The 278,194-nt window shown below is 32.0% G+C and overlaps 4 protein-coding genes across 4 annotated transcripts; 3 read left to right on the forward strand and 1 right to left on the reverse strand.

Moving 5' to 3' along the window:
* Positions 1–26,277: 26,277 nt before the first annotated feature.
* On the forward strand, positions 26,278–223,976 carry unc-13-4A (BAI1 associated protein 3). Its single transcript, XM_088225028.1, has 22 exons — positions 26,278–26,545; positions 44,830–45,073; positions 52,699–52,891; positions 88,289–88,508; positions 148,387–148,681; positions 167,095–167,273; positions 173,865–174,031; positions 175,226–175,410; positions 177,747–177,920; positions 200,562–200,645; positions 201,716–201,877; positions 205,298–205,349; positions 206,201–206,474; positions 207,915–207,978; positions 210,105–210,256; positions 212,051–212,141; positions 212,222–212,393; positions 213,056–213,281; positions 215,146–215,308; positions 219,407–219,566; positions 222,107–222,353; positions 223,885–223,976. Exons 1-22 carry the CDS (start codon positions 26,380–26,382, stop codon positions 223,974–223,976), a joined length of 3,762 nt encoding a protein of 1,253 aa, XP_088081154.1. The 5' UTR covers positions 26,278–26,379.
* An 11,813-nt stretch (positions 223,977–235,789) lies between these two features.
* Positions 235,790–237,636, forward strand: LOC148282477 (THUMP domain-containing protein 1 homolog). The gene has a single exon (XM_088225007.1). It carries the CDS (start codon positions 236,215–236,217, stop codon positions 237,145–237,147), a length of 933 nt encoding a protein of 310 aa, XP_088081133.1. The 5' UTR covers positions 235,790–236,214; the 3' UTR covers positions 237,148–237,636.
* A 9,227-nt stretch (positions 237,637–246,863) lies between these two features.
* scny (ubiquitin specific peptidase 36) lies at positions 246,864–260,388 on the reverse strand. The gene is made up of 9 exons (XM_088225008.1): positions 259,937–260,388; positions 259,370–259,591; positions 257,028–257,175; positions 255,556–255,847; positions 253,515–253,679; positions 251,311–252,440; positions 248,750–248,912; positions 247,811–247,945; positions 246,864–247,173 (listed from the first exon to the last, which is right to left on the reverse strand). The coding sequence occupies exons 1-9, from the start codon at positions 260,199–260,201 to the stop codon at positions 247,006–247,008; spliced, it is 2,688 nt and encodes an 895-aa protein (XP_088081134.1). The 5' UTR covers positions 260,202–260,388; the 3' UTR covers positions 246,864–247,005.
* Positions 260,389–263,017: 2,629 nt separating this feature from the next.
* Naa60 (N-alpha-acetyltransferase 60) lies at positions 263,018–272,930 on the forward strand. The gene is made up of 5 exons (XM_088225017.1): positions 263,018–263,168; positions 263,254–263,359; positions 264,209–264,615; positions 269,822–269,932; positions 272,677–272,930. The coding sequence occupies exons 1-5, from the start codon at positions 263,152–263,154 to the stop codon at positions 272,780–272,782; spliced, it is 747 nt and encodes a 248-aa protein (XP_088081143.1). The 5' UTR covers positions 263,018–263,151; the 3' UTR covers positions 272,783–272,930.
* The last annotated feature ends 5,264 nt before the right edge of the window (positions 272,931–278,194 follow it).

The raw sequence follows: 278,194 nt of genomic DNA on the forward strand, positions 1-278,194 counted from the left end.
ATTTTTATATGTATAACTATCTAGGGAGGAAATCCAGCCAGTCTGCAAGCATTTGGACATACTCAAATATTGTTGAATTAACTACCTGGTAAAAGAAAAAGTATTAAAATATTTTCAAGCATTGCCTATTAGGTGATTTGGTTCAGCCGGATGAATCTCACCCACATGGTAAAGGTTTCAGCTCTTTTACTTCACGATTGCAGAGTTTTTGTATCCGATATATCTATTTTTTCGCAAATTCAACCACATAACTGAATATCGCGCGCAACTACACTGGCTCAGTATCAGGCATAGAAGAAACATTCACATTTTATCACTTCTTTTTTAATAATCCCACTTCGTTTGTTAATCTGAGAGAGCTCTTCCAACCTCTATCACAACAAGGACTATCTCTTCGTTTTAGTAACAAGAGAACCCTTTTAATACCCTTTTACCGCTCTAATTTTCTTGCCTCCTCTTTCACAGTAGAAACTGCATGGTTGTGGAATAATTTACTCAATAACGTTAGAGACGACTTTTCTTTATTTACATTTAAATCAAAATTGAAATATCATTATCTAAATATTTGATTTGTTCCTTTTTATTTTTTTCCCATCTCCTCTCCTTTCATCATTGTATGGTGTAAATTTTTTTTATAGTTAATTTTTGTTTTTCATTTTGTATAAAATTGTAAGATAAAGTATAATTTCTTAGAACATGTTCATGTACTTGTAATTTTCTGAAACTGAACGGTTTGGGTAGGTAGGAAGAAATAGGCTTAAGGCAATGTGCGCGTCCTTATATTTATATACATATTGTATGTGTATATAAAGTGTAAAAATAATAATCATTTTAAAAGCTTATACTTCTTGTGGACAAATGTATTTTCTAAATATTATTGATATAAAATCTATCCTCACCTAGTAGTTAATAGGACGGTGCTACGATATTTCAATAACAACATTTAAAACAATGTTTCCCCACCACCCTGCTATGAATTGAACCCGGTACCTAGAGAATATAAGGTGAACTTATTTCCACTCTATTTTTTTTTGAAATTTTCACCTGAAATTAGCTTACCATAGAGTAAATAATACTTGTCTGGAAGTCTAGTTCTATTACACAAATAGAGCTGTTATCTTCATCTACCCTAACACGGGGATAAATAGCTAAAAATGAAATAAATAAAGTGATAATTTGATTGAATTTGGGAGCAAAATTCAAGGCAGATGCTTTTTGAACACAAAAGGACACGAGAGTCCGCTTCATTTACTACAAGAAATATTTGAAGATCCTTGTGAAAAGAAATATTTGGGTCCATTCTCAGGGCGCAAGGATGTATGTTATATTCTCTGCCAATACGTGCTTCGTCTTTTTAGTCTGTTCACGTCCTTTGAATCGAAGGGCAGGTTCAGTACCGTTACAAGCTGACTTGGGTTATTAGGGGTAGTTCCCCCCTTTATATTTATAGTAAATAAGACTTAAGAAGGATATCAGCATAAGGCAAAACTTTTAAATTCATATTTTTATCAAATTAAGTTTTAGCTCTCATTGTTTACCATAATATATTTTGTGGGGTCATTTTCTTTAAATTCTTAATTACAAAACAACCATGCTTAATAACATCAAAAATTTTCGCATAAAAATCTTCGAGAAAATTTATAATAATTTAAAAATCCCCGTGGACAAATATAGATAATAAAAAAAACTTAGAACAATGTCATATTGGTGCTTAAATCCAGGAATTCGGAATAACCAACCGGAATAACTAACCAGTAGTCGGTTTTATCGCTTTAAAATTGCATCGAAGTTGTTACGAAAAAAAAAAACAGTCACTAATTTATCCCGAATTTATGAATTTAACCACCGATCGGCCTCGTGGTGTAATGATCAGCGCGTTTGCCTACCATGCAAGAGGTCTTGGGTTTAATTCCTGACATGGTTGATATGAAATATTTATTTATAAGGGTGTTTTTTCACTAAAATATTTCATAGTCCCTGAACTGGTACCTGAAGCGTAAGACTGATCATCTTACCTTCATGCAATAAAAACTTATCAAGATGCCAATGCAGTGCCCTATGCACCACTAGGTGCGGAAAGAGAATGATGATGACGAAGTATTGATCGTCTTTTATTTACATACAGAACCCTGTTTATAGCAAATGGAAAATTTATTTATTTACACTTATTTGTTTATAAATTTGTATAAACCACTTAATTTTTTTAATTACACTTCTACCGGTTTCAAGGTTACTACCTCGTCACTCGTCTTCTCATCACTTCGTCACACTCGTCACCTCGTCACGTCACTACCTAGTCGTTACTACCTCATCGTAAGTGGTTTATCCAAATTTATGAACAAATAAGTGTAAAATGTCATACCACAAAGGGAAAAATGTTTTTGATAACAATAATTTTTTTATTTTTTTATTTTTTTACGCCCGAAGGGCTTTAACATATACCGAGGTTGTTAACAATTTACAATAAAAAATTCAAATAAAAATGAAAAAAATACATACACAAAAAACAAATGAAAATACTAGAAACTAAAACACTATTAATTTTTTTTTAAATAATTGGCTCTTGAAATTTGATGAAGTTTTAGCAAAGATATCTATATCTCAAGAGAGTGAATTTTCGGGAACAGAGAATTAATGTGCGAGTTTGACTTAGATATATAAAGTAGATATGATGCCTCATTGGCTTATTAGGCATATTGAAATAGATACATTTAACTTAATCAGGAACATCAAAAAGACGGTTAGCAATTTTATATTAACAATAAAAAAAAAACAGATAAAATATTATTCTTGTATCACTAATTTTAAGTTAATTAAATGATTATAACGGCTCATAGTTTCTCTCGGTAAATGCAGTTGAGGGTTTATGAACCGTTGACGTATGAATTTAAAATTGGTAGAAAAGGGTTCGTACTTTGAATTTCCTGATCCAGGAATCTACGAGTCCACGACATTACAATGAGACCACAACCCTTAGGCTTCAGTGATGGTGCCTGGACTATCACTGAAGCCCAAGGCGTCATAATTGAATCCATTAGTAATAATTCATCTTAAATTCATAAAAAAAATATTGAGATATAAACTCTTGGTGTATTTATACACTGACCTTTGCAAATTTAAGGAAAAAATTTAAAAAATTATGTCATCTTTTATTATACATAATATATCAAGTAACACTTAAATTTACATTGACATTTTGAGAGAAAAACTGTTTATCGCTGAGTATTTTTATGTATATTGAATATCGTTAAAGTTACGCAGTATTTAAAATGATCACTTAGCTCAGCTAATGACCAGTAATAAGCCTCGTAACAGAGAAATATCACATATTACGAATACCGATAAAATATATGAAATAGATTTTAAATAATAATTGTATTATCAGAATCAATATTAGTATAAATGTATAAAATAAATTTAATAAAAATACGTCGTGTTGCGACGTTTTTGGCCTTGGTTATTGTGACGTCAAGATTTAAACAAATTTCAATTGCCAGAAACAAATAAACATGAATCGTGACGTATTAGGGGGCGTGGCCAATGAAATGGCCATTTTTGCGGGAATCCAAAAAATTATTATTTAAAACATTTTTTTTTATTGGAGAGTATTTCATAGACTTTTATTACTTTACAAATGTAAAAAAAATATATATTTCCTTATTGTAAATTTGTTCCCAATTTTCTTGAACGAATTTTCAAGACTTTTAAGCTCCTAAAAATGAAACATTTGGTAAACCGTAAAAACGCAAAAGTTTATTGTAAAATTAATTTCCTGGACTTCTACATTTTCAAAAACAATTTTTTTCATGTCTATCAAGATATATGTAAATAATATTTTTTCTTGTGTGTTAAGACATATCTAGTTTTCATTATGAGCTATAAATTTTTTTCTAAAACTTTTGAAATCATAATTTGCATAGTATTGCATCTCTTCAATCCATGCCTCATATCTGAGGATGGTGATTACGCCTGATTCCAGGCATGGCTCGTCTGTGGACAGTCTCCCTCCATCTGGAACGGTCTTGTGCTCTTTTATAGGCATTCGTCAGTGATGATTCTGATAACTCAGTGACTGTACCGCTCCATCTTGTCGGTTGACGTCCACGCGACCTTATCCCTTCGACACTTCCCAAGAGAATAATTTTCTTCAAACTATCAGAATCTCCCCTGGAAATATGCCCAAAGAACTGCAGGATTCTATTCTCGCACATGGATATCAGTCTTTCTCCTATGTCCAGTTCCTGGAGAATAGATGCATTCGTACGTCTGGCCGTCCACGGAATCCGCAGAACTCGCCGCCAACACCACATCTCGAAAGCTTCGATTTTTTTCTTTTCAGATTCCCTCAGTGTCCAACACTCCACACCATACATGAACACTGAGAAAACCAAGGCCTTCACCAGTCTCTTTTTGGTGTTAATGGTTATACTGCGATTCTTCCAGATCTTCACCAGCCGACTCATAGCACTTTTGGCAATACCAATACGTCGCCGTATTTTACCTTCACACCCACCGCCATCGTTAATGAGAGAACCTAGATAAATGAAATTGTTGACTCTTTCTAAGTTGCGCAGTAAGGATAATGGCGCTACTTTATTAGCTCGATCAATGATCATAAGCTTAGTTTTGCTCATATTCATTGAGAGTCCCAGATCTAAACTAGCAGCATCTATTCGGTTAATTAGTTCTTTCATTTAAATCTCTGACGATGCAATAAGTGTGGTGTCATCAGCATATTTTAGGTTGGATAACTTCCTTCCTCCAATTGTGAACTTACTTGTCCAGCCGTTAAGTGCCTTAGGAATGATATATTCACCATATATATTAAACAAGACGGGAGATAAAATGCAACCCTGTCTAACACCTTTTCGAACTGGAGAGTTACCTGATAGTTCATTGTTAAAATTCACAATTGCTGAGCTTTTATTGTAAAGTGGTTTTATCAGGCAAATGGTATTGAATATAAACGCTTAAATCTACCCACGCTTTCACACGTTGCGTTCTAATAAATAATGATCCAAAGTTGATTGAATTAATTATGATTTTAATCAAAGATATCTGTGCATTAAACCCTCTCTGAAAGGGTTTGATAGGATAAATGATGATTATTCACTATTGTTGTTCAATCTATGTATGTTCCATCTCGGTAATGAAGTGTATTGTCTAAAGCCAGTTCTAGTAAATAGAAACACATAATATGAACTGCTAACATCAAACTATGTGATACCTACGCAGTGGCGTGCAATGTGTATAAGAGAGACTTTGGATTATTGAGTTTTATTTACTAACCAAAAAAAATCAAATGAGGAACTTCGGCCCTACGGGAAATTGGATACAAAAAATGTTTTCTTACGCGCGGTAAAAATTAAAGCACTAACTTATACGGCAAAATTTCTTGAAAATATACGAAAATCGTCTTTTCAAATATTTCAATAAAAACGAAATACTTTTAACGACGTCACTCATCATCATCATCATCATTCCATGTCCGCTCCCTAGTTGAAACATATGGTGTCCACGAAGATTCTTCAAGCATCTCTGTCGGCTGCCAGCTCCTGTGCATCCTCCCAAGTCAGGTTCACGTCCTGTAGTTCTGACGCGTTCCGTAGTCAGCAGTAGACGACCTGGACGTCGAGAACCTAATGATATGTAAAGTAGGCAGCGTGGTTAAGGCTCTCAGGAGGCATCCGCAGTACATGGTTAAGATTATCGTATCGCCTCCGCTTGATGACAGTTGTCATCGGAGTTTGCTGCATTCGTTCTCTTATTACTTCATTCCGCACAAAGTCAAACCATCGCACACCCAAGATTTTCTGAGATACCTACTCTCAAAATTCAGTATTTTGCTGTTTTGGGCCCTAGTGAGGTGCCACGATTCGCATCCATAAAGGAATCGGGTTGTGGTTCCGTAGCTAGCATCTCGGATTCACGGCTCAAAGGTCCGTGGTTCGAATCCCACTCTAACCTAACTTAATTCCCATTTCTAATAGCGAGTTGTTTACAACTCGTTGTAAATGGCCCTCAAAATAAAATATTTGGGTAAATCATAAGAGAGCAAATATTTTTTTTTTTGAATAAAAAAAATAGGTGTTATACAGGCGTTATATAGGCGGCATTTAGTTTTCACTGAGTAAATATCCGATCTCCAGACAGCCTTTATGCTGTTGAATGCGGCGCCTGCTGGTCCTTGCCGCACTTCCGGTTCTTTTTTAAAGCTGCCATTTCCCGTTACATAAACTCCGAGGTATTTAAAACTCTCGACTTTTTAGATGATTCGATTCGACAGAGTCAGGGGATTTCGGGCATCAAGGCATGAAGTGTTACACAGTACATGGGTTTTAACGACGTCACTACGTCATATGAATCAACCAATAATAAGAGAGTGTGGAAGATTTCCGGTTTACTTGCCGTCAACGGACCAATCGGCAGAACTGACCGAAAAGAAGTGGAAGAGAACTTGCGACGTCACACGCGGAGTAGTTTCAGAAATACAAAAGTTTAAAAAATTGTAGCACGAATATAATACGATACATAATTATTTTTTTTAATTGGCTTTTAGTAGTCCATCGACAAATTGAATAATTTAAAAAACTACTGGACTTCCTTATTGGCTAAGAAATCGTGATATAAATACAATATAATTTTAAAAAAACTAAATCGCAAATAGCTTTTTGCGGCTTGTTTGTAAATAAAATGTTTCATATTATAAATTTACAAAAATATTCTGAATAATATATTGATATTTTAGCAAGGTAGCATAATGCTTAGGCTCTTCTTTTTTGTTAACATATAACAACAGAGATGAAGAACATTTAAGAGAAGGTAATATAGAAGTCCAGGCATCTACTAAATCTAAATAATATTTTCAGGCGTTGCCTAATATGTAGGTGAAATAATTCAATTAGATGAATCTCACCCGCATAAATAAAAGTTTCAGCTCTTTAACTTCACAAACATATACATATGAAAGAATTGAAGGAATATAGATGTTCAAATATAGGCAGAATGGTGAATGTTACACAGTGTGTAAAGTGGCCACTTAAACCAGCTATTGACAGGTCATAAGTAGATGCCTGGACTTCTATATTACCTTCTCTTAAATGTTCTACATCTCTGTTGTAATATGTTAATATAAACAGCTCCCCGGGGAGTTGAATCCAGTCCTTGTCTACAAAAATTTGGACAAATTCAAAATTTTGTCTTCTTTTTTGTTTTTTTATTTATTTCAAATAAAACCTTTTATTTTCTATATAAACGCCACACTAGGCATAACCCGTGTCGAGGCATCGATTTATATTATGTTCTAGTTAAAGTTGTTGGTATCTGTAATAACATATGCATACACGCACATAAATATATACATAGATATACACATAAATAGTAAAACAATATATAATGGTATTAAAAAATTTATATGAGTAGTGTACGATTAAGTTGTGGTGGGTTGGAGTTCCTACCCCAATTAGAGATTGACAGAGAAGACACGAGGTTGCTGTTTAATGCGTATTTATTACATGGCGAACAAGATACAGCACTTGGTTGCGTAGCACAAGCTTAGCGGCGATGATGGGTTGAAGAGACTGCACTTGAACTACATGCTCGAACTGAGTGAACTGCACTGATCTTGTTGGGCTGACTAACTAAACGGGTTAACTGATGTTGACTGCGTCCTATGGTCTCTTTATAGACGACGTTCATTTGTATTTCATTTCTTCCTGGTAGATACGGTGTGAATGTACTGCAGAACGATGCCCTCCGATTTCATGTGCAATACTCATAGAGTTGCATTTTGCGAATGTATTGGATTCGATTGAAAATTATGACATTGCATCGTGGGTCATTGGTCTATTTTAGGTGAACTAATTTAACACGTGTGTGTCATCGACTATGGACTATAGACCCTACAGTATTATAAGCACTGAACATGGGTATTGTGCAGATACTGAGCCGAGAAGCATACCACTGTCACGGGCTATTTGATTCCTCTAAACCGACCAGCTTCCAGTCCTGCAACATCCGAACAAATATATATATATAAACATATTACAACAGAGATGAAGAACATTTAAGAGAAGGTAATATAGAAGTCCAGGCATCTGCAGGGCTTATGACCTGTCAATGGCTGGTTTCAGTGGCCACTGTTCTTCATCTCTGTTGTAATATGTTAATATAAACAGCTCCCCAGGGAGTTGAATCCAGTCCTTGTCTACAAAAATTTGGACAAACTCAAAATATTGTTAATATATATATATTTACAAATACAATTTCCTCAAATACCTATGTACAAATATTACCTCCTCAAAAAATTCTCAGTCTCAGACTTCGACAAATCGATACTTCTTCATTTTATTATTAATATATCACTCAAATTTTTATGGGTTTATGTAATTATTTTTTTTACTGAATGCTTTGGTTAATAAACTACCATTAAAAGATTTAGAGGAGTATATAAATTGTTTTAAAAAAGGAACAATATTCAAGATTAGCAATCCAGGCTTCTACTTTATAACGAGCTTTATCTTCCACAAATTGTAATCCTCTAGACTGAGAATTAATTTATTGCAAAAGTTGCGGGTGGAACTTAATACTCAATACACACAAGAAGCGGGTAAGCTTATGTGTGTAAAATGTGTATTTATACCGTCTAACATTCTACATAAATAACGGTTGGTTCAATGACATCGATCTTTAACTTCAATAAACACTCCTTGCTTAGAACCTTCAGATTAGTTAGAGAAAATTCTCGCCGGTGGTTTGTTTCATAAAATTATTAATTTAGTTTGTAAGTTGTCCAGTAAAGTATTTTTTTTAACGATACCTACTTAAATTCACAAATTTGGAATTACTAGGGACCAATTCTAAGTAATACATTATGTTGTTTTTTTTTTAACTTTACTTTTAGGACAATTGACAATTATAGGTTGACTCAGAGTAATCTAGAATTTGCTGAAAAAAATATCAAAATACTGATTATTTATTAGCTTTGTAAGATACAATCATAAAATTTATAGATATTCGTCTACACAATTTCATTAAACTCAATCAAATAATTTTGTTGCAACAGAGAAAAATAAAAAATGAATAAAGATATTTTTTTGTGCTTTATGCATATATGAAGGGTAGGCGGAAGAAAAATGCGTAGTCATGAAACCAATATTTCTAAAAAAACTATTTTTTAGTTTCAGAATCACTTTAAACACTATCAATAAATTAAGTGCTTATCTATTTTTTGCATATTTGTAATTAATCAACATTCTTAAATGACTCTAGATAAATAGTCGTTTCAATGATCGGCAAACAAAAGTATTATGCAGATTAATATAAAAATAAACTTCATTGTAGGGGAAAGAAACGTTTTAGTATGCTTTATACGCGGAAGAAACCTTCAAAATTAATGTTATTTTAAGCTAAGTGACATTCCATTAAAAAAAATTGGGTTCACAGTTTTCGTCATGTGCCTGAACAATATGAACGATATTAATATTTTTCAACACGCACTGTTGAGATCCGCCTGATTAGCGACTGACTACGCACGTTTCTTAAAATTATGCGCGAACTTCGAATCATTATTTTCCGTATTATACTAACTGCTCGCGTTTGTTCAGCTTTGCCCAAAATTTTTAATACGTTTTGCCAATGATTGGGCGTAAATTACGATATTTTGATATGACACACGTGTATATACAATAAATACCTACAACTTGGCATATTTAACTCAAATCTGTAAAAATCATGCCTCCGCATATTTCTTCCGCCCACCTTCATTTAGTTCTGAACACTTATATTTTAATAAAATAGAACTTTCACAACAGGTATAAAACAATACAATATTGTGACAGGTGGGTTTTGTGTCTTGTGAGGTTTCTAAATAGCAAATATGCTTGAAATAATTGTTTCCATATACAAAAAAGTCATAATTAATTATTTTGAAAAACATATATCAAAAGATTTATATCAAAAACACGTTAAGCCATATTACTAAATTAGCGTCACAAACTTTACGTCATTTTCCCACTTTACAAAGAATGCCCCAAATGAATACATACTATGACCAGTAACACTTTTGTTAAAGGCTACTTCATAAAAAAATAAAATTAATCAGTGAAACCAAAATAATTTTTAATGCTTTACACTAACTGATTTAGTTTAGATTTAGTTTTGTAATAAAAATTCCAGCTCCGAAGATGTCGCGAAAGCGACGAAATTGGTAATTGGTTATTTAAAATCTCAATTTTAGTATAAGCTCCCATAAACAGTATAAGTAAAGAAACCCTCCCAATTTACACGTGCATTCAATAATTTGCGAAGATAATTTCTTGTAACAAATTTTAGAAAATTAGTGAAATTTAGTAATTATAACGTAATATTTAATGGGATAAGGGAAATGGCAAGCCAAAAAAAAAATTAAATAAAATTATTTTATAAAGTTTATATTTGAAGCACTAACTTTGTGGTTATTCATTATAATAAAATAAATAAAACAACTTTGTTTTTAATCACTAATTTTTATTTTTCACCGACTGGTTTCAAAGCAAACAAGCTTCTTTGTCAAGGTTTACGTAACTAATGAATTGATTCATTTTTTTTTATGTCTATCATGTTCACTAAATACAACACGTGGACCCAATAAATCAAGTGGTTTTTTCTTACGCGGGTGGTAATTTGATATCCTTATTTTCGAAGTAAGCCAGGAGAGGACTTAAAGAAATATTGTTTTATAAATGACATTTTTTTTTAAAACAATTATCAAATTCCCTACCATCAAACATTAAACCGGCTTTCTACACAACTAATAATATTGGAACATTGTTAAAAAATCACGAAGACAAAGTCCATAAATATAATAAATCTGGATTATACCAATTAAATTGTAATGATTGCGATTCAATATACATTGGAAAAACTAAAAAAAACTTAAATTTTAGAGTAGAAGAACACTTAAGATGCTTAAATAATAATAATATTTCTGAATTCGCAAATCATCTGATAGAAAATAATCACAACTTCAATAAAGACACTGGATTAAAAGTACTTCATGTTGAAAATAAAATATTAAAATTAGACAACTTAGAAGTCTTAGAAATTAAAAAAGCGATTCATAATAAGAAAACAATAATTAATAACCAAATTAACAATATTTCTTTTCGTCCTCTCCTGGCTTACTTCGAAAATAAGGATATCAAATTACCACCCGTGTAAGGAAAACACCACTTGATTTATTGGGTCCACGTGTAGTATTTAGTGAACATGATAGAAATAAAATAAAAAGGAATCAATTCATTAGTTACGTAAACCTTGACAAAGAAGCCTGTTTGCTTTGAAACCGGTCGGTGAAAAATAAAAATTATTGGTTAAAAACAAAGTTGTTTTATTTATTTTATTAAAATTATTTTACTTAAATTGAGAATTTTGGGGGGCACACTGCACTAAACTGTTGTTTTTTAAACGTCTTCACGAAACAGCGTAATTTGTGAAACCGTAACTATTATTGCCACGTTTATAAACAAATCCAAAATGCCCATCTCTACATTGAGCAGTTTTGGAATGAGTGACTTTGCCCGGTTCAAATTCAAACACACGTCGGCAACGCGTCCTGGAATGAATATGGCCGCTCACTCGGAATTGGTGCATATTCTGAGCGCTAAAACCGCCCGCATTCAGTGACCCGTAAGTTGAGTAGCCAGTTTGTTAGTTCATTAACTCAATCAGTTGTTGAGAACTAAATCCAAATGCTTGATTTTCCAATAACTAAGTGCTAGTTGCATTAAAAGCTATGTTTAATAAATTTGCAGTTTTTCTTAGTAGTGCCAATATGGACTGAGAAATTTAAGTTTACACGTAGAATTATTAAAAAGTACTTTTTATTTATTTATTTATATAGTTACATGAAAATGTTTTTTTTCTATTACAATTGACTTTTATATATTTAGTTAATCGTTTAAACTGACAATTTCCAAAAAATATACTAGCTCTTGTGCTTGAAGAGTGACTTGCACTGTTATTTATTTTATTGGATAAACGAACAGTATGTACATAAGTATTGTCATTTTTTTGTATATAAGTGTAGGACACTCATGCACACACTAAAAAAATGTTTACATTTAAGACAGTAATTTAAATGAAGGTTAAATATAAGAAATGTAGAAGATAAGAAATGTAAAATATGTATAAAATAATAAAATGAATATTTATTTATTTCAACAGAGAGGGAAAACATTTTTGAGAAGGATATATGAAAATCTAGGCATTCGGACATACTCAAAAATTGTTGAATAAAAGGAATTAAATATCTGCTTCTCTCAATATTTCTATATATTTTTAACTTAAATAGTTATATGGTTGAGATTATTCTTAATGTATTTTTAGAAAATAATTAAATTTATTGTTGGCCACGTGTAGTGGCTAACTCGTTTGTCTACCATGCAAGAGATCTCGGGTTCGATTCTCGACATGGTAAACATGAAATATTTTTTTAAAAAGACGTTTTTACTACAAAATATTTCGTAGTTGCTTGACTGGTAGCTAAAGCGTAAGACTTATCATCTAATTTTTATAAAACAAAAATGATCCAGGTACGCTGCGATCGGTGTACCAATGTACTGTCCTATGAACCCACTCTCTATACATAGACACCTGAATTTAACAGCTTATATATTGAACAACAGTAGTCTGATGATGTCCCGAGAGCAATGAAACCGGTTGCTGATCTGTGAAACTATGTGAATTAAAGTGCCAACCTGTCGTTTATTAAAAAAATATTTTTAAAGTTTTAGTGAACTTCCACCAATAAATTTTACAATAATGATTCATGAAAATTGTAAAATCTGTCCAGTTTGTCACATCTGGTATAAATGTTTGAGTAATAATATCGTCAATACATTTCAGTCACCAGCCGGATGCACGGTTCGTGGATTTAACCAATTTAATGAATGAATTTCTAAAGCACATCATTAAATTGTACATATACAATCCCAGTGGGCAGGACAGAGTTCAAAGCTTAGAGGCTCGGCCGGAACTCCCCTACTTACAAAAGCTCTACCTATATTCACACTCATCAAATAATAATCATACCAAAACTATATTTCATTGAATTAATGTTTATTTTTCACCCGAGATGGTTTTTAAATTTATTTATTTATTTATTTATTAACGGACATTGTCCATGTATACAATTTATAAGGTTTAAATATTACAATAAAAGAGTAGTTTAAAACATTTAAAGAAAAAAGAAAGAAGCATTGACAAACATAAGGGACATCGAGACAAGATCTGGACTATTTATTTAGTGCTCGTTTAAATATTAGTTAATATGCTAAATTACAATTAATTCATCAAGAAAAGTCATTTTTCAACAAAATTTCATAATTTTTCAGGCAGTTGGACGGTGAAATATTGCAGTCAAAAACCAATTTATATCTAAATATATCACATAAATCTTTCTATATCAAACCCAGAACCTCAAATATGTCAAGCAAACACGTCATCCACTATCCTACGACTAGGACTTTTCTCCACTCGATTTCCTTTTTCGGGACTTTTAGCTGAGAGTGGCCATTGAGTCGAAAACACTAGTTTAAGATTCTGGTTGTATTAAACACACATAACTGTTTTTTCATACTCCTGGATATAGAGAAAAAATGAGTTATGTATCTAAATTTTATTGTATTTAATTTTTTTTTACCCTTGGGATAGATTTAAACCCAATTTTCATTAGTTGTCTAGTTCTAAAAATCTTGTTGGAAATTTGCTACGATATACCATTATTAAGTTTGGTTTTATCGAATAGGGTCAAGAATTTTCCAAAAAAAAACAGCGTGGTTGACCTTAAAATGGCATTTGTTTTACTTCGCTGCGACTTATTGTTAAAAAGTTGAATTTAATGCTAAAGAAGACAAAAAAAATAACTTGGAAACGGCACGGTTGATTTAGAAATGGCATTCAAATTGTTGTTTCAAATTTCACAATTGAAATATTCTTAAAAGAATCAAAAGAGAACTTAATGAATAATTGACTATTTATTTTTGTGTTTTGCAACTACAATATGACGTCGATGACGATCTTTCGGCTTTATTCGGCGGAACTAAGGGACGTGGGATTGACGTGTGAGGAGGCGAAAGTGCTGGCTAGCGATAAGGTCTCCTAAAGATGTTTGGTGATGCTCACATGCTCCACCTACGATCTAATGTAAAAAAGAAGGAAAGTGTACATATTTGTTTACATAAAACTTCAATTATCTGGATTAATTAGTGCCAGACATTAATAAATAAATAAAAGCAATGTTTTGAAGGAGAACGCAAAATTTACTCAAAGATCACTTTTTTACTGGTTTGGAAATAATACAATAAATTCAATTCACATTAAAACTTTACTTCTAAAGATTATTTTTTTTATAAATGAAATAATTGCGCTCTTATAATTTACGCAAATATTTCATTTTGAGGGCCATTTTCAACGAGTTGTAATTAACTCACTATTAGAGAATGGAAATCAAGTTGGGGTAGAGTTGGATTCGAACCACGGATCTTTGATCCATGAGTCCGAGACACTAGCCACAGGACCACAACCCGAGTTGATGTCTAGCAAAGTTAGTTTCTTTGACGAAGAAACTCAGTTTTTTTATTTTCCATTACGATACATCCTTTTTTTTTATTTCCTGGTAACGATTCAGATATTTGGAAATCTAGATAAATTGGGGTTCGGATACAAATATTACAAAATTTGATTTTAGGGCAACTATATTTTTTTATATACCAATTTGTTAAAAAATTCAGTGTTAAGTTGGGACTGTTCTATACTAAAATCAATAAATATTCGAAATACATAAAAAAAAAAATTTTAAAATACAATACAGATAAATTATTTAATAAAACATGGTGTAGCAGAGTTAAAATAGTGTACCTAAAATCTTTATTTATTTCTTTAATACTTTCATAATTTAATTTAGTAATTAATTTTGATAGAAAGGGTAAAAATAAAATAATTTAATTAAATACTTACAGTAATACATTTATATAGTACAACATATAATTAAGTAAACAGAACCATCAATAATTTTGATGTTAAAATACACATTTTCAAATTTTAACATATTTTAACAGACATGAAGAACATTTTACAGAAGAGAATACAGACAACAATAAAAGTTTCAGCTCAATAACTTCACAAACGTCAACAGGTGGAAGAGTCGAAGGAATATCAAATATAGGCAGAAAGATGAATTTTACACGGTGTGTAAAGTAGCCACTTAAATCAGCCAATGACAGGTCATAAGCCCCGTGGATGCCTAGACTTCTATATTCCTTTCTGTATTTTATTTTTTTATGTCTGTTTTAATATGTTGATATTAACAGCTCCCAAGTGGGTTGAATCCAGTCTTGGCCTACAAGAGTTTGGACAAGCTCAAAACATTGCATATACAAATTATAAAGCATCGATAGCAACCAGCCATAGAAAAGTGAAACTGAGATAATAGTACCTTTGTGAAAAGGGTGAATAATCAAGTTTACACAACAGTGGGAGTGTTTTTGACTTTGACAAATGATAAACAATGAATACATTAGTTTATTAAATTACAAACAAGAAACTTGTTATGTTTTTACCCGTTTTAATGATTCTCAAAGTACCGTAAGATTTTTTTAGTGCTGTGAGTGTTTTCTGCAAATTGAGAAATGCCTTTTTTGTGATGGACACTTTTTTCAGAAGGTTATTTTTACAGTTTTACAGAGGCAAAACTAGCAGTTCACAATGAAATCCTGGTCCCGACCTTGATGTATGGGAGCGAAGTATGGACTTGGAAAAACAGGGATGAAAGTAGGCTGAATGCTGTTAAATTGCGATATCTCAGGAGAATGTGTGGTAAAACTATGTACGATAGATGCACAAATGTTGAGATCCGTACATTATGTAGGGCTGAGATAAGCGTTATCGACAAAATCAAGAAAGAAGTGCTGCGTTGGTTTGGACATTAAGAGCGAATGGACTGCGATAGAACGGCAAAAAATATTTACGGTGAGAATGTTGATGGATACAGAAATAGAGGAAGACCGAGAAAGACATGGCATAACAAACACTTGAAGATGGACATGTTAAATGTCGGAATAATCGGCGCACGTGCATTAGAAGATGTATGAATGTAGAGGAAGCGAGATTTGTATGCAAAGATAGAGTGATGGGGCGTTCTATCCTTTCTACCTACCCTTACGGGGAAACGGTGTGATGGTTTGTCGTTGTTGTTGTTGTTGATGATGATTATTACATTTTTTTGTATGAAAGCGGTCTGGCTGTTTTTAGCAAAACATGGAATTGACCTTACTGCACCCGATAACACCAATATCTAATGAACTGGCTGCTTTCTGCAAAACTAAGTTCAATTTAAATTAATAATGAAGACGACATCAATGCTATAAATTTATTCCCGGAGCAATCTTATAGAGTGGTCTCATACCCTCGACAAAATCCAGTTATGGATTTTCATCTTGAACATAAACATGTACACACATCGTTTGATTATAATACTGTATAATTATTCTTGTACAAGACCTTTGGGTGTTTAAAAATAAACTAAATAAACAAATAAACTAAACGCAAAAGGTAGAATTCTAAGCGTACTGCATGTTAATTAGTAAATGTTGTTTATAATACGGTAGATATAAATTAAATCTCTTTATATCTCAACCAACGCTTGATTTCACACAATTTCATGAAAGTTTCAGGAAAGGTTTCAGCGCCGGATGAACGTAGAATATAAGTTCGTTCTTTGACAGTTTCTGACTAAAACTAAAACCGAAAATTGTTTTTACGACTAACATCGCCAAAGTTCCTTAGAAATTCTTAGTTCTTCATTTCACAAATGCAAGTTACTACAAAGGAACGCTAATTGGCCAAGAATGTTTTTTTTTTACTTAAATTTGTCAACAGTACAATAAATATTTTTTCTAAATGTTTTTAAATATTTGTATATAACCACTTACCGACTTTTCTATGTCCACCGGTTTCGAGACGTACCCGTCTCTTCGTCAAGGCACCAATTAAACTATCATGTAAACCAACATGCAAAACCCACTATACACCTTCACCATAGTTGTTGCACAGAAATATAAAACCAACACGACATGCATTTTAATAAGCACATGCACTGATTAAATTATAAAAATATTATATTAAACTTTGAGAACAGTATTAAAAATACTGGAGTTAAAATCTTACATACAAATAATAAAGGGTTAAAAGTAAATAATATGGAAATATTTCACATTACGAAAGCTTAAAAAAATAATGTTCCTTTGATCAATAATCAAACGAACTTCCAATACAGTCCTTTATACGATGTTCCACTGTAATGGTCACCCTATAAAACCTTTTAAGCTTATCGCCTCCCTCCATCCCCTCTACCTTTTCCATCAATTCTCAAACTAGAGAATATTTTCATAATTTAATCAGTGCATGTTTGTCCTAATCAGTGCATGTGCTTATTAAAATGCATGTCGTGTTGGTTTTATATTTTTGTGCAACAACAATGGTGAAGGAGTATAGTGGGTTTTGCATGTTGGTTTGATTGATGTCCTGACAAAGAGACGGGTACGTCTCGAAACCGGTAGACATAGAAAAGTCGGTAAGTGGTAATGTACAAATATTTAATAACATTTAGTTAAATGTTTGACCACAAAGTAAATGCTTTAAATATTAATAATTAAATATTTTTAATCAAATGACATAATATGTTTAGAGTGCTCCTTAATTTATATGAAAAATAATTACAGCAACTTTATCTGGCTCTGATACATAGTCGGGTTTCTGGCACAAATTAATAACTAGAAATTTTCTAAAAATGAGATCGAATAATAACTGGACTCAAAAAATTTTTGTTTAAAAAGTATTACTTAATTTTAAAAAAGAAAAATTGTTTTTTTATGATAATTTGCTTGTGGTTTTATTTAAATATTTATTTGTGGTGCGCTTTTTACTTTACTGTAAAATGTCATAATCAGTGAAATATTAGTTACGACATGATCTTTACTAGTAATTACACTTCCACTTGCTTTTATATTTATGCACACACGCTTACACAAGTGAACGGTTATTAAATGATGCATAGGCCACTGCATTGCTACATCAAAGACAGCGTATCTTGATCATCTATTAAATGGGGGTTAAGTTAAGGGAGATCGGCCTTAGACTTCTGGTATCAGTCTAGGGACATGTAATATTGCAAAGAAGATTGACCTTTTTAATCAATATTTCATGTTGATCTTTCCAAGAATCGAACCCGGGAACTCAAGTGTGGTAGACGAATGCGCCAATCATTACACTACGAGGCGAACTTATCATCACTCGATTTCTCTTTTCGGAATGTTTACCTGATAGTAGCCATCGAGTCTTAAATACCGGACCAGAAAAAAGTAAAAATTAAAAAAGTATTATTCGGAAAAACAATTAAATGTTCACTTTAACTATATTTATTATGTAAGGCAATATCTGTAATTCTTTTGCTCTCTGACGGCACGAAATTGCCATGGTACAGAAAAACTCACATATATCTTATATAAGGATGCATTTTTTCTAGCTAATCATTGTCAGTACATATTTAGACGTTTATGGTAGTTTCAGCCATTTTGAAGTAATTAGTTCTAAAAAAGACTCCTGGAGATTTTTGCATTTCACCCGTTGGTTGTGTAAAATTAATACACCTCTACAAACTCCAAAATTATTATTTTGATGCAAACAAATTTTTTTTTAGAGATTTTTTTATTTATTATATTGTTAGTTTTTTTTTTTTTTTAAATAAAACGTACGTAGAAAATAACAAATGCTTATGTTGTAATTTCTCGACGGTATAAATTTGTATCACTACTTTTTAAAAGTAACATAATTCAAAAAGAAAAAGTCCAAAAATTCTACTTAATCTATCTTAAGGGACCCTTTGGTTAGTTAATTTATTTATTTTTAATTAAGGAGGTAATTTAAACAATGTAACTTTTATAAAATTTATATTTGAATCACCGACGCTATATTTATTATACTCGTAATAAAATAAATATAAAACAGCTTTGTAAATCACTTTTTTTTTTTTTTTTTACTGACCGGTTTTGAAACCAAAGTTGTTTTTTACTAGTTTTTGTTTTATTGTAATGTAATTATTGATTATGGATTTTTTAAACATGTTTTTATTGATGACAAAAAAATATATCATTTTATTTTTAAAAAATATTTATGTACATTTTGTAAATTCAAAATTGTGTTATCTTAAAAAGAAATTAAAAATACTTTTACCAAATAATAATCACTTAACAGAAATATTGCTAGCGCAATGATTTTTTAAATTTTTATTTTTCATATCAAAAGTAAAACTATGGGATACGTCATATATGTTGAACAACTTGAAATATATTTACAATGCTTTGTTTTTATACTCTACTTCAAGATTCTAAATAAAGAAATGTAATATTACAAATTCTAAAATAAAAATAACTGTATATATAAATAGTGAAGCGAGAATTTTTTTTGAAAAATATATGTAGATAAAAAAACGTAGTATTTTATATAATTGGTAAACATATTATTTTAATTTTTATGTATTTCATTATTTTAAAATAGTTTTTTTTAATATTTATTTTTACTATATTATTAAGATTTAAGTAACACGTATTCTTGGTACATATATATACTTTGTATAATAACTTTTAATTTCTTACATTTGATAAGTTAGGCATTTATAATTAAGTAGTTTTAGTTTTTTTTTTACTGTTATATTAATTTAGAACTATTAATGCCATACAAGATAAAAAATCTCCAACTTAGAACAGGCTGAGCCATGTTAGATAGAGACTATCATAAACAGAGAACACTCTGTTTTCATTTTCTATTAATTAGTTTTATATAGGTTCCCTGTTATTAAATATGTATCCTAATTTTGTGCAATAAATTTATAAAATAAATAAATAATTTCATTAATTAATGAAGTGCATTATTTTCTAAATTTATAACAAAGGGTACAGATGGTAGGATGTATTCAAATTTAATTATTTTGAAATGTATTCAATTACAAACATGAACATCCTGCGATTGTGAAGCAGTTTTGGTTGCTGATTTGTTGCCAACTTCAACTGAATAGGTCCCATTTGGATTTCATCATAATAATTCTAACAGCATAATTTCTCTCTACTAACCACTAATTAGTGTTTCCCATAGATGATTTTGGTTAACTAACTAATATACTGTATTATACAATTAAACCTTTTGTAATTTTAAGTAATATTGGGGATTTAGTGTACATAATTTGAGTAAGTATTAATAACGCCCATGTCAAACACAAATATAATCCCTTACGTTAATTAATACATATTTTTTAAATTGTTAATTTATTATTTTAACTTTCGTGTGGCTCTGATGTCATACTAATCTAAATACGATAAAGACTTGATATATCGTCGCTTCAGTTCGTTTTTATCCAACAGACCAAAACACAAATCTGGTGAAATATGTAGTGCTTTAAAGTTTTTTTTTTGAAATAGGCATAAATAATTATCATAACTAAAAACAAAATTCGTTTAAAAAACCCTTTAAACAATTTTAAAATATATATATTTTCATGCTAATTATATAAATATAGGCTTTCTCAGAATTCCTGTACACTTAACTCAATTTTAATAAAATGGTATGCTGGACAAAAACGAACTAAAGCGACGATATCTCTTTTATTTTTTTAAAAGATGGAGTTGTATATTTGTAATCTTCAAATATACTTTTTTCACCGGATTCAAAAAGTAAGATTTGTACTTTTAAAAGATAAATATCTTTAAGGGGTTATGATAAATACATTTGGAATTTATTTTTAATATTTTTTTTTTCTAGATTGTGATTCTATGTCATAATAATTTGATCTAATTAATTTTACTATTAATTTTTATTGTTATTTATTGTGGCTTGACACGGGCATAGCCTAATAAGCCTTTATAAGTTCATAAATATTTCATTTTGTAATTTTAAATGAATAAATAAATAAATAAATATAATCCAAATGTACTGAAAGAGAACAGTTTGAATGTTCCCATCTTATTTGAGCCTATTTCGGCCTCTAGCCTTTGTCAGTCTCGTGGTGTAATGGTCAGCGCGTTTGCCTACCATGTAAGAGGTCTCGGATTCGATTCCCGACATGGTAGATATGGGCGAAAAAGGTCGTTTTCATACTAGAATATTTCATAGTCCCTGGACTGGTACCTGAAGCGTAAGACTAATCATCTTACCTTTATGTAACAAAAATGAAAACGATTCGCTACGATTGGTGTACCAATGCAGTGCTCTATGTATCATTCGGTGCGGAAAGGGAATGATAATGATACTAGAGCGAGATCTAATGCACTGTTTTACGCACCCAGAAGCAGTACGAATGCAAGTCAGAATTCACCCATTAAAAGGGCTTTTTCTACTACCACTTCGCTTATAGATTTATTTTATTTTATTTATTTAATCCAACATAAAATACAAATACATGGTTTTCATAAAATATGTTCATACAATAGCAATTCAATAACATTTCCTTTTTATTTATGGATGTAGCCACTCTACTGGTCCACAGGCACGTTCCGGAGTATCAGTGTATTATTTATTTTATACATAAGTACAACATACTTTATCATCAATTTTCAAGTCACATCAAAATATCATATGTGTAAAAATTAAAAATAAATTGGAGAAAGATTTTAAAACATACCTACATGAATAAAATGAGAAAGGACTTTTAATTAAAATTATATTCTGATATATAAAACATGTTAATAATATGGCCAATAAATAAAATAAAATAAAATAAAAATGTTCCTCAGCTTCCTGTCTAATCCTTTTAGTAAACCATTTATGGACTAGAGTTTTGAAAATATTGTTTATTGTTTTGCTTACCGATATATTCATACTCAAAATGTTATATAGCTTAGGGGCCAGAAAATTATTGTGTCTTTGTTCGTAATCTGTTTTTTATTTGTATTTATTATTTTTAATAGATGTTTCAACATTTTAATTTTGTTTTTGATGATCCATACTTATTTCTTCTTTGCTGCCAATTTGTTTTTGCCTCTTTTATTATTTGTTTTTGGACACCAATACTCGAAAACATCTTATTTTTATTTACTTTTTTATTTTACATATTTTATGAAAGCAGAGGAAAGGAGTTTTAGTCCCAACACTTATGTATAGAAGTGAAACTTAGAACTGGCAGAGGAAGGATGAAAGCCGAGTGAACGCAGTTGAAATGCAATCTCTTAGACGAATATGTGGGAAATCAATGTATGACAGGGTTACGAATGATGAAATCAGGCGAGAATGTAAATCCGAGACAAGTATAATTGATAAGATTAAGAAAGGGTCTCTGAGATGGTGTCACGTAGAACGAATGGACGACGAGAGAATGGTAAAACAAGTATATATGGCAAAAATGAACGGCAACGTTAGACGAGGACGACCAAAGAAGACGTGGCATGATCAGAAAAACCAAAATCTTAAGTCTGGTCATTTCAACAGCAGACAGAACCGAAGTGCATGTATGACAAGATGTATGAATGTGGAAGAGGCTAGGATTGTATGCCAGGATAGACGTGTGTGGCGGTCCATTCTATCTGCCTACTCCTACGGGGAAATGGCGTGATGGTAGTAGTAGTAGTAGTAGTTATGAAAGCAACAGAATACAACACGATAAATATATCAAAACAACAAATATGGAGAATAATGCTTAGGTATAAAATGTCATTTTAGTTGAATTCCTATTAGAGCCTAAATTGTTTACTAGGTACGTCAAAACAGGGTGTGTGGGGGTGTGTATGAGTGAGAGAGGGTGAGTGGGAGGGTGTATATATGTGTGTGTGAGTTAGAGTATCGTAAAAAAGATACAGGTAAAAAAAGTAACAGTTTAAAATTGAATTTTTTTTCAGAATATTATTTTTTTACAATGTTGCAGAGTCTAGTAAAATGTCGATGTCAAAGGTATCTTTTTGATTGTACAAAGTAAGGGCACGATTAATGGGTGATTTCGTCGCTGCATTCGTACTGTTTTTCGATATATGAAAAAGTTTTGTGTGTCTGGTCCGCCTAGGTGGGATATTGAAACGAATCGAGGAGAGTAGGTCTGGGCAGTCAATTTGGCCATGAAGTATTTTATGAATAAATAAAAATTATGAATTTTATGTCTTGATTTGGAGAATGACACACTGCAAATTTTCCTATTTTTTTAATTGTATGACGATCATCATGAGTTTCGTTTTTTTGCAGAATCTTATTGAAATTATCTTGAAAGAAACTTTACTTTGGATTACAATCATTACGCCTCTTATATGTCGACTTAACGAATCACATCTGACAGTTAAGTTTCCTGAAAACATTACTTTATTAGTTGTTATTTCTTTAGTTACATATGTTTCACTAAGCATCGGCATACGTGGTTTATACTTGAACAATAAAAATTTCAGCTCTTCACAATGAGCTAAAATACTTAAAGCATTCAGATAAAATATTTTTTTTAACCCTTTTTTACTCTAAAAATATCTATTTTTCTTTTATCTTATTTAATTTTCCTTTTTATAAATGCACATTTCTTACTCCAAACTGAACGGTGAATATTAATTTGTAATTTGTCGTTCATTTGTGATCTTATTTTAATTTTATTTTATTACAATGTTTGTTTTTTTATACATAATAATGTTCTCTCACTGCCGTCCCGTGCCAAGGGAAATATTTTTACAATAAGTGAAACATGCCTTAAATTAGTTATTAACCATAGTAAACATAATAGGAAAATAAAAACGTAATTAATCTAATTAACCTAATTATCATCTTTGTCTAATTATCCTTGTCATCTTTTGTCGGCCTCGTTGTGTAATGGTCAGCGCGTTATGCGAGAGGTTTTGGGTTTGATTCCTGACATGGTTGATATGAAATATTTATTTAAAAGGGTGTTTTGACATTAGAATATTTCATGGTCCCTGGACTGGTACCTGAACCGTAAGACTGATCATCTTACCTTCATGTTACAAAAATGATCAAGATACGCTGCTATTGGTGTATCAACGCAGTGCCCTATGCACCATTATGTGCGAAAAGAGAACGGTGAACATCTTAAACCTAATAAGCCATATAAACTAAAATAATTATAAAAAACAACAAATTCATACAGACTTTAGACCAAATTTCATAAACAGTTCCACTCATCAATCTGTGCACAACCCACCTCCACTATCCATTTCTTAATTGCAATTTCATATTGTGAAATACTTACATATTGTCCTTATGAATAATGGAAGTAGATTGTACACTTTAACCAAGTAGTAGGCCAATGCTCTTTGACCAAAGGTTGTATTAATTTTTAATTTTTTCGGAACACCGGGGTGGAGTATCTTGTAAATCTTGTATTTGTGAAATGAGTTATGGAAAGTAGAGTATTATGTTTGTGTGCGTACAGTAACAGAGCTTTTACATAAAGTTGTTTCACAGATGTTACATTAAGCTTTACGAATATACCTAGGGAGCTACGAGTAGTTCTGATTGGGACTCTTGAGTTTATACACCGCAACTTGTCTGCTTCTTCATCACAATTGTTGATATCATGACGTCACATCTAGGAAACGAAGATGTATTTTTTTCAATCACCAGCTTTGTGGTTAAAACCATTGCACTTAAAACATCGCAGTATAGATATATGTGTACACAGGCTGTTCATTAAACCCTGTCACACCCGAAACTACGATGATCAGTATGAGCAAGAAGACACCTTGGCACATTACAATAATTTTTTAGAAAGAAAAAAAAATAAAAAAACAAAATATCAAAAAAAGCCAATGGTTGCTTACTTCTGCAGAGGAAAAACGAGGAGGGGGAGGGGGAAATCTGATACTGTGCCGCGCTCCCCTCACTTCTCCTCTGCAGAAGTAAGCAACTATTTGTTTTTTTTTTAATTTTCTTTGTTCTAAATATTTTTTAATAAGCTTATATGTCTTCTTACCCATACTGATCATTATGGTTTCGGATGTGACAGGCTTTAAAAAAAACCCTTTATAAAGGGCACCTGTCCTCACTTTCATTTAATTAGTATTTTTGCATAATCCTATTGTAGGTATTTCCGTAAACTTCCATAAAAACCATGAAATTGATTTGGTTATTTGTTTTTGTAAATTCTTTAACGTACTTTACTGCAATTTGAATAGCAAATACACTGTGTTACATTAACCATTCTGCCTATGTTTCAACATCGATATTTCATCATAATAATCAGAAATAATTTTTAAAATATAAATTATACAAATTGAAAATCACATATAATCAAATATACAAAATAGTGGTATCATTAAAATCAACAAAATAATAAAGTAAAATATAGTAGTATTAAAAAAAAATATAAAAAAATACAAACTTAACAAATACATACTTACACCACTTTTGGACAAAGAGATTTTGAATAGTATGCAATTAAAATCTACAACTTACTTCCTCTGTCTATTGAAGCAATTAGAAATAAGAAAATGTTCAAAAAGGCCACAAGAAAATGGATAGTAGAGCTGGATAGAAGTAAAATGGACTGTCTCATTCGCCCAAACCAATATTGAATAAACTGCTCCACAAATGTATAGTTTATATAAAGTTTTTGTTATTTTATTTTACGTGTTATTATATAAATAATATAGGGGTACATAAATTAAATATAAACCTTTGTTTATTCTGACAAGTAAAAATATTTAAAAAAAAAAGTATATTGTTAAGATTCTTCGGCGCGGGTAACCCCCAGTGAGGTGACATTATTTTATTATAAATCTTTGTTTATTAGGGGAAAAAATGAATAAATAAATGAATGAATATGTTTCTTTGTTACTTTATTATACCGTTAATGTCAACTAATTTTTTCTCATTTTTGTTACAGGTTACGTTTTTTGGAAGACCAGCAACAAATTGAGCAAGGTAGAGTCTACGTTGTTTGTACAAATGGATGTTTGATCTACGTCTATTACAGTAACAATTACCAAAACGATGTTACGAACGCGTTTCACTTCTGATATAGTCAAAAAAATTAACAAATAAACTTATTAAACTAAAAATTACTAAGTTATATTATTTAAAGTGATGAGTTAATTTTAATTCCATGCATACACATTAGCAATATAAAGAAAACGTAAGTGCGTGTTGTCTATTTAAATAAATATAAAAAACGCGAAACTTTATTGAAGTGTTTCGAACAAAGGTGATGCGAACTGTGAAAAATGACTTATTAATTAAAAATTAAACAATGTACCAAACTAAAAAAACTGATAGTTCTGTTAGTATATTGGATGCAATTGAAGAATCATCGATAAATTTTATCGTGTCTTGGTAGAGTTAGCAAGACAAGTGTCAAGTGCGTTATCGACAATGAGTTTCTTTAGTTCTATAGGGCAGTATGTAGCCGACAGTGTGGCGGGGTTGTCACTAAGCCCTAAAAGGTTTTCTCTTTCTCGTCAGGGGTCCAGTGACTCCACAGCGACACCTCCGACTCCTGGGCCCACCCCTGCTCCGCCTTCCCCAGCGGTACAGCATGGTAAGAATCACTGTTTACAAAAAATGTTTTTATTCAACAATGTTATATGAGTGCGTGTTGTATTGTGCAAACTCTTTTTATGTTTCATACATGTGTAGGGGTTTTGATTAGTTGTTTGTTTTGAATATGTTCCTTTTAACTCACCAAGGGATTCAGAACCGCGATTCTGTAACTCTGTTCCTTAACTTAAGGCTACTATTGAGGATCAAATCCGTAGTTTAGGATGTTTGACAGATGAATTCTTTCCGCGAAGGTGAAAGTCCTTAAAAATTTCCTTAACTTACGGCGGCGATTTTACCCGACGCTAACGCTAAGAATTTCGTACAATTTTGTTTTTAACAGAAATGTATTTTGAATACATAGTTTATTTCGCATATAAACGTAAGTAAACATTGTTTGATACTTTATTCTGTATTTTTAAAATTATAAATTACCATCTGCGTAAAATAATTACTATGTTTTTGTAAAACTTTGTATTTCAAATGTTAATAAAAGTACCCTTGTATTATCTAATGAAATTGATTTATTGTAGATGCTTACTACACATCGAGTTTATTTTATGATTGCTTAGGTACTCATTTGTTTTTTTCCTATCAAATATTTTTTATTAAAGTAATGAACCTATAATTGTATGCCAACCACATCGCAGTTTGCATACAATTATAGGTTTTGGACATACGGCAGTGTCATGTTATAATTAACAATGCATTGTTCTTTCATTCTAGGATTACAGATAAAAAATATTTCAATAATGGCTGCAGGATATTTAACCTGGGATATGGTGGAGGCAGAGGAAACAAATTCTATTAGACTCCATTATAGGCTGCTAAGAGATAGCGAGCTGGAGGAACAACAGTTCCAATATTTATTTAGAATATCTAGGGCCACAATTACTGCAATTTCGATCATTTATTTCTTACTTCTATGGCTAAAAAATAAAACCATAGACAATTAACGCGGTATTGTCAGTAGACAAATAAAACGTTAAGAATTTATCCTTACCACAAATTGTAAGGATCTTTCCTTATCAACAATAGATCGAGAATCATAAAATTTTGAAAAATATCTTTCGCAAGGAATAAAATCCCTACTTAAGGATTCCTCAAAAACGGTAAGGAAAGTTACGGAATCACGGTTCAGGGGTATGCCTGCGATTCCAATAGATAAGACAATATTGTCTTGTCCTAGTTTCGTGAACAGCCTAGACCACGCAGGACAGAACCCTAGGATAATGCAAAATTCGGCCGCTGTTCACACACGTGAGCACTGTGAAAATAAATACACGATATAATTATAATTCAAATACAGGAGCAGGCAACAGTCGGCTTTCGACGACTGTTCGTGCCAGGGTATTTGGCCCTTCGGGCCTCGCTTTATCGGCCCTGGGGGCCTCAGTTGATCGGCCCCTCGGGCTTTAGTTGATTAATTAGTATCTCGGGCACTGTGAAATTTCACCAATTGGGGAAATGAAATTAACAGACAAACAAAAAAGTTCTGCTACATCTGATGTTTTATATCTATGCAAAACAATGAGGGACGCATGTGTATTCCCTTTCCGAACGACATATGTCTTCTGCTATCAATGACGTACTTTACATGGGACGACCTTAACAAATAACTTAGAGTGGGTTTATCATTTTTTTTTTTTTAATTATTTCATTTGTCAATTGGCAGGTAAACACACGGAATAGTACACCATGAGGCGGATTTATCTCCACTCAAATTTTTGAAGCAAAATATTTAACCGGGAGAAGAAACTAAATAAATGAAACCAAAAAAGAAAATAATAAATAAGTATCCACCGACCCTTATTTTACCGGGCCGACTTGATTGGCGCGATACGTGTGAAACAGGCCCGTACATGACAGATACAAGCAATCATTTTAAGACTATTATAATATGGATTTTTGCTATAACACTTCATAAATTAATTAACTAATTTAATTTAATGTATTATTCTTTGGTATACTCATGTGTTTTTTTTATATTTATACCTAATTTTACCTAATTATTTTTATTATTTCTATATGTATGAATTAAGATATTCCATTTTGTAATGTACATATTTATGAATAAATAAATAAATTGAAAAAATTAAAAAAATAAATTTTACATTTTACACCCAATTTTTTTTTAAATTCATACCATTGTTATTACTTTGTATTTAAATTGTGTTAATTTAAAATCTTTTATTATCATAATTATATAATATCATCTATCTCCCACCAGTCTGACGATCTCGGTCACGACGGAACCCGGTCACTGGTAACAAAATATTAAAAAAAGCGGAATAAAACATTTCAGTTTGAAAGTAAAAATTCTTGATGGAAGTTCATTGTAATTTATTAAAGAAATAAAAAACATGTGATACTTTAATCCACAAATTTAGAATATCCTGTGACCGGTTTCATCGTTTTCGCGACTTCTTCAAGATGTTTTCTTTTATTTCTACAATAAAAGTGGAATAAAACAATTAACGTATTTTTATTATTATTATTAAAATGCAGTTCCACCAAGAAACGTCAGAAGAAAAACTCAAACTCTCAATTTATTTTTGTACTACCAACTTTTATTAAACCAAGATTTAACATATTACTATAAAGAAAACTTCCTTTTAAATGGAATTTAAGTTTTTGAGCGTACTTCACTCATACCGTTTATTCTGACAGATAGTATTTCGTTTTTGAAACGTACTCTATTATTAATTACGTTTAAACGTCAAGAAATATTGATAACATGCATTATCTCCCGATTTAACACGTGAAAATGGATCTCCCCTTACCAGGAACCACTTCTATTTTAAACGTCATGAATGGCAATTTCTTCTCAGCTCGCTGATTAACTCTGAAACAATGCACCCTTCCCTCAGTCTCTTATCCCTTTTGAAGAAAAGCGAAGTGACAGCCGCTTCATGCCGGAGGTGGGTAGGGGATGGTAGAGGAGGGAGTGCAGCTCCTTCCCTTGAGACAGGGTAGAGCGAAACAAATCTTCACTCACAAATCACGAGACGTTTGATGGAACCATTCCACTGGGGTCAATGAAACGCAACCTGAAATTCGTACTATGACTTTATTTAAATAATCGTAAAACGGAGTGATTTTAAATTACGTATTTTCAAATAACGAATACACATAATTTTTCATTCCTTTTTAAAAAAATAGAACATAACAAAATATTAAAACAAGATATGCAATGAGCATAAACTTTGAGGTACCTCAAAGTAGAACTGCCTTTTTCAGAGGCATTTTTCAGTATTGGGCCTTAGAGTTTTTAACATGTTGGACTCTGACATAAAGGCGTATGTCAGTTACAATGTTTATAAGAAAAAGGTGAAGTGGATAAAGGGTAGACCTTTTTACATCCTTTAAATTATTTTCATGGCTAAAAATTATGTTGCTTTTAATTGCCAAATATCTCCCAATTGTTTTTTATATAAATGTTATTTTTACTTTTTATTTTTATTAATTTACATTTGTTTTAATTTTCTCATTATCACCAGTATTTACACGTATGTTTCATTTTTTAATTAATAATGGTATATTTTCTAATTTATATTTATGACTAAATTATAAGTAGTATTACCTGCATGTTTTGTAATTTATATTTATTTTGTTATTATTATTATTTGATTTTTTTAAGCATCATTTGATGAAATAAAAAAAAACATGTAAAAAAGAAGGTCCTTCCTAAACACTGGAATTTCCTATCTAGTTGGATCCTGAAACAAAGAAACGCTGTACATTTTAAAACTGTGATGTACATAAATAAAAAATTAAATAGTTTGAGTATAGAATTGAGAATAGTCTTGAAACCCGTTTCCGTGCATCAATTTTATTTTACAGTGGATTAAAGATAACTCTGTTAGCTTTTCATTGTAATCGAGGCCACGGCAACTATATATGGAAACGCAAAGTGAGCACGTCCAAAAAAGACAAAATACTTCATAATTATTGAATCCGGTTGTGGTCCCGTGGCTTGTGTTGCGGACTTAAGGATAGAATTTCCGAGTTTCAAACCCCACTTCCATTTTCCAATAATGTGTTGAAAATGACCCCAAAAATTAAATGATTTATTTTACAAAAAAAATCTGTCCCCTCTCTTTAGTTGGAGCATACGGTTTCCACAAAGAGCCAGCTTCAATGCACCCTCCTGAGTCAGGTTCGCGTTCCATAATTCTGCCATAAATTGGCGACTAACAGTCAGAAACGTAGTCCGGATCGTCGAGAAGCTGATGCCTTGAAGGTAGACAAATATTGTAGGGGCTCGTAGAAGGCATCACAGTATATAGCTAAGCTAACCGCATAGCCTCCGCTTGATAACAATTGTCACTGAAGTTTACTGCAATAACATTATCAAATAAACCAAAAACAAAAATCAGTCATAAAAAGCCATTCGTAAATTATGGACTGCATAGAATTAAGAATAGGGCAGAAACCGCATACACGCATCAAACAGAAGGCGACTAAACTACTCTTTAAAGAGTAGTTTTACGTTTTGACCCATTAGTTTCATTGTAGACGTCGCTTAGTACGCAACTCTCGATTTGAATTCAACTATGCCGTGTTGTGTCATTTTAGAATGTAAAAATACTGCTGGTATCTAAAAAAACAGGGTGGGACCACATTCAATGTGTAATTAGCAAATGTATGTGTAAGTAGCAAATTCATTACTTAAAAATTGAATTATTTTTCCATCTGTCAGATTGCCGAAGAAAACAAAATGGACATTTCGTTAGTGTTACCAGGGTAGTATTTTTTTTTACCCTACTTTGCTCATCTAATGTGAGAACTAACGAAAATTGGACCTCAGATTAAACAACGCCATGGTGGACATTTGACCGGCATTATCTTTAAAATATTTAGAGAAATTCACAGATTGTTTTTTTTTTACCTTACATTTGTGTTATGATTATATTTTTTCATATATTTATTGACTTAACGAATGCGCGCGGCGAAAGTGGGTAAAGTGGGGGGATTTTTGGACACAGTCCGATGTATTCAAATATGATTCTACGCTCCTTCTGGACTATTCTTAATTTTATGACGGCCTGTATGATTTTGATAAAAATAAAAACACCAATCATTCTGTTTCTAATTTTTGAAGTTTTATTTTATGACCCGTAACTTTACAACAATTTTCTCAGTTATTTGATTAGTTACTAGTATAATTAAAATAAAATTAAAAATGGTCCCAACTTCGTCTGGGGCAATAGTTAATCAACAAACTTTAGACTGATAAAATACTTTGCAGAAAGAGAGCGTGAACACCATTAGCGCTCCTGTGTATGCAATATTAATTCACTCCGAACATAGGCGCGTATTCAGTGTCACCAATACAAGAAAAACTAACAAATAATAAGTTCTTAATACAAAATAAAACATATCAGAATAACGAACGTGTGTGCCAATCTTTCTTTTCTGCTTACCTCTAAGGGAAAACAGTATTTTAAATTTATTTTTCAAAAATATATTTACGCAATATTCTCTCTGAATTAGGAAGTTTACTGTTTTTTTTTTTTATACGTTAAAAGACTATCAAAGTTAGCCAATTTTATTACTACTTGTTGTATATTGTATTATCAAAGTAATAAGTATCTTACATCATTATCATCAAACCCTTATATGCCCCTGGTGGGGCATAGGGCACTGCATTGGAACAATCAATACAGCATATCCCGAGCATCTGTTTTAGGAAGGTAAAGTGATCAGACTTTCGCTCTAGGTGCTAGTCCTGGGAGCATGAAATATTGCAGTGTAAATCACTTATGAATAATCGTTTTATTTCGACTCTTCCAGGAATCGAATTCAGGACTCTAAACATAAAAAACTAAGGATAGATTTATTTTTTGTGAAATCCCAGGAAATATTTTTTTTTTAATTAAAAAAATTGTCATAGATAATTTTATTTAGGTGCGTAGGTTTTCACGAGCACTGTTATTAATATGGATATTTTTTGGGTGATTCTGTGTAAGTTGGATTTGTTCCGACGTTTCGACTACCATTGCAGGAGCCATAATTTGCCCTGAAGATGGCAATTGTAGCCGGAACTCGTAACAAATCTTATTTCCACGGGATCTCATTAAAAAAATATGCATTTGGTCATTTAAAAAAAATATTATATGTACAATTCAGTTGTCACAATCATTTATTTTCATATCCCGACTTGCTAGAAAGTTCAATGTTAAGTTGAAACTCTTAAATACATTCATTTTAATAATTTTCATACAATAAATACATTTATGTTGATGACACAAATGATTATAAAAAAATCATAATAAAAGTTAATATTAAGAAGTAGCTAATAATATTAATATTTATTAATAATTCTATTTTTAATAATAATCATTTCATCGACGAAATAAAAACCAACAATAAAAAAAATATCTTAAATATGCAATTAACTTAACTATAAATTATACATTATTTATCAAGATTTATAACATTATTTTGAAGTTTACTTACAAAAGTTATTCTAAAGAAACCCTCAACATTCAATACGGAAAGTCTATTAAAAATATTTAAGGTTCATACAGTAGACACTCTTTATAAAATAAATTCTATTATACAAATATATAAAAAAAGAAAAAATGAAAGAATTTGAGATAAATAAGTCACTCAGATGACATAATATTAAAATTCCTAAATTCCACAGAAGTCATGGTCAAAATAGCTTTGTTTTCAAAGGTGTAAAAAAATATAATAATCTTCCCAATGAACTAAAAACTATTAAAAATAATAAATCATGGTCAAAATAGCTTTGTTTTCAAAGGTGTAAAAAAATATAATAATCTTCCCAATGAACTAAAAACTATTCAAAATAATAAATCAATAAATATATTTAAAGTAAATCTAAAGAAATTTTTTGAACACGTGTAAAAACTACATTAAATTTGAATTAGAATGAATGTATTTTATTATTTGATGTTTTTTTTCTTTATATATCCTATGTTTTTATTTAGTTCTCATGTACTCGTATTTTAAATCATATAAACTTAAGAGTTTTTAAGAAATAAACAACTACAACAGCGTAAGTCACTCTCCAAGCACAAGAGTTAGTCTTTTTTTTGGAGAGTTACAGTGATAACATTTACTAGATGTGTAAAAGTAGATATGTATAGATTTTTTTTTTAAACATGTACCTTTTATGAAATTTATTAATAAAAAAAATATATAATACTGGATTTCGTCCCCGAGGGAGTTATTAAGGTTAACAAATAACAACAGAGATGGATAATATTTTATATAAGAGAATACGGAAGTCCAGGCATTAACAGGGCTTATAATCTGTCATTGGCTGGTACACACTGCGTAACATTCACCGTTTTGCCCGGGTTCGAACATCCACACTTCTACAATTATTTCCGCCACTTAAACTCTAAAATGTTCTTAATCTGTTGTAATTGGTAACATAATTTTAGATGGATTTATTTTATCACACTGAATAAAAAAATAATTGTTATACCCTTTTTTGCGCTTTGAAAATGGATAGAAGATTTTCCAAGACGTTTAAGAACCTCATAAAATCATTCATATAAAGAAAAATTAAAAGAAAAATTAAGTCCATAAACTCACCTTCAGAGAACCTTTTTTAAGCCCAAAAAAGTCGGTATATATAAAATACCCTCTTGGACAATTTCAATAGTTTTTCTAACAAATTGAGGTAAGAGGGAACAAGATGAAACTTCAGATCAAGGGATGGTAAAAAAATAAGATAGAATTAAGGGTTTCCGTAAAAAAAAATTATCAATTTTCATCGCTCTCTTATTGTCATTTACGTGGGAAATAACCTCAACGGGTCTTGCAACTTATTCAGCATTGTCTTTTGTTACCTGTACTAATGTAGGTACTTTATTGCATAAATATTTTTTGTAACCGTTCACTTAAATTTTAATTTGATGTCTTTGTTATGTTGTTCCGTTTTATTTTTAAATTAGCCAGCTTATTTCCATATACCAATTTCTTACAACTAAACATTATAATTATTAATGGATTATTTAAAAAAAAGTTTAAATACGCATGTACGAAAAAGCAAACGAAACTTACAAACCATCACACCGTTTCCCCATGAGGGTAGGCAGAAAGGGTAGAGCGCCGTATCGCTCAGTCTTTGCATACAGATGTCGCCTCCTCTACATTCATAGATCTTCTTACGCACGCGCGCCGATTATGTCGACTTTTGACATGTCCATCTTCATGCAATGTCTTTCTCGGTCTTTCTTTTGTTTTTTTCTTCTTTTAAATTTTGTAGAAAAACCCTCACGGGTTACATACATTCAAAAAAAATATTTGTACTTTTAAAAATTCATATTTTACTGATTATGATTATATGGTTAACATATTTTGTAAAGGTTGTCCAAGTCTTTTGTTTGGTTTTGTCTGGTAGTTTATTGTATGATTTCAGTCCCCGGTTTATTAGTCTCGACTGTCCTTGTCTCGTTAAAGTAGGTTGTGTATAATATTGTTCCGAAATTCTAGTATTGTGTCCATGTTTACTACATTTTTTTTTCAAGTTTTAGTTCTTCGTCTACAATTACACCAGTGGCTAATTTATGAATAAATTTCAAGGATTCTAGTTTAAAGAGTTCTGTTAAATTAACTTGCTTAGTTTGTTTAAAGTACTGTAGTTTCTGTTAGGTCATATACTAACTAACTTAAATATTTTATTTTGCTGTCTTTGTAGTCTGTTTATGTCTTTTTAATTTCATGTTCCCCATAATAGTTACATATAACATATTTTGTGAGTGAGACGTATGCTTAAATTATGAGTGAGACGTATGCTTAAATTATGGCGGCCTCCGTGGTGCAGTGGTCAAGACGCTTGAGTCACGCACGGAAGGTTCCGGGTTCGATTCCCGGTGAGAACACAAAAATTAAAATGTGATATTTCTCAAGCCTGGGTGCTCTGTGATGTAATTCACCACTGTAATTAGGCCACCTGGCCTGTTGTGGTGCAAAAAAAAAGAAAATGATTAATATAAAAAAGTTTTTTGCTTTAGTGATAGTTTTTAATTTTTGATAATGTAATATGTTATGTTTTTTAAGTAAAATTTTTATTAATGTAGGTTAAATATGAATAATCGAAGCAATTTATAAGAACTTGCTGACGAGTTGTATGTATACAACTCAGCAGGACTTTTAAGACCATTTTGTAAATATTTTCGTAAAATAAATAATAATTTAAAAAAATATATAAAATAAAGTGCAACTGTGTGACCAATATTCAAAAGTAGATATATTTTTAATAATATGTGTCACATTTACATTTCTACTTATATTATAAGTTTTGTATGATTAGTTATTTTATCTTATGTATAATTTTTATGTGACAACATTGACAACAGTATTATGTTGAAGCCTCTTATCGGTCTTTATGATGTGTATTTATTATATAATTTTATCTTATAAATTTATAAACGTCTGTTGGCCTTTAAATGAAATAAAATAAAAAAATAAAAAAGATCGACATTTGTTGCAACGAGGAGGAAAACATTTTTGCGAAGGGAATGTGGAAGTCTAGGCATTTCAAATGCTTATGACCTGTCATTGGCTGGTTTAAGTAGCCACTGTATACTGTGAAATATTCATTATTCTGCCTATGTTTAAATGTCTATATTTTGCTAACTATTTAAACTCTTGACTTTTGTGAAGTAAAAGAGCTGAACCCTTTTATATATTTATCCCACTTACGTATTTATAAATTTTAATTTATTTAAGAGAAATAGATTTCTGGGGGCAGTAGTTATCTCCTCATTAGCATCTTTAACGTAAGATTTTTCTAGTGCTGTAAGTGTTTTCTGTAAATTGAGAAATGCCGTTTTTGTAATCAACACTATTTTCAGAAGATTATTACAGTTTTTTGTATAAAAACGGCCAGGCTGTTTTAAGCAGAACATAGAATTGACTTACTGCATCATACTTTTTAACAAATCTTTTATTTTTTCCTATTCATTTAATATTTGCTTTATTCAAATGTTTTATGATATTAATGTTTTATGTAATCTTTACTCTACCAAGCCTTTGCTTTAACCTTATTTTTATAAAAGTCAGTAATACGCATTCTTATTTATTTACGATACAAGAGTATTAACTGTTGCTATTGTTTGTTATGTGTTTTGAGTAAAATTTTATTTTGCTATTGTTCATTATTTCTTATTGATACTTAAACTTTTTTTTTATTCTTGTATGTATCAGTTCTGCTTAGTTCTTTACAGATGAAAATTTTTAAGCATGTTAATAATTTGTTTATCATTTTATTTTGTGCCCGCTTACAACTGTGTATTATAACCTTACTTTTAAACATTAAAATAAATATTTACGTTTTTATGATTTACCCAAATATTTCATTTTGAGGGCCATTTTCATCGAGTTGTAAATAATTTACAATAAGAAGATGCCAATCGAGTTGGGTTAAAGTGGGATTCGAGCCACGGACCTTTGAGACTGAGCCCGAGACACTAGCCACGGGACCACCTACCGATTCTTAAAAGTTTTTCTTACTAGGCAGTTTATTTAAATGTTTTCTAACTAGTTATATAAAGGAATATGTATTCAAATACACCAAATGCATTATTTTATCATAACTTTATATATTTTATGTATGCACCATACTTGTAAAAGTCAACTGGGCGTTTACGTGTTTTTTTTTCAAATAATATTGGCCTCGTGGTGTAGTTGTCAGTGCGTTTGCCCATCATGCAAGAGGTCTCGGGTTTGATTCCCAATATGGTTGACACGAAATATTTATTTAAAAAAAGGTGTTTTAACACTAGAATATTTCATAGTCCCTGGACTGGTACCTGAAGCGTAAGACTGATCATCTAACCTTCATGTAACAACAATGATCAAGATGCACTCCGATTGGTGTACCAATGCATTGCCCTATGCACCATTGGGTGCGGAAAGCGAATGAATTAAAAAATAATAATACCTTCATGTAACAACAATGATCAAGATGCACTGCGATTGGTGTACCAATTCATTGCCCTATGCACCATTGGGTGCGGAAAGCGAATGAATTAAAAAATAATAATAAAATTTTACAAATATCCCATCTTTTTTTAATTGTTGACTGGCTGCTTTTTGCATAACTACGTTTATTTATTGTCGAGACGCGTGAACACGGACATTACATGAGTTTGTAAAGGAGGAATTTTAAGGGTGGGTTGTGAATGTGGATAGAGATGTCATTATCTGATTAGCTCGAAAATTCTCGCAAACAATAATTATTTGAAACCTAATAAAAATTGGGATTAGAACGTTGAAACATAACTGACAAGAAGCTAAGAGAACGTGGGTTTAACAGACGTTTATCGTACAAGCCGCTGACTTGCAGGGATTGTACGACATCGTTTGACAAGATCAGATTAGTCTGCAGGAACGACAATTTGTTTTTGTTTCTGACATTTACAAGTTGAACCCCCTACAATTGTAATTGCCAGTCACGTGTACCAATTTATGCAGGTAAATTTAATTTTGTATCTCTGTGTAAAATAAAAGACGGTAAACCGTGCAAAATAAAATAAGTCCAAATGTTTGTAGACAGGCTGCAAATAAATAAAAAAAATAATGAAATACCAATTTGTTGCAACAAGAGGAAAAACATTTTTTAGATTGAAATATGGAAGTCTAGGCATTTACAGGGCTTATGACCTATCATTGTCTGGTTTATGCGGCCACTTAACACACTGTGTAACATTCAAACTCTTCCATCTGTTGACTTTTGTGAAGTAAAAGAGCTGAAACCTTTATCACGTGGGTGAGATTCATCTGGTTCTTTCAGTTCACAAAAGTCAACAGATGGAAGAGTTGAGTAAATGTGGATGTTTAAACATGGGCAAAATGGTGATTTTTTTTTCACCACAATAGGCCAGGAGACCCAATTATAGTGGTGAATTACATCCCAGAACACCCAGGCTTGAGAAATATCACTATTTTTTTTAATGCTTAAACCAGCCAATGACAGGTTATAAGCTCTGTAAATGCCTAGACTTCGATAATTCCTTCTGAATAATGTTTTTATTCACTGTTGCAACAAATTCAGTTTATTTTTATTTAAATCGTTTTTCGAAAAAAAAACGTGATTTTTGCCAAGGGTAAGAAAACATTTTTCATGTCCTATTTCCCGTAATGTTGAACTTATTCGTTAGATCTAGTGTAACATTTATATAACCACTGAAGGTAAAGATTCTGCTAGTGCATTATTTAAACGTTTACGTTTATATGATTTGTACACTAACTTAACTTATTTTTTACATTCCGTCACTTCCCACAAGAGAATGAATAGTTTTAAAAATAATTCTGTTCACCCTGGGCGAATCGTCTAAATACGTAATTATGTACAGCTTACCATTCTATTTTACAGAAAAAAATAACGTTTTATTGTAACTATGCTTATGGTAAAACAAATAAAATCATTGTTTTTTTTTATGAATTACTACCACCGTTTATATCTTCTACAAAAAATATCTATAAAGTGCGCCCAGCGTCCAGCTCGTTCGCAGTTAACGGTGAAACTAACCGATTACCTCAACTTATTTCTCCATACTATTATTCGTACTGTTTTCGTCGTATGCTTTATTTGTCCCAACCCAACACAGGACTTTAGTTACATGCAGTTGGGATCTGTGTCTCAATAAACCTTACTTACTTACGTTGTGAATAAAGTAAAAATACAAGAGAGTACACTTTATTTACGTTTCTAACCCAGTCGTGGTTTTTTAGTACTAAAACAAGCTGCAGATTACAAATGTTATTTGAAGATTCTCTATTTGGAAACAAGTACTTCGAACATTTTTTCCGAAGGACTATTTTTCTTAGGATACAGTTGACATATAATGTATCACATAGGACATGTGGCGTTTGAAGTGGCCGTTTTTGGCGTTATTTTTTTTAAAAGAAATTAGCCACTGTTCAGTGTTGACACATAATGGAAATATCTGCTGAATCTCATTGTGGTAATTTTCATTAAATTTTTTTACAAGTATTGTTTAAAAATAGTGTAGAATAAAGCGACGTTTATCGCAAAGTTAATACTTATTATTGTTTGAATTGATTTTCACAGAACCACAGAAAAAATAGCCATTTATAATTGTATTACTTATATATTATGGACTTTTTAACATTAATACTTCTTAAAAGGTCTTCATATAAATGTCGAAAAGACTCAGATTATGTGCAACAAATTCTGCCCTGACCCTGATCAGCCAAATAATGGACAGAGGATCGAGAAAGTTGACGGCTTTAAATACTTGGGAGTTCCTATAACTGAAGATGGAAGCATGCACAAAGAGCTCGCAACCCGTCTAGGAGTTGCTAGAGCAATTTTTAACATGATGTGTGTTATCTGGAACTCTAGATATTCAGTCAAAACGAAATGCCGATTTTCAACTCTTGTATAATGCCAGTATTTGAATATATATATGGGTGTGAATCTTGACACCTTACCAAAGCTCAGAACACCAAACTTCTGAGTTTTGAGAGTAAGTGCTTGAGGAGAATATTAGGCAAAAGGTGGTTCGATTTTACAACTAACATTGAAGTCCGAGAACGGACGCAGCAGTCTCCTATAACGAGCGTCTTGGGGATGCGGTGGTGGACTTGGCTTGAACACGTGCTTCGCATGCCTCAGGAGAACCGTAACTGTTATTTAAACCAGCGAGCTCACGCCGTCCTGAAAGGCCGTCGATGGAGATCTTTCGACTTTTAAAGAACGAACTAAGAGGCGCTGGATTGACGCGGAGCGAAGCGAGAGTGCTGGTTGGTGATAGGGTCTCTTGGAGGCCACTGGTGATGTCCACATGCTCTATTTAGGAGTGGATGTGGAAAATAAAGAAGAGATAATTTTGTACTTACACGACATGTAACATTTTTTGTAGATTACCAATAAAAAAAAATCGCCGCTCGCCACTGCCATACGCCAATAGTTTTAAGGTGGAGTAATCCCGTTCTTTTCAAGAACTTGCTGATTTATTTACCAAAGTCTCAAAGAGTTCACTTTCACTTATTCTCCCAAACTATTCATTCCAAGTTGTAAAATCAATACCTTCCATCTACATTCCTACATAGTACGTATTTAGACCTCGCGTGAGACAGTGGAATTAAGTTTTAGTTTTTCTTGATTTGGATTGTACGATGATAATAAGTTTCGTTTTTCTGAACTTCTGAACTAACTACGTGTTATATTATTTCATTTCTTTATTTATTTATTTACACATCAACGGTTCAGTTTTCAGCTCTGCAGAGCAGCGTTTATTCAATAATTTAAAATACATATAAAAATTTGTTACCCGCTAAGTCTAAAGACTTTTTGGTGGGACAATTTTTTTATATTTTTTATGTCAGGTTTATTTTACATCATTTCATTTATATTTAATTAATTTATTTATTAACAGGCACTATAAAGCAATCAGAAGATGTGATAATGTTCGCTCTCCGAAGCAATTTGTAATTCGGGGAACGGGGTTGAAAGAACCTTTTACAAAACAGTATTTACAGAAATAATCTCAGCAGTGAACTATTTATAATGTAATCCATATTGTGAAATATAAAAGAATAATTAACATTAAACACTTAAGTGAAAACAAAATATTTAATTTAAAAAAACAACAAAAAAGTAAAAAGGAACTTAACATCGGTAAATAAAAAAAAAACAATTAAGATGAGAAAATTTTATTTTCTTAATATTATAACAAAGTAAATTTGAGAATGACTGAAAAAAAAGTTATTATTAACTAAGTAATAATAAAGTAATGCAAAAAAAAAATATTTTCATATCGATCTTTATTTTATCAGTTGGTTAGAAGAACTTTTCATTTTGCAAATAAATCCGCCAATTAATAATTTATACTATGTAAATCTAGTTAAAATATTTTAAAATGTATCCAAGGATACAAAGTTAAGTTTTATTATATATTATACTACCCTTAACACTTAATATTGTTTCAGTTTCATTTCAGTTCACTGCCATAAAGCTGTTATAACTCAATCATAAAACAAATTCGACAAAAGAATGCTCATACGTAAATTTATAGATTTCACTAAGCGTAAACATTAAAATCAGTAAATTTCTATATTTCTTACTACAAGCGTAGTAACAAAAAAATGCAATTATTATAAGTTTAAAATATATATTTATTTGTGTTAATCTTTGCTTTTAATTTTTGTATAAAATTTTAAGATTCAATATGTACATGCATTTATAATTTTCTCAAACTGAACGGTTTGGGTAGGTAGGAAGAAATCGCCTTAAGGCAACATGCCCGACCTTATATGTATATATATTGTATATGTATAAAAAATGTCAAATAAATAAATAAATAATATTTGTCCATAGTATTGTAACGTAATTTAACGCTTTTAGAGCTACATTAATTCCTAAAGACATAAAAAAATATTTTTATTCTGTGTGTACTAAAGGAATTATTTTAAAAACATTGGTATTTTCAACGTTTTTTTTTTATCGTTTGGACTTTAGAAATAATTTTACGTTATTTTTTTAATAAGCAATGGGTCTCAAACTGATAATCAACCGACAAAATTAATTTAAAATGAGGTATCATCTTAGACTGTATGTTTGTTCAATCAAGATAATTTATTTTGTGAGAAATATATTAACAAGTTGCCGTATTTATAATTTATAAGGATGATTTTTACAAACAAACCAGCCAAAAGCCAGCTATCAAAGTCAATAATAAACTTTTTTGTGTAATGCTGATTACTGACATGTACATAAAGAAATAGAGACGTACGAGTACTTATAGGTTTTAGTAATTAAAAAATATACTAGCTTCTTTTAAATTTCGGGAGGTAAGAGTGTGAAAAAATCTTAAAATTCGTGTATATTTGAATGCCAAAAGATTTTAATAATTATATGTTGTTGAGCCATAATCGGCAGAAAAACGTAAGCGAAATTTTTGGCAATTTGCGTTTTTTTAAGAAAAAGTGTTCCTTATTGCCCCCTGCATAAGTGTTAAAAACATCATAGATCTATAAAATTTACCTGCCAAATTTAAGGATATTTATTTTTATTTATTTCAATTATTAAAAGAAAACAACAGCCATATTACCAAAATAAAAACACAATATTTACAAACGAACCAAAATTATGGGCCAATTACAGTTTTCTATGTATTACTTCGCATTCCACTCTTAATTTTTTTTTAATATGTTGACATATTATTTTTAAGCTAAGCAAAACAACGTCACCAGCACGTTAAAGGCAAAACAGCGTGACCGCCACTATCTTAAAAGCGGAAGGTACTAAAACAATTTGCTGTCATTTCAGTATTGGCAGTAAATAGTTATTATAAATCCCATTTGACGAATCATTAAAAAAAATATACAGAAAAAATTAAAAAAACACTTCTCCTGCACAATTCACTATTTGTCGCTTACGTTGTTCTGCTGATGATGGCTCGATATTATATTACTCGAAGGAGAGAGTATTTTTCAAAACACCTGCGAGGACTATACAATTTAATTGAAACATAAATATTTTACATTTAACAAATTAAACTTGAAAAATAAGACATCAGTAAATTCCTTTCTTAATGAGCTTTTCTTTCATTGTTGAAATACTTGTCGAAGAGTCAGTATGAAGAATTATGGTGAATTTATGGCGAGCTGTTATAGCTTTTTTCTCGAGTGGGCGTTTGTTTTAAATGAGAAAACATGTCTGAACACGGGGGGTGTACCGAGCCTCCCCTAAATTAGGGGGTTGAATGAGAATATTTCGCAGAAACAAAGAGGAAAGCCACTTTGGTGGAAGCTAATCGCCAGCAGGGAGGATATTACTTTCTATGCTTTATCCATATATACCATAAAATGTATACACCTACCATGCCATGATTGCGATGGTTTCTATAATAAATACGGAAAATAATCGATGATTATTAACTGCTCCTATTGATGTGCGTGTCTTTGTCCGGGCGAATTACGAATACAGTCGCGTACGTGTGTTTTTTACTCGATGGCTGCATTCGGGTAAAAAAACTAAAAAGGAAATTGAGAGAAGATATGTCCGCCTCGTAGTGGCGTGGTCGGCGAGTCCTTCTTCCATGCTTGAGGTCCCAGGTTCCATTTGTGCAAAAGTTGACGTGAAACATTGTTTTAAAACTAGTTCTTCACTGGAATATTTTATTGACCCTGTACTGCACCTAAAACGTAAGATTGATCACCTTCGCTGCGTTTTGTGTAACAAGTCAGTGGCCTATGAATTATCTGATGCAGACAAGGACGTTGTGATTATTGAGAAGTGAAATCGGTGTGAAGAAATACCTCGAAGAGAAAACCTCCCCTGTTCGTATCATTTATATGCCGATGTTTTTTTATTTATTTATACATTTTATCAAAAATACAATTTTTGTTCATTGATTTGCAATTGTATATTCATTTTGAACCCGTTGACATAAAACAATGTTTTCAAAAGTGAATTTTTCCAAACTTCCTCTTTTCAAAATACATGGCACAGAAGTTCCATGCATGACTTCAGTCAAAAACTTAGGTATTATCATTCATAAGCATTAAGGGTGGCACGATCAGGTTTACGAATTAAGTCGTAAACTTTATAGTTGTTTTTAGTTTTCACTCACTTAAAAGATTACAGAACTACTTGTTAATTGATGTTTAGCCAACATTAGTCCGGAGCTTACTTCTTCCACTCCTTGACTATGCAGATGTATGTTATCCAGATGCTAACTCTGAATTACTTGATAAGTTGAAACGATTGCAGAATGTTTGAATCTGTAATATCTTTGATCTTCGCAAATTCGAACACCTAACGGAATATCGCACGTAATGTAAATAAATATTTTTTTGTTTTGTACACCATTTTGTAAAAAGGACAAAAATTATATTGTTATGGTATTTGTTACAATCAATATTGTGTGAAATTTTCGCCAACCAAGGTTTGTAAAAGTATAATTGAAAATAAACGTAAAAATTGCATTTTTCAATAAAAAATGATAAAAGCGCCATCTATGAAAAAATTGTTTCATATTTTTGTTTAGAATCACCTTAAGGCAATATGCCCGCTCTTGTGTGTATATGTATATAAAGTGTTAAATAATACAAGTCTGATGAATGAAACAAAGAAATAATAAACGTAGTGATAGTGAATAAAAAATATAAATAAGTCAAGTTTCGGCGAGCGTGCATACAAATATGCAGAGGTCTGCGAGTAAATATATTGAGTTTTTTTGGTGTTCTATCTCTACTAGGAAACATGGTATTATTTTTATATTTAACGCTAATTTTCCTTTTTTTAATTAAATATCTTTTTTCCCTCAGGTTTTCCAAAGGTGGTGCCTTTGCCGGGGGCAACGGCGCTCGGGGGGCGCCGCCGCACGCTCGAGTGCCTGGCGCCCCCCGCCGTGCGCCCACCGCGCGGGGGCTCCCTGCGCCGGCCCTGCCGCGCGGGGGGCGAGGAGCCGCCGGTGGTGCCCCCGCCCGCCGCCCCTCAGCACCGGCCGCCGCTCGCCTTCTGCCGCCGGCGGCTCTCTTGGCCGGAAGTGGACCAGCACGCCACTTCAGGGTAAGGGGATTGTATTAATAATGATTGAACTAGCAGAACCCGCATACTGATAACTCTTTACAACTCCTCGGTGCGAAGATGACTCGAGAGTGGCTCGATGATTTTGGGGCCACATGAACTGAAGTACTCTCTTATGATGGAGAAAATCCAAAATAAGTTTCTGAGATATCTCTACAAGAGAGAGTGCGGGTATTATCCTTGGCTTTACCTGACCGAGTTTCTCCAGGGTATGCTTGGCTACAACAGTTTAGAGACTAGAAGGAATGTGTATTTAACTACACATTTTTATCAATTGTAACGCAGTGTGATCGATAATTCTGAGATTATGATGAGCATTGGTTTGTTTGTACCTAAGACAACGTCAACATAGATTGTTTCATATTCCGATATACAGGACCAACCTGCTTATGGCTATGCTGAACAACATTGCCTTGGATATTGATCTGTTCCATATATCTGAAGGGGTTTTACGGAGCAGGATTCTCCTATTACTTTGGCATGAGCCTCTTTCAGGTATTTTTTTCTTTGTTATTATATGTGCGTATTGAATATATGTTTGTAATGTATATGTTATATTATTTCGCTTACGTTCGTAGTCTCCTTGAATATGCCTCCTCTGTGTGGTCTCCCCAGTATTCCATACACAAGATAAGGCTTGAAAATATTCAGTAAACATTTTTGAGACATCTCAATTGGAGATCCAGATTTACGGACCTTAACTATAAAACTTCTTGTCATAAACATAATATACTTAGTCTTGAGGATCGTCGTTTGTTATTAGATATGGGGATTTTACATGACATTCTTAATGGACGTCTGGATAGTCCTGTTCTGGTTTCTGAGTTGGCCCTTAACGTACCTGGCTACCGCACCCGTCACACGAATCTATCTCTTTTCCATGTACCCACAGTTTGCACCAACTATGCACAGAACTCTCCTCTGATTCGCTTGACGCGTAATTATAATTTATTTTTCAATAACATAGACATATTTAATTGCAGTAAACTCACTTTTAAAACCAAAATTTAAAAACTATTATTTGAAAAAAAAATTGTTTCGTTATAAAAAAAATATATATGTAAATTTTTACACTATAATTTTTAATTGTTTCTATTCACTCATATCAAATACACACTTACCCTGTCCTTAAACCTACCCTCACACCCATATACAATCACACACATATTCACATACCTACCAAAACCACACTCCACTTTTTTACACACGCATCCTCACACACAAAAAAAAACTCGCACACATGCACTTCTATGAATTATACTCGTATTTAACTGAACTGGATATTTGTAATTGTATTTATGTGGAAAACTGATTTGGCTTTATTTTATGTTTTTTTTATAATGTTGTGTATATTTTTTTGTCTTGCTGTTGTTTTTCTTAATAAACAAAATAAAAAAAAATTAAAAAAATATTTAAATAAATGAATAAAATCGAAAAAAAAATTGAAAATTGTAACATGGTTAGAAATATGACCGTTCGGGTTTCGGTTAATCGGCACTGTGGGCCTCATCTGACAGACCACTTGTTTTTCTTTGTATCTCAAATGACAACGTGGCGTCCAAAATAGAAGTTTCACAACACACTTCCTTAAAGAGAGGCAGTTGGCGTGAGTTAGGTATTTTATACTGTTCGGACCAGTTCGGACCTATCTACCCGTCTTTCCCATTTCCTAGCGCACTCGATGTAACAATAATGCTACGTGTGAGTGCCGGTAACAACATTAAAAATCAGTACAAAATCTAACCTTTGACGAGTGAAGTGCTCAACTAATTTATCATCGAGCGAGCTGTGCCAGCGCCTTTTTAGACCGCCAGCTCTTCAAAATGTTTCATATTATAGTTATTTAAAGGATAAGTTAACTTACAGCTGATTTTATTAAATAAAAAGGAAATAGATACTTATTGTTTAGAGGTTAAATTGCTATGGAAGCATTGGTTCCATCCAATATATGAACGGACCGCGCATGGTACTCACGTAGGTATTACATTTTAAAATAATTATTTGTTTATGGTTTACTTTACTTATTTTTCGTAGCCTACATTAAAAAAAATATTTGAATACTTTACTTTCTTCTTCTTCTTCTTCTTCTTCAGCCTTATTCTCTCCACTGCTGGATAAAAGTCTCTATTCCTTCTTATCACCCGCTTTCATCATCCACGTTTCACCGGCAATGGAGGCAATGTCGTCGACCCATCTTTTCTGTGACCTTCCAACACTTCTTGTGTTTGCCCACGGTCTCCACTTTATTATTCTGGGTGTCCACCTGCCATTATTTTGTCTCGCCAAGTGTCCTCCCTACTGCTTTTTAAATTTCGCTGCACGATCTATGATATCCATGACTCCGGTTCGGCGCCTTATTTCTTCATTTCTTACTCTGTCTCTTAGACATACACCCAGCATCTGCCTTTCCATGGGTCGTTGCATGCATTTTAATTTCTGGCTCCTATTTTGTGTTATAGACATGGTTTCTAGTCCGTATATTGTCACCGGCAATATGCACGATTCATATACTTGTCTTTTCAAGCATAAAGGGTCTTCTTTTTTACCAATATTTTTAAATTTGCCGAAAGCAGCCCAACTTAGCCCTATTCTTTTTAGTAACTCCGCTATCTGGTTATCTTTACTAAGTTTGACTTTGTGTCCTAGATATATGTATTCATCAACCACTTCGATTTTATTATTGTCAATAAAAATGTTTCGTTCTGTTGAACTCATAATCTTCCTTTACTGTATGCCAGTATTTACACCCACGGTATACCTTGTTTGCCTATTTCGCGCCCTTAGAGTCAGATCGTATAACAAAATGCGTTCAGCAGTAGAGATGAGCATTTCAGTTTTTTTTATAAGTAGCAATAACAGTTAACGTTTCACAAACTAAGCTGTTTTGCGAAGACGTTTAAAAAATAACAGTTTAGTGCAGTGTGCATACCTATAATTATGTTTTCATTCGGATTTTATGCGTGTTTATATGTACATTAATATTAATTTACCATTTATAATAAATTTCCATTCATAATAAATATTGTATAGGTGTACAAGAAGTTGTCAGAGCAAACATGTGAATCTGTTTTAGTTAAATTAGGCGAGTTTCTTTAATTCTATTTTTTTTAATTTTTTTTTATTTAATATTATTTTTTTTACAATATACATAAAAGGGAAAATAAAGTATTCAAATAATAAGAAATAATTTCATTGTAATGAATGGAAGCTTACACTTAAATTGAACCACTTAGTAAACTTGGTATTCCTTTTATATTACTTGGTCAATTTGTTATATAAAATATAAAACCCTTTTTAAAGTAAGGTATTAATGTTTCTAGACATTTGTGTTTATGATGTGCTAATTATGAATTAACATCAAAAAAGATCGAACATCAGGGTGGGCATTAAAAAAAATGTGAGCTGATTAAGGACCTCATCAAATACTGAAAATATTGTATGGAGTCTAGATGGATAGGTTAAAAACTTAGAAATCAACACCCAGCAAAATTTCAACGGGGTTTCTTTAAAACGCAGTTGTTTTTAATCGGTGTAAGCTCACAGTTTTTTTACAACTATAGAGTTATTCCGTTTTTGTTTCATTTTATTTTGCTACTCCGTTGTGGAAATACCTTCAATTTTTGGTGTTTATTATAACGGAAACGACTTCGTGGTGTTCAAAATTTTGGTTTCAAGATACGAATGGACAAAGGCACGGTACCACGCGGGACAGGTCGGGGAGATTTCATGCGTATATGTGTATGTACTTTTTCCTTGGGAAATTATAATACGAGTAGGTAGGTATTATGGATAAAGATTTGAAGTTATGGCGAAGCGCGGTACGGAGTGTGGCGTAGAGTTGAGAATTTTACTCGTAAGCGAATTTCAAAAAAATTAAATTATTCTGCCTTTGGTGATTTAGTTTTTAAAACAGTTTAAGGTGTTTCGGGAGGGCAACTTTTTTAAAACAGCAGTTACATTTTTGTTAACCACTTCTATTCAGTGGTGTGTAAATAAACGCTTTACATCAGAGCCTACTCGGGTCGGGTGTTTGACGCTTGTTAAAATACAACGCTTCAAAAGTTTTCTTTAACTTTATTTAAAGGGAAAAATCGCTGATGTATTTCACGCATTAATGGAGATTTATCATTCTTTTTCTATCTTATTAAAACTTGAATTTATTTATTTGTTTATAATAAATTTATTTAAATACAGTTTTATGATCTGGGGGTGCTATTTTCTCGCAGGGGTAGAGATTGGCTAATTTGTGGATTTATTTTTTATTTATGACTACACTTTGCTTTATTTATGGCCACACTGGCGATTTAACGTCAAATAAGTTTTGTAATTGACATTTCATAGTTCGACATTATAAAACTGTTTAAAAAACTAAAAAAACTATTTTTTTTTTTTTTTTTTTTAAAACCTTTATTTTAGCATAAATAAACAATACATTCAGTAGAAAAATGAAACACTTAAGGTTGAACTTGCCAAAAAAGAGTCTAGCTCTTGTGTTTGGCCAGTTTACAAAATAACATAAAAATAAAACATAAGATGCAAAACAAAATAATAAAATAAATAAAAAATTAAACAATTTTAAAAATTGAGAAAATATAACACTAAAAAAAATAAAAAAATATATATATATATATAAAAAATATATATTAAATAAAAACACAAAATTTGTAAACACGGGCACATATTAAACATACATCTCTTTTTTTTAAAATACAGTTAATGTTAATGTCAAGATGTCAAGAGTTATGTCAAGAAGCTTTTCTTTAATCTATCCTTAAATTTTTCGTAATTTATTTCTTGACGTAGATTTTGAGGTAAATTATTGAAAAGCTTCCGTCCTACGTAAGTATAATGATGTTTGGCCGTGGTAGTTTTGATTCTCGGTAGAGCGAGGTTAATACAATTTGATCAATTGTTTTGGGTAATGCTTGAGGTCGCAATAATGTTCCAAATGAAAATCATCGTGTTCAGTTATTTAACGTTTAATCATCAGTGTGGCCATATGTGAACAAAAAAAAGTCAGATTGAGAAGATTCAGAATAGCACTGTTGTTATTTTTCACAAATGGGACTTCGAATATAACTCTTTGGGGATAAATCACATCTGATGGATATTTAAATCCTTACTTTTTACCCTTTATCTAACTGGTAATTAAGAACTATAAAATTGACACATACTTTGACCTTTCCCTTACTGTCCCACAAACATCCGCGCATTACGGCGCTGTGTAGTCATTACACATCCAAAATATCGGAAAAATGTCATACTCACAGGCAATTGCTTCAAATCAAAAGTGATAATATTTTTTATCTAATTGCTAAAAACATGAAATAAAACATAAACTCACGTTTGCAGCGCGAGCAAAAGAACCGCCCGTAATGAAAATCGGGGAGCTAATAAAGAGCGTCGACTCGCAAAATTATCTCTCTCGCTCTCGAATATACTTGTGTTATCGAGAGTGAGATGTATAGAGTGTGTGAGATAATTATATGTTAAAATTACTATTTTATTTTACTACGTACGCAACAAGCAAAACATTTGTTGTATTGGTGATTTATCTCCAATTTTCGATAAAATGCTTTTTTTGTTCCCAATAAGCATTAATTATTCAATAAAAAGGGAGTTTTAACCAACGTGTAAACATATTAAGAAGGAATACTGAAAATCTCAACCGATAATTTATTATATTTTTACATATATTAGAGTTTTTAGATGCAATGTGTACTTGCGCTCTTATAATTTATTTATTTACACTCTTTATCAAAACACAAATATTTAAATTTGGGGCATTTTTCTTGTTGGAATAATACATTTATGTAATTAAAATGGGTAACAAGTTGGAGAGGAGCTGGGTTTGAACTTTGCACCTTCTGATCCTTAGTCCCCAATACTACTCACGGAACTACAACCCAACAGTTTTTTCAATATTCAATTTAATTCAATTTAATTCAATTTCCAAGTTGAATTACGTTCCCAGGAGTTCTTCTTCTTCTACTCCTTCAGCATTCTGTTCTCCACTGCTGGATAAAGGTCTCTTCCATTTCTTTCGGTCGGTTGCTGCTTGAACCCAATTTTTACCCTCCACAGCGGCTATGTCGTCGGACCATCTTTTTTGAGGTCTTTCGAAATCTATTATTCTCCCAAGGTCTCCATCTTATAATTTTAGGGGTCCATCTTGTGGAATCTTGTCTCGTAACATATCCTCCCTCTATGCCAGGAGTTACTACAATTAAATTCGGTTTTTTTTTTACTTTTAAAAAGCACATATAATATGTACCTAAACAATGTCAGTTTACCTTTATAACGTAATATAATACAAATATATATATATGTACATAATATTTGTTTTAATGTTCGAGATTAGAAAAAATAAACAAATTTGCTTTCCTTCCATACTTGTACTTTTATTTGCTTTTTATATATCTTGATTATTCTATGTTTTTTTCATTATGTATTTTTGTATAATTTAATTTAGTACGTACTATTATTTGGCATATGATTTATTGCTCTTATTTCTTTTATTTCTGACTAATTGAGTGAGTTTCTAGAAAACATATCTCAATTATGTTTTTATATATATTCATTTTCTGTTGATTTCAATGATACTCTTATTTTGTTTTTTTTTTAATACTACTATATTTTACTATTATTTTGTTGATTTTAATGATACCATTATTTTGTTTGTTTTATTATGTGTGATTCTTAATTTGTATAATTTATATTTTAAAAATTATTTCTGATTACCTTTTTTGCATTGTATTCTTTGGAATTTTATTATTTCTGACATTTACCCTTTTTTCTAGATTCAATTCAATTCAATTCAATTCATTTATTTAAATATAACAAATACATTACAAACATACATTTAATATGTACATATTATAAAAAAGAAAAAAAAAAACATGAAAGAGATTCATGTCAAAGTAGTAGGAGAATCCTGTTTCGGAAAACCTCTTCGGATACGTGGAACAGATCAATATCCAGAGCGATGTTGTTCAGCATAGCGGTAGCTCTTCCAACAGGCATAACTATCAGCAGGTTGATCCTGTATATCGGAATATGAAACAATCTATGCTGTTCAGTACGGTTCAGTAAAGACATTGCTCTTCCTACTGGCATTACTATTGGCAGGCATTGCACATAAGTTGACCGTCATATTAACCTTATTAGATTATTTATTTTTATTTATTTTTATTTATTTTTATTTTTATTTTTGCAGCACAGCAGGCCAGGAGGCTCAATTACAGTGGTGAATCACATCACAGAACACCCAGGCTTGAGAAAAATTACATTTAAATTTTTGTGTTCTCACCGGGAATCGAACCCGGAACCTTCCGTGCGTGAGTCAAGCGTCTTGACCACTACACCACGGAGGCCGCCGTAGATATATTATGAAAGTCGTAAATATTTCAACAGAAATAACTGTGTACATGTTGCGGCATTTCAAATGTTTACCGACAAAATATTATGTAACTTATATTATACACGTAAATAAATTTTTTGCCTGAATAAGCGTTATGTAATTAATAACATTAATTTCTTATTTTATCATTAGTACAAAAAGTTTACTTTTGCGTAGCTACAGTACATCTGGTTTATATATTTTTCAGGGTGCAAGAAACAGACGGGTCGTATTTCGAGAGCTTCACCGCCCTGTCGTGGAAACAAGAGAACAGGCGGTTAGGGGCCCTGAGGGCGGGAGAAGCCAGGGCGGAGCAGCCGCCCCCGCTGGAATCCGCCCTGGGGTTGCCGAGAAGGGCAGAGGACCTGCCCCCGCACGAGAGGGAGTCCCTTTACGTCGAGGTAAGGAAACTTAAACACTTATCTTAAGAGAAACCGAAAATTCTTTACGATACTGTTGGATATCGGATCAAAGGTTAATAACATTTTGTGGAGGGAATAGGGAAATACATTTATTTATTTTATTATTTACATGTTTATTTACTGGATGATTAACAACTAAATCATAAAAACGTTATTAAATACATAAAACAAATATATTTAAACGATTCCACGAATTAAGAGGAAACGTTGTTTTAGGGACTTATATCACTTAAGAAATGATTTACACACCATTGGCGTGTCTCTATTTATTTATTTTATAAATGTATTGCATATTTTAGTATGCATATTTAATTCCAGGGAGTTTTTATAAAACTAGTCTCTATTGTCTTTTTTTAAATATAAATTGTTTCTTCTGGGAGCTAAGACCATCCAAAAACAACAAAAAAGTGCCCAATTTTATCTGCATTCTTCATACGTACGGTATACAAATATCATAAATCACTCATCTTTATTACTCTATGCTGATGACGTCAAAATATTTAAACCGACAATATCACCAAACATTGTATGTGTTTGCAAGATGATCTGGACCGCCTTTCTTTATATTGTGCTCGTAATAAATTATATTTAAACATTTCCAAATGCTTTCATATCACCTTTACTCGAAACATTTATATCATTCATCATCAATATAACGTTGTTACCAAATCCATTAAGAATGTTCAAATAACTCGGGACCTCGGTGTTCGTTTAAATAGTAAACTCGACTATGTCGAACATGTCAGGCATATTACGGGAGATGCATTCAAATTGTTAGGTTTTGTCACTGGAGTCACTAAAATGTTTAAAGATATAAATACCCTAACAATTTTGTATGTCGCATTTGTCAGAAGTCAGCTTGAACATGCAACTTAAATCTGGTGTCCTTACTATGAAAGTCACAAATATAAAATAAAAAAATTCCAAAATAAATTATTCAAATGTCTATCATAATAAATGATTACCAATTCAATAAATATAATGAAGCAAACATTTTTAAATAAATTCTTTGGATAATAGACGACAGATTGCTGACTTAATGTTTCTATTTAAGCTTTTAAATGGCATTCCTGACTGCCCCAATTTACTAAATTTAATTTATTTCCATGTACCTTTTAAACGTACCCGCCACAACAAATTATTAGATGCACCAATGTAAAGACTAATGCAGCAAAAATTCATGCATTCATAGAATTTGCAACTTATATAACAATATTATTGGAGCCAATGCAAGTGATATATTCAACTTGAATAATAATAAATTTACAAGGGAAATCAGCGATAGCATGCAGGCATTGTCGTCGTGGGTGAGTAGTGATGAGTATATACAATATTATTTTGTCATTTTATTTTAAATTAACAATGGTTAATATGCACAAACATTTTATTTATGGTTTTCCGAATTCTATTATTGTATAATATAACTTTATTTATGACACATTACGTATATCGATAATTAAAAGTTTGAAATCATTTTAAGTCTAGTTTTGAGTATATATTATATTATAACCGTATTATTGTACAATATATGACTAGATTTAAATAAATAAAAAAAAATAATTAAAAAAATGATTTTGAAAAACTGAAAAAATTCCGACACTGATAGATCTTTAAAAAAAACATGTAAATCAGTTCAGTTCTCAGGTGTAGAAAACGGGGCAGCAAAACGTCGATTTTTGTAATAAAGTCAAATAAATCAGTCGATCCCGCAGTTATCTTCTTTGTACTGTATCTAGAAAGCATATGCGAGAAAGTGACAGGAAGACAATGTTCAAATACCTACATGAAAATATAAAAATGACTGGATTTTTTTGGTGCAAGTCTTTCTAGATTATAACAATCACTACGATAATCTTGTCTTTAGGTAGTAATTATTATTTTTTTTTTTTCCTAGCTTTAATTTTTTTTAGTTTTATTTTATTTTAATTGTACCTGCATATATTATAAAGAAATTTATTTACCATTGTTTAATAGACTCAATAAGTTCATAAATAAATAAATTCTTACCTACCGCATATTCTCTTAACCATCAGTGTTAATTTTGATTTTTTTAAATACTATTATTTAATATTATTTTTCACTGCCTTGTACATATAAAATTTAATTTTGTATATTTCCCTTTTTTCTGAATGAACATGTGATTTTTATATTTTCTCTGGTATTATAATCATGTTCTAGTTGGCTTGAAATTTTTATTTTTTTGAGAAATTGAATATGCAGGGGTGGGGAGGAATAGAATCTAGACATGCTGGGCATATAACCTTTTACTAGCTAGTTTAATGGAATTATTATCCAGTTTTTTTTCTTTACAGTGTTATTAGTTTCATCGTGGTTTCATCATTCATAACAGAAGAAAATTTTGATATTTTACTCCGCTACAACAAACCGTTAATAGATTCAATTTTATATTAAAGAAAGCCAAGAAAAAAATACTTTAAAACTGTGTAATAAGTGTTTGGTTTTACTTAGAAGAAAGCCGGGAAAAATTCAACTTAAAAATAGTTTTGTTTTCTGTTTTTAAACAAAATATTCATACCTATTAGTAATATGAAATTTCATTTCACCTTGATAACCCTGAATGAGGTTGATTTTATACCTAAGAATGGCCAACAAGTAGGCTTAAAAACAACGATGTTGATTTAGAAACTCATTTAAATATAAATTAAACGTTTGTTTTATTAGTTTGGCGCGATCTAGATGTATAAATTTGAATAAATAAAATAAAATAAAAATGAAATTAGCTAATTTTTATTCGCTTTAATTTTTTTATAAAAATTGGTGAAAAATATTTGATTTCATTTCCAAAATTTTTTTCCTTACTGGTATACCAAATACCAACCATTTAGAAAAAATCGTCTTCTTATACATGCATAATAATCTAACATTTGTCTGTTTTTTGTTATTCAAATAAATGAATAATCTATAACTATCTATTTTTTCATTAAGTTTTTGTCTAAATTTCACGTTGTTACAACTTACCGTTGAATGAGTTTGATTGAAGAGGGTCATAAAATTTTTAGCTTAAAAATAGCACAGTGGATCTAGAAATTGCACCTAGAATAAAAATAAATAAATTATATCTTTTCGGAGGAGTTTTTATAATAGACAAACACACACTTGTCATTTCTGTAATATAATAAAGATACAATAATAGCAAACTAGTTAAAAAAATTAATCAAAATTAAGATCAGTTTACGATATTTTGAAAAATAAAACCGTATCAAATTCCCGTAAAGTCGTTAAAATTAAGAATAACGAAGAAACCATCAAAAGTAATTTCACGTTTATGTTAAAATTTTAACGGGTGATATAAGTGTCGGAACATAAAAGGTTTTACCTGTTGGAAAATATGAGGAAGACGTACAACGAGTTTTTTACCCTTCAACTTCCATGAACCTTTTTACGCGCCATCAACTCCTAAACACCCTAATATTTCAAACTTTCGTCCATCAGGTATTAATGTCTTATAATAACTGGAGCTCTTCCATTTTTTATTTATATCTTCCAAGCACCCAAAATTGCGTGTTTAAAAGCATATTTCAATAATTTTAACAGGAAAATACATTGTTGAAAACCCTTGTTCAGGGTTTGGGTTTCATCTCACACACACATAACTGTATACATCATTTGCCATTAAATAGATTATTAAGAAAGTTAGGAACCCATTTTATTGACATTAAGCTATACATAGATGCTCAATTTGATAAGGTTTAATGTTGGGTGAATATTTTTAAACTAAAATTATTATTTCCAATTGAGTATTTGTATTTACACATAACAAACAATTTAAAATGCAAATCCAGTTACACCACCTCCTGACTGTGACTTTTTGTCACTGTCACGTTGTGTCACTGTAGGTGCGCTCACTACTCACTACTGGTGACAAAATGTTCATTTAGCGATGGATTTCGAAGAGGTCGCAGTGATTTTCGCTCTTGAATTGCTCAGAAGGAAAGTTAAACGAAAGAAACACGACTGGGTACATCCTTTATATAATGAACGATTATGGAAATTTTTACTCCCTGTATTCTGAATTTTGTCAATATCCTCTCAAGTTTTAAAATTATTTTCGTAGTCAATAAACAGTTTTGAAATAATTTAATTTTATTCTCATCCTGCAATTCCCTTTTTAATGAATATCAGAGAATTCCTTTAATTTGTTCGTATCCAATGCTTGTTTTTTCTCTATTTTTTTATGTTTTTTTTATCTGTTTTTTTTCCATACATATATTATTTACAAAGAAATATAATTACAAAAATATACTTTGGAAAAATACATCTTAAAGTTAAGCTATAACATAAATTGGAAAAAATGCCCACAAAAACTTCAGCGTCTGAGCGTGGGCCATTCCTTTTTTGATTATTAAAAAAAAATTAGCATACAAATATGGTATGATAAGACCATGAAAAGAAAATAAAAGAAAAATAAAAGAAAAACCAAATTAACATATGCTGATATTACGAAAACATAATTTTTTTGTAGTACGCATTTATTTTTTTTTAAGAATGTGTCTTCATCATTTTCTTGCAGAGAAGCAGCCATCTTAAATCTCGCCCGCATAAATACAGGTTTCAGCTCTATAACTTCACAAATATCAACAAATGAAAGGGTTGAACGAATATACATGTTCAAATATGGGAAGATTGGTGAATGTTTTACAGTGTGTAAAGTGGCCACTTAAACCAGCCAATGACAGGTCATAAGCTCTATAAATGACTTCACTTCTATATCATCTTGTCTTAAATGTTCTTCATCACTGTTGTAATAATACGTTTATCTTAAATATAACTGCAAAAATTCACAACACTCGTCCGTTTGGTAGGCGTCTGCCGGCAGAGTGACAAAAAGTTTCTAGTGAGCGCACTCCCATAGCAATGTACAGGCCGGGTGACAGTCACGTCACGCTTATGTCGCCAGCCGCTGGAACTTTTTGCCACCGTATTTTCACGTCGCCACAGTGAGCGCACTCTCATAGCACTTGACACTGTGATAAAAAGTCACTATGATTTTTTGGCACAATCAGCGGGCTCGGACAGTTTAGCATAAAATAATTCTACCAAAAAATTTATGCAATGCAAAGATTATTAATTTACGTGAAGTTTTGGTGACGGCCTGCCTAAATGGGATCCATTCTCGTGGAACCCCATTAACATCTCATTCGTCCTTATTTTTTTTATTTATTTATTTATTAAGGAAATCATAGTCTTCATATAAAACAAGGTACAAAAGAACAATTGAAAAAACTCAGACCAATTACAGATTTCACACTAATTTATTATGAATGCAGGAGGAGGGGGGAAAAATAATTGAAATCTAAAAAAAAAAAAAAAAAAATAACATAAAAGGGAGAAGACATTGTATTGCTCCCATTCTACTTTCCTCCCTCTCTCTCTGCTTCCATGAACATTTAAATTCACAACCAACAATAATTTATTAGATGCAGGTAGTAGATGTATATATGAATAAGTATAAATTAAGAGTTGAAATCAAAAGTTAAAATTAAAATCAAAAGTAAAAGTTAAAATTAAAATTAAAAGTTTAAATTAAAATGGAGTTAAAAGTTTAAATTAAAAGCAAAAATAAAAAAGTTAAAATTGAAAGATAAAATTAAAATCAAATTAAAAGTTAAAAGTCTAGCAGGAGATACATTTAAAATGTCTTTATAACAGATCTGATAAAAATATTGTTTTTACAATGTAATATGTCGATGTCACTAAAACTGTCACTATAGGTAATCTGTATTCTTTGTAGAGTGCTATTTTATAAATAATTAGTCATTGAGTTAGGAATGTCGATGAGTACAGATTGACGAGCTCTACGGAGAAGGACTCGATATGAAATGCCTCTAACAATTTCTGGGCTATCAATTACGTTATTAACAATTTTGTAGAGAAAGGTCATATCCAACATGGTACGCCGAGTTGCGAGATTTTGAACCTTGTGAAAATTAGCGGACTCAGTTCTACTTGAAAAAGAAACATTATTTTTGAAATCTAATTGTCTAAAAAAATAGCTTTGAATATGTTCAACACGACTTTTGTAAGTATTATATTGAGGATTCCAAATCAGCGAACCAAACTCTAGGACACTACGTTCATATGAAAAAAAAAAGTTTTTGCTGATATCTCCTGCATGTCGAAGTCCTTTGGGAGTTAAAACAGATCATTTTAGAAATGACTGGCTAAAAACAGCAAATGTCAGACTAAAATTCTTGTAAATGCCAAGACTTCCTTAAATCCCCATTTAAACTGGTTTCCTCATCTTAGTTGATATATCTCTGTCGAAATAGCATGTTATTTTGATTTTTGTGGCTTTCCTCTTAAGAAACATCCTTCGTGAGGCATTTTGTCTGGAAAAGCTGATAATCTTTAGGTCTATTTCCGCGGAAATCTAATTTTCTTAGCGAGATATGGAAAATTTCTGCTGGCGGTTTTCGCTACATTCTTCTTCTTTACTCCCACGACTTTTCATTCATCCCCATCGTTATTACCATCAACGTCATACAATATTAAGGGACGAGTCGATCGTATAACTTTGTGTCATATTATTCGGTTTCACCAGTAAAAGATTTTTATTAAAAAAAACTTCTTCTGACATCTCCACTTTGAAAGACACAGTATTTGCAACTAATAAACTCGCCAAAATATTATTGCTTTACTTGACAAAAATTTTATTAATTTTAATTGAAGAGTGATTTTTCAAAGTCAAAAAAGATCGTTTAGAGAAAAACAGTTATATGTGTTTTGTCCATTTCAATCAGATCAAGTGATTTTTTTTAATATCTCATTTCAAAGTGCTTTTAGACTCGAGTCATGCTATCAGATCACTTAAATACACTTTTGTAATTTGCCACCACCAATATTCTTATGAAAATAAGGATTTTTAGGCCATTTTCAGGAAATTAATGAATTTCAAAAGCCTTATAGTTTCGAATTTAGTAACATTAAACAAAAAGTATTACTAGTTATGCAGCTTTTAATCGTAACAACATTGACATTCTTACTTAAAAAATCATATAGTTTGATTAAGGTCTCTGAAAAATTACTCTTTAATTTTCAGATATGTTTTCGATCTTTTTTACGTTTTTTTTTTTAAACCAATTAGTTTTTTATTATTAACATAACATAGTGTTATAAATAAAAAAAAATTGCTCTCGTTTTAAGGACAAATCTCATTTTTATTTCAAGTTGAACTCTTTGAGTCACAGGCTTTTATTTTAATAAAAAAATAATCAATAACACTAATTTTTTTGATAATTGAATGGAAAAAATTATAGATTTCAAAATTTCAAATGGAAAATCTTTTTCTGTGAGGTATAAATTTGACAACCACCATGTCAGCAAGGAGGTGAACAACTCTTTAAATTAACAAAAGTGACTTATTTTAGCGAAAATATAATGTCTACATTGAATTATCAATGTTGTAATTAATATTTACCACGTTTCTAGTATAAAAAAAATGCAATCAATATGTGGTATGTTATAAAACAAGTGTCTCAAAGATTAAAAAATGTTTTAGTTCATTAAATTAATGAAATATGTGTTACCTAATTATTGGGGACTACGAGAAAACTTTATATTACCATTTTGTATAATTTCTTTTTTTTGTACTACAACAGGCCTTGAGACCCAATTACAGTGGTGAATTACAGCACAGTTCGCCTAGGCTTGTGAAAATTCACCTTTGATTTTATGTTCTTACCGGGAATCAAACCCAGAACTATCCGTGTGCAAGTCAAGTATCTTAACCACTACACCACTGAGGCCATCGTTTCCAATGTTTGTGTGTAAAATAAAATAAATATAAATATGATGATTACTGCTACGACTACCATTAAACTATTTCCCCATAGGGTTAGGCCGTCAAGATAGAACGCCATACACATTAATCCTGACACATATTTCTAGCTTCATCCACAATCATTCATCGGTTCAGCTGGATGATCTTACCCACTCTTTCAGCTCTTTTACTTTACAAAAGGCAACAGATGGAATTGTTAAGGAAATGTTATTTAATCTTAATGTGACAAGAAAGTATTTATTCCATCTGCCAGTCTGTAGCACTGACTATGCACAACACTCTTTTCTCTATCATTCTTGCTCCAACTATAATGCTTTTTTTTCATCTGCTGATATATTTAACTCGCCCCTTAATTTATTTAAAAATAAATGAACACTCATTCTTTCTGGCTGCGATACGATCCCACTTGCTATTTACTGATGCTCACACTTACACACACCTGAACACACCCCCCCACACAAAAAACACACAAACACACCTCTACACTTACTCTCATACAAAAACACATAAAAACACCCTTTTGTTGTACCACAATTTATTATGTAAGATTTTTATTTAGAAACTTCGCTGGTCTGTCTTTAAGCCGTATCCTTTTTATGTTATTATATCTTTGTCGACTGTTTATTTCTGTAAGATAAATGAAGATGTTTAAATGTAGGAAGAGTTGTCAATATAACACAGTGTGTAAAATGGCCACATAAACCAGCCAATTAAAGGTCATAAGTCCTGTAAATGCCCAGACTTCAATATCGTCTCCTCAAAAAAAATTCCCTTTCTTTTGCGACAAATTTAAAACAGTTTACATTTATCAAAAGGCGTTTACAATAATGACGTCGGAATAGGAGCCACAAGTAGACGCGAAGAACGCTCCATGAAGAATGCAACAAGGCACGCAGTACGGCTTGAAGTTAGGTTCGCAGCAGCGTTACCAACAGAAGCTTTCCAGTGTGGGCATCCTAACAGTATTTATTAGGATACGATTGATTCTCCACGGTTTTAAAAAAAATACATTGCTTATTGCTCAAAACGGAAAAAAGTCAAGAAAACCGTCATTATTTTGACACGTCTTTTGTATGTAGGGTTCATAGTCTATTGATCGATGACACACACGCACACGCGTGCTAAATATGTTCACCTCAAATAAAGTGTAACAACTCCAAGAAGAAATATAAACCAGATTTTAGTCGGGTTGTGGTCCTGTGGCTAGTGTCTCGGACTCACGGACCAAAGGTCCGTGGTTCGAATCCCACTCTACCCCAACTCGATTCCATTTTCTAATAGTGAGTTATTTACAACTCGTTGAAAATGGCCCTCAAAATTAAATATTTGGGTAAATCATAAGAACGCAAATATTTCTTTTTATAAAAAAAAAAAAAAAAACTCAGCGTTTTCTATAGAACTCGTTACATTATATTCAGCAAAACACGAGAGCGACGTCCTGCAGTACACTAACATCGTTCATACCAAAGAGACACGAAGAACAAAGGTACGCGGCCTATAAAAAGACAACAGGGCGTGGTAACGCCCAGTCGTTTCCTGTGCAGCCAGCTCCACTTCTCATCGCCGTAACACTCGCGCGATATAATGCAATTAATTATTTATTCACCGTGTTATAAATACGCATTATACAGCAACCTCGTGTCTTCTGTCAATTCCTAACTGGAGTAAGAGCTCCAACCCTTAACAATCTAATTCTTTCATATATATCTGCATTAGCATTCTTCATCCATACGTGCCACGTGATCAAACCATCACAGTTGCAAGATATGTTGTTTCACTTTATTTACTTTGTTTGTTTTACAGAATTTGTGAGTATTTTCATTATATTCTTGCTTACTTTTTTTTTATATATTTACATTTTCAAAATATTTCTATTCTCTTTTTTTTTGGACTCCTCAATTTGTAAATAACTGTGAAGTAATAATTTGTTTTTAATACTTTATTTTACTTATTCCACTTACATGTATGTATTTTATTGTATATGCAACTTATATGTAAAAGGCACTAAGTGCCGTTTATTTCAATAAAATAAAATAAATTGTACCTTTGCATGTTTTGTTTATATGCTGACTTACAACAGGCACCGTGGTGCAGTTGGTTAAGCGACCAACTGTGAAACTGGCGTTGCGGGTTTGATTCCCGCCAGTTGCAAGAAAAAAATCCAAGAAATATTATTTTCTTAATTGGTCCAAATGTTGAGTATTTTCATAATCTCTGTCCATATCCTCTCTTCCCCACATGCTGACAAGCCTCTAATATAGAGGCTTAGCGGGTTATTCCTTTAGAAAATATTAAAAATCCTTGTTTACCTTTATTGTTTTTTTTTTTACAATGTAAACTTTTTAACAATAATTTATCTAATTTTTCTAACTTAAATAATTTCACATCTTTTTTCTGTATATTTTGTGTTTTATTTTAAGTATGTTGGCATGTACTTTTTTACATTTTTTTATATATGCCCCTTAAGCGTAAAAAAACAAAATAAATTAACATTTTGTTCGCTAGCCTCTCTGTATAATTGAAATTTACCATAATTGTAAACAGGAAACCAGAATCCAAACCACCAATGCACTCTGTAGCTCCAAGACGCGTTGAGATATTTATTAAACAGCGCCCTTGATGTGATTTTCTACAAAAATGGCATTATATAAATTACCTGAAGTTATAATATTTTTGTGTTCTATTTTAGTCTATCAGTTCAGTTTATAAAAAAAAATAGTTAGGACATAAAAACTAAAAGATATTTTAGGTAAGAAAATTTAAATTTAAAAATTTAATGTTCAAATTTCAGTTCGTACATCATTTGTGTGTTTATACTCGTATTTACATGTTTCAACCGCATTCAACGTTCACAAATATTTTTCATAAAAGTTTATGTTTGTTTTCCCGGTATACTCGCGAGTGGAATTCAAAGTTTTATATTATATTGAGTTCTATAGAAAAGCACCCCAGTTTTCATTCTAGGTACGTCACCCTCGTTAAACCAAAATGCTCATACGGCTGTAGTCTGATAACTTTTTTTAAATGATTATATGAACAACACAAAAGTCGACTTGATTAAAATGCTTTTATTTCTTTTTCAAATAAAAATTTAAGAATTTTCTTCAAAAAAATCAACATTATTTTGAGTTTGTCCACCTTTTTGTAAACAAGAACTGCATTCAACCCTCTTGGAAGTTATTATTTTTATTCCCGTTTACAAAATTTTCTTTATCCCTGTTGGTATATATACACATATTAATAACTCCCAAGGTGGTTGAATCCAGTTTTTAATTTTTTTTGACAAACTCAAAATATTTTCGATAATACCGGCTGGTCCAAGAGCGTTGCCTAGTAGTAGGTGAAATAATTCGGTCAGAAGTTCACCCACATTAATAAAGTTTTGATATAAAAATGAAGAATTTAAGGAATTTAGTTATTCAAACATAGGCAGAATGGTGAATGTTTCAGTTTAAATGCCTAGACTTCTATATTCTCTTCATTAAAATATGCTTTATCTCTGTTGATACAAATGAATATTTGATTGACTATTACTCTTGTAAGATATATAAATATATTAATTTACTATCTTTAAATCAATACAACACATTTTTTTAATACTTTGTATTTATACGATTATGAATATGCCTACGTATCAAGAGCCGTAATCTGTCTGTCAATATATTATTATATTTTACTTATCTAAAACTTTTCATTATATTTTTTATCAGAAGTACCTTAAAAAATTATTTTTTCATTGAATATTTAACTTGTCTTAATTTTTCTTTAATAACTTCCTCGTTCAATTTATTATTTTGTATGAGTATAAGAGTAAAAACTCAGTTTTAATTATGGGTGTTAAAGGTGTAATCTGCCGATCGAAAAGTAAAACCTATATTTAATTTATTTTTAAAAAATTAATAGAACTTTTAAGTTAATTTTTGTCAAAAATATCTTGGGTACTGTTTTATATCTAGTTTTTTTTGCATATCATTTAATTGCGCAATTATGAATTAAATGTGTTTTTAAATGCTAAAATGAAATAGAACCGAAACACAATAAAATATCTACCCAATGTCTGATGATTTAAAATAATTACAAGTAAAATTAATTAATTGCGGAGCAAAGGATTTAATTGGCTTAAAATTCATTAATCAATTAAGAGAGAACAGAAAAAAAACTTTTTGTTTATCAGGAACTCTAATTGCACGATCATACTCAAAGTATTTTTAAAAAAAAGATTACTTGTATTCATTTTTCAATCATTGTTAAACTGACCAATTATAAACTCCAATCGATTTTTAGATTTTGTTACAGTTTATACCCCTCAGGCTCAAGACAAATTAAGATCCACAAAAGAAGTTACAATTTTTGATAAAAAACATTTGAGAATTCATTTCGATTTTTCAATATAGAAAAAGCATTCCCTAAGGCAGCCAACACAATTAATTGAAAACGTAATTAAATTATTGTATCGTCTTTTTAAATGCCTTCAGCCTTTTTTCTTTCCCTTCTTGCTGCTATTTATCTGACGAATTGTTGTCTGCATTACGATACTAATTGTTTAACCCATTATGTCTATCGTCGCTATTTCTCATTGTATGTTTTATGTCTTGACTAGCAGTTTTTTAATCGCCTTTTATCCAGACATGCCACCATTCAATTAAAAATCCTTCTTCAAAGTATTTTCGAATGCCTCCATTATGTTATTTTTTATTATTTTTAGACCACAACAGGTCATGAAGCCAGTTATAGTGGTAAACTTCTAAACAGAATACCCAGGAGTGAGAAATGTCACATTTTAATTTTTACGTCCTCATCGGGAATCGAACCTGGAAGCACCCGTGTGTAACTCAAGCGTCCTATTACCTTTTATTTATTTTGTCAATTTAAGGATAATATGATTTTTTTGTTTCAGGAAAAACACCTTAGGTATTTAACATATTTTTAATGTGTAAACCGTCAATATTTAAAGTAATAAATATAAATGCACCTTCTTCATAGTTTTATAACTTATCACGTCTCAGGAGCATTTAAACATAGCGATCTACTTAAGTATTAAGCATATAAAACCTTTTTTATGTTTTCTAATCAAACACAACTGATATTTTTGATTGATGTTTTTTTGATTAATTAATAATTTCATAAATTAATTTTTTTTTTTTTTTCATGCACTGATTAGTTTGTGAAAATGTTTAATATTGCTGGAGAAATAGTTGAAAAAAGAGGGAGGGGATGAAGGGAGGGGCGTGAGCTTAATAAGTATAGGGTGACTAGTACAATGGAACATAGTATAATAGGCTATGTTTGATTATTGATTAAAGGGACATTATTTTTTAAATCCTTCCTAATGTGAAATACTTAAGTAGTGGTCACACTATTCCTATTAAACTTACGCTCTTCCTTTCATCCCTCCATCTTTTTAACCATTTCTCCCACAACATAAAACATTTTTACAACCTAATCGGTACAAGTAAGGGTTGCCTACCAAAGATATGCTTTTTAGATCGGTATATTAGTCATATGTTTTACGTCTCGAAACTGGTACACATAGATAAGTCGATAAGTGGTTATATACAAATATTTTATCAGTTAGTAAAATGTTTGACCACAAAGTTAATGCTTTAAATATTGTTAAAATCTTTATTATTTCCCACTTAAGTTTCTTTATTTTTGGTCACATTTATTTTTTACTTCTTTCACTTAATTTATGATAATTCAATTTGTCTTTTTATGTTAGAAAACTTTTGTTCTTGACATTTATGTGTATGACTGTTTCAATTCTGAATAAAATAATTTAAAAAAAAAATATATGTTTAAATTTATTTCAACAGAGAGAGAAAACATTTTTGAGAAGGAAATATAGAAGTCTAGTCATTTACAGGGCTTATGACCTGTCATTGGCTGGTTTAAGTGGCCACTTTAAACACTGTGTAACATTCACCATTCTGCCCATGTTTGAACATCCACATTTCCTCAACGTGAAGTAAAAGAGCTGAAAAAGTAAAAGGGAGGAAATCCAGCCAGTCTGCCAGCATTTGGACGTACTCAAACATTGTTAAAAAGATGTGTTCGGTTTTTTTATATTTTTTCTATAACATATTTAAAAGTTTATGACACCCGATAATAGTTTCATATTCAATTTATTAGTTTGGTAAATTACTGTAAAACATTCTTACAAAAATATTTTTTTTTTTTTAAACATTAGTGTGGTCAAAGTTTCAGTAAATGTCATTATTTCAGAGAGCTGCGTCGTTTAAGCCACTTTAAATAAAACATGTAGTTAAATGTGCATAATTGGTAGAAAGCATAATTTACATAAATCGCTTTCTTCTGGGGAAGTAATTGTGCTTTAAGAAGAGCGATTAACAGAATCCATGAGACCGATTAAAGAGATTTAAGCGTTTGCGAATTTGTACTTTTCGTCTCTCTCAAAACTCTTCGTAAGTATCCTTAAAAGTGTTTTTTTATCTTATTCAAATAAACATGCTTAAGGAGACAAATTTCCGTGCTCTTATTTGGGGTAGTTTAATAAATAAATCCATATTGATTCATTTTTTTTTTGGACATTATTTTATTTTGGACTTTGCTAAAGCTTTTTCAGACTTGCTTAGCCATATAAAAAGTTCAATGGAGTACATTACAATATGAAAAATCAATAAATTATACAATTAAATAAATAATTTAATGACGTTTTGTACCTAAGTTGGAACAAAATTTCATTAAATTACCATGAATAACAAAAATATATAAAAATGTTATTTGAAATACTTAACTAAATAGTTACTTAAACTTAAATTTTATAGTTATGTTCACTCTGTTTAATCCAATGTTGAGAAAATGTTTTAAAACTTAATAAACTTGTTATAGGTAGTAATAATTTAGTTGTAGGCCTCGTGGTGTAATAGTCAGCGCATTTGCCTACCATCCAAGAGGTCTCGGGTTCGATTCCCGACATGGTTGATATGAAATATTATGCATTATTATAATGAGCATGTCATGATTGTTATACTGTTCTATCCGGTCACGCGGACATTTTTTATCTCTCCCATTTAAAATATATAAAATTCCTTATAGACAATACACCCGTTTAGTTTAACGATGTGAGTAATTATGTATGTACTTTTATGTTCATAATTTTCTTATTCTTTAAATTTATCTTGTTTCTATTACTTTATTTTTATAACTGTATATAAGTTCATGTATTTTTATTTTATTTGCAACTTCTAAGTGCCTAACATTTGTTATTGCTTTTATTTTGATACCGATGATGTACTTAATCAATATCTTACACCACTGTGGAAAATTTGAATTGGCTGTTTTTACAATTTTCGTTCATATGTATTCTTATTTTCTGTATACAATATATTTAAAAAACTGTTGTTTTTTTCCCAAATAAAAATAAATAAATAATTTAAAAGGGTGTTTTCGCACTATAATATGTTATAGTCCTCAGACTGGTACCTAAAGCGTACGACTAATCACCTTATATTCATGTAACAAAAATGATCAAGATACGCTGCGATTGGTATACCAGTGCAGTGCCCTATGCACCATAAGGTGCGGAAAGGGAATGATACTTTAGATGTGCGGTATACAAATACGAAAAATAATTACAGGAAGGACACAAAAAAGATGGGTCAATGATATTGCCTCGATAGCCGGTAAAACATGAAGGATGAATGATAATGATCAGCGGGTGATAGGAAGGAATGAAGACGTTCGGGAGACGAGCGGATAAGTCAAAAGAAGAAGAAACTGATTTTTTTTAAATCTGTGAAAATTCTTAGAAAGGTGGTCGCCATAGAATTAAGAATTGTCCAGAAACCGCATACGCACATCAAACAGAAGGCGACTCAACTACTCATTAATGAGTAGGTTTACGTTTTAACCCATTAGTTTCTTTGTAGACGTCGCTCAGTACGCAACTACTGATTTGAATTCAACTATGCCGTGTTGTCTCCTTTTAAAGTGTAGAAATACTGCTAGGATCTTAAAGAAACAGGATGCAATCACATTTCATGTGTAATTAGCAAATAAATGTGTAAATAAAAAATGCATTACTTAAAAATTAAATTATTTTTCCATCTGTTAGATTGTCGAAGAAACAAAATGGAAATTTTGTTAGTGATGCCAGGGTAGTAATTTTTTACCCTACTTTGCTTATCTAATGTGAGAACTAACGAAAATTGGACCTCAGATTAAACAACGCCATGGTGGACATTTGACCGGCATTATCTTTAAAATATTTAGAGAAATTCACAGATTGTTTTTTTTTACCTTACATTTGTGTTATGATTATATTTTTTCATATATTTATTGACTTGAAAGTGGGGGGATTTTTGGACACAGTCCGATATATTCAAATATGATTCTACGCTCCTTCTGAGAGAGAATTAATGAAAATTGGATCTCGGATTAAACAACTCTGTGGTGGACATTTGACCGACATTATCTTCAAAACATCAAACAATATTTAAAATGATAAAAAAATATCCGTTTTATGTAAAATAAAATTTGTTTTGTATTTTTAAAGCGATATAATGGTACATTACAACCACTTAATACAAATATAGCCGGAATATTTTATTGAAAAAAAAACATTTTTCCCAAATCCTCTTTGCTCGTTGTCGGGCAAAATACTGATTGAAGTGTTTTCCATTTTCTCGAAGTATTAATTCTTCAACATCAATTGAAACTTTTAAAAAGCTTCCTTGAAGCCTGTGATCTTTATACTAATACCCTTACTACTTGAAAACGTCGAAGCTCTTATTAAAGATTTTGTAAAAGGTTTTTTTTCTTTTGATTTTATGTTTAACATCATATATGAGACACAAATCAGAGTGAATACATCGGACTGTTAGGTTCACCTTGCATAATTTTTTTTTTTTCTCTCCCGATTTTGTTGGATGAATAATTCATTAAATATGTACAAAACAGAATTTCAAAAGGGTTTTATTATTGTACTAGTCGCCTATTTTATTCCAATCTTTAAAACAAAGGAATCTTATAGAATAAATTTTTTTAGCAAAATATATTTAATTTCAAATACAAAAATTAATTGAAACATAACTATTTAATATGTTTGTTCACGGTTTAATTTCGGGTTGGTAGGATAATACTGTCTTGAGGCAATATGCCCGCCCTTTGTTTTTGCACCACAACAGGCATTAATTTATTGTGATCTCAATTTGTTGCAGCAGAGGGAAATCATTTTTGAGAAGGAAATATGGAAGTCTAGGCATTTACAGGGTTTTTTACCTGTCATCGGCTGGTTTAAGTCGCCACTTTACACATTGTGTAACATTCACCATTCCGCCTATATTTAAAAATTCACATTTCCCCAACTCTTCCATTTGTTGACTTTTGTGAAGTAAAAGAGCTGAAACTTCACCATTCCGCCTATGAATTTTCACCATTCCGCCTATATTTAAATTTTCACCATTCCGCCTATATTTAAAAATTCACATTTCCCCAACTCTTCCATTTGTTGACTTTTGTGAAGTAAAAGAGCTGAAACCTTTATAATGTGGGTGAGATTTATCCGGCTGAACCAATTCTACTAGGCAACGCCTGAAAACAATTTTCCAATTTGTCTACTTCTTTTTTTACCAGTTGGCCACTGTTCAGCCGATAAATCTGACACACATGATAAAAGTTTCAACTCTTTTACTTCACAAAAGTTAACAGATGGAAGAGTTGAAGAAATTTGGATGTTTAAACATAGGCAGAATGGTGAATGTCACACAACGTGTAGAGTAGCCACTTAAACCAGCCAACGACAGGTCATAGGCCTTGTAAATGCCAAGACTTCCATATTCCCTTATCAAAAATGTTTTATTTCTGTGTTGCAACAAATTTACTTATGGTCGAACTCAATAAAAGTAATGTTTAGTAATAAAAGAATAAGGGTTTATAATAAAACAGTGAAATATTGAAGAAAAGTAGTAAATAAGAGATGCATTTTAGGTTTGTAAATCTTACATAGACGCAAAAATTTTAAAAAAAGTAAAAATAAATAGACCCTTATATGAGTATACATATTATACAAACAGACTGACACTCCGGCTCATCGGTTATTGTTGCAAAGTCAGTAGTACCCACTTTCTATGTACAACCGAATGAGCATGAACCTCTCAAGGTAGCAAATATGACTGCTTGTGTATATAATGTTTCAGGGGTCTCAAACTAATTATTTTATGTATTTTATCTTGAAATTAAAGAAAATACATATTAAAAAATCTAATAAAAATGTTGCAGATAAAAACTAAAAGCAAATAGAAATATTATATATTATAAATATGTTTTTTTCTTAAAATAAAAACATGTAGTTATGCAGAAAGCAGCCAGTCCACAATTTCGAAATAATGAGATATTGGTGTGGGTGCAGTGAGGTCAATTCTATGTTCTGTTAAAAATAACCAGGCCGTTTTCATACAACAAACTGTAATAATAACCTTCTAAAAATTAGTCGATCACAAAAACCGCATTTTTCAATTTGCAGTAAACACCCACAGCACTAGAATAATCTTACGGTACTTTAAATGTTATTAAAACGGGTTAAATAAATTATTAGATTCTTGTTTGTAATACAAAAAAAAACTAATGTATTCATTGTTTATCATTTGTCAAAAACATTCCAACTGTTGGGTAGATTTGATTATTCACTATTTTTATAAAAGTGCTATTACTTCAGTTTCACTTTTCTATGGCTGGCTGCTTTCTGCATAACTACGTTCAAATGATGATCCGTTTATCGTTAGATGCGAGGCCAGGAAAGGTGAAATATTCATTTAAAAAGCATTTATTACAAACACATGATACCGATTTGATTATTAATTATTTTCATAAAAGTGCCATTATCTCAGTTTCACTTTTCTAAGGCTGGCTGCTTTCTGCATAACTACGTTAAAATGATGATCCGTTTAACGTAAGGTGCGAGGCCAGGGAAGGTGAAATATTAATTAAAAAAAACAATAATTTCAAACACATGTATTTAAAATCAAATCCAACTTTTGTCATTTTTATTGTGTTCTCTTGTTTTCTTCATTTGGAAAAAAACTGACAACTTATTTAACACCTTATACAAATATTCACTTGAATTTATTAAATAGTATTTGTCTAATAATATTTGAGCTTATTTATATCCCTTAAATCGACTTAAAAGGGCATTTACGAAATTTAAATTTATCAAATTAAATTTAATTATAATCACAATAATTTACATCAAAGGAAATATTTATTAAGCTTTAGTAAGCCGCTAAACAAACTCCTTTAAATATAGTAATAACTCTTTATATTCGGATTACGGAATAACAAGTATCGTTCGTTTTATTAGAAGTTTCAATTAAATCGACCATTTCTTAATTGAATATTAACAAAATTTTCATCTTTCTCGCTCTCTTAATAATAAATATCAGCCTCGCGGTAAAGCGGTAATTCCAATTATTCTCAATTTTTATAATACTTTTGGCTAGCTGCAATAAAAAAATGTTAAATTTAAAATGAGGGCATTGGTAGTCACTCAGACTGACAAAGATACTCATCCATCAGTTTCTCATCATTATGAGACTCGGGAGTTCCAGTAGCAATCTGATTTCTTGACAAATAGTTAGAACTTCTTTAGCACAGAGGCAATACTTTCACATAGGACAAAAGCTTTATAATATATGTAAAATGCCAGAACCATGGAAATGTTGTAAGTGCCATAAGTTAAACATGTCACTGACAACTTTCCTACGTCAACGTCCTTATTTGAATTGTTTCTTTTTTATTGATATATATTTGGCACTTCTGACTATATCTTTAAATATAGGTTTTACTTTGACTGTTACTGAGTTTTTACGATGTTTTTAATATGTTTTTTCTACTTATTTTTAAATATTTTTTTACTATTTGCTTTACTATATTTTTTATCTTGTTTTTTATGTTAGTTTTTCTAATTTGTTTTTTATCGTGTTTTCTATGTCTTTTGCTGTTTTTCACTATGTTTTGTACTAATATTTTTAAATATATTTTTGTACTGTGTTTTTCACTACGTTTTATAACGATTTTTTAACTACGAGTATGTTTACTACTTTTTTCTAAAAACATTGTTTTTAATTAGGTTTTTTTGTATTCATTTCTGTTTTTCTTTACATATTGACTGTATTAAAACGGAGTAAATAACCATAGTTAGACTGTCAAAGGAACTTTATTAAATTGTGTAATTTTATTACAAAATTTAAGCTTGCTCAAATGTTTATAACTAATACTGGATTTCACCCCCATTGGGGTCAGTAAGATTAACAAATTACAACAGAGATGGAAAATACCTTAAAAAAAGGAATATGGAAGTCAAGGCATGACTAGACTTCGATATATCCTTCTTTAAAGTATTCTCTATCCCTGTTGTAATTTGTTAGTATTATTTTATGTTTATATGAGTTTGTTAAGTAAATGAATAATTTTCAGTTTTCAATCAGTTTTTGTCAAAACCCCTTTATAACATCCCATTTTTTTCTCACGTATACTAAAGGGACACGTTGTTCCCTTACCAGCTGCTTCTCCTGTTTAGCAAATATTTCGATGTAGTACAGACAATCATTAAAATAGGCAAAACGCAACTCACCAGACAAGTAGTAGCACCATTCCAAAGCCTCATCTCCAAAATTAAGACCCCATACAAATCATGACGTACTTAGCTAATGTTAAAAGTTAAATCTTAAAAGCAAACTGAGCTTCACGATCGCTTTCTGAACAACCGGTAATTATACAAACACTACAAGAATACAAAGACAACAAAAAATAAACATTAATCCAACTTACACTCTTCGACCTCAAACAAAAACACAAAGAACATAAAATACTAGACGAAAATTAAGACCATAAAAATTGTATACAAAATTACGTTAGAAAACATATATATAAGATACAAGCCAATGACATAACAGTAACCAAAAAAGCTGACATAATCAAATATAATACCAGACAACAAAAACACTACCACTTTTAAAAAAAGTAAAGACAAATGCATCATCATCATTTCCTCTCTGGACCTAATGTTGCATAAAGCACTGCATTGGTACACCAATCGCAGCGTACCTTGATCATTTTTTGTAACATGAAAGTAAGATGATCAGTCTTACGCTTCAGGTACCAGTACGGGGACTATGAAATATTCTGGTGTGAAAACACCCTTTCAAATAAAAAATTCATATCAACCATATCGGGAATCGAACCCGAGACCTCTCTCATGGTAGGCAAACGCGCGGACCATTACACCACGAGGCCGACAAAAACAAATGCAGGACAGTCAAAATACTACACAATGGACTTAAACGTTACAATGGATTTAAAGGCACACGTTGGCCGTACTAAACCGACGAGGCATAACATGACTTGACCTTATAATATGGTTATATAACCTTAACGGGTTTTCTATAATTAAAAATAAATTAAATTAAATATTTGTTTATAATAAAGACATTGCAAATTTCGATACGGATGCATTCGTATAAAAACAAATTTCCATAATTATGACACTCGCTGGGTAATTATTATTTTTTCTTTTTAATTTTATCAATTTCACATAAATTTTATCGATTTGTCCACCCACTCAGTCCTGATCAGCTTAAGGTTTTTTTCACAAAATAAAATACGAAATTAAATTGTATACATGGACAATGTTAATTCAAAAAAGAATATCTAAGCTTTTGATCGGATTGTTAGTGGGAAACCACTAGTTTTTGGAGCAGGGCTTAAATAGAAATGCCAGAAAACGTAATAGAAACATCCATTCAAACTATTTTAATGCAGATGTTTTGTGGGAAATAATCTCAACGTAACAAACTTGTTAAATGAAACCATTCTGATATGTGGTTACATAATAAGCCTCAAAGTTTAAGGATTACCTTTAGCCTAAATAAACTTCCACCAATATAATATGAAGCTTGCGGATATTTTACGTAAAATATAATGTATTTTATGTCGAAATGTTAAGGGTTTACAAACACTTGAAAGTTTTGAAATTCTGTTAGAAAATAATTATTTACTAGCTGGCAACAGTCAGTTATCACCGTCAGTTGATCGGCCCTTCGGGTCTAGGTTGATTGGGATATCGGGCACCTCAAAAACGCTAGCCCATAGAGACACAGTTTGCTATTTGGAGTTGTTTAAATGCTCCAAAGAAGAATTTGTCACTTAACAGTTTGGTGAGTAAGCGATTTAAATTAAAAAGTGAAAAATCTCTCATTCAAAATAAAAACAATCAGATGTTGCGGGCTGTTCCATAATAATAAATTCGTCCCTTAGGGCCTCAATGAGTCGGCCCTGTGGGTCTTAGTAAAAATGTTCTCTTGGTTTTATTAAATCAGCCCTACTAATGAATCTGTCCTCTTGGTATTATTAAATTGGCCCTACGGACTTAAGCTGATCGGCTCTTTGGAACTTGGTTATTTTGAATTTTGGATACGCTTTATTAGTTATCTGTAATAAAAATATAAAAAAATATTCATGAGTTTTGGCGCTATGTACCTAAGTTATCCATAACAATAATAATAAGAAAATACCTATTATATTATGGTATTTAGAATATAACTTAATTATTTTAGCAATTTAAAAAAAAAAAATCGAATTTTTAAAAATATTAAGAGAACTTTTAATTTTGCAAGCAAATAAAAATATTCCTGAATTATAATCGAAAATTTAAAAATAAATTTAAAGTAAATGAAAATCATCCTCGTTACTCATTACAAAACAATAAAAGTATAATAACCATTTTAATAATTATACAAATGCGGAGAGAATTATCTCTCTATTTAAAAAATAAATCGTGTTGTGAATATTGGAAAAATAATACAAATATAGAGAAAATTATCTTAAAAATAACAATTATTTATTTTCTGCCACATTGCACTTGTAACATAGGGTGATAAGTAAAAGGGTAAACACATCTTTTAAACTATTCAGATGAAGTCTCAACTGTTTCGATTTGAACACTTATTTGAATATCCGTTCTTACTGTTTTATCTTAGGAGGATTACATTACTGGAATAGCCATTCGCCTCAAATAAGCAGTTAAAGTTTGTACTGAACAAAATCATACAAAAAATGACATTTCGCAATATTCGTGTAAAGTCGTCGATTCATATAAAGATACATTTAACAAAAAAAAACATATCACTAACTCTACGAGGCCGACAGACGTGTGTTGAGTTGGGATACAACATAATGGAAAGTCAAAGCGCGCATAAGGATTTAAGTATGAATATGTCATTGCATTATTTTATATGTTTTTTTTTTTTTTTTCGACACCATATGTATAATATATAAAATCATGTTGTGCCCAGACAGGTTTTCATTTTTTTTTAATAAGTGTTATGTAAAAAGTAAAATAAATAAATAAAATATTATTAAAGAATACTATAAATAAAAATTATTACATAAACATAAATTTTAATCAACATCTGCACAACACTCTTAATAGTACTATACATAAATGTATGAGATGTCTCGCAGCAGATAAATATTCGTCTATAAAAAAAAAAAATATATTTCGTCTAAAATAGATAAGATGCTCTTTCGGTATACATCTAGAATGACATATTTAAAAACTAATAACATAACTGACAAGTTTTCTTTTGAAATCAAATACACTACAAGTTATTCTTTATCAGAAATAATTATGGACGTTTTTTTTATTTTTTTTTATTTGTACATGTAACAAAATTACGTAATGTTAATAAAAATTTAAATCATTCAGCGTATCTCAATTCAATGAACTTGCCTAAACTTACTTAAACTATAACATAAATAGAATTCTTTTAATTTTTACTGTTACTCCTCAAAATATCCCTAAACTAACAACATGTACATGTACAAGATCAAAAGTTCGCAATTCTACCCACATTTTGTAAAATATAATAAAAATAGTCGTGCAAAGCATCAACCCGCCTGCATTCTCAAATTTATAACGCAAAATTTTATCTATATATCTGTTAAATGGACTGTGTAAGCGAGTTTTAGATTTTCACAACTTTCATTTTTTTTGTCGAAAATTTAGTACGTGTACATAATATGTAGAATAAAATAGGTAATGATTGCTCGCTTCAGAAGATTTTGATTTTGATTGGTTTTAGGCTTGACTTTACTCATGCAATAACAATAAAATAGTTAAATATAAAATCTTTATCCTTTGCCGGTTATACTTTTGCATTAAATTAATTAAATAGGAACACAGCGACCATTTTTTTTTTAATAATAAAAAGCTCCTAAAATCACAGCGATTGCCCACTTCAACATTTCCGTAAATAAACTATTATTAATGAAACAATTTTTCAAAGAAATTTTTTTATATTAAAATAAATAAAACAACTTTGTTTTCAACCACTTATTTTTATTTTCCACCGACCGGTTTCAAAGCAAACAAGCTTCTTCTTCAAGGTTAACGTAACTAATGAATTGATTCGAGAAAAAAACGAGTTGATTTATTGGGTCCACGTGTAGTATTTAGTGAACATGATAAAAATAAAAAAAGGAATCAATTCATTAGTTACGTAAACCTTGACGAAGAAGCTTGTTTGCTTTGAAACCGGTCGGTGGAAAATAAAAATTAGTGGTTAAAAACAAAGTTGTTTTATTTATTTTATTATAATGAATAACCACAATGTTAGTGCTTCAAATATAAAAATTATTAAAACTTTTTTATTTATTATCAATTATAAAAATAATAATATTTTTAATTGAATTGGCATTCACTTCGTAACACTTCATTATAAATTATTATGAAAATAAAACTTGAACAATATTCTGTGTTTATTATTGGCGATGCGTGAGCTGGTTCTCGGCAGTAGGTATATAAAATTTTGCAAATGTCACAGCGCAAATGGATGCAAGGAAATGGAGTGAATGGACTGACCTTTTTAGTTGATTTTCTTGTTTTCTCCAAACTTAGCTGAGGCGGCGATAAGGCGGAGCGAGCGGCGAAACTTTCAATCGAACATGCACTTCGATCGCGGTCGAATCGGACACTGACCCCAGGTGGCAAAATCATCAACTCAATAGTTATTAGAACTATAAAGGTGCAAAAGGGACAGGATTCAAGTGGGCGAGAGAAAAGGAGACAGGCATAGGAATTTATTTACGCTGTGACACATTTTCAATCGGCCTAACCATGCCCCCCAGCTTGACAGAACGCAGTCCTTTCAAAAAAACAACAACAAAAAAAACTGTATGTTTATATACGCGATAAGGAAAGAAGAAAAAAAACAAACTATAAATTACATATAAACATATTATGGAATATCTTTTCCATTTTTAGATTAACACCTGATTAGGCAGGTGATAGAGCGTTTGAGCGACGAAAGGACGCATTCAAATAATCCTAACTATGTTGTAATGACAACAAGCTAAATTAACATAAAGAGCGAAAACTAACTAATTTTTTTAAAATTAATTATAAGTAAGTGGACTGTATTTTTAATGTTTTATTGATTAGGCAAAGGGCAAACCTTTACGACAGGACGCCTATATATGCCTGTTTTTGTTCGGACATTTACTACTCTAACTACACCGTCACTTCCGGGAAAAATGTCTTCGATTATCCCAAGCGGCCAAATGAATGGTGGACTATTATCTGATTTAAGTAGAACTACAGTGCCTTTCCGAATGGAATCTGTGTCTGTGTTCCATTTTTGACGCGCTTGAAGAGTATTTAGATACTCTATTTTCCATCTTTTCCAAAACGATTGAACTAAATGATCGACATATCGTTTACGATGTAAGAGATTTATTTCCTTAGGGAAAGTGTTTTCAGCGGGTAATGACTTGAGAGGAGTCAGCGTAAGAAAGTGCGCTGGGGTTAAAGCCAAAGGTTCCGAAGGATCGGAACTTAAACAAGAAAGCGGTCTTGAATTTAAAATTGATTCAATTTGCGCAAGTACTGTCGACATTTCTTCAAATGTAAGTAGTTGTTTTCCGACCACCCTATTGAGATGGAGTTTGACACATCGGACGTTACTCTCCCAAATTCCTCCAAAGTGAGGGGCGGACGGTGGATTGAATTTCCAATCTATCTGATTTTCTCGTAATTCTGTCGCGAATTTATTATTAAAGTCCCGAGACTCCAGTAGAGTGTAGACAGAATCGAGATGAGACTTTGCTCCTATGAAATTGGTTCCACAGTCAGAATACATAACCTTTACTGGTCCACGTCGCGATAAAAATCGTTTGAATGCGTTTATAAACGACTCCGTGCTTAGATCGGAGGCTAGTTCAATATGAACTGCCTTAGTAATTAGACATACAAACAAGCATAAGTATGATTTTACACTGCGTACACCTCTTTTCCTCCAAGGTACGATACTTAAAGGACCGGCGTAGTCTACCCCGCAATGGGAAAAGGCTTTGGCCTCATTTACTCGACAGGCGGGTAAGTCTGCCATTAGCGGAAATTGCGATTTTGGATTTGACTTAAAACAAATATTACATAATTGCACACGTTTGCGTACTATGTTACGCGCTGATAAAATCCAATAATTTTGTCGTAAAAGCGATATAAGTAATTGCGGGCCTGTGTGTAGGTATTTACGATGATAATAATCAATCAGAAGATCGACAATGTGACCCCAACTAGGTAAAATAATCGGATGCCGGCTATCGTAGGGCAAGTCTGATCCCAGCCTACCACCTTCTCTTATCAATCCATTCGTATCGATAAAAGCATTTAATTTGCGGAAAGCGGGCGACCATTTTCTACTTCCTAGTGCCTTTTTGATTTCGTCCGAGAAATGCAAATATTGAAAATCTTTGATAATAGCAGTTTCCGCGAATTGCAAATGAAATATTTCAAATTCGGCGGGTAATTTTTTAATAAAGCGAAATATATAAATTACGATTCTAAGTAATTTAGGCCATGAAGAAATGCGCGAAGCGAGCGAACATAATAATGTTTGTTTGGGTAGATTAGCGGAAAACGTCATCACTTTAGTTTTCATTTCGGGCGGATTTTCAACTGTACTTGGATCGAACTTATTTACCGGCCATTCTTCTACCGGTAAGCGTGCAAAGCTAGGACCTTTGAACCAAAGCGGATGGTCAATTAATTGAGCAGGAGAATTTTTTAATGCCATCATGATCTACATTATTCATGGAATCATATATATTTTGCGCGCGTGTAAAATATACTTCGAGTTTTTTCTGAAGACGATCCATTCGTCGCTGAAACAATCTATCGTCCTTTTCCTTATTCATTTTGAAATTAATATATAATGCGATTTACAAAAAGAAATAATAAATGCGTTTTACCTACTAACCGAAAAATGCGGGTAATGAATAAATTTAGAACATGCGGCCGAACGGACCAAAAATGGCGATGCGTGAGCTGGTTCTCGGCAGTAGGTATATAAAATTTTGCAAATGTCACAGCGCAAATGGATGCAAGGAAATGGAGTGAATGGACTGACCTTTTTAGTTGATTTTCTTGTTTTCTCCAAACTTAGCTGAGGCGGCGATAAGGCGGAGCGAGCGGCGAAACTTTCAATCGAACATGCACTTCGATCGCGGTCGAATCGGACACTGACCCCAGGTGGCAAAATCATCAACTCAATAGTTATTAGAACTATAAAGGTGCAAAAGGGACAGGATTCAAGTGGGCGAGAGAAAAGGAGACAGGCATAGGAATTTATTTACGCTGTGACACATTTTCAATCGGCCTAACCAATTATATTAGTTTTATATCACCCGTCGATGGGAGGAGTGCTCTCCCGAAACTATAGTTGTGTTCTTGTAAAATAATAAAATTGTGTATCACTGATAACAAAGTTTTATTTTCATAATAATTTATAAAAATAATAGCCCAAATATTTCGGTGAATTACATAGATGCGTTTTTGAATCATAGTGATGGCGGGCAATCGCTATAGAGTGGGCAATCATTACCGATTTTACCCTGTACCTATTTTTCTTCTTCTTCTTCTTCTTACCAGTCCGTTTCTCTTCATTCCTGGGCACTCTGTATTCTCACTTGTCTCACGAGTTCGACGATGTCGTCAGTTCGTCTCATCTGTGGTCTCCCCAGTTTCCTTTTATTTTTGTGGGGTCTCCAATTTAGTATTCTGGGGGTCCACCTATCAGCTCCTTGTCTCACCACATGACCCGCCCGCTGCTTTTTCTGCGATATTAGTCACCTTTACTTTACCTATAACTTGTAGTATGTGATTATTATGAATTTTGAACTTTTATTATATACCCTATTTGATAAAGTATCTGGAATAGTACATAGGACAAACCATAAAGGATAACCCCACTTAAAATATTCTGATCATATTAAAAAAGATAATATGAACCAGGAGGTTTGATAAAAAATACACGGGACATTTTACGGTGACTGTAAGAGCCGGCTTTTTTTCCTAGATTGTTCATAATTGATCTTTTAATTTTCGGCCATTTTTGACAAATTACGTGTGATCAGCGAATTTCCAAGATTATTCCAGATCAAAAATAATGGACGTCCACGCACACCTCGTGGCTTCTTGCGAAATTTTTTGTTCTCAAAGATGAAGAGAACTATAAAAGGATGACGTTTTGCGACCTTAGAAGAAGTAAAGACCGAATCACTGATGGAACTGAATACCATACCAAAAACGTTTCGATTATTGCAAAAAACGCTGGCACAAGTGTATTATATTCGATGGTGATTAATTTGAAGGGGGCGATAATATTGACGAATAAAAAAATATTTTTATAAATATAAACAAATTCCCTGTATTTAAAAAAAAAACTATGTATACATCACAAGAACACTTGAAAAGAACCAATGTGGACCAAAATGAAAGGGAAAAAAGATGCGGCTCATTACAGTAATAAGAATTAAACCATTTTGAAATATGGGACCTATGTAGGTTTTCCTCATTTTAAACATTTTCAACCATCCGACTAATGAAACTAACGTCGTTGTGATGTTTAACAAGATTGTTATTTGTACCGTGTATTTTTTTCGTCAAAGTTTCGGACAACATTAGTGTCCATCGTCTAAACTGATGTGCGGCGCTCACACACTGATGATGGACACTGAAACGCTCTCAGAAGAATCAATGCATGGCTCATCAAGCCAGAAAAACATAATAAATATTTGAAAAACCGTGAAAACTTACCTATTTTGAAAATACGCCATTTTTTGTATATTGTCATCCATCGGCAAAACAAAACAGAGTCTTTAATTAAGGGGTAAAGACACTCCAGAATTTTAAGCCGCTTGATAATCTTTAAAGTCTACCAGGAAGGATGAAAAAAGGACAATGTTAATTCGAAAAGCCGAATTTATGGTAATGGCATTGCAGATTAAAGGTGAATTAAATAATTCTATTGTTAAATGTTAATTAAAAAATTAAACGTGGTTTTCTCGAAACTTGTTTTTTAAACTGGCTGGACATCTACATTTGCCAAAAAAACACTGGTTCATTTGAAATTTTTAAAATATCTTCTCAGGTGCATTTCTCATCAAACTGTCTACCGAATTTGCGATTGCTTATTAACGTTTTTGTTACAACATAATTTTGTTTTAATTTTATGGTTAAAAATAAAAATTGTTGTTCAAATCTGCACTATTTACAAGAAATGTGTTTTCTAATTTCCGTACGTGGTTCTATAGTTTTCAAAATACATTTATAAAAATCGTGTTTGTTCTATGTTGAAAACTACAGGAGAAATCTGTCAGGCCGGGGAACGCTTTGCATAAAAGATACTCTGCGGTTTAAGACTCTGACGCCATCATTTAAAAAATATATGATATATATTTCACCTACTCCAAACTACGTTTAATAAAGTTTTCCAAGTCGATTTTTTATTGCTTTCATTAACGCTATTTTTTTTTTTTTAATGCGCTTTTTTTAAAGCGCTGTAGTGGCTTCACCCCTTAAAAAACGTTTTAAAAGTCAAAGGGTATATAGTGATGGATAATATTAAGTTGATTTAAATTTTTTCATAAATTCTGAATTTTAAAATGGGTTTGCACTCCCGGGATTTAAAATTTTAAATCGATGTCGCTTTTACTGAACTTTGAATTGAAATAGTTTTGATGACATTTTCCCGATAGATTCACAATTCGATTACATTCCAAAAAGCCTATTATTTCCATACATTAAACGCGTTGTATTTGAATATCTGTCGTTCATTTGTTAAAACGCAAAAAAGTTAGCAGGCATTTTTCGAAATTCATTCCTACATTTACAACTAGACTTTTCTAATATTGTAGAATCATCGTCATCTTCTGGTTCTGCCATTATGGTTGCATCGTCTGCGTAGCATGTCTTTTCTAACGACCTTATCTGTCTTAGTCCCATATCGACAACTTCATTCATTTCTGAAAGCATTTTCTGTATATTTATTTTGATTGTTTAAGAAAAGTTTTTTAGTTTTTGTATTGTTGTAATAAATTTAGTTACAAAGATGGTAAACTTGCTTTGTTTCTTTGTTGTTGTAAATATGTGCTTTTTGGAAAAATGATAATATTATTTGAGCGCCGAACTGAGTTGTAGAATTGAAACTCCTGGAAATATAATTAATTTATATCATACTTTCTTAAATACTTTACGTTATATGATTTATAAATAAAAAATATACGATTTATGTTATTTCATTGTAAATATTTTTTATTGAAAATAACGTCTAAACAGGTGAACTGATTGAAAAAACTGCCAACTTATCTAACTAATGGAATTAAAAACTTGCTAGCTTACCTAACATATTTGAGAACTGAAAAATCTCCGACTTTCGGAAAATTTAACATTAATTTTTTTATAATAATGAAATTACTTCATAGTTTTATTCCACTTTTATTTATAATTCTTTTTTAATTATTCTACCAGTGACCGGGTTTCGTCGTGACCGACATCGTCAGACTGGGAGATAATTATAATCAAAATGCAGTTCCACCAAGAAATGTCAGTAGAAAAACTCAATATATTAATTTTTTGTTGTTTACGACAATTTTTAGTCTTTGTACCTGCAGTTCGATTCTGAATGCTCTCAAGAAGGTAGAGAACGCGTTGCCCTGATTGCAATATATTATATTTTGTGAACAAATATAGAGACCTTTTGTCTATTATCTGGAGCAAATAAGGGGATGATAGTATAATAAACAAAATATATCCTTTTTAATTACCACCGACTTTGTATGAAATGTTCAAAAAATTTTAAGCACTTTTCTAATAAAAAGAGTAAGGAGTTTGACCCGTCTTTTTGTGTATTATTTTTTTCATATGTACGTCTTGAATTTTAGTGTGTAATGTATATGTTATTTTAAATAAATAAATTAAATTGAATTGATAAATTGAACTCTATTATATACAGTGTATGTGAAAAAAATTATGAATTACATGCAGAGTTAAAGGGGATGCAAACACCATTATGTCCAAACATGCTCTGAAAAATTAGGTCGCTAAGATTTAGTGGTATGTTGAAGAATGGATTGGAGAGGGGTATTGTGGTGGAGGGTTGGGAAGGGGAGGAAATAAGCGGTAGAAAATGCCGTTTTAAAGTGATAATTAATATTGCCATTTATATATTCATACTGTAATTAATTGTCTCATCAATTCATTCATTAAATTCTATTTTCCAAGAACTTGGGAATCATTGATTTAAAAAAGTCTTTGTTAGAAACAGCGTTGCGAAGTTAACATGTTTTACCATAGATATTGAATAGAACTTGAGAAATAAAAAAACTTATTTCGTCGTTAGGAAAACATCTTTACGAATAATGGACATTACTTTGTTTCCTTAAGAAGCTTAGGCATCTTCTTTCTTCTGAAAGAATGTTTCAAAGATGGCGTCTGATATGGAGTCCCACGTCAATAGTTATCTCCGATGGGGCTTTATACAAATAAAAAAAGGTTTTATTTTATTTCTCTGGAAAAGTTCGACCTTGAAGAAACACCAGTTCTATGAATATTTTCATATACCTGTTGAATCCTACAAATGATCCAACAAGCTGTTTTTTGTTCAGGTTCAGATTATAATATAACTATAGACAAATTAAAACTATTAAAAATGAATTATCATCGTCTTTTCCGCATGTAATGAAACAGACCCGATGCTTCTTGCATAGTACCCAAACAATGAACTATTTTTAAGTTGTCATTCTAGCTTGTAGAACTAAAATATTTATTACACGCCAGTTTATAAATTACTGTCAAGAAATCAAGACGATAAACATTGTACACAAAATTGCGTTTGGAAACATTCAATACGGTGACATAAATGAAATGTTGACATACACAAATATACCTGATAATAACACTACCACGCAATTAAATAATGTAAAATTCAAGACTGTCAAAAATACTATACAATGGACATAAACACTACAATGACCTACCTGACTTTATTTTAAATTATATTGGAGAGAAAATTAAAATCAATCAAATTGAAAATAAATCTATAGTGTGTAAAATATTACCGTTTCCATTCCAGAGAGAAAATACGGGAATAATTTATGAAGACCGCGTATCCTCTCAAGATACAATTTTTATACCGCCAAATGTTTTAAAAGAGGTATTGTTTCTTCAAATATGATTTAAATTTTTTTTTCTGTAAAAGGAGCATTATGTGAAATTAAAGAATAATGTCGTGCAAACTATATAGTCTAGACGTCTGGGAATTCGATTATCATGTAGACTTATTTGACATTATTTTCCCAACTGTAAAGCTTCATAAACACGTTTATAAAATACAACACACGTAGTGTATAGAATAGTATTTACCTTACTAGATGCGACCAATTCACTTGTTTATAAGTTTTTATTTATTTATCGTTTTTTTTATATTTCAAATTATGTGCCTACGATATATCATATTAAATTCATAAGTTTCTTATATTATATCATATTTCTTCTTCTTTCTGTGCCATAGCCGGTCTCCCCGACGTTGGCGATCACTCTAGAGTAGGCATTTCGGTCCTGTGACAACTGGAACAGCGCCTCGACCCCGCGCACTCCCGTCCAGTTTCCAGCCGCGGATGTTTCTCAGCCAGGACATCTGTAGCCTTCCAACTCCACGCTTTTCCTCGATCTTCCCCATCGTGATCAGCTGTAGAAGCGCATATTTGCTTCCGCGCATGATATGGCCCAGATATGCGAGTTTTCTCTGTTTTGTTGAGGACAGTAGTTCTTTTTCGGCACTGGCTCGTCTCAGCACCTCCACGTTGGTCACTAAATCTGTCCACAGAATTCTCAGCATTTTCCGGTGAAGCAACATTTCAAAAGCCTCTAATCGGCTCATGGAGTTCACCTTGAAAGTCCATGTTTCAACCCCGTAGAGCATTACTGACCACACATAGCACTTGACCATCCTCTGTCTCAGTTTTAATTTAAGACTATTACCGCAGAAAAATAATTAAATGCCATTTAATGCTAATTGTCCTTTCTCTATTCTGCATCTTATTTCCCTATCTGGATCCAGATCAAAAGTGATTTGACTGCCAAAGTATTAAATGTTAGTCACTCGCTCGATTGTTTGGCCATATATTCGCAATACATCATTATTGTGAGGGTTTCGGCAATACCATATATACATACATCAAAAAAATATTATCAAAACCCATAAAAAAAAAAATCTTTGATAGTTATAATGGTTTGACATGTTTAAAGACATTCTATTTCTTTTTTTCCTCAAGTAACATATTGTCCAATGTCGAAAACCTTTTTTTTCCAGTAGCTTTTGTTTTTAGTAGTTTCAATCACAATGGGCACTATTGTCGGTAATAATAGACACGAAAAAAGTCTCTCACCTTGATTGTTTATCATTTTAGCGATTCCAATGGAACAACGCCATATATTTATCGATCGGGTGTTATCTTAATCTATGGAGTTTGGCGCTAATGATTTTCATAAACACATTGCAGCGGAACCTTTTTTATATATGAATAATTATCTTGAATATTAAATAGAAATTTTGTTGCAAGGTTGCGTGTATAGAATGATAGATTTCACTTAAAATTTTTAAGGTTTTATTTTTTTATTTTTTTTATTTTATTTAAATTTTATTGATAAACCCTTACGGGTTACATACATTTAACAAAATGTTTTCACTTTTAAAATTCACATTCTACTGTTAATAATAATATTTTTAACATCTTTTGTAAAGGTTGTCTGAGTCTTTTGTTTAGTTTTGTCTGGTAGTTTATTGTATAATTTCAGTCCATGGTTTATAAGTCTCGATTGTCCTTTTCTCGTTTTAAAAGATTGTATATGATATTTTTCTGATATTCTCGTATTGTGTTCATGTTTACTACAATTTTTTTTCAAGTTTTAATTCTTCGTCTACAATTACATCAGTGGCTAATTTATGAATAAATTTTAAGGATTCTAGTTAAAAGAGTTCAGTTACATTCAAATGTTTAGTTTGTTCAAAAAGTTCTTTGGTTGCTGTTATTATTTTATTATTTTGCTGTCTTTGTTGTCTGTTTATGTCATTTTGATTTCCTGTTCCCCATAGTAGTTTAAATTAAATTAATTTAACAACTGTTATAAATAAAATACAAAAGCGATTAAATGCTGTACAATACTGTAGAATGTAGAACTTAACAAGAATTTAGTTCATTTTAGATTTGAAATTCTTTGGTAAAGTAAAGTGGAAACAAACTAGGGTCAACGGCGGGCACAGAGTATCTGAATTGTTTTCTTGATCCTGGTATCGCGCAGTTTGTGAATCATCAGATATCAGGTGAATTGGTACGCGTTGCGTTTAATGTTGCACCAGGTGAAAGTTGCAGCGAGTGGGTGCGTGCCCACTTAAATTCAGTCCAATAAAAAACTTACCTTACATGAAAATGAAATGTTTTGCAAGCTAGTTGTTATTATACAAACTAGTCTCCTGGGAAGTGTCAAAGGGACAAGGTCGCGTGGACGTCAACCGACAAGATAGAGCGGCACAGTCACTGAGTTATCAGAATCATCACTGACGAATGCCAATAGAAGAGCACAAGACCGTTCCAAATGGAGGGAGACTGTCCACAGACGAGCCATGTCTGGAGTCAGGCGTAATCACCATTCTCAGACATGAGGCACGGATTTAAGAGATGTTAATATATTTATGTACTGTGTTTCGCAGTAAAACGCTTATCTGATCTTCTTGTCATCCAAAAACCTTTTGAAAAATAGTGTAAGAGTTTGTAGTAAATAATTTACCCGTCCTGAAGATGCCTATTTGGACGAAAGCGCTCGTCAGTCAAATTTAACAAAGTAAAACTTGACCAAAGAATTTTCTTGTATTTTTTATCGTTTTTATCGATGTTAACTATGCAGTGCAGTCAAGTTTTAATAAACATCATATTTTAATGTTTATATCGATATTGTGAAGAAATATTATTAATTGTTTATACAAATTGTTTGATGTATAAGGGTTTTAAAATGTATGATGAGATGCCTGAATGTATGAAAATGAAAAGTGTCTGAAAGAATTTAAAAATAAATGTATAAGTTACTGTAAGGAAATGTAAATATATAAAGATGATGAAAATGTACATAATAGTTTATATTAGTTCTAATATAAGCTAACTTAAGAAATAAATAAAAATAAAAAAAAATTAAAAAATATCAGATTGTAAAATACAGTATTTTTTAGGTGCTGTACACTATTGCCAACTCCGTGGGTGCACCCGCTCCCGGTGGGCAGTTCGCCCACTACAAAGAGGACCTCCACTTGTACGCCCAAAGGGCCTTTGAGATGTCCCCAGAACGGCACTACCGTCTGCTGAACGTAGCCGGAGAAGAGAAACCGCCTATCGTGGTCCTCTCGGTTGTGGTTTTAGAGGCTGATGGCCTGGAAGCCAAGGATGCTAATGGTAAGTCAAACATCCACCAACTTGTATTTTGTGAATTCGTCAACACTGATCACTTGATCCGCACCCACTGATATGATATCCCAATTGTAGCGAATTCGAAAATTTTTGTTAAGGTACAGTTATTATTATTATTATTATTTATTTATTAACGGACATTGTCCATGTATACAATTTATAAGGTTTAAATATTACAATAAAAGAGTAGTTTAAAACATTTAAAGAAAAAAGAAAGAAGCATTGACAAACATAAGGGACATCGAGACAAGATCTGGACTATTTATTTAGTGCTCGTTTAAATCGTTGTAAACTTAAACCAAAAAAGTCCAGATCCTGTCTTGAGTTAACAATACGACAAAGGCGGGTCATTGGAGAATTTAGGCCATAGTTTGTTCTATGCTGATCGATGAACAGTACTTCATTGTTTCTCAATCTACGAGTCGGAATATTGAATTTTACTTGTCCCAGTAATGATGGAACATCGATTATACCATTTAGTATGCCGAACATATATATGGATTCAATATTAGTTCTACGTTTTTGTAGACTAGAAATATTTAACATTGACTCTATTTCAGCATAAGAATAATTATCTCTATCTAGTCCAAGCATCCACGCTATTTTTCGAAGCAAGCGATGTTGGACTGATTCAATGTGATTTATGCGATTGACATAGAATGGAGACCAGACCACTGAGGCATATTCAAGAAGAGGGCGAACAGTTGAGCAATAAAGAGTTTTGATTGTACGGACATTAGTAAAATCAGAGGATATTCTGTTAATGAAGCCAAGTAATTTCAGTGATTTATTTACTGTATTATCTATATGCTCGTTGTATGTCAGTTTATAGTCCAAAACAACTCCTAAATCTCTGATGGACTTGACTACATCAATTTTGGAGTTTTTTAATAGGTACTCGAAGGAAATTGGTTGTTTTGTTCTATGAAATGACATTATTTTGCATTTTTTAATATTTAGTTCTAATTTATTGACTTTACACCATCGGTTAAAAGAGTAAATGTCTGATTGAAGAAGAAAGCAGTCTTGTAAAGTTTGAATTATTTTGAGAATTTTGTTGTCGTCCGCGAAGAGCCAAAAACGAGAGTAAGAGAATGATTTAGCAACATCATTAATAAACAAATTGAAAAGCAGGGGTGCCAAATGAGCACCCACAGTTATCAGTATTACAAATCCTGAGACAAATAAATATTACATTAAAGAAAACCTTAAAGCCATCCACTCACAGCTGTTATAGAAGCCGGGAAAGGACCTGTGAGCTGCGCATAAAGGAAGTTTTAAAGTGATATTTTTCTTCCTGAGAAATACAAACTCTAAACAGGTTGCCCACCACATATTGCACACCGCATCTGAGGATATAAGTCTCCTTGGCGATGCTCACATACTCGTAAAAGATGCTCGTTGCCAAACGAAAAAAGCTGCCCGAAAGAGCTCTCTATAATCTGGTAGCCTTAGCATGTAGTACTGAAAGAAGGTAATCCAGAAGTACATAATACGCATTTTATTGAATTGAGAGAAGAGGGAAGTGAATTTTTCCCTGACTGAGATTAAATTGATTGGACATGATCAATTCGCCGAAATGATAAAAAAAACTTTTTAAAAGCCTAGAAATTCTTTTTGGAAGCCACCAGATCTGTTTATCCAAACAGGGCCATGGATAGTGATGAGAAGTAATCATAGATAGAAAAAAAGGGACAAGACCACATAATATTTTCAGCTGATTGATTAGGATATCCGCTGCAGCACGAAAAAGAATCAACAATATTGAAAACAAATCAATTGTCATTAAATTTACCATGACCTGATAAAAACTGCGTAGTCTAGTGATCGGAAATAACTTAAACAAAATCAATACAGATAAAAGGGGGGGAAAAGGATGAATGGAACGGCCAAAACGTCGTCTCAACTCCACGGATCCCCTCAATGTTTCTGTTGTCTCCTCGAAACGACTAAAGACTATGATATAGTAAAACAGATGAAGAATTCAAAACAAGTATTAAAGTATACAGTAGAACTACCTCTAGAATTAGTCACATCCATCTTTCTAGAAATCCAGTGGCTTTTTTCTATAACTGATTCGTTTCGAAAATTCATTCATATCGCATGAGAGGGAATGAGAACGAAAGAATATTTGATTGCGTTAAAGTTAAATTGTGACAGAATAAGCCTGCAGAACCTCAGGCAAGGTAGACAAACGCGCTATCCACTGCACTACGAGACTCGAGTTCCCTTTTCAGAATTTTTAGCAGAGAATTCAATTTTACTTTCAAATAGGTTGGACCTAAGAGTAATAATGCGTCAAGCTATAGAGGAGCCCAAAAGTAGGAAAACCATTCTTTGACTGTTGGGTATTAAGTTATCTACAGTTCACAGCAAAACAATGGGCCGTACTCAGGTCGAGAATTGCCAAATGGATACTTATTTGCATTGTAAATACTTTTAGATATGTACCTGTATATTTATTATTGCAGGGTTATTCTAATTTATTTTTTTTTATAATTCACCTTTATCTATTTTATAAAACTAAAAATATATGTGTGTGCGTTTACTTTTTTGTTTATTTATTCATTTTATTCACAATATACTTATGTTACATTTATTGAGACATAAATCCCAACTCCATGGAACCAAAGTCCTGTGTTGAGTTTGTTTGTTTGTCCGTTACATCTCCGAAATGGCGAGTCGTAGCGGCCTCAAATTTGGACACGTGATTTGAGATGCGATTTCAAGGTAAACATTGCTATTTTCGATCAAAATTTAAATCGACCTCTACTCGATAAAAACTCAAACTGTATATGGATGCCTAGTGCGGCCCCAACATATTGCCCGTAATCAACTGTCATTATCACCAGTAAACATACTTTAATTCACAAATGTATCCCCTAAATTGAGAAAAAACAGTATCTGAAGTAAATATATTGATAAAAGGAAAGTTTTTAAGCAACATAATACCCGTGTCGAGACAATAAATGCTAAAAATCAATGTAAATCATGAGAAAATATTCGAAATCAATTACCTGTGAAAACTAACTCCTTTAACACCTTTGACGCTTCTACTGCTGCAACCAAACATACTGCAATTCACCATAGTCGATTTTTATGTATTTATTTTTTACATATTTATTACACCACTTTACAATGAATTTATACAACAAATTAATTAAGTAGTTAAAGTAAACATATATACATAAGTTTTTTTGCTTGCGGTTTATCTAGACTGCCTAAGGGATAACTTCCCTGTTCTAAGGCAGTAAATTATGTATTTTACAATAATAATTAATAATAATTACAATTTTATTATTATGTGCGCTTTTTCAGTCTCAAAGTAAATAATAAATATACAATGAAAACATTAATAATACCAAAATCTCTATATCCTAAGTCAGGGGGGCTTATTTTTACAGGGCTTATGACCTGTCATTGGCTTGTTTAAGTGGCCACTTTACACACTGTGTAGCATTCACCGTTCTGCCCATGTTTGAACACTCACATTTCCTCAACTCTTCCATCTGTTGACTTTTGTGAAGTAAAAGAACTGAAACCTTTATCACGTAAGTGAGATTCATCTGGCCTAACCAAATCACCATTTACAACAACACTCAACGAAGTGATGACAAGAAAAAAAAATTCTGACATTAGCCCTATTAGATCCAAGTCACGTTTTTATAGATAAACATACGATTAAGGTATTTTCCTGTATTATTTTTACTGGCGTCATAATAAAAAATTAAAACTTTCATTTAGATAAATTAATTTCATTAGAGAGTGCAATAACTTTTTTGTTTTAAATGAAAAATTGCTACGACGCAGTCTGTTTTATTAAGCTATGCCTGTTAATGATCTAAATGTTCGTTGCTCCTCATAAATTAAAACGAGTTTGAAATAACATACTTTTTATTCGATTTGCTGCGCGCAAAATTAACGTTTTTTCCATCGCCTCCATCGAATCCCGTTTATTTGTTTTTAAGCGTCGAACCGTTCTCCCTCCAAAATTCGTTTTTAAATTTGCATTATTTGATAAATGTTGCCAGGTCGGGTCGCTGGTGATTTTCTGTGCTTGAAAAACTCCAGCAGTACCTGCGTAAAGTACTTATTTACATAAATTGAAAACTCGCAAATGTACCCGCGAACTCGGATTTGAATAATATTCAGGTAACGAGGCTGTAAAAATTATAATGACGGTACATCAAGGAATTTACTTTCTTGGTTTTTGGTTTTAAAACAAAATGTAAAGTCGTCTAAACTTTAATTTACTTTCAGTACTTTACAAAAAGTAAAACTTTGCGTTTTGTACCATTTTTTAAAAATAGTTGTAAAAGCTAGATTTTTTCATAAGTCACATTTTAAACGTATAATTCTGCGGCATTTAGAAAAAGAGGTATATGACACTAAAATTTTTGAAAATGTGTTCAGTATGCAGTTTCGATCCTTCAGATCGGAAGGTTGGGTTAATAGATACAAGTTAAGAAAAAATAAAATATTTCAATGTTAAAATTAGGGTCCGTCGGTTACAGGGGATCTTTTTTTTTAAACCTCCTTAGGTCTGAGGTTTATCATTAAATTTTGATCTCGCTGATAAAATCAGAAGAAGTATTTATAGCTTTCAAAGCAATGATTTCGGTTAACCATTTAATAGGTTATTTTGTGGGATACTATTTATTTTATTAGTTAAAAGTAATCTATCCAATGTGAACAACAGTGGATCAATTTTGTTACAGCGGATCACACTGCAATGCACGGAATTATGCAATAAAAAAATAATTAATTTTGTTAATTGAAAAATTAGCAGTTTATTTATGTTCAAAGCATTAACTTTGCTGTCAAACATTTTAATAAATGTTAGTAAATATTAGTATTTAACCACTTACTAACTTTTGATGTCTACTGGTTTCGAGACATACCCGTCTCTTCGTCAGGACACTCACTACACCAACATGAAAATACTAAAATACACTTTCACCTTTAACATCACCGTAGTATACGTAGTATTTAAGAAAAAATACATAAATTACACTATTTTATTTAAAATCAACCACTCACGTAACAACCTCTAAACCCCTCTCCTTCCTAACCCCCACCCCCACACATTCTGCGACATGTCGTTAAATATAACAACCTAATTTTAGTGCATGTTCGGACATGGTAGCATGTTGGTGTAGTGAGTGTCCTGGCAAAGAGACAGATACGTCTCGAAACCAGAAGAATTAAAAAGTCGGTAAGTGGTGTAATACTAATATTTACTAACACTAAACAAACTGTTTGTTATGTGTAAGTTGTATAAATTTTTATTTCTACCAGGTTAAGAAAACAAATACATATTTTCTGTTTCGAGTTTATTTGAGATGTTATGGGAGCGCAGTATGAACATGAAAAAACAGGGATGAAATTAGGTTGAATGCTGTCGAAATCCGATCTCTCAGGCGAATGTGTTGTAAAACTATGTACGACAGACGCACGAATGTCGAGATCTGTACATGAGACAAGCATTATCGACAAAATCAAGAAAGGAGCTCTGCGTTGGTTCGGACATGTAGAGCGAATAAACAGCGAAAGAACGGCTAAGCATATTGGATGGATGCAGAAATAGAGGAAGACCGAGAAAGACATGGCATGACCAAATCCAACAAATACTTGAAGACAGACATGTCAAAAGTCGGAATAATCTGCGCGCGTGCATTATAAGATGTATGAATGTAGAGGAAGCGAGATCTGTATGCAAAGACATAGTTATATGGCGTTCTATCCTCTCTGCCTACTTTTGTTTGCTTTTTGATTGAGTTTATTTTGAGTAAAGGTTGCTATAATGGACTTCCCTTTCCGTTTTGGTGGCCTACCCTCTTTTCTTGGACCTGTCATTGGTAACCCACGAAACTTGAAAGTACTCAAAACTTTTTGTTTGTATGAAGAAAAACAATCCACTGTAAACGAATATGATTAATTATAAATAAACTTATCAATAAAACTTCTTGGTTTAGTTTTACTTTTTAAAAACTCCCAAAAATGAACGGTTTAGAAAACTAGTTTTTTTTTTTTTTTGTTTCTGTCCCCTGTTAAATCTCCAAAATATGTTAAGAATAGTATTAAAACTGTTAATGTTGTAAACAATTCACCAGTCTTGAAGATGCCTACTTAGGCGAAAGCGCTCGTTGGTCATAATAATAAAAAGTAAAACTTAACCAAGAAGTTTCATATCCATTAAACTTTATTAATTTTATCATAATCATTAACTATGGAGTTTTATCAAGAAATATCAACAAAAATCATCAATATTAGATCCACTGTAACCCAACAAAAAAATATTTTCTGTAACCAGATAACGTATTTCATAAATGTAAAGATATAAGAAAAATAGCAAGCTCGTCTCCTAACCAACTAAAATAGTATAATTAAATATTAAACAGTCACTAATGAAAAATAGTTTTGTCTTAACGTATTGACCAAATCATCGCAGCGTGTCTTTTAGGTACGATGTAGTGTAGGCGTCTTGTGTGGCAGACGGAAAGTCTAAACAAAAGTGCGTGTGTTGGCGGGCAATATGTATGAAGCTATTGCAAACAATTTACTGTTACCCATGATCCATTATTGCCAATACTTCCCTGCGTGTGACTTGAATTTAAACTGCCTTTAACAACACGGAACGAGCAATTAGGGGAATAAACGCAATATGAGTTGTACGGAAATAACTATTTTATTTTATTCTTAAAGTTACGCATTTAAAGAATATTCTAAGGTTAAAGAATTAAATCCGTAAGAATCTTAAAATGGCTCCCCTGAACAATCAGGTAATAGTGACTTGTACCACTTTATCTACAAAAATGCTACATAATTTTTCCCCTGGTGCTAAACTTAGCTTTCAAAGTTTCTAGCTTTAAAGATAATAAGTTTTTTAATTTTTCTGATTCTTCACGTAACGTTTTTCGTTAAATTAATAAAATTGTGAATCAACTTTGTCTTCCTACTACTTCAACCATCACCACATTTCCCCGTAGAGATAGGCAGAGAGGATGGACCGCCACTCACTTCTATGCTGATATACATTCCTTTCATTTTCCACGTCATACATCTTATCATACATGCTCTTAGGTTGTGTCTGCTTTTGATATGACCAGATTTGAGATTTTTGTTTATCTGATTATGCCACGTCTTTCTTATTCATCCTCGTCATACGTTACCGTTCATTCTCGCTATATGTATTTATTTTATCATTCTTTCGTCATCCATTCATCTTTCTCTCCCTTTATCCTTCTAAAGTGAACTCTTTTGTTTGAATGAAACATTTGGTTTGACTTACCGCAGTTTTGTTGTAAGGTTGCGTAAAATTAAATGAAAGATTAACTTACATTGTTTTGAGGTTTTAATAGATAATAGATAAATAAAAGTTTACACAAAAAGAGATTAAATTAAGTACAACACTGAATGAATTAACTATGACACGAAAAATGAAAAAAATGTGAAAGGATGAAGGGAAGGGCTTGAGTTTAATGGGTTTTGGGTGACCTTCGTCTCCTCCCTCTTTTGTCAACTATTTCTCCCACAACGTCATATATTTTCATAAACTAATCAGTGCATGTAAGAGTTGCCTACTAAACGCGTGTGGTTTACAGCTATGGTGAAGGTGTATTGTGGGTTTTGCATGTTAGTTTAGTTGGTGTCCTGATAAAGAGAGGGATACGTCTCGAAACCGGTAACATAGAAAAGTCGGTAAGGGGTTTTATATAAATAAACTTTATTTTACTAACAGATAAAATTGAAGATAAATGTTTATTCCCCATTGTAATATGGGCCCTGGGCCCCGATTGCAATGGAAAATTAACATATGTAGTTATCTTTGACTGTCTATAAAGAAAAATCTATATATAAATACGAAAATGAGTATATTTGCCTGAACATTTAAAGTATCTTCATCGGTTACCTATAATCGAACATGATTAGATAAAAAAAAATTATGCAAATTCTGGTTTTCATATGGAAAACTTAATTTTATTTTGTAGATAAAATTTAAGATAAATGTTAACTTTCTTAAAGCTTGATTTTATTAATTATATTTATTATTAACAACAAACAAGCACTTGAAAACATTAAGGTTCTTACTTCGCAACGTCAAGGACTTTAATTAGCTTAAACTGATAAAATAAATGTTTTTCTTTTTTTTTTCATTTCCATTTTTTTTTTGCACAACAACAGGCCAGGAGACCCAATTACAGTTGTGAATTGCATCACAGTTCACCCAGGCTTGAGAAAAATCACATTTTTAATTTTTTGTGTTCTTACCGGGAATCGAACACGGAACCTTCCGTCTGTGAGTCAAGCGTCTTGACCGCTACACCACGGAGGCCGTTTTGTACGTAGCACTAGTTTGTAGTCAATAAGAATATCGTTCCTCTGTGTGGTTTCCTCAGTAGAAATTACACATTTAAAACATAGAAAGAATTCAAAGAATGTTTTTGATACTTGTTAATTTTAAATAGAATATTCCCTCAGAAATCATAAATAATTATCAATTTCAATTTAATATTTTAGGGGCCGGTTTTATAAATATTTATTTTTTATTTATATCCCTACAGAGATGAGGTAGAATTTTTTCAAATTCAGGATTATGGATATTCGAGCGTTTACAGGGCTTATGACCTGTCATTGGCTGGGTTAAGTGGCCACTTTAAGTACTACAACATTCCCCATTCCGCTTATTAGCGAATATCCACACCAGGTAACATTTTTGATTTTTGTATTTATGTTACAATTTTGAGAAACCATCCACAAGCGAGTTGGAAAAATATATACCTACTCCCCCTTGGGAGAAAATCCAGATTTGTACAAGTACACGTACCAAAAATAATGTTGTGTAAATATTTGGTAGTAATATTTGGTATACTGGCCGAGTATAGCGTTTTATAAAAATGTTCGAAGTGTAACCAGTCGGTTAATCGGGTTGTGGTCCTGTGGTCCTGTGGCTAGTGTTTCGGACTCACAGATCAAAGGTCCGTGGTTCGAATCTTATTCAATCCCAACTTGATTCCCATTGTCTAATAGTAAATTATCATTGAAAATAGCTCTTAAAATGAAAGATTTGCGTAAATCATGAAAACGCAAATATTTTAGAAAAAAATCAATTATGAATATAAATAATAAAATAGAAAAAAACAAATTAAAATAATGTTTGAAGAGGAACTATCCGATTTCGGCCGGTAAAATGAATTACGACCCATTGTCCTCAGCGCCGCTGCCGTGTGACACTGGCAGATGTTTTGACACATTGTTATTGTTTGATCCGTTTCTTTTGTTCTCCATTTAATTCATTTGCAATGTGCGACTATTTATTATAAATTCATTACTATTCTCAAATTATTATACCCCGCGTTGTATTAGGCATAGGTAATACACGTAGAGTATTGTAATATGTTAATATTAGCGGCTTCCTAGGAAGTTGAATCCAGTCCTTGCCTACAAAGATTTGGACAAACTCGAAATATTGTTCATATTTATTACATTTTAAAAACGTATTCCTACCAGTGCAGCCCTGTAAGTAAGAAGAGCTTTGCAATTGCGCTGCTAAGCGTTATTTGACGTTAACAAAAAATAATAACTATGTTTGAATATCAATTGTTTTAAGCTTTGTTATTCACTCATGAACAAATACTTACCAATGAAAAGTTACTTAATTATTTTTACAATGTTTATTAAAAAAAAAAATTAATGCTTTTATGACACAAGCAGGCACGGTTTCGATTTTAAACGTTACGCCTGGCTGGCGGTCGAAGAACGACTAAATACGCGACGGGCATGACTGAGCGTTCGGGCATGAGCGTCATTACATTTTAGGGCTCGGGACATGTCTAAATTACTACTCAAATTTTAATTATGATCAAAATACTTACCACCAACCAACAGCAAATTAAATATAATCCATATATGTATATAAAGTATAGTATGAATATAAATATGCGAGTATACTCGTATATTTATATATGTGTGTATGTATGGTCATGAATGCCCCGACTCAACACCGATTTTCTAGCGAGACAGAGCAAGTTCGAAGGCATGAGTTGTTCCTGATTGTGTCACTATAAACTGTGTTTCTGTCCCGTATAAATGTATGTGAAATGTTAGAAAAATAAAATAAATAAATTTTCCGTATAAATATCTTTATACATATAATTCCTCTGTACGTGTGATGTCACCGTACTCCTCCTAAACGGCTAAACCGATTTACGTGCGGTTTTCAGAGAGATATAGATCTCTGCGCTGTGCGTGTTTGTAGATACTACAATCTTTAATCTAATATTTAAAAAAGAAGTTAGGAGCATAAATGTTTTATTCATCGATCTATCAGAGTTGCGTTTGAGGAGAATGCATTTGAAAAAAAATGGAAAGATGTTGTTTTTTTGTGGAAGTCTGTTTTTGGATGTTTACAAACATCATTTGGTTTTTGTGGATCTCAATCAGATTCTTTCCTTAAATTCCTTATTATTTCTACATATTTATTTCTTTTTATTGGATTTTTGGTAACACTAAAATAATATTAATTTCAATACATTTTTAAAAATCGTATTTCTACGTACACCCCTTTGTTGGTGAGACGACCGGAGTTTGACGTTTGCAAAAAGAATGCCATATTTGAAAAAATATTTATTTTATGTTTTGGAACTCAACCATAAACAAGTACCTACTTAAATTTAGTATTTGAATATTAACTAAGGTACCTACTTATAAAAAAAAAGTATTTTTCCAAGGCAAGCCAACGTTTGGGCAGGACAACGTCTGTCGGGTCAGCTAGTATATATATATAAATATAAATAAATAAATGTAAAACGGACTCTGTCTCTATACACGAGTTTTCACTCCATTAGAGAGGTAGAAACTTTATTATTAATTATGCATAAAAAACCATTTGTATTTACTTATTTTGGGAACATTTTTTTCCAATAAATATATAAATAAAAAAACGTTAAGAAAATCGATTGATAAAATATTCAACTATAAGTTATCGAATAATTTTCTTTCACAGATTCGATACATTTTCCAATTTGTATCGAATACTTACATACATTTATGGAGTACGATATCTTGTGTCATATATGTTCTCCCTGTTGACATCCGTTGACACATTATTGACAGAATATTAAAAATATATCTCGCCTTAACTTGTCACATACATGTATGACTTTCAATTGTAATATGGAGTATTGATATTCAAAATGTTTACAAATCTATGAAATTAGTCATTTATGACCTTTAGTAGAAAAATATAGAAATACCGAATAAGTTTCGTTTATAAGTAGAGAAATAAGATAAACATCATCATTATTGTACATAGAGCACATAGAGCACCAATGGAATATAAATGTACTTTAAATAAAGGGTTTAAATTTAAGGTTTTAGACATAAAATTGCTATTTAAAAAGAATTTTTTGCTTCAAATACATAAAGATAAAATAAATAGTAGTATTTCTAGGTCTCAAAACGTAAGTACGCGACCTAGAACAGGTGGTAATATCTTAATTCCTAAATTAAAAACAAGTACTGCACAACATCATTGAACTTACAGAGGAATATTTTTCTTTAATGAAATTAACAAAGATAATAAAAAGTACAGTTAGGAATACAGTATATTTAAGAAAGAAGTAAAAAATTACATCTGTAATTCTTCTTTATGTAACACTGATTAAAAACATCGTTTATATCTTTTTTGTAATTTATTTATGTTATTCTAAAAATATTAATGATTAAAATAAAATAATCTATTGTTAGACGTCACTCTCCATTATGTACACAAGAATTGTTTATTTCTTTTACGTAATGGGAAACGTTAATGTAAATTAATGTATTTGATTAATATAAAAAATTGTATTTAGTTGTAATATTGTATTTTTATTTGTTATTAATAAAAAATAAAGCATGTGATCCTGGCACCATCAAAACCAATATTTCACGTCTATTCTGCTAGGAATTGAATATAAGAATAATAAAATAAACATATAAGAATGAAAGCAGAGAAGTAAAATTAGTATCAAAAAACATATTGACATATTAATATAAATTGACGTATAATAAACAAATAAATTTAGAGAATAATATTTAAAACTATCTGTATAAAAGTATTAACTGATATTAAAACGGAGGCTTATGACTTGTCATTGGCTGGTTTAAGAAGCCGTTTGATAAACTGTGCAACATTCACCATCCTGCCTATGCTGTTTTTTTTATTAATCAATACTTTTCATAGGTGATACATTTTTTAAATCTATACAAATGTACTTTTATACATCTAGTAAATGTTATAACTGTAACTCTTCAAAAAAAGAGACTAATTCTTGTGCTTGGAGAGTGACTTACACTGTTATAGTTATTTATTTATTAGAATTTATACAATTTTGAATATACGTAAATGAAAAAAAAACTTATAGGATATAAAAGGAAAAACAGAAAATAATAATACGTTCTTACTTATCAAAATTGATTGCAATTTTTACACTTACTCAGAAAATTTCTTTAAATTTACTTTGAATTTATTTATTGATATATTAGTTTTAAAGGTTTTTAGTTCATTGGAAAGATTATTGTAATTTTTGACACCTTTGAAGACAAAGCTAGTTTGGCCATGATTTGTGTGAAATTAAGGGATTTTAGTATTGTTTTTGGTATCTGAGTGACTTATTCATCTAAATTTTATTATTTTTTATAAATTTTTATAATGGAATTTATTTTATAAATAGTGACTACTTGTGAACTTTAAATAATTTATGTAGAATTTCCATATTGAATGTTGAGAGTTTTTTCAAATTACTTTATTTATTTGTCTTTGTACTATTTTAAGAGGGTTTAATATATTTGCATATGCACCACCCCATCCAACAATACCATATTGTAACAAATATTGTACAATTGTGTATTGTGTAATAAGCTATTTTAAAATTATTGATTTTTTAAATATAACTTAGCCTAATAAATATGTATGTACATTTTCTTGAGAATAGATAATTTTTCTAGAATAAACAAATATTTTAGAATAGACACATTTTTGAGAACAAAGAGAATGAACAAATCTATGGAAATGATCAAATCTCGGAGAATGAACAAATATTTTAGAATAGATACATTTTCGGGAAAAAACAAATCCTTGAGAATTAACAAATCTATGATAATAAGCAAATCTATGAGAATGAAGAAATCTTGAAAATTAACTAATTTCTTTTTTTTTAACGAATAGAAGATCTACATTTATGTACATGGTAGTGTAGTTTCTTAGACGTTTTTTTAACTACATTTATTTACATTTTTATGTTTGAGTGTGTAATTTTCGGTTTTGATAATATTCAATAAATTTGTTTATTACGCTTTCCCATTAATAATTACAGTTTCCTCATTATTTCTGGATCCATTAGGTTGACAGCTGACAAATAATATGACTGACAGATTAAAAAGTTGCTGTTTCAAATATTACTTTATTCAAAATTGATTGTAAAAGAGAATAATAATTATTGGGCGATATAGTCGCCAGACTATTTAAATACGCTAAGTAAATAGTTTTAATTTTAGTGGGTTTCGTTCATTCGACTTTTTGTAGGATGCATAATATAATAAAATGAGATTGCTTATTAAGGATAATTATTTAAATATCTATTTTAATTGTTGAAGCTTACGGAGCTTACGGTTTGAGCTTATGGAAATTAAATTACTGGAATAGCAATTCGCTAAATTTTAACACACAAAAATGACCCTGATTTAGCGTTGAATAATTTAATTTTTACTACAACAAACATAAAATAAAATCAAGAGCATCAAATAATTTAACTTGCAAACAACCTAGGACCAACAGAAAAGAAACAGTTTTTTGTATACAGCAATTAATTTTTACAATTCAGTTTCTAATGATCTAAAAAATATACAAAACATGTACTTACTTAAAAAACACCTAAATAAAACAATTCGTACAGCCCGTGTGACGAGTGATATGTGATGTAATTTTATTGAATTTTTATTTAAACTATTATGTTAATATATATAATATCCCCTCATACCAACACTTTTGCTGATTGAGAATATTTTCGTACTAATAAAATATCTAATAAAATGTAATATGGAAAGTTGAAAAACCTTGTATTTTGTCATAAATAAATAAATGAATAAAATAAATAAATACCATTATAATTATAAAATAATGAGGCTTAAATTCCTGTGCAAGAGTATAAAGGTAGATGTAATCATTCAATTCCAGGGTATTGATATTATAGATTTTACACACCTATAGTATAGTTATTTAGTCTTTTTTATGACAGTTGATATGATCAGTTGAGGAATTAATTAAAAGTGAGATTAGGTAGGAAAAAAAGATTTTTAGAAGAAAATTTTATTCATCGGTTCAATAACTTTAAACGCTTATCACACGCATTATGTTCTAACAACAATTTAAAAAAATATATTTTCAACTAAAAATCAAAAAACAGATCTTTTAGAAATAGATAAATTATTGTTATAGTAAATTTATTGGCGAAACCGCCATTTTTTTTTAAATGTGAGTTAATAACCACTGTCACCATCTTTCTAGCATAACACAGCCTCCCCTTATTCGCAAATCTCATTAAAGATACAAATTATTATTTTCATTGACATAAAAATAAACTTTTTAATTATGTTACATGCTGTAAGAACATATTCATTAAGAATTTTAGTTCAAAAGATACCTAACGATGAAATGATATTATATATCAATAATGTTATCTTAATGCCATCTCCTGAGAATCGATCAGATCAATTTAACTCATAATCAAGTTGGAGGAGAAACACAACATATTTATGAGTAACTAGCGACTGCTGCTTAGCAAAACAAATTTAAAATTCTCATTTACTTCCCCTAAAGAGATACGATGACGCTCAAAGTTTCTGAATCAGTTTGAATTATTAACCAATGGAAAAAGTAGACGCCGATATTAACTTTGATGCTTTCGAAAAGACGTCGAAAATCTTTTAAAAGGATTAAAATTTCCACCCTGATACACTCTTTTCAAATTAATAACGATAAATAAATTACTTAGCAATGTTTTTTCATGAAGTACTCTTGGAAGGAAGAGACATTAAGTTTACGGTCGGTTAGAAAATATTACCTCTTAGCGAGACCATAACTCTCACAAACTAGATCCAGAAATTTTAATGTATTTTACAGTAATTTATTTAATAGTTTTCATTTCCTCGTCTTGGTACGGTCTCAGTTATAGTTAACTGATAATGCAGTTGGATTATTTTGTCTTACTTATATTAAAAAATTACATCGTGAAAATTCAAACAAAACTTATTTTTACATAAAAGAAAATGATCGATTTATGTATCTGTAATTGAAAAGTGGCAGTTAAAATGGTTTTTTGAGTGTTAAAAAACAAATTATGATAACTTATCTCCAGCTTTTATACTGTGATTAAAAACAATAGGTGCAGTGTAATTTAAGAGCAAAAATAATTCATCTTTTAAAGATTTTGATTACAATCTGTCAAAATTTAGTGATAATCAGTAAGTTTTATGTTACCTAAAACTGTTTTCGTGCACATAATAACAATCCGAATCTTAAGTTGTTTTGAAATATGAACATTGAACTTTTTTTGGGCTTTAAAATACGATTTACTAGTTACGTGAACCAGCTTTGAGAAACTAATGATTTCACAAGAAAAAGAGCGGGGGATGTTAAAAATCTTAATCTCTACAAAATTTAGTGGCGTCAAAATAACACGAAAATGAAAATAAATGGTTTTGATTTTGCGAAATAATAAGTAGTACCTACTGTAATATTTTTATAACACTTATCTTAGTTAGGAATTTAATTCCACTTGATCGATGAATATTCATCTCATTCTTCCAAAAACTCATCGCGACCTAGAGTATGCCGATGATGCGGTTATAATTGACGATTCAGTCAGGGGTCTTCAGGCCACTGTAGATAGCCTAAATAGGTACCCCGCATGCTTGAGTTTTAAAAATCACTATGGCAAAATTCCATGTTGTGTGTAACACTTCATGATTTGATGCCCAAAATCCCCTGACTCTGTCGAACCAAATCATCGCAAGAGTCGAGAATTTCAAACACCTAGGAGTATAATGTTACGGAAAATGGCAGCTTTCAAAAAGAACTGGGAGTTCGGCTAGGAATAGCAGGCGCCAAGTTCAACAGTATAAAGGCTGTCTAGAGATCGGATATTTACTCAGTGAAAACCAAATGCCACCTATATAATGCCTGCATAACACCTATTCTCCTCTACGGGTGCGAATCGTGGAACCTCACTAGAGCCTAAAGTAGCAAAATTTTGAGTTTTGAGAATAGGTATCTCAGAAGAATCTTGGGTGTGCGGAGGTTTGACTTTGTGTGGAATGAAGTAACAAGAGAAAGAATGCAGCAAACTTAGGTGACAACTGTTATCAAGCGGAGGCGATACGGTTGGCTTGGCCGTGTACAGCTGATGTCTCCTGAGAGCCTTAACCCCGCTTCGCTTGCCTACTTTACAAGGCATCAGGTTCTCGACGTCCTGGACGTCGGCAGTTCGTGCTAGAACGACGGGACGCGAACCTGACTTGGGAGGATGCACAAGAGCTGGAAGCTGACAGAGATGCCTGGAGGATCTTCTTGGACGCCATATGCTCCAACTAAGGAGCGGACATGGAATGATGACGATGAATCTTGGTTAAATTTATTCCGCTGAAAATTTTACCGACGTAAAATTAAATTATTTTGACCAATTTAAAAATTTCAAGTTTCTTTAAACACAATGTTTCAAATTTAAGAAATAATAAAGATGTGGACTTTTTTTGTGTTTTCGGCGTTATTACACATGCTGAAAGTATGTAGTACCATGGAATAAACTCTCTTAAAAATCGAAGAATAATATTTATTTATTTATTTAATCCAATATAAAACACTAATACATAGTTTACAAATGAAAATGTTTATACAAGAACATTCAATATGATTTAATTTTTTGTTTATGGATGTAGCCACTCCACTGGCCTACAGGCACGTTCCGGAGTGTCAGTGTATTATTTATTTTATACATAATTGTACGTACTTTCACATCAATTGTTGTGTAAAAGTTCAAAAGAAATCAAAAGAATTCAAACATAGCTTCATCAATAAAACGACAAAGGATTTTCAAGAAACTAAAATTATATTTTTACCTAAAAAACATATTCCTCAGCTTCCTGCCTAGTCTTTTTACCAATCCATTTATGGACTTGAGGTTAGACCAGTTATTTTTATTCAAATTAATAAATAATAAAATTGATTCTTCTAACCATCTTAAAAGACTTTCATTCCATGTGCCATCTAGACCGACAAGACAAAATCTTCTGTTTTATACAGAAAACGCGTCAACAAACTATTTGAAACAATCTAAAATACCTAGAATATGCCACCAATATAACAATATATTTACCGAGGCTGATATTTTTTGTGATTAAATTGTATTTAAATTTAGGTCGAAAATCATGGAAATTTTGTAAGAAACAGATATTTATTTTTACATATTTTTTCATTTCGTTTCTTTTACATTTGTTAAATTTAACATAATTTAAATTATTGTATTAAGTGTAAACCATTTTTTTTGGTATGTGCATGAGTGTCCTACACTAATTTACAAAAGAATTTTCAATATTTGTGTACAAACTGTTTGTTTCCCCAATAAAATAAATAAATTACCATGACATTTTCTCCTTCAGCAGGAAAAATCGTGTCAAAAAGTATTCTTGATTAATCAATTCGATCAGACGAAGAAAGATATCACGGTTTAGTGTGAACTTTGCAAACGCAGTACTTAAGCACGCTCAAATTAAAATAATTGCGTCGCAAACAGAACACAAATAATGATCCAACTTTCAAACGTAATTACTCACTGAGAGATAAGCGAAATACAAAAACAAGGAATAAGACTTTCCATACATTTGCGTGACTGTCTATATTACTGAAAATGAATATTTTAGCTTGATTTATTTACTGTTTTTAAGTACACGGTGGCATTTAAAAACCCTTTTTTTGTAAACTATTATATATTAACAGATGTTTAAGAATAGAGTCTATTTCAGAAGGGAATAATATTTAGCCTAGCTTAGGTGATGTTTTCAATTATTATTTTAAATAAAAAAACAGTGAGGTCCCAAGAAAACAATCAAATCCCTTTTTAGGAGCCTCAATTTACGAAAATATAACTGCACATCCAATCACCAAACGTGACAAGCTTAAAAATATCTCGTTGCTGTAAAAAATCCACATTTTGGACCTCCTTTTCAACCTCCCTAAAGACAAAAGTGTTCAACCCTCAGGGTAATAACACGCTGCCCGCTTTTAGAGATGCCGTTTCGCTATAATACACAGAACAAAATCGTTGCAAATTTTTGGTTTAACGACGGTTTTGTCGCTGCACTTGCAAAACTTGACCTGAGTTCCTACGACCAATAGTTTTTTTGGCAGGCTCGTGAAAGCTCTAATGGATTGCCATTAATGATATAAATATTTATGTATTGATTTAATTTTACCTAAACGATCTTTGCATTCTTAGAATCTTAGAAACTATTTTAAAGTACAGTTGGAATTTTATTTATTACTAGCGGACCCGACAGACGTTGTCCTACCTAAACCGTAGCTTGCATGCTATTAGCTGGTTGAACAAACATGTTTCCGTAATTAATTACACACGGTTGGACGATGTTTGGAGGTTTTCTGATAGATAGTGGGTGAAGACGGCGCAGAACCAGGAAGAGACAGGGAAAGGCCTATATCAAATTACTCGCACTCTGACGCTTAATAAATTAACCTTTAACATAATTTATGAAAAAACTTTCTCCACTTACTGTGTGGTAACCTGAGGTTAGGAAATGATCGCTTGATAATCTCTAAATCTTTTCACCTTATTAAAATCGTATGAGTGACTTGCTTTGTTATCTAATTACATTATATCTATTTTTCTTAAATAAATGTTTTCAATATTTAATTCAGGGTACTCAATATTTTGTCATTTTCGGAGACACTAATGGACAAACAATTTATGAAACCTGAGTAATAAACCTGTTTATTGTGATTAAGTGTAATCTGCAGCACCTTTTCAAAAACAAAAAAAAATTGCGTCGACCACGTCAAGAATTGAACTCGAGAACTCTTGCATAGTAAGCAAACGCGCTGATCACGTTTAAACTTTATTTGTTGTAATATAAAATCGTAAAATAATGTATTATAAAAAATCATAAATAAAATTAAATATTTTCGCATGACTTTTATGGTACCGCATTTAAGCAAAACGAGGTAATAAAATAAGTGTCAGATCTAAGCACTTGTAGCTGGTAATTTTCTTTATTTTTTATAAGTTATGTTTTGAAAAATACGTATATCTTTATTTAACCTCAAAGTGTTCACGCAAAATAACGATTACTCATTTGATCGTTAATTAATGAACAAATAAATTAACTAATTAAAGCTCAGAGACCCACCCCATTAATAAAAGAGAAAGACCTGCTATACTCGGACCAGTGAGGAACAGAAAAAGGAGAAAGATCAATAAAGTTTGCAGGAAGCATCGAAGATGGATAGCATCTGGAAGTCTAAGAATTTACAGAGCGTACGACTGTTGGCTATGTATCGTAATCAATCTCCTTATTGAAATAATTGTGCAAGAACAATTGGTAAAATCATGAAATAATTCACATGCAGTTTATATATTACGAGTTGAACCCGGCAATGCTTTGCTATTGCTAGATTTGAGTACATACTCGTTTATGGATTAAATTATCACAATCGAAAGTTTGAAATCAATTATTGTTTTTATTCCAAATTATATATGTACGTAATGAGATGGAACCTACAAATTGAAGAAATTTCTATTAAAGTAAAATGTTTGATTCATTTTTTCATGCCTTCAAAAAATATACTAAGCATTAAAGAACTAAAACAATTGTAATATGGATTGGTAAATTCAATACTGACGTATGGTCTGATTGGCTGGGGAAGCTGCACTAAAACGACCGTGGCTTCAGCAGCTATAGCTCAAAAATCAGTGATAAGAGTTATATTAAAAAAAACATCCCAATACCCGAGTGATTCACTCTTCAAAGAATTTTAAGTGCTATATATTCGTCAACAGTATATATTGATATCAGTAGCGATCACGCATCTCAACAGGGAAAAATACGCAACGGTTTGTCATGTTCATAATACTAGACACTCCAATAAGGATCTTACTCTACAGAGTAAATACTTTTTTGGCTCAAAGGCAGCAATATTATATAGGCCCGAGGATATATAACCATATCCCATATAAGTGTTTACTTTTACTACTTAATTAATTTGTTGTATGAATAATTCATTGTAAATTGCTGTAATAAATATGTAAAAACTAAATATAAAAATAAAAAAATCATAATAATTTTTGTCTTTCGGTTTGCATAAATTGTGAGGAGAGAAAATTTTTATAAATAGGTATTCGAAAATTGTTTTCACTATGCAAAAAAGACAACTGGAAATAGACAAAATCGACGTTTCGTTGTCCCGTTTTCCGCGACTCAAAACTGAACCGATTTCGTTGTTTTTTTTTTTGACAGATTATTATCACAACTTCGTACAAAAATATCGATTTTACTTTATACCGTTGCGATATGTACCGAAGAAGATATGTTTAATATTGCCCCCCGGGTACTATAAAATGTGGAATCGATCCCAGGATCTCAAACATGGTAGGCAAACACGTCAACAACTTAACAACTTAACAACTAGATGGAATTATCTCCACTCATTCTCCTCATTCAGTATTTTTACCCGAGAGCAGCCATCGAGTAGAAAACTCCAGAGTTTGGATTAGTAAGAAAAAATTTTTTTCGTGGCCTGCAAAATGTATGAAAAGCTGGAAAATTTATGCAATGTGAAATTTTCTACCATTGATAAAATGCGTAATTTTCTTTCCATGTGGCTTGGGTAATTAGACATGAAATATGTTTTTTATTATTTTTCGAAACGAAATATTGATTTCTCTCAGAAGCACAGTAATATTTCACGCGTAAAATTAATTCAATTAAGCGAAATGCTCATTTTTAAAAAGGTTTTTCTATGCAATAGTGAAAAGAGAATTTTGTTCTGCTTAGTAATTCTGTCGATTTTCTACTTGGCTGACTCTCCATTATATTGGCGCATGTTCCTTTGGATACATTTTATTATTTCACAAGAGAAATTATTTATTATACTGTTCATTTCAGTCCTGAATTTTTTTATTCCCAAACCAGGTTGGTAAATTAAAGCGATATTTTCAGTTAATTGAAATTCGTAAAAGAAAAACGTACGCAAAAGCGGTTTTATTTAATATTTTGCGCTTCATTAAAAAAACGCTCAAATCTTTAAACAAAACTACCTCTCCGAATAATATTGGCGCTTTTTCTCATAAATTTAAATATTCTGTGCGCGTGGTTTATTTTGCTTATTAAATTACATTTTTTTAATGATTACTTTTACTTTTTTTAATTCATTTTTTATTTCGGTGTTTACCATAGCATACATACCTTAAGGAACCCAAAAACATTCCAGATAGATTCATTTAAGAATAATGTATCCTTCTTCAAACCAGTGTCGAGAATGTGCAGATTATACAACACCATTGAAAACGTAGAGATCGACATTTTTGAAGCTGGATTGTTTAGGTTTAAGAAATGTATACAAATGCGTTTTTATATTGATATATTAATTTTGTACATTTAAATTAAAAAATTACAACAGGGATGGAGAATACCTTAGAAAAGGGAATATAGAAGTCTAGGCATTTACAGGGCATTGTACATTTAATTTTGATAGATTTGTTTCGACACATATTTTGTGTATTGTTTTTATTAGTATTTTATGTATTGTTTTTATTAGTTTTATATTAATGAAAGACTTTTTTTAAATAATTTAATTTTGATAATTTTTATTGACAATTTTATTTAAATACGTATTTTATTCATGTTTATTTTATTATCAATAAGTACAGTATTTGCAATTTTATTTCAATTTTTAAAATAATTTAAATTTAATTGAATAATTTATTTTGCTCATTTTATTTAAATATGTATTTAGTTAGTCTTTACATGTAATTAATTTTTAAAAAGTAGTCTATTTTTTATTGTTTCAATATTTATGTGTATTATGTATAATTTTTTCATTTATTTATTGATACTTTATATACATATACAATAAATATACATATAAGGGCGGGCATATTGCCTTAAGGCAATTTCTTCCTACCTATCCAAACCGTTCAGTTTGAGAAAATTATAAATACATGGACATATTGAATCTTACAATTTTATACAAAAATTAAAAGCAAAGATTAACAAAAATAAATATATGTATAAAAAAAATTAAAAAATCACACTTTACTATGAAGAGAGGAGAGGGGGTGGGAAGGAAAGAAGAAGGATAAAGGAACAATTTGAATATTTAGATAGTGACATTTCAATCTTGACTTAAATGTAAATAAAGAAGGGGCGTCTCTCACATTAGTGGGTAGATTATTCCACAATCGAGCGGCTACTACTGTGAAAGAGGAGGCAAAAAAATTAGAGCGATGACAGGGTATTAAAAGGGTTCTCTCGTTACTAGAACGAAGAGATAGTCCGTGTTGTGAAAGAGGTTGGATGAGCTCTCTCAGATAAACAGGCGAAGTGGGATTATTTAAAATATTGTGAAGAAGTGATAGAATGTGAATGTTTCTTCTATGCCTGATACTGAGCCAGTGTAGTTGCGTGCGATACTCGTTTATGTGGTCAAATTTGCGAAGATTAAAGATATAACGAATACAAATATTCATTGTTTGTAAACCAAATAAATAAATAGGAGAGAACATGATTTAAATATAAATAAAAACAGTTTTGTATTATTCGCACTTTGCGATTTTATAAAACACAACTGTTTTCTGAGAAATTAGTTCTATCCACCCTCCGATGAACCTTAAAATTTTTTAAATATAATTTCATTTCGATAGATTTAATTTTGTTATACACATGGTACTCGGTAGCCATAATTATTAGAAGTACTATCTCGATTACTAGAAATATGAGAAGAATTTCGAGAATGACCGAGACACTTTGAAATTTTTGTATACTTCATTATTGACAAACCTGCTAGTGCTTGGCCATAGCGCGACGCAGGCGAATTTAAACATACGGTAACATGCGTAGTGTCCATAGTGACCGCGCCGCGTCCCAAAACGCTCCCCATCATGGCCAAGCATTTAGAGTACAACTCATCAATTTGGACTGCTAACTACGATTCTCAACGAAATTTCTTGAAATATTACAAAAAAATCTAAACATATCAAATTCATTTTAGGAATCGGTCGTGAATTTATAAATTACGGTTTTTTATGAAAACTTTAAATTTGTTCAAACTTATTATGTGTGAATAATTATAGACCTACTTAATTTATTCAAAATATTGCCAACTCTATATATATGTATATTTGTAGAGTCTTAGAGTATACAATCTCAAGGTGCCTATGCCTGGAAGAGTGACTAGACATGTGCCACCGTTTTGTATCAATAATTAATTCACAGACAAAAGATATACTTATGAATATAGTGCCATATTAAATAGACTACATGTTATCGGCAATAGATATTCCCATGTATCAGAAATATTTCATGTAGGGTATTATTTCGGCAGAACAATCTATTAAACCATTTCAACGATGGTGAATGGTAAATTTAGACATAATAATATGTTTAATTATTTAATCTGCCATTTATTACTAATTTTGTACTCATGCTGCATGCATGTTTAAGGCATATATTTTGTAGGTTTTATTTTTATTTTTAGTTAAGTAACAGCAAAAGTATGTTTTTATGGCTGGGAGCTTAAACAGCCTCAATAGGCCCTGACCCCCACTGCGGGTTGCCCAAATGTGCTCCTCGTAACAAGCTTAGACCAGGAAGCTATGGTAAAAAATACTCGGAATAAATAAAATAGTATAAAAACATAATACAAATTGCATCACGGCATTTCCCCGTAGGCGTATGCTGAGAAAATGGACCACCACACACGCCCATTCTGGCATACATTTCTAGCTTTTTTCACATTCATACTTCTTGTCATACATGCCTTTCGCTTCTGCCTGCTTTTGACATGACCAGACTTAAGATTTTAGTTTACCTGATCACGCCACGTCTTTCTTGGTCGTCCTCGTATCACGTTACCGTTCATTTTTGCCATATATACTTGTTTTATCACTATTTCGTCATCTATTTGTTCTACATGACCAAACCATCTCAGAGACCCTTTCTTAATTTTATCAATTAAACCTGACTCAGATTTATGGTCCCGCCTGATTTCGTCATTCGTAACCCTGTCATACATTGATTTCCCACTCATTCGTCTGAGATCGCATTTCGACCACGTTCTTTCGGCTTTCATCATTCCTCTGCCAGCTTTATGTTTCGCTTCCATACATAAGTGTTGGGACTAAAACTCAGTTGTGCACTCCTAGTTAAGCTTTGATTGACATAATTTTATTAGCAATTATTGGGCTTAGTGCACCGTTTATTTTGTTACCAGCATTCACTCTCCTTTCAACATCTTTTTCTTCCCTTCGAACATACTTCTCATACAAATTGTAATTAATAATTATTTTCAGAAATTTGAGAGCAGACACATGACACATTCAGACACAGTAGATGACACATTCAGATAAGAAAATTATGAACTAAAAAAAATGTTTCTAACAAAAAAATATCATCCAATACATATTACATGTTTTTCATTGATTATCACTGTCATGTATTATATTTTTGGCCTAACACTTTCTAATCAGCTGAAAATGTTATTCCCTTTGCGAATTTTCATTATGATTTAGGGTGGTAGTTAAATTTTGTAATTCTGCCAAAACCTCTTTATATGGAGCAATTGTTAAACTTTTCAAGTCATTTATGTTGTTGGAATGTTGTCTTGTACAAAAGACGCGCTGTACAAGGTGGCGCAAAACTCATCACCCTATTGAAAGATGCCATAATTTTTGCAAATGGCGGCAAATTTTAGTTCTGCTTTGACATTTGTGAAGTATACAGATACAAAATACGCGTCAACAAGACATTTATTTTTTTATATATTTATTATCATTATATTACATACACAAAATTATAATTTATACAAAGTTGCTTTGACTGCCTAACTAGGGTTATTTACCCCGTTTTAAGACAGTAAAAAAAATATATAAAACAGTAATCAATAGATATAAATTGTTTTAAAGATAGAGGACAAAGTGAAAACCAAAGGAAAAAAATGGAGTAAAAACATGGTAAAAAATGTAGTAAAAACATAGTAAAAATGTAGCAAAAACATAGTGAAAATGTCGTAAAAAAACGAAACAAAAACATTATAAAAACAAAGTAATAAATGTAGTGAAAATATTATAAAAATCATTAAAAATATATAAATATGTATATAAAAAATGTAAAAACTCAGTAAAATGCGAAATAAAAACAGAATACATAGTAAGAAACATATTTAAAGTCATAGTAAAAAAATGCATGTATGTGTTAACCAAAAAGCATATTTAAAAAAAACATGGCAAAATACCGAGTAGAAAGAGAAAAAAAAACATATGAAAAAGTCAAATAAAAGATGTTCTAAAAAAAAAATTGAAAATACATAGTTAAAACAAATTAAAAAGGAGGATCTAAAAAAAATTAATCAGTAAAAAACTAAAAATATATACTAACAATTTAAATTAAAACATGTATTGGCCATTTAATAGCAACCATCAACCCCTCAGACTCTCTGCGACCAACTTCTCCAAGGAAAGTAGTCGGCAACCTCTTTAGCTTGTGGTTCTTGCAATATTTTCATGGCTCTGGCATTATATTATATAGCTTTTGTCCTATGTAGTATTGTCTCTGTGCTAAGGATAACATGAATTACCATACTACTTAGGAACGCGTATTATTTTAATTATTTTGAGGAATTATCCGTCGGTGGTGTTGGCGTAACGTGAAGTTTAACCGCTCGCCTAGAAGAGCGAAAGAGAAGGACAACACAAAATGCTGCCAGGTCTGACCGGCCCCGGAACAGCCGTTCTGCTGAGAATATCACAGCTGTAGCTGAAGATGTCGCAGAGACCCGGGAGTATTGACCAGACGACGTGCCATGGAATTGGACATAAATCGGCGATCTTTGAAGAGAATTTCAGTTAAAGACTTAAAGGTATTTCCTTACAAAGTGCAGACAGTGCATCAGCTGCTAGTTGTTGACCGCCAAGCGCGTGTAACCTACGCTCAAGCCACCATGAATCTTGACCACGAAGAAGTCAACTTTTTATCGAAAATCATCATGAGCGACGAGGCCCATTTGCACCTCTGTGGATAAGTGAATAAGAAAAATTATTACTTCTGTGGCACTAAAAATTTACGTTTAACTCACGAAGAGCCAATACACTCGCTCAAAATTACTGAATGGTATAGTGTTTTCAGTGGAGGTGTCATCAAGCCTTTTTTTTAAAACGCCGCGGGCTAAACGTCTACTGTGGATGGCAAGCGCTACAAAGCCATGCTCAACGACTTTCTCGTTCTTCAATTGAACAGAACCAATATTCTAAGGGCTGCATCTTCTGCCGAATCACCCAATCTCTAGTTTTGGTGATTTGCACTGACCGGCAAGATCACCCGATTTAACCATTCCAGACTTTTTTTAAATCAAGAGTCTATGTCAACAAGTTTAAGACTTTTCAAGCCTTCAAAAAGAATATATGTCGAGAATGTGAGAACCTATTGCCGGAAGTTCTAGAAAGAATGATGGAAAGTTCCATAAATCGGGCCCGCATGGTCAATAATTCTAGTGGTGGCCACTTGGCCGATATCATTTTCTCAACTAAATAGAAAGAAAAAAAAACACATCAAATAAACACAATCCAAAAGCAGAAACAAAATTATTCATTATTAAAACAAATTAAAGCCAAAGAACATCGGGTGAAAACTTTTGCGCCACCTTGAAGAAGGATTCTTTGTCGTTGTTCTAGATTTGTACCGTTTATCGATTTTAGTAAATTAAAAACATTTTTATCAGTGTTACTCATTTTTATTATAAGCAAATTTAAGGGATTACAAGGCAAAAAATTCTGTAGAGTGCTCATTCTATTGGCGATTGAGGAAAAAATAATGTGTATATGTGTGTGTGCGTATGTGTGTACATGCACGTGAATATATATTCGACACGTACGCGTTTGGATAATAGAATCGTACAAGCATTACAACTACCCATTCTAGATTACGCTGATGTATCCAGAACTGATTTAATCTGTGAACTACTCAATAAACTTGAACGACTTCAGAATACATACACGAAATATATTTTTAGTTTTAGAAAATATGAACACATACCTGGTTATCGCAGGCAACTAAAATGGCTCAAAATTAGATAGCGGAGAGACAAACACTCCCTCTCACTTATGATTACTGTGCTATATAGTCCTAACGCTCCTATATACATACGTGAAAAATTTCAATCAGTTCATGGTTAACCTCTTAGTTATAATTCCAAAAGCACGGTTTTAATACCCATCAATTAATCTTCTTTCTTCTCTAACTCATAAAGTTTCCATGCGGCTTGACAGTGAAATCATCTCCCATCCAATATCAAAGATTCAATTTAAACCACGTTAAAAAAAATATCTTATTTCTCTTCCTTAAGCAATCCTTCTTTAGCCTTTCCTTTTATTATTTTTTCCCATCAAGTAATAATATTGATTTAAGGTAATTTTTAATTTTATTTTCTTTTTAAAACGCTTAAATGATGTAAAAAAGAGTTGTTTTTTTGGTTGATTAGAAGAAAATTTATTTGGCAATAAGTCAACTGTACAACTTAAATTATGTACCAAAAGTAAAATAAAAACTAAAACTTAAATGTCATATATTTTATGGATGACACAAATAGAAATCAGTAAATTGTTGATCGGATCTGAATTAACATGACCAAAAGACTCCACCGGAAGTAGTTTTTCCATCTGCCTTTTTCAATTTGAAAACAAATACGTGATACAGTAAAGTAATGAGCTCACTAATAGTGATCAAACAATATCTCTACCCTTAGATCCATTAGGGTGCCCTTCAGGTTTATTACAATAGGATATAGGATAAGTTAAGGGTTGTTTAACAAAATGGTAATATCCGGCTCCTTTACATGCTCGTAACGTGTTCATTACCTTTGAAATGATTCATGGAAGTTTACTGAAAGGGTATCTAGCGGAACTGACACACGAAAATAAACACTTGAAATAGATACTTGCCATATTAAAGGAGAACAAAGTCATCTCCATGTTTCTAAGAAACTTTCTTGGCTAAGAGGGTTCGGGGCCACCAGATAATAGCAAACTTGACAAGTACGGATGATTGATTATGAGAAAATTAAAAAAGTTGTTGTTGTTAACCAGTGGTGAACGGTTATTTTATTAACAGGTAAGCTTTAAAAAAATATCGTAAATTTGTACTTACATTTTTTAATTTCTTTATATTTATTAAAAAAATTTCTTTGCATTTTACAATAGGTATTCAAAAGTTAAAAATACAAAAAAAAACTAATATTAAAAAAACCCACAAAGGCATGGCCTGTGTGTGGGTATACATTTTATTTTTGATTTAAATAAAGGCTACTGGAAGAATACGATAGATATCAAAAAGTAAAAAAATGAGTGCTGAAATTAAAACACAATTTTTTTGTCACTTAAAATAAAAGTATATTCAGTTTATTAAAAAAATAAACTTTTGAAATTTAAGTTAAAGGAATGTTACTTTCAAATATTTTATCCACTTTTCAGTTTTACATAATATAATATAAGTAATGTTTAATAAAAGGTTCTATATATTTTTACTGTGGTTCTGTGTGATGCAACATCTCTTATTTATGAAATCAATTCAAACGACGATTATTATTAACTTCGTGATTTATTATGTAGCTTTATTATCTATGGCTTTAATACATAACTCATATAAAAGTTTTTAAAAAAATAGCACAATAAATTTAGTATTATTTAGAGTATTGGGTATTCCCATTAAAATTGAAATGTCAACTGGTCAATTTGTTCTAGAAATAAATAATGCTAAAAACAGAGGCGTTGAGCGCCACATGTCCTGCAATATGAGAGGTCATATGTTAACTGTATAATCTCAAAAAAAATAGCCCATAAAAAATAAATTTTGAAATACTGTTTTCGAAATTGAGAATCATCAAATAATTAGTCTAATATGCAAGCTTTCTTTAGAATAAAAAATCTGCAACTGAGTTTTAGATGTTCGAAATACGGTTTACTTATTTGTATGAAGAAATAGGCTGAAATAGTCCGCTAGTTTCTTGGCTCACTGCTGGCGCTAGGTGCGTTTTAAAAATACTTTTATTTACAATTGAAGAAAAATTCAAACGGTGGCAATGATTTATAAGAGATAATAATTATTTATTTGTTTTTCTGTAAATAAAGTAACCGTAAAACATTGTTGTGGATAGTCAAATATAATGGTAAGCTGCGCATAATTGTTTATATAGACGATTCGCTCCTTTCGCGTCTTTTAAGGAAACAAATGCGGCAACTTCTTCAACAAAACTGGATGAAGAAATACTAGTAAACTGTGACTCATTTCATATCTAAACTCTTTCATTCACAAAGACAAAAGATGCACAGTAGATGCAAACCATAGAATAGGTGTGGGAAGGATGAAATTCAGATGAGTAACGAGTATCTTGTGTGACCCAAAAATACCTTTAAAGCTAGAAGGAAGGGTATTTCATACTACTGTTAGATCAGCGACTAGGTATTGCTCTGAATGTTAGACTATGTACAACTCCTACTCTAGACAACTTGAAAAAGCAGAAATGCCCATGCTTAGGTAGTCGGCAGAAGTATCATCAGTAAGTAAGGTAAGAGTTCACGCATTTGTGGTAGCTTGGGTGTCACTGACATAAACAGTAAGCTGGAAGATAGACGTCAGAGATAGAAAAGGCACATAAGATGGAAACTATTAGACCACACAGTTAATAAGGAAATGTTTATGGATCTTCCCCGATAATTGTCAAGAGGAAGACCAAAAAACTTCCAAATAACTCAATATTTCTAAGTCATGCAAAGAAACGACCTAGGTAAAAGTGACTCACAAAACCGAAGATTATACAGCATAAGAACGAGAAGAGCTGACTTTATCAGCCTACCCAAGCAATAAGTTGGGACAGTACCAGAAAGAAGATAATTTTAACAAAATAAATAAAAAATAAAACACGTAGACATACGCAACCTTAGAAAACTAAACACTTAAGACACATCAATGACGATAACGTCTCGCTGACAAAAGAAACTAAAAATCACAACTGGAAAATATGACAACACTACTACATACAAAGTCAAAACAAGAATAGGCTAATCCTGATTTATAACCAACTAGCGGACCCGACAGACGTTGCTCTGCCAGAACGTTGGCTTGCCTCCTATAACCTTGGAAAAAGACTTTTCATTGATAGGCAGATACCTAGTTACTTGTTTATGATTGAATTCCTAAACTAAAAGTAATTAATTTTCAAATATAAAATTCTTTTTGCAAATGTCAAACTCGGCTGTTCTCATCAACAAGGGTGCACTTTATTCATGAATGTGACTTTCAAAAATGTATTGAATGTCAGTTAATATTATTTTATTTTTACCAAAAATCCAGTAAAAATAAATAAATGAGAAGAAGTTATAAGGAATGTAAGGAATCTGATTGTGATCCATAAAAAGCTTATTTTATTTGTAAACATTCAAAAACAAACTTTTTTAACACAAAAAAACAACACCCTTCCTTTTTTTGTATATGCATTCTCGTCGAATGCAACCAATGAAAATAAAAATTATGCTCCCAACTTTTTTTTTAGATTCGATTGAAAATTTTAATTATTGCGAACATGCACAGCTTAAAGATCTAGATTTCGCTGAAAACTGCACGTAAATCGGTTAAGCCGTTTAGAAAGAATCACACGTACAAAATAATTATAGATGAACAAAAAATGTGCAATGACTTACCTCAGAATATTTAAGCAGCGAGTATACAGAAATTCAAAAATGAGCTACAAAATATTATCAAAACCAACAAACGTTCCTGAATATGTATAATATACAGCGCAAATTTTCTTTATTAAATAATTTACAATTATAAAAATATTTTTTAAACTTTAGTTCAAAAAAGGACTAAACAGGAAGCTGAGAAATATGTCTCATTATATCAAAGTTTAATCATGCGCGTTGAAAGACTTTTCTATCTTTTCTTGTCTTTTCATATATACTTTCAATTTTATATTTTTATTTCTTTTTAAAATTACATAATCATAAACAACATCACACCATTTGCACACCTAATGGTGCATAAGGCATGAGATTGGTACACCAATTGCGGGGTATCTTGATATTTTTTCTTACATAAAGGTAAGATGATCAGTCTTATGCTTCAGGTACCATTCCAGGGACTATGAAATGTTCTACGTAAAAGAACTGCCTTAATTAAATATTAAGTACCAAAAATGTCAGGAATGGAACCCGAGACCTCTTACATTTTTGTATTTATTTATACTTTTACATTGTTTGTATTCTTTTTTTTATACAGAATAATGTTCCCTCACTGGAGTGTCCCGTGCCGAAGGAAACATTTTACAAAATGTGAAACATGCCTAAGATTAGCTATTTAACAAAGTTAACATAATTATAACAATAAAAAAAACGTAATTAATCCAATTAACCTAATTATAATTAACATAATAAACAATAAGAAACAAAAATATTCATAAAAAACCTAACCAATTTATACAGACCAATTAAAAAAAAATCATAAACAGTGCATAAATTTTACCTATTTGGCTTGATCCACTCATCGTAGGTAAACGCGCTGACCATTACACCGCGAGGCTGGCTTTACATAATATTGAACTAAAATGATCGTTATTGATGGGGAAGTAAACTTATATACAAATAAAAAGAATATACACTTGACACTTCGAAAGTGCTTGTGCCAGTTGAGGGTCTACTTCCACAAATCAATTTAAAAAATGCAATATGTGGGTTCATAGTACATGATCGATGACACACTAGTGCCTAATAATTTCACCTGAAACATGGAGTCATGACTCCAAAAAGCAAGTCAGCATTTTCTATTGAATTCAATTCATTATATTCTCCGAAACACGAGATCAACATTCTGCAGTACATCAACATCGTCCCTACCATGGTAATATGAACAAAAAAGGAACGTGGCCTATAAAGAGACCACGGGGCGTGGTAACACCCAGCAGTTCAGTTCAGTCAGTCCAGCCAGCCCGAACACTCTGTTCGATGCAGTTACTCAGTTCCAGCATGTAGTTCAAGTGCAGTCTCTTCAACCCATCATCGCCGTAATAGTCGCGCAACACAATTCACTATTCATTCACTATGCATTAAACAGCAACCTGGTGTCTTCTCTCAATCTCTAACTGGGGTAGGAGCTCCTCCAACCCTCAACAACTTAATCCAACATGTAAATGTAAATTTGAATATATTTTAATGATTATTTGTTGTGTAATAGCTTCGTTCTGTGATTAAAATAAACAATTAAAATCAAACATTTTGCTATCTTCTTTGAAGCCTTCTTTTCCGATAAGATGTGAGTGGCGCCTCTCCAGTAAACAGTATTTTAAGAGATTTATCGTTGTCATTTTTCCACAAAAAATGAGGCACGCCAGGAAAGAAAAGAAATGGTGACAAATTCAAATTGCTTTATTTTCACCTTTACGTACACTACGCTTGTTAGGCATTTTTTGTGGAAAAAAATAAAAGGGCCTTTCGTGTTGTCAACGAAGCGTTAATTGATTTGGTGTACGAATTAAAAAAATAGTATTTTTTCATTTTTTATGATGGCAAGATAATATTCATACTTGAGAGTATTTCCTTTTTCAAATAACTTCAATTTGGGCCTTGTACATTCCGTGTTTTTGGGCGCAAAGCGTTCAAACTAGAACATCAATGTGTCATATAAAGTACATGTTTTTTTAATTTAATTTATGGATTGATACATATAAGTGAAAAACGCATTTGCCTACCATACAAGAGGTCTCAAGTTCGATTCCCGACATGGCTGACATGAAATATTTATTTCAAAATGTGTTTTTAAACTTCAATATTTCAAAGTCTCAAATCACTTTTTCTCGGCCTTCCTTGGTACAGAATATAACATTTTAATGGTAAGTCGTAGCAACGTGAAATTTAGAATAAACATTTTAAATGCTGTTTCTAGAATAACATTTATGGAGTGAATTTTTCTCGGGCTTCTAATATAAAATAAAAACAAACCCCACTAACTGCAATTTGATGAGAAATTATATAATTTACCACTGTTAACACTTTGTATCCCGGAGCCGTGTAAACACGTGATTATATATCCATGCGTTGTGTCTCGGTCCCGAGTTTTCACGTGGTTTACCAGCTGTCCAAAAAGGTGCATTTTATTGACATCTAGTGACTTTTATAAATACTTTTTCACTCTTGGTAAACTACGTGAAAACACAGGGCCGGGACACAACGCGTGGTTATGATGATCACGTGTTTACACGGCTCCGGACTCCGGATACAAAGCACAAAAAAAGGAGTGAGACCCTGTATATGTGCGAACATTGCAATGTGGCTCTCCATAAGGCCAATGTTGGCCCAACTATAAGACAAAAATGACTTGTCAAATTGTTTTAAATAAACATAAGAAGTTTCAATTGATTTAACCCAGTATTTTCATAATTATGACACTTTTAAAAACCCTTCACAAAGCATGAAATTTCACAAAAATGGGCCCGGGAACGGGGAAAATTTTATGTGTATTTGGCCGGTGCTCAAAGTGTAAATATGGAATTACATAGCAAGGTACACAAAATAAATCAAAATACCAAGAAAATATTTTTTATAACCAATAAAAATTTCTTGGTTCTGAAAAATACCGGAACAAAATATTATTTTTTCTAATATTTTAGACCATAAATATATTTTTAATTACATAATCGGTAGCGTATATTTTTATCTATTTCATTCAACTCTCAAATAATTTTACTTGTTTAATCTGCACTTAGCCGTCGACCACTTAAACGTACTAAGTCTTTTCAAGTAGATTTACTTTAGATCTGTTGTTTGCCGCCCATTGTTTGAGTTCTCTGCTTATTATGATTTCTCCGGAATATAACAATGGATCCTCGTAACATGATATAACTAATTTTACATCATATTGTATTTGTGAACCAGCATAAAAGTTGGATCTAAAGTTCCATTTGTTTGATAAACTAGTACTTACTGTAAATTTATTTGCGGCTTGAATTCCTACATCCTCAAAAACATTATCATAATGCCATTTAATGATTTTTATCCTTTTTTGAAAGCGTAGGAACATCATACTATTTATACATACTTTGATGGAAAGCTAGCATTCGATAATTGGCGTTACGTCAAAACGAATGCCATCCAACATTTTAATATCTGTAAAAAAATGAAGCAAAAAGAACAATCAGTTTGGTTTTTACGGCCGTTGTAAGCCAGCAACTCGTGAATTTAGTGAAAAATTGAAAAAGTTAAATATCGTTAAGTGATTAAACTCCTTGAAATCAATTCCGAACTGGGTGCAAATTTATGTCGTAGCTGGCAATAGTTAAATTTTAGTTTGAGATATCTTATTTTCAAAACCCGTTAGGGATATGTAAACATACTTTAAGGTCAAACCACGAACAAAAAAAACAATCAGTACCCAAAAAGCATTTTCTTTTCTGGTAGTTTAATAAAGACAAGAGTATTTCCACTTGTTACTGCCATCCGCCATTACGTTTACAGGTGGAAAAAAGAAAGAATTCCTTTTTCCTTTTGAAAGCGACGACAGTTTGTTATTTTTTTCTCCAAAGAGTAAAAAACTCCCCCGCAAACAACGTCATTTAAATTCTGGAATATTCTTGTAATTTAAATTTACTTGACACACTTAAACTACCCGTAAAACTGATTTTTTTATGTGTCTCACAAACTCTTTTAAAGGGTACATCTTAAAGCTTTTAGCCAGCAAATATATTTTTCTCTTAATAATGTAAAACGCAAGAACCTTCTTAAGTTAGTTCATAGGGGTCTTAATAACTAATTTATTTATTTATTTATTTTATTTGTTATGGTTCATAAATAATCAACAATACGGCATTGGTATAGTAATCACAATTTGTTATGTTTAAATATTGTTCATCAATTATAATTAAACACAGCATGTACAAATAAAGAAGAAGAAGAGTTTATGATAGCCTTTTTTTCAAATTGGCCAGCTTAATTGCATTCTATGATTGTTATGAAAGTAATAACAATAAATTATTACTAACAGGTTACTACAAATTATTTTACCTAACTAACATAAGTGACTATTTGATTTAATTTACACCGGTTTCATATTATTTTTATTTGGATTTTTTTTTATTTTAATCGTCATCATCCATTTTTTTTCGACACTCATAGATGCATAGGGCACTGCATTCAATCACTAAATGCCGCTCATTCCGATAATCTGATCCGTGAAAAATTAGAGCATTTGATTGTACGGCGAAGTTTCTTTTAAATGTATAAACAAATAAATAAAAATGGTATACTATTATTAATATATTGTATGGATGGGTGCGCGTGAACCAATTTGAGGTCAAATGAGAAAGATGAATTACAATTGAACGTAGTTATGCAGAAAGCAGCCAGCTATACAAAAGTGAAACTGAGATAATAGCACCTTTATGAAACGAGTAAACAATTAAATCTACACATCAGTTGGAAAGTTTTTGACTTTGACAACAATGATAAACAATGAATAGATTTGTTTTTTTTGCATTACAAACAATAATCTTATTTTGTATTTGACCAGTTTTAATAGTTTTTTCAGCACTTCAGATTTCTCCATTGCTGTGGGGTTTTTGTAGATTGAGAAATGCCGTTTTTGTGATCGACCCTATTTTTAGGTGATTATTACAGTTTTTTGTATGAAACCGGTCTAGCTGTTTTTAGCAAAAAATGGAATTGACCTTACTGCATCCGAAAACACAAAAATCCGTTTTTGTAAAATTGTAGACTGGCTGCTTTCTGCATAACTATGTTAAATTGAAGTTATTTATTGAGTAGATACACACGAGTTACATCCTTACAATTTTGTACAGAAGGAATTTACAAAAACGCACACTGGCGAGGAGCTGGTGGACGGGCGACACGAAATGCCAAGATGAAATTTGAACATTCTTCCGCTGCACGACGTTTAATTACTTGTCCGAGCTAACGTAGCGTCGGGTTACGCATTGCAAGCCAGAACGTTGTTTGGCCCTGCCAACTTCACAGCTTGATGGTAATGACATCCACAATATAAAGCATTAATTTGGTGGTCAGACATTTTACTAAATGTTATTAAATATTTGTATTTAACCACTTACTGGGTTTTCTATGTCTACCGGTTTCAAAACGTACCCGTTTCGTTTAATTGGTATCCTGACAAAAGATAGGTACGCCTCGAAACCGGTAGTCATAGAAAAGTCGGTAAATGGTTGAATCCAAAGATATAGAAAATTTTTAATGATTGGTCGATGTTGATGATCGATATTATATCTCTTATGCGTGATGCTGCGTTTTCTAATTTATCATATATCATTACGTTGCAATTGCAATAGTCGATCGACTCAAATCGACCGAACCACATTTCGATACTCGAGAAAGTTCGATGCTCGACTTGCGGAAACCAGCGGATGTCAACACGATTTGGCCAGGGAAGAGCTATGGGCGTGCACAGAGGGGCGGAAGTATTACCTGTTGATATAGGTCATGACTCCCCCTTCCCCCCGCCACCACGCCGTCCCTGACCCGACCGGAACCGGAAATAGGTCAGCGCGGTTCCGTGCACATTATTCCGGAATCGCATTTCTGACGCACCAAGGAGATTACTCACAATAATAATACCATGTCCAATGTAATTGATCAGGTAATGAGTTTCCACCTCTCTAAATTTAATCTCTAATAATATTTGAAACGTGTCATTCGTACTTATGGTATTATTGTGAGAGTGAGATACGAGGATGTGTTGTTGTCTATAGCCGCTGTGCCCAACAGACCAATATAAGGGCGCGTAACACGTCACTCGCAGTTCTCTGTCTTCACAAGTATTCAAAATCACTCTAAAATATTATTTGTGTAAGCTTTGTATTTTCGTGTGTAATAAACCAATAATTTAAGTTACTTACAATTGTTGGTTTATTACACACGAAAATACAGAGATTAAACGAAGAATTCTGGTGAAGACAGAGAAGAGCGAGTGACGTATTACGCGCCCTTATATAGGTACATTGGGCTCTGCGGCCATAGACAACAGCACATCCTCGTCTCTGACTCTCTGGTCCCCACAGTATATTTTACGTTATTTATTTACGCCCAGTAGATATTTTTTTTTGTAAGGTAATCGAATTCGAAAGTATTTCTGTATATGAAGAACACAGTTCATTGCGTGAAAAAAAAAGTTTTTTCAGGTTAATGCCTTCTCTCAGGTACTTTTTCAAAAAATAAATTTGAGTGGGGATAAGTCGACCTCGTATTGTAGTGTATGATAAAAAATAATGAACGATTTCCGGTATACACAAAGTCAACGGTCCAACCGGCAGAACTGACAGAGAAGAAGCGGAAGAGAACGTAAGACGCCACACGCGGATTAATTTTAGAAATGCACAATTTTGGTTATTTTTTGGTTAATTTAATTTAATTTAGTCTAATAATTTAATTTAGTCTATTAATAAATATATATTTTTTTAAGTATGAACTTCCTCATTATTACATTTACCAGGGGCGAATAGTCAAAATAAGCGATTATGCACAGCTTACCATTATATTTGACTTCCGATTATGATGTTTTATAGTAACCATGTTTATAGGAAAATTAAGAAAATAATTGTTGTTGATTATAGATCACCACCACCGTTTATATATCCTTACAAAAAAATATCTATAAAGTGCGCCTAGCGCCCCGCCCGTTCTCAGTGAACGATGAAATTAGCCGATTACCTCAGCTAATTCCTCCATACAAAAAAGTACACTATGTTTCCTAGTCATGATTTTTTTGGTACTAAAACCAGCTTGCAGATTAAAAATTAATTTTATTTGAACATTCTTGATTTGCAAACTAGTATTTAGAACATTATTTCACATTACATAAATATTATGTATCACATAGGACATGTGGCGTTCGCAGTGGCTGTTTTTGGCATCATAAATTTAAAAAGGAATCAGCCAGTTATTACTATTGACAGTTACTGCTGAATGTCATTGTGGTATTTGTTAGTAAGCTTTTGTACCAGTATTGTATTAAAACAATATATAATAAAGCTACGTTTATCACGTGACAAATAATATAAGTTTTTTTAGTTGATTTTTACAGAACAAAAGAAAAAATAGTCAAATTTATTTCAACAGAGAGGGAAAACATTTTTGAGAAGAGAATATGGAAGTCTAGGCATTTACAGGGCCATTTATGATCTGTCATTGGCTGATTTAAGTGGATAAATAAGTTTAAATATGAACAACTCCCTACGGAGGAAATCCAGCCAGTCTGCAAGCATTTGGACATAATCAAACATTGTTGAAAAAATAGTCATTTACAAACGTTTGAGTATGTCCAAATGCTTGCAGACTGGCTGGATTTTCTTTTGACATACTCAAACATTGTTGAATTAACTTCCTGGTAAAAGAAGAAATATAAAAATTGGAAAATTGTTTTCAGGCGTTGCCTAGTAGATACTTTAGTTCAGCCGGATGAATCTCACCCACGTGATAAAGGTTTCAACTCGTTTACTTCGCAAAAGTCAACAGATGAAAGAGATGAGGAAATGTGGATGCTCAAACATGGGCAAAATGATGAATGTTGCATACTTAAACCAGCCTATGACAGGTCGAAAGCCCCGTAAATGCCTAGACTTCTATATTCCTTTCTCAAAAATGTTTTCTTTCTCTGTTGAAATAAATTCGAATTTACAAATGTATTACATACTTTTTTTCTTTGAAATGGACCCCTTGCAGATCAAAATCGACCCCTGGGGTTCGATATAGACCATTTCAGGAATGACTGCACAAGACCATCATTTTTAGTGGTATGTTATAATAGAAGTACGAGTATGTAGATACTTCCTTGTTTTCAGGACGAGGATGTCAATAGGTGGATGAAAACGTGGTCTAACTTTAAGTACTCGTATGTTTGACTAAAAAGTGAGTTGGAAGCTTTCAAGTACCTACTGAGATACCACATAATTTCCTTCAACTTTTTAAACTGGACGTTGAAAATTATGTATGAAAATCAGAGACCCGAAAGGAGTGTACGAGTATTCTAGTCAATATACTTTTCTGTATAAAATTAACAAGAACTATTTTTTACAAAAAAAAATAGGTTTCGCCAATTGCAATGTACGATATATATTTTTTCAATTGCAGTTTTCATTTCGGGGGCTTAGGGTCATAAGGGCGAAACTACAAAAAATGCTGTTTTGTGTTAAGTACTAATCTGATATCCAAACAAAAGTGACAAAAAGATGAAACTCATCCGATAAGTTTACCTAGATAAATTTGTGTGAAACTACAAATGAAGCGTTTTGTTTAAAGTCAGAAGAATAAAACACCTTTTACATCATTTTGTTAATTTACTAATGTAAGCGCAAGTTAGGGTCATATAGACGAAAGCGTAGTTTCATATTTTTGTCTCTAAAACATTTTATGCTCTATTAACTGTATTTTTTATTTTCTTTATTTGTTACCCTTAAAAGACAGTATTATTTTTTGAAAACTGTTTTATCATTTATCTCAAAACTGTGTTTTTGTAGTTTCGCCTTTATGACCCTTAACCCCCGATTTATACTCGAATGTCAATGGGATTACTGATTAATTTTAAAATTTAAAATCTTTTTATGCATTTAAATTATGCTTCGGTGTCTAATGTGAAAAATCTGGGATTTAGGGGAAATGGGTTGAGATCACATACCATGTGTAAGTAGTAAATTCTTAATGAATTTTTTTTGAGAATGCGATTATTTTACCGCCTGTCAGATTGTTAAATATAACAAGGCCGACATTTTTTAGTATTGCCGGGGTAGTAGAATTTCTTACCCGGCTTTCTATTAATTATTAATTTCATCCTATCAGTAAAATATTTTTTGTGATAAAACATAACGGAATATAATATAAAATTATCTTATTTTTGAATTATGATAATATATCGCTCGCGGTTTGGCAATATAATGTGACCACTTTGCACATGCGCGCAGATACTATGTCGTGCAGGGGGGTGGCATTTTTAAATTTTCGGACACTGTGCACTGTTTATTCTACGCACCATCTGGTATATTATTATTTCTACAAACTTTATTTTTAAATAAAAAATAACAGAGGCGTTGAGGGGATCATGACGGGTGGGAACGACGTGTTGGCCTCTGTTCATACATTCTCCTTCCCCTTCCTTAATCTGCATGGAGTTAGCGTTTCCTAGGAATATTTATAATAACTTTCCCCTGTGCGCAGCTGACAGAGAGTCCCAAAAGACTCTAAAACAGCTGCGAGTGGATAATAGTCTTAAGGATATCTTCAATACCTGGACTAGCTCATGTAACGATATATGTATGATCCAAATACGCTGCGATTGAAGTACAAAAACAGTCGATTATGTACTATTGTGTGCGGATTGGGAAATAATGATGATGGTGTTAAATATTACATTTTTTGACTGTGTAGCTGTAACTTTTAGTTTTGATATCTTTTAAAACATTTTTTTCTAGTTGTAGCCAACTTTTTAATCAAACGACGAAAGTTAATTATTTAATTCATTGTTATTATCAAAGGCGTGATTATTTTCAATAAGATGATTGGCGAATTTCAAAAAGTTATTATTTCCCTAATTTCTACTTGTTTTACTGATGACGATGCTAGGGTATGAGTTGCACTTCAAATTATAAATTTCAGTTTATTGTTGTTTAGCTACTGTATCTTTATTATTTCATAAAAGTTTATTTCAGTTCAGTTCAGTGCTAAAAACCAGCGTTTATTATGAATATCCAAATAATTCAACATGTTATGTTTGCAAAACAGTGAAAAGGGTACAATTAAATCAAATTAAATGTAATACAATAATACAAAATAAAATTGTAAGCAGCCATATTAGATATTTTGACTTTGTCCAAATTTTTGTAGACAAGGACTGAATTCAACTCCCTGAGGATAACAACAGAAGTGAACTTCACTTCTGTTGTAATATATTAACTTCACTTCTGTTGTAATATGTTAACCATATTAGACATACATATTAGATGAATCCAGTACTCATTTATATACACGCTCAAGATCCATTTTAAAGGACATATTTAAACATAGAAAATTATTATAAAGAAAAGTAGGAAAACAATGATATACATTAGACTTTGTGGGAGTGGAAGCGGGAGAGGGGTGTTTATAATTTAATTTGATTCAGTGATCGTTTAAAAGAAGACAACTTGTCATCAAAGAAATCGAGACTGGTATGTTTGTTGGCAGACCTAAAAATTCTGGGCATAGGGGAATGAAAACCAAAGTTAGTTCTATGGTTATCGGTATAAACGAGTAAAAGTACAGGGTAAGTAAAGAGTACATATACCTAAATTAGCGTAAAAACTATCTAAGGTTAGACACCTTAGTACAAACGTCAATCAACTAACTTTGCTTATTATTTTTACTAAAACAAAGAAATGAACAAAGCCTGAAAGTATTTCGTTGTTCACTTACCGAAGAAGACAACGACAAAGGAAGAATGGAGATTAATGTTAGGCCAAATATCTCATTTCAACCCTTTTCAACGTAATGAACTGGCCTGCGCTTCGGATTCCCATAATCTTTTACCATTTTGTCTAAATTCCTTAATAAGAATAAACTTGCCGCCATAAGATTAACTTACCTTCAAATATCACATGTATGTATGTACATTTTTTATAAATTTTAAGATATATTTTTATGAGAAGGTATTATAAACACACATAATAAAATTGTAATTTGTATCTTTGAGTTGGAAATATTTATATCGTATGACGAAAATTGTGTATTTTAGTTTATTATTTTTATATTTAATTATTTAACCTTTTTTGTTTAAAACATTTCTTAACTTACAAGGGTACAAACCCGGTTCTAAAACACGTTTTTAATATTTGTTAATTCACATGAAAATGTTTTTTTTTTAAAGAAAAAACCTTACTTTCATCATCATCATTCCCTTTCCGCAGCTATTAATGCATAACGCACTGCATTGGTACACCAATCGTAGCGTATCTTGATCATTTCTTGTTATATTATGGTAAGATGATCAGACTTACGCTTCAGGTACCAGTCCAGGGACTATGAAATATTCTGATGAGATAACACTATGTCAAATAAATATTTCATATCAACCATATCGGAAATCGAACCCAAAACCTCTTGCATGGGAGGCAAATGCACTGACCATTACAACACGAGGCCAATATAATATGAAAAATAACAAAATGACGAATTTTCTATTTCTTGTTTATTTATGTTTTTTTTTTTTATTCATATCAGTATTAAAATAAATTTATAATTTTTCACTAACTCAGCATTAGTTCAATAACCTTTTAGAGTTGTAATAATATTTTAATACAATTATTTAAACGACGCACTGTAGATAAAACACATTACAGAATAAAAATGTCATTACTACCAAATCGTAAGAGGTTTGAGAACAAATACAATTATGTTTTACGTATCAAAACGACTACCTCCAAATAATTTGTAAAACAGAAACGTGAAAACTTAATCAGTCAATGTCAGGTCATGAGCCTTGTAAATGCCCAGGCATCCAAATTTTTGTCTCCTTTGAAATATCTATTGAATAAATAGTTCATTTTCCTAAGCAGTTCTATTTACTTTATAAGGTTGTATATACTTTCATTAAAAGCTTTCAGTGTAACATAGTTGTAAACAAGTGAACTTTGAACTAACCTTTCTATCGAGTGCCCTTTAAGGAAAACTAAATCGAAGACCTCTCCGGGCAGTTTACTAGTTTCATGCAGAGGTAACGAATTAAATTGAAAATGCAACAAGCTAATACTAGTAGATATAAAGGGAGGTGTAAAATGTACGAACACATTTATTTATTTTAAAGAAACATAGAGTCAACAATGATTTAATTACACGATAAAAATAAGGTTTAAAGACCGACCAGCGATGTTTCTAAATAAAAATCACACATTTTAAATTATGGTACATTTTTAATCGTTTGTGTGTATTTTGTATAAGAGTAAGTTTAAGATGAGGGTATGTGTATTTGTGTGAAAGTATTGACCAAATTTATTTGCATTAAATGTTTTAATTGGATTGATAATGTCCTAACTCAAAGATTTAAAAAAAATAAAGTTGGTTAAAAAAACATATTGTTATTTAATCAAGCATTAATATTTTAAATCAATTTTCAGTTTTAGTACTGCACAGCAGCGTTTATTCAATAATTTGACACTTTTTTTTTATGACAGTTTTATTTTATTCATATTATATAAATTTATTTATTAACAGGCACTACAAAGTATTTAAAAGATATTTCTTCAGTTCTTTTTTTTCATTTGAAGATCTTTCATGTTAATGATCCATGTAAAAAATCATTTGGCCAATTTATGACAAATCCCATGGTTAACATTAATTTCATAAACATTTATAGTGTATGTTTGGGTGTGGGTGTGTAAAAGAGGTTGTTTGTATGTTTGAATGGAATATAAGTTCTAATAAATATAAAATAACTTTGTTTTTAAGCTTTTTTTATCGACCGGTTTCAAAGCTACACAAGCTTCTTTATCAAGGTATACTTAATTTTAAATTTTTATAGTGATGACTAAATATTACATTGATGCATATGGAGCTAATAAGTCAAATGTTTTTGTCATGTTGTTCTTTAAATGACGGGAAGAGTGAAGGGAGATGTATACAATCTTAACTAAACAGGAATAGACTTAAGGAAATATTGTTTATTTGTTTTTTTATGTATTATTTTTTTCTAATAACGCTTTTTTAATTTTTACGATTTCCGGGTTGTCTTAATTAAGCTTTTTTTAAGCATGAAGAACTTTTAATGCAGTGTCTTTATTCAAATTATTATTAGAGGTTTTGTATTTATTTTACTATAAATTAATCATTGCTTCAAATAAAAATGCAATATTTATGGAATATAAATTGATTGCAGGGAAAGGATAGAAATAGACTTAATTTTGATTATTTGCTTGTTACTTCGAAATCCTAAAGAATTTAAAGATCTCGTAAAGTATACACCACCACAGTAAAAATAGAGGAATATAAAATGAAAACATTTTTTTTTACTTGAAATCATTTAAAATAATTTCACACATTTCAAATCATGAAAAAATGAACTCGTCGAATGTTTACAGTATTTTTTTTAATTCTGTGTATATCATGATCATTTCTAAATTAAATCAATAAACTATTTTTAGTTTTATGAAATAAATTCTTGTTGGTTAATTTCAACAATTTATTTTGGCCTTTTCTTACTTAAAAAAGGTATTTTCACAAGTCAGGAATAGCGATAAAAATATCATATATATTTAAAGCAGATTTTTACAATTCTAATCAAAATTCAAATTCAATAGAACATACAAAACGGCTAGGAGTTTGCGTCACGTCATTTTGACGTCACACGTCATATCCGCTGGCTGTGCTTCTAATAATCATTACGTACATGTATATCGCGAAAATGTCATACGTACCGTTGTCCCATAGGGCGCGAAACCTTTTCAGGTAATTCAAAATATGCGTATTTTAAACCTTTGTAGAAAATTTTTCCGACGTGGTACGAAAAAAATATTAAAACCGTTACGGTTGTAATTTTTGCTTATTTAAAAATTTAAATTTTAATAATTCATATTTAAAAAGATGTTATTTAATATTTCATGTCTGCTGAATATTACATTACTCTATTTTCAGAATTTATAAACTACGATAATTAACTGTTTACATGTGTACAAAATACTATTTAATTATGTCTAAATATCTCGAATTACGAAAGTGTCTCAACTTTATATCTTCCAGAATATTAATATAAACATTAATAATGAATTATTAAGCTTTATGAGACTTTATGCTCTTAGAGGTATTAAACTTATGTTACATTCTGATAGCTTTGTGCTCATAAAAGCTTCAATTTAAGGGTCTATTCAGGGAAAACATAACTTTACTAGGTAAACATATCTCAGCGTCTGAACAAACAATAAATTTTGTAATATAATTTAAATTATATGGGGGATTATTATTTATCGTTCTACCAATATTTCAAATCGTTTGAGTTGAATTGTTTTTAATTAATTTATTTTTATTCGAACTTTTCTTAGTTACCATCATCATTTCCTATTCACGCCCAATTAGGAAATATCACTTTTTTTACAACTTTACATTAATAAGGGTACATGAAATATTGTCGATTTAAAAAAAATTGTAGCATGAAAAATATTTTTCAATTCCCGCGAAAACGGTTTATCGCATTTGGCTACGCCCCTAATACGTCATGATTTGGTTAAACTTTGAACTGTGTTTGTAACCGTTTAAACTTAAATAGAACTTTGCCATGAATCTTGACGTCACAATAATTGTCATGGCCAAACGTATCGCATTTTTGTAAAGACATATTTTTTAACGATTACGTTTTAAAAATTATGTATGAAAACTGATCGCGTCACTAGTCCGGTTAGCAGATGCACGCGCAAAAATTGCTGATTCGCGGGATGTGTTATCCTTTGTTCACTTTGCTACAGAACCCTAAATACAATGATTGCAATTCCCACCTTATTCTGGGTTCTAGCACCTTTATTACTGGTACTTCTTTCGCGGCAGTCAGAATCAGATCCAATCTTGATGTTCAGGAAGGAGAGGCACTTGACGAATTACACAGTAGGTTTAATATCTTTTTGCAATCGCGATGAGAATATGAGATATCGTATGTACACACGGTCGGTTCAGTTGTTGTTCTGAAGCCTGAACTATATAGGTACTTACGGTAGGAAAAAAGCAACATCTTAACCAAGGTTCCGTAGATAGTAAACCAATTCGAACGCCTCATCCTAGCAAATGTGCTATATATATATCAAGGTGTGCACATACATTCAATGTGGCGTAACCAAAAACATTTCTCCATTATATTTACATAGATTTTGAAAATACAATTAATTTTTAAATCCATTTCACGTGTTTTAATCGGTATCCGTAGTATATGATATTTTCCTTTTGTACATATAGCAATGAATTGGTACGCCGGCAGTAACGTATCTTTATCATTTTTACTAAACTAACGTAGAACCTCTTTTACCTCCTCTATATTATAGTTTATTGAATCTCTAATTTTTACGTCATCATCAAAAATCATTATTATCATCATCACATCTTTACGGGCACCTGATTGTGTATAAAGCACCGCATTAATGCGCTAAATGCAGTGTTATCTATCATTTGTAACATAGTAAGATAGTATTTTTTTTTACTTTTGTCTGGTGGTTAATTGTATAATTTCAGTCAATGGTTTATTAGTCTCGATTGTCTTTTTCTCGTATTCGAAGGTTGCATATGATATTTTTCTGATATTCTCGTATTGTGTTCATGTTTACTACAGTTTTTTTCAAGTTTTAATTCTTCGTTTACAATTACATCAGTGGTTAATTTATGAATAAATTTTAAGGATTCTAGTTTAAAGAATTCAGTTACATTTAATTGTTTCGTTTGTTTAAAAAGTTCTTAAGTAGCTGTTACATAGGGTAGGTCATATACTGCATGTAATATTTTATTTGGCTGTCTTTGTAATCTGTTTATATCATTCTGATTTTCTGTTCCCCATAGTAGTTGCATATAACATATTTTGGTTTTTACATATCCTTCATACATTTTTTTTTTCTTTTTTGAAACAAAGTTTTTGATTTGAAAAAAAGACTCGATAATGTCACCACTTTGCTAATTCCATTGTTGATATGAATTGTCTATGTAAATTGTCTGTCTTTTGTTAGTTCCAAGTATTTAACATGAATTTTAGTTAGTCGTTCATTATTTATGTAAGCATCTACTTTATGGCATTTTTTTCTAGATTAAAAATGGATAATATTGCTTTTTTTGATAAGTGTAAGTTAGTTTGTGATTGTCCATTTAGTCAACATACATATTTAGGTCTTCGTTTATGTCATTGTTTGTTAATACGTCTGTTTGATTTTTATAGAATAGTCCAATGTCGTCGGCATACATAATAATTTTTCCTTTAAAATTATACAGTGATTAGTCATTTTTGTATAAAATATATAATAGTGGACTCAAAATAGATCCTTGTGGGACTCCAAAATTTACTGTTTGTATTTTACTTTTTTTTTCATTTACAAAGGTATACTGCTTCCGATTTGTTAAGTATGATTTTAATAGTCGGCTTAAGTTACCATAAAATTATTTTTTTATTTAAACCAATCGACATGTTATTAGATAAACCCCTAAATGGATTGTCAACAAAATTTTGAACTTCTCCAAATTTTTGTAGACAAGAACTGGTTTCTCCCTGGGGAGCTGTTATTATTAACATATTACAACAGAGGTAAAAAAACATTTTAGGTAAGGTAATATATAAGTCAAGGCATCTACAGAGCTTATGACCTGTCATTGGCTGGTTTAAGTGGCCACTTTACACACTTTGTAACATTCACCATTCTGCCAATATTTGAACATCCATATTCCTTAAACTCTCTGTTGATATTTGTGAAGTGAAAGAGCTGAAACTTTTATTTATGCGGGTGAGATTCATCTAATTTAATAATTTCACCTACATACTAGGCAACATTTTCACATTTTTTTTCACATTTTTTTTTTTTTGCACCACAACAGGCCAGGTGGCCTAATTACAGTGGTGAATTACATCACAGAGCACCCAGGCTTGAGAAAAATCACATTTAAATTTTTGTGTTCTCACCGGGAATCGAACCCGGAACCTTCCGTGCGTGAGTCAAGCGTCTTGACCACTACACCACGGAGGCCGCCTGAACTAACTTCCTGAACCACCAACGCCTGAACTAACTTCACAAACATCAACCGATGAAAGATTGACGGAATATGGATGTTCAAATATGGGCAGAATTGTGAATGTTACACAGTGGGTAAAGTGGCCACTTAAACCAGCCAATTATAATTCATAAGCCCTGTAGATGCCTAAACTTATAACTACCATCTCTAAATGTTCTTTATTTCGGTTGTAATATGTTAAATGTATGGATTGGTATATAAACAAGAATTAAAATAGTTAATTAAATTCAGATGTAAAAATTATGATCAAAACATAAGTTTTTTATCGATAGTCTATATATCAGAGCGTATTTTAATAAACTGTCCCGTAAGGTCAACACGACAAGCTAATTTGTTTAATAATCCATTGCCCAAAAAAGGTTATGTTCAAAACGCAATTATTTATCGTAGCTGCTCCTAATTTAACTTGCATTTTCCCCATGAAGATATTTTAATACAAAATTTTGTGACTTTTAAAAAAATTGTAAAATGAAACATTTGTCAGTGAGTAAATATGTTTATATCCTTTAATTATGTTCATGTTATTATAATTTTTTATTTTTTTTAACGGTCAACTATATTATGATGATCTCTCTCCTCCACTCCTCCACTCTATTTCTTCATCCTAACCTAACCTAACCTTCTTACGTGCTCTTTTCTTCTCTTGTCTTACATTTTTTTTTCTCTTTACTGTGTAACATGTTCTCTCATTATAATTGTGAATAACTTTAACTGGGCGTATGCACTATTTTTAATATTTTGTATTCTTATATATATAACAACTGTTGTTTTTCCTAAATAAATAAAATATGAATAAATAAAAAAATGGATTAAATATTATATACAGCATTATATAAAAAAAATATGTATACATACAAAGAGTTAATAATTATATCAGAGTGACAAGAGTCAAGACGTTATTACCCTGTCGGTATGTTTTATCATGCAAAAGGTGAGTTTATAATTTCTCAACAATGTTTGAGTATGTCCAAATGCTTGCAGACTGGCTGGATTTTCTCCCTAGGGAGTTGTTGATATTTAAATTTATTTCAACAGAGAGGGAAAACGTTTATGAGAAGGGAATATGGAAGTGTAGGCATATACAGGGCTTATGACCTGTCATTGGCTGGTTTAAGTGGCCACTTTACACACTGTAACATTCACCATTCTGCCCATGTTTGAACATCCACATTTCCTCAACTCTTCCATCTGTTGATTTCAATAATTAATTTCTCTTTTGAATGACTCTCTTTGCTTTAGAAATACATCAACCGAGCTGTCTTTGGACACTTCATTGTAAAGACTAAGCATTCTTGGCATTGATGAAAATAATCCAAATATTGCGGTGTAAGCACTCCCTCCATATATTCGACAACTGTTTTAAAGAACAAAGGTCTTCCTATTGGTTTTGTGCGAACTAAAAACAATTTACAAAAAAAAACTAAATTTTAGTTTTTATCAAAAATTTTAATTTAATTCCTCTCTCCTCTACCTCGATTTTAATAAGGAAGTTGCGTCTTTTTTTTGTCAATAGAATATTAAACTAAGCAAAAAAGTAATTTTTTTATTTTTATATACCGTATTATCGGCGCTATCTTTAAAGTTTTGTATTTCTGAAATAACTCCGCGTGTGACGTCAGAGGATGTTCTCTAACAGTTCTTCCGATTGGTTTGTTTACGATGACGAAACCGGATATCCTTCAAAGCTCTCATATCATTGGATGGTTCATATGAACCAGTGACGTCATTCAAAGTAGTGCGTTTTTATTATTTTTTTCGTACATGTTCAAAAAATTTTGCATTACAATTTCATGCTCTATTTTTTACCGCGCGCAAGGAAACATTTGTATATCCAATTTCCCGTAGGGCTGAAGTTCCTCGTTGAATATAACTCAAAATATTACAACAGAGATACATAACATTTTAGAGAAGGTAATATAAAAGTCTAGGCATCTTCAGGGCTTATGACCTATCATTGACTGGTTTAAGTGGCCATTTTAAACATCGTGTAAAATTTACTATGCTGTCCATATTTCAACATCTGTATTCCATTAATTCTTTCATCTATTGTTGTTTGTGAAGTGAAAGAGCTGAAAACTTTATTTATGCGGGTGAGATTCATCTAATTGAATTATTTCATCTACATACTAGGCAACGCCTGAAAATCTTATTTTTTCAATTTCTGTACTTCTTCATAGAGCAGACCAGGTGGATTTGAAAAAATAAAATGAAGCTGTTATATAATAATAAAGGTTTCAGCTCTTTGACTTCACAAACATCAACAGATGAAAGAATTGAAGGAATACAGATGTTCAAATATGGATAGAATGGTGAATGTTAACCAGCATTGACAGGTCATAAGGCCTGTAGATGCCTAGACTTCTATATTACTTTCTCTAAAATGTTCTTTATCTCTGTTGTATAATATTAACAGCTCCCCGGGGAGAAACCAGACCTTGTCTACACAAATTTGGACAAACTCAAAATATTGTTGAATATAACTCAATTTAAATTCCAATGCACCACTGATTGCGGATAATAGAATGAAATAGTAAAACTCATACAGTAAAACTCCAACTATCCGGATTATCTGAGTATAATCAGAATAATTGAAATAACCACCATTGCAATGTTTTGAAAGAAAATTCTCTAAAAAATTTTTATTGCTTTTGAAATAATACAGCGATTTTAAATAGCGTTAAAAACTTACTCAAACATAAATAGCAAAGTTAATTGCTCTGACGAAGAAATTCGTTTTACTTTTATTTTTTATTTCCTGAAAACGTTCCGGATATTTTGCAATCCGGTTGACTGGAGTTCAGATAAATAAAGTTCAACTACTTTCATTTAAAAAATACTTTCCGATAAAATGTATATTTGAAATACATACTTTGTGGTTATTCATTATGGTAAAATAATAAAAAAACAACTTTGTTTTTAACCACTTATTTTTTTTCCGGTTTCAAAGCTATACAAGCCTCTTTTTCAAGGTTATTAACTTATGAATTATATCCATTTAATTACGGGTAGTGTGAAGTGAGATGGATATGACTTTGATAAAAAAGCTTGTCTAGCTTTGAAACCAGTCGGTAGAAAAAAAAAAAAAAGTTATTAAAAACACAGTTGTTTGATATTTATTTTATTTTAATTCTTTCATAATTTATTAAAAGTTGATATAAGAATCATTGTCTTTTAATTTCGAATGTATAAAGAAGATGTATGAATGTAGAAAATCCTTTGTTGAAAGCGCTGTGGTATTTTATCCTCTCTGCTTACTACAGTGATAATATTGAACAGTAAATAAATACGTTTATATGTTTGTTTTGTTGAATTACAAAATACGAATTGTTATTTATACAAAATTGTTATTTATGTGAAATCGTAATAAATTATTTGAAATTATATAATGTATCATTTACAATTTGTACCGCAAGAGAAATGTGGTGTAAAATTATGGGTTCTGGGATTTACTTGTTTCTGTTTCTATCTAAATTTACACATGAATATTGCACCACCAATTCGCTTCACAGAACTTGATCAATACGACCCTCACGGATTAGGGCTAACCAAGGGATGAACATTGATGAAATAGAGTTTTGTTAAAAGCCGCCAGGCCACAAAGTAAAAAATTTATAATATTTTTAAAATATGGAGTTTTTCTGTTGACATTTATGAATAGAAGTTCATTTTATCATCATTCCATATCCACTCCTTAGTTTAAGCATGGAGTTCACAGCCCTTACTGTTAGCTGACAATTCCTGTGCTTTCTCCCAAGGTCCCAAGGCAGGTTTTTTGTCGAGAACCTGATGTCTCGTAAAATAGGCAAGAAAGTGAAGCACACTTTTCAGTTGTAACCACTTTTAATTTTTCAGTCAGGGGATTTGTCCTAACCGACATAACAAAGCCTGACTCATAAAAATGTTGAACTTTGTCCATTTTCTTTCAATTTTATTTTTTATAAAATTGTACTTAAAAAAATGAATTCAACAAAATAACTATTCGTTCTTTAATTCATATTCTGTTGTTAATTATAATATTATTACATCTATTGTAAAGGTTGTCTGAGTCTATTGTTTAGTTTTGTCCGGTAGTTTATTGTACAATTTCAGTACCTGGTTTATTAGTCTCGACTGTCTTTGTCTCGTTTTATAATGTTTTTAGTGAAATCGTTTTGATGTTCTCGTATTACGTTCATGTTTACTACATTTTAAAAGTTTTAATTCTTCGTCTACAATAACATCAGGTACAAATTTATGAATAAATTTTAAGATTATATAAGAAATGTTATTAGGCCTAGTCATGTTATGTCTTGTCTGGTTAGTTAAGTATAATCAGTTTAATTAATTTCTTAAATTTTACTTTAGGATGTTTGCTTGTTGCTTCGGAGAGCTCCAAGGCCAATTGAAGATGACAAGAAAACGACATTGTGCTCCGATTTGTATTTATTGCACACATGTTGAATCAAATACAGAATTTTGAATGTGCTTTGATGATATTCTGCTACAGTAGTTGATAAGTAGGAATATTATGGGAAAAATTGTTTTTATATTCGTAAATTCGTTATACCCCCAGGAACAGATCAATAGCGAGATTTCACTGTACGCTTGTTGCTATAATGATTCGACATTATTTTTTAAAAATACAAACAATGTAAAAACCGATTTCCGTTCGATGTTTATTTAGTGAAAATAATTTCAAAATACTTGTTACTGGCAGCCATTTGCATAACACCTTCGACGTTTTTTGCCTCAATATCAAATTCACAACTGAACAAAATAATTATCCACAAAATTCAAATCAGCGTTATTTATAATTTACACGTTTTTAATAAAACCAATAAATTTGTTTTTGGTCAATGTTATTCAATATCGATTCAATTCACTTACCGACTTTTCTTTGTGTAAGGAATGTAGGTATATTGTTGATAACAACAATATAATGTAGGTATATTGTTGATAACAACAATATATCTACAGTCGTCTGCATACCCACACAGCTTGGCAAGTCATTCTAGATTTGTCTCTCTTAGTAAACAGTTGCTCTCAAACCACAGTATAACACTTTGTCTACCGGTTTCGAGATGTACCCATCTCTTCGTCAGGACACCCATTAAACCATCATGCAAAACCCACTATACAACTTTCCTAATCAGTGCATGGGCTTATTAAAATGCATGTCGTGTTGGTTTTACATTTTTGTGCAACAACTTTGGTGAAGGTGTAGAGTGTGTTTTGCATGTTTTTTTTTTTTTGAACTACAAAAGGCCAGGAGGCCTAATTACAATGGTGAATTACATCACAGAGCACCCAGGCTTGAGAAAAATCACTTTTTTTTTTTTTTGTGTTCCCACCGGGAATCGAACCCGTAACCTTTCCGGGCGTGAGTCAAGCGTCTTGACCACTACATCACGGAGGCCGCCATGTTTTTTCATTGTGTCTTGACGAAGAGACGGGTACGTCTCGAAACCGGTAGACATATAAAAGTCGGTTAGTGGTTAAATTCAAATATTTAATTACATTTAGTAAAATGTTTTACCACAAAGTTAATGTTTTAAATTTAATGATAATTTATTTTTGCTTTATCTGGCAACATAAAGTTTGCCTGTCGGAAAAAAAGTGAGTTACAGAAATTTAATTACCTTGCTTTTTCATTAACAGCAATATTAAATCTTTGATGCGGTGAATCTTACCTGTAAATTTATCTTTGAGTTCCGCTAGTTCATCAAGAAGCTAACTTTGAAAAAAAGTTTGATTTTGAAAGGAGTTGCGTTTTATGCATATTTTTATAATTACTCGTATATATATAGGGATTGTAGGGATGATGACGATAACAAACATATTTCAGCTCTGAAGGAAAATCCTATGTTGAAAGGAAATGTTTTACATAAAAACAGTTGATTTTTTTTCTTTTATTCGGGAAACATGCAGTGCATTTACATAGTTTTATAGTTTACACAGTTAGACTTAACTCTAATAGACCAGTGAAGATTTCATATTATATAATAATTATATCTAAGGTTATCAATGAACTATTTCTTTTTTATTTTTTTTTAAGTACAAAAAGAGAAAGAAAAAAAACATTGAAACAGTTTTACAAAAATCAAAGTGAAAAAGTTATTTAAAAGTCTATAGATAGTTTTTACAAATGAAAATATTAAAAATGAAGAAAAAAAATAGTATAAGTAATCAAAAGGTAAGAATTAAAATAAAGAATTAACAACTTGCTAAGATGTAAAAAAAACATTTTCAAAATGGAAAAACATATACACACATAATTATATTTGATGTATAAGTAGATTAATGCTGTCGAAATGCGATCCCTCGGGTGAATGTGTGGCAAAACGATGTATGATAGGTGCACAAATGTCGAGATCCGAGGACTGTGTAAGACTGAGATATGCATTATCGACAGAATCAAGAAAGGGGTGCTGCGTTGGTTTGGACAAGTAGAGCGAATGGACAACGAAAGAACGGCTAAAAGGATCTACGATGCGAATGTTGTTGGATGCAGAAAACGAGGAAGGCCGAGAAAGACATGGCTAGTGCAAGTCCATCAAATACTTGAACATGGACATGTCAAAAGTAGGAATGATCGGCATGCGTGCATGAGAAGATGTATGAATGTAGAGGAAGCGAGGTCTGTATGCCAAGAGAGAGTGATATGGCGTTCTATCCTCTCTGCCTACCCCTACGGGGAAACGGCGTGATGGTTTGTTTGTTTGTGTTTATTAGATATATATGATTTATTATATACATTGATATTAGACTAAACTTGTGTATCAAATATCAAGAAGACAGTTACAAATTATAATCATATATGTACATATCTTTGTCTTAAATTAAAAAATATTATGTAGCCTTTAACAAAAAAAAAACCCTTATTTTGAACTTGCATTATTTTTTCCATTTACTCTTGTGATCGAGTGACAATTTAGCGAGTCCGCTGTTAATAGGTTGCAAATTAGATTAATTTAATTTCCTGTATCGTATTCAATATCCGGTCCCCTTTGCCACACTAATTTGCCCCGTGTGTTCTCAATAACAACGTTACAACAAGTAATTGGGTTGTTTACCATCAGAAGAACACCCCTCGTTACTTGTGCTAGTAGAGACGTATGCAAAAAACCATTACTAAATAATTAACTAGACGTGAAACTTATGGGGAAACGAAATCACATTCGAGGGTGTTTTGCGAGAAACGCAAACAGTGATGACATTTAATCGAGCCACCGTCCCATTACTTGCGGTATCTGAAAAAAAAAATACTGTGTCTTCTCACCTACCATCTGTTATGCTTCAGGACCCGGGTTCGATTCCTGGGAGGTTCAACATGAAATAAAATAAAAGTCCAATAAGTAAGTTAAGTGAACAGGAAATTGGGTGACGAGAAAACCAATTTCCCCGTGGATGCAGGGCAAGAAATTGCAGGGGGCGAAGCGATAGGGCTTCTACTAATAGACTGTATTTTAATTTTAATGAAATAAGTGAATATCATCGATATACGGTATGCAATGTCAATCGGTCACAACCCCAACAAATGAGATGGATTAGGAATGGATGCCACTAACCTGGTTATTCGACTGATCAATTGCGAGCGGCATCAACACTAGGACAAGCCTCCGATTTGGAGCTGAACACTGGTGGTAGGTGGAAACAAAGTATATGATCCAGCACACGTTCAACAAAATATACACGCGATTCAGTACACGAGGTCTTAATGTGGCGGATGATCAAAGGATACTGAGGTGGGAAGTGAACATATGTTGTAGGTACAATGGATCTTGAAGTTGTGATAATAATTCGAACAATGCACATCCACACAATTCGCAACCATCGGGGATGTTAAAAAATGTTTTCTTACGCGCGGTTAATTAAAGCGTATGGCGAAGTTTCTCGAAAACGTATAAAAAAAAAAAGTTTGAACGACGTCACTAGTTCTCCAAAATCAACCAATGGTAGAGTGTAGTGATACATTTCCGGTTACCGGGAAGCCAACCCACCAGCCAGGACAACTCACCGTACAGAAGTTGAGACGTAACAGGCGCAGTAATTTTAAAAACACCAAACTTAAAATATATATACAGCGTTGATAGTACAACACACAAATAACTATTTTTTTTAAATTTCGTTTAGTTTGATAGTGTATTAACAAATAAAAATTTATTAAAAAAAACCTTTATACTTCCACATTGTCCGGTATCCAATATTATTAATGATTGCCAAACGTTATCCGAATATGCATAAATCTGGATAATTTGATAAAATATTAAATTAAGGCAATGATTCGAAAGAAAATGCAAAATTTACAGGAAGATAACTTTTTTATTGGTTTTAAAATAATTCAGCGAATAAGAATAACATTAAAAACTTGCTTTAACACGTACGGCAAAGTCGTAAAATACATTTATTGTATTTTCCATTAAAATATCTTCTTTATTTTATATTTCCTGATAACGATCCGGATATTTGGCAAACCAGATCACCGAAATTCAGATACGCAAAGTTCTACTGTATTTGTTTATAGTGTTGTTTTCACTGTCTCTGGACTGGTACCTGAGGCGTAAGACTGATCACAATACCTTCCCGTAATATATTTATTTATTTTGTTTAGTTTGTAGATTAAATTAAATTTAGAAACAAACGTTACACATATGAACCTAACCTAAATCTTTGCAATAAACTAATTATTTATCCCAATCACTGATATACAAAAAGCATTTTGTTCGCAAAGTGGAGACGCTTTAGGATTCTCTGAACTTTCTTGCAACTCATTGAACATTTTCAAGCCTTTACAGTAAAAGTTCTTCTGACCATGCGAAGGAACTGCTAAAAGGGTACTCGCAAAGTTTCGCTTTTGACCTCATAAAGCTCAGCCGATATCAAGTGAGGGTTGTCACTAAAGCCCTAAAAGGGCCCTGCAGATTGAACAAACACCTTGCTACAATGAACCTTTCCGAAACTTCTAGATGTAGGTTCTGCAGTGCAAATAAGGAAACAAATATCCACATTATATGTGAATATTTTTTATTTTTTTTAAAGTGCGTAATTGTATTTTTGTTTCCGCAAAGTCGAAGCTTGTTTGCGGGTTACATTACATTTTTTTTTTAATTTATAAAAAATAAGTACATAGTTAAATAATAAATTAAGAATAAAATATATCTATGTGCACACTTTTTTTTTCTTTTTTTTATTTATTTACAATTTTAAAAAACCCGTTAGGGTTACATTAGAAATTTAATATTGTCTAGTCATTTTATGTCTCGTCTAGTCTAGTTAGTTCAGTCATCATGTGCTTTTTCAGATTGATTTTAAATTTGTCTCCATTAAAAGTTTTCAAGTATTTAGGTAGGTCGTTGTAGTGTTTAAGTTTTACTTGCTGTTTTTAATATGTTTTGACTGGTTTTTTTTGATGAATTTAGGTTTTTTCCTCACGATTTTCAACTGGTATTTAATATGATGCTTTACATCATGAAAAGAGCCTCATCCTCGGGGGACTACTGATTAAACCTGATAATCTTAAAGAGCTCGCCCCTTACCTAATAGTCCGATACTTTACGGATCTGGGCTTGGCGGGGTAGATTTAGCCAAATGTAAACTCTCGCCTTCCACACAGTAGCCAGGCTCTTTATAGACCTGGGCTTGGAGAGCGAGAACTATTGACTATTAACCTATGACGTCCACCACTAAGAAATGGAATAGGAATAATAGTTGTTCTGAGTTTCAGTCAGTTTTACCTTAGGAAGCCTGAGAGCATCTCCACTTTTCGTTCAATATTTCATTTAACACTTCATGACATGTACCCAGGAAACAGTTCGTTTTTCACTTGTAAATAAAAGTCAGAATATTAAACAGAATTATATTTTTAATATCAAGAATATTTCATTTATCTAACATTAATTTAATCCTGGTATATCTACATATACCACACTTAAATGCCACTCTCACTGCTCTGATCAAAGAAACGAGACAGTAGAGCAATAGTTTCAGTGAAATATAAATAGCAATCGAGTTGTGCTGCTTATACTTTACCAGTGCAATGCCCTATGCTTCATTAGGTGTGGAATAGTTTAATGATGATGATGATATTTCGCATGCAGGCCGATGAAGTATACAATTATGTGTGTGAATTAGGACAAGAATTCTGAAGTAATATGTATTTTCGACTCGATGGCAACTCTCAGCTAAAAATTTAAGTCAAATTGAAAAAGAAGATTTTGACATACGCAATTTTAGGCCACAGATCAATATAAAACAATGGACTGAATATATTGCTTTTGTTATTTTATAATTATGTTAGTTAAACAAACAGCATGCATAAAATATATTAACAATTTTTTCGTCTATTAGTGTCGGATACACACCAAAAAATTGTTCACACTTAAGACAAGAAATGAAGAAGAATAAAAAGTTTAAAAAGATGGGAAATGAAAAATATGTATACAGTTATAGAATTAATCTAAATATCCGCTTCTCTCAATATTTATATGCCTTTTTATTAAAAATTACATTCACCGTCATGAAAAATATCAGCCTTGGTAAATATGTTGTTATATTGCTCGCATATTCTAGGTATTGTAGATTGTTTTAAATAATGTTTTGTCGTTGTCTGTGTGAAACAGAAGATTTATTCTGGAATAAACATTCAATACACAATAATCACAAATAATTTATTTAGAAATTTCTTTAATTGTTAATTTTTACAGTAAATAAATATGTTATAACTGCCTTATTTTCTAGGTACGCGGTTATAATGAACTTTAATTTATGGCAGATAGGCACAGTGTACTACATTTTAAATTATATTAACCTTTGACAAACTGTGTGAAAAAAATTATCTAAGGTTAACCTTAGGTAATCCGAGGTTAGGAAATGATCGCCTGATAATCACTGTATCCATTCATCCCAAGTGTTAAAATCCCCGCATTTTCCCCGCACAGTGCCAATCTCCGCAAAATCCCGAATCACAACGGAAATATTTTTAAAAGAGGACTCGAAGTTGAATTTAGTTAATTATTTATTATTTGAAGTTTATGATTATTGGCTTTACTGATTTCTAATCATTCTAAATTCTTTTTAAAATATTACAAAAATATTCCCGCTATAAACTCTTTAAAACATATTCCGGTTATGATTCATTTTATCTTCTTTATTTTTCTTTCTTTCATTATGTCTCTTTCATACAATATTTTAATATATAAATAGCAATGCGAGTAATTATAAGTAAGTTTAATTCTTGACGATGAGGTAGTAACCTCGAAAACCGGTCGAAGTATAACTCTAAATTAAAGTGGTTTGTACAAATTTATAAACATATCAGTGTAAAATGTCATACCACAAAGTGAAAAATGTTTTTGATAACAATAATAACCAAGTATCTTCGCCCGTTAGCTATAATTAAACATGTTAGGAAAAAAATGTACGCATATTTTTATTTTTCATACAGCAAACTTAATTTTACTTTGTAGATAACTGCTAACTTTTTTATGTAATGCCGACCCAGGGCCGCAATTATAAACGCTATCTTCATCAGAACATGTCAAGACGGTATAAAGTAAAATCGATATTTATGTATGGAAATGTGAATATTTGAATGAAAATTCATAGTAACTAAGTCGGTAATCTGAATTAAACATGTTAAAAAAAATAAAAAAATTTAACTTACTTTGAAGTTAAATGGTTGGTAATGCAGCTATACTTTTTTAATATTTTTTTTATCATACCCCATACTAAGAAAAAAAAAGAATCAAGAATATGATATGGTTTGAAACCTCATTTTTGAAATTTGGTTGTTTCAGGTTTCAGCGACCCTTACTGCATGCTGGGCATCCAGCCGCTGGCGCCGCCGCCCCCCTCGCCGCTGCCCCCGTCCCCGCGCCTGAGCGACCCCGGGCCCGAAGACGGCCCCTCGGGCGCGCACGACAAGCTCCGCAAGCACCACAGCTTCCGGCTCAGCTTCAAGCGGCGGGCGGACGGCGGCTCCGGGCGCGAGCACCGCGACAGCTCGGCCGGGCAGCTGCCGGCCAAGTTCATTCGCGCCACGTCCGTCAAACCGCACACGCTGACCCCCAAGTGGAACGAGAAGTTTCGATTGTAAGTACAATATACTATAATGTTCCATTTCCACGAATCACACTTTCTATTTTATTTAGCTTGCAATAACAAATCTCCAGTAAATCATTATTACGACTTTCGTTGAAATGTCTCACTCATCTCCTTACCATTGAATCACTTATTACATGTTCCACGTACACCTAACAGATCTGTTGATGAATGTGGACTGGTTTAATACAGACCGCATCTCAGAAACGGCGGAATTTTCAGTTTTAACCGGCATTTCAAACAAGCACCACGAAGCGCACACAACACTCAGCTGACTCTTAATGGCGTCAACCTCTTCTAAATAGGTCAGGGTAGGTACCGCGGCAAGAAATACAAACGGAACTTATTTTTTTAATACACCTAGTATATTTAATTTATTTTATTTATTTATTTCTTTTTACATTTTACCTCAAAACGTGAACTTATTTAAGCTTTTAAGGCTGTGCCCGTGTTAAGTTATAGTAATTAACATGAAAAAAATACTCAATCAGAACAAGTACTCGTAATAACATACTAGAAAATTCGGATATTTAAATAAACGTTTTGAACTATTGGACTTGAAACCATTATTTTACCATTATTTCTTCCAGTTTAAGGTTACGAGACGCGAATCACTGGGTTCCATTTGAAGTTATGGCTGAGAAATTTAAATGTTCTCCCTCTCACGAAGCGTTTCATCTTACCTTCCTTTTTTTTGTTTTCTCGTTTCGTTCAAAGCTAAGAGCGACAAATTTTAACAGATAAAAATGACCCTGATTTAGCGTTGATACCACGATAATGCCTTAAATTCCTGTGCGCAAGTATAAACGACGGGCGCAATAAATTCTGGAGTAAAAATTACATAGATTTTACAAAACTTATATTACGAATTGTAGTTCAAGAATTTGACAATTAAAACATTAAAAAAATATTAGATATTGTAATAGGTTATAAATATAATCTAAAAAAAACTATTCTTCTTCTTATTCTGCCTAATTCTCTCCACTGCTGAATATTGGCAGCTTTCAAACGTCTCCAATCCTTTCTATAACCCGCTTCATCATCCATGTTTTACCTGCTATCGAGACAATGTCATCGAACCATGTGGTCTTCCAACACTTTTTTTGTTTGCCCATGGTCTCCACTTGATTATTTTAGGTGTCCACCTCCCATCATTTTACCTCGCCAAGTGTCCTGCCTACTGCCATTTTAATTTTGCCGCATGATATTATTCCTATTTTGAGATAGAACAATCTCTTAATCTATCTTCATTGGAGAGACATAGAACTGAGATGGACTTTATATACATTTTCAAAATACTTAATGCTATAAGTGATGTCCCATCTCTGTTGCAATCAATTTCTTTTCATGTTCCCAACCATGTCACCAGAAGTCAAAATCTGTTATTTATAAAATCTTCTAAGAGCAACTTTTGTTTTTATGCCCCAATGTCCAGAATGTGTACATTGGTCAATTCATCACACGACTTGAAATTCTTTGGGATAGATCTTCCGGTTTTTCGTAGATCTCTTCACGACTTAACAGTGTGGGATGAAGTTGGATTGGCATGTTTTAGCTCGAAGTCTTATGTCTTTCGTTTTAATGAATATGTTGTATACCATTATTGTTTTGCCTTTGTTTGTCTTTGCTTCATAGTGTTATGTTGTTTTTGTTCAATTTCTTGCATTTATGTTTCTTCGTGTAACTGTTGTAATTGGCTTAGGCCGTATATATAATAAATAAATGATCCTTGAAATTTATTTCTTTCTTATTGTGTGTCTAAGACATACACCAAGCACCTGTCTTTACATAGAAACAAATTACCAAAAAAAAGATAAAATATCGGTCAGTTGATACATAAAAAATTGATACAATAAATTTATATCTGCTGCAATCTCATACAGTATATTTCGATAACACACTTGAATGAAATCCTATTATGGATGTTTATCTTAAGCAAGGCCTTTGTTTTGGAAAATTAAATATGTGTCTCTGAGCAAACGTCGCGTAGTACCGGTACTTGGTATTGATAACCTCGTACGGGCATACTGTTGGGACGTCCATTGACCGGGAGGACCTGAATTTGGAAATAAATAAATAATAAATATTGTTCAATAAATACTTAAAATCAAGGCACTAAAAATTATAAATATTGAGTGTTATTTAATCATTCATTTTACAGAAACAATCAGTAAACAATGATTTAATAACATTAAAAAAAAACGGTTTGAAGACAGACCAGCGAAGTTCCTAAATAAAAATCATGCATATTAATGTGTAGACGTCTGTTTGTGTGTATTTGTGTGGGAGTAGGTGTTCAGGTGTGTGAAAACGTGAACATAATTAAATAGCAAGTGGAAGCGTAAACGTTATTTGTTATGTAAGTTATGCCAATGAGAAACTTAAGCCTTACGGGAAATTAGAGAAAAAAAATGTTTTCTTACGTGCGGTGAAAATTAGAGCTTTAAATTATACAGCAAAGCTTCTTGAAAATGTACGAAAAAACATTAAACAATATTTTAATAAAAACTAACTACTTTGAACGACGTCACTTGTTTATATGAATCAACCAACGATAAGAGAGTTGTGGATGATTTCCAGTTAACAGTAACTGAACGGACCGGACCAGTCGGCAGAAACGACCAAGAAAAAGCAGAAGAGAATTTGAGACGTCACACGAGTTGTAATTTCATAAATACAAAACTTTAAAAAATCATAGCGCTGATAATGCGATGTTTTAATTTAAATTGTTTACATATATTTTTATTTTTTTACTAATTTAATTTTTAAGATCCTCATGACTTTTTAATTTGTTTTAACTATGTATTTTTTTTATTACATCTTTTGCTTTATTTTTTAATACGTTTTTTTTTCTCTTTCTACTCTGTATTTTGCTATGTTTTTTTTTTAATATGCGTTTTCAACATACATTCATTTTTTTACTGTGACTTCAAATATGTTTCTTACTATGTATTCTGTTTTTATTTCGCATTTTACTGAGTTTCAAAATATTTTTATAGACATATTTATATATTTTTAATGGTTTATACTAAGTTTTCACTACATTTATTACTTTGTTTTTATTGTGTTTTTGCTTCGTTTCTTTACTTCATTTTCACTATGTTTTTACTACATTTTGACTATGTTTTTACTACATTTTTACTCCATTTTTTACTTTGTTTTTCACTTCGTCCTGTATCTTTATAACTGTTTCTATATTGATTACTGTTTTTTATATATTTTTTACTGTCTTAGAACGGGATAAATAACCCTAATTAGGCAGTCAAAGAAACTTTGTATAAATTATAATTTGTGTATGTAATATAATGATAATAATAATAATAATAATAATGCGATACATACAACTTTTTGTCTTAGTTAAATAGTCTATAAACAAAGAAAAATATTTTGAAAACCACTGAACTTCCTCATTCAAATAAATTTGAGTTCTGTTAATAATTTGTGTAGTAAAATTAATGTTTGTTAATGTTGTTTAGCTTATTACGTAAAATGTTGGTTACCACCTCGCCGTTCGTGTAGTTTGTTATTTCTGAGTTTGTGTTTTCATAACGACACAAATCCGAACTTGTGTAAATCTCAGTGCTAAATAGTTAGGTTAAGTTCTACGCATTATAAACATGCAAAGATCGTAGTCTAACTGAGGAATTCGCTCGAGTGAAAATATTTGGGAGAGAAATTTCTTAATAGGAAAATATTTTCGCCGTCATTCCTCTTAACATTTCTACGGCCTTACATTGAATATGCATTTAAAACATTTATCGACATTGTGAGAAATTCGTTGGATTCTGAGTTAGTCTAAAAAATGCCGTTTACACTCTGTTTTATCTTCATAATTTTATTGGTAAAAATGACATAATTAATAATAACAAAAACTTTGCGTTGAAAAATGCTAACTATTTTAAATGGCACGCAATTATACATTGTTAGTTTTTTAACCTCCATAAAAAAACGGAGTTAAATAATTTATCCTTTAGTTAATATGGGATATAAAAGATATTTTTGTATTTCTTCGTTTTTAGTATCAAGGTTTTTTTACTAACAAAAGTGTTTTGACTCAAAAATTTTACTTTTTTTTTTAATCAGCTGTCTTCTTGTTTTATAGAATAAACGAAAAAATCATATAAAATCGCTAAAACACAATCTTGCAATTTTCATTCTTCAAATAATAAAATGGTCAAATCGAAAAATGTAATAAAATTTAAACAGAGCATAACGAGAGAACCCATTTAATACTCTTTCATCGCTCTAATTTTCTTGCCTCCTCTTTTACAGTAGTAGCTGCTCGATTGTGGAATAATCTACCCACTAAAATTTAAATCAAGATTGGAATGTCACTATCTAAATACTTAAGTTGTTCCTTTAGCCTTCTTCTTTCCTTCCTATCCCCTCTCCTCTCTTCATAGTATAGTGTTAATTTTTTTATATTTTTATTTTCTAAATCTTTGTTTTTAATTTTGTGTAAAATTGTAAGATTCAACATGTATATGTTCTTGTAATTTTCTTATACTGAACGGATTGGGTAGGTAGGAAGAAATTGCCTTAAGGCAATATGCCCGCACTTATATGTTTATAAATTGTATATACTATATTAATTATATATTTAGTGTTTTAAAAAATCTAAAAATCTAACAGAGACCCTCGACCCAGATATAGAGATTAAATGCAGAATTAAGACAGTAAGAGCTGCTTTTAATAAAATGAAATCCCTCTTCTGCAATGCTAATCTCAACTTGAAAATAAGGCAAAGATTGGTAAAATGTTATGTGTAGTCTGTATTGTTGTATGGCTGTAAGACTTGGACTCTGAAAGTGAACACTATGAATAGGCTGGAGGCTTTTGAGATGTGGTTGCATCATATCTTGGACAGACCTGCTAACGAACTCAGAAGTCTTAAGTCGAGCTAGAACGAACAGAGAACTCTTAACCACCATAAAAGTTCGTAAAATTTCATATCTGGGGCATATAATGCGGGGAGAAAAATACCACTTGCGTCATTTAATTTTGAAAGGCAAGATTAATGGTCACAGAGGGGCTGGAAGAAGACAAATGTCCTGGCTGCAAAATATACGAGACTGGACTGGCTTCGGGATTGTAGATCAGATTTTCCGGGCAGCACAGACAGGGAGACCAGAGTGATTGCCAACGTTAGGGATACCTGACAGGGAACTTAGAGAAGAAGAAGAAAAAAAAACATAAAAATTTAAAGCCTTGAGTTATTTAATTATTTTTTAAATATTTATTCCGCATATATATATATTCCGTATTTCTAACTTATTGTAGAATTTTCTATTTAAAAAAAAGGTAATGAACTAACTCAAATCATAAATTCATTTTTATCTTTTTTGTGTTTTAAACATATTTTTTATACATATATTATACCTACCTATAACATATTGAGCTATTTCGAAAAATCATTCTAACTCTCTGCCCTTTGTTTTATAAAAGCAACAGAAGAAAATAATATTCCGACTGGCCATTATTACCTTAAAATATGTAAATGTTCCATACCAAATAGAACTTAATATTCTGTTTATATTGTATTTTATAACATTATGTACCTAGCTGCGTTAAACCTTTAACTGCATTTCTTTAGCTTACTTTTTTATATTTTTTTTATTATTATTATTTTTTATTTTTTTTAAACCAACTAAACTTCTAAACACAGTTCTATATTTTATTTCTTCATATCGTATTTTTTTAAATTTATGTTGTTTATACACTCATCTTTTTATTTTTATTTTCATACCAACTATACTTCTTAACAATGTTGCTATCTTTTATTTCTTGATATTGTATTTTTTTAAATTTGTGTTGTTTATATGCTCATCTTCTTTTTTTATACCAACTTTACTTCCAAACACTGTTCTATCTTTTATTGCTTTATATTGTATTTTTAAATTTTATGTTGTTTATATACTCATGTTTTATATAACTTCCGTGTATGTAAAAGCCTTATGGGTGTGACAAATTAATAAAATAAAATAAATAAAAATATATAATTGAATAATACTATGTTAATTCAATTTCGGTGGCTTATACACCTTTATAAATTAATTCCTTAAAATACCTTGTTTCGAATCTGACTAAGTTTTTTTTTTTAAATTCCTTTTTTAAATTCAAACCAGAGGCATAGTAATGGAATTGAAAGTGAAAGCGTTGCGTTTATGGTGATCCAGCTGATATTATCAGTTTATTGAAAAGGTTTTTTTCTTCTATGGAGAATTTAAATACGATTCACGATCTCAAACTGTCTTTACCGAGTGTTGAAATTATTCAGGCACAGTTTGCAGTGACAGCAAAGATAAAATCTTTTATAAATTGTTCCTCACAGCTTCATTTTTTTTCTTTTCACAATGTTATTATTTCATGTCCGGCTTGGAGCCCTGTTTCAATTTTAAAATTAAATATTTATTTATATCGAAAGCATTAACTTTGAGTTCAAACAAACAACTTGTTTTAGAAAATATCAGTATACAACAACTTTTTAATATCCAGCGGTTTCGATATGCACCGGTCTCTTCGTCAGAACTCTCACCACATTAGCTAATAAACAATTGTCTCTAGACTGGCGTCTTATCACATAACCTTCACGTAACGATTATTCGTTGAGATACGTTGCATTTGCAATTCATTTTTATTTTAATTTGGGTACTTAAACGAAATAAATTTCAACCTCAACTAATACATATGTAGGGTCCATAGTCCATAGTCGATGACACACGCGTGTTAAATTAGTTCACCTAAAAGAGACTAATGACCGACGATGCAATGTCATCATTTTCAATCGAATCCTATACATTCGTAAAATGCAACTCTGAGTATTTCACATGAAATCGGAGGGCATCGCTCTGCAGTACATTCACATCGTCCCTACCATGAAAAAATGAACTACAAAGGAATATGGTATATAAAGAGACCACAGGACGCAGCCAAAGTCAGTCAGTCAGTCAGTTCAGTTCACGTCAGACCAGCTCGATGACATCACACAGTTCCAGCATGTAGTTCAAGTGCGGTTACTTCAACCCATCATCGCCGCCACGCTCGTGCTACACAACCAAGTGCTGTATCGTATTCGCCATGTAATAAATACGCATTAAGCAGCAACCTCGTGTCTTCGCTGTCAATCTCTAACTGGGGTAGGAACTTCAACCAAACCCTCAACTACTTATTCCTACACATATTATTATTTTTTAAATACATATATTTTTAAATTTATAATTATTCAGACGCTTTGCTTTTGACACTATACTGCCGTCATAAGAAAGAAGGACGCATCGTATTTTTTTTTCGAAAAAGAGTTAAATACATATTCGGAATCAGGAAAAAAATACGCATCTACTAAAAATACCTTCCTAAAATAAAATAACCCTATTATTTTCACGAATAAATAAGACTAAACTGCAAAAAGTCTTGAAGTTTACTGATAAAAGGCTGTTCTGACTTATATAATTATTAAAGACTGTTTAAAATACTTTTCTTTTCTTCTTTTCCGTTTTTAAAAACATCTGAAATGAATGTACCTACTCGTTTTCAATTAAATTTAAGATCTGCTGGTAATTTTGAAGTTAATTGATTATTAGGTCGACGTTACTAGTTTCGAAAACAGTAAATGGCTAGTAACGTCTATTTTAAACTTATAATTAGAAATCAAACACTGATTTGAGTCTACTGAACACTTCATTTTATTTTTACAAATATAAACATATAAAAATAAAAACTTCGTGACAATTGTTTCAAGTTTAAATATGGAGTTCTACAAAATAAACACCAAATCAATCAATAACGTCTATTTTATTTAGTTAAGTAGAATCAATTGCCATTTTCACACAAAAAAAAAAGACGTTCACTTAATTACTAAATAAAAAGGACGTTTCTGGCTAGAAACGTCTTTTTATTGAAGTATAACATATTTTTTTTACTAAAAAGAAGATGAAAATGTTAATTTTTAAATATATAATGTAAAATTCATAAATATATTCCGTTAGGGCAAACCATAATACATGCTGTCGCATAAAATTATACTTAATTTTTGTAGTATTTTTCACTCAGCGAATTTTTTAATCTCCGAGTTACAAAATATTTATTTTCTTTGTTTTTTGTTTTGTGTGGAAACGTCCTTTTTTCTTATGACGGCAGTATAGCTACATATGTGGATGTTTGTTTTTAACGAAAACCTTCGCCATCCCCCGAAACGAGGCTAATCTCTTTCGGCAACGCACTAAACACCTCAAGTCCTTTATGGTAAAAATTGTTCTGAGTTGCCTTGATTCTGGTTTTTGGAAGTATGATACATCCTCCCCTCGTAAGATAGCGATGAATTTCGTAATTACGCTGAATATTCGTAAAACTAAACGTATTCGGAAAAAAAATCACTATTTCATTTAAATATTAATTACAATGTATTCAAAATTACTCATTGAATTTGGTGTTTTAATTCATTTTCTCAGTTCCGATTCGGTGTTTCAATTCAGTGATATGGTATTATGATAAAACAAAGGCATTTTTTAGCATCAGCGGTAAAGTACCTTTATAATATTTTCATCAAATTCTCGTAGAAATGCGAGTTGCTCAACAAAATATTACGTGAAAATACCCTTTATAAACTCATTCAATTCTTAAACAAATATTTAAATGAAGATATTAATTCAAAATTATAATTAGACCCTAAGGGTCGGTTTTATAAAACGAGGTTACCTTTAAATCAACGCTAATTACAAAACCGTACCCTGAAGCTTCACAAATAGCTGATAAAATCAAATTCCTCAAATATATCGTTTACCTATCTTAAGGAATAATCTAGCGTGCCGCCGTGTAACGAATTTACTGACTTCTTCCCATGATTTCCTTGAAGAAAGTGGCGTTTTCGTATAAGTAAATAGCCTCCCGAGTACCCGCCCAAGACGATTGATGGTATCGCACTAAAGATTTGGCCGAATTAAACGCATTTTCCTTTCGGGGATGGATTTAATGACGGAATTATTCCAATGTCACCCGCTGTGCTCGAGAAAACAAACTGAACATTCTGAACGAACATTGAATACGAATCTGCAATGAATCGCAAAATTTAATAAAAATGCCATAAAAGATATTATTTTATTTACTCACGATCAGCCGGTGTAAAATCACGGAGATGGGATTTTTCAAAGTGATTTCATTTACTTTTTATTTTATTGCTCCATTATAAAAATAACGACATTACAAAATTTGTTGATCTATCACTTGTATTGTTTTTTCAATGAGCGTCTAAGTTAAGGATTCTTATTTTAAATCAAATATACAATAAAATTTATTTTTAAACACCAATTTTGTTTTTGTCAATTTCAAGTAATTCGTTTAAAAATAAATTAAGACTCAGTATTTCTGGCTGCGATACGATCCCACTTACTTTTTAATGATGCTCACACTTACACACACCTGAACACTTACTCTTACACTAATCCACATAAACACACATCTACACTTACTGTCATACAAATGCACATAAACACACCCTTTTGATGGAACACAATTTAATAATATGTATGATTCTTATTTAGAATCATTGCTGGTCTGTCTTTAAACTGTATTTTTTTAATGTTACTATATCATTGTCGACTGTTATAAAATAAAAGATAAATAAAAGAACTTTGTTTTTAACCACTAATTTAAAAATTAGTGGTTAAAAACAAAGTTGTTTTATTTATTTTATTATAATGAATAACCACAAAGTTAGTGCTTCAAATATAAACTTTATAAAAGATAAATAATTAAGAAAATAAAAATAACTTTTTTTTTCATGTTCTTATTTTTTTTCTTTTCTACCGAATGATTTTAAAGGTATACAAGCTTCTTTATCAAGGTATACTTAACAAATGAATTATACCCAAATTTATTTTTATCAATGTGTACTAAATATTATAAATGGAGCTTAAAAATCCACATGTCTACTAAATATTACATATGGAGCTAAAAAATCCAAATTTAATTTAACAAACATGATAAAATAAAATATGATAGAATTCATGAGTAAAATATACCTTGATAAAGAAGCCTGTGTAGCTTTGAAAGCAGTCGGTAAAAAAAGAAAAGGTTAAAAACAAAGTTGTTCAAATTTATTTTATCAAACATACTACTTTAGAAATGCAATCAATTTATCACGGGCACTAGTAATTGGCAAGCACAGGCTGTTTGGTAAGATTTACCATAAAATCGAAGAATATTTGCAGAATAAGACAGCTTGGCATTAGATTCGTGTTTATTGATTTTAGTTGGTTGATTTTAATTGTGTTGTTGATTTGAATTCATTCATTTGTTGAGTTTAATTATCTGAAAGTTGAATTGTATTATGTAGTTGTAATTTATTAACGTTTATTAGTGATTCAATGAATAATGTACAAAAATAAAACTGGTTTGAACATATTATTAACATATTACAACAGAGATGAAGAACATTTAAGAGAAGGTAATATGGAAGTTTAGGCGTCTACAGGGCTTATGACCTGTCAATGGCTGGTTTAAGTGGCCACTTTACACACTGTGTAACATTCACCATTCTGCCCATATTTGAACATCTATATTCCTTCAATTCTTTCATATGTTGATGTTTGTGAAGTTAAAGAGCTGAAACCTTTATTTATGTGGGTGAGATTCGTGTAATTGAATTATTTCACCTACATACTAGGCAACGCCTGAAAATGTTATTAAAATTTATTGTTGATAAATCCACCTGGTTCACAAAGAAGTATAGAAATTGAAAAAATAAAATCTCTCGACTCAGATAAGTTCGATGCAAAAAGGTCTCAGTCATGAGCTTAATCCCGGACGACATCAGCCATTTTTTGGCTCCTTTGATACACGTCAATCAAGAAATTTTACAAATATCTACCTTTTACAAGCACGTACATACCTTTAGTTCTTATACACCATGTCTATGACCATCTACATCCTTATAAAATGACTTTGCCATTGATTTTAAAGCATTATCACAATTCACCATTATGTGATATTGCGTTCCTTTTTATTAACATTGTTGGAAGCGATACGCTTGAAATTTGAGTGACTCCTAGGGGAAATATCATACATATATCCGTTTGTGGTTTGAAATCTGTGCTTAGTCAAATACCACTCGTGAATGAAAAGTGGTCCACGTTTAATCAAAGGGAACACGGGAGGGGGTTGACAAAACGGGAGCTGGCTAATACAACGACGGGCTTACGGAACAATACTAGGTTTACAAATGCAAGAGGTAATTACCTGTCCTAGGCTTCTTGACTCCTGGCATTTGTAATTTGTAATCAGAACTGAGTCGGGTGTATTTTGTTTTACCGGCTCTGTAATTAGATGTGGTGAAGCCGCTACCTTGAAGATTATAAATTACTATACGATAGCTGATTGAAATATATTCGTGAAGGTGTATTTGTGAATGTGCTTGTGTTTGTTGATGATGAAGTATGTACTTAGGTAAAAAAAATCAAAGATCGATCATTTATAATAAATAATATTGCAATTATTACCTACGGAATGAAAAATATTTTTGAGAAAAATGTCTTGCCATTTATTTTATTCATTGAATAACATTCACAATTTTGGTGCGAATGAGATTCATCTAAATAATTTCGTTAACGCCTGAAACTGTATTTTTATATTTATTTTTTGACCAGTTAATATTATTTTCCAATTTCCAAAAAATTTAAAGCATTTTTCTCATGTTCAAATATTTGCCAACGAGTACAAAATTAAAACCACTATTTTTTTCCTCGTTTGCGTGGTACTTCCTTTGACATTTTAAGAATAAATATATAAAACAACAACAACAACAAACCATCACGCCGTTTTCCCGTAAGGGTAGGCAGAGGAGATAGAACACCACAGCTCTCTGTCTTTGCATACAGATCTCGCTTCCTCTAAATTCATACATCTTCTCATGCACGCGCGCCGATTATTCCAACTTTTAACATGTCCATCTTCAAGTATTTGTTGGATTTGGTCATGCTATGTCTTTCTCGGTCTTCCTCTATTTCTGCATCCATCAACATTTGCATTGTAAATATTCTAAGCCGTTTTTTCGCAGTCCATTCGTTCTACATGCCCAAACCAGCGCAAAGCTCCTTTCTTGATTTTGTCGATCATGCTTTATATTGTATATTGTTTTGTTTAAATAAACATGACAAGATGTACAAAGAAACCTATCCACCTATTTTACTTAAGAGGATAAATATGCGTTATCAGAGAAATTTGATGAATAGGTATTTAAGCAATGTTTTTCTGGCACTTTCTCGCAAATTTCTCCCTTATAAACGTAGAACTGATTATTCCTGAATATAACGGACAAAATCAAGGTTTTGTTGTCCTATTTTTCGCACCCCAAAACTTAACTGGTGGTTGTTTTTTTTTTTTAAAGAGTATCAGTGAGGGTAATCTGTTTCAACTTTTTTTGCCGTTTTTCAAAAATATAGTAGTTACATGCCGTACGTCCGAAGACGACAGATAGAATTGGACGCTTTTATGGGTTTTTGGATGATCCTGGCTCCCATAAGAAAAAATTTATCAAAAAATTCAAAACATGAAAAGACGCTAATGGTAAATATCTATAGTGTGTAAAAAAAATCATTGTTCTAGTACCATAATTCAGGGAGAAAATACAGGAATACGTTTGTATGAAGAAAAGTCACAGCGTGATTCCTCTTAAATAAACTTCCTCCTGCTCTAATGGTCACTGCGTTAGCTAAGAGATCTCGGGTTGGATTCCCGGTACGGTTGACTTGATATATTTATTTTAAAAAGAGTTTTTACACATACGATAGGTGCACAAATGTCGAGAAGCATTATGCAAAGCTGAGACAAGCATTATGAACAGAATAAAAAAGGAGTTCTACGTTATTTTTTACATGCCGAGCGAATGGATGGTGAAAGAACGGCTAAAAAGATTTACCATGCGAATGCTGATAGATACTGGGAATAAGAAAGGCCAAAAAAGAGGCATGACGAAATCTAACGAGCATTTGAAATTAGACAAGTCAAAAAACAGAATAATCGGCGCTCGCATGAGAAGACGTATGGATGTAGAGGAATCGAGGTCTGTATGCGAAGACAGAGTGATATGGCGTTTCAACCTCTGCCTACACCAACGGGGAAACGTAATGGTTGTTTGTTTGTGTTTTTAATGTTGAAGCATAAGATTGATCATCTTACCTTCATGGAACAAAATGATCAAGTAAATTCGCGGTTGGTGGACCAATGCATTACCCAATGCACTCTAAGGCGCGGAAATGGAATTATGATAAAGATATTTATTCAGGTGCGGTTTTGATGATTTTAAATACTTGTAATTAAAATTGCAATGAAAACGATAATAAATATGAAAAAAAAAGAAAGACGTGGAAAAACGATATCCTCACAAAAAATATTTAAACAATTGTGCCAAAATTAAAAATCAATTAAGAGTTTTTGTTTTGTGGGAATTCAATTATTTATATAAACCTGCATAATATACCTGCATAATATACAGTATAATATACAGTAGCAAGCACTGAAATCTTTCCACCTATTAAAAAAGGCTAGTGCAGGTATAAATTAGTTCTAAGAACTAATTACCCCCCCCTTTATTTTTTTTCTACCTGGATAGGGTTCTTCTCAAATATTGAAACCAGTTTTATTGTGATTTTCAACGTGTTGACATCAAGTATTAATATTTTTGTGCATTATGGCAAAATTTTTGAAAAGAAAAAAAAAGTTTTACAAAGAAATACAATTTTAACTTTGGTGACGCAAAAAGTGAGTTCCAGAGCTATAGCAGTTCAGATTGGATGCAGTCACACTGCAGTGTTAGATTGTATAAAAAAATAAAGGTTCTGCAAGTCTACAGCAAAAAACGGTATTGGGCATAAAAAAAACCACACAAGCTGAGGATCGACTACTGAAGCGAATCTGTTTGCAGAATCGATTCAAAAGTGCCGTGGATATAAGGACAGAATTCACAAAGGCTGGTGGTTTTGAAGTGGGTGTTCACATCATAGTCGAAGACTCCGGGAGAGAGATTTTTTTGCCAGGAGGCCTGCAAAAAAGCCACTACTGACCAAAATAATGCGCATTGCCCGCTTAGAATGGGCTAAAAAGTATAAAGCTTGGACTGAAACCGATTGGCAACGAGTTATTATCTCGGATGAGAGTAAATTTAATTTATTTGGTTCGGATGGAATTCAGTTCATGAGACTGAGAATTGTCCGCGTGTAAACGGTACATTATGTACATATTATGTAGTTACCACCTGACACGTGAAACTGATCTTTCGAGTACCGTCAAATGGGGATATTCTGCCTACCCAGGGGTTATTCTGTAAAGTGAAATTTATTTTGTTTAAGTAGCTTTAACATCGTTTTGCTGAGCAGTAGACGAATTTTTTTTAAAGATTTTAATTTACTGACTTAGTTGGTACTATTGACTTTTGCGAATGGCTGTATTTTTTAATCTAATGTGAAAAAAAAGGTTTTTCTAAATCTACTTTGTATCGGCCGAGACGACAAACGCTCAAACTTTATTAATTTTCTAAAATAGTATACATTAAGATTTGTTATATTTTTCATGTTTAACTTAGGTATATAAGCATTCAGAGTTTCTTCAACTAGAAAGATCATTTAAACCACCAGGCATCATAGTACAAGCCAGAATAACTATTTGAGGTTATTCTGCTTTGTGTAAAATATGAGTCCTTATTTTCTATCGAGCAGAAACAGCGTTAATTTATAGTCAAGGAAGCATATTGGACCACCAACAAGATTAACTGTGAACGATAAACTGTTGATGTCAACCAAAATGTTGATTAAAATAAAATATAGTTCAGTATTCCAGAATATAATAGAGTTCTGTTATTTAAATGTATTTTTTATTTAACCTATTGGAAATGCCATTGAATGAAAATGAGTTTGGAGAAATTAAGCATAAATTTTCCATCAAAATTACAAATACGACCAAGTTGACCACAACTCTTTAAATAGTGCAAATCTGCATTTGTATGAATTTGACAGCAAATGTGAGGGTAATTCTGCCTATTTATTGATTAATACAATTATTTCGCATAGTATCCTATTAACGTTAATGATAAATATATTTACTATGTTTTTAACACTTATTAGTCGGATCCTGAAAACTCTTTGATGTTTGAATAAACTAAAAATAAGTTTTTTAAAACGACTTTTTTGTGTCATAATAGGCATGGGGTTATTTGGCCTAAATTTTGATGATATATATTGTTGAGATATGCTAAGGGAAAGATGCATAATGCAATCGGTATCGCTAAACAAAAAATGAATTATAACTAGGCAGAATATCCCCGTTTGACGGTACCTTGCTGTAATTGGATCAAGAGTTGTTATATGATAAATTAGGATTAAATTAATTTTGAGAATCCAAAGCAGGGTGTATATGTATTACTGCACAAAAATTAAACATAGTTGAGGAGAAAGCAGCCAGCCTTAGAACAGTTGGAATGTTTTTTACTTTGACAACATTATTTATTTATTATACATTCGGCCTTAGCCTACATGAGGAAACATATATACAAGAAACTAAACAAAATGAACATAAAACTACTTATCTAAACGACTCAACGACTAATCTTCACATTCTGGACATTGGGGCATAAAAACTAAAGGTGTTTTTATAAGATTTTATAAATAGCAGATTTTGACCTCTGGTGACATGATTGGAAACGTGTAAAGAAATTGATTGCAACAGAGATGGGATAATAAGAAAGTCTATATAAAATATTTGAGATTCATACAGTAGACACTCTTTATAAAATAAATTATATTATAAAAATAAAAGATTTGAAATTAATAAGTCACTCAGATACCAACATAATATTAAAATTCCTAAATTCCATACAAGTCATGGTAGAAATAGCTTTGTTTTCAAAGGTGTAAAAAATTATAACAATCTACCCAATGAACTAAAAACTATTAAAAATAATACATCAATAAATAAATTTAAAGTTAATCTAAAGAAATTTTTTGAACTCGTGTAAAAACAACATCAAATTTTAAGTTGTATGAATGTATTATTGTTTTACGTTTTTTCTTTGTATATCCTATGTTTTTATTTTTCTTTTTCATGTACTCGTATTTAAAATTATATAAACTCGTTTAAAACCACTCACCGACTTATCTGTCTACCGGTTTCGAGACGTAACCCGTCTCTTCGTCAGGACAACAACACTACACCAACATGCAAATACCACTACACACCTTCACCATAGTAGATTTGCAAAAATATAAAATCGACATGCAGGTTAGACGCATGCTTCACTACGCCACCACCGAGGGTTAATCTCGGTTAACCTCGGTGGTGGTAAAACGTCTGACTGACTACACAACACTTAATATGCATTTTACAGAAAATTGCACATCTAATATTGAATGATACCTCATTAAAACTTTAAATGTACGGGCATTCTGCGTTAAAACATGTTTTTTCACTGCAGGTATTTTAAATTTAATTTATTAAAAAGAACTAGATTTCAAGAGGCATTAATATTCTCATCAGCATCTACACCGTAAGATTTATAGTGCTGTGGGTGTTTTCTGCAAATTAAAAAATTCCGTTTTTGCGACCAACACTATTTTTAGAAAGTGATTATTACTGTTTTTTTGTATGAAAGTGGCCTGGCTGTTTTTAGCAGAACATAGAATTGACATTGTACTGCACCCCATAAAACATCAATATATAATTTTATCAAAATTATGGACTGGCTGTTTTCTGCATAACTACATTCAATTGCTCCGTTACACTACGCATACAAAACTAGTGAACCGAATGGCGATAGTAATCAATATGTAAATTCCGCACAAAGCGTTTTCTCGAGTTAGTAAATTAAGATGTGTTAGTTAGCCTTGACGCTTAAATGTGAACTTTGTTGGATTATACGAAAAGGTATAAATTAACCTGATTCCCATTTACTAATGGCGAGATATTTGCAACTCATTAAAAAAGGCCCCAAAAATTAAATATTTTGATAATTCATAAGAACACAAAAATTTATATTTTTAAAAAATCATGTGTTTTTTTAATTGACAAATATTTCAACCAAGGTGAATATTCCTTTCAAGCTTGGGATTTATTTACGCCCAATGAGCGTTTTTTCATAACGACAAAAATACAATATATTAACTGGGTTAAATTAATAAATTAATGTTAATATCATAAGAGGAAGCGTAGTCTGACTTTTCTTCATACAAACGTATTCCCGTATTTTCTCCCTGGATTATGGCACTAGCATGGCTAGACCAATCATTTGTATACACACTATAGATATTAACTATCGGCGTGTCCCTATCGTTTTTTTTTTATTAATTATATTAAACATCCAGTTTTATCTGCCGAAAAACGCAAAAGGTACCGACACAAACAATTTTATTTTAATACTCTTTCTTAGTTAAGCATACTCGATCCGACGTGCAGTTGTCTTTTTCGTGCAGTATCAGGGAGGCACCTGCTAGAGAGTGACAGAAAAACTATACTCAAATTCATACTTCTTTTTTTGGCTTTTTCACCGCCGCGCCGCGCCGCGCCGTATTGGGGTTTTCTAGCCAGTGTCCAGTTTATTTACGTATGCGTCATTTTCAGAACTCACCTCGAATATATTTATACAATTATATATATATATATATACATATATTAGTTAGTGTGTTAAACGATATTAAATAAATTTACAACCTAAAGCTATTGAGCCGGAAATGTGGATGTTTAAACACAGGCAAAATGGTAAATTTGGCACAGTGTGTAAAGTGCCCACTTAAACCAGCCAACGTCAGATCATAAGCCATGTAAATGCCTAGACTTCCATATCCCCTCACAAAAATGTTTTCCCTCTTTGTTGCAACAAATTCAAATCTAAAAAACCCCCTAGGGAGGAAGTCCAGTTAGTCTGCAGATATTTGGACATACTTAAAACATTGTTAAGTCAATAAAGTTTTGTATACAATTGGGAAAGGACGTGAGAGTGAGAATGTTAATATCGGAGAGGTTGGATTGGAAATCAGGAAAACAATTATAAATTCCTCTTTCTCCTCAAACTGACATTCCTAATACCTATTCATCATTTTGTTCTCCCACCGCATATCCTCTTTATTATACCTGTTTGCGACCAGCGGTGCGATTGTGAACGCTACCCCTTGTTGAGCGTTCAGAATCGCACTGCTGAGCACCAAATTAAAATAAACAATGACCTTCCTCCAAGAGCTATCAAATTTGTATTAAAATATTGGTCTGTTAATAAAAGTATGTACAAATTACTATTATTTTCTTTATTCACCTATTGTAATTATAATACAGAGATTCTTTTCGTTTCATTTATGACAAATCAAAATGGCATTCCGGTAAACAATCCATTTTTAGAAGTTCAGGTTACATTAGTTGTTATTTTATTTCAGTGACATCGATGACGTTCAAAGTGACAGCCTTCACCTCGACATTTGGGACCACGATGACGAAAGCTCTGTCCTGGACGCTGTGTCCAAGCTGAACGAGGTTCGCGGAGTAAGAGGACTAGGGAGGTTCTTCAAGCAAGTCTGCCAATCTGCCAGGCAGGGTAGCCAGGACGACTTTCTTGGTAAGCTTATAATACTTGTTATTGGCAAGGTATCCGAAAGTAAAATATTATAATAACATACAAAGTTGGCGCTTCAAGTATAAAATTGGATTAGATTGGATTCAATTTTACGTTTATTTTTATAAGATGTAAGATTTTACAGTATACTGTATGGCGTGATTCAACGTATTAAACCATTATCAAATTTAGAGTTTGATTATCGATCTTTTTTGTCTGTTTTGACGGCGATAATGTGTGTTAGATCATTTTTTTGTAACCGGGAGAGCTAAGTCCGATTAGGCAAATCCATATCGTCCTGATCTTTGCGATTTTATTTGAGTATTAATAAATAAATCGTCTGCAAACGTTTGGACTTCTTTAATACTGTTGATATTCTTTACTTTCTACCTATTTGTCAGTACATTTGGTACTTATTGAGTTGAAAAAATTGCAATTCATTTCATTTTATAACGTGATTCTGACAGAACACAATTGGATCAGATTACTATAAAGGGAATTGAAAAATCTTATCTGAATTTTTTTTTTTATTATTTAAGAAAAACGGTATTTATTATATTATTTTAATGAACATAAAAATGCTTTTCATATCTAATCACCTGTTAAAAGGTTACAAATTTCAAAAAAACGTTTATTTGGTGAGCAAAATTGATGACGTCTTAAAGAATAAATCAAATTTATCGAAATCACCATGAAAAATAATTCAATTGTGTATTTCAGTTTTATCCATTTATCAGATTTGCGTGTAAATGAAGCAGATATTAAATTTTTCTCGAACCTCGCTTGACAATTACTTATGTTTTATTTTACATCCCGCCCTTAAATATTATCGACTACCTTATATCTATCTATTAGCACAATAGAAACCGTCTTCTGCCATTAGGAGTGTTTTGAGGGGCAAATTCAAACATGCCATTAATTTTTCAGCGAAATGTAGATCTTTGCGCTGCTGGGTGTTCGAAAATAATAAAATTTTCAATCTTATCTGTAAAACAAAAGTTATAAATATAAACGAGCATAAATATTTTTTTAATCAGCCTTTCTGAGTTGCACTCCACGAGAATGCATACACAAAAAAATAAAGATATTGTATTTTTATGTTTTAAAAGTTTACAAACAACATTCGCTTTTTATGGATCCCAATCAGATTCTTTCCCTAAACTCCTCATAATTTATTCCCATTTATTTCTTTTTACAGGAGATTTGGTAATACTAAAATAATATTAACTGACATTCAATACATTTTTGAAAATTGCATTAATGAATATAGTGCATCCCTGTTCGTGAGAAGATCAGAGTTTGTAAAAAGAGTTCTTTATTTAAAAAAAAAAAATTATGTTTTGTAATTCAATTATAAAAAAGTACCTAAATAACTACTTAAATACAATTTTTGAATTTTGATCATTCATCACACGTACAGAAGAATTATATGTGTGGCTGGCGATATTGCACTTTTTTATTTTGCTTTGGGCAACAGCAAATCATACAATGAATAAACGAAAAGATTAAAATGTCGAACTGAATGTCAAATGTCAATTGGTTTATAATTAATCTAAAATTCGAATATAAAAAAAACGTTTATTGAACTAGCTAAAAGCAGGCAAGCCAACGTTTGAGCAGGACGTCTGTCAGGTCCGCTAGTATATAAATAAATTATTGGAAAACAAACTCCCACTCTAAACATGAATGTTCACTCTATTAGAGAGGTAAAAACGTTATTATTAATTAATATATTTTTTAAAAATCTTAATTTAAATATACGAAAAAATAATGTAAATAGGGCGATTTCTTTCCATAATATGTAATTTTTACAGTCTGATTTACATAATATACTATACATAGTATAAATGTTAATGTGCATTTTTTTTATATAAACATACCTGCTAATTTAAAAGTACATCTATGATTTCTTTAATATGTATTTTTATCATGAATTTTGGTGTATTTTTTTGCGTTATATGCTCCTATAATAATTATGTACGTACAAACAATTTATAATTTTATACTTTATTTTGTCACCAATTTTTTTCGATAACGCTACGGTTTTTACAGAAACTTTAGTATTTCATATCAAAATGGCTCTGGCTGCGATGAAGATCTTGTTTGCATTCAAGGCGCTTTATAACAAAATATTGTAATATTATCGTAAAATGTTCAGATATCAACATGTTATATTAGAAAAAAAGGTTCTACGTCATGTAGTTTACTATAAATCTTAGCTAACGTATCGCGTACTCGCAAAATGGAAAACGATATCATTCACACACTAATCTTAGTTTTCGGTCCATGAATTTTCTACGACACGTGCTGGGTTAAGTCGATAATCTTTACCAAGGTTGCGGTTTAAGATTATTTAGTTACTAACATGTTACTTTAATAATTTTCCCATTTTAAAGAAGAATTAATGTTCTGTAATAAGATCTGGTCAAATATAAGTAAAAATAAATTGCAGAGTCATCTGCAGGCGATTACTAGTACTTAATTTAACTCGGAAGAGTCTTAACTACATAAAATAAAGTAATCTGCTAATTAAAATACTTAACTTCAATATCAATACATAGATGGCGCTCCAACTCGCTTGTGAATGGTTTCTCGTTTATTAACATATATACAAAAATCAAAAATGTTACCTGTGTGGATATTCGCCAATAAGCGGAATGGGGAATGTTGTAGTACCTACTTAAAGTGGCCACTTAACCCAGCCAATGACAGGTCATAAGCCCTGTAAACGCTCGAATATCCATAATTCTGAATTTGAAAAAAATTCTACCTCATCTCTGTAGGGATATAAATAAAAAAAAGAATAACGTTGTTTGTATGATATAATTGAAACCCTAATTTTTCGAATCTATCACTATTCTCGAGTAAAAATTGTAATAAAAATCGTGTGGAAATTACTCTGCCTCGTAAGCGACTTTGCCTATCATTCAAGTGAATTGTAAATTTATGTGGTTTTTTTATACATTTATTGTTATATTAGAAAAACATCAATCTGTATGCATTTTAATGAAAAGTTGTTACCAGCATTGATAAATATTTACATACTAGATGCAGCACTAAGCACCCGTCTTGTGTTCCATTCAACTTAAGTTCCGGATCCTAAATTGTAGTCAGTAAACAATGTAGGGGAAGGCGGGGCTAGTTGTTACAGAGGCAAGTTGTTACATTTTAAATAATTCCCCCACCACTGGGTTGTGTGACGTACGTGTCGCAAAGCATGTTTACGTATCGTGTCTGCAATGCTCGACGGAACGACACTCTTGCCAGTCGTGCGTGATTCAAATAAAATCGATTATAGTGTATTTCGTATCTGAAAGTAACTCTCTTTGATTGATTTTGAAGATTAATTGTTCACCAACTATCAGAGGTAAGTTGATTCAAAGTAAATTGGTAAAACTCTACATGTCTCTGCTTACATTCAGATAATATATCGAAATTATAACACTTTCCGTGTTAATGCTAGAACAATTTTTTTGTTTTGGGTCAGAGAGGATAGTTGTTACAACAATAGGGGGGCAAGTTGTTACTGTTACAACTAGCTCCATAACGTTTCCCTTTTACTTCAAATGGCATATTCATATAAAATTATTAAACGATTTATGATACGGACATTAAAAAAAAACAATAGAGGTATAATTTCCGAGGAGACCTACAAAAGAGCAGCTTAAGAAGTAACAGAAAAAAACATATATTCGAAGAGCTGCCAAAGCATACAAAGTAAATTTTATCATATTGCAACGTTCCATAAAACGTCAAGAGAATGGTCCAACCACATCTAACATAGTGGGTTACAACAAACCTCAGCAAATATTTTCTGTCGATCAGGAAAAGGAGCTTACAGCATACATAAGCTTATGCTATTATATCATTACTGTTATTGTATATATATTCTATATATTATTGTTAACAATTACACACATGTTTGATTTTTGTTTTAGTTTGTAATAACATGCCCCCACTTTGTAATAACTTGCCCTGTGTGGGGCACATTGTTACAGTTTTAATATACTTTTTGAAATGCTATAATTATTTTTGTAGACTTTGTATGAACACATGTAAACATGTTAAGATATAAGCAATATGATGTGTCTCAAAATAAACCGTTGTCAGATATTATACTTTTTTTTTTTTTGGTAACAACTAGCCTTTAATTCCCCTAAACTTGAAGCAGAGTAAAAAGACGCGACATACAGATTTAAATTCATAGTAAACTGTCATAGATAGTTTTTGTTACTCTACTGTTCAAGCGACAACGCTCATTTTTCGGAACATAATTTTTAAAAATCGTCTTATGAAGCATTATCTCTATTTAATTATACCTCAGTGGTTACCAGTCAGTTTGTTATCCGTTTACAACACTTTGAGGCTGGATCAATGACAAAATCTTGAAAAAATGTATTTATAGTTTACACAAAAAATTCAATTTATTTTGGTAAAAATAATTTTGATTCTTTTTTTCTTTTAATACGTAAATATTAACACATATTTATAAATGACGGCAGTAGAATGGCTAAGACGCTTTTCTCACACACGAAAGATCCCCATTTGATTACCTGTGAAATCGCAAAAATTAAATGTGTCATTTTTAAAGCCTAAAGGTTTTGTACTGTGTTGTTAACCGCTGTAATTGGGCCTCCGGGACTGGTATTCCAAACGCTTTCGCGGCAAACAGAAAACAGAAATACTGTTTTCTCGTGCCGCGAGAGTGGTTCAGAATAGCACCCCTGGTTAGATATAATGCAAAAAAAATTGTAACCTAATGACTATGTAACAATTTTATTGAAAAACTGCCATAACGTTTTCTTTTTTTTTTCCTTTTGGGCAATTAATTTTTAATGTTAAGTTAGACAACTACAAAAATACGTTAGTAAAGTCAATAAAATAGCAAATGGACCGATTTATTTTAAAAACGACACCGAATTCAGAATGTTCCAGAAAAATATCCACTATGTTTCTTTCCAGTTGTTTTTGTGTATATTTTGAGGATTATTGAATACCAAATTTATGAAAATTTTACGAATTCCTATAATTTATTTCACACAATGTATTTTATCAACACGTAAGCCAATCGTCTCCGATGACGCCTTTATTGAATAGTCAAAGAAAGAAATATAATATCGTGTCTTAAGTCACCCTGGAGTGTATAATGTATTCTGAAATATAACCAACAACTGCCTCTAGATCCAATGTTATTCATTATTATTTCTAATTTAAAGCGTTAAAGAAAAACGTGACTTTGAAATCTTGCAGGATCTTACCCCCCAGGGCGGGAATTGCGATTCTTTTATTGGTTTGTATTGGATTACATTGCTGATAAAAAATGTCTTTGTTCCATTCATATTATTATTTATTTCATCGCCGCATTGCGTATCTAACTAATACTCCAGGGAAACAGCGTTATTTTATTTTAAGATTCCGCAATTTAAAAATGGCTCATATTACAGCATCATGTTTTAACAATAGGGAAAAATCACGTTTTTTTTTAAATAAAAAATAAACAAGGGTCTATGAAATACTATCGAGTAAAAAAAAAAACATTTTTGTACCTATTAGTAGCATAAAAATTACGCTACTAATTTATAATTTTCATTTATAATTTAAATTCCTTAAGTATTAGGCAAAATATTTACTGGGTTTGAAAGTAACTTTTATATTCTATTTAACTTAAGCTTTAAAAGCTATAGGTACAAAATAAATCAATGAACCGTTACGACGATTCCCTCTAGGAGTAGGCAGACGGGATAGAAAGTCATATCACTTTCTCGATCATTCCGACTTTCGACGTGTTTTCCATCAATGGCTCAATCTCAAATGACTATCGACGTGCTAATAAGCGACGTTATAACAGTTTCTCACTCTTAATTTTTTGTATTAGATACTCCTTACTCGTTTGCAAATGCTATTTATTGTATTATTTTTCATAGTAAACGCCGTTTTTTTGCCAATGAACTGTTTTTATTTACGAGAAAAACAAAATACAAACCGACACGAGCGTCGACTTAGAGATTACCTTCCTCGATCAACACAGCACAAATTATGGCTTGCATGCACCAATGTCCCGATTGTATTGTATTGTAAACTCGAGACAAGATCTGGACTTTTTTCTTGTAAGTCTTTATAGATTTAAAAATGAACTAAGATAGACCGGATCTTGTCTTGAGGTAGTAATTTTTATTTTTTTGTCCTAGTTTTAATTTTATTTAATTGTATTTTATTTTATTTGTGCCTTTATTTATTATAAGAAATTGTATTAACCATAGTTAGAATGGACTACATAAGTCCGTCAAATAATTAAATAAATAATAAATTACTGCGATAACTTAACCATGTTCATTATTGTTAATTGTGATCGCTCAAATGCAAGTATTTGTTGATTTATTCATGCCATGTCTTTTTCGGTCTTCCTCGTTTTCTACATCCATGTTGAATCTTTTTAGCCGTTCTTTCGCTGTACATTCGCGCCACATGTCCAAACCAACCGACCTCCTTTTGTCGATATCGCTTATCTCAGCTTAACATAAAGCAAGTATCTCAACTCGACCTCAGACGATGACGATAAAATGCCCCAATACATTGTATTATTTATTGTTGCAGGATGCGTGAATATCCCACTACACGAGATTCCCTCCACCGGGATGGAAGGTTGGTTCAAGCTGGAAGCGCGCTCCCAGCGATCATCTGTCCAGGGTAGGATCAGGCTCCGCCTGTGGCTCAGCACGAGAGAAGACAGGGGCACATCGGAGGAAGACAACTGGACAGAGGTTCATAATCCATTTCATTATTCAGCCAACCGACAGGCTTTGTAATTATTGTCATTCAATAATGGCATAAACAAATCTATTTAATAATTGCCGTTATTAATGCAGGCCACGTTGTACACAATAAATCCTGATACATATTCGAACGGTTCATTTTGTTATGTTTTCTCTCAATATTACTTTTAATTGTGTATTTAATGTATTTTAGAAAAATGTTTGCAATTGGTTACTGCACATCGATAGGTTGTCAATTTTTTAAAGGTCGAGATGAGCAAAAATTAACAAATCTATAAATATATCTAAGTTAGTAGTAATTATTATTATAAAACCATGTAGGACTATCATATGATTAATTGTAAAGGATCTTTACCGACAAGCCATATTCATTGGCTTGGTGAGTCCTGTAAAAAAAATAATAATTTTAAAAATGTTTTAAAATAACTAAAATGAAATATTGTATGTAAATAATAAATAAAAAAAAATAAAATGGGCATTAATATTTAAACGAGTGTAATTTTGAATGAATATGCAAAAAAATAAATAAAATAAATAAACTTGCTGATACTATGGCTCACTACTTTCTTCATAATTTAACAATTTGATTTATACAAAGCTACAAGTCGAAAAAATGATAATTCGTTAAAATCTCGAAATATGACCTCATTTTACTGAGTAGTCTTATTTTACTGAGTAGTCTTATTTTACTGAGTAGTATTCCTGCCCACTACGCAGGTCTCTATAACAACGAGTCACCAGAAACTCTATTAACTAACACGTGATAGTCGGCTATTACCGACTGCTATATGCTAAGATGTTCGGCCCTTCGGGCTTCATTTTCTAACTTCGGAGTTTTGTATTATTATACTAAATCTTATAATCATTAAATCTCAGAGCAGTAAATGAGCCGGGGTGTTGAGAAATGAGAGATAAAATTCGAAGGAATTGTACAAATAAGGAACCTTTTGAATACGTGTCACCATTGTAAACTACGACATGGCCTGCATTGAATCGATAAATAATTATTTAGATTTCCTTAAATATAATATTGACAGTCAGTTTATCTGCACATCAACATTGTTGTGCTGTATGTTTTTTTTACATTTCAAAAATAGGGAAGCATCTTAAATATTATACTTTGTCTTTTATTATTAGAATCAATAACTCATGTAGCGGTGTTTCGTAATATACCTCCTCAAGGTCCGGCAGCAAGAGCAGCTGTTCGGGCTATTCCTGGCGCATGAGAGGGGCGGGCCGCCCAGCGGACCGGCGGCTACCATCCTGCACCAGCACGCCGTGCAGGGCGACCTGTCCGCCCTGCAAGCGGCGCTGGCGCACTGGGCGGGGGCGGCCAGCCGGAACACGGACATCCCTCTGGACCCGAGGTGAGGGAGAACGAAAAACACACCGATAACAAATACCACTAACAATTTATTGGTCACTTAGTTTATTTAGAATGTATCCATATTTTCATTTATAAATTCAGGAGAGAACTGGCTTTTAGGAGTTACCCGGAAATAAATTTTCAGTGTTAGCATCTGCTATCGTATCAAGTACATCTTCTTCTTTCTGTGCCATATCCAGTTTCCCAGACGTTGGCGATCACTCTAGAGTAGGCATTCCGGTCCTGCGCCAACTGGAACAGCGCCTCAACCCCACGCACTCCCGTCCAGTCGCGGATGTTTCTCAGCCAAGACATCTGTCTCCTTCCAACTCCACGTGATCCCTCAATCTTTCCCATCATAATCATCTGTAGAAGCGCATATTTGCTTCCGCGCATGATGTGGCCCAGATATGCGAGTTTTCTCTGTTTTATTGAGGACAGTAGTTCTTTTTCGGCACTGGCTCGTCTCAACACCTCCACGTTGGTCACTAAATCTGTCCACGGAATTTTCAGCATTCTCCGGTGAAGCCACATTTCAAAAACCTCTAATCGGTTCATGGAGTTCACCTTGAGAGTCCATGTTTCAACCCCGTAGAGCAGTATTGACCACACATAGCACTTGACCATGCTCTATCTCAGTTTTAAATTAAGACTATCAATGCAGAAGAATGATATCATGCCATTGAATGCTAATCGTGCTATTTCTATTATGCATCTAATTTCTCTATCCGAATCCAGATCAGAAGTGATCGAGTACATGCAGAAACGAAATCACACATTTCTTGTTTGTAAACCATTAATGATCAAAACATTCAATCGACTATTAACAAACTGCTGACACGAGCAAATGTAAAATCGCTGAGAAACACGAAATTCATACGTCAACTCAAAATCTCACCAGAAAGTTAAATAAACACAGGAAAATATATAAATGATAACACCCTAGTTGCAATATGTAGTCTAGTACAGTGCTCAATGATTCAACATAAAACGTCTACGCAGTTACTCTGTGTTAACCTATTTATTCAACATATAATAAATACGCACAACATGGTTCTTTTCTGTCACCTCCAACCAGCTAGGGTCACCCATGTATTCCCACGCATTCAAATCCCCACAGGTTTTTCAATTAACTCATATGATGTTGATATGTTCAATACAAAAGTAGATATATTATACCTTTTTTTAAATATTGTATGCAATATTAAACAATAAAAATAATGAGTCCTCGCTGGAGTAAACCATACTGAGGACATTTGAATTGTATCATTCTTCTGGTAACTAACAATTCTTATAAAAAATAAAAAAAAATCTTTCATCTATCTAATATTTTGTATATGTAGTTTTTTCTTAAACATATTATTTTTTTCATTATTAATAAGTTCATTTTATGAACACGCATATTTATTACCACGGAATCTTTATAACACTAGAGCATTTTAATATAAATATGAAATGTTCTCTGGTTAGGTAAGACTCGATCTAACACGTCTAAGCCGGTTTTAAGATGGAGGTTGATAAAGTTTAATAATAACCCAATAGTGGTTAAAACTATCATTATTAGATGTCAAATATTTCAGAAAAGAGAAAACGGAAGTCTTAGCATTCAAAAGGCATTTTTTTTTCCTTTATAAAATATGATTAATAATAAAAATAATATGACCCCACTGGGGTGGGGTTACCTGTGCCGAAGACACTTAAAAATATACTTTTTTTAAAATATTTTTACATTTAAGAATAAACAATGAAGACTTGATAAACAAAGATAATTAACAAAATGTTCAGACAGTTTTAAACGTATTTTTGTTTATAACTAATTCATGTACCTCTATATTATTTATATTACAAAACTCACAATGAAATAACAAAAACATAACATAAGCTATACATTTGTAAAACAGTTGACCCAATAATGGTTTGGGCAAATGAGACAATCTATTTTACTTCTACCTAGCTCCAGTATCCATTTTTTATAGCCTTTTTGAACATTTTCTTGTTACTAATTGTTTTAATAGATAGTGGAAGTAGGTTACATATATATTTTTTTTATTGATTTGGAAGTTCAACAAGGATACATAAAATACATACAGTTTTTAAGTAAGCATTACTAACAATCTTTATACATATCCTCAATTATAAAACTCCACCATCTTTACCATTATTAACTGGATTTAATGTCCACTTTACACACTGTTCACAATTCATCATTCTGCCTGTATTGGAACATACGCATTTCTTTCATTTTTCCACTTCATGATTTTTATGAAGTCAAAGAGCTGAACCCATATTTTTTATACTACCTCTAAGCAAGCATCAAAACGTTTCGTTTTGTTTTAGATACATGCACAAGTTGCTGTCTGAACTGGAGAAGGTGTGGTGTGCCAGGAGTATCTCCAAGGAAGAGGAGCAGTGGCTGGCAGAGTCCTTCACCATATTCTTGGAGAGGTCTCTACTCCAGATCAAAAAGCACCGTGAACTGTTCCCCGCCCTGCATCCGCCATCACTTGTCAGGTAGAAACAAAAACATTAATTTAATTCCAGTACATTTTATGAAATATAAAATCAGGATTTTTGAGCAGAAACTGAAAACTTTTCGGATGGGAAAATAATCTTATTATGTAAAAGCTGATTTAAAAAATTAAAACATTGACCATCAGGCTCTATAAAAAATCCTAAATAATTTAAAACCACCTTGAAGAGAAAGTTGTGAGAATAAACATTGTCAAGAAGTCGCGAAGAACATTCAAATTCTACAGAATAAGACAATGAGAACTTAAAACAAATTGAATATGAAGAAATTACAACAGGGATGAAGAATACCTTAAAAAGGGAATATTGAAGTCTAGGTATTTACAGAGCTTATAACATATCATTGGATGGTTTAAGTGGCCAATTTACACAATGTGTAACATTCACCATTTGCCTATGCACAAACATCCATATTTCTTCAATTCTTCCATTTGTTGATTTTAGTGAAAGAGCTGAACCTCAAATGTTGTAAATACAATATTATAATACTTGTTTTAAGTCCTCGTTCTCTTATTCTGTAGAATTTGAATGTTTTCATTTCCCCTTCATTATATAAACAAAGTGTCGAAGAACAGCAATTTATAGGTGGGCACCTATTTTATTGTTTTATAGATAAAGATCTGGATCTTTAGTATTTCTTTTTCGTCCCATAAACGGTTTCTTTAGTTACGTATTGGGAATGTATTTTGAAATGTAATTTGCTAAAAAAGTACACTCCAAGTTACTTTATTTTATGCACTGAATTTAAAGCTTCGTCATCAATATTAATATTGCATATTTTGGGTATATTTTTCCCCCAATAATAATGTGTTTTTTTGTAATGAACGTAATTAAAGATAAGACATTTAAATTCGAAACGCATTTTATTCATCCGTTCAAATATTCCCGTATAAGCCTTTTCTAAATATATTTAGTTGTATTTATTATTGAGACCTAACGAGAATAAGTCGTAATTGATTTTTCAAAGAAGTTTCGTCTCTTTGACGACGCAACAACCCCCCGCCCCCCTTTCCCTAGTTTACCCAATTATTATCATCATTCGCAGAGAATACACAATTATTATTGATACGTGACAGATGCGTATAAATACACTTAGATACGTAATATATTATCCCTTTCAGATCCGAATGAATTTCTATGGATCCAAATAAATCTTAATTTGTATTAAGGTACCTACTAAAGGAATTATTTTAACATGTTTTATATTTTTTACACTTTAGAAATTATTTTACGTATTTTTAATGAACACTGGCTCTGATAAAATTAATAAACTAATATCATGAAATATGTATTATTAGTGAAGATTTTGACTAAAATCAATATAAAACAACGTACTCAATATAATTATACTGTACTACTAGCGGACCCGACAGACGTTGTCCTGCCGGAACGTTGGCTTGCCTGTTATTGGCTTGGAATAAGACTTTTAATTGATAAGAAGGTTCCTTTTTTATGATTGAATTCCAAAACTAAAAATTATTAATATTCAAATATTGAATTTAAGTAGGTAACTACTACCTTGTAATTTGTTTATGGTTGAGTTCCAAAACATAAAATAATTTATTTTCAAATATAGAATTCTTTTTGCAAATGTCAAACTCGGCTCTTCTCACCAACAGGGGTGCATTTTATTTATGAATGTGATTTTCAAAAATGGATTGAATGTCAGTTATTATTATTTTAGTGTTACCAAAAATCCAGTAAAAATAAATAAATGGGAAGAAATTGTAACGGATGTAAGGAAAGAATCTGATTGGTATCCATAAAAAGCGAATTTTGTTTGTAAACTTCAAAATCAAACTTTTTTTAAACACAACATATTTCCATTTTTTTTTGTAAATGCATTCTCGTCGAATCCATCCCTGGTAGGTCGATGAAGAAACGATTTATGCTTCTTACTTTTTTTTTCAGATTCGATTGAAATTTTTAATATCTACGAACACGCGCAGCGCAAAGATCTATATTTCGCTGAAAACCGCACATAAAACGGTAATGCCGTTTAAGAGGAGTTCAGTGACATCACACGTACAGAATAATTATATATATAAAGATATTTTCAATGATAAAAAATATTTGTTAAAATAACTTAATAAATATACGCCGTCGGGAAGATCCGACTAATAACGGATGTAGCTACAGCGAGAATAGTCTATTTTAGCTATTTTCACACTATTATGTCGTATGGCATTTTAGTGTGGAGTCGGGCTGCCGATATTTCCGTAGTTTTTGTTTTGCAAAAGAGAGGTATTTACAACTTAAATTTTTGCGATTCTTTAAAAAATATTTATAAAGAAAAAAAAAAAGACTGTTTATGATAATATTAAATATGTGCGTAAAAATATATCTCTCTTTCAAAAAAATAGCGTCAATAATACTTATAATACTAGAAATAAAGGCAAATTGGTAATCCCGAAATTTAAGCTAAGTAAGGTTAGCATTTCGTTTAAGGGGCACTGCGTACGCTTCTACAATAGAATACCCGACAATGTTCTAATTATGACGGACAACAAATTTTCATAAAAAGCGTACTTCAAAAAAGGCCTATTATGGACTTAATGAGTACATAGAAAATAGCAGTGTATGGAACTAATAGCACTATTTTATTTGTGTTCGTTTATTTGATTATTTTTGGAATGTGTAGTTATTTATTGAAAACTGACTATCTCTTTGTGTCGTTTTGTTTATTTATTTATATATTGACTTTCAATAAGCGTATAAATTATACCCATATTAAAGAAAAAATAAGGACTAAAAACTATGTTTAATACTTGTATAAATTTAAATATTTATTTATTTATATTTATTTATTTAATTTTACAATACGCCCAAGGGGCATTTACAAAAAATATACAGGTAAGTACAAACATAGTAAGTAAAAATTTAAAAGATAAACAACGCTTTTTTGTATACATGTAGAAACAATAAAAAGCATACTGCTATGCAAAATATAAAGTGAAACTTAACATAATGCTGCCATTGGCATGTTTTTATACTTGTTATACTTTTAAACTACTTTTAATTACTTATATTATATATGTTAATAAAATCAATATATTGCTGCTCTTACTATAATGTGTCATTAATTTTGAAGATGTTTTTTAAATTGACCTAAATTTAAATTTACTGTCTTATATTTCACTTAAAGATTCTTCTCATCGTTTCTTTGAATCCCTTAAAATAAATATGTGTTTATGTTTTTCCTTTTTTAAAAAAAAATGTTATTACTATTTTATTTTAGTTTTACATCTGAGTATGTTTTTCATTCTTTATTTCCATTCTTAATTCTTAATTACTCTTACAAGTTTTCTTCATTTTTAATATTATTTCCATTTGTAAATACTCACTACAAACTACAAACCTTAAAATATATTTTTTTTTCACTTAAATTTAAATTTTTAAACAACTCTCATTTATGTTTTCTTTTTCCTTCTCTTTTTTATACTTTCATAATTAACATTAGATTTAATTGCTTTTTAATATGGAAACTTCACTGGTCCATTAGAATTAAGTCCAATTGTGTAAAATATTAAACTTTGTAACTGTACTGTATGTTTCCTGAATAAAAGAAAATAAAAAATAAAAAAATAAAAAATAATAAAAAAGAAAAAAATATATGGATATAAGAAAAGTAATTGAATTAAAAAGAAAATTGTAAAAAACTTCTAAAGAATTTAAACAAAAAAATATATACATTTACATGGTATTAACAACTTATTGTTAAAAACAAATAATGAAAAATAGTTTACAGTAAGTATATATAAGATAATAACATAATATCTGGTACACAAAAATATTTGATACGTTAATTTCAGAAAAAGATAATAATAAATAATAATACACATCAAAAACAAAGAAAAAATTGTGTGAAAAATAATGTTTTATATCATGTGAAAGTGTCATTACGCACTCGTATGCGGTTTGAACTCTTGTGTGGCTGTGATGTCACACTAGTCTACATACCATAAAAGACTTGATATATTTCTCTTATATGTTTTAATGATAAAGTTGTACTTTTTGTGATCTTCAAATTGACATTTTCACACCGGATTAAGAAAGTAAAATTTGCATAACTATGCTGAATTTTATATTATTTATTGTTTCAGCATTTCCTTTGTGGAAAAACATTTTGAATTTATTTAAAATGAAGCGCTTTGTTATTTTTACCACATAAGAGTTTAATATATTATAACACAACTAGTTTCATATATTCTGAATTACCCATCATCAGGTGTAAATATATAGTTTATATACACGTAATCATTTAAACACATTATTAATTACTTGCACATAATTCAAAGGTTTCTCTCTTTACTAAAATAAGAGTTAGCCCATGATGTGATCGAGGTTGGAAGAGTTCTCTCAGATTAACGGGCAAAGTGGGATTATTTAAAATACATTGCGTTGAAACAAGGGTAGATGCTGTCAGGACCAAACAAGTGTTGTGGATTTCTGAGATGAAGACACCAAGGATGGTGGCAGGCAAAACTTTAGGAGATCCCGTTAAGAACACCAGAAAAAGATAGACATGTTAGGCTGAGGATATCGTAAGATAGAGTAGACAGCGAAGCGGAGACTGGTATAGTCATTTCCAAATAATGAGCACCACCAGACTTCTTTATATTGCACTACAGAATCAGCCCCACTGGACTCATTGTCTTGGAAGCGCTCCCAAAAAATTGAAGGACAGCTGGGAATCCACCTCACAGGAAGAGCAACCTTCTGGAGAACATACCACATAGATAGAAAGTATGGCAAAGACGAAGATGAAAAATAAGAAAACATATATAAATTACGTTTAGTATTTTTAAGCTGCTAAAGCTAGGGTTTCCTAGGACAGCGGTGCCCGTAGTTTAACGGCCGTAGTGAACGGTGATGCAGTGGACAGCCGTCGTAACGTCGACTAGAGAGTGGTTTCCAAGGTAAACGGTGATAAATGGTGTTGATAATACCGTTTTTCTAGGAAACCACACTCTAGTCACCGTTACGACGGCTGTCCACTGCATCACCGTTCACTACGGCCGTTAAACTACGGGCACCGCTGTCCTAGGAAACCCTAGCTTAAGCCATGTGGATTTTTATATCATTCAAACAAATGAAAAATATTTAAGTGCAGCTTTAACCGATGAGAATTCAAACGACGCGACGTAAAGGCGCTGAACGTCTTTCGCCTTAGTTAATTCTTTAAAAAAATACATTACTTGTCGCTAGACTTCTGATTTTTAAGTGTTATTTCCTTTCAGTACATTTTTTACTCTGTCTCTGGCGGGTTACTCGAAAAGGGGAAAATGGTCCTGGAACAGGATTTAAGTTGTAAAAAAATTAACGCTAAGCAAGAGAAGCTCGAGTACCCTCTTTTATCCTATATAATATAGGCTGAGACGGGATTATCCTGAGTAAAAGCGTTATATTTTAAACCCTGCAAATGAAAGGAAGAAGATTATGAAGACTTAATCGGTGGATTTATTTTCTGATTCCATGTAATACTTAAGTAAACGCGAAATTGAAATACACCGTACGCGGAACCTGATAATTTCAAAATTATAATTATTTTATTAATCAAAAGGCTAAGGGGAAAATCGCAAGAAAATTATCACCTTTTTTACCGCTCAATAAAATTAGGGAGATTTTTTACATTTTACATTTTTTTTGCACCACAACAGGCCAGGAGGCCTAATTACAGTGGTGAATTACATCACAGAGCACCCAGGCTTGAGAAAAATCACATTTTAATGTTTGTGTTCTCACCGGGAATCGAACCCAGACCCTTCCGAGCGTGAGTCAAGTGTCTTGACCACTACACCACGGAGGTCGCCGGAGATCGTAGACACTAGAAAATACCGGTAATAAAAAAAATATTATGCGTTTTACGTACCTACGAAAATTTATCCTATCAATGTTGTCACTAGTATCAAATTCACAGTTTTGCTTTAAATTGTTATAAATATTTAAATTTGTTTTTATTGATTGTTAATTAATTTACAGTTTTACTTACAATAATTCTGTGGCTTGGATCGAAAAAGGCCAATGTCAGATTTCATTTTTTTCTTGACAATATTTTTAAAAGGGTCGATGTTAATTTTAAAAAAAACATATATTTAACTATTTCATATACACATAGATAAAAGGTAATATTTTTTAATGATATTTGGTAATAAAGGCGTCAAACAGATCTTTATATCGCCACAAAATGCCTGAAAAAGCACTCTCCTCTAATATTGCAATTTACGATATTGGCTATTTTAGATCCGCATGTATTTGTAAACATGTATTTATTAACTTATTTACTCACTATTCTCGATGGAATTTCATTGTAAAAATATAATTACTTATATTTCAATACGAGTTACCAATTTAAAATACTTGGTATACTTCCACTAATTTATTTGACCAATTAGAGCTTTCACCATCTGAACCAGTCGGAAGATGCCCATTAGAGGGTGGAAAGTGGAAATGTACCAAGTATTTTTAATTTGTAATTTATGTTTAAATATAAGTTATTTTATCGTATATATAATTTTTTTTTTTGGTTTTTTGCTATTAATTTTACATTTACACAAGTATTTATTATTCTTTCTTACGAAAATTTCCACTCAATATGAGTTTTTTTAACTAAGGATCTAAAATGCACTCAACCCAATCAAAATGTGTATTTAAATTGAAATATATTTTTTTAAATATTCTTAGGACGCTTCAAAATTTTTCATCGTTTTCGATTAATGAAAGTCGTAGTTTTAATATTATTTATTACAATACTCTCACTAATATATTATATTATAAATAAAGTGAATATATGGTATTATGAATTCTATCGAATTTTCAACGTAGATTTTGAAATAATTTTGTGTTTTTTATCGAATCTAGGAAAATGTTTGGTTTGATTTTATTGACAATGCCACTGCATTTGTTTAATTTCAATACAACATTTTAATAAAAGCGGTAAGGTTGAATTTAAAAAATAATCATAAACCCGAATACAATAACAAAAATTTATATACATGTATAGATTATTTTATTATGGTGATCACAGTCGGTGTTTCGACCATTGCACCACGGGGACCTGAACTTTTAATGAGAAAACCATAGAAAGCTCATCAAGAGAAGATGAAGTTTTAATGGTGTTCCCGGGTCTTGTGATCCACATACTTCCAACGTCTTCGTAATGCTGTGTGTTTGATCAATTTATTTATCAATATCAAGCATTAAAAATAATGAATCCCCACAGGGGTAACCGTGCTGAGAAATTATGATTATAAAAGGTTTTAGCATCCAAAATTTTCCTATTTTCTAATAATTTTATTTACAGTCTGCGGTTTTTATCTCAGTCAAATTAAGTTTAAATTTGTTTATTTTAATAATGCGAAAAATTATATACATATATGTATATTTTTTATTTTATTATTTAAATCTTAAAATAGGGCACACATATCATACATATTGTTATGTGTGTTCTAATAATAACATTGCAAATATATTTAATTTATAAATTGTTTATCACATATGTCTTGACCATTATTTTAAATTTTGATATGTTTTTTTCTTCATAAATATTTTTTTCCATTTCGTAATACTTTTTAATTGCTTTAAATAAAATTGAATTTTGTGACTTTGCCTTTTTCCTAAATGGAAGTCTAATTTTGTTCTTTTCTCTAGTATTGTGATTGTGTTCATGCTGGTTCCGATCAATTTTTTTCCAAAATTCTGTTTTTTTATTAGAGTTTATAATACTTTATATATTATATTGAAAAATATATTAACTATCGAAAAGTTAAAATCATTTTACTTTGCATTAGCCCAATACATTATGGAATAATCGGACAAGGTGGTGCTTTTAAAACAAATATTTTACTCGTTGAAAAAATACAAAAAATAAAATTAAGTTTTATTTAAAAAAACGCATTGTTTTATCACCAATTGTTTAAGAAATTCAAAATTCAGAATATATAATCGTTATTTAAAAATAATTGTTTACTTCAAATCCATAAAGACAATATGCATAGTAGTGTTTCTACGTCACAAAACTTAAGTAGCTCTTAAAAGACTGTGGTAAACAATTCCTTTGCGCGCGGTGATGTAATATTGTGTTACCACAAGCAAAAGACGGAATATTCTAAAGTTCAAACATTTGAAAAAAAATACGCGGATACGCACTGTTTAATAATTCTTTTTCAATAATTAATAAAAAAATAAACTTATGGTATAGCTCTGTTATAGCAAAATATAATTAAAATCATAAATACACCGGTCATCTTACTTGCGTGCGCTCCCCATCACTATCAATAACCGACTGAATCTGTTTCACACAAACGCTGAACGCAGAATACTGTCTCTGTCTCCTTTGTTATGAGTTATATATTTGTGCTCGCTATTATATAGATTTATTGCTGTATTGGCGTCACATTCATTCTTCGCGTAGTAAGGATAAATATTTTTTGTATTAAAATCCATTATGTTTATACAAATTTTTCTTTTCAAATTCGATGTAAAAATGCCCATTCGATGATTACAAAAAATACGATTTTATCATTTAAATAAATAAGGGAGATATATCAAGTCTTGTATCGTGTATAGACTATAGTGACATCACAGCCACACAAGAGGTACGTCACCTAGAACCATTGATAACATTTTAATTCTAAAATTATAAACAACAACAGGACAACATCATTATATATACAGAAATAATATTTTTCTTTAGTGCCATGAACAAAGGAAATAAAAAATGCAGTCAGGAATACAACATATTTAAGAAAAAAATAAAAAGTAATATTTATAATTATTTTTTGTGTAGCACTGATTAAAAACATCGTTTCTTTGTTTTTTTTTGTAATTTGTATTATATACTGAAAATATTTACTTATCAAATATAAAATAAGCGCATTACTGTAAGACGTCACTCCCCTTTATGTACTAAATAATTCTTTTTTTTTTTCGTAATGGAAAACGGTAATACAGATTAATGTTTGTATAAAATTTTTAATAAAAATTATATTAAGTTGTTATATTTTATTTTAGTTTTTAATATTCTTAAAAAATATTTTTTTATTTATTCACAGTGAATACCTACTTTATATATTCTTTATAATTTCCAATTTTGGGGTCCCAACTCCATGGAACTAAAGTCCTGCGTTGAGTAGGAACGAATTGAATCGACGTTATAACTTTATGTGTATATAATAGGATAAATAAATAAAAATGCTATCAATTTCGGCCTCGTGGTGTGTTTGTCAGCGCGTTTGTATACCATGCGAGAGATCTCGGGTTCGATTCCCGACATGGCTGATATGAAATATTATATTATAAAAGGGTGTTCACATACCATAATATTTTATAATCCCTGGACTGGTACCTGAAGCGCAACTGATCATCTTACCTACATGTAACCAAAATTATCAAGATACGCTGCGATTGATGTACTAATGAAGTTCCTTATGCAACATCAGGTGTGGAAAGGGAATGATGATGATCAGTTTACATTATTTGAAAACGACTAAATTATATACTTGATTTTTTTTTTTTTGCTCACCCTTTTCTGGGTACCGTGCTTTTCTTGTTAACAACTCACTACTTCTGTCATTAATACCTCCAAAATATATACTTGAATGTCAACGCGAAGAAAGCATTCCTGGAATCCATTCAAAAATAAATCTGGAATATCAAATTTACATTAGAATTAATTCTGAAAATTTTCCTCGCCGTGTTACGAAAACGAAACAAATTCAATTAAATTATCTACCTACATGATATTATGAACTAGTGATGCGCGGAACATACATAATAATAAAATCAAATTACTTTAAACCAATGTAATGACTGTGGCCCGTAATAAAATTTACCCAAATATTTAAATTTTTGGTGGCCATTTTTAACGAGTTGTAAATAACTCACTATTAGAAAATGGAAATCAAGTTTGAGTAGAGTGGGGTTCGAACCTCGGACCTCTGCTCCGTAAGTCCGCGACACTAGCCACGGGACCACAACCCGATTCAGATGTAATTTATTTATTTATTTAATTATTTGCACGCCCTACGGGCTTTTACATATATTAGAAATTACATTCAAGTGCAGCAGAAGTATGTAAATTTAGTTAAAATTAAAGATAACATAAGAAAAACTAAAAGATACAATAATAAGTAAAAATAAGAAAATCTACCAACATAGGTACATAGAAAAATATTTAATAAATTTACATATTAAAACATATACACATACATATACATACATAGAGGTTTATACATTATTAGTAATGATAAAGTTATGATCAGGGAATGAATGTACTAATGTCAGGAGCAACTCTGACGCGAAAGAGTTTGTGTACCTTGGAAGCAGAATCACCTGGGATGGTAGAGCAAGGCTTGCGTTCAACAAAAAATCAAGTATTTTCAAGTCATTTAATATAAACCGTCAACTCCGCAAGCAACTTTCCAAGACATATGTATGGAGCATATTGATGTACGGCTGTGAGACATGGTGCTTTACCGAAAGAGATAAAAAAAAGTTCAGAGACCTTTGAGATGTGGTGCTATAGAAAAATATTATAATTTCCTGGACAGACCACATCACTTTAGACTAGGTTCTCAGCAGAATCGAAGAAGGGAGGCACCTAATCAAAACCATCTCAGAGAGGCGAGCCCAACGGATCGCCCACATTATGCGCCATGAGGGTCTCCTGCTTGACATAATAGAGAGAATGGCTGAAAAGACAAATTACAGAGGGCGCCCCCGACGGGAGAATTTGAACTGCGCCTCACATACCAAGCTGAAGAGGTCTGCAGAGAATAGAAACCAGTGGAAGACGAAATGCAGGACTTTGCTGCAAACAAATTACCAGGATTGAGACTGCGAAGAAGAAGAAACCATTTTTGTGGACGATCGATGAATCTTTTTCAAGACTGTTTGATATTCATCATCATCATTCCCCTTTTCGCACCAATGATAAAGCTTGCTCACCGCATACCGCACACCGCATCTGAGAACACATAAAAGTGTAGTCTCATACAACGTGTAAGTCTCCGTGGCGGTGCCCACATACACCGAAAAGTTTCTCATTGCCGAACGAGAAAAGCTGCCCAAAGGAGCTCTCTGTTACCTGGTAGCAAAAAGGTAATCCAGAAACACATAATATGCACTTCATTAGATTTAGAAAGAAGTGAATTTTTCACTGACTGGGATTAAATTAATTGTACATGATCAATTCGCCGAAATGATTAGAAAACTTTTTAAAAGCTTTGAAATATTTTTTGGTACCTACAAGATCTGTAAATCCGACAGGACCTATAACAGGGCCACAGATATGTCATCATAGAAAGAAGGAAAGAGACAAGACCACAGGATGTGTTGAGAAGATTGATTGGGATATCCGCAGCAGCATGAAGGGCATCAACAATATTAAAAACAAATAATTTGCCATCAAATTTACCATTATCTGATAAAAATTGCGTAGTTCAGTGATCAGGGATTATCCAAAAAGATTTTAAACGCTGACAGATTAAAATTTAAAAAAAAGAAAGCTAACCCTCCCTGAAGGGTAGATATAAAGGGCGCCGTATTTGTCAACCTAGAGCGCTCGCCGTTAGCGTTGATGGCCTGGCCAACGTCGTTTTAAAAAAATATGAACCGATGACGCCGCCAGCCCAAAATCCACACCAAACAGTGACCTTTTCTGGATGTATTATAAGTTTTGGTATGGGTACTTTTATGTAGGCACCTAGTTGGTGGCCTAATTTTGTGATGTACAAAGTTATGTGGGTGCACAGAATGAGAGCAAGTAAAACAGGGTACTTACGTTTTACACAAAGATTTATTCACGAAACTAAACTACTGAAGCTAACACATTGAAAGAAGGATTCTAATAACTATATTAGGCAAAATAAAATGAAGTTGGTAAATCTAAATTGGCGGTAATTTTGTGCCTCGAAGACGCGTGCGGTGAGGTCGGAATCCGGTAGTATTCTCGAAGCCGGTTTGGCCCGTTCGTACGCTCTACGTCGGCGTTCGGCAATGTTCGGCTCGTGCCGTCGTTGTCGACCCGCCACACAGCCCCCTTCCCAGTTTTGAAATCTGTTTTTCAAAACTGACGCTGTATCACCCTCCTGCCGCTACGCGTTGTGTATGCCGGTTGTTCTGTTGGTGTTTCCGTTTCTGCTGGACTGGCTCGTTCTTCCGCTGTCTGGAACGCCGGCTTGCACCTGTCCAGCGAAACCTTTTTATGTTCGCCATCCACGTCCAGTGTTACCGTCTTTTCCGCCCTGGTGATGACCTTGTAGGGCCCCTTGTAGTTCGGCATCAGGGGTTTGTACACTCTGTCGTCCCTCAGAAACAAGTGTGTGGCTCTCTTTAGTTCCGGGTGGATGAAAACGTTACCTTTATTGTGGTGCTCGACTGGCCTTGGTTTGACGTTTTGCATGAAATTTACCAGTTGCCTAGTGTAGGAGTCCGGGTCAATGTAGTCGTTCGTCTGCTCCAGGATGTCTGCTGGTAACTTTAGTTTGCACCCATACAGCATCTCTGCTACTGAGTGCTCTGCATTCGTGCGCAGTGTGGCCCTCAGTCCGAGTAGTATGGTGCTGATCGATTTTGTCCACGGAACAGGGTGGTGAGCTTTAATGGCCGTCTTCAGCGTTCTATGAAATCGCTCGATCATGCCATTACTTTGTGGATGGTAAGGCGTCGTGTTGGAGTGTGCTATGCCTGATCTGGAACAAAACAAGTTAAAGTCCGTAGACATGAATTGCCTACCCTGATCAGTTATAATTTTCTCCGGTACGCCGTATCTCGCAATCCAGTTGTCCCAGATGGCTCTGATGATTGTGTGGGTCTGGATATCTGCGATAGGGATTACTTCCGCCCATCGAGTGTATCGGTCGATACATGTGAGGCAGTACCTCAGTCCCTCTGATGGTGGAAAAGGTCCGATGAGGTCGACATGGACCACGCCGAATTTCTGTCTCGGCATGTCGATCTTGATGATCGGTGTCCTCGTGTGTTTGTTGACTTTGCTCTTCTGACAGGGTATGCAGGCCTTCGTCCAAGCTGCGCAGTCTGCTTTCATATTTTTCCAGACGCCTCTTTGACTGATGGTCTTGGTCGTGGCGTCGGCTCCTGCATGGTTGAGGTTATGCACTTGGTTGAAGAAAGATCTCTGTAGCGTTTTTGGGATGTACGGTCGCATGTTGCCTTTGTTGAGATCGAAGACGATTTCTTGTCCCTGCATGTTGGTTTTGATCAGGTTCAGAGCAGTGTTCTTGTCGTCCAAGAGTGCGAGTAGTTCGTTGTCCTGCCTTTGTTCTTTATGGATCTTTTCGAACGATATGTTTGCCTCTTGTTCGATCATGTCGATTCTTGATAAGGTATCGGCGACGACGTTGTCTTCTCCTTTTATGTATTTGATGTCCGCGCTGAACTGTGAGATGTAGTCTAGGTATCTGAGTTGTCTGGGGCTTTCTTTGTCGTGACTTTTCCTTCTAAACACGAATTGTAGTGGTTTATGGTCCGTGTATATACAGAATTCTCTGCCCTCCAGATAATGTTGAAAGTACCTTACAGTCTCAAAAATGGCTAGTAGTTCCCTGTCGTACGTACTATATGAACACTGAGCCTTGTTCAACTTTTTTGAGAAGAAACTTATCGGTTTGTAGTTGATGCCGTCTGTGGTTTGTTGTAGCACGCCTCCGATTGCGTAATCTGAGGCGTCTGTCCACACTGACATCTTGCTGCTTTCCTCTGGGTAGCTAAGCTTAGTGGCGTTGATCAGCGAGTTCTTGACCTCTTCGAAATCGTGTGTAGTGACTTCGTTCCACTCTACTTTTCTGTTGTCATTCTTTTTTGCTCCCTTGAGGTAATCGTGTAGTCGTATCAATTTGTGTGCTGCTCGTGGTATGAATCTTCGGTAGAAGTTTCCCATGGCCAAGAATCTTCTCAACTGCTTAATGGTTTCTGGCTTGTTGAGGTTCGTGATGGCTTCCACTTTTGTTGGCGAGGGTCCGATGCCTTCAGCCGAAATTTCATAACCAAGAAATAACAGTGTTTTCTTGGCAAACTCGCATTTAGATGGGTTTACCACCATTCCATGATCTTGAAGTCGCTGGAACAAAGCTTTTAAGTGTTCCACATGTGTTTCTTCGTCTGGTGAAGCGATCAATATATCGTCGATATATGCGTGTACTCCTTCTAGACCTCTTGTGACTTCGTTGATGTGCCGTTGGAATGTTTGTGCAGCGCATGATAGTCCGAATGGCATTCTTACAAATTCAAATAACCCGAATGGTGTGGTTATAGCTGTCTTTTTAATGTCAGTTTCATTAATTGGAATTTGGTGATATGCTCGTTGTAAGTCAATTTTGGAAAAAATTTTACAGTTAAATAAGTCATTGCATATATCGTGGATATGTGGCAAGGAATAACGATCAGGTACCGTCTGTGCGTTTAAGCTACGGTAATCGCCACAAGGGCGATAAGTACCATCGCTCTTCTTCACCATATGCAATGGAGAGGCCCACTCACTCTTGGAGGGTCTACAAATACCTTGAGCCACCATGTGATCGAACTCTTGCTTCGCCTGCCTCAGTAGTTCTGGGGACAGCCGACGAGTCTTACACATAACGGGTTTGCCACGGGTATCTATATGGTGGATTGTGTTGTGTTTATCCAGCCCTGCGTATGGTTTATTGATATCTACTAGTTGTGGATACTTCAATATGAGTGAGTGGTAAATGTTGGTTTTGTCTGTTAATGATATGGAACATGTTATGTTGTTGTTTGTGGAGATGTCAAATGCTCTGACTATCTTGCCGTTTGTATTGTCTACTAACCGTTTGTTCCTAACATCTACTAACAGGTGGAAGTTGTGGAGAAAATCTGCTCCTATAATAGGGCGTGTCGTATCCGCTATTATAAACTTCCATGTAAACATTTGTTTACATCCCAGATTCAGTGTTACCGTGGTAACTCCGAAATTCTGGATCGTAGTCCCGTTCGCTGCATAGAGAATTAGCTTAGACTTTTCTCCATGGCGTTTGTGTAAAGATCTAGGAATTAATGATATTTCCGATCCGGAGTCAACGAGGTATGACACACCGGTATCACGATCTTTAACAAAGAGACGTGTTGTGTTGGTTGAATCAGCCGCCTCCGCTATGATTCGACCATCTAGTTTTTTGAAGCTAGATGCGGTTTAAATTCACATGGTGTGACGCATTTCTTAGCTTGATCGCCAAATTTTGTGTGGAAGTAACAAAGAATAGTTTTCTTGTTATTTCCGTTGGCCCTATAGCTTGTTTTGTTGAAATTGTTGTTGTATTTGTTGTTATTGAAATTGTTACTGCTGTTACTTGTTGTGTGTTTGAATCTATTGTTATTGTTGTTGTGACTATGCTGTTTGTTGATTGTGTGAAATAAACTCTCTACCTTATGGGTTAGAGCTTGTACGGACTGTTCTAAACTACAAATGTTATTTTTATTGTTGGTACCTACTACCGCTACATTATCCTGTGTGTACACCTGTATTAGGCGATCTGCTATCGTCGCTTGCCTATCCCAGTCATCTTCGCTTATGGCTAAATGCGCTTGGATCGTCTTGGGCAGTTGTTGTATCCACAAGTATTGCAACGTCGTTTCGTCTATTTGTAAACCTATTGCTAGCGTCCGCATCTCTCTAAGTAGGCTGGATGGGTTTCGATCCCCAAGCTGTAAGGAAGAAAACAGTTTTTCTCTCCTTCTGTCCTGTGGACAGCCCATGCGTTGGATTATAGCTTCCTTCAGCCTCGTATATTTTGCTCGGTTCGGTTCCATGAGTAAAATATCTGAAACTTGTTCTATGTGCGCTTGTTCAAGTTTTGACACTAAGTGACTATAACGTGCGTCTTCTGAAACTATGTTTGCCAACTCGAATTGTGCTTCTATCTGTTTAAACCAAAGTTCGATGTTGTTCACCCATAGCTGTGGTAGTTTAACGCTAATCCTATCCGTGTGGAACATGTTGTTTGCTGTGTTGATATTTGTCAAGTCAGTGTTGTCCTTGTTAGCCATTGTTTACAGTTTAAAAATATTCGTTTTTAAAAAAAAAAAATTCAGAAAAATGTATGTAATAATGATTACAGTATAAGTTAAAATATTGAAATAAAAGTATTCAATAATGAGTGTAGTTGTATTAAAAAGTTAAGTTTAAATTATTAGATTTAAATTTAAATTTAAATTTAAATTTCAAACAAAAATATTTATTTTTTTAAATGTCAGAGTCACTATTTGTTATGTATGTACTGTGCAAGTTATAGAAAAGAAAATTAAAAACAGAAAATTTAAATAATTATTTTACCATACGGCGGAACACATTTTCCAACTATTAGGTATTTGTATTCTCCAAGCCTGAGTGGTCCCCTCAATATTAATATTCCTTTTGATTGTCCGTTGTACAATATATCAAGTTTAAAAATGTTTATGGTAAAACTTCAAATCTGTAACACATAATAACATGCATAGCCTAGGTTAAAAATATAAACATATATAGTACAGTCACACGATATAATGTATATAGAAAAAAAGTATGGATACTAATGTCCACGTACTACGTTAAACATTCGTCGGCTTAGCCGCCCGAATATCTGTTTGTTTGATAGTTTCAAGTTGTTTACAAAAATAAAATTTTACAAATTGCAAGTATTGTGAACGACTGCGCCAGCTGAAAAATATTTCCGATAGATTTCGCTGGTAAAAAAAAACTTACTCCCGCAGTGCGTTCACAAGGAGAAAACTTTCGGATGCCTACGTCACGCTTGTCTCGCCATATAATATTTGTCAAAAATAATTATGTTCCGGTACCCTGTAAGTACCTCTACTCAATCTGGCACCCTATGTAAATGTTCGTGTGAATTGTTTGTGTGTTCGCCTCAAGAAAAATAAAAAAAAATAAAATTTATATGTGTTGTAGGAATGTATTACTCGGCGTGCGATTTTTGGTGAGCGAGTCGCTCGAACGTATTATATTATGTTTGTTTATAATAATTTTAGTTAAATTATGAATCACCTGTTTGAATTAATCCCGGCCGAGTAATATTGTTAAGAAATTAATCACAGTTTAATCAATTCACTAGTTACATTAATTACCTTTACATTAGTTACATTTACATTGAAGATTGTTACCGACAGAAAAATTCACTCGATTCGCTCGGTCTTTGAAAAATCTAATTCTATTATATATTATAATTATTATAATATAATTCTATTATACTAAATTAATTAACCTTACAATAAGTTAACCTTGAAATAGATTAACCTTGATTAATTACAAATAAATTAAAAGTGCAATCAAATTAAAAATGAAATTTTAAATTTTTCATGTACCGACCGAAAAAAAGTAATTGTTGTACAATTTTGTCAAGCGAAGATATTTCTGTCTGAAATTTTGCGCAATTTTTATGGAATTTGAATGGGGTCACCGTGATTGATTGTTTAATGTTGTGTTTTCGTGTTCAAACGTCGGGGTATACCACTTTGGTATGGGTACTTTTATGTAGGCACCTAGTTGGTGGCCTAATTTTGTGATGTACAAAGTTATGTGGGTGCACAGAATGAGAGCAAGTAAAACAGGGTACTTACGTTTTACACAAAGATTTATTCACGAAACTAAACTACTGAAGCTAACACATTGAAAGAAGGATTCTAATAACTATATTAGGCAAAATAAAATGAAGTTGGTAAATCTAAATTGGCGGTAATTTTGTGCCTCGAAGACGCGTGCGGTGAGGTCGGAATCCGGTAGTATTCTCGAAGCCGGTTTGGCCCGTTCGTACGCTCTACGTCGGCGTTCGGCAATGTTCGGCTCGTGCCGTCGTTGTCGACCCGCCACAAAGTTCTTGGATCTCATGTAGATTGGTATTGTCTCAAATTCGACAATTTTGTTTGTTGACGCACCCATTCAACCAGAAATGCGCCTCATCGCTGTAGATGATTTTTCGATGAAAATTATGGTCAGTTTCGAAATGCTCCAGAGCCTATTCAGCGAACACACGTCGTTGTTTATGGTCGTTTATCTTCAGTTCTTGGCTTATTTGAATACTGTACGGGTGCAGGCTCAAGTCACGACGCAAAATTCGCCAAGTTGTGGTCTGCGAAAGACCGAGTTCTTGGGATCGACACGAAATCGACTGCCTCGGATTCTCCAGCGCACTCTTACGGACAGCGGTAATATTTTTGGCAGATCTTGCGTCTCGTTTACGCACAGGTGTTGATTGATTGATTACTGAACCAGTGGACTCAAATTTATCTACCAAACTGCGAATAGGCCTCTCAGTAGGACGCCTATGGCGACCGTAAAATGGACGAAGCGCGCGGAACGTTGCCCGAATAGAACACCCATTTTGATAAAACAATTGTATCATTTGCACGTGTTGTTGAACGCTATATCTATCCATGGTAATTTGGCAAAACAAACTGAATAAATGACAGCCAATTTTATTGATGTCGCTTTAACAAAATGGCCGCTTTCAACTGTCAAAGTTCGAAAGTCCCTATTGGAAGACCCTATACATTAGAAATATTTTTAAAGTTTTCTTTTACCGTCACAGTAAAAATATATTCGTTGTATTTCATCAGATCAGGTTTTAAATAAAACGAGTTATTCAATTACAAATATTTGGTAAGTCACATCGCTAACATGATCCGACGAATACTTTAGTGCTTTATATAATTTCAATATAAATTTATCGCAATTTGCGTTAAATTGTAAAACAACTAAAACTCAATTACATTGTAAAATTATTTCTATGTTATCTGAAAATACTATTAAATATTCGAAATTCAAATACGCAGTATCAATATTATTGAATTTTGAGATTATAATATTATATTCGGTTGGTAATAAATATTCCTCTAAAATTCCATTTGGCCGTAATATTATAAATTTAATCAGTACATTCAATAGAGCTAAGAGTACAAGACGAGTTACGAATTTAATCCAAAATCTCATTCACAAAATATTGATCAAAATATTCCGATTTGTACATAGGTATAGTCGGGGTCTACGTTCAAGGCGCACGGGAGAAATGCAGTAGTGCGTTAAGACACAGTCAGCTTAAAATTTGCTGGTCAGCGCGTTTGTGCACCATGCAAAAAGTCTCGGGTTCGATTAAGCAAATACAAAATCTTGTAGAGCAGATAATTTTCTTTCGAATGACATTTTACTTTATTAACGTGGGTGAGATTCATCTGGTTCAATTATTTCATGTATTAGGCAACAAAGGGATCTACATTTGGACAAATTTAAAATACTAATTTAAAAAATAAAAATGTAGAAATATCAGCGTTTTTATAATTTACCCAAATATTTTAATGTTAGTGGCCACTTTTAACGAGTTTTAAATAAGTCACTATTAGAAAATGGAAATTAAATTGGAGTAGAGCAGGGTTCGAACCTCGGGCCTCTGATTCGTGAGTCCGCAACACAAGCCACGGGACCATACCCCATTCACAGTATTGCAGTCGATTTCAATTTTATTTATTTATATATATGTACATTATAAAATGGAATATCTTAATTCATACATATGAAAATAATTAAAATAATAAGGTATATATAAAAATAACACATAAGTAAACATAATATTCAGAGAATAATATGTTTAAAAAAATAAGAGAATCTTGTAACGAAAAACTTTCAGAGACGTGAAAAATGTCAATGTTCAAAGTAATATTGTTCAACATAGAGATAGCCCTTCCAACAGGTATAACCATTGGCAGGTTGGTTCTGTATATTGGACGCTGTCTAAGGTAACACCGGAACATAAAAGCTAATGCTCCGCATTATTTCAGGGTTATCAATAATACCGCGCAACAATCTAAAGAATTGCGTAGTGAAATACACATTCCTTCTGGTCTTCAAACTGCTGTGACCGAGCATACCCTGGAGGAACTCAGTGGGATAAAGCCATGGATAATATCCGCACTCCCTCATGTAGAGAAACCGAAGAAATGTCTTCTAAACCCTCTTCACCACAAGAGAGTACTTCAACTCACACGGCCGCAAATCATCGAGTCTACTTCGCACCAACGAGTTATAAAGAATTCTCAGTATTCGTGTATTACCAAAAACCCTGGCAGTACGCAAGACGAATCCCAACATCTACAACGGTCTATAGGCACAATCACACTTGTGGATAATTTACAGTATGTAAATAAATCACTTAAGGCAATGACAGACCATAAGCTCCCCTAAATACCTTAACTTCCGTATTCTCAAGAACTTTACATCTATCGAAAAATAATATTATTTGGTTCGTGCCTAATTATTTGTGATCCGAACGAAGTTCATGTCGACTTCGTCGCTTAGTAGCGATTTTGCGATATCAATTCCCGCTAATATTGACAGACAAGTAAGCTTTGATAAATATATTTTTTCAATCTAAACCATGTTAATTAATCCGAAGTCTGGTTCCAATTGAGATTGAAGGATATCGAGTTTACCATCCTAATGATGTTTATATCTCGAGAAGATTTAGGGAATCATTCTTGAAGTAGTCAAATTTCAAAGAGGATATTTGCTAACGAAATCGTTATCTAGACCAACGAGTTAAAGATTACGTACATTATTTTTAACTCTTTCCCAAAATCCTGAAATTCCCTTAATTAATTATAATTACTTTTTTTATCGGATACCCACTTGCCTTATTTTTAAATTGTGTCGATTGATTAAGCTTGTATTCATTTGAAAATTACGTTTTTTCGTAAACTTGTTTTTTGTATAATTTGTGTATTTAAACTTTTTTTGTTTAAATTTCTTCAGACCAACCGAAATAACAATAATGTAGATAATACATTAATGTATGGTTAACAATATTAAAAAATATAAACCATAACTAAATGGTGTTATGCGAAAATGTGTCAATCCACAAAATCGAAAAAAATCATTGGTGTCCGAATCTCATCCAAAAGTGATTTGTGGAAGCGATGCTAGTCTGAGAAATTAAGGATTAACTCCATTTTTAGATTATATAAAAAAAAACATAAAAAATGTTTTTCGAGTTTATCATGAAGAATGTTCATCGGAAGTTTCGCAATCTGGCTCTGAAATACCATATTTATAGAAGCTAATGTAATTACAGAGCTCTTTATTTATCATTGGCGGATTAAAATGATTTAAAGTATTTTTAACTTAACTATTTATTTATTTGTGATATTTACATATATGTGGTTTAAAGAGTGCTCGAAAAAAAAATCTAGTATGTTTGTGAAGTTAAAGAACTGAAACCTTTATTTAAGCAGGTGTGATTCATCTAATTGAATTATTTCACCTACAAAGTAGGTAACGCCTGAAAATTTTATTTTTTCGATTTTTATACTTCTTCGTGGACCTGGTGGATTCATCAACAATATTTTGAGTTTGTCCAAATTTTTGTAGACAAGGACTGGATTCAACTCCCTGGAGAGCTGTTAACATATACATATTAAAACAGGGATGTATTCTATATTACCTTCTCTAAAATGTTCCTCATCTCTGTTATAATATGTTAATATTAACAGCTCACCAGGGAGTTTTTCCAGTTTTAGTCTACAAAAATTTAGACAAACCCAATACATTGTTATTTACACTATTATGCAGCTATACCATTAAACAGCAATTATTGTTAGTTCATGAGGAAACTTTGTAAATATATAAGCTGATAATAAACAAGACGAAATGCGTCACATGCATAGAATTAAGAGTAGTCCAGAAGGAGCGTAGAATCATATTTGAATACATCGGACTGTGTCCAAGAATAATCCCACCACAATGGCCTACTTTCGCCGCGCGCATTCGTGATGTCGCCGCGTAATGTTGCTTGATGGGGAAAAAATAATCATAACACAAATGTAAGACCAAAAAAAAGCAATCTGTTAATTTTTCTAAAATTTTATTGTGCATGCGAAAACATTGATTGACACAACAGAGTAGAGAAGTACATTTAATAAGAGTAATTGAATTTATGAACTTTGAACTTCAAATATCAAACAAATTTTATTTTACATAAAACGGATATTTTTATATCATGTCAAATAATATTTGATGTTTTAAAGACAATGTTGTTCAAATGTCTCCCACGGCGTTGTTTAACCCGAGGTCTAATTTTCATTAGTTCTTGCATTAGATGAGCAAAATAGGGTAAAAAAAATTACTACCCTGGCAACACTATCGAAATTTCCATTTTGTTTCTTCGACAATCTGACAGATGAAAAAATAATTCAGTTTTTAAGTAATGCATTTGCTACTTAAACATTCGTTTGCTAATTACACATAAAATGTGATATCATCCTGTTTCTTTAAGATCCTAGCAGTATTTCTACACTTTAAAGGGACACAACACGGCAAAGTTGAATTCAAATCAGAAGTTGCGTACTGAGCGACGTCTACAAAGAAACTAATGGGTTAAAACGTAAATCTACTCATTTATGAGTAGTTTAGTTGCCTTCTGTTTGATGTGCGTATGCGGTTTTTGGACTATTCTTAATTTTGTGGTCGCATGTATTTAAAACAAAAAAATATAATAAAATCTAAAAAAAGTGTTTTGTTTTGGATATCTTACCAAATTTTAGCATGGAATTCTACCAATTATCTGCATACACAATAAACATATATATAATGTATGATCCTTGTTTCAGATTGGAAGGTCTATTACGCTGCCTGAATTTTCTCTCTCAGATGAAATCCTTTTGGAAATGCTGCCCTTTTAATAAAGAGATAAGGTCGGTTATTTTGAAACCTTTAGAAATAATAAGTTGCTGCGAGGGAATAAATTATTGAAGCTTCGTTACATATTTGTCAAAGAATTTTTATTGACGTAATCGTCACATTTTCATGTTAAATTATATCTTTTTCCACAAAATTATTCCGACGAAAAAATTCTTATAATAAGGGATTATTATTTAACCTATAAATGTTATAAAATATAAGTCATTACATGGCTTCATAATTTTAATTTTGTTGTTTGATTAAGCATTACTTTAAATTACTAAAATATAACATGATGAAAAAAAAATGAAGGTTTTCATTTTACAAATTAAGGATTTTTATATTTAAGTCATGGTTCGTTTATTATGATTTTTTCCTTGAATGTAAGTACAAGTTTAGTCGGGCTCGTGATGCAGCGGTCAGCGCGTTTGCCTACCATGCGAAAAGTCTCGGGTTCGATTCCCGACATGGTTGACATGAAATATTTATTTAATAAGTGTTAACACTTGAATATTTCGTAGTCCCTGTACTGGTACCTGATGCGTAAGATTAATCATTTTACCTTCATGTAACAAAAATTATTGAGATACACTGCGATTGGTATACCAATGCAGTGTCCTATACACCATTAGGTGTGGAAAGGGAATGATAATGATGATAAAGTACAAGTGGTCAATATAAATGTTTTTCTCATCTCTTTTACTTTTTTTTATTTACGTATTTTTTATTTATTTTTCATTTTACATTTTTACACTTTTATTATTTTAATTATTTATATCTTATATTGTGGATTATGAAACCAAATGGATTAGAGCTATAATATGGTTTCCTAAGAGAGCTATGGCGTCATGGAGCGGTGGATGACGTCTTAAAAACTTGTAAAATGTATTCCTCGGCACGGATTTTCCCAGTGAGGAATACATTATAACCAAACCATGTATATTTTTTATCAGTGAAACACTTGATAAATAAATATAGAATATGATATAGGAATTAAAAAAGCTTTCTGAATATACAAGTTTAATATTTATATTGTTAATATTTGTATGTACTAAAAAATATACGTTATTATAATGTCCCTTAGAGGTGAGATAGTGGGGTCTCTCCGCAAGGGCACGGCCGAGTGGTACGCGCGACTGGCGCGGGATGGAGCTCGGGGTTCGACCACGCACTTACTGGACCTCAGTACAGCTTTACTCGTAGACTTACAACAAGGGTTAACCTACTACCATCCTCTATTTGAAACGTGAGTGTAAAACCAGTTTTATTTGTAAAATATTTGTTCAGTATTTTAACGCAATGTTAACTTAGGCTCGTATTACATGGATCAGAAAATGATACAAAATCTTGCGCAAGATCTTGTGCAGCTTAATATACAATAATAGTAAATACCATATTTTTATCAGATCTATTAAAGACATTTTAAATTTATCTCCTGCTTAACTTTAAACTTTTAATTATGACTTTTTATTTTATCTTTTAAATGTAACTTTTTAATTTTAACATTTAATTATTTTTTTTTAAATAAGAAATATTTGCGTTCTTATGATTTACCTAAATATTTAATTTTGAGGGCCATTTTCAACGAGTTGTAAATAACTCACTATTAGAAAATGGAATCAAGTTGGGGTAGAGTGGGATTCGAACCACGGATCTTTGGTCTGTGAGTCCGAGACACTAGCCACGGGACCACAACCCGATTTCAATTCTAACTTTTTATTTTGACTTTTAAATTTAACTTTTAATTTCAACTCTTAATTTTTACTTATTCATATGTATGTACATTTACTACCTGCATCTAATTAATTATTGTTGGTTGTTATTTTTTACTAAGAAATATAAATGTTCATGGAAGCAGAGAGAAAGGGGAGGAAAGTATAGTTGGAGCTATACAATGTCTTCTCCCTTTTATGTACTTTTTATTTTTTTTACATATTTATTTTTTTAGAATTTCATTATTTTTTCCCCTCTCCTCCTGCATTCATAATAACTTAATGTGAAATCAGTGATTGGTCTTACTTTTTTCATTGTTCTTTTGTACCTTGTATTTTTATAAATACTGTATGAATTCCTTAATGAATAAATAAATAAATCATTCTTCTGCCAAATATTGGGCCATTCAAAACTTGCGTGTAAACGCGCGCAGTGGGCATATGTTTTCGGCGCCATAACAGATAACGGGCAGTTTCACAGTTAACTAAACGAGATTTATTGTGACTACTGCGACTACTGACAATTAAAAAATTGTTATTCCGTGATTAACAATCAAGATCAGGGTTCTAAAATAACATGGATCATGAAACTGATTAAGTATTTCCGGAAAAGAAGGCAAGCGTGAAATGAAAAAGTGCAGTAATACAAATAAGACCGAGGATAAAAAAGCAATAACAAAAATGTGCTGACAGTTGAAATCGGCAGCTAACTTTATTACTGACATCGGACGCGCACGCAGATTTTTGTTAAAATTTTATTAACAATATTTTGAGTATGTGCAAATTTTTGTAGACAAGGACTGGATTCAACTCCCCGGGGAGCTGTTTATATTAACATACTACAACAGAGATGAAGAACATTTAAGAGAAGATAATATAGACGTCTAGGCATCTACAGGGCTTATGACCTGTCAATGGCTGGTTAAGGTTTCAGCTCTTTAACTTCACAAACATCAACAGATGAAAGAATTGAAGGAATATAGATGTTCAAATATAGGCAGAATGGTGAATGTTACACAGTGTGTAAAGTGGCTACATAAACAAGCTATTGACAGGTCATAAGCCCTGTAGATGCCTAGACTTCTATATTATCTTCTCTTAAATGTTCTTCATCTCTGTTGTAGTATGTTAATATAAACAGCTCCCCGGGGAGTTGAATCCAGTCCTTGTCTACAAAAATTTGGACAAATTCAAAATATTGTTGATAAATTACCTGGTATATGAAAAAGTATAGAAATTGAAAAAATAATATTTTCAAGCGTTGCCTGGTCTAGTATGTAGATGAAATAATTCAATTAGATGAATCTCACCCGCATAAATAAAGGTTTCAGCTCTTTAACTTCACAAACATCGACAGATGAAAGAATTGAAGGAATATAGATGTTCAAATATAGGCAGAATGGTGAATGTTACACAGTGTGTAAAGTGGCCACTTAAACCAGCCATTGACAGGTCATAAGCCCTGTAGATGCCTAGACTTCTATATTATCTTCTTTTAAATGTTCTTCATCTCTGTTGTATGTTAAAATATTATTGTTTAAAATTATACATGTTCTAATTTTGCTGAATTTGACCACGGATTTCTCCCACGACACAATATTCATTTATTTATTTATTTTGTCTACAATTTTTTTGTTTACATTTTGGTACTAAACGTTTAAGTTTTTCGTTCATTGGGTAAAAATCCTGCATAAGATCAAGTGCCATTTTCTGTCCCAGCTTTCCCAAGGTTAAACTTTTTTAATTTCAACAAATTGAAAATTATGTTTTAAGAGTACGAGTAATTAAAGATTATTTCCAATGCCAAGGCCAATTTTTCACTAACGAACTCTTTTTTTTGTCTGAATTGTACGAAACCTTAAATAAGTAGATAAATAGATTAGTAAGTTTACTCGCGTAGTCATTTATTTGTGGAGACAAAAGAGTTCTAAGATTCTTTGTCTTTAGAGAAAAGAAAATGTTGTATTTTTTCCAGATAAATATTCTGAAAAATGGAAATTCTCTTAACTCAAACGAAGATAAATTATTATTTATGTTCTGAACTCAAATAAATTATTTTATTTAAGTTTAGTGCCACATGTGGTGTTTATCTATAATCAAACTTGACTAAATAATTTTTAAGTCAAAATTCAAGTAACCATTACTTACCATATACGTCCAATGTGTATAAAAAACCATAGCGCCCAGTTAACCATTTTTGCAAGAGAAATTGTATAGTAATCCTCAATTGCAAAATGATGAATTGTATTTTAAAGATGATGAATGATTGAAATTGGTGAATAGTTCCGAACAAACTCCTAATCCCATGTCACTGCAACCTGTTTAGATCTATTATGACGAATCCTCGTAAATTAATTCTCACCATACAACCCTTACTCTTTAAAGAGCAGGGCTCCTGAATGGAAGGCGAGTGCTTTAATATCTATTACAAAATCTCCTCTTCCAAGCCCAAATCCTTAAAGTAATGCACTATTTGGTAGAGGATGAGTGCTCCCTGTAATAATTTGATGGTGGCCAAAGAAAAGATGGTTATTGTAGAGATAAAGTTCAATGTAAATAAATATGAATATAGCTCATCGTTAATTTGACAATTATGTTGAAGTGGTGGAGGATACTTGAATATTCACAGTATTATAAGTAATCCAATAAACTATCAAGTACTATTAATTTATTTTAACAACCTAGAGGCGTTTATTTGCACTAATCCAACCTTAGTATATTATGTTGAAATCATTTGATGAAGGTAAAAAATATTGCGTGCTGAGAATCTCTTGGCCAGATTCATCAGCTTGTACAGAATGTTCGTCAGAATTTCAAAATATACTAAGAATATCAATAATTTTCCATTATATAGACAAGATTTGAATTAGTTTAGTTTTAATAGAATTTTTATCAATTTTTATACACATAAGCAAATGTCATCAAGAAATTATATATTTTTAATTCATTTTCAGAACTAACAGCATTCCTTACTTCAGTGTTGTCTACAAGCAAATCGATAAAATGGTAAGTATTCACATTTATTGATTTACCTATGTACGTATGCAAGGGTGCGTATGTGTATATGGGTATGTGTATATAAATATATTTTTGTATATATGCATGTATATGTATGTGTGTGGGTGTGTATGTATGTGTGTATGTATGTTTCTATGTGTGCACACGTGCGTGTGTATGTATATGGAAATATATAAATAAACGTATATATTAGTCTGCCTTAGGTAGCACGGGTATTTTCCTACTAAGCATAACTTAACAATATTAATTTTCAAAAATATTTTTTTAATAAATTAAAAAATAATAGAAATAAAAATTTTTAAAAAGTATCTGAAAATTTCAAATAATACATATTTTTTCAACATGGTTAAGCTTATACTTAATTTTTCAAAAATTTAGTAAATTATTTTACTTTGTTACTTTGACATAAAACCAATAGATACGTTATTGTTCTTGTATACTGACGACATCTTATATTTGATTGGTCTATTTCCAAAACCCGTTATCTCCCTATGGCTGCCATAGGGTTATACCAGATTTTGGAGTAAACGACTCATTTCTCAAATATTGCGTTGCCTTTAATAATTCGAAATAAAGAGATTATTACGATACATATGCAAACATTCGTGTTAGAAAGAGATCTACATATTTTCTTAGTTCATATTTATTTGTAACATAGCTACACTAGCTGGCTGATATATATATATATATACATATATTCTAATAATGGAACACATATAGGTTATTTGAAGTCTTTACAGAAAACGCCAAAGTACAATTTTTTACCACAAATGTGGAGATACTTACGAGTTTAAGGTTGTGAAAATTTTTCTGTATTTAAAAAAATATATATATTGTAGCTGGCGGACGACGTGTGCCGCTGCCTGAACGGGTGCGAGCCGCCGCCGCCGCCCGCGTGGAGCGTGGCGGAGGGCGCGCGCGAGCCCGCGCACACGCTACCCTTCGAGCTGTACCTGGCCGTGCAGGAGGTGCGCGCGCTGGCTGCGCATGTGGCCGGCGCGGGCGGCCTGGCGCTGGCCACGTGCTACGCGTGGTTCGCTCCCGCCGTGGAGCGCTGGCTGGCCATCACCAGGGCCAAGGCGCTCCACCGCGTCAGGGCGGCCATGGCGCTAGGTGAGACGCACTTTAATGAGTCAACTGATTTTTGTTATGTTTTAGAAACAATAACTATTACTTAAAATATTTACATAGACACACGTCTATCGTTATCTAGAATACTATTGAGAAAAATCACCGCACGTGCGCCGTCGAATTCGCGTCATTTCTGTAACTTTCCCAAAGCTAATATCTTACCTCAACATTTTCGCATGAGAAATATGAAACATATCGTAGATACATGAATACCGAAATATTTCAGCCAAATTGTTTGGAACGCAGGCATTGTTCCGGTAGAGATATTAATATGAAACAAGGAAGATTATAATAAGATCGATATTAATATTATAATATTGGCATTTGTCTGGAAGAGGTCTACTGATAAATAAATTCTTATTTATTTTACATACCTATATTTAATATTTATTTACATAACAAAGACGAATTCTTAATGGAATGGATTAATATAAGCTTACATATTTTCTCTTGCCTTTTTACAAAATTTGAATGAGCTTTTTGAATTTATATTATCATTATACCTATATTTTTTCTTGCGAGAGTCCAATTAATTAGCGCCCTGTTTCGTATGCACTCAACTCATATTGACTAATAAAATTTCAATCCTGTACATTTTTAGTAGTTGCTTTGAGAATTAAAAGTTAAATGTAGTAGTCATTTTTATTTGTGGAATTTTGATGACTACCAGCAAAGAAACAAAAATACGTCTTATGTATTTTTTTATATTTTATTTTGTGTTTAATATTCAGTAAATATAATGTGTAAAAAAAATTACTATTAAGTGAGTTTTAAGACCGAATAAATAGTTGATTCGTTAAGCGATATTTTGTGATTTTTTCTATCATATTGGAAACATTTATAAAGACAAAGGTAATTCGTGAATTTTTACAAAAAAAAAGTGTGAAATGCATATGTACCTATTTAGTAAAAAATGACCCCCATTTCAACCCTTTCAGCCGCCACTTGGTATCATGATTATCAACAGTCACAAGATTATCTCACGGTTCAGTTACTTGCAAACATTTATCAAATCTAAGAACGAGATCTTTGATTAAATCAATTTGTTTTAGCATGTTAATACTATGCAGTCATATTCAAGCGTTTGCACGAGATGTTATATTTATACCAATTACAACTCAACCTCCTTATTTTGCACCAATGCAATGCAGTTCCCTTTGCGGATAAGACTATTCTTCAAATGCGTGAAATATTATTTTAAATAAACTCTTTTATCTAGATGGGAAACGATCCTGAATCGATGTATTGTAGCCGAAGAAAGAATGAGTTTCCGCTACTACTGGTGGAAAATTAGATTATTTGACAAGACTGAAATAAAAAAGATCGCACCCACTACTGTCGTTTTCATTCTCTTTCTCTGTTTAAAGAAATTCTTACACCGGTTAATCTTCATTTCTTTTGGATGAATTATTTTGTTTTCAGATCGTGTTTGCGAAGGAGAATTCATTGTGAAGCACAGCACTTCTTCTGTGGACACAGCTGCTTGGTAAGTTTGTCTTTTCATCTCCCCCCGTGCATAATAAATAAAACTCTTTCATCTTTTCACCACATTGATGTTTTGAGCACCTACGTACGCCGAAGTTTATCCGCTTTCGAACGCTCACAGTTACTTTTATTGTGGGAGATATAAACACCTTTGAATGTTTTCCCGGAGCACTTTAAAACTAATCATCCTTTGTCAGTAGCTGCGTGGGATACGTATCGAAATATTATAATTACTCACAGTGATGAAATTCATCGAATTCGTAATTTTATGATGAATGTTTTAAAACGTTAAAAAGTATCAATATATTTCTTTTTTGGGTGACTCCGTTTGTGTTGGATTTGTTTCGACGTTTCAGCTACCATTTCAGGAGCCATCTTCAGGGTAAACTGAGTGTTTTGTAGAAAAAAGTGTGTGTTTAAGTACTAGTAAATTGTACCGTGTCGCAGTCGGCAGTAGGCACATTTCTGTTCATTTTTGTAGTATGTTACTGACAGGATAGCCAAAGTGCTGAAGAAACATAATATTAGAACAACGTTCGGGACTGTAGAAAAAATAAAGAACTATTTATTGAGCCCAAAAGATAAGAATCCCTTGGAAACGGAAGCTGTTTATAAACTTAGTTGCCAAGGATGTGATAAAATGTACATAGGACAAAGAAAAGGATTGACGAACACAAAAGAGCGTGTAAACTTGGGCACCCTGACAAATCTGCAATAGCGGAACACTTTATAGACACCGGACATTTTTTCGCATTTGAACCGAAAATTTTGCAGGAACCCGGTAATTACAGGCAATTAAAATACACAGACACCCAAATAACATAAACAAAGACGACGGGCTTAAATTAAACTCAACAAGGTTCTCAGCACTACATACTACAAAATGAATAAAAATGTGCCTACTGCCGACTGCGACACGGTACAAATTACTAGTAGTTAAACACACACTTTTTTCTACAAAACACTCAGTTTTTCCTGAAGATGGCTTCTGCGTAGCCGAAACGTCGGAACAAATCCAACACACTCGGTATTATCCAAAAAAGAAACATTGATAACAGTGACCGTGGAAACCTTCACACCAGTTGAAAAGTATGTACTGAAAACAAAGCGGTTAAAAATCAATATTCAACAAGATGTGAAAAACGTCTTTATCATCATCATTCCTTTTCCGCGCCAAATGGTGCATAAAGCAATGCATTGGTACACTAATCGCAGCGTATCTTGATCACTTTTGCTAGGGTAATATGAACAGTCTTACGCTTTAGGTCCAGGGACTTTGAAAGTATTCTAGTGTAAAAACACTATTTTTAAATAAATATTTCATATGTACCATGTCGGGAATCGAACCCAAGACCTCTTGCAGGGTAGGCAAACGCGCTGACCATTACACCACGAGGCCAACTAAATGAAAAATCTTGTTAAACATTATAATTTTTGCGAGTTTTTAGATACGTAACAATTCAAAGTTGAACATTTAAAAAAATAATTAATGTTAATAAATATTCGTATTTAACTACTCACCGACTTTGTCTTTTACGAAAAAGAACAAAAATTACATGCAGAGTTAAAGGGAATGCAAACACCACCATGTCCGAACATGCCCTAAAATTAGTTTAATAATATTTAGCGATATGTTGCAGAATCTGTGAGGGTGGATGTAATTTATATATTTTTTCGTAAATACTACGTATACTACGGTGATGGTAAAGATGAAGTGTATTTTAGTATTTACATGTTGGTGTAGTGAGTGTCCTGGCAAAGAGACGGGTACGTCTCGAAACCGGTAAATTAAAAAAGTCGTACAAAAAAAAGTTATTTACTAATATTTACAAACATTAATTAAAATGTTTGACCACAAAGTTAATGCTTATAACATATTTTTTTTATTTTTTATTATTCCAAATCTATAACATTTTTAGATTTGTCTATTTTTTGTGGTAATGCTTGTTACATTTAGTTGTTCCTTTTTATTCCTAGTAAAATCCAAGTAATTCAAATTATAAAATGAAACAAAATGTTGAAAAAATGGTTGCATTTCTTTTATTGAAAATTTAGATTATTGAATCTCGAAAATCTTGTAATCGAAATTGTTTTCTCTCACAAAATAAAATAATTGTATTTTCCCAGTTTCTACCAGGCTCGTGAGTTCTGGCGACTGCTTTCATGGCCAAACCCTGGACATGCACTACAACTGTTGGACGCCCTCTGTGCTGCTGCTATGCATTATGCAGACCTGGCTCACCAGAGACTGGCTGATAGTGGATATTACGACTTAGTTGGTGAGTTTATTTAATTTGATCGAACTTAAAAATTACTCACACTCGGAATGAATAGTGTCTATCAACAATTATTATTCTTCTTCTATACATCCCAGTGTGAGATTTGGCCTCCTCCAGGAATGCTGTCCATCGGCTCTTGTCTCCAGCCATCCTTTACTAGTTTTCGCTTCCTCCTCCTCAACTCCTCTTTCCCATAGTCTGATTCAGTGACTTGTGACAGTGGGGTGGTTCTCAAGCTATTTTTAGGATTATTATTTAAAAGCAAAACAACAACACTCAAAATGTCTTAGTGTGTCACCTCTGATACGCGTGTTATAGATTACTCATCGCTAGTCTAACTCATCGTTTCCTTAATCTCCCCATGAGCCGTTTATATTAGTGTTTTGAAGCACCCATTTGTTTAGATGTTTTGGTGCTTTATCATTAGCGCCCTCCTCATCGTAGTCTTAAAGTTGTTTAATTCTACACCAAATTGTATTTTTAAACTTATTATATAAAACACATAAAATAAAAGGAATCATTTAATTAAGTTCAATACGTACACGAAAAAAAAACAAAATAAAAGAAATACTTAAATAGAGATAGCAATGTTGGCATATAAATAAATTAATATTTATACTTGTCTTCAATGGCAAAACGGCGATATAAGAAAAGGGAAAAGGGGAGCAATTAAAAAGAGAAAAGAAATGTTTCTTAATTTAAACAAAGCTACTGTAGAGACGTATTTAAGTCAAGCCGCATGCGTACGCCTAAGCCAAACAACAGTTTCATGAAGAAACATATGTACCAGAAACTCAAGAAAAAGAACATGACACAATGTAGCAAAAACAAATAAGGACAGTAAAATAATGGTACACAATATATTTAAGAACACAATCAACATATAAAACTTCGAGCAAACCCATGCCAATTCATCTTCATCCCTCACTGTGTTAATGGCGAAGAGATCTACAAAACGCCAGAAGATCTATCCCAAAGTATTCCGAGTTGTGTGACGATTTGACTAATGTACACATTCTGGACATAGAGGCATAAAAACAAAAGTTGCTCTTAGAAGATTTAACAAGTAGCAGATTTTGACTCTTGGTTACACAGTTGGGAACATGGAAATAAATTACATCAGTTTCAGCATTAAGTAATTTGAAAATGCTTAAAAGGTCCATCTCTGTTCAACGTTTCTCCAATGTGGACAGATTAAGATATTGCTCTGTTTTAAAATAGTAAATATCACCCCTTTGCAAACCGACTAACCATGAGACTTTTCGTAGAAAACGGTATTGGACAGACTCAATATGGTCAACATGAGTCATAGGACTAAATTGGAGAAGCATATTCTAGATGGGGTCTAGTTCTTGAAACATAGTGCTTATACAAAGTTGAAAAGAAGTAGAAATTATGGGCGGGAATCAAGAAAAAGAATGTGAACAATGATTATACAAAGTCAATTTTTGAGTTCAGGATTCGTTTTTATTTTGTCAAATTAATTCTCAAGCGTTGGTTTGGATTGTACCGGATTTTTAGTAAGATTTTCTGCTCAAATGCAAACATGGTTTCCTTTCTTTGTGTTACGCACCATGTTTAAGAAACATTAGTAACTACCTCCGAATCTTATGATTGTGTTATAAATAAGTGCCTATTTTGTTTCTACACTCTTAAAATTCCGATGAGATCGTTGATTTTTCCACAGGAAAAGTAGCGTATTTTTGTTTTTTACGGGATATCGATTGCCATCGACAATAATTTTATAATTCTCTCGAATTTTCCCTTCCTCTAACAATCGCGATATTATTTCAGGACCATATAAAACAACTGACGAAATGTGCGTGGCAGTCAATAACTTGGAATACGTGAGAAGATCTCTTGCGGAGTTCGGGGAGGACATTAAGTAAGTATTATTCCATCTTGTGCTTTGGTGAAACTGAATACTGTTATGTCAAAAACATAAGTTTTTTTCTCTTTTATCAGGCCAGACCAAGCAGCTGATTGCGAACGCGCTCGTGTTCTGGATACAGCCCTTCAAGCCCTGGAGACACGTGCAGCTCAGGTGTTGTCTCGAGTCGCTCCACAGATGGAAGCTCCGCTCAGGAAGGCCATCTTTCACCTGGCTTGGTCTCCTGACTCTCTCCCTACAGTTCAGGTGACTATGACTGCATTTTTTTTTTTTAATAATTTGATTTATTTCTGATCTTATCAAGTCTCTTCAGACATGAAGTGACAATGAAGTGCAGGCAATTGGTAAAATAAACCAAAATAGGGAACAAAATACCGAACACTCTTCTAGTGGAACAAAAGGCCGGTCGACAACTGTCAACAGGCCGGCTTCTCCTGAAGAGTTTTAAGTGGTTTCCTCTCCACATGAGCAAATGCTGAGAAGTACCTGATTGGCTCACATTAGAATATCCTTCCTGATTCCAACAGTTTAGCTAAAATAATGTAATATAATAGCGGAAAATAGCATTGTATATTATAAGCAAGGTAAAAAATAATGCGATTCCAATAAAATAAAAAAAAAAAAAAAGACATGAAGTGATAAAACTAAACCAATTTCAACAGATGCAGAAAAAAATCATTTAATTAAAGGGAATGTGAAAATCTAAGAATTTACGACTTATCATTGGCTCGTTTAAATTTGTTGCAACAGAGATGGAAAACATTCTGAATCAATGTACGAGTATATGTTTATTTTATCTATTATTTATTTTTTTAATGCCTCGATTTTGAAAGAACGGCGTTTTAAAACGGCAAAATCAAATGATTTTCGTATTTTTTATCAGACTACAGCCTTAATGTAATTCGCAGGCCATCACTCCCCTCCTGGAGTATCTTGACATGCACCTAGCCACGCTGAACGCCATGCTGCTCCCGCGCAACTTCAGCAAAGTGCTGGGCGGCGTGTGGGCGGGTGCCCTACGGGGGCTGACCGCGCAGGTGGACGCCCCCGCCCAGGACCGCCCTCCGGTGTTCCACGACCGCCTGCAGGAGGCGCTGGACATCCTGACTGACTTCTTCCACGCTGAAGGGAAAGGTAATGGAACCACCAGGGTTCGATACCTTTTAGGCTTTTTAGGAGACGACTAAAAAACAACAAGTTGGCAACTCAAGTTGCTCTTCTGTCTGTTCCAATGGCGATCTGCACATTGAGGGAGAATATCCACCTCTGCTGGCAACTGTTATAGAGTCCTGGGGAACTCTGTCTGCTACGCTATTTTAACGAATTAACTTTCTACATACACTTTTTCTTGACAATTTATTTAAATAAATGATTGGGGCTGAAAGAGCGTGCCATCTCTTTTACCTTTTTTTTTCTCTACCCTAGTCTCAAACAATGCCTCCATCACAATTTGCTGAAAAACATTTGAAAATAAAACATTATATATAAATATTTACAAAGTTATCAAACATAACTTTAGATGAATTCGCGCCATGTCTAAGCAAAAAACATTTATTTTAGTAACCTTGAATATGCATTTATTGGGGACAGAGAAACAGTTTATTATTTATTTATTTATTCAAACGCCTTGTAGGCTTTTACATGTTTTTCATATATTTATAAATAAAGAACAGACATATTTTACACAAACGTAGCTAAAATATGAAATTAATTAATATGAACAAGAAAATAAAAATATATAAAAACTAATCTTACATATAGTACATACATCCATATATTCCAGAAGAGAGAATAGAAGTTCATTTTTTCCCATCGATTATATATATAGAATCTTAAAATTAGAAGAATGTAGAAAAGTAGTAATTAAGAATATAGATATAAGTTAATAAAAGGTATATTGGTATATTTAAGTATTTAAATTTGGAGAAAATAAATTGATAAACTGCCTTTTAAAATTCAAATGCGTTGTATTAAATATATCTATATCGTTTGCGTATTCATTTGCAAACACATGAATTCTCCCTATAGGCGAGTGTGAACTGTAGTTTGTTGTAGATACATTTATGTAGAAGAGTTTATTAAATGGAGTAATCCGGCCGGGCACTCGCAAGTTAATTAGTTTTAACAGTTCGGAACAGTCAAATCTTGAATTTAATATTTTTAATAAAAATAACCAATCATTTAATTTTTTTCTTGTTTCTAATGTGTGTAAATTCAAATATTTATTTAAGTATGTATAATTAATATGTTCAACTGGAATACCTAATTTAAAATTAACGAAACGTAAAAATTTATGTTGAATTCTTTCGATATTATTTATATGCACTTTATAATATGATAACCTAATTGTATTCAAGTTGGCTACGTACTAAAGCAACATATAAAATTTTCATTAGATAGACCGAGTCAAAGTCTCTAATCGTTCGCAACAGAAATCCGAGAGTTTTCATGCTTTTGTTAGTTATGCTCTGTATATGTTTAATGAAGTTTAATTTTTCATCAAATATAACACCAAGATCAGTAATTTTAAACTCTAATTTTAACTACACAATCAGGAACGACTCATGCCTGTGAAATTGCGCCGACTCGCTATAATATCCGTGTTGAGCGGGGGGCACTTACAGTACATTCATAAACATACACACACAAACATGCACACATACATACGTTTTAAAAAAGTGAATTTTCTGTGTAATTCTGATTACCAACAAGCAGAAAAAAATAGACGCGTACTTAGGGAGTAAGGCGTAATAGGCGTAAGAGCAATTTAAAAAAACACTCACCGTTTTCTATTTTCTGTAAGTAATTTCAATAAACCAGGGTGGTCTTACAATTAAATATTTCACTGTCCCTGGACTGGCACCCGAAGCGTAAGACTGATAATCTAACGCTGCATTTACTTTAACAATGCAATGCCTTATTGTACCATTAGGTGCTTTTAAGGGTTTAATGATAATTATATATATTTTAAACTAATATTTTCGTCTTCATTCCCCAGGTCTCGCTATTGCTGAGCTGCACTCAGAAGCTTACTGCCGGGTGGAGCAGAGATTACAGTACCACAAAACTCCCACCGAGCTCTTGATCGATCTCTTCTACGCGTACAGACTACAGGACCAACTCAACACAGTACAAACTCCATTTGGTATTCTTTCTGTGCGGTAAGAACCCCTGAAACTTTTACTCTGGCCTAACCTAACCTCACCTAAACTGATTTCAATGAAATCGAAACTTTGAAAACACATAATATAAACAAACTTTGTACGGAACCAAGTTCTATGTACATAATACATGTATACGTATTCATTAAAATTTCTTGCATAAATAATTATCACGCATTATAAATTTTCACCTTAAATAAGTACTGAAAAGACCCAAATAAAACATATATCTAATATCACTTTTGTAACAAACTTTTTCATAACATCATTTTTTGAAATTGTGTAGCAAACTCCGGTAATTAATTTATTATATAAATAAAACACGAGTGATACTTTAATGGTCTGACCAGTCTCGAAGATGTCGCGAAAGCGATGAAACCGGTCACTGGATATTCCAAATGTGTGGATTAAAGTATCACTCGTGTTTTATTTATATTATAAATTACAATGAACTTCCATCAAGAATTTTCACTTACAAACTTAAATGTCCGGTAATTAATATTTCACTAACCTAACTGAAAAAATTAATGTTTATAATATTGATACAAAACTAAGGATATTGTTAAAAGGGTGCGTAGGTTTTCTCTGTCACTGTTATTAATACGAGTATGTATCTTTTTTGGGTAATCCCGTATAAGTTGGATTCTTTCTGACGGACTAAAATGAAACTCAACATGGTTCCCGGCACTACTCACTACAAAAATGACACGAAATGTGAACTACTAGTACATTAGCACATGTTTTTTCTACAAAAACACACAGATTACCCTGAAGGTGGCTCCTGCAATGGTAGCCGAAAAGTCACTGTTATTAATACATATATTTTTTGGGTGATTCCGTGTAAGTTGGATTCGTTCAGGATATGTAGTATATACTCGTATTTGATTCTAATATTTCTAAATATACAAAAGCTCATTTTGAGACAATATGACAATTTTATACATTATTCAGACATAAATAATACACTGCAAAATAATCCAAACACTATTAATTCTTGTTTGGGTTTTCACGGTCACTGTTATTAATATTTGGATAATCCGTTTAAGTTTGATTTGTTCCGACGTTTGACAAAAATCTGCAATAGCGGAACATTTTATAGACACAGGACATATTTTCGTCTTCGAACCAAAGATTTTGCATAAACCTAGAAATTTTTTTTTTTTGATTTTATTGAAATAAACGGCACTTAGTGCCTTTTACATATAAGTTGCATATACAATAAAATACATAGATGTAAGTGGAATTATTAGTAAAATATAGTATTTAAAACTAATAATTACTAAACAGTTACTTACAATTTAAGGAGTCAATAAAAAGATACACAGTTTAAAAATTATATTACCGGCTCTAAACATATTTTAAACTGAAAATATTTGGTCATAGAAATATTTTTAACCTTAAAAAAAACTAAGAAAGCAACACATATTAATAAAACAACTTTGAATATCACTAAACGATAAAAAAAAAAAATGTATTATTATTTAAAACTACCACTTAGGTGACTAGTATAAATACACATATAAATATATACTAATTTTTAAAAAATGACAAATATATTTTTTTGTACTTTTACATGCAATCAAGAAAAGAAAAGAAAAAAAAGCATTAATAAAGAAATTTAAACAATTTTGAATAATCTAAATGATAAAAAAAATGATATCTAGAACTATTAGGTACTAGCTTCTCCTACCCATGAAATACAGGTGAAGGGCCGTCTTTTATGTACTAAACTTAACATGCAATGAGCTGCCAACGTCTTGGTACTTATTGCCTAGAGCGTGAAGTCTATTATTGATATATTTTTACCATATAAAGTCGAAGTATTGTTGTCACAGTATTGGTAGGTTTGCCGAGTTGTCCTTTTTGGTACATTAAAATTAATAAGTGATAAAATTGCAGGGGTATGAAACATAGAATGAATTATTTTTATAAATTTCATACAGATCTTCAGATCCTTCCATCGCTTAATCTTAATAAATTCAAAATATACTCTTTTTATCTAAAAATTCGATATTAACACCTAAATTACAGTGCATAAATAATAAAAGAGGCGATTGAAATATATGGACACCCAAAAAACATAAACAAAGTCGACGTGACGGGCTGAAATTAAATTCAACATGGTTCCCGGCACTCTACACTACAAAAATGACACGAAATGTGCCTACGGCTGACTGCGACACGATATGAATTACTAGAACATAAGTACAATGTTTTACTACGAAAACACGTATACCCTGAAGATGGCTCCTGCAATGGTAGCCGAAATGTCAGAACGAATCCAACTTACACGGGATCACCCAAAAAAGATACGTATTAAGATACTGGTTTATGGTGCCAACCTCTGTCAGACAAATATTAGTAGATTGAGAAAACTAAATGAGTAAATTTATTATCAAACCAAGTGTCTTGGACGGTGGGAGGGGAGGTGGCAATTGCCAACCTCTAGATTCATCATTCCTCCAAAAGCCGTAGTACGCTTGGGAGGGGAGGGCATATTTATCAACCTCAAAATACTTTATTTTATTCCCCAATGTTGTCTACCCAAAAGCCGTGAGTAGAGGGGTAGCTGCTATTATGTCGAAAATTTCATGGATAAAACTATTTCTACGTCGTATTTTATTATTTAATAAATTCTTTAAAAATCGGTATTCTTTCGATCAAATTCGGTATATTGCTCATACAATCGCTAGATCTACCGAAAAGTCAGTAGGGTTGGCAAAACTGGTGGCAGCTTAGTTCTTTTCGCCACCATGACAAACCGACAATATTATCTTTCTATTGCTGTAGTGATAATCTTTTCGTGTGATTACATATTTTTAAAACTTACTATACGTTATAATAAATTCATACGCGGGAAGGTGAGATGACGAACTTTATAAAATGAACGATATCACTAATATATATAAATATAGTATAAATTTACATTATTTATTCAATCAAAATTTCACAACCAGTGGAGAACGGAAGAGTTGATATATGGTGGTTGTTCAGATGTTCGACCATATTGGTTCCTGACCTGGCGGTACAATATTCTCATTTCTCTTTGTTTCCTCGATGCTGATGTTCGTGATCTATGATCTGTGATCCGTGATCCTACGATGGGACCCATGGTAAACATGAAACGTCTCCAGTCTACTATATTCTCCGCAGCACGCGCCGCTGAGTTTACCGTAGACTTTTAGGTCTCCTCCGGTCACCTACCTAATTTGGTCACACCAATGAGCAGGTGATGTTCCTCTGCATCTTTCGTCTGAAATATATTCCTGTTTTATCGTTTTTTCCAGGTTCCATGGCTTTCGTCTAGCAATGTGACCAAAGAAACTCATGTCCTGCCCACTGCATTCCGTAGATAGTCTGAATCTTATCGTTTGTTCCGCTTGCAGTCCATGGAATCCTCAACAAACGACGCCAACACCACATTTTGAAGGTGTCAATTCTTGCACGGTCACGGGATTTTATTTTTAGAGTAATGTTTTAAATATCAGGGTGCAAATAAACCTTATTTTAATGTTAACTGAAATTTCCCGATATTTCGTATCGATGATGGGATTTATCTTTTGATGACTTGTTAGGGGATTGGAGTTAGGATTTTTAAAATAACTGTATGGTATATTTATTCTAATCTAACGTTATTAAATGTATAAAATTACTTTAATCGACATAGGCTATTGTGATACAAGTAAAAACAATTTTTGCTACCATTCGTGTTTGCAATATGGTCATGAAAATGAATGACAATATCCGACGAAGGCCCTCCATATTTGCCACACTCACAGTAAAAATCCTAGACTTTAATTCAAGTAAAATCGCGATGCATGAAATCAAACATTTTAAAGACATTGCTTTTTTGCACGAGTGAAACCGATAAAAAGACCAACGGTCATTAAAACGGTTTCGGATATGTGGAGGAATGTAGTTTCAGTCTTGTAAGCGTGCTTTTTGATCAGATCCACCCTCTGCGCTGATTTGAGAATCTAGGATTACAAAATCTTGTACCATATTATTTATAGATAAATTGAACAAGACAAATAACGCAATTAATGATTACACTCTAGTTTTTTTAGGGTAATATATTTTCCTTTTTTTATCTTCCAGCGCGTACTTTAACCATGACTCTCTCTGCGTGGAAGTTCTGTCTGCGAGGGATGTCCTCCCATTAGACCCCAATGGATTCAGTGACCCATTTGTTATAGTTGAACTACTACCAAGAAGAATATACTCGCACTGTGCCGAACAGCAAACCAATGTTCACAAGGTAAGTTATCTATATTATTCAACAATGCTTTAAGAATGTCAAAATGTTTGCAGACTGGCTGGATTTCCTCACGGGAGTCATTGAGATCTAAATTTGTTGCAACAGAGAGGGGAGCATTTTTGAGAAGGGAATCTGGAAGTCTAAGCATTTACATGGCTTACGGCCTGTCATTGACCGGTTTAAGTGGCAACTTTACACACTGTGTAACATTCAGCATTAAAGCCTATGTTTAAACATCCATATTTCTTTAATTCTTCAATCTGTTGATTTTAGTTAAGTTAACTACTTCCACTATCGAAAGAAGTTAAACAATTGTAAAATTGTTTTCAGACGTTGGCTAGTATGTGAAATAATTCGATCAGATGAATCTCTTCACAACAATAAAGGTTTTAGCTCTTTAACGTCACCAAAATCAACCAAAATCATTAATTTTTTTTTTAAAGATAGAACAGTGTTTAGAAATAAAGCTGGTATAAAAAAGAAGATGAGTATATAAACAACATAAATTTAAAAAATACAATATAAAGAAATTAAAGATAAGATCAGTATAACAAGTATAGTTGGTATAAAAATAAAAAAAAAATAAAAAAAGATGAGTGTATAAACAACATGAATTTATAAAAAAAACAATATATAGAAGTAAAATATAGAACTGTGTGCGTTTAGTTGGTTTTAAAAAAAAATATATATTTATTTTTAATATTTTCTGCAATAACTTTGTGTATCATTTTGAATTAAATTTGGAGAAATAAAACTTATACTTTGTTTTTTGATACTCTCACTTTATTTTTACCAACTAGTTTCGGTAACCAACTGTTACCTTCTTCAGGGTATTTTTATAACTAAACATACATAAAAGAAACAGTGAACAAATTAGTGGGTGTCGATAAGGATGAGGGAGTGGGTAATTGTGTTTAAGGTGGGGGAAGGGAAGGGAAGGGGGTAGTTGCGTTCAGGGTAGAGTTCGATTCTATGGGGAAAATATTAAAAATGGGACTATGACTTAAGTTTAATTGATTATTAATTATGTCTAAGAAGAAAGTAACAGTTGGTTACCGAAACTAGTTGGTAAAAATAAAGTAAGTGTATCAAAAAACAAAGTATAAGTTTTATTTCTCCAAATTTAATAAAATAATCATAATAAAATAAAAAATAAGCTAAAGAAACGCAGTTAAAGGTTTAAAGCAGCTAGGTACATAATGTTATAAAATACAATATAAACAGAATATTACGTTCTATTTGATATGGAACATTTACATTGATATTACACAATGAATTGTTCACTGCTGTGATTATTTCTGTCAAACTTTTTATTGTAAAAAGTTGTTTGATATATAAATAAATAAATGATCGTATTCAACGGAGGCCCTGTTGTACATAATAAATAGTGACACGTATTCAAAAGGTCTTTTTTGTGTGATTCTTTCTGAGTTTGCTTTTATTTGCTTATATTGGGGCTCCCTCACTGCTACGGAATTTGAAACGAATAATATTGAGAAAAGTTATACAAAGGTACGAAGCCGAAAAGTGGTTAATGTATTTGATCGAGATGAATTATTGAACTTTTTTACTGATAAGTCTTTTTACTATTATATTTACTCGCGATGGAAAGACGTTTCTTTGTTTTCACTATTTTTTAACCGATCTTAACATTTTGTGTGATTGTAGCATTATTTTGAATGACAGATTCTTCTTTATTATACATTTCGATTGCTCCGAATAGCAAAAAATACATTGTTAGGCCCAAAATACTGAAATTTTTGCGTCCGAGATTCCACTTCACCGAAACCCGATGGTGCGATTAAATTAGGCCTCAGGGGACGAATTTTCTAGCATGCTTAAATATTGTTATGCCGTGATTGTACTGAAATTTTAGAAACACTTTTTGTGGGAAATTTCGAGTGACGCATAATTATTTTCCAAAGCACGAAATTCAGGTTCACGGTGGGATAAGCTGTGGAAAATAAAGATTTAAATAATAAAATATTTCATTTTAAAACTACAATATTTTTATGAATCATTGTGCTTAATTAAACATTAGTTATTTTCTTCTCTTTAAAACAAAATTGGTACCGTCCATTCAAATCTTTAAATCATGGAATTAAAAATAGTCCAGAAGGAGCAGAATCATATTTGAATACATCGGACTGTATCCTAAACCCCCCCCCCTTTTCCCCACTTTCGCCACGCGCATGCGTCGCCACGTAATGTTCCCAGATCGCGAAAAATATAATCATAACACAAAAAATGTTACATAATTCAAAAAAATTCAAAAAGCAATTTGCTAATTTCTCTAAAATTTTATTGTACACGCGGAAACATTGATTGACACAACAGAGTAGATAAGTAAAGGGTCATTTAATAAGAGTAATTTACTCAATGAACTTTGAGCCTAAAAAATAAAACAAATTTTATTTTACATAAAACGGATATTTTTATGTCATGTTTAATAATATTTGATGTTTTAAAGATAATGTCGGTCAAATGTCCTAGATTTAATTCTAGTACAAACATATTGACAAAATATTATTTCTCTCCAGAAAACACTGAACCCGATATTCGACGAGTGTTTCGAGTTCTCCGTGACCTTGGAGCAGTGCTTGTCCGAGGGTTCCATGGTGGCCTTCACCGTGATGGACCATGACGTCATCACGGCCAACGACTTTGCCGGAGAGGCCTTCCTTCCCCTGGCCAACATCCCAGGAGTGGCAGACAGCTCCTCCAACGTGGACAACTTCCACGGCCTGAAGCAGGTGGACCTTCCCCTGCTGCAGCAGTATGACAGACGTAAGGGAGACAAGAATCGCTATGTATTTGTCTGAATCTTATTCAATGTTCTAGGTCAGTGATGGGTAGCCTTTTTAGCTCGTCGCACAGAGCGGTACGGAACCTCTGAAGTTGGCCATAAACATTGTTTTAAAATATTTTTTCTTAAGATTTATTTCTGAGATAAGAAAACACTTCCGGCTACTGTTTTTTTTCATTCCTATTTTTTTTCTTCTGTTTCTCGACAACTTCGGTCAGGGTTGGATAGTTGTCTCATGAAAACTCTTCAGCCGTTTAACAAACCTTTTTTTAAATCAAACCTTTTCAAAATCAAACCTTTTCAAAATCAAACCTTTTCAAAATGGTGTCAAAAATATTTTAAATTACGGAACTTACAAATGAAGGTATTTTCAATTTATGTGTTAAATAAAACTGCAAATAATTTTTTTTTTTAATTATTGAAACATTTGTAAATGTGTCACCAAGCATATTTTTTTCGGAATATAACATTTTACAATACAAAACAATAGTATTTCTGTTATAATTCCAAGCACCTTTGTGCTCAATTTTGAATGAAATGTTTAGTTTAACTTGTGAGACAAAACATTCAGGTTTCAAAATGTTGTAATTACATGGCCTAAAAAAAAATCTGAAAATGTTTTTTCTAAAATTCGTACTATCCAAAGACAATATACGTATAAATAAAACGTACTTAAATAAATTCATGTTATGGATGTGTCTTTGATTTATTAAAGTACGTGAATAAAAAAAGTCAACAATTTATTTGGTGTGTGCATGAGTTTCTTACACTAATATACAAAGAAATTGGCAATATATGTGTACATACTGTTTGTTTACCTAATAAAACAAATAAATTAAATAAATAAATAAATAATATTTTATTAAACTTGCTGACGTTCTTTCGTTTAAAAAGTTTTACTGAAAAAAAAATAATGCTGAAACCATAAGAAAATGTTTTTTTCGTTTAAAATGTAATCTTTCCTCCGTAAAACTTTAGCATTTAAAAAAACCAACTTATTATTGCCAACTTTAAGGGTCCGATTCCGTTTTGTGCGGCGTGTCATATTTCTGAAAAAAACTGGTTTAATCCGTGTGCCGTGTCACATGTAGGAATATCAATTATTCTTTCAACCAGAATCCTTAAAAATTATTCATGCATCAGCCACTGCTGCAATTGTAGATAAAGAACTAAAACTTGGAAAAAAAGTAGTAAACGTGAACACAGTACGAGAATATCAGAACAATATCATAAATAACATTCAAAAACGAGACAAGGACAGTCGAGACTAATAAGGGCGAGACGAGACCAGGGACTGAAATTTTACAATAAACTACCAGACAAAACTAAACAAAAGACTCGGAGATCCTTCACAATAGGTGTTAAAAATATTATCATTAGCAATAGAATATAATTTTTTTAATAAAATTATTATTCTGTCAATTAAATTGTTCGTGTGATCCGCAAGGGTTTATAATTAAATATTTTTTAAATAAATAAATAAAGTTAATCTTTCAATGTTTCACATTACAGAACACCCCATTCTCCAAATCCTGGAGTCCAGAATAATGGACCGTCAAGCTCTGGAATTCGTCAAGAAGCAGAAGTTGAGATTCGCCCAGTAAATGTTCACTCTCACAAATTTACCATAATATATCCCTCGTGACAATCCTGTTTACTTCGACAACCCTTGCTTGTATAACCTTTCCAAACATTCATGCCTTTCTCTTTTTGTGCATACTAAACTTAATCAATTTCGGCAGCATCACGAAATAGTATAATTATAATATAAAAGTAACAATTAATTAGATTTTTTTATCCTGTATTGCGTAAATAAGTAACATCACTAAATGTCTAAAAAATAAATATACTTTACTTTGATAAGAAAATAAAATTAGCAGAATAATTCGATTGTGAAATAAAATTACGTAAACCCTTCTTTTATATCTAAAGACATGGAGAAAAAATCAGTCTAAATTTTTTTTTTTTATTTCATATTTATACATTTCATAAAATTCAATTGTATGGACACTAGCCTACTGACTATATTATAGAATGTTTTGACTACAATTCATCACAAAATGATTTTTTCTGAATTATTTTTTTTTAAATATACATATTTTATAAATTTATTATACTTTGTGTACATAATGTAAATTTTACTTTGGCAAGCTTATTGGCAAATGGCAATTTCTTCCAACCGATCGATAAAATAAAAGTTTTATTTAAATCATTCAAGTTACAAAACATATTCAGTAGAAAATAAAAAAATCTAAATATATACAAAAATAGAAATAACTGTTAATGTATATAAATTTCCTTAAATCAATATTATTACACAGGGAGAAAAGGGAATAAAGAGGAAAGGAGGAGAGATTAAGGAAGCGAAAGGAGATGATTCTTCAGACGTGATTTAAACATTTGACATCAACAAAGATTCACATTGCAATATGTTTTGCCAGTCATAAGTTGTCGATAACTAACTAACTGAAAGCATGTATGTGTAAAGTGTATTATTTTTTCTTAGAAAAGGGCAATTTTTTTTTCTCTATAATTATAACTAACAATGTGTAAAAAACCAGTTTTCATTCAAAACTTTCCTGTTAAAAAACGAGGATGTACTCGTATATAGAAAACGGCTCGCGGTTGGCGTCACGTTACTTTGACGTCACGCCGTCGCGCGTCATGGCGTGCCTTTCAGGCACGCCCGCCGAGTGCGCTTCTAACAAACATTTTTTACAAGCGTAACGTAAATATGCCGTTGGCCCCATTGGGCGCGTAATCCAGAGTATGCGTAAACCATTGAAAAAAAATATCCGACGTCGAATAAAAAAAATAATACCCTTACCATCGTATTTTTTTTGTTTCTTTTCTTTTTTGTTTTCACAATACTTTCATTGTGGTTTATCAATAAGTTAGTATTATTTGACAATGTTTGAGTATGTCCAAATGTCCTCCCTAGGGAGTTATTCATATTTAAATTTATTTCAACAGAGAGGGAAAAAATTTTTGAGAAGGGAATATGGAAGTCTAGGCATTTACAGGGCTTATGACATGTCATTGGCTGGTTTAAGTGGCCACTTTACACACTGTGTAATATTCACCATTCTGACCATGTTTGAAAATCCACATTTCCTCAACTCTTCCATCTGTTGACTTTTATGATGAGTTATGTTTGTTGCGCTACTTTAGTTTTAAGAAATTGTTTTTGAATACGTTTATTTATGTAAATTGTTTGTGTAAACACATATTTTTTAAATAAAAAAACAGAGGCATTGAGGGGATCCTGAGGGGTGGGGACGACGTGTTGGCCTCTGTCTATACACCCCCCTCCCCCTCCTCCCCCCTCCTTAATCTGCATAGAGTTTGTATTCCTTAGGAATATTTATAATAACTTTCCTCTATGCGCAGCTGACAGAGAGTCCCCCAGGACTCTTATAACAGCTGCGGGTGGATGGTGGGCTTAAGGATTTCCCCTCAACGTTGACTTTTGTAAAGTAAAAGAGAGGAAATGTGGAAATTCAAACATGGGCAGAATGGTGAATGTTACACAGTGTGTAAAGTGGCCACTTAAACCAGCCAATGACATGTCGTAAGCCCTGTAAATGCCTAGACTTCCATATTCCCTTCTTAAAAATATTTTCCCTCTCTGTTGGAATAAATTTAAATAGTATTATTTGATTTATTTATGAGCTTATCTTGTTAAATAATCTTCGATCGATGGATTCAACAGATTGAGTGATTGCTGCCGATTTCATGTCATTGCTAACTGCTCAATAATTTATTTAAAATATTTATCATGTTTATATTTAACTTTAAGTAGGCATAAATAAGTGTACATACGTACAGGTAATTGTAGTTAAATTGTGAATAATTTAAAGTTAAAATGCTTTTGTTCTGCTTGGTGACAATATTGATAATGTATTTGCATTTCGAGCAAACTCTAATCAGACACGTGTTATACAATTATGATAGAGAGTGCTAATCATTTCATCCCGAAATTGAAGCTGCAAATGCCCTTCATAAATGTAAGAATTTTATTTTTAAAAGTTTTGTAATAAGTTGTCAAACATTCTTATCTTTATACCTAGCAGTGGGTATCTTTGTAACAAATAACATTCCACAGCATCAAGTTTAGGATTATAAAAAATAAGTATCATATCATAGCACTAATAAATTAATGAGAATATTTTTAATATCAGAAAAACACACCAAAATGTGAATAGTAAAAATCATCATCGACTCGTGTGTTAAAAATGTAATATCTTTTTAATATGATGTGATTCCCATAGTCATGTTTTGTAATTTTCCAAAATTACGCACAAAAAAAAGATTTTCAACGGTTCAAATTCATTATTACATGTTTTTTTCTTATTACAATAATTTTATTTATAAGTTTAAAGGATTTGAAATAATGTTTTTGTATAATTTTCGAAAATTTGTGTTATTTTAAAAAGTAATTAAGAGTACCTAGACAGTTTTTTACAGCAGATTCAACTCACATGAAGCGTAATTTCATTAAAGCTCATAACTTGTATATTCCCTGTATTAAAAGATAAGTGGATCAAAGTACCAATTAGTTATTTATCAATTTAAGAAATTTTAATCTAAAGTGTATGTGTAAATGTTTGTTTTACGTTGAAATATATTGTTAAGATTCCTCGTTCTAACGGCACTTTAGGTAGGTATTAATTGTTGTAATCCTATCACTAGATGGCCGAGAGGCGTTTAATATTCCATTCATCTCTTCGACGACATACGAGTACATATTATCTAAGACTGAATGTAAAATTAAAATAAGTATCTCCACAAACAAAAATATCTAGAAGGAAGTATCAGAGAGAACTTAGTCTTTCTTAAAAATGCTTATTGCACAAATAAGTATTTTCACTTTTTTACGAAAACCAAAATGATTAATCCCATATGGGTATTTTGACCACTTTTACACAAAAAATTTCGAGGAGCTTGACCAATTTTGTATGCATAATATTTCAGCAATGGAGGTAATTAAATTATATCACATAAAAAAACTATTTCCAGCAAAACTTGATATCAGAAAAAAATACTTAAATGGATTGAAAGCTCTCTATTTTTTATCATCGTCCTAATAATTTCATCAAATCTGCCTTTTAATGGTCCCCTTTTAATAAAAATTAATCACCTAGGTACTTGTATAGTATATACCGATGTTCATTTGAAATATTCTTGTATGGCAATCACTGCTCTTTTTTTAGTTATAAAACCTACGTATAAGATTATAAGATCATAATTTTTTTTTTTACTACCGACTCTTTCCAACCATCATCCTCTCTTTCATTTAGGTACTGTAGGTTCTATGTATGTCCATAAAATAATAGTATATAAAGGAATCTACTTTGAATTTTGTCTACTAAAGCAAAAAATAATGTCATGTGTTTTACTTGTTTAGTTTACGTTAATCAAATATGTAAATATTCAGCGTCTTTCATTTGTTTTTCTATTTTTTACGTCATTTTATTATCCACGACGCAACGTAGTGGTTGGTTCAGTTGTTTCAGCTATTATATTTTATATAACTAACAAAAATCTAATACATAAATAAATCATAAATATTGTCTTATGCGCAGCGTCATATTTTAAATTTGATTTTAATGACCCTCCCGTCGCGCGTCGTTAGAACACAGGTAAAGTTACAATAATTTCAAAAATAGAATCAATGTAATCTGTAATAATTAAAAATCACTTCTTAGCACTGAGGTATAAGTAAATAGTGATGACGCTTCGTAAAACGTGAATTTGAAATCGTGTCCTAAAAATTATCGTAACAACATTGCCGTGTAAAACGCGTGGTTAAGTAAAAAAAAATTAACTGTTTATGCCGTTTACTCTGAATCCAAAGCTGTACGTCTCACCCTTTCGCACTGCTTCACATTTGCTTGGCGTATACAAGGAAAAACATAATTTCCCACCAAATAAACGATAAGCTCCGGAACCTATGTTGAATGGAACACAAGTCGGGTGGTAACATACATATATATAAATTGTTCATAGTATTTTTTATCTCCACAACATGGCAAAAATCGCAGGACAGAACACCCATGATTAAGAAAATCATATTTTAATTATTGTGACCTCACCGGTAATAGAACTCAAAACTCTCGGCAACACCTAGTAATAAAAAAAGCAAGTTGATGTATTATTATTAATTTTACATTTACATTTTCCTTTGTCCTTGTCTTGCTTTCAAAAAACATTACTACTGCAAATGGAAAACAGTAAGGCATTCGACACGTTGGTCCATTCGCATTAACCCACTAAGTTAAATATTGGAAACACTTGCAGTAAGGTGTAATTTATTTATCCAATTTGGTTACGAACAAATTTAATATAATTTAATACTTAATTATTATGATTGTAATAATTTATGTAGATATAATTAGTCTGTATAAGATTATGTATTATTAACATAGGTATTAAACATAAATCTAAAAATATACGTTTTCTGTACATACCTACATGGATCTCGGCTGTGATGAGAGTTCTTCTTTGTAACTTATATTGTACCTACTCCATACAAAAGCGTATATGGATAATGTTTAGGCAGTGTGTATTTTGTACAAGTCCTATAATCATTATAAAATCAAATAAATTTTATATATCATAACACAGTTGTAATTAACAACCCTTTAAATATATTAAAAATACCTCTTGCTTATAATTTATAATCATAAATAATAAATACCTTCATTCAAAATTCATGTCGGCGTAAGTAATTAAACAAATTATACAATATGGACGGGCATGACATACCGATATTTAGGGGGAGTATTTTTCAGGTATATTTATCGACAAATCCACTCCCCTACAATGACTTACCTCACCCCCCTTTATTTAAAGCCATAAAAATGGTGGCCATTTGGCCACCATTTTTATTTTTACGTTACGATTACGCTAGTGCATGTACAAAAATATCAATAACTGAGTACGTAAATATTGCAGAACAATAAATTTGGTGTTATTCGCACGATAACATATTGTTCTAGCGCCTATTAAACTAATTTTATTGATACTAACAGTCAAACATACCTAAAAACATTCAAACACCGAAAAAAGTATGCGAACAATTTATTTTTTTGTGCATTTCCGCACATCATTCAAAAACTATTCAGTTAAGTGGTAATTTTTTTATGCTATTTCTACAGCTAGTTATGTTATCTACAAAATGAGATCAAATTTGCTATCCAAAGTTAATTATTATAAGTACGAATGTCGTATAATTAAACCCTTTTGCGAAAGCCGCCCCCGGATAGGGACGATCCCGGTAGAGGGCCGGACCCCACATTCCTAGAACACATTCCTAACATAACAAGCCGTAGAAATAGCATAAAAAAATTACCACTCAACCGACTAGTTTTTGAATGATGTGCGGAAATGCACAAAAAAAATTGTTCGCACACTTTTTTCGGTGTTTGAATGTTTTTAGGTATGTTTGACAGTTAGTATCAATAAAATTTGTTTAATAGGCGCTAGAACAATATGTTATCGTGCGAATAGCATCAAATTTATTGTTCTGCGATATTTACGTACTTAATTATTTATATTTTTGTATTTGCACTAGCGTTATCGTAACGTAAAAATAAAAATGGCGGCCATTTAAAGGGGGGTGAGGTAGGGGAGTGGATTTGTCGATAAAAATACCTGAAAAATACTCCCCCTAAATATCGGTATGTCATGCCCGTCCATATTGTATAATGACTAAAACATAATAAAAATATAGATACCTAACGTTCTTCTTGCATCATTAATAATCATCTTTAATAATCTCTTACTCTGATGTACATCAATTTATGTAATAAATTTGTTTAATTTAAGTTATGTTTAAAACAGTATGTACCTACATTAAATTTAAGAATTACCTAATTGATCAAATGGAATTATATTGTAATTACTAGAATTTATACCCGGGTCTGCCGGATTCGTGTTAAAATTAAATTTTAATGTGTAATAAAAAAAATGATGTCCTGTTATTTTCACTGCGTATACCTCGCTATGTAATTTCATATTAGAAAAGTGGTACATTTTGTAATTTATTGTCGTTTTGACTTACCGTTAATGGGGTTTGTTTTATGGGGAAAAGCCGAGAATAAACTAACGTGAAAATAGCACGGTTGATCTGGAAATGGCATTTAAAAATGTTTATTGAAAATTTCATGACTCTACATCATCATCATCATTCCCTTTCCGTACCGAATGGTGCATAGGGCACTGAATACACAAATCGCAGCGTATCTTGATCATTTTTGTAACATGAAGGTAAGATGATCAGGCCTACGCTTTAGGCACCAGTCCAGAGACTATGAAGTATTCTGGTGTAAAAACACCCTTTCAAATAAATATTTCATATCAACCATGTCGGGAATCGAACCCGAAACCTCTTACCATAGTAGGCAAACGCGCTGACCACGAGGCCGACACGACGCTTACCGTTAAAAAAAGATTTTTATAATAAAATAAATAAATAATTTCGAGGACTCAAAATTTGGCTCGAAAAAATAGTACGGGTGATCTATAAATGGCATTTTACATGTTTACTCTAAATTTCAAATCACTATGATTTAATTTCAAAAAGTTTGATCCGAGAAAATTTTTGATCGAAAATAACACAATTGACCCAGAAATTGCATCTAGAATGACGTGTCCAAATTTCGTTTTACTGTTATGGATGAGTTTCTGTGACGGAAAAACATACAAACAAACCCACACATATATTTTCAGTTTAATAATGTACATAAGATTAATGTTTTATGTGATCTGATAAGTTAAGAAATATTTCCTTCTTGATTTCACTTTCTTGTCCACAAACATGAGCTTGCATTACTGAATAATATCTAATTACATACATATTTCTATATCATGTACTTACCTTACTTAATTGTGAAAATATTCTTATGACTTAAATATTATATTAAAAAGATATCACCTACATATTTATGTAACGTGTAGATATAACTAATGGTGTTACATTATTTTTCAATTTACAATCTTAAAATATGTAAAATATACACGAATGAAAGGGAATGTGGAAATAAAGACATTTACAAGGCTTACCTCTCATTTTCTGGTAGTGTGATCAATGTATACAGTACATATTTTACATTATAAAACCCTCTGTTCATAATTAAACATCCATAATTTACCTAATATCACTTAAATAAGATCTTGCTCCCACTTTTAAAATCATCAAGCGTTATTTTTAAAAATGTAGGTGTTTTAAATATATTCACATACTAACATACCTACGTTAACGTGTTACTTATCTACCAATTATTTACCCATAGCCGTGACCAAAAAAAATGTGTAAATACTATTATGAATGTTTTATGCTTATTCATTGAAATATGTGAAATATATCAATTAATTATCACTTAAATATGAATATCGTTTTAATTAAAACACCTACTTCCCGAAAAGTACGTTCATAAGCAGTGTCATCAGTCATCATAACATTTTGCAACTATTATAGTTAAAATATGATTTAAGACCAGGGCCTCGATGACAATGGACAGTTAACATTTATTTTCAGTTTTATCTACAAAATAAAATTAAGTTTTCTGTATGTAAAGCAGAATGTGTGTACATTTTTTATCTTTTAAACATGTTCAATTATAGGTTACCGATGAAGATATTTTAAATGTTCATGCAAATATACTCATTTTCGTACACATTTATTGATTTTTCTTTATAGACAGTCGAAGATAACTCTGTTAACTTCCCATTGTAATCGGGGCCCTGGTTATTTAATCATTATTTAAGGTTAAAAATCTTTCTTTATAGTTGTAAATTTAAAAACAGGCTCATTTTCGAATCTTTTTCTGGCCGATGGTCCATATTGCGGACCTTCTCTTTTTTCGGCCTTTGTTTGCTGTTTTTCACAAAGGTGATTTTGGCAATGGTCTTATTCCATCAGGAGAAAACGCGTTCATATATCTGTACTAGTTGACAGATGTACATTAATTGGAAGTATTGGAGGTGGTGTCGTTGGGACCGTTTTGTATGAGCCTTCAGCCTCTCCCAAAGAATCCAAAGTCTTGAAAACCAGTCTTGTCCAGCCATTCCTTTTTTGTCCCAGGAGTCCAGTCTTTTCAAGTTAAATGAGACTGCTAGCTCATATGCCAATCATATGTTCAGACTTCTTTGGGCGACAGACCAAAAGTATATGACTGCGAATAAACCTTTCTTGCAGATTTGTAACTCATTGAAACTACAGCTCCATTTTCAGAATTTTCTCTTTTCTTTTTGTATTTAATAAGAGAAACATGGCTCAAGCCAAACATATCAGCTGCTGCGCGTATTGATTTTCCAGTTAAGATTTCTTCATACGCTTGTTCATAAAAATATGTGTCTTTCGATACTCTCTCAGTTGTTCTGGTACGCGACATCTGATATAATAAAAAGAATAATTGATTGAGAAAATCAACAATGTTTGATTTTGTCCAAATGCTTGCAGACTGGCTGGATTTCATCCCTAAGGAGGTGTTTAATTTAAATTAATTTCAACAGAGAGCGAAAAAAAATTGAGAAGGAAATATGGAAGTCTAGGCATTTACAGGGCTTATGACCTGTCATTGGCTGGTTTAAGTGGCCACTTCACACACTGTGTAACATTCACCATTCTGCCCATGTTTTAACATCCACATTTCCTCAACTGTTCCATCTGTTGACTTTTGTGAAGTAAAAGAGCTGAAACCTTTACCATGTGGGTGAGATTCATCCAGCTGAACCAAATCACCTACTAGGCAACGCCTGAAAACAATTTCCCAATTTTTATACTTCTTCTTTTCCAGGTAGTAATTCAACAATGTTTGATTATGTCCAAATGCTTGTCCAAATTTCCCAATTTTTATACTTCTTTTTTTACCAGGTAGTAATTCAACCATGTTTGATTATGTCCAAATGCTTGTACAAATTTCCTAATTTTTATACTTCTTCTTTTACCAGGTAGTAATTCAACAATGTTTGATTATGTCCAAATGCTTGTTTTCAGGCGTTTCATTAATTTCAACACTTTACACTTGTAAGTTTTTTATTTATTTTAATATTTTGTATGTAAATCGATGAGTTGACAACGTTTAAATATTATATTCTCTCCGCCTGGTGACAAAATTAGTTGCGAAAACGGCCAATTATTATTAAATTACGATTTAAAAAGCTAGAAAAAAATCTAAAGGGGTCAATTGTACCATGGGAATGGTTCTACCGTCACAACCGTCCCCAAAAAATTGCTTCAATTGTCCCCTTAATGTCATTTAGTTTAAATTGCTAACATTCTCATCAATCTCAACTTGATGCTACGTAAATATAATTAGAATATAGAGCCAACAACACTAAGAAACGTTTAATCTAACACTGAGTAAAAAATGATGTCTCGAATTTGTGTTATGATCAATAATATAAAGTGGAAAAAACTTACCTTTAGTGCGTAAAAAAATCTCCTCTCTGTCACAGACGTCCACTACGCGCTACGTTTTCGTGTGACGTGTGACTGAAATTGTTTTGGGACGTGTTCTAGCATGTTCCTGACCCGGGTGTGCGGGGTATGCAGGGTGGGGTTACATAGATATTTGCAATGGTGCTACCGTCCCCTGCTACAATCGTCCGCGGTCTACCCTACATTTGTGTTACATTCATACTTATTTTCGATTTATCATGGCTTCTACTTCTACAGGTTGGATATCAATAAAAAAACTGACTTACGTTATTTATTTAACTTTAAAAAATATAAAACTGAGCATCGAAAAATCATCACACATTTTGTAAAAGTTATCTTATTTTCTATGTATATTTACTGCTCGATGACTAATACGATTCTCTAATCACTTACAATTTGCCATTTTATTTTCTTGGTTACCCTAAGTATCAGGTAATATCGTATTCTGAATCACTGTGCGCCACTAGCTTGTGTTTTTTGGTTTAAAAATTGTAAATTGCTTTAACTGGTTACTATCGTAAAATCTACTCCAATGTACCTAAAGAAGGTTTTGATGGATAAATACGTTTAATGAGTGTTGTGTTCTCGGGTAGTGAAGTTATTATTACAAATCTCATTCAAAATTTCACGTGTTTGTTCTTTCGTTTAAAATGGCTCTAGGTCAAACATTTTTCACTGACTGAATTCTCCAATTTTAGTAAAAATATAAATTTAAGACTTATTATATTAATAATTAACAATAAACAGTAGTTTCGTTAACTTGATTTTTATGATTCACAAGTAAGTATAGCTACTTGATTTTTTTTAGAATATATGGCTTCTTTTCAAAAATCATTTGTAATTATATAAATGTGTGTAATCTTTGATGATGCGTAAATGATACACAAAACATAATTTTTATTATTTTTTGCTTTTTGTAATGCAAAATACGTTTGTTAACCTACAAATTTTCCAGTGCCGAAGTCTTCTTCTTCTTTTTCTTAGTTTTTTTTTTAAACTTTTTCACCTCCTAATCGAGGTGTTCTAGCCAGTGTCGAGTTTCAGATTTTAATTTATTTAAATATTCACACATGTGTTAGTATTTAATATTACATGCACTATACATATATGACTTATTTACAACTTAATACCATTTGAACGAAGTTATGCAAAAAGCAGCTAGCCATAGAAAAGTGAAACTGAGATAATAGCACTTTCATGAAAAGAGTGAATAATCAAATCTACACAACAGTATGACATGTTTTTGTCGTTGACAAATGATGAACAATGAATACATTGTATTTTTAAATATTACAAACAAGAATATTATGATGAATTTGACCAGTTTTAATGATTTTTAAAGTAACGTAACTTTTTCTAGTGTTTGGGGTATTTTTTTGCAAATTGAAAAATACCGTTTATGTGATCTAAACTATTTTCAGAAGGTGATTATTACAGTTTTTTGTATGAAAGCGGTCTGGCTGTTTTTGACAGAACATAAAATTGACCTTACTGCACCCGATAACACCAATGATATTGATATTTCAGAGATATCATTTTTTCAAAATTCTGGACTGGCTGCTTTCTGCAAAACTACATTCATTTATAACTTGGTATTTCCATAAAATTTAGAATTCATATTTATTGGATGGTGACAGGAGAGTCCGATATCCCATTCCCTATTCAATATTTTATGTATGAATAGGGAATGGGATATCGGAGAGGTCGGATAGGAACTCAGGATAACAATCATTCATGGGGCAACCGAAAAAAACATGATTTAGATCTTCCTCCTCAAGCTGACATTTGCACATGGCAGAGTCCCGGACATGGATTCTTAACAGGTGAGTCCCATTACAACAGTGCCCAATGCGCATTCTGCATATGGAAGATGTCTCAAATTTATTCACAATAACATTGGAGTTCCCAGGCCTTAAGTCTGGGTGGTATCTGTAGTCTGTGGGTGGTATTGAATAAAACCATCTTCTTTTTCTAATATTTCAAAACAGATTTCACTTGAAAAAATAAAAAGAAATGAAAATGACCCTTAACAGAATTGTACTGAAAGATTATTTTTCCGTGACTTTGACGAGGATTTTTAAAAAACGTTATTGACTCCATGGCGTGCCATAGAAAACAAAATCACCTATAAACAAAACGCGTCTATGGGACATGGGTAAATAGTCTAAAAAAACTAAAAACGTGCGAAAGCTGGCAAAAATGTGAATCGTAAGTCAAAAACAAATATAAAAAAAAGAATATCGTCATTTTTTACAAATATAGTGAGACATTGGAATAAGAAACGCATATTTTAATTACTCGCCGGCAACTTGTCAATAGCACTGTCATAGTCAGTAAACATAATTCTGTTTTAAGTATTCTCCGGCTCTTGTGTCGAATAGCTACAGCAATAAACGATGGGGGATTCCAAAAAGCGAAGTTTCATCAGAGGTAAAAATTATTACTATTCTCAATCTCAAAAAAAAAAGAAAACATTATCACTCGAACCAGGCTTAAAAGGATTCTTTTGCACTTGTAATTTTCAAGAAAATAATTGTGTACGTGAAGCTTACAACCTATTGAATGAATATGCGGACAAGTTATACGGGCCCGAGGACTCTAAATCTGACCCGCCTCCGGCCTCTGACAACAATGCTCAAGAAACTGAAGAACCAGATATTTGCGAAGCGTTAGAAAAGCAGATAGCGGATCTTAAATCAAGTGGAAAGAAGTTTAATAGGTTTCAATCTATCCAAACCTTTGTCACCAACTGCATCTTTATCAAAGCTGACATTGAAGACCCCGTAAAACTTGGCCTTTCTATAGTTGAAGACATCGCGGCTACAAAGATTCAAAAGACAAGGTTTCTACTAAGACTTCTTCCTATAGAAGCTACTTGCAGCACAAAGATTGAAGACATAGTTTCAACTGCTGGTAAACTATTCGACAAACACTTTTTATGTGATCCGACTACATTTTCTATTGTTTTTAATAAACGTTTCAACAACTCAGTGTCTAGAGATGTGATCATAAAAGAATTGGCCGAACTTATTGTATCTAAAAACACTAGCCACAAGGCTGATCTAACCAAACCCAAGTTGTCTGTCATAGTGGAGATAGTTAAAGGAAACTGTCTACTAGGAGTCGTAGCCAACTATTACCAGTACAAAAAATATAATCTCTTTGAGCTGTGTGTTAACCCAGAGGACAAAAAGAAGGAGGTTGAAGAAAAGGATAATGGAGGCAAAGTGGAGGAAGATACAGAAACGAAAGATGACCCTGAAGACATTCCACATGATGGGAACGGTGATACACACCTCGTACAAACACCAGAAGGGGAATCTGTTTAATTTGTTTTACTTCCACCTGAGAATGCACTATTTTATTATTTGTCTGCAAGTCTCGGATAATACCTGCTGCCAAGATTATTTTTCATTATTAATAACAATAATTGTTTTTTTAATTTACTTTCTTTGATTTATGTTGAATTATTATGGCAGTTGTGTTTTATTTTTCAATTAGTGTTAAATTCTTGTACCTACGTGTTAATCTAATTTTTCGTAAGTTGCATAAATGCACACAAAAAGTGTATGCAAGTACCCGTTTTTGGTATTGTATTGTTAATTTATTTTCGGTGGTATATTGGCAGGCATTGCTATGAGCAATATCTTCAAACCAACCAATCGGTAAAATCTATCTACCTACCTACCTTAAAAATAATCCCTATTTACTTATTTATTTTATTGTTGTGTTGAAATAAAAACAGAGATTTTTATCTTGTAACATGTTGGGTTTGATTTGTAAAAAATATATTTCTTGAATTATATTTAAATCATTAATTTGCTGTTTTTATTATTTTGATAATATACCTATCCTAAAATAACATTTTTCATGGAATACATTCATAATTAAATAGTTTTGTTACTTTATCTTAGGACTTTTGGCAGACTTCTGCCATCACACTCTTTATACGCATGTGTGGGACAAAGATAATAAAACTCCATATTCCTTAATTTGGACATTTTTATTGGTCATACCATACACTTCCATAATAAACATTCACAATATTAACAGATCTGAGATTTTAATTTATCTCATTTTATATTTGCTTTATATTTTATATTTGATTTTAATTTATCTCATTTAATCTTCTTCCTGGTCTTTTCACATTCAACTTCCATCAATTTGAATAATTTAACACTTTTTATTAGTTTGTTAAAGTTAATAATGAGAATGACCAAAAAATATATTTACATTTGTTTTTTTTGCACCACAACAGGCCAGGAGGCCTAATTACAGTGGTGAATTACATCACAGAGCACACAGACTTGAGAAAAATCACATTTTAATTTTTGTGTTCTCACCGGGAATCGAACCCGGAACCTTCCGTGCGTGAGTCAAGCGTCTTGACCACTACACCACGGAGGCCGCATTTCTAGCATGGTCAGACAAATCTAGAATCTGATAATGTCAAAAGTATGCTTTGATTACTCGAAGTTTAAATGGCGCTAATTATCAATGGTCCGATCTTCGATTAGAAGAGTCTGACCAAATATGCGGAATCAGTTATTTATGATCTAATCTAGCTATTATTTCAACTAATATAATTGTAAAATATTATTCTCGGTATCGCTCCCTGGGTGTGCTGTCAAAGGAAACGGATTAGGAGGGTAGAATAAACAAATAAAAACACAATTCATTAATTTGTCAATTACATTTTATTCAAATTTTTGCTCATACAATCTTAAACTGTCGATAATGTAAATAATTCTGGTACATATAAATTTTATGTGCTTTGGCTACAAACATGATAAAGTTGACAGATTAAATAGTAAATGCTACTCTCCTATAACAATCTAGCAATTTGACTTAAATCAATACATTTAAAATGGACATTACACTGCGTAAATGAAATGTTCGAGGTTTGAAGATTTTCAAAGAATTTCTATTTACTTTTTAAATTAATTAGAATGACAGTCTTCTCTTTAATTGTATTTTTACAAAAAAACTGAAGGCTATTTAGCCATTAAAAATACTACATTTTATATAGCTATTATGCCTACATTCTTTTAAATTACATTTACTTCATTACAGAAGTATTTTTTATTTTATCATTACGAAACACGCAAAAATATTATCGATGGCCATTTTAAAGTCTCGACTACTTAATGATTTTAATATATACATATAGCTTGGGATGAAAGATAAATAATTTCGGCAGCTCAAATCTTTTAGGGAGCCATAAATTTATAAATATATCCATACTTGTTTTATCGACCAGAATTCAAATCTAGCACCGTAAGATTGGCCTTTAGACTCTTAAAAACGACCATTAGCTATTCCTTAAAACTAACATAATATTACAATGTCTCCTTTTTTCATTCGACAAAATAAAAATTAGGATTCGCACACTTTATTTTCAATGGAACTTACTTAACAACTTCATTAAAAAATACTAGTCTTGTTTGGTTTTACTATGTAATATTTTAAACATATAGACAAAAATATAAAATAACCAAATAAAGGACTCTGATGCAATCAGGGAAGTTACGATACATAATACACATGAAATATTTCATTAGAAAACAGCTATTTTTTAAAAATATATTTACGATACATTAAAGATTATGTGAAACATAATTTTAGTCACACAACATAATTTAATTATTATTATTTACAATATATACTAAAGTAAATAAATTTCTGTTTCTTATTTTATAAGATACAAAATATTAGGGACACAATCAAAATAAAGTACGTATACATATATACTAGATATTTACACAGTATTATACAAAATGCTTATTACATTATCAACAAGTAATACGTCATATTTACATTTCCTTTCAGAAGTATGGGTATGGAAAAACTTACATGGAATAAGACTAAAGAAAGCATAATAGTATTTTTAAAATGCTATACGTAGTAGGGCTATTTTTAGGGTTGCAAATACTATTACAACCTCAGCGTGATAACGCTAGAGCCATATACAAAGACAAAAATCATTCTAGGATTACCAATCAAAAAGTCAGCTATAGTTTTCAGCAAAACAAAGGGCTGTAGGTACTCAGGTCGAGAATCGCAAGTGTGGTGACGAAGCCGTCTGTTACACGCTCAATAAAAAGCCAAACCAAAAACTTGCAACACTGTATCTACAGCTGTAGCGCATTATTACTCTGAGATTACAACATATCCGTGAATTCGGCGGTTGTCTTTGGACAATGTAGGCTTCCTATTAAATGATTTAAAAATTTCATTCAACAGTATACTTTTTACATGTAAAAATATTATATGATATATCGTATAATATTTTCACAAACATCAGAATTGTATTGATTTTTGGGTGAAATCACATTAAATTTTCTTTCGCTGACATTTAAACGTTTACAAAGGCCATTTTCGGGTGATCAATGCAGTTTTACATAAAAATCAATACATATGTACTAAGCAGGGACAGTTAATACATTTTAACGGTAAAAAAGATTAATGAATTTTGAGTCAATAAAAGATTTTTGATGAGCACAACTTTTTTATTTCGAATCTATTCCAAAACAGTGTAGGTAAGACAGGTGGTTATGTAAAACTTTTACGACTATGTAGGAAAATACCGAATACAGATTTTAATGCAAACTTAATTGATAATTCGTAAAAGTAAACCCAATATTTTGTGTGATATAAATAATCATCATTATCATTCCCTTTCCGCACCTAATAGTGCATAGGGCACTGGATTGGTACACCAATCGCAGCATATCACTTTTGTTACATGAAGGTAAGGTGATCAGTTTTACGATTCAGGTACCAGTCCAGGGACTATGAAATATTTTAGCGTGAAAACACCCTTTTGACTAAATATTTCATATCAACTATGTCGGGAATTGAACCCGAGACCTCTTGCATGGTAGTCAAACGCGCGGATCACTACACCACGGGGGGTTAAATAATATTTTATCATTATTAATTCCTCTTAATTGTTTTTAATGTACACTGCAATACTTTGTAGTCTCTTTCTGGCACCTAAAGCTCAGGGCCAATTATTTTGGTTTCAGATAACAAATAATGATACGAGATACACTGAGATTAGTGAACCAATACAGTGGCCTATGCACCATTTAGATTCGGATAAGGCAATAATGATGACTTGTTTTTTTTTTACACTTACATATTTTTATAAGCATAAATTATGCTGAAAATTTTACTGTATTTAAAAAAATATTATTGATTCACTGGTTATTGATTCACAGAAAATTTAAAATATACTTTTACGTAATAAAATATTTTTTTATCTTTATCTTTAAATTTTAATTTTAACTTAAAATTTTTATCAATGCATAAAAATATTTGTGTTCATAAGAACACAATAGTTCATAAGTTCCCAAATACTTCAATTTTGAGGCCATATTCAACTAACTACAAATATCTGCGCCAGAAAATATGAATAAAGTTGTGGTAGAACAGGGATTGAACATTGAAACTTTGATTCATGAATCCGCACGGGACTACAAACCACAAACCGGTCGAAAGTTTAATGTAAGTAAAATAATTATTTTATAAAAGGTTATTTTACTTATAAGATTTATTATAACATAGTTAACATATTAATAAGTAATTAACTGGAGTAGTGTTATGCTTATTATAAAAATTCACGCTGGCATTGAGGTAATTCGTAGAAAACTGTCAAAGCTATAAAATTTGCATTTCCTACCTAATTGTACTAGGTTAGCTCTATTTCGCAGATTACTTGCGTAAAAAACATCTGTTTTTTTTTCATGGGCTGTAAAAACATGCACTCTTATTCTTCTTACATTCTGTTACCTGTGACATTAAAAAACTACTACCCTCACGCCACTTCCCGTAGGGGTAGACAAAGAGAATACACAAATTCTTCTACTTGTTCAACATTCGTTGTTCACATTTATTATACAATCAGTAACCTCACTTCCCCTTTTAATTACCATCACTTTTGACTTACTTTCGTTCATCACTAAATCGCTCTCCACATTCTTAAGACAATTTTAAAAAGAAATAGTTAATTCAGTTTCATTTGATCAAAAAGCCAGAGGTTGCTGCTGGTTCAGTTTTATTAATACCAGGTTTGAAAACAGTCAAATTCAGGAAAGTTTGGAAAAAGTAGAATGTGGTTAGGCACTTTTTTAAATGTTTTTTGAAAGGAATGGAAATTTTGTTTTGTACCACACATTATTATTATTATGGATAAATTATACAGCGCCAATTTTTGTGAAAATCACCTCAAGGGCGCTATACAATCCCAACACGTCTTACAGCTACAAAACGCATGGGCAGTATGAAATCTAGCCCCTATTTACATGTAATAATATACTTAATACTGTTTTTTTATTTTTTATTTAAATTATTTATTGACAATTCTTGATGGAATTCTATTGTAATGATGTAATAACTTATACATATAAAATATAAGTTATTAATTTTAAAAAATACTTGGTACACTTCCACTTATTTATTTGACCAATTAATGCTTTCACCCTCTAATGGGTACATCGCCAACACATGTTTCATAATTTGTCTCACTCTGTTCCATTGAAATATTGCGTATTGTATATTTTTCAACTTATTTTTAAATGTACCTACACTTAAGATAATATTTAGTTTTACATAAATTATCTTTACACTGTATAATATTCACCAGTCTGAAGATGCCCATTAGAGGGTGAAAGCGCTAATTGGTCAAATAAATAAGTGGAAGTGTACTAAGTATTTTTAAATTAATAACTTATATGTAAATATAAGTTATTACATCATTACTTTATAGTGTTTATATATTTTTTTAATCATTTACAAATAAGAGCTAGATTACATGTCTTGCAGCTACAGAGCGCAAGGAGAGTTGGAGTTCTAGACCCAATTTACGAAATTTGTTGTACGAAATGTTTTTTTATTATCAAATGATAGTTGATAATATTTACACACAGAAGCTAGATTAACAAACGTCTCGCAGCTGGCGCATACATGAATGGAATTATTGCAACTTAAAAATTATTTTATTAAAAACATACATTGAGCAAAGTAGTAAGTTTGTCAAAGTAAGTGTTCATGATAAAGTAAATAAATAAAGCGCACATACATCACACTTTTTTATTCTGATCGGCATTCTCTTTCTCTATGTAATATCCATAATATGATTATACATTTAGCACTCAAATTGAGAGAGCAAGTAAATTGTTATTTTTACTAAAACATGTAAAAAGTTATAAGGAAAAAATTATCTATAGGCAGGTTTAGGAATTGTTTTATGTAATTTGCTCACTCTGCTGTTATTAGTAACTCTATATTTTAATTTAATATCAATTGTGATAAGATAAATAAATGCAATGGTAACAATCATATTCATAATTGTTACGACTAACTCCTGGCTACATTCAAATGAAGTTGGATTTAACCGGAGTATTTATAAACAGCCACCAATACGAGGGTTAAAAGGCAATACGGTTTTTATTATTTTCACGCTAACTACCCGATTTAAAAAGTGTAATAGCAAAAATTGCTTTTAAAATTTGCTTTATTAGTTAGTAATAGTTTAGGAGTAGAGATGAAAATAATCAAATGAATTTAGTAATGGAATGCATTTGATTATTTTAATTTAAATGAATCATTTCTAGTAGTACTGAGGTATGAAATATACTATGGCATCAAACTGATGTACTGCTGATTCATAAAGTGAACCTAAATTTGTTGCAACAGAGAAGGAAAACATTTTAAGGGGGAAATATGAAAGTCTAGGCATTTACAAGGCTTATAGAACAATTGTTCAATTTTTATACTTCTTATACCAGTTAGCAGTCAGCCTGTCTGCAAACATTTGGACATACTCAAAACGTTCTTAATTAAACTAACTTCTTCTAGAAGAATAAAAGTTGGAAAATTGTTTTCAGGCGTTACCTAGTAGATGAATTGGTTCAGCCAGATGAATCTTACCCACATTATAAAGGTTTCAACTCTTTTTCTTTACAAAAACAGATGGAAGAGTTTTTTTTTATTTTTTTTTATATGAAGGGTCGGCAAGCCAGAAATATTAATACCCCTAATGTTGCAATCGGTTCCTATATGGGCAAATGCCTGTTCTAAGAAACCGATTTGTTGCTGCAAATATGGTTTACGAATATTTTTCCTATAAATAAAAAAACAATATTGAAGAAATAAATAAGTTGAGGATATGTGGGTGTTTAAACATAGGCAGAGAGGTGAATGTTACACGGTGTATTAACTGGCCACTTAAACCAGCCAATGACAGGTCATAAGCCCTGTAAATGCCAAGACTTCCATATTCCCTTCTCAAAATATTTTCCCTCTCTGTTGTAACAAATTTAGCTCTAAATAGCTCCCTAGGGAGGAAATCCAGCCTGTCTACATACATTTGGACATACTCAAAACATTTAATCCTTTATTAAACGCAGCCATGGAATTCATGATTAATTTTTTTTTTTTAAAGCCTTTGAAAACATTTTCATTAATATTGTATAACTGTATAATAAATTAACTAGTAGGTTGCATAAAAATGTCTGCCTTAAAACAGGTTGTACCTAGTTAGACAGACCAGACATGATCCAGAGAAATCTATTACCTAAATGTGTATGTAGTAGATAAAGAAATTGTTATGTTTTGTAATAAACCATGATTATTATTATATCAATTAATTATCGAAATACAATTAACATAAATAAAGAAATTTTAAAATTACAATTTTAAAAAATAATTGCTGTATTTCTTGTATTAAAAAATACAATAAACCCGGCACGTGTTTTTTAATCCGTCAAAGGGAAAGACATGGGGTAAATGTATCATCCCGACAAAATGCATGCTGTTGCGTTGCGGCTGCTTCACACGGGTGTGTTTATAAAAGAAAGGAAACAAGCTGACATCTCTGTAAAAATCCATTAAAATTTCTAACTACATACGTACATATTTACCAAGGTCATGCTCAGTGTAATCATAAACTAAAGTCCTTAAAATATAGCTTGATTAAAATGACAGCTGCCAAACTAATGTCACTAGTGATGGGAAATTGCTGATCACTGATCATGTACCGATCAAATCGATTTAATCAGTTTTTTCATGCATACATGAAACTCTGTTTCCGAAAATTGATATGAAAACGCAAAAACAAGCCTATTATAGTGTATTTAAGACAATTATTCACCAAAAAATAAGACATTTATACTTTTTTCATGAACAGCATCTAACGAATTAATTTTTTATTAGATCAATTTACATTGATCAGTTTATCCCATCTCTAACATTTTTGCAAAATGATGTAACCTTGTAAGAATGTCGTTAATAATTAGGTTTATTTTAGTTTTTTTTATTTTAAAGCTGATTTTATATATTTATAATAATTAACATGTCAAGCATTGTATTAAAAAAATTAATTAACACGCCAGATTTTTCGTGTGTCAAAATTATATAAATCACTCCTTAGACGTTACTACAAAGTTATGACATCACTTTTGCTGACAACTGTCATTGTAATCAAGCTACATTTTAAGGACTATAACATAATCACTGGGGAAGAGGGAAAAAAATGAATGCAAATTGTATCCTTTCTAGTAAATAAAACTAAGAATTGGTTTGAAAGATCACTTAAAAAGTTGCTGTAGCGCATATTAGACATAAACTAATTGTGGAGTTGGCGTGATTTTGAAATCTTTCCTTATGTAGGAAACCAAACAAATGATGGATAGGCCTTTATTAGGATTTACATATTTATTTTACCTGTTGAGACAAGCAAGAAAACAAGTATTTATGTATGCTCCTGATCTAGGCTCTAAAGAAACGTTTGTGTGCAGAAGTTTGATGCGTGCAATTATTTGGAAAAAAATTAGAAAATTGCAATGTCTATTACAGGAACCATATGTTTTTTTAATGGGGAAGTTCAGTGCTACAGGGAATTGGATATAAAAAAATATTTCTTGCATGACATTATATTTTAAACACGAATTATAGCCTTTAACTGTACTGTGAAATTTTTCTAAAATGCATGAAAAAATTGATAAAAAATAAACCACTTTAAATGACGTCATAAGTTCTTCTAAATTCACCAATGATAGTGTTGCGATAAACTCACCGAAGAAACGGAGAAATTGAAAACTACAAAACTTTTAAAAATTGTAGAGATGAAAATATCTGTACCTCAGAGGCAGACAGATGCAAATCCAAACGTCAAATGTTCAACAAAAGCCTAAAATATATACTTTTTCTAAGTGATTTCTATTAATTTAAAGCATCTATATGAATTTTCAGTATCTTAATACATTCGTTCTTTAATTAAAGGATTTATATTTCTTCAAAATCAATGGACATGATCATAAACAGGATACGAAAATCGAAATGTCATTTCATCAAATTCTGGATTTGCATCCATCTGCCTCTGAGGTACAGATATTATGATACATAAAAAAATTAACAAATTACAACAGACATAGAGAACATTTTAGAGAAGGGAATATGGAAGTCTAGGCATTTACAGGACTTATGACTTGTCATTGGCTGATTTCAGTGGCCCTTTTACACGCTGTGTAACATTCACCTACTCCCTAGGAGGTGAAATCCAGTATTTTGTCTACAAACATATGGACAAACTCAAAATATTGTGCATAAAAAATTGTTTTGGTTTAGTTTTATAGTCTACCTGTCTAAATAAAAAATATAAAAAACCACTGAACTTCCTTATTAGCTTGTATGGCCAGGTAGGGAGTTTGGAGAGCAAGGCAAAGCTTTATTTTCTCGAGGATTTGGTGGTTAGGCGCAGACACAATGCAACTTTTGTGCCTATATCTACATCCCGGTTCATCGATGAGCTCTAGACAAGCGTTTCCCAACCATAACACCACTTTGAGATGGGTTGAAAACCTCAATGCAACCCACTCCGCACTCCCAAAAACATAAGAGCGATAAAGAGCCTGAAACAGTGCTGATGCTGCTCAGAGTTTTCCTTGCTTGCAAATTATCATTGCTTACAACCCTGCATAAACACAAATGTACACCACCGTATGATTGGACAGTTACAAGAAAAAAAAGTCCATATTTACAATACGTTATTTCATAAATATTAGGAAAATTGAACCAATATCGACCGAGTACTTCCTATTTGATCCCACGACGGACCCGTATTTAGTTTGGCAGGTTTAACTAGTATTGTATTCAATCAGTGTGTTGTCTAATCTGGCAAGAGGTCAGCGGTTCCTTCCGTAGTGATTGTGATGGTGGTAATTATTCCTCCCCGAGTGGTGGCGGGAATAGTTGTGAACAAAGCGCCCCCGATGACCGGTGCGGCCGTTCTTGTTGAAATGGTTGTACTTGTTTCCGTTGTCATTCCATCTATGGCGCTGGTTTTGCACATCCTAGAGAAAAAATTAAAAATCCATATAATTTTATAAAACAAGGCGAAAAACTAGAAATACATATTTATATTAATTTCAACTACATATGTACTTTACTGAAGCATGTAATACGCATTCTTATTTATATACAATAGTTTTATCTTTTGCTACTGTTTGTAATGTGTTTCACGTCAAAATTTATTTTGGTATTGTTCATTATTTCTTATAGATACTTAAATATGGATATATATATTTTTTCTTATATGTATAAGTTTTGCTTAGTTCTTTTTTACAGATGTATACATTTTAAAACATGTTAGTTAATAACTTGCTTATAATTTTCTTTTCTACCCGCTTACAAATGTGTATTTTTAGCAACACTCAGGGTTTTCATTTTTTATTAGCATATCTTAATAAAAAAGTTTTTCTTACTGGGTATATTGATTTTTTGAAATGTTTTACATGTACCATGTCATCTTTACATACATACATATGTGTTTTTAAATTATGCTTTCTTACTAGTTATATGTAGGAATATGTATTTAAATGTAAATGCTGTATTTTATTTCTTACTTATTATATTTTATCTATGTACCGTACTTGTAAAAGCCCTCCGGGCGTTTATATGAATTAAATAAATAAAAAATATATTAACTACCTGAAATGGGTTGTATTCGTTGCAATGCTTGTTTCCATTATTGTAATTGTGCGATCGAACTTTTTTAACTCGTCCACGGTCCATTTCATCATCTTCAGCTGATCTCTTTAGTTGATTTTTCTTGTCGTCAAATACCTAAAAATGTATTAAATGTTAGACTTCTAAAAAATATCCTCGCTTGGTGCAATTTAGAATATTATTATTTTAAAACGTGTTAACTATCGTTAAGTTTTGTTAGTGAAAATTCATGTTGGAAGTTCATTGTAATTTATCATAGAAATAAAAGAACAATTATTATTATTATTATTTATCATTGTTCGTTATAGGCAGGCAGCCTTTGCTGATGTGCCAATATCTCGTGTACTGCTTTTTGTCCAAGTTCTTCTTGGAATTGAGATGGAATTGGGGACGATAGAACTTCCAGTTATGACCCCGTAAATTTGTATTGGGATTGAATTAATACATCTTCATGCAGGGGGCAGTCGCAGTAATTATCGAGTATTTTATAAGTTTCTATTGAGTCCCATCTCTTCCATCGTTCTTCTAATTTAATATAATTTAAAAAGATCCTTAAATCCACCTCAACTAATTTTGTTTAGATTTACTTTTATGATAAAGATATCAGTCTCGAAAATGCGGCAAAAGCGATTATTTCAAATTTGTGGATTTACGCATCACTTGTATTAAAAAAAAAAAAATAATAACCCACAAAACCTCGATTTTAGAGGCTTGTCAGCAGATGGGAAAGCGAGGATATGGAAATTATAAAAAATACACAACACCCAGACCAGTTGAGAAAAAACTTTCTTGGATTCCTTTCTTGCAACCAGCGGAAATCGAACCCGCGGCGTCAGTTTAACAGTCGGCCCCCTAACCAACTGAGCCACGGCGCCTGTCTTCTTCTTTTTCTACAGTAAATGTTAACTATGTGTACAGTACCTGTCTGTTGAGTTGCGAGTGGTGGCCGTCCCACGAACTGATGGGCGCCCCGTAGCCCTGATAGGAGTACCTCTGTAGCTGTGATACCACCCCCTTGGGGGGCTCACGAACATTAGACACTACGGTGGGCTGCTCGTTGCAAGCGTCGCTGCTTCTTCTAAGCCTTAACATAACAACAAAACATTAGTATTACTTCAGATAAGTTGTATAGCAATTTAAAAATTTAATGTACATTAAAAAATCTCACCACTTTTTATGGCTATAGAATGTATAAGCGATTAGAATTATATTCCTCTGATTGCATTTAACAAACTATTTTAATAATAAATATAATTTAGGGATAGGGGTCTTGCACAGAGCAATTAAATAAAAAACATATTACTACAAATACAGATTAAAAATCTTTTAAGCATATTTAATATTTGACCACAAATTATTAGTTTTAAAATTATGCACTTTGCTTATACCACAAATTGTGTTTACCCAACTGCGGGACAAATAAAATAATGTATGTATTCAATTAATTAAATTATAATGCGATGCAGACTTTTAAAAATAAATTTTAATAGAATCGTCAAAACATACAAAAAAAAGTTCTAATGATACTAATTCAGTAAAGTTTTGTATATATAGTCGAACTTGGTTATTACGAGGAAGACGGGACCAACTAAATTTGCTCGTTATAAGCATTACTCGTTATACCAGAGAAAGGTTTTTTAAATCCAATCACCATTGCATATTGTCACTATAAAATTATAATAAATACTTACAAACATACCAGTTTCTAAATTTCAAATACGGATAAGTAAACATTTGTATTTTTTCACAGTGTGATAAGGATAGAGAAATCTTTTTTCACACTTCAACATATTTCGCGCCACGTTCTATTATACAAATAGTTGCCAGTTTTTTCGCAAATTTAAACACTTCGCTTATTAGTAGTCATGTTTACAATTCGAGGGTTAGGTTTTAACTTATCTGACATCACCCATTCGTAATGTTGATTATGCATTGACCATAGAACATTAAATAAAAAAAACATTGTAAAAACCCCCGAAACAAGGATGTCATTCATAAACTACAAAAGAAGTTGTAAATTGTAATGAGGTAACGAGCCTGCGCTTACTAAGTTCACAAAGCTTGGATTTTTTACACGCAATTTCAACCATATGTGTGATACTTTGTCAATGCTGTAGGCGAAAACACCAATTATAAATACCAATTAGGTACTCAGACACTTACATAGTATCATAAACGTAAACCGATCCCAATGCCCAGGCGTCGGTAATAAGTTAGTCCCCCGTTTGGATTTTATTACTTAGGTTCTTATTTTGAAAATGATGTTTTTAAACAATTGAAGAGTTTTTGCTCAACTGTTGACAATATTTTTATTCGGTGTATCCGAGAAGAAGCTCGTTATAAAATTGAATAAATGTATGTTGACATATTACAACAGAGATTAAGAACATTTAAGAGAAGGTAATTTAGAAGTCTAGGCATCTACAGGGCTTATGACCTGTCAATGGCTGGTTTAAGTGGCCACTTTACACACTGTGTAACATTCACCATTCTGCCTATATTTGAACATCTATATTCCTTCAATTCTTTCATCTGTTGATGTTTGTGAAGTTAAAGAGCTGAAACCTTTATTTATGCGGGAGAGATTCATCTAATTGAATTATTTCACCTACATATTAGGCAATGCCTGAAAATGTTATTTTTTCAATTTCTATACTTCTTCATGGACCAGGTAATTTATCAACAATATTTTGAGTTTGTCCAAATTTTTGTAGACAAGGACTGGATTCAACTTCCCGGGGAGCTGTTTATATTAACATATTACAACAGAGATGAAGAACATTTAAGAGAAGGTGATTTAGAAGTCTATGTATGAAATGTATGTTGAAAACCACAAACTAAAATGTCAACTAATGTTTCCTCATCATATCCGAGATCTCGCTATTTCCGTGATCGTTATAACCAAGTTCGACTGTATGTATATAATGAGGAAGTTCAGTGGTTTTTTCAATTCCTTTATTTGTCAATAGACTATCAAAACAAGCCAATAAAAAACTGAATGTACTGTTTTATGCTATGATTTTTTTAAAGTTTTGTAATTTTGAAAATACCCACCAAAATTACACTGCCAAGTTCAAGTCAGTGAGTTTTTATGACATTTAAAAGTAGAACTCGTACAATTCTAAAAACAAATTATGTGTACCCCCTCCCCTACATGGCTAAACACGCTAAATGTTGAAAAACACGGCTACTACAAAAACCACAAATCTGTTACCGGTTGCCACAACCACGTAACAATGCTATAATTAATTGTTTATTGTAAACAAATGATCAAATGATCCTGTGATGTTTCAAAGTACGTATGTAGTTAGTTTTTATTAATTTTTTCAAACATTTTCAAGAAACTCCATCGTACAATGAAATGCTCTAATTTTTACCATGTATAAGAAAAAAAAAATTATATGCAATTTCCTGTAACACTGAACTTCCGCATGATATTTTCTAGAAATAGAGTAAAGACTATCACAGTTGGTAAAACTCACTTGATATTAACGACTCCATTGAGGCTGGGACTATGTTGGGCCACGGGAACATCGCTAGAGACCTTCCACCCATGATCTGTAGCCTTAGTGGCGATCACTTCTTCTTTGCTGAGAACTTGGGGCTTGGGGGCGCTCAGTTTGTTCCTTACACTGCAGTCATCTTCCTCGTCCTCATCATCCAAGTTTTCTTCGCCCGATTCTAACCCATATGGTACTAGGCCGCATAATTTCTTGGCGTTTCCATTTTGGGATTCAGACTTAACACCATTTTGACCAGAATGGTTCGAACTGGCAGGAAGTGGTCCCCGAACATTTGAATTACCATTCGGGATGGGCTTATGATTGTATTTGTTTTCTTCTCCGTTAAACTTATTCTTAAATTTAACATCCCCGTTTGTGTGAGTTGTACTGTTCTGGGAGTGGCCATTGTATCTATTTTGAAGATTTGGCAGTGGGGCTTTTGTTTCTTTAGACGTCTTCGCCTCGCAATGATTCTGAGATGAACCATTTTGAATAATGTTGGTAGATTTACTTGGGGAAAGAACATTTGATACCGTATTCCGTATGGAATCATCATTGGAGAATGTAATTTTGCTAGTGGAAATCTTTCCGTTAGTAAAACTGGAAGATGAAGAGCTTCCGGCTTGAGACTGACAGGACGATTGAAGGTTGAGAACTAGTTTCGATGCAGGTTTCTCGTTGGATGAAGAGGCTGTACTAGAGGCATTTTCACTCGGGCGATAACCATTGGGTTTGGAGTTGATATCGTGTAAACCGTTGAGTTTAAGTGGACTGTTCTCCTTATTACGTATATTTTCCGGCATAACGGGTCCGATGAAACTGGACTTCTTTTCCGGCAAACTCTCTTCGTTTTCTTTCTTGGGATATGTCACAGATTTAATGGGAGCGGATTGGCCATTCATTTTTGTTTTTCCCATATTATCCGGTTTTTCTAGTTCATAGAACATAATATAGGCGTTAGTTCCTAGAACATTGGATATAGGTATGGCCCGTACACAGTTATCATCAAACTGGTAGAAGTTACCACCCGGACCCAAACCTACAGCCGTATAATGTCCGCAGTTCTGTGAAGGACCCAAATGAGTTACCACGGACACCAGTCTATAAGCCTAGAAAAAGAATTGATTAAAACAATTATTAATAACCAGCTTTTCACATAGTATGAGTAGTTTTGTCATTCAACAATAAGAATATTCCCGATGGAATGATATATTTTTTCGGGATAAAACGCAGCCTGATCGAATGCAGGTCCTCTAATTATATCTATGCAAAAAATGCAAAGGTCTGTTAGTCTATGGAGACGTGGCATCGTTACTCTGGTTTATTATTTATTCATTTTTCCACTTTTTTTTCCCCCGAGGAAGAGAGATGTTTTTTCAAAATGAAAAGTAGCCTATGACACTTGCAAAAAATCACATCAATCAATACCTCAGTCGAGATGTGAAAGAAACACAAACAAACAGACAAACACAGTTTCGCATTTATAATATTAGTATGGATAATAAATTCCATTGTATGGTGGAAATCAATTTGAAAAAAAACTGTATCAAGATAGAAAATATTGACACATTTCTGCTCATGCGGTTACAAGAGGCGATCCCAGCAAAATGCTCACACGAGGTTTTCATGTAATTTGAATTATCTAATACCCAAAACGCATACGACTTTCGCTCAGAGAAATTTATCTTTTGTGGCCCTAAGAGTGTTCAATGTCCTGGATGAACATATTAAGTTCTCCAAAACGAAAGCCATCTGCTGCATAGATTTATATACTATTAATCGCATTGTCCAGATGTTTGATTAATTTTGATTTTATGTAATAATTGTTATTTTTGTTTTCTTGAATAATATGTATGCTTCCATTATCCATTATGCTGTATCCCACCTAACTCAACACAGGGCTATTGGTCTCGTAGAGTGAGGGATAGGTCTTTTTTTGTAATATGTATCTTTGTATTAATAAATAATAGATTGTTTAATATGCAACAAAACTTAGAACATGTTATTTGTTTTAATGTGAAGTAAAACCGCAGAGATAGTAATTATGTTTTTGACAAGCATGTTTCCAGTGAATTTTTAATAAAATCAAAACTAGCAAGATATTGTCAGACGAGAGAGTCAACAATTTTGGTTTAAACTTTGTTCATATTATATTGTTAACTAAAAAAAAAAAAATTAGTTACCAGTGAATCCTGACCCCCTTGAGAAACCATAAACTTCTTCAAAAAAACACGTGATCGGAATTGGATGTGCTTGGAAACCTTTCCTCCAGTTATTGAAAATCTCTTCAGTGCAATACAGAGCACCATCGGTGCTCGCTCAATGAAGAATTGCTTGGTTGCAGACACCTGAAAGAAAATAAACTTATTTATTAAATATTCAGTACCCACATTCACTTTTCCTGTATGACAATGAAAGAATAGTGTTAGTGCTATTTCCGGGATTGTTAAAACCAAGTTCGAGTGTAATTATCCATGTTTGAAAAACAAGTTTTTATGCATTTTATCCTGATTGAAACAAGAACATGAAACAAGCCAATACAAAACGTCACGCAGTTGAAGTCACACATCATGCCTGTCGGGGAACCAATCTAACAAACGTTCCAGACAAGTATGGCGCAGTAGCGTAATACATGCCGTTTGTCCCATACGGTGAGAAACATCTCATTTTCAGGTAATTCAAAATATGCATATTTTAAACCGACGTACAAAAATTATCAGACATCGCACAGAAAAAATTAGAAAAGACTTCATTAAACAAAACCCTTACATATCCACAGAATTTGCCCAATGAGGAAGTTCAGCAATTTTTTTATTTGTTAATTGACTATCAAACTAAACTTTGTCAAGTTATCATCATTATGATTTGATATTGTTTTGTATTTTTAAATTACTCTGCGTGTGACATAAGTAGTTCTCTTCGGTGAGTTGTTCTGATTGGTGGGTTGGCTTCCCAGAAACTGTAAATCTATCACAACACTATAATTGGTTGATTTAGAAGAACTTGTTATTTAAAGTACAGTAAAACCTCGTTTTTACATTCCTCGATTTTACATTTTCCCACTTTTTACACTGAAATGTTCAGGACCCCTTTTTCTTCATACTTTCTCGAACATTCCCCCCAATTAACATTTTTTACTTTTTCGTCACCCCGGTTTTGCGCTTCAAATTTTTCGGAATTCATTTGATGTATCAAAAAAGCCAAAATTATATCATAATAATGATGCCTCAGCCCGCGCGAATGAAGAATAGAAACAGGGTAACAACTAATAAAGAATAAATTATTGTCTTGACCTAAATTCCAAGCAGGTGGAGTGTAATTGACCTTTTTGTTTAAGTGTCTTCCTTTAGGGTTAGTCTTAGTTTTCATTTGAACAAAAACATCATATTGACTTGAACAAATCATGATACGCAGTTGACAAACGTTCAGAAACAGTAAAGTTTTAATATCATTAAATTGCAATGTTTAAAACATAACAATAAAAATATTTAAAGTTATAAAAAAGATGGTTTAAAAAGTTGTCATAAAAGTGGAAAAAAATATCTATATTGACAGTTGTTTTTAGTGATGCCATAGAAAAAAAATTATACCGTATAAATAAAATTTCCCAACATTTAGGGGAAAAACTATTTTATGCAAATTCAAAATTCTATTTTCGTTTTTTTTTATTTACACATAAAATATTTTTAACATGCTGTTTTTAAATCAAATAAAAAAAAAACAGATAACATAATGTTGTTCGAAAAAACATAAAAATATTTTTAGTGAAATCATTGAAAAAATAGGTAAAAAAAAATATTGACAATTTCCACTTATCACCCATTTTACAATTTTTCTGGAAGTATATGTACACTATAGTGTAGCAAATCAATTTTATGTAATTCTTATTTTTTTACATACATTTTTTATATCCTCACTTTAGTGTTTTCCTCAGTTTTACACTTTTTTTCTTGCTCCCTTGAAAAATGTAAAAAGGGGGTTTTACTGTAGATCATTTTAATTAATTTTTTCATACATTTTAGAGAGACTTCGCAGAACAATTAAATGCTTTAATTTTTACCGCATGTAAGAAAACATTTTTAATATTTAATTTCCTATAGTACCGAACTTCCTCATTCAACGTGCACTCAAACAACGAAAGAAAAACAAAGGGCGTTAAGGTGATTTAAGATTGAAAAATGACACAAAGCATCATTAACTGGTGAGGGTAACAACGGAACTAACTTTCTTATTGCAAGCTTGGCACTTGTAGCCAAGGTCCTCGAGCCGCTCGCAGGCGAAGAAACTGTTGAGGGCCTCTTCCAGGGTGTTGGGTTTGCGGGCGTCCACCAGCAGGTCCTGGAAATGCTGGAAAGTGGTAGACACGTGACTGCAGGCGAGACAGCGCACGGCGGAGCGAAGATAGCCCCCCAGAATCTGATTTAGCGGAGTGGACTCTTTGCTGTATGGCTCCAGCTGCCGACCCGCAGCGCCCAGGGAATTCAAGTATGTCTTCTCCATGGATTCTACCAGATATCTGGAACAATAAAACATTTGGTATACTGAAAAACCGGAGAAATTAATTGATTTAAGGTCAGTTTTATCTCTTAAGGTAAACAAAATATGGAATTTGAGGCAGTACCACAGAACATAATCTATGCCTTCACTTCACAATAAATTGCTTTGGTTTATGTTCAGGGTAAAAGAAAATCGTTTTTTTAAATACTAAGACATAAAAAAAGAAATACCGTATTAACTCAAATGTAACGCGGTCTCGAATACAACACGGCCTATATATTTGAAGGAGGAAGAAAGGAAAAATTCACCATAGTGTACAGTCCAAATGTTTGTAGACAGTCTGATTTTAGGCGTTGCCTAGTACGTAAAATGGTTCAGCAGGATGAATATCACCCACAAGTTAAAGGCTTCAGCTCTTTTACTTGACAAAAGTCAACAGATGGAAGAGTTGAGGAAATGTGGCTGTTTATTTGATCCGGTGATGATATATTGTGTGATTGCGGCGCAATCCAGGACGACAGCCACCTACTGACATGCCTGCTCATGGGAGAAGGCTGCACTCCTGAGGACCTAATTGTGGCTAATGACAAGGCGATAACCGTCACCGGATATTGGAGTGGCAGGATATGACATATGATATCCAACCGGACACGTAAACTAAGTAACATGGGTAGAATGGTGAATGTTACTGTGTGTAAAGTGGCCACTCAAACCAGCCAATGACAGATTATTAGCCCTGTAAATCCCTAGGCTTCCATGTTCCCTTTCCAAAAATGTTTTCCCTCTCCATTGTAACAAATAAAGAGTAAGTCAAATAATTTAAAATGCAAATTTGTCGATTTTGATACGGGCTTGTCTAGGCTAGTTGCCTATTTACTAGGGATAGACAACAGGAAAAAAAAGAGAAATGTAATCAGTTTAGATTTAACAATAAATAAAAAACCTCAACCATCTCCAATTAATATAAAGGATTGTACAGGTAAAAAAAAATTTGTCCAATGCGGGAAAAAAGGAGAAAAGGTATTAAACACAATACATATTATTAACAACAGATGATAATTAAATTTCGGAGAGAATCAATTTCCACACCGATACATTGTTGCACACGGTCCTTGCTTACTCTAACTTATTTATGAAGATTGTAATTCAACTTAAAATGTAAGTTAAACTAATGCATTCCCCTTAATATCTAGTATTACCTGAGGAACTCGTGAGCATCTTCTTGCCTCCCGGGAGTGAGATGACGACAGATTTGTCGCAACTTGGAGTAGACCTGCCATGGCCTAATGGGACTTCCAGAATTCTGCGTGTCTATCAAAGTCTTCCTCATGCAGCAAATAACGCAACCTTAACAAAATAACATAAAACAATCCACGTTATCATAATTAAGTCATTCAATACTTTCCCTAACAATAGTCACCTGTAGAAAACACATTTTTAACGCGTATTTACGTACTAAATACACGCTAACAGAGCGATTTCTTTGCGCGCAATTCCATTCAGAATACCAGCCCTGAAGTTTGGGCAATTCAATAACAATTCATAAAATCCCAATTTAGAATAAATTAATTAGATACTTCGTTCATAGTTGATATTGATGTAATAATTTTTGTTTTAACTTTTTTTTTTCGTGTCCAGGTGGATGAAAAATACAGCTCTGTGTAAAATACAACACGAACCCTGGACAAGTGCTTTAGACCCAATGGCTGCTCTCAGGTAAAAATCCCGAATAAGGAAATCGAGTGGAGATAGATCCGCCTCATTGTGTATGAGGCGGACTTATCTCCACTCGATTAGTGGTTGGCGCATTCGCCTACCATTCTTGAGGTCCTGGGTTCGATTCCTGGGAAAGTGGACATGAAATATGATTTTAAAGGTGATTTTACACCGGTTTATTTCATTGTTCATGAACTGGCACCTAAAGCGTAAGACTGATCACCTTACCTTCATGCAACAGATGATCAATATACAGCGCATATGGTGCACCAATAGAGCATCCTATGCACCACAGGGTGGGGATATGGATATTATGGTGATGATTTAGCACATAAAATAATTTTTTGATGAATCGAAATAATTGTAAACTCTTTTCAATTTCGTTTTGACGGGCCCGGTGGCACAGTTGGTTGAACAGAATCCCGCGTGTTGCGTGAAAAATTCAACAAGATTGGGTCTTGTGGTTCATTCAGAACTTCCTTCCGTATCCTTTTTTCCTACCTGCTAAAATCCTCTAAAATAGAAGATTAGTGGGTCATTCCATTAAAAAAAAAGATTAAAATATTTATCACCCTAGACATAATTCTGTATATCTATCTATATCAAGTTTTAAATAAATTTCAAATAAAATATTATAGTGTGCCTATTTGGTACACCGACAGGCACTAACACATTGACATAGGCTTATTTAGAAAAATTATACTATAATAGTGCTCGTGAGGTATTAAGAGAGAGAAAATAGGAGACGTTTTCAGATGCGTATATAATACTGAGGAATATTATGAGAAGGAAAATGCAAGTTTAGACATTTACAAGGGTTACGACATGTCATTAGGTAGTAGCTGTCAAAAAGATTCTCCAAGATTTTACTGTTTTTGTAATAATCTCGCCACTATAGATTTTTTCAATAATTACATATGCTTCTTACCAATAAATAATAAACAGTAACACAGAAACAACTGTAACATTTAACACATTGGAACAGAATAACGAGTCTGACTCGTAGAGAGTAACCCGATCCAAATGTATAAATTACGAGTCACACTCGTAGCAACTTTGTAAAACTTTAATTAAAAACAATTGACCGATTTTGTTTTATCATTTTTTTATTTATATTGTTCTATACTTCAAAAATAGTATAAGACAATAATAAATACTAAAACAGAGATTTATCGGAACAGAGGGAAAATATTTTGGAGAAAGTATATGGAAGTCTAGGCATTTACAGGGCTTATGACCTGTCATTGGCTGGTTAGAGTGGTCACTTTACATACTGTGACATTCACAATTCTGCCTATGTTTAAACATCCACATTTCTTCCATCTGTTGACTTTTGTGAAGTAGCTGAAAATTTCATTTAGAAATTTGTTTTCTTTCCTTCTTTTAATAGGTAAAAAATAAATGCCGCGCTACGTCTGGAATATTTTTTGAAAAAACCAACTTAACGGGTACTAACATTTAAAAATAAATCAAAATTGTACGTAATGTACCGTTTATAATGGAAAATAAATATGTTTACCCGGCATTTAGAAAAATTTGTATGAAATAAATTGAATTAAACTGCATTTATTTATAGTGCTTTGTGATATAACCTAAATAATATTTGGAAATCAGCAGTACTTTGTTTCACAATAAATAAAATATGTGAATAAGCATTTCATAAATATATTTAATTATGCTGATGTTATAGAAAATTCATTCAGTCATTTTACTGCTAAAAACTGTTATTCGTCATCTATTATTAACTAATTTAATTTAATACCCTATTTAAATTATGAAAATTTAGTTTTAAGAGTAGGAACTTCTGTCAAATTTAAATACATACCGTGCACACATTTATCCGGATGGAAAGACTCAGATATGAGCCAGTTAGCAAAGGCGGGAACATGGAAAAGAGCCTGAAGTGTGGAGTTTAGGTAACAAGTGTTGCCGAGATTATGCATTCCCGACCCCACTTGCCAACCAGATTCCCATCCCAATCGAACTGATGAAAGTGGGAAAAGAACCTTTTTAGGCATTGGCAATCCATTTTCTGGCTTAGTCCGTGCTAAAAAAATAGAACGTTTTCAAAATTAACATTTAAAAATCCATTCAATGAAATTTTCAAATGACATGTGCTTTCTAGAATGGTAATTAAATCCCCGGAGAATTCATATATTTAAGGGTGATGATTGGATAAAACAAATGCGTAATTCGAAAACGTTGAATTGATTTCAAAACAGTGATAAAAATAGAATGTTTATATTTACTAAGCGGAAAAAATCCGCGCGAAATTAACCAATAAAAATAGGAACTGGTATTTCGATCAATTTTACCGCGGAATCTAAATACGGTAAACATACAACATACTCAACAAACAAATCAGCCGCATAATGGTCTAAAAACGACGTACCTCCTGTTGAAGAGTTAGAATCTTTCTTCAAAGACTTGTCCTCGTTAAGCCGTTTATCCGCCTTCAAAATAATGTATTTGGATTTCAGGCCATCTAGGACATCCGACTGGTACGTCCCGGATTCTTGGAATTCAATATTGGTTAGGAGAACACTTTTCGCCGACGATATTAATCTATTATCCAGTAATTCGTTTTGATTTTTATCATCAGCTGTCAAGGATAAGTGCAAAGCATTGGACACGGGGTCATAAATGGAAGCGGGCATTTTTACCTCCAAATTTTCTCTAGATATACATATAAAACCAACACAATTCCATTACAAATAGATAAGATTTACTTTAAATCACACACCGAATTGCGAAATTTTGTCATTTATTTAGCATATACGAGTCAAAATTGAACACAGTCAGAAAAAATATCGACGCCGCGCGGCGTGAGACATTTTCATAGATAATTTCTAAAGTAGATAGAAAATTCAATTCACAAATTTCACAGTTTTCACCATGTGCGTATGCGGAGTGCCTACCTTCCTTATTTAAAAAATCATTAAAAAAAAATAAGACCCCAAATAATTATAGTTTATAGCAATTACTGCAATAACAATGCCAACGATTTTCTTTTTTGTTATTTATTTTATTTTTTGTTGCATTGGTGTATCTTGTATCTTCATCTTCTTTTCAACATCCACTCCTAAATGGATCATGCGAACATCACCAGTCACCTCTACGAGACCCTATCACCAGCCATCACTCTCGTCTCTTCCCACGTCAATCCTGTGTCCCTTAATAAAGAAAGCAAAAACTTAATTCTGGCATCTTGAAAAGTTGTTTTATTTTATTTTTATTTTATTTTATTTTTGCACCACAACAGGCCAGGAGGCCCAATTACAGCGGTGAATTACATCACAGAACACCCAGGCTTGAGAAAAATCACAGTTAATTTTTGTGTTCTCACCGGGAATCGAGCCCGGAACCTTCCGTCTGTGAGTCAAGCGTCTTGACCACTACACCACGGAGGCCGCCTTTATGCTGCTTAAACGTTTATCGAATACTTTTAAGTCTTTTGACCTAAATTTAGTTTCGTTTTAATTTATTTTAAATGATAATACATATTTGTATCTAAAAAAAAAGTGCGCAATCTCGTTTACCATTTAATGCGTTCACTCAAAAAAGATTTTATTTTGTGTGTTGTAATATTGTTCATTTTTGTGAAAATCCTCACAGTTAAAAAGTTTTTTTCCGACAAGAGTATTCAAACATTATGTTTTTAAAAAAAAAACACATTTTAAATTCGGTTTGTTTGATGTACTTTATTGTAATGGGTAAAAATAAATATTTACTAACCCTTCCAGTGCCAGAGTGATACTAGCCAGTAAAAAAATATTTTTTTGCATTTATGGATACTAGGATTTTTTTATCATATTTTTACAAAAACAAAAAACAAGAAAAGTTATGTAGTTTACAAAAAAAACATGTACTTGAGGAATGACATCGGGGCTTAGAAGGTGTAAAATAAAGGAACACAGTACCAAAGGCATTTATCACTAATTCATATTTTATATAAAAAGAAAACTACAAAATACATACAAAATAAATTCTTATGTTACATTAATGAGACATTTTTTTAAAAATCAAACATTTATAAATTCAAAAAAAAATTTAATCAATTAAGGGATTTAAAAAAAAAAAAACTATTTTTTTAAAGAACAAGAGCCACACCACATTTCTGGCATTAAATCAATGATCTTTGATGTACAGCTTACACCTCTGCTGTTTGTCAATCAAGGTAGGTCTATGCCTCTAACCATCATATCTGACATCGGCCATGGGATGCATGGCAGGCAGAGTACGGTGTTGTTTGGTACTTGGTCCTGCTTCATCTGCAAAACAAAAGGGTCGACCTCATTTTTGAGTTTTATTTTGTATAGACATAAGCGCCTTAGCAATTTCCGCACGAAATTCTATCAATACCTTGGATTTCTTACCTAATTGACTGGAATGTCGTTTACACAACCGCCGAGCATTGATTATACTCATGTCAATTAGATGAAATACAATTCGAAGATGTAATCTTTTGCTTCTTAAGTCTATACGGTAAAACTCTAACACATTGTTGGGGTCAACCCCACCCATAAACCTATTATACTCGGCAATTATAGTGGGACACGGTACATCAACATGGACAGAATCTGCCTGCGACCATCTTCTTACAGTCGTTATAGAGTTGTGTCCCAGATACAACGTAAACTGGCTTCCGATCAAACCCGGAGTATCCAAACAATCCTCTAAATATTCCTTCTCCATATAAACATCCTCACTGTCTGATTCTCACTCAACATCGAAGATATCGCCTTCCAGCATAACAATAGTTTTATCATGCGTCAATGCTATTATTGTCTGTAAAAAAAATGCACAAAATTATAGCATTTGCATGTCTTCATAAAATTCCTACATATAAATCAATGTATAAGTTTTAAATTATTGATTTAAATACGTACCAAATTCCCTAGAAAGTTGGTATGTATCTAGCATATTTGTACAACACCTTTTACTACCAATGTAATTCCTGAAGTACATGAATTCGATGATCGAAAAATGATAAATAAATAAATATTTTTACCTCAAAAACATGTAAATATATTTGTTTATACATCTATTAACCATTCAAAAATATTAACAATACTTAAAGTAATATCTTACCTTATAAAAAAAAAAAATCCTTGTGACGCCCAGCCAATTTGAACTGCCAAAAGCATCGTTATAAAACCCAAATAACAGTACAAGCTTGGGCTACCAACGTATAAAGTATATTTTTCTTGATAATATACTTGACGAGATGTGTACAAAAAATGGAGTAGGTTGGTTAAAAAAATAAGGAGATATTATTATTATCCTTCGTGTACCTGAGGAATGACGCTGGTGTGAAAGGGTTAACAAGTTTTCGAAGATGAATAATGAAGAGGCTTTTGGAATTTCGCTCAAAAAATAGGTCGTAGCTTACTTCACTTCAATTTCGTTCCGGAGGTACCAATAGAGAAATTGAAGAATTCGAACGATTTCGTATTTCATTTCATTGTTTTGCAATGGCTGTTTGACTTTAAGATCGGGTGTCAAAATTTGTTATTTTACTCAATTGTCATGTGTCAGAAAAGTTAATTTTCCCTCTCAATCATTTTCGATGATAGGAATCGACAGTTTTCATGACAGGAGTAACGAATGGCTGGGTTTAGCTGGTATTTGCAGTTATTGTTTATGTTTGAATTATTTTTAGTATTTTCAGCACGTAGACAGGTAGTAATTATGAAATGTTTAATTTAGGTTCCAATCTGATGGATCTCCAGCCGTGCTGGCACCTGCCTCGCCCTATCCATGTTTTCTCCAGGACATTCAATTAAGATTTCTATGTCCAGATGATCTGGATGAGGTAAATTATGCTCACCAATTGATTTATTTTGCACTTGTAGTTGAACATTCAATTGAATATTGATTACATAGCCAGCATCACGCACGCGGGCTTAGTAATGTTATTGCTATAATTGAGCAATTGTATCTTCATGCCTCGACTATTATGCACGCTATTGTTATATGGTCCATACTTTGTTACATATTAAGGTGTTCAATTCATAACAAAGGTTCTGATAGTTACACATTTTGTCATACAAGGATTATCGTAACTACATCAGTAGAAAACTGCACTGAAATATGACATTAAAAAAAAAAAAAAGTAAGGTCAACTGTCAGGATGCAAATATATAGTGGTTTGACATTGTAATAGTGCTAAAAGTATGTCGGTAGTCAGATGGCAGAAGGGACCATCTGTAATTTTCAAAAATGTTCAGGAGAGCTGAAATACGTCTCAATTTCAAGACTTTAATCCACAAACTAAAATATTTTAGTGTTGCTTTTCAATAGTAAATTATCATTCTAAATGACGCTGATTTAAAAAAAAAAAATCTGCATTTATTTACTGAAATATTAATTAAAACTTTTGAAAACTAAAACATCTACAAAAATACAGATGGTCCCTTCTGCCATCTGACTACCGATTTATACTAATATTTAGTATTATCAGAAAAGCCGTAAAAATCTGTAATCACGATTATTTGTACTACTACGCATTATTACTCTGAGAACCTCACTAAGTTTATTAGAATAATATGTCACTACACTTGCCGTGCTATAATGGATGGGATGTTTAAGATTTGCCCTTTTTTAAAAATTTTAAAACTGTTGTTTTTCCCCAGTTAATTAGTACCCAATTAATGGCTTTCAGGTGCGAGCGCTATGCCGGGACTGGTTTCCGATCGAGTACCCCCTATCATGGTATAAGGACATAACTTCGTCGGAGCGTTTCTTCGCTCTGGCGGCCGTGCACAATGGGGCCATCATAGGTCTCATTGTTGCGGAGATCAAACCCTACATTAAACTAAACGCAGAAGACCGGGGTATCCTACCCAGCTGGTTTGCGGACAATAGCAACACTCTAGTGGGCTACATACTGTCACTCGGTGTTGCCAGATCACACAGGAGAGCGGGGGTCGGCTCGCTGTTGTTGCAGAACTTAATTTCGCACGTGGCGGGATCTACTCCAATTGCACCCTATTACCACAGAGTGAAGGCCCTGTTTCTCCATGTACTCCTTACAAATTCAGAAGCTATTCTATTTTATGAACAGCGCCAGTAAGTAAAAATTATTTCATGTTCATCTACAGTAAGTTTCAGAAAAGGAAATATGTAAGTCTAGGCATTTACAGGGCTTATGACCTGTCATTGGCTGGCTTAAGTGACCAACTTTACACAGTGTAACATTCACAATTTTTGCCTGTTTGAAAATCCATATTTCTCCAATTCTTCCATCTGTTGGTTTAGTGAAGTTTAAGAGCTGAAACCTTTATTTTTGCGAAGAGATTCATCTGATTGAATTATTTCACATACTAGGCAACGCGTATGGATGTTCAAACAGGCAAAATGGTGAATGTTGCATAGTGTGTCAAGTGGCCGTTTACACCAGCCAATGACTGGTCATAAGCCTTGTAAATGTCTAGAATTCCATATTCCTTTTATAAAATGTTCTCTATTACTGTTGCTATTTATTAATCTTAATGCAAACCCAAAATATTGTAACAATAAGTATCATTCATTCAAGAATATTATATATAAATTAGCTTTTTGTGTTTCTATTTACTAATTTCATGACTTGTGATAAACAAATCACAAATTAAGCAGGGACGAAGGAGCATATGAAGCAAGTGAGGCTGAGCCTCACCAAGAAATCATTGCTATTCACCAGCACCTAATATGTATTTTAATTCGTATTATATCAACACATTATGAAGATAAAAAACTAGCAACCAATATATAAATGCTCAAAGATGCATACAAACATGGTCCGTACTGTGTTATTTAGTATAGGTACCTACTTAACATTTACGCATTACTTATCCTTAAAATCTGAGCTTCACTAGAAATTTGATATCAAAGACGCCACTGAAATTAAGTAGAGTAGGTTTTGTTTGTTTTAGTTTTTGAAATATTTAGTTGTAATATTTTAACAATTGATTGCATTAAAATAAAACTTTAAGATTGCTGTTACAGAAATGCATTTCAACCAGTATTACATACAGAAACCAGCAAGAGATTCAGATAATAGAGCTTTCGAAATAAATTTTACTTAGATTAGATTAGATTCTGTTAAATGTACTATTACATTACTAATATGTAAATGTATTATTTCAGCAAAATAAAATCTATGCTATTTGTATACCTCTTATTAGGATTTTTTGTGTTTTAAATAATATGAAAATGATATATTAAAAACATATAAGTACTCATAATTTGTACTTACATTCACTATGCATATTTTTCTTGACCCTTTATAGGACAGTGGAAAATATTTATTGGTTTGGTAATTTTCTTCATTAATATTTATCTTAAATGAACATTATGTTTAAAACTATATCAATTATTATGTTTTTGTTATTTATAAGTAATCTGTGAATAATAGTTAAAAAAAAATAATCAAGAGGCAAGTTCAAGCATTGCAAATTCGTACGCGCAAATGGCCAGCGAAAGTTTCAACTCGAATAAAAGTGACATGTATATTGATCACCGCCAACACAAGTATTTAAGTACGTACGCAAAGAAAATTAATTTTTTATAACGTGGCATAAATATTTGCCACTGTCCTATACAGGGTTTAGGTGGTAATATTTTTAGCTATACCCAGTGCTTTAGGCCAGATCTGAAGAGAAAAAAAACTGTAACGCTTTTTTTCATAAGCCGTTTTTTCAATGAAAAAAAATAATTGTCGTATACTGGCATCCCTTCCACAAACCCCTTCCTCTCCCTCCCCATCTGGTGTATATCGCTTCGTTAGTCAAATATGTTTTTAATCTCAATTTTTTTTAAATTTATAAATGCTATTTTCAAAAGTGCATCATTAAAAATGTTCCTATGAAGTTTCGCAGTATGATCCTGAAAAACATGTATATCTCGGATGCCTATTTTAAAGCCAAGAAAAATAGATTTTCTTTTTACCGAGTAAAAAAATACATTTATCTTTGTTGATGTCTCTGAAAATAATGATTAAAGGTTAAACTGAGTTCTGATCTCATGGTAGTGTTGCTGACTTACAGATCAGAGGTCTGAGGTTTAAACCCCATTCTACCGCAATTTAATTCCTATTTCAGTACATTTATTGACTAGTTAAAAATGGCCATAAAATCTTAGTATTTTGTAAATCATAAAAAGTCAAATATCTTTTTTTTAATGTTTCAGTATTTTGATGTTGACCTGTTTTCTAACCGTTCCATCTAAAAAATGCAGTCATTTATTGACCATTTATATCTTGCTATTTTATATTTTGTTAGCCTTTTACATATTGAATCCGTTACAATGAAGCTATTTCCTTTAAATCTTAGAATGGTGAAACCGAAAAAACATCTGCTTCGTAAAGTAAAGTAAATTATCTGTTGATAATGGTTCTGTATTTAATTAAGATTACAAACGTCGATACCAATGCGCATTACAATTTTTGTAAGTTCTTTCAGGGCAAGTATAAAATTATTTGAAGAAAATCAATGAATAATAGTATTTAACAGACTAATTCATCATATAATATTTTTTATCTAATCTTATTTAATGTAGTTATATTTTATTTGACTGCTTTATTTACTCAGTTTCCTAATCAGAAATTTTTAATCAGATGTAAAATTTATCATTGATTTTTATAAATACCGAAGTATAAAAATCCAATTCTTTAACTTTCTTATTTATGGAAAACATAAATAAAAAAGTTTAAAGGATTACATGTGATTAACATGTAATTGCCAAAACCAACACGATACATTTTAATTTCTGTAAATACCTTAAATAAATAAATACTTTAGTTCTTGTCCGGGAGGATCAGTTCTGTGTGAAATAGAACTAGAACCCTGGACGAGTGTTTTCGACTCTATGGCTGCTCTCGAGTAAAAATCCTGAATACATAAATTGAGTGGAGATAAGTTCGCCTTGTAGCGTAGTGGTTGGCGAGTTCGCCTACCATGCCTGAGGTGTCAGGTTTGATTCCTGGTATGATCGACATGAAATATCTGTTCAAAGTTGGTTTTACACTGTAATAATTCATAGTCCCTTGACTGGCACCTGCAGCGTAGACTAATCACCTTACTTTCATGTAACAGATGGTCAAAATACGCTGTATCTGGTACACTCATGCAGCGCCTTATGCACCATTGAGTGCGGATAGGAATACTCCTGATCCTAATTATACTAATGATGATGATGAAAATACCTTGATATATTTTTTTATGTACAAGGTTTGATGGAAATGCAAGCAATATTGTCTTTCTGTCTGTTTCAATTTTTTTTATAAAGGTTTTTATGAAATTAAGGGGAGATTAAAGATGCTAGCAATTATATTAAAAACCTCAAAAATGTAGAATACTTTCCTGGTTAAGTGCTAAACAAAATGTTTTATTTCAGTTTTTATTTTTTTATTTCCCACCGGAGAATTACAGCATAGAACACCCAGCCATGAGAAAAATAACATTTAAATATTGTGATATCACCGAGAATCAATCCCGAATTACATGAAATAAACGTCTTAGCCTGAGCTTTAATTTATTTATTTTTTACATGTAAAAATACAAACATTGTATGCTGAAATTCTTGAAAATGTATGAAAAAAAACATATAAATTATATAAGTTTACACAGTAAAATATAAGCCGTGCATGTAAAGACATGCACGCCATGTAAGATGAGTATGATTTGAGGTTGATTATGTAGTGCAAAGTAAAGGAGTATGGTGGTGTCCATTCTTTGGACATGACCGTACCAGTTCTCCCTTCGCTGTCTACTCCACCTTACAATGTCCTCAGCCTCACATATCTTTCTTATTCCGGTGTTCCTCATGCGATCTCTTAAAGTTTTGCCTGCTATCATCCTCAGTGTCTTATCTCGGTAGTCCTCAATACTTGTTTCGTCCTGACTGTGTCTGTTCTTGTGTCTTATTGATTTTGCATAAATGAATCGAATTTTTATAGTAAATATACCATTTTTGAAAATTACGCAGAAACGATGAAACCGGTCACTGGTTATTCCGAATTTGTGGATTTAAGTATCACCACTCGTCTTTCATTATTTAATTATTTTTTTTTTACCTATGACAGGCCAGAATGCCCAATTACAGTACAGAATTACAGCACAGAACACCCTTGAAAAAAAACACCTTTTTGTGTTCTTACCGGGAATCAAACTCGTGCGTGGGTCAAGTTTCTCATACATTATATCACGGAGGTCGCCTATTATTTTTGAAAAAAATATTGTTATCTTCAACCGAGAATTTTCATCAACAAACTTTAATGTTTAGGTTGCAACAAATTTCAGGATATTGAGTAATGATTTCAGTTTATTAAATAAATAAAAGACGAGTGATACTTTAATCCACAAATTTGGAATATCCGGATATTCCAAATTTGTGGATTAAAGTATCACTCGTCTTTTATTTATATATATATATTTTTTAAAATTATTTTTTCACGCCCATAAGGCTTTTACATACATGAAAGTTATACACAATATAAGTATATAAACAACATTAAATTTAAAACATACAATATAAAGCAACAAAAGATAGAACAGTGTTTAGAAGTAAAGTTGGTATAAAAAAAAGAAGATGAGTGTATAAACGACATAGATTTTTTTTAAAAACACAATATAAAGAAATAAAATATAGGAACAGTGTTAAGAAGTATAGTTGGTATAAAAATAAAAAGATGAGTGTATTAACAACATAAATTAAAATACAATATAAAGTAATAAAATATAGAACTGTGTTTAAAAGTTAAGTTGGTTTTAAAAAAAAAAAAAAAATTTTAACAATATATATATAAATAAATTTTTTTTAAATTCTTTTTTTTATAAGCTAAAGAAATACAGTTAAAGGTTTAAAGCAGCTAGGTACATAATGTTATAGAATACAATATGAACAGAATATTAAGTTCTATTTGATAAGGAACATATACATTGATATTTAAAATTTACAAGACTCACGCTAAAGACATCAATGTTGTTAGCATATTGGTTCGCGAGTACATGCATCCGCATTACTGGCAAATTCGCGCTGTAATTGGTCGATGATGGACCGCAGTAGAACAAAGTATTACATCGGGTAACTCGACCAGGCACTCGCACATTAATCAAATTGATAAGTTCACAACAATCGAACATCGACATTATTATTTTAAACAAAAAAAGCAAGTCATTTAATTTTCGTCTGTTTTCTAATGTTTGGATGTTTAAATAATCATTTATATAATAAATTACAATGAACTTCCATAAAAAATTTTCACTTACAAACTTAAACGTTTTTTTAATGATTTCAGGTTCCAACTTCACTCGTTTCTACCCTACTACTATTCAATCAAAGGACGATGTAAAGATGGGTTTACATATGTACATTATATCAATGGAGGACATCCACCCTGGGGCTTATAATATCCTTTTCAATATTTCAGTTCAAGGGTGGAATGCGGAAATTATAGAGCAATCAGCCTTTTGAGCGCTGTTGGCAAAATGTATGGAAGAATACTGATTGAGAGAGTAAGAAAAGTTACTAAAGATAGAGTGTGGGATATTCAGAGCGGTTTTATGAATGGAAGAGGATGTATGGATCAAATATTTGCTTTACGAAACATGATGGAGAAATTTCTTGCTAAAAACCAAAAGCTTTTCTGTGCATTTGTCGATTTGCAAAAAGCAGACAGAAAAATTATGGAAGGTGTTATCGGAGTATGGAGTGAGCGGAAATCTGACACGAGCTATTGCTTCTCTGTATAAAGACAGCACAGCATGTGTTAGGGTAAACGGATCATACACATCTTGGTTTGACATTCATAAAGGAGTGAAACAAGGATGTGTGATGTCACCATGGCTGTTCAACGTGTATATCGATTACTGAATGAAAGAACTAAAAGGCTTAAAAATGGGAGCAAAAATGGGTGATTTAAATGTCAATTGCCTTTTGTATGCTGACGATGCCGTGCTTCTTGCTAACAACAAAGAGGAACTGCAATTCTTGGTAACAAAGGTCTACGATGTATGCAAGAGAAGCGATTTGCTGATCAATGTCGATAAATCGAATGTGATGGTTTTTGAAAGAAATGAAAATATGACTAAATGTGAAATCACTGTGAATGGAGTTATACTAAAACAAGTAGAGGAATTTGTGTATCTGGGAAGTATGTTTACTAGGGATGGAATGACTGTGAAAGATATTGAAAGGAGGGTGAGTGCTGGGAACAGAGTGAACGGAGCACTTAAATCAACCTTGGAAAATAAATTTTTGTCGCAAGAGGCAAAATTAGCAATTTACAACGGAGTCCTGGTCCCGACCCTGATGTATGGGAGCAAAGTATGGACTTGGAAAAACAGGGATGAAAGTAGGCTGAATGCTGTTGAAATGCGATCTCTCAGGCGAATGTGTGGTAAAACTATGTACGATAGATGCACAAATGTTGAGATCCGTACTGTATGTAAGGCTGAGACAAGCATTATCGACAAAATCAAGAAAGGAGCTCTGCGCTGGTTTGGACACGTAGAACGAATGGACAGCGAAAGAACGGCTAAGAATATTTACAATGCGAGTGTTGATGGATGCAGAAATAGAGGTAGACCGAGAAAGACATGGTATGACCAAATCCAACAAATACTTGAAGATGGACATGTCAAAAGTCGGAATAATCGGCACGCGTGCATGATAAGATGTATGAATGTAGAAGAAGCGAGATCTGTATGCAAAGATAGAGTGATGTGGCGTTCTATCCTCTCTGTCTACCCTTATGGGCAAACGGCGTGATGGTTTGTTGTTGTATATACATATTAAATTTATGTTTAATTCATCAAACTTTTCGGATAAAGGAAATAAAACATATTTTTCAAATTAATGGTAAGAGAAGATTGAATATCAAACATGATGCTTTGACCTACTGCCTTGATTTCAATTCACATTCAAACATTTATGGGCAGTTCTACCAAAAAAGTGTTAAAAATTAAATGTTAAATAATTTTTGCAGTTTTGTCAAAATGAACAAAATGGGTTGCACGAAAAAGGAAGATAAAAAAAACCATTTTGCCTATTTTTACATCCACAATATCAAGCTGTAACAAACGGTGCAAAAAAACATGCGCTCCGTAATACAATGAAACCATCCATCGTTTTTTAGAATCATATTGAAATAACGAATGAATGCAGGAAAACAATGATTGCGAGAATTAAAGACAAATACATGAGGATATACGATTGGGATATCGCCCTCCTAATTCACATTACCAGGTTAAAATTCTGAAAAGGATATAAGTTTCAGATGGAAATAAATGCATTAAAATAAAAAAAATCAAATTAGTGAGCTGAACACAAACAAAAAAAAAACCTTATTGCATTGGAAATAATCTTTCCACGTTTGTTTTTTTGCCATTTTATTTCTTTAAGTCAACAGTGTTTTTGGCTTTGCATATTAAAATATATAAAAGATATTTTTTTCAGCATCAATTATCGAATGTGTTTATTAAAAAGTTTTTAATCTTTCAAAGATTGTGCATGCTTCTGAAAATGAAGGTACAGGCAGCGGATCCTCTTCATCGGTGCCAACAGTAGTGACAAACTGTTATTCTTTCTCTCAAATGTTCCGCGCATTGTTACGAGTGCTGTCAAACATTTAGACAAGATATAAAAATATGTTAATTATGCAGCGTAATTTAAACGACCGATGTGATAAAATGGTGGTTAGAGAAATGATTGATGCAATACATTGTTGTGTGTTTTATTTGAAATTAATTTTGAGTTAGAAGAAATAAACAACACATCCAGGAAAACAACTATTGGAGGAACGATAGATGGTTTCACTGTATATGGATATATTTTATTTATTTATTTGAAGCAATAATTTTCTGTTACTTTCTGTTTACATTTTTTACAAATAACTTTTTAACGTAGAAACACGGGAATATTAAAACTCAACCAAATTATTAACTTTAAAGTGTTAAAAAATTATAAAATGTTTCTTTTTCCTGTTATTTCATTTATTTCAATATTAATACATATTTATTATTACAGGAAACCTTATACATCGAGTATATTGACCTTATACATATCATTGCTATTTATGTACTTGCACTTGAAATTATTTTACATTTAGGCTGTTTCTACCAAATATGTATTTTCCTTGACTGTTATGTTTACTGACTATGTGAAATACTGGGCGGGTGTGGCACTTCGTGGCGGGGGCATATGCCCCTGGATCTGGGGAAAACTGAGAGCAGCCCTAAGTCTGGCCTGGCACCACTGAACCGCTACTTCACCCCGCCATTTTTCATAAAAAGCACGCCCGCTATGGACCCAGCACGACCTTGGTATTTCAAATAATTAATTTTATTTTTTAACCTAACATAACCTGACGGTTTGCACATATGAAGCAAGGCTGAAAACTGATAAACTAGCATGTACAAGAAGCTTATCATACCCAACCTAAAATACTTAAGAAGATTATTATTAAAATAAATATATTTATTTCCCCTGGAAAATTTATAACGTAGACTTGTAATTTTTGGCTTATCGGTTAGTGAATAGTTATAATTTAATATGTTTAGTTACATCATGGTTCAAAACCATTTTATCAATTAACATATTACTTATTTCTCTCACTTCTTTAATTTATCTCTCAAGAGATATGTAGTTGACATTTATTTTGTTTTAACTTCATTGATAAGTATTGGTGAAAAAACGTCTGGTATAAGAAATTATACATATTGCCAATTGCTTTACAATTAGATACAGTCTGAAGTATGTATTTATTACACATTAGAATGTCAGTTTATACATTTCAAGTCCATTTATATTGTGTCTTTCACACCTCTATCAGAGATAGAGAATAATCGTCCACGTATTATTAAAATTAACTTCAACAATATATCTTTGAGCTATCGTTTTCATTACCAAATTTTTTTACTGTTTGATTATAAACACAACTATTTTGCAAGGTTATGATCCATTAAATAATCCTATTAGATTATATTTTATTCAACATATTGATAATCAGCTTAACGGTTTTAATTTACTATACATATTCCTCTGGCTTATTGACATAACCTGGTGAAATAATTAATTTCTTGGATATTCAATGCATTCAACAAACTTTTAATTTTTTAAAATTGTTTATAAATAAAAAATCTCAGTTCTGTACTAATTTTAACATAAAATTATGTTCATAAAAATTATAAAATGCTTTAAAATTGTATCTTTATTAAAGAGTTTGTTTAAGTAAATAAAATTATTACAGGGAATGTTGAAAAATTAAGTAAAACATTATATATTCCCTACTACACGTACTCAAAATATGAATAAATTGTTTTCTTACCTAAATATCTATTTCAGCTTTACTAAATTCAAATTCAATAGTTTCAGTTTAAATTGCTCGACAGTTTCCATTCTTTTATTTTTATTAATTCTTTATTATGTACTGCACTTTTTGTACATTATGTTCCTATTTTGTGAATTGAAGCAGCGATACACTGAAAACTATCTTTGTGTATACATTCCGCCCTGTTATGTTAGATGTTTCGTTATAATATCAAGAAAAATGCAATGTGTTCAAATATAAATAATTATGCCTAAGAAATTTATTTTGTTCTTTGTATTTTTTTTTACCTGTAAGTTTATGCAAGAAATATTATTCACTTCAATGAAACATTAATGAAAATTAAAACGGGTTTTTAAAAAATCCTATGAACAAATTTAAACATACTTTAGAATAGATTTTGATTATTTAAACCTAAAAATCAACAATTCTCCTATATTTTTGTTTATCACTCAAAAATTACAAACACTAAATAGTTATTTTCTTCTGAAAACCACGTTTTACTGTGATTTTCATCAATTTTCATTCGGAACAAAATTTTTATTTTGATTTTATAATGATAATTTAGTTCTGATAAAACATTATTTAAAAACACTTTGGTAAGTGTTTGAGAGATACAATTATTTAAACTTACTTTTCCTCTAAATACCATTTCATGACATAATCTTTCGTGCAAATAAACAAGCATGTCTCATTTTTATTTTCTATGTAGCTCCGTTAGTTTTAAACTCACCATTTTAACTCCCAAGTAGATTAAACTATGTACCACAATTTTTTATGCAGTGCCATAAGAAATACACCTGTAAATATATTTGTATGTTATTATTAGAAGTAATGTTTCAATTATGCTTTGCGTTTAAAAGATTTTGCTGGTTTTGCAATAACAGTTTATTAGTGGACAAGATCTACACATCCTATTTTACCCTGTAATAAGCTATGTTGATTTCAAGATTCAGTTACTCCTCTGCCTGTGATACCATATTTGCATTTCTATGATTTAGTATTGCATGTTGCCTATTCAATTGCCATCACTTAATTTCACAAAGAAAATTGTATAGGAGGCAAAGGAAACCGTGTTAGAAACTCTCATGGTTGTCTTCCCTTGTATTTATGCATTTGGAAAAAATGGTATTGCATTGATAATATTTTTCAGATTTAAGTCTCATTTTTACATAACTAGTAGTCATGAGTATTTTACCCTGATTTGACTATACACTAATAAGTTTTAAAATAATTTATAAGCTATATCATCTGTAAATAATTATATCTTTGCTACATTCAATTCATAAATTCTACCACAGTTTTCAATTATTATAAATAATGTGTATGTATATAAAAGTTCCAACTGTATTTGTATTTGTGTGTATCATCACTCTATACATGTTCTGCATATAAATTGTTTGATTTTGTAGCTATGTTAATGGTGCAGGTTAAGTAAATATGATTTTGGTATGAAATTAATAATATTAAATAACAGAAAGAAGTGTAATTGATTTAAATGCAATTTTGCCGTGCTTATCATTCTGCCGGAACATGGTTTGCGCAATTTACCAAAGGGGTCACTCGTATGACACATTTTATATTCACTGACTGAGCATTATATCGCCAACTATAGTATTTTAATTTCAACTAGCTTTTATATTACTTAGCAATATTAAATTTTTATTTTAGTTGCACTATTTTCATTGCTAAATGTGCAAATGCTATACTTATATTTAATTTTTGAGTTAAGCGATTCGGTGTACAGTTAATTCCCTATTTATTTATTGAAGAGAGGCTCAGTATTCCATGTTTTAACATTTAGTTTAGTGATAATTTGAATGCATACAACTTTAAATCTAGTCGTATTTATGCCACATTATTATAATAGATCAGAATATTAACTTTCCTGTAGTATTGCAAACACATTGATTGTACTAAAGTTGACAATTTCAATATGTTGGCGAGTATATTTATTTTTTAATATAGTATATACATTATAAGCACTCAGATTTTAGTATAAAATGTATTTATTGTGTTTTTTCAAAACTCAAAATTCTTTGATTCCAATTAATCTTTGCATCCTTTTAGATTCTAGTACTATTTATTTCTATGTATTTATTAGCAATGAGTTTTTTTTTTTTCGTACTTGCGTACTGCGAACCAGTTTGTTTATAGAATAATTCAACTTGACATTGGCAAAAGCATTAAATTGAATATGCAACGCCATTTTATAAAAAAAATCTGAGAATATAAATTATGTTTTTAAAATTTCAAAGATAGAATTTTCCCATTTTTTTAATGTATTTTCAAACAACTTAATATTGATATATGGTGATATGTGGTTTTTAAACCGTATCTTTTTTATGTTATTATATCATTGTCGACTGTTTGTTTCTGTAAAATAAATAAATATGTGCAGCAAACACAAATCTGAAACTAAAAACGCAAAGAATGTAAAATTAATATGTTCAGATGTAAATGCAAAATTTACAGTTATTAAAATATTGTTATTTAATAAATGTTTATACAAAAATCATTTAGATAGACACCTTTCAAACAATAATCAGAAAAATTGCAATCGTTGCAATCATAGTGGAAAGGGACAAAAGATCTTATTGAATAATCAATTAGCAAAATGCAATAAATTAGTTGAGTTTAGAAAAATTGTCAATCAGCTGATGCCAATTATGCGTAATTAGTTTTACAATTAAAAAATGTTAAATTGCAGTATCTACGGGTTTTCCTTTACCAAAAATATTCCACAATTCTGTTCAATAATATTATATATACTGCATAATTTTGAATTAATTCTTAACATGCAACTATGCCAAATACCTTATTAATTTGCTCAATGTTGTCTAATGCCTTTATGAAATGTCAACTTTCCTAAATATATTTAGGTATTTATTATTCATTTATGGCCTATAAGGGTTGGCAATTATTATATTTTGAATGAAAGTTGTCATGTTTGACGGAGACTCTCGTCTTCTTCATAACTCCATTATTTAACTTTTATAGATCGCTGGCCCGCGGTAGTGGGTCAGATTAGACCCAGATTAAAATGTTACTTTTTAGGCATTTTTGTGGGCTTTCTTTAAAACATTATTTTATCATCAAAATGTGCTCTGAATCAATAAGAAGACACGTGGTAAAGTTTAGTGTACATTTTTTTAATGATTTTGTTCAATTATAATTCAAAACATCTGAGTGGATCGAAATCCTTCGGATATGATCTTTCCATGTGCATCCCACTGCGTAATGCGGCTGTCTGCCCTCTACTAGCCTCTAACTGCTTGTAGATCGCACGTCGCGCGTGTGATCAGCATCTGGTATACGCTTCAGCAGTCGTAAACATTTTGTAAGATTTTACTGTTTTAACTAATTTCAAATCCATATTTTTTTATCAAATTATTTTAATAATTTAACAATAATGATTCAACTAGGTGTTTGTTACTTGTTACTTCTTTGCATTTTTTCTTATTATTTTCTAAAAATGTAATTTTAGTGGAATAAAATATAAATCCTTAAAAGGATAAATGTCTAATATTTTTACAAATATTTTTTTAAATATGTACCTACATCCTTATTACTATTTGAGCAGCAAATTGGCTAGTAGAGATGAACAAATCATATTTTTGCACTTTTATTAACTTTTTAAAAAATAACTTTTAATTAGAATCTGATCCGATAATTTTCATGTACATTTAAATTTCAAGGTATTTCTTTGTAGAATGAAGGAAAATGTCGCATAAAAAGTACCTTTTCTCGTAATTTTCAATACTACTGGTCTAATTGGGCCCATCGCCGGTGGGGGGTATAAGTTTACATCATATCATTTTTCATTTTGTCTGACTGATTATTGCTAAAGTATTATTGCAGTTTTGTGTATCGTATCTTAAGATGTCGTATATTGTATTCTCATAATTCGAGTTCTGTAAAATATTTGGTAGTTGTAGTAAAAACATATTTATGTTAATTAGGTTTACGCACTCTGTTATACTTTGATTAGAAATAATTTAAGAATATCTATTTACATTTTATATGAACAAACTCTACCAAAAAATTATTTGTATATTTCCCAAAACTTTCTTCAGTAAATTATATATCGATTATATTAATGTTTAGTTATTTTTTAATGTTATACATATATTGTTTTTGTAATGCTACGTGACCCTATTACGGTTTCTAATTCTGTTTGTAATGTTAATACAGATGCTAATTTTATATAGAAAGCTGTTTTATTACAAATCCAATTACACATATTATAGAGTTGAATCATTTCCCAACTAATGACTCAATTTATCAGCTGTTAAACAATGTATAATAATTATTGTAGGTTTTTATTGTTTATTTTACGAATAA

The sequence above is a fragment of the Micrasema longulum genome, unplaced genomic scaffold, assembly GCF_059751315.1.
Source record: "Micrasema longulum isolate JH-2025_06_02 unplaced genomic scaffold, ASM5975131v1 h1tg000323l, whole genome shotgun sequence".
Classification (NCBI taxonomy): Eukaryota; Metazoa; Arthropoda; class Insecta; order Trichoptera; family Brachycentridae; genus Micrasema; species Micrasema longulum.

Coding starts and splice junctions, on each gene's coding strand:
- unc-13-4A (XM_088225028.1), top strand. CDS start 26,380: ATGAGTTTCTTTAGTTCTATAGGGCAGTATGTAGCCGACAGTGTGGCG. Junction 45,074..52,698: donor GACCAGCACGCCACTTCAGG/GTAAGGGGATTG, acceptor TATATTTTTCAG/GGTGCAAGAAACAGACGGGT. Junction 148,682..167,094: donor TGGAACGAGAAGTTTCGATT/GTAAGTACAATA, acceptor ATTTTATTTCAG/TGACATCGATGACGTTCAAA.
- LOC148282477 (XM_088225007.1), top strand. CDS start 236,215: ATGGGGGATTCCAAAAAGCGAAGTTTCATCAGAGGTAAAAATTATTAC.
- scny (XM_088225008.1), bottom strand. CDS start 260,201: ATGCCCGCTTCCATTTATGACCCCGTGTCCAATGCTTTGCACTTATCC. Junction 253,680..255,555: donor GCCAAGCTTGCAATAAGAAA/GTTAGTTCCGTT, acceptor ATTTTCTTTCAG/GTGTCTGCAACCAAGCAATT. Junction 252,441..253,514: donor AAGGGGGTCAGGATTCACTG/GTAACTAATTTT, acceptor TTCTTTTTCTAG/GCTTATAGACTGGTGTCCGT.
- Naa60 (XM_088225017.1), top strand. Junction 263,360..264,208: donor GTCCAGATGATCTGGATGAG/GTAAATTATGCT, acceptor AATGGCTTTCAG/GTGCGAGCGCTATGCCGGGA. Junction 264,616..269,821: donor CTATTTTATGAACAGCGCCA/GTAAGTAAAAAT, acceptor TAATGATTTCAG/GTTCCAACTTCACTCGTTTC.